At 41.1% G+C, this 284,185-nt stretch overlaps 19 protein-coding genes and 1 long non-coding RNA gene across 28 annotated transcripts in view; 11 read left to right on the forward strand and 9 right to left on the reverse strand.

The window, feature by feature from the left end:
* Window positions 1–4,203: 4,203 nt before the first annotated feature.
* LOC137790037 (breast cancer type 1 susceptibility protein homolog) lies at window positions 4,204–25,701 on the reverse strand. 2 transcript variants are annotated; one of them, XM_068583981.1, is made up of 21 exons: window positions 25,556–25,701; window positions 24,561–24,649; window positions 24,364–24,417; window positions 24,066–24,146; window positions 23,888–23,976; window positions 23,763–23,799; window positions 23,357–23,475; window positions 20,482–23,214; window positions 20,224–20,303; window positions 19,181–19,313; window positions 18,937–18,994; window positions 15,910–15,980; window positions 15,273–15,478; window positions 15,097–15,184; window positions 12,945–13,022; window positions 12,712–12,752; window positions 12,125–12,208; window positions 10,001–10,058; window positions 7,518–7,591; window positions 6,330–6,384; window positions 4,204–4,464 (listed from the first exon to the last, which is right to left on the reverse strand). In XM_068583981.1, the coding sequence occupies exons 2-21, from the start codon at window positions 24,632–24,634 to the stop codon at window positions 4,370–4,372; spliced, it is 4,308 nt and encodes a 1,435-aa protein (XP_068440082.1). In that variant the 5' UTR covers window positions 24,635–24,649; window positions 25,556–25,701; the 3' UTR covers window positions 4,204–4,369. The 2 variants fall into 2 exon arrangements, 1 of the variants encoding a protein (XP_068440082.1); XR_011077870.1 differs by lacking the exons at window positions 4,204–4,464; window positions 6,330–6,384; window positions 7,518–7,591; ... (2 more) ...; window positions 12,712–12,752; window positions 12,945–13,022 and having other exon boundaries at window positions 15,107–15,184; window positions 15,910–15,975.
* A 445-nt stretch (window positions 25,702–26,146) lies between these two features.
* On the forward strand, window positions 26,147–30,563 carry becn1 (beclin 1, autophagy related). Its single transcript, XM_068582682.1, has 12 exons — window positions 26,147–26,287; window positions 26,508–26,640; window positions 26,739–26,803; window positions 27,327–27,385; window positions 27,544–27,634; window positions 27,768–27,904; window positions 28,016–28,210; window positions 28,322–28,468; window positions 28,648–28,797; window positions 28,907–28,967; window positions 29,065–29,207; window positions 29,601–30,563. Exons 2-12 carry the CDS (start codon window positions 26,514–26,516, stop codon window positions 29,767–29,769), a joined length of 1,344 nt encoding a protein of 447 aa, XP_068438783.1. The 5' UTR covers window positions 26,147–26,287; window positions 26,508–26,513; the 3' UTR covers window positions 29,770–30,563.
* Window positions 30,501–42,118, reverse strand: LOC137789276 (serine/threonine-protein kinase tousled-like 2). 2 transcript variants are annotated; one of them, XM_068582680.1, is made up of 21 exons: window positions 41,543–42,118; window positions 40,431–40,525; window positions 39,076–39,147; window positions 38,501–38,573; window positions 38,341–38,378; window positions 38,049–38,141; window positions 36,624–36,731; window positions 35,922–36,014; window positions 35,402–35,512; window positions 35,159–35,295; window positions 34,915–35,067; window positions 34,501–34,567; window positions 34,277–34,374; window positions 34,097–34,178; window positions 33,830–33,921; window positions 33,584–33,673; window positions 32,794–32,963; window positions 32,272–32,410; window positions 31,994–32,105; window positions 31,800–31,907; window positions 30,501–31,679 (listed from the first exon to the last, which is right to left on the reverse strand). In XM_068582680.1, exons 2-21 carry the CDS (start codon window positions 40,521–40,523, stop codon window positions 31,506–31,508), a joined length of 2,103 nt encoding a protein of 700 aa, XP_068438781.1. In that variant the 5' UTR covers window positions 40,524–40,525; window positions 41,543–42,118; the 3' UTR covers window positions 30,501–31,505. The 2 variants fall into 2 exon arrangements, with proteins under 2 accessions (XP_068438781.1, XP_068438782.1); XM_068582681.1 differs by lacking the exon at window positions 38,049–38,141.
* A 1,558-nt stretch (window positions 42,119–43,676) lies between these two features.
* LOC137789420 (integrin beta-3-like) lies at window positions 43,677–57,768 on the reverse strand. The gene is made up of 15 exons (XM_068583005.1): window positions 57,662–57,768; window positions 57,134–57,219; window positions 56,274–56,466; window positions 55,904–56,156; window positions 54,810–54,972; window positions 54,514–54,675; window positions 54,270–54,365; window positions 53,308–53,397; window positions 52,701–52,835; window positions 51,114–51,558; window positions 48,153–48,375; window positions 47,963–48,063; window positions 47,665–47,784; window positions 44,661–44,827; window positions 43,677–44,069 (listed from the first exon to the last, which is right to left on the reverse strand). Exons 1-15 carry the CDS (start codon window positions 57,732–57,734, stop codon window positions 44,001–44,003), a joined length of 2,376 nt encoding a protein of 791 aa, XP_068439106.1. The 5' UTR covers window positions 57,735–57,768; the 3' UTR covers window positions 43,677–44,000.
* A 3,237-nt stretch (window positions 57,769–61,005) lies between these two features.
* Window positions 61,006–74,714, forward strand: cpn1 (carboxypeptidase N, polypeptide 1). 2 transcript variants are annotated; one of them, XM_068583006.1, is made up of 10 exons: window positions 61,006–61,146; window positions 61,261–61,489; window positions 63,596–63,792; window positions 65,344–65,499; window positions 68,986–69,162; window positions 69,278–69,389; window positions 71,206–71,345; window positions 71,999–72,098; window positions 73,991–74,109; window positions 74,295–74,714. In XM_068583006.1, the coding sequence occupies exons 1-10, from the start codon at window positions 61,024–61,026 to the stop codon at window positions 74,403–74,405; spliced, it is 1,464 nt and encodes a 487-aa protein (XP_068439107.1). In that variant the 5' UTR covers window positions 61,006–61,023; the 3' UTR covers window positions 74,406–74,714. The 2 variants fall into 2 exon arrangements, with proteins under 2 accessions (XP_068439107.1, XP_068439108.1); XM_068583007.1 differs by having other exon boundaries at window positions 61,089–61,489.
* On the reverse strand, window positions 61,229–73,058 carry LOC137789422 (uncharacterized). The gene is made up of 4 exons (XR_011077841.1): window positions 72,925–73,058; window positions 69,189–69,418; window positions 65,898–66,029; window positions 61,229–61,526 (listed from the first exon to the last, which is right to left on the reverse strand). It is a non-coding gene; the product is annotated as an uncharacterized lncRNA (long non-coding RNA).
* A 4,048-nt stretch (window positions 74,715–78,762) lies between the features above and the next one.
* dnmbp (dynamin binding protein) lies at window positions 78,763–119,254 on the forward strand. 3 transcript variants are annotated; one of them, XM_068583341.1, is made up of 17 exons: window positions 78,763–79,057; window positions 90,235–90,389; window positions 91,306–91,428; window positions 93,058–95,310; window positions 111,525–111,733; window positions 112,445–112,544; window positions 112,850–112,997; window positions 114,197–114,214; window positions 115,182–115,381; window positions 115,478–115,608; window positions 115,711–115,815; window positions 116,108–116,236; window positions 116,341–116,676; window positions 116,807–116,992; window positions 117,102–117,300; window positions 117,408–118,075; window positions 118,211–119,254. In XM_068583341.1, exons 2-17 carry the CDS (start codon window positions 90,245–90,247, stop codon window positions 118,394–118,396), a joined length of 5,136 nt encoding a protein of 1,711 aa, XP_068439442.1. In that variant the 5' UTR covers window positions 78,763–79,057; window positions 90,235–90,244; the 3' UTR covers window positions 118,397–119,254. The 3 variants fall into 3 exon arrangements, with proteins under 3 accessions (XP_068439442.1, XP_068439443.1, XP_068439444.1); XM_068583342.1 differs by lacking the exon at window positions 114,197–114,214; XM_068583343.1 differs by lacking the exons at window positions 78,763–79,057; window positions 90,235–90,389; window positions 91,306–91,428; window positions 93,058–95,310 and adding an exon at window positions 100,110–101,928.
* Window positions 119,255–119,759: 505 nt separating this feature from the next.
* On the forward strand, window positions 119,760–124,036 carry habp2 (hyaluronan binding protein 2). The gene is made up of 13 exons (XM_068583462.1): window positions 119,760–119,846; window positions 119,981–120,008; window positions 120,100–120,195; window positions 120,320–120,430; window positions 120,884–121,000; window positions 121,133–121,246; window positions 121,339–121,510; window positions 121,791–121,882; window positions 122,005–122,266; window positions 122,342–122,484; window positions 122,579–122,716; window positions 122,992–123,137; window positions 123,229–124,036. The coding sequence occupies exons 1-13, from the start codon at window positions 119,760–119,762 to the stop codon at window positions 123,385–123,387; spliced, it is 1,665 nt and encodes a 554-aa protein (XP_068439563.1). The 3' UTR covers window positions 123,388–124,036.
* Window positions 123,741–142,135, reverse strand: nrap (nebulin-related anchoring protein). Its single transcript, XM_068583299.1, has 43 exons — window positions 141,957–142,135; window positions 141,267–141,361; window positions 140,995–141,082; window positions 139,661–139,777; window positions 139,367–139,480; window positions 139,109–139,216; window positions 138,866–138,970; window positions 138,600–138,707; window positions 138,402–138,509; window positions 137,841–137,948; window positions 137,310–137,426; window positions 136,189–136,293; window positions 135,686–135,790; window positions 135,305–135,409; window positions 135,041–135,139; window positions 134,817–134,921; window positions 134,631–134,738; window positions 134,399–134,506; window positions 134,077–134,274; window positions 133,869–133,973; window positions 133,682–133,780; window positions 133,490–133,594; window positions 133,133–133,240; window positions 132,819–132,976; window positions 132,082–132,235; window positions 131,873–131,977; window positions 130,722–130,820; window positions 130,408–130,512; window positions 130,177–130,284; window positions 129,563–129,676; window positions 129,269–129,466; window positions 128,998–129,102; window positions 128,704–128,802; window positions 128,506–128,610; window positions 128,282–128,389; window positions 127,730–128,035; window positions 127,546–127,650; window positions 126,918–127,016; window positions 126,659–126,763; window positions 126,455–126,562; window positions 125,752–126,063; window positions 124,994–125,149; window positions 123,741–124,863 (listed from the first exon to the last, which is right to left on the reverse strand). The coding sequence occupies exons 1-43, from the start codon at window positions 142,020–142,022 to the stop codon at window positions 124,564–124,566; spliced, it is 5,433 nt and encodes a 1,810-aa protein (XP_068439400.1). The 5' UTR covers window positions 142,023–142,135; the 3' UTR covers window positions 123,741–124,563.
* A 739-nt stretch (window positions 142,136–142,874) lies between these two features.
* casp7 (caspase 7, apoptosis-related cysteine peptidase) lies at window positions 142,875–149,400 on the forward strand. Its single transcript, XM_068583087.1, has 7 exons — window positions 142,875–142,979; window positions 143,182–143,297; window positions 146,435–146,586; window positions 146,665–146,793; window positions 147,767–147,942; window positions 148,295–148,433; window positions 148,540–149,400. Exons 2-7 carry the CDS (start codon window positions 143,182–143,184, stop codon window positions 148,764–148,766), a joined length of 939 nt encoding a protein of 312 aa, XP_068439188.1. The 5' UTR covers window positions 142,875–142,979; the 3' UTR covers window positions 148,767–149,400.
* A 1,966-nt stretch (window positions 149,401–151,366) lies between these two features.
* On the reverse strand, window positions 151,367–153,175 carry si:ch211-28p3.4 (E3 ubiquitin-protein ligase TRIM21). Its single transcript, XM_068583971.1, has 5 exons — window positions 153,140–153,175; window positions 152,916–153,011; window positions 152,533–152,760; window positions 152,133–152,301; window positions 151,367–151,944 (listed from the first exon to the last, which is right to left on the reverse strand). Exons 1-5 carry the CDS (start codon window positions 153,173–153,175, stop codon window positions 151,367–151,369), a joined length of 1,107 nt encoding a protein of 368 aa, XP_068440072.1.
* A 1,753-nt stretch (window positions 153,176–154,928) lies between these two features.
* On the forward strand, window positions 154,929–164,425 carry LOC137789804 (pleckstrin homology domain-containing family S member 1-like). The gene is made up of 15 exons (XM_068583599.1): window positions 154,929–154,965; window positions 155,432–155,469; window positions 155,971–156,068; window positions 156,145–156,263; window positions 156,412–156,546; window positions 157,190–157,265; window positions 157,378–157,407; window positions 158,389–158,457; window positions 158,577–158,704; window positions 158,878–158,922; window positions 159,042–159,167; window positions 160,912–161,034; window positions 161,757–161,852; window positions 162,717–162,852; window positions 162,955–164,425. Exons 2-15 carry the CDS (start codon window positions 155,445–155,447, stop codon window positions 163,024–163,026), a joined length of 1,278 nt encoding a protein of 425 aa, XP_068439700.1. The 5' UTR covers window positions 154,929–154,965; window positions 155,432–155,444; the 3' UTR covers window positions 163,027–164,425.
* A 1,221-nt stretch (window positions 164,426–165,646) lies between these two features.
* On the reverse strand, window positions 165,647–174,501 carry dclre1a (DNA cross-link repair 1A (PSO2 homolog, S. cerevisiae)). The gene is made up of 9 exons (XM_068583024.1): window positions 173,884–174,501; window positions 171,748–173,130; window positions 171,518–171,651; window positions 170,202–170,320; window positions 169,748–169,891; window positions 169,370–169,515; window positions 168,307–168,461; window positions 167,161–167,302; window positions 165,647–166,356 (listed from the first exon to the last, which is right to left on the reverse strand). The coding sequence occupies exons 1-9, from the start codon at window positions 174,335–174,337 to the stop codon at window positions 166,190–166,192; spliced, it is 2,844 nt and encodes a 947-aa protein (XP_068439125.1). The 5' UTR covers window positions 174,338–174,501; the 3' UTR covers window positions 165,647–166,189.
* A 242-nt stretch (window positions 174,502–174,743) lies between these two features.
* On the forward strand, window positions 174,744–190,432 carry nhlrc2 (NHL repeat containing 2). Its single transcript, XM_068583025.1, has 12 exons — window positions 174,744–174,942; window positions 176,508–176,660; window positions 179,162–179,211; window positions 179,751–180,156; window positions 181,126–181,247; window positions 181,324–181,453; window positions 183,772–183,865; window positions 184,030–184,261; window positions 185,219–185,341; window positions 185,542–185,751; window positions 185,949–186,162; window positions 188,510–190,432. The coding sequence occupies exons 1-12, from the start codon at window positions 174,783–174,785 to the stop codon at window positions 188,770–188,772; spliced, it is 2,157 nt and encodes a 718-aa protein (XP_068439126.1). The 5' UTR covers window positions 174,744–174,782; the 3' UTR covers window positions 188,773–190,432.
* Window positions 190,433–194,753: 4,321 nt separating this feature from the next.
* adrb1 (adrenoceptor beta 1) lies at window positions 194,754–196,999 on the forward strand. The gene has a single exon (XM_068583026.1). It carries the CDS (start codon window positions 194,910–194,912, stop codon window positions 196,101–196,103), a length of 1,194 nt encoding a protein of 397 aa, XP_068439127.1. The 5' UTR covers window positions 194,754–194,909; the 3' UTR covers window positions 196,104–196,999.
* Window positions 197,000–203,589: 6,590 nt separating this feature from the next.
* On the reverse strand, window positions 203,590–228,439 carry ccdc186 (coiled-coil domain-containing protein 186). Of its 3 annotated transcripts, XR_011077844.1 has the most exons (17): window positions 228,303–228,439; window positions 225,660–226,677; window positions 225,080–225,206; window positions 224,062–224,190; window positions 222,005–222,217; window positions 221,433–221,552; window positions 220,441–220,545; window positions 219,602–219,700; window positions 218,132–218,218; window positions 217,909–218,051; window positions 216,833–217,088; window positions 216,405–216,594; window positions 214,813–214,911; window positions 214,345–214,573; window positions 208,839–209,058; window positions 206,570–206,731; window positions 203,590–205,265 (listed from the first exon to the last, which is right to left on the reverse strand). XR_011077844.1 is itself a non-coding variant. In XM_068583184.1 (16 exons), exons 2-16 carry the CDS (start codon window positions 226,622–226,624, stop codon window positions 206,648–206,650), a joined length of 3,048 nt encoding a protein of 1,015 aa, XP_068439285.1. In that variant the 5' UTR covers window positions 226,625–226,677; window positions 228,303–228,439; the 3' UTR covers window positions 203,590–206,647. The 3 variants fall into 3 exon arrangements, 2 of the variants coding, with proteins under 2 accessions (XP_068439285.1, XP_068439284.1); XM_068583184.1 differs by having other exon boundaries at window positions 203,590–206,731; window positions 214,831–214,911; XM_068583183.1 differs by having other exon boundaries at window positions 203,590–206,731.
* An 833-nt stretch (window positions 228,440–229,272) lies between these two features.
* Window positions 229,273–241,410, forward strand: tdrd1 (tudor domain containing 1). 2 transcript variants are annotated; one of them, XM_068583956.1, is made up of 26 exons: window positions 229,273–229,315; window positions 229,675–229,863; window positions 230,220–230,254; window positions 230,352–230,409; window positions 231,182–231,296; window positions 231,447–231,513; window positions 231,633–231,713; window positions 231,802–231,981; window positions 232,104–232,247; window positions 232,390–232,555; window positions 232,686–232,769; window positions 233,080–233,256; window positions 233,329–233,436; window positions 234,268–234,438; window positions 234,806–235,078; window positions 235,288–235,422; window positions 235,576–235,683; window positions 235,967–236,134; window positions 236,538–236,870; window positions 236,965–237,081; window positions 237,183–237,311; window positions 239,337–239,504; window positions 239,590–239,997; window positions 240,295–240,357; window positions 240,599–240,642; window positions 240,821–241,410. In XM_068583956.1, the coding sequence occupies exons 2-26, from the start codon at window positions 229,698–229,700 to the stop codon at window positions 240,890–240,892; spliced, it is 3,570 nt and encodes a 1,189-aa protein (XP_068440057.1). In that variant the 5' UTR covers window positions 229,273–229,315; window positions 229,675–229,697; the 3' UTR covers window positions 240,893–241,410. The 2 variants fall into 2 exon arrangements, with proteins under 2 accessions (XP_068440057.1, XP_068440058.1); XM_068583957.1 differs by lacking the exons at window positions 239,590–239,997; window positions 240,295–240,357; window positions 240,599–240,642; window positions 240,821–241,410 and adding an exon at window positions 238,265–238,356 and having other exon boundaries at window positions 239,337–239,457.
* Window positions 241,411–241,785: 375 nt separating this feature from the next.
* vwa2 (von Willebrand factor A domain containing 2) lies at window positions 241,786–255,015 on the forward strand. Its single transcript, XM_068583789.1, has 14 exons — window positions 241,786–241,853; window positions 245,158–245,213; window positions 247,707–247,781; window positions 248,399–248,532; window positions 248,628–248,737; window positions 250,519–250,716; window positions 250,806–250,939; window positions 251,107–251,236; window positions 252,291–252,346; window positions 252,454–252,561; window positions 252,646–253,224; window positions 253,604–254,155; window positions 254,339–254,461; window positions 254,729–255,015. Exons 2-14 carry the CDS (start codon window positions 245,168–245,170, stop codon window positions 254,857–254,859), a joined length of 2,376 nt encoding a protein of 791 aa, XP_068439890.1. The 5' UTR covers window positions 241,786–241,853; window positions 245,158–245,167; the 3' UTR covers window positions 254,860–255,015.
* Window positions 255,016–255,732: 717 nt separating this feature from the next.
* The window catches only part of afap1l2 (actin filament associated protein 1-like 2), a 31,702-nt gene continuing 3,249 nt past the window's right edge, over window positions 255,733–284,185 (reverse strand). Inside the window, exons 2-19 of the mRNA XM_068583561.1 lie at window positions 275,859–275,987; window positions 272,551–272,595; window positions 270,847–270,938; window positions 263,618–263,729; window positions 261,733–261,944; window positions 261,083–261,262; window positions 260,877–260,963; window positions 260,625–260,709; window positions 260,404–260,508; window positions 259,824–260,035; window positions 258,741–258,886; window positions 258,536–258,647; window positions 257,905–258,153; window positions 257,498–257,783; window positions 256,948–257,121; window positions 256,684–256,871; window positions 256,375–256,560; window positions 255,733–256,225 (exon numbers count right to left, since the gene is read on the reverse strand). Coding sequence (XP_068439662.1) covers window positions 256,199–256,225; window positions 256,375–256,560; window positions 256,684–256,871; window positions 256,948–257,121; window positions 257,498–257,783; window positions 257,905–258,153; window positions 258,536–258,647; window positions 258,741–258,886; window positions 259,824–260,035; window positions 260,404–260,508; window positions 260,625–260,709; window positions 260,877–260,963; window positions 261,083–261,262; window positions 261,733–261,944; window positions 263,618–263,729; window positions 270,847–270,938; window positions 272,551–272,595; window positions 275,859–275,987 — 2,627 coding nt within the window. The 3' untranslated portion in view covers window positions 255,733–256,198. The remainder of the gene's footprint in view (window positions 256,226–256,374; window positions 256,561–256,683; window positions 256,872–256,947; window positions 257,122–257,497; window positions 257,784–257,904; window positions 258,154–258,535; window positions 258,648–258,740; window positions 258,887–259,823; window positions 260,036–260,403; window positions 260,509–260,624; window positions 260,710–260,876; window positions 260,964–261,082; window positions 261,263–261,732; window positions 261,945–263,617; window positions 263,730–270,846; window positions 270,939–272,550; window positions 272,596–275,858; window positions 275,988–284,185) is intronic.
* LOC137789779 (kelch repeat and BTB domain-containing protein 13) lies at window positions 268,255–270,125 on the forward strand. The gene has a single exon (XM_068583562.1). The coding sequence runs from the start codon at window positions 268,255–268,257 to the stop codon at window positions 269,764–269,766; it is 1,512 nt and encodes a 503-aa protein (XP_068439663.1). The 3' UTR covers window positions 269,767–270,125.

Consider the following 284,185-nt stretch of genomic DNA (forward strand, 5'->3'; position numbering starts at 1 on the left):
GCAAAAAGACTACAACGTGACTTTAAACCAACTACTATTTTCAGTCGCCGACCAAGACTAAAAGAAAATGTTAAATTCTCGTCAAAATGAACACTGCACTGCACCGTGCAGAAGAACCTCAGGCAAACACACCCTCTCTTGCGTCGCTGTGAAATAAAAACAGAAACAATCACTCTGCTCATTCTGAATTTAGCTGGGGGATAAATTACTGCCCTTGGGTGTCTGAAGCAAAGGCCAATCTGCTGGTACATGTTCGCAGCTTCACAAACAAACAGGATGCAGAGACATTCCAGATGGCCAAGCTGCTTTGTGCAGGTTGTTCGACAATTAAACATTTGAACAGAAATGTCATCGACAGTGAGATATACGTCGTTCCACGTTGAGGCATTAGGACGCAACAACTGCAGACATCGAACAAGTAACCTACTTTTTACACAGAGGCCGACACGCACATGCAGCCATAACTCAGTCAGAGGCTCTAATCCAGCCGTGTTTACACAGAGGAACACCTTGTGACCAATAGGTCTTTATATTTAAATCGGTTATTCCCTGCTCTGGGAAGATCCTCAATGATTATTACAAATTTGATTCTTTTTTTTACCTCCTATATCTGATAATAATCCTATGACAACAGAAAACAATGATCATAGTGCGTCACATTTCCCTCCAAAGGGTGAAACCTCACTTTGATCATCCTTTGAGCTTTTTGCCATGAAGTTGACATTTTAGTTTCTTTTTAACATTTCGTTCCTGACATTTCTTGATAACTATAGAATGGATTGCGTTGAATTTTGGTACAAATATTTCCCGCTTCAATAGGATGTCTCTGAATTACTTTAATGATTCTCAGTCTTTTCATGTTGTGCAACACGCAGGTTAACGTCTCAACAACTTATTGTCTCGTGAACACTTTGGTTTATGACCAAATAGCCGCAAAACTAATCACATTCCCATCAACCTTTGTGTTCTGTGCTAATAAACTAACGCTACTAAGATGGTGAATATGGTAAACACTGTACCTGGCAAACATCCGCATGTTACCATTATTATTAGCCGTTAGCTCAAAACCCCACTGCACACCATCTACAAGGATGACTGAAGACTAATAAATCTACAATATTAGTTAGTCTTCTTCTTATTTTCCAGGCCTGGACTAAAGTTATAGAATAATAATGGCATAACGAGACGTATTGTTTCGGGAACAGAGTGGCAGTGTCCACACATGGGTTTGGTTTATAGCGAACCCTATATTGAAAAATCTGTTATCTTTTATTCATCATTCGGATAGACGCTCCACGGGTCACCAACCCTTGTGTCTTTATAAATCTAACAAAACCCTCAGAGGCTAAAACCTAATTGTACGGTAGAAGAAAAGAATCAGTGTTGCATTGTGAGCGTCGACACCGTATCGTGCTGTAACCCCGGCTCCAATACAGAGGAACTGAGCTTGAATGTGTTCTCCGCTGCTGCTCAGCACTGAAAAATCAGCTGACTGGAGGAAAGCAGCACCCTGGCACTCTGGCGTCTGGCACCGCACATCTGGCATTTAAACGGCCCCGGAGCCAACGTGCTGACATTACCGTTTCGTGCGGGGCTCTTTCTCTATTTTAAGCCACCTGGTTTTTGATATCTGTTGTCGTCAGAGCAATGAATGACATTGAATGCAGCATTTTTTATTCATCCTGCAACCAAAAGTCTCTGACAAAAATTGCAAAAGAAGTCTTCATGTATAGAAAAAAAAAAATGCAAATGTTCTTTTAACATGCTGGGGGAACAATCTGCTGTTAAAGAAAATATTGCGTGGTAATGTACCGTGACGTACCCTTTCTTCAGCACATGCGTTTGAAACTAGCAACTCTAAAACTGCTTATAATCACCACTGGAGCCCTCAAGGCTCCATCTATATGGAGTAAATATAGGCTGCAGTCATTCAAGTTGACTCATGTCCTTGAGTCATAATTGTTCCAAGCTCATTCTGCTCGAAAACTGGAGCGTCGCTGCAGGAGCAATGTTTTTCTGCAATATCTCTGCCCTTCAAACACTCATTTCCACATTGTTTAAATGGTTATGCTTTTTGCAGATATGATTTCCTCACAACATTATTGGATAGACCACATTCACCGCTGTGTGGACCAGAAACACATCCTAAGGGACCTCGAGCGAGTACTATGGGTAGAAACATGCATTATTAAGCAGGTATGTTTTCCATATGCAAAGATACGTGGTCTCCATATTGGCAGGGATCTTGTTTGTCCTGAACGAGAGAAGAAATCCTGAAGTTAAGAATGAAACACAATGACATTGACAGCATTTTGAAACTCATACAATTTATTTGAGATTTTGGGAGATACGCTTATTACTCTCTTACCCAGAGTTTGATGAGATGATTAATAGTACTCTCTCACCTGTCTAATTAATGTAAAGACGGTTAGCTTAGCGGACTGTTCAGCTGTTCAGAAATGAGGAAAACAGCTCACTGTCTCAAAGCAGTTATATAAGGTCTGGAATTACAATAAGGTAAATATATTCACGTTACATTATCAACCTGAGGAACCATGATATTTTTGTGGTATATTAACTTTACACACACACAGGATTCTGAATATATTACTACGCAATGTCAGGGAACTTGAACAACCCAACTTCAAGTTAGACTGAATCCTCGCCCCTGAAAAACGAACCTCCAATAAAATATAGAAGACAGAGGTGGATGGGGGCCGGTGAGGGAAGAGTGAAAGCAGTGAGGGTTGGATGAGGCAGCAACACTCACACCAACTGGGTCGACAATGGAACCAAACGCCAAACGGCTACATCTGTGCTGCGTTCAGTTTTTTGGCGTAGTGAAATATATATATATATATATATATGAAATACAAAAATTCTGTATATAATGGGCATATAAGTAATGCAAATATCAAGCATTTTACATACCGTAGGCGATTTGTTGATTGTTAACAGGGGAGCGGCGTAATGTTTTGTTCATTTGCAACTCGTGAACCCCACCACTCAACCGCTTTATAGAGAATATTATAGATCCAAGAGGAAACTGGCAGAATGGAGGGACTCAGAGAAGAAGTCGCAACTACAAATCTGTCTGCGACCTCAGCCCCGTGGACATGGATTTATCAATACACAGCACATCTACTGATATTTTAGAGACATGGTCGGGGCCGTAGATTGTAATTTGCACAAACCTCAGTAAAGATAAAGGATCAAAGTGTCAGGCAGACTAGACGAACCATATTCAACTAAACAACCCCTCTGTTACAAGTTAGTGGTGCTAGTAGAAATACACTGAGGAGAATAACATGTAAAGGACAGGTGAGAAGTTTAATTTACTGCAGAGCTGAAATGTTAATGTCTCAAATGTTTAAGACATGACAAATATATATATAAATTACTGCTTTTGTTTATTGTACATGACAGTAAGCTATACATCTTTGGATTTTAGTTTGTAAATGAAGAAAATAAATTGTAATAGGATTTGAAGCCCTTATCTGTTGCTTATATCTCTGTCGCAGACCGTTCACCTTACAACTACTGCACACAAACGTTACATGTGCGTGATCTTGGAAGCATGTAGGCTGCACTCACTCGGCCCAATCCTGCAAATCTCTTCTCTCTTATTCTATTCCCTCACAATGGCTGTTCAATAATTAAAGGAAACCGTGTGTAGAATTTGTTGCTGCATTCAAGCCATGTTGAGGAAGGCTACAGGCTTTCCTCCATGACCAGAAAGCAAGAACACACCAGGGCTTTGCAAACAGCAGTCGCAGAGCCATAAAACAGCAGTGGAAACCCTGGAGAACAGAGATGACAAGTGCTTACTATAATACATTACATCCGACAAGAGACATACAAGTACGAACTACTGTAAACTATTCTTTCTGTAAGCCTAATGAACGTCACTGGGCGTGGTGAAGATGTATATTGTACTTTGAGTAGCTCAGACAATGCATTTGATTAAATCATACACATTTATCCATTTATGACTGTACACAGTGATATATTTGAAATAATTAGTCACCTAAAAGAACTTTTTTCTTCTAAGAATATAAGTCAATCCACAACAAAGCTTGTCTGTTATGTCCAGATGTTTCTACAGTGGGCACATTGCATGTTGTAATAGATTTACTGTAGTCATTGTGTGCTCTATTTCCTGTGTAACGAAACATAAAAAAAGAGGAAAAGACACAGTTCGGATCTTTTGTTGATTAAACTTTATATACATCATCATGTCATGCAAACACAATACAAATAGCTTAGTGAAGAAAACAGATGGATGGCAGTTTAGATGTAGTGTTGGACATAAATAAAAAATAAAAGTGGTAAAATGTGTGAAGGCTGTCGGTGCACTTGGATCTTCAGCTCATGTTGTGTACTTGTTGTAGTTTTGGAGGCTGTAGGTCGCCACTGTGTCCAACAGCCAACCACGAGTCACGACTGTGGCATGTGCAGAGAGACCTGTTAAGCACAAGGTTTGAGGTGAGTCTTCAAACAGGAAAACCATAACATTTGGAAGGAGCACACACAGATATGAAACCCTAAACCGCTAATTAAGAGCCTGCTATCATTTCTAATTAAAAACAAATTAATTATACATTTAATTCATGGTGTTTAATCTAAATTATGTCTAATTCAGCACTTTTTATTTGCGTTTTCATTATTTCATTATTAGTTAAATCATGTTGCATTACTTTGTTTATTTTACACACATACATATATATATATATATATATATGTATATATATATATATATATATATATGTATATGTGTGTATATATATGTATATGTATATATATATATATATATATATATATATATATATATATATATATATATATATATATATATATATACACACACACACACACACACACACACGCACACATCTATGTATATATATATATATATAAATCATTATTTTTTTTACGATGGGCCAAAATTTCAGCAACTTAAGTTTTTTTTTGCCGTTATATATCTACTTTTATAATTCAACTTTTACATGATCTATTCATACATATACGCTCAGATATAACAACTATCCCAGACAGCATTATCTTACCTTATTCAATAAATCTAACTTAAAAATATCCAACATATTATATATCCAACATATTCCTGTCAGGCAATAATAACCTGAACGGAAATGACCAGAATATGTCTTGTAAAACATCATCCGGAGCGCGTGCGCTCATAAAATCACACATTTCCATGACATCAGAAGATGGAAGAGAGAAACGTGTGTGATTTCAATCAATGGTGCCGAAGAAGAGAATAAAGGGGGAGAGCTTCTCGATTACCTGTGCTATGAGTGCCAGAGGACGCGGGAGAGGAAAAAGCTGCATTAAATATGCAGCAGAGCAAATTAGGACGCCAGGAGGAGGGAGGATGGGGAACGAGAGCCACTTGCTCCCTCTCAGTTACAAACCGTTACCTCGCCTCGTGCCATGGCAGCGGCTTTCTTCTGAAGCCAACTTGTTTCAACATTTCCCCCAGCTCCAACATGACAATTCCTCTCGGCCATTTCTCTGCTGCCGAGCATCCTTCACACTGCCGTTCCTGGCAAGACACTCCCGCCTCGCTCTTTTTGAGAATGGTAACCCGTCTTGTTTTGGCGGCGTCTGTCGTTTCACTGTTCTGTCACTTTCCAACCTCACAGAGCCACAAAATGCAGTCAAATCCACGTGCTAGTGGACAGACAGGTGCACAGACATGCAGACACCAGGCAGAATGTCTATGCTTATGAGGACCGTGCATACACTACTGTGAAAACTGACCTCAAACTACTTTTAACCGCTCACTAAACCTGAAAAATGTTTAGTTTCACTCTTAGTTGGTCCAACAGATTTTCAACAAATCCTATTACTTGCCTAAATCAATTAAACCAGCCCCCGCTTCTCTTGTTTTATTGATACCGTTTCAAGTGTCCAAACACAGGAAAAACAATAGATTTCAGCTGAAAATTGTCTTTGCATTGACAACATGTCTTCTCAATACCGACTAACTTTCTCTCTAAACTTGCTTAAAGTACGCGAGCGGCAGTGGAGAGAAAACAATTATAATAGTGAGGTTTACTGATAGACAGGATACAAATTATCACACACAATTCCTGTCTGACTCTCTTAAAAACCCGAGGTGAAGCCATGAAGAAATTATTCAATTAGCTACAGCTGCTGCTCTCAGTCTAATCTCTATCTTTATAAACTCTATTTGAGTGTGTGTGTGTGTGTGTGTGTGTGTGTGTATTTGAGAGAGAATGAAAGAGAGATTGACTGAGAAATACTGTGATATGTTATAAAAGATAAACATTTTATTTTAGACTTACTGCTGTACGTGGACGACGACTCTGATCCAGACACAATGACCAGCTGATGAGAGATCTGCATCACAAAATGAAAGAAATCCCTAATTTAGAATTAAAAACCTTGCAAAAAGTAGAACGTATATATTTAAAAGGAAGGCAAAATGGAAAAAAATGATATCTTCACACCTGCCTGTTGGATTATGTATTAGCAACATGCGATGTCTTGGCTTGAAACTCGCTGGTTGATACGGATGTAGCGGTTATTGGATGTGGGGGGATTTTCAGCATTAGTCAATCTTTGTTATAAATAATGTGACACTTGAATCAATCCTGAAGAATTTAAAAAGACATTTTAAATAAATCAAACCCAGGAGGCAAATAATAGACCTTATGGAGCTGCAGCTTTGTGAGTCAAAGGATTGTTCAGAGGCAATCACTTCACTGGCTGCCATTTAGTGCCTGCAGCTCATAGTTTGCTGAGGGAGCTTTCACAAGCCTCAGTCCGTTTGGCTCGTCCTAATTAGAGTGCAAAGCTACCGTTGGTTAATTTTCTATTTAGTCTTGTTTGGTTAAACAGTCCACAAATGTAAACAAGCCAAATAAAAAGAGATGCCACTTCTATGCAGGGAATTGGAGACTTTTATATAACTGTCAAAGATTTTTTTCACACGGCACAAATCCCTTTTCTTCAAGATTATCTTCAAAGACTTCATAAACGAGTTTTGAGGATTTCATTTCGAGATGTCCTCTCCCACAGATGTTAACTTGTCGTTTGTGTCCGTCTCATCGACTGGCCGCGCTGGCTGCTCATAACCCGGCGTTTTGTGCGCACTTTCTGTATTTGGGTCAGAATTTGTTTCACTGCAATCGAACAGCACTCGGGTTCGCTTGGAACCGGTCCGTGAGCGCTCGGACTAGTTGTTTTGGTCCGCACCAGAGTGCAAGTAACGCCTTCACCACTGCTCAAGCAATCCACTCCAGAGTTTGATTAACACTGACTACAATGAGTTTGTGGAATCACTTTTTATTGCTTGTCATTTATAAGTCACAGGTCTTCTTCTCTTTTTTTTATTTTTTTAAATCACTCAACTGCAAACTCTCAAATATCACAGATCTGATTTTAGAACAATGATCCATGCTTTTCAGTTTTGAAAAAAAAGAAAAAGAAAGAAGATATTGACCAGCATGAAGGCCCATTGACCCTCTTACCTGTTTACTGTCGAGAAGAAGTGGATCTTTGACTACAGCCGCTCCACAGAGCTCCACCATCCACTCCATTTCATCTAGAATAAACACAAACGCACAAAGCTGGCTGTATATTTGGACTGTTTTGGTAAAACCAAGTTTGATTAAAGGCATCTTGGTCACACCTAAATTAAATTCTCTGTACACCACCTTTGACCCAGAGAGGACACCGAGCGAGCAGAATCATTTCAAGATGAGACTTCCTTTGATCGGAAGGACGGAAAACAGATCAATACCAAAGTCTCCTCTCAAATCAATATCTCACTCAAACTGTCAACACACCTTTAACTTGCTTTAGGAAAAATGGGTTTATATATATATATATATATATATATATATATATATATATATATATATATATATATATATATATATATATATATATATATATATATATATATTTTTTTTTTTTTTCAACATATATCAGACAACAAATAAAAAAAGACATCAAGATCAACAGCTTCTAGGAATGTACTAAATATTTCAGCGCTTCATTTATAATGGTGACGTTGATTCCTAAATTAGAAGAAAAAAATCATTTCATGCAACTTGATCAGCTTCCCTTGTTTGTTACCTTTAACATGAGAAGACTCACGTCAGGAAAACCTCAATCAACTTGCGGTGTAAGCTGGAGTTTAACTTCATCGTTCAACGTACACAAACACAAGGAATTAAATAATGGATGGAATCTTTTCGGGCTGAAGAAAACAGACTCCGTCATCATGTCTGCGCCATGTAGAAGAAAGTCTTTAAACTCCACACGCTGGCTAGCAGATGTCGGCCCATTAGCAAAGCTTCATCGATTCAGCAGGAGCACTTTAAGAGCCCCAGGAAGAAGGAAACCAAGGAATGCTGCCTTGTGGGGTTTTAAGCAATGCGCCCCCTGAGACCTTCACCTATGATCTATCTGTCTATTCATTCATTCATGTCGGAAGGGTAAAGCAAAAATACTTTGCATGAAGGGCAACCAAACTCCTCTCTATCTTGAACTTTACCGTCATTAACAGTTCAAATCATTCCGACCAAAATAGGCTGACGAGGATATCTATCCCAATTTTGATGAGAAAAGCAAAAGTACTTTGACCACAATTTAAGACTTGTTTCTACTTTATTTTAATAGAACAATTCCAGGCAGCTAACCGACACCACGGTGCAATATGACAACACAACACTAAAAATGTCTCACACGACTCAAAAGTGGGTATTCAAGCCACCCACACTCTGGAAACACTTGTCATTGTTCTCCAGCATCACAAATGACAGCTTGGGTTAAAAAACTGAATGTTTCAAGCTGCGTCAGTCAAAACCTCCGTGAGCTACTATAAGTTTACTTTTTATTGTTATTTTTTCCCCCTTCTCTTTTAAAGCAAAGCGGGTGGCTGTCTATCAGAGTCCTGCAGGAAACAGACATCAATAAAACTGAATAAGTGCAGTTGAGCAAACCTGATTGAGAAAACAGAACAGTGCAAACAGCATGATGGCAGCTGAAGAAGGCAACAATTGCATGAAAAAACACAGCTTTTTGCAGCCATTTCTTTGAAAAGCATATGTAAATTAAAGTGTAAAGTATAAAAACACACATTATCGAGGTGCAGCGACTCATGTGGCGTTTGAGTGCTGTGTTTCTCAGACAGAAAAATAAAAAGATTGTGCAACATGGGGGCAATAATATGGCCATATAATATATGATTGGTATTGTACAATATAGCTGACTATATCCAAGTATATTGAACAATCTTAGCTAGTCTCACTCTCATTACACATATATGGTATAGAGAAATGGCAGTTATATGTCCAACTTCAGAAAGACTTGCATAAAAAAGAAGAAGGTTTTTCTGTAACAATCACTAATTCAACTCACTGCGAGAAATCTCTTTGCTAAACATGTAAAGACGAACATCGCTAATGAGATCCACTTCTTCACCATTGATGGAGACTTCACTGTGTGAGCCAGGGAGTAAAGTAAGGTCGTCGCGAAACGTTTGCCAAGTGGAATGTATCCCACTGGGTTAATTCATGTATTAATTCCAATGTGTTGAGATTAATAGTTCTGCAAAAATTAACTGAGTGCTATTTTTTTTTTCACATATTAAAATTGTAGAATTGACCTGTACGTTGACCGATATGATAAGGTAAGATATACTTTATTATAAGGAACAAGAAGTGGCTATTCTTCAATAAAACATGGTCTCCTAATACTGCCTCGAGCAAGAGTAGGCAGCAAAAATAGCAGGGAATTTGTTGTTCCAATGATTGGGCTCTACTAGCCTACAGGTATAATGCTGTAATAGTTTTACAATTTCTATTTAACCTGACACTTTCTAACATTGTCATGATGCAAATCTGAAATTATGTTACATTTCTCAGTGATTGCCTTTGCTAATACTTTGCGTCCTCTGGGCCTTGTACGGTACACAGAAAACTGTCATGTTGCCGATGTGACTTACCTGTCGTCATGTCTGTAAAAGGGCCTTGAAAGCAAATCGTGTAGCCTTTCATGAGCAACTAAAAGGAAAAAGAAGACACAAAGTGAGGATGAAAAAAATCATCCGTGAGATGTCTGCAACATTTTTTGCAAAATGTCTAAAAGAGGACATTTTTTCAGAGAATTTAAACTTTGGACAGTGTTTAATTTGAGTGGTTGTGAATAGCTGTAACAAACACAGCTGGGTGTGTTTCTGACTGGTTTGGGATATCTCACAAATGTATAACTGCTATTCCTCACTTATTGTGCACCATTCAAAAGCATGACCTTCATATCTTTTGCCTATGCTGTAATACTGTAAGTTGAACATAAAAAAGCAAACAGCCATCTTCAGCAAGGTAATATCACGCTTTAAGCACATAAAGAACAACGGCCTGACCAACACCAGGGGCACATTGTTTTATTGCACTCAGGGTCAATAAACCTGAGATGATAAATGTAAAATTGCTTCGTGAAAGTTTGTAACTACAGAAAGCAAATGTGCGGCTCACATCCCTGCCTCATACACGGTGTGTGTGGCTAGATGGAAGTGAAGAAAATAAATGTCCAAGCTGCTGTTGGGAGAAATACTAATTTTTCAGTCCCCAATAATCATTAGCCCGAGGGGCTTGGTGAGATTAAAAAGTGTTTCTGTTACAGATTTTTAATTTAGACAACACCTAATGTCCTTCAGGAGGTATTCGTGTGTGATGTAACTTGCAAACCCTACACATACACGTATATTTATAAACATATACACTCCAAAGTTTGGCTGATTTCCAGCGCATCAACATTCTGGTGACAGACTCAGAGTCCTGGCACTGCATGTCATCTGTTGGTCTGTTTGTCTCAGTGGTGCAGGTGACAGGAAGAGAGCGTATGAACGGGACAATCTGTCCGGCTCCATCAAAGTGCCGGCGCTGCGTTCAAGCCACTTAAATAAGCCTGAAATTACTAGCTAATTCAATTAACGGAAGTTCTTCAAAGGCAGCGATACGGCCAACATGACATCTAGCCATTTCTAATTTTCCCCCTCAGTGGCAACAGAACCGGTCCTGCTGGCCGCACACCAAGAGGAAAATTACCATTAGCTTTTACAACAGGGCCTGAGCTAAGAGGCTGGTGCAATAGCAAGAAACAGGTTCAAGTGCCGTTTGTTACTGAGACACTATTTGATTTTCTTTATTGAATCAGACTGCTCTTTGAGGTTGGACATAGTTTCACAAACAACAAGAATATTGTTGTTTTTTTCCCCAGGTTTTTGTGTTAGGAAAATCAACCGTTTTAAATCCGTCTCTGCTTTAGGAGCACACTTTACTTTTGCTGACATGTTTTTTCCGGTGTTGAGGGGATGAGTGTTTGGCTGACTTGCGCCTCTTCATCAGATCTATATTCATAGTTTATGGTCTGTTGTTAAATTGCTGATAGAATAGACTGATGCCAAATATGTCGACAAAGTATAAATGATGTCATTCTGATAAAGGCCTTTGCTGTATTAATATTGTGAGAAAGAGAGGAGTCTCTTCACTCGATGCTGTATCTTCTGCTCTGTTTGTTTCACTGTTCATTGTTATTATTACATGTTCTTTCAATTTTGTTATTAAATCAAACTACCGATATGCAGGAAATGATTTAATGACTGCCAACGAGCGCATTCCGTTATCTTGTAGTGTGGAGAAGCTGAAACCACATTATCATTTACATGTTTGCAGATTGGATTAGTACGCCGTTTATCAACATTTGAAATGAATGTGTTGACAGTTGTGCGGCTGTTTGCTTACGTTTTCATCAAACCCCACCCACACATGCCTGATGTAGCACATTAGCTTTAGAGCTTTCAATAAAAAATGAATCAAATGTATTTAATTTAAGGATTATTGGAAAATTTGTTACAAAAATTATGTTGATATATACTTAGGGTATCAAATTAGTTCAATTATTTTAATCTTCCAGTATCTATTATTGTGTAAAGTAAGCGGCAGGTGAAAGAAAAGAGTCACACACACAGCCTCTATGACTTCTTGGGGACTGACTTCAGCTTTCACCTTCAGGGGCTGTTTAGCTATTATCACAGTATAATAATCTGCTCTGTCTGTGAGGTGCTTACGTTATTATCTTCACTGGTACGAGCTCTCATGGGGCCTTGGTGGTTGGGTCCATTCACCACGTCACCTCTCACTTCAAAGACACTCTGTTTGAAACCAAAGAATAACTTCAGTACATTAACTTCACACACAGTGGTGAAGACATTATTCCCTCTAATCCCATTAAGAAGACAGATTGTAAGCCGACAGTCAGATCAAATAATTAGATAAATTCAAAAGGTCAAATGCTCTCTATGAGTACGCTGAACATTCATCAATTTGACAGAGTTCATCTTATAATTGTATGAAGTCCATCTCTACGTCCACAATATGATGCATACAAATGCTTATGAACCGGCCGGGATGGGGGGGAAATAGTTTCAAATTAATGGAGATGCTAAACACAGCTTGGCAAAGAATTATACTTGCATAGCACAGAAACAGATGGAGGGATTACTAATGCAAGTGGATGACAAATAATCTATGGAGGTATCACAACGAACCACATGGAGGGATTCATCACGCAGCCTTAACTCGACATCGAGACATACAGAGATAACAGGAAGTCACCGTTGCACAAACTGGGGGGCGGGCACGCAGACACACATACCTCATCGAGGAGTTCCTTTTGTCTGAAGCACTCTGAAATCCCTGCGGAGTAGAAAAACAACTTTAAAGCTTTTTGTCTGGAACACAAAACACTCTTCTGGTGGCGACTGTATTATGCAACACTCCTTTTATTCCGGCCTATCCCTCCACATCACGCTGTTTTGTATTTAGCGTAATTATTGTAAACACATCACTGATCTTGGGAGAGTGACAATAAACTAAATCAGGACTTACACTGGAAGCTCACCACCCACTTCCTGCCTGCGATGCCAAGGAAGTACTTGAGTGTGCGCTCACATACCAGTTGGTCATCTGGTGGAGAAGAGAAGAGACAGAAATGTGAACAGAGTGCATGTGCACACATAAACACACCTTCATTTGACACGTTAAATGTAATGTTCAGGTACAATCTGCTCAATGGCTTATTACAGAATTAACATACTGTAATATGCAAATACAAGTAATGTGTAGAAAAGAATACCTTCATGTTTTTTAGAATATATATATATATATATATATATATATATATATATATATATATATATATATATATATAAATATAAATATAACTTATAATTCTTTCATTATTACTAACGTATCATTTATGTTAATTAACTTGTAATTACTTAGGTAAATATTGGGGTAAATGCATTATAAAGATAATAAACAGCTTTTAATTTGCATCAACTATTTATGATTGTGCACCCTAAAACAGAGAATATCTTCAAAAGGGAGAAATCACGGTTGCTCAGCGGGGTCAGAGGTTATTCTTCATCCAAGAAATATAGTGATTATCCATTGATTTGCATTGTGTGCAAGAGTTAAGTGCTTGTTATTGATGCGCCTAAAACACAACTTCATTTTAAATGATTATTTATTTCTTGCTAATGGTAAGAACGGGACGCCTCTTGCTTCTTTCCAACCTTTAACCATAAAGATCAAGAGTCCCAGCGTTCCCCCCTTTTGGTTACCCAGGAAACAGCTGCCATTAAAATAAGGCTTCTTAAACAGCGGTAGTTAATGTGGTGCTTTGGAGACAGCAAGCTCTGGAATTAAAAATAATCTATCAGAGAGGGTAATTAGCAACAAGCGGATGAATGGAGGAGAAAGTGTGCGGGTGAGGGAGAAACAGAACGCTTATCTTTTAGGAGTGCTTAAAAAGACACACAAAACTGGCTGTAACTACATATAAAAAGAAAATGTACTTCTGGAAATGCAAATGTTCCTGCTCAAGAAAATATTGAAAAACAGGACCCGGATGGAAGGTTAAGTGGATTTAACAAAAGCAGCTTTGATAGCTCCAGTGTGTATGTGTCCAGTGGATCAATGAACTCACAATCGTTACAGTCCCAAATAAAAAGAACAATGTTGTCATGAGTCTGTTTCACAAACGCAGTTTATTCCTGAAATGTTCAGTAACATTTCCTTCCTGCGTGGCGTCGTGTGTGAATGGGAGCAGAGATCTAAAGTCTTCTACTGAACGACTCCAGCAGCAGTTTGTTTTTTAAAGAACTCCTTTAGTTGTAGTTTTTAGATTTAGCATCTTTCTGATGTCGGTCATGTGTCTCATTGCATTTTCTGGTGTTGTTTGTTCTCTGAAATGTGTTTCTTGTCTGCTGTGGACTGTGAATGGTGTTTTTATGAGTCGATTGTTGTTTGTATGACTTTTGGTGACAAATGAGTTTCCCCACTGGGGATTAATAAAGTTTTCTAATCTCATCATATTCAGGGAAATCTGCACCACCAATTTCCCACAAGACTAAATGAATGCAGCAACATTGCTGGCACGAAAAGACTGACGTCCGTCTGACGGAGGACGCTTCCACAAGGAAAAAGCAAACTAATGACAAGACCCCGCTGATGATGTATTTTAACCTGGACTTGTTTAGAATATACGCTGTTTACAACGTTTTCAAAGGTGATTTGACCTTTTCGGTTTGCTGTTGCCTTTAATTGAACCGGATTCAAGGAATTGAATCAATTTCTGCATCTCACTACTGCATTGTATTTTTTTAAACTGCAACTTTTATTTTTTTTAATGTTTTAGTGAACATTTTTAATTGGTTTTTAATCTTGTTTTCTTCTGCATTATGTTTTGATGCTTTGAATGGTTTCATGTGAAGCACAGTAAATCGCCTTGTTGTTAATAACCTTGAACCTTTCTCAAAGACGTCTGCCCTTGCATTACCATCTGCTGGACAGTTCCCTTGCCCCATCCATCCCGGCGTTGCCGTGGCATGTGCGAAATGTCACAAGACGGAAATGTTCCTAAATGTAGTGCACGTGTGAATAGTGAACATCACTCGCCGTGCCTGAAAGGTTATCCCAGTGTTTTACCGGGAAAGAGGCTCCTGTATATATCAACACTGTCTGTGAGCATTCTCACCTGTGTGCATGATGATGTGGGTCACCTCCGGGGTTACCTTAGAAACCACACGGGCACCAACGCGCTTGGCAAACCTTTTGACCAGGAGCTATAGAAAAGAACACGAATGGTTAGAGTATCCTGTGACGGAGAGCACAAAATAGACACATTCATTGACTGAATGGCTGAATGGGTACCTGCTCATTAGGGTCTAATCCAGACGACACCAGCACAATCTTAGTTTTACTCCTATCTCTCGGAGGAGTGTTATTTTCTTTGTCTTCTTGCCCATCTAATGGTGAAGCAATGGTTCTTAATGTTTTGGCAGCTGAACTCGAACAGGGCGTCTTGGAGTCGCCGATGCCTTTTAGGCCCGGCTCTGTGTGTGCGGAGCTCTGCACCGCTGAAGAGAAAAACAAATACAAACAAAGCGTCAGCAACAGTCAAGACTGATCAGACCTAATTCTTTTTATTTTGGGTATCTTTATACAAACACATTTTTGTCACATGGCGCTTCATCTTCATTAACCACACAGTCAGGCTACAGTGCACCAGACAAATCACTTAACTCTGCTGAACTCAGTCCAAACTTTGCTGGTGTACAAAAACATTTTGAGAAGCAATAAAGAGCTCCCGTCTCAAAGTGGCAGTTGCCATAAAAACATCTATAGTAATACTTGAAGAATCCAAATTAAATCATCAGATTAAGTGGGACCAAAGTCTCAAAATAATGTCTCTGTTTTCTGCACAATGTGAAGATTGAAATGCATCTAACCCTTCATAAAATAACTATATATAATTATTATTATTTCAAGACTTCACCAGTAGCCTTACCCATCTCTGCTCTGCTGCTTTGCTTTGACGGTCTTGTGCTGGGCTCTCGCTCTACTTCTGGAGCCGCTTCTCTGCAGAAGAGACATGGACATTAACTTTTGAAGGAAATAAGACAGTGTAGTGTAGATGGTAGTTCAATTGCCAAAGCAACTGAAGCGATGTCCCACGCTGATCTGCAAGGTCACTATTTGGACAGATTTTTTTTCCGTTTTTTTCTTCTATGTTCAGCTGATAGAAATAAAGTGCTGCTTATGTCTGAAAACTACATGTGAACTTAAAGGTATTTTGTTGCATGCTGGAAGTGAAGGACGTCGGACCAAAACCAATCCAAATATTGCTAAAACTAAAGATAGACTCCTCTCTTAATGGTTATAACACAGCACAATAGACAGCACTACACAACACAAGTAGAACCCAAGAAATAAAGAAACCCTAAAGTGTTTATGTTAATGCTCCGGTCAAACATATCTTAGTGCAGGCTCACTCATGATACTGTGACATCAGGAAGAATTGGGCACACTGTAAATCATATTTTAATAAGACACTCATCATATGATTAAAAAGCTGACTCTCGTCTTTAATTTCGAGTTATTTGAATCGACATTTGATGAACAGAAATACATTTTTTCCCAGTTTTAGGGCAGAGAAAGTTCAAAGTAACATGTGCTCAAATAAAGTAAACATTTGGTTGCAAATCCTTGGCAGTCAATGATTGTCTAAAGTCTTCGATCCAAAAGCTTTAACAAATTCGCAGACTGACTAAAGCTTAACGGACTTGTTGCTTCTTCCAGGAGCATTTCTGCCTTCAGTCTCTTCTTCAGTGAGTGAAACATGTGAGCACTTTGATTCATTTCAAATGACCGAGCCGATCAGTAATATTACACTATTTGGCAGTAAAAAGAAAACCCCTGGATTGTCCCGTCTTTGTGTTAAGGGGCATTATTAGAGTGTCTAAGCATCTATCTGCACTCCTAAAATAACTTTTGGGATTTCCACTTATTTTAACCCATATCATGTAGTAGACGTTTCCTGTTGTACTGTGTACACACAGAAAGTCCTGCTTGCATCATACTGCTGCATTGTCCTAAAAAATGAGAGGATTGTGTTCCTAAAATTGAACAGCATCAAAATAAACAGTCATTGTCTCATTTCAAATCACATATGCTGGATTAGAGCCAAAACATTTTTTTTTTATTTTAATTTTTAAACACTGTCCTCACACTCACTGGACTTTGCAGTTGTATGAGGTAGAAAGATGCAGATGTAGGATCAGAAGACTGGCAGAAACTCAATAACCAGCTTTATGTAGATTGCAAGAAATTTGATAATGCATGCAAACAAAGTTTTAGAAGTTCCCTTAGTTTTTCTTTTGGCTTAATTTCTTTATGAAAATACTGACGACTGGCCGCGTGCCTGCCTTTCAATTACCTGCACTAAAGTGATAATGGCTCATTGAAAAGTTGTCATATACTCCAGAGCCAACCATTCTTTCCAATTTCATCAGTGCACTCATGGAGTATTTACTTTTTAATTTAGAACTCTTACAGCTAAAGCCCTCCTCATTTTCATCTGCCATCTTTTTCCATCTCTCCCTGTCTCTCGCCTGGAGGACAGCACTTAGAACCCTGCAAGGCGAGAGGCTGGTAGAGGAACAGTCAAGCGGGAGAGATAAATTACTGTGGCAACACAAGTTTCTCTCTAAGTGCTCTAAATGACATATAAGATGCAGGCAGTAATGACTTTTTTATTCTCCACAGCATAAACAGATTCTGGGTTCATTAGTGAGATTATCCGCCTGTCCTCTTGAGATGCATCACCCCCTGAGAACCAGACACCCCCGCCCCCCACACACACGCACACGCACGCGCGCGCACACACACACACACACACACACACACACACACACACACACACACCCGCACAAGCGCGCACACACACACACTTCTTCAGTTAAAGATTCAAAGAGACCAATTACATGCCACTTGCCCCAGTTATTGTTCTGCCTAATGTTGCGGCATTGAATTATGGCTCAATTTAAAATGTATTAACAATGTATACAATCCTTTGAGAAAAGAACTACAACACAGTGGTGCAGATGTATATTTAATTAGATTTGTGATCAAAGTCAGGTTTGACTTTAAGGATTGTCTCTGCTGACCAAAAACTAACTGGCTGTAGCGTCATATATAATGGGACAGATATGAGGCTGTTATAGATCTTTCCATTTTACGCTCTGCCAGGAAGTGAAGACGCACAATTCCCAGAATGTCCAACTATTGTTTTAAACTTGCATGCACTTTGTAGGCACTGGTTATTACCACAAATACAAAAGAGAAGCCAATGATGGGACCAGAAGGATCCCAAATGATGACAAATCTCTCTGTAATTTTCAAAGACCATATTATCAGACAGATGAATACAGAGAATTGCCTCAAGGAATGACGACGATTACAAGGTGGTTTCAAACTGTTCAATTCCTGAGAATCATCTGTCTGTTATATCATCAGCTCCTCGGATCGTTTTCTGCATAATGCAAACAATGACTTGATGTTTGGAGGCAAGTTTTCGTGTTTGACAGGAAATAAGGCAACGCTTACTTGTACTGTGGTTATGAATAGAAGTCAATGTTTAATGTTGGACTGTGACTATAAATTATGTTTCAGCAGCACAGATTGTTTTTCTGAAACAGAAATGAAGCAATGGAGCTCAACTAAAGCACACAAATGTGTTATTAAGTGTGCTGTGTTTTCTACTTATTTTCTGACTCACAATGTTGTGTGTTGATGGGTTTTGATGTTTCTTTATCTATCTTTCAGTGTGATTTATATTGAAAATGTATTCGCAGCCAAACCCATTTCCTATGGAAATGAAACGGCTCATAGTAATACATTTCTGACTTTAATAAATACATTATGCATCTGAAAAGATGGTCAAATTATAGAATGATCAGTGAGTAAAAATGTCTTCGTTGAAATAGGGATGTCTATGCAGTACTGCTAGGAGTCCAGTCTGCAAGGCTTCACTTACCGGTCTGAGCTTTGACCTGTGTCCTGGTCACACGGGAGGAGTCTCAAGGAGTCTGCGTCTGGCGACACAAAACAATCACCAGCTCTCAATATTTGCACAAACCTAATACTAAACTAACCCGAAATAAAGGCATGGGTTAACTGAGATATGACATCATTCTTACATATCAAGCATCTTTGCTTTGATACAATTGTGTATTTTGAGTCAGTTTTGTGAAAACATTTGACATTTCTTATCTGCACACCTGTTTGTCTGCTCTGATTTGTTTCTGAGGGGACTTCTTTTGCAGGACTGTCTTCTTTCTCCTGAAGCACCTCTGACACCAGAGCCATCAACTTCTCCAACCTCACCAGCTCCTTCTGCATTTCTATCTTTTGCTGAAAGAGGAGAACACTAAGTAAAGCAGAACATCTTATAATAACACGAGTCATATGCTTCAAGCATATAACGAGGGGGAATAAGAGGAAAAGAAAGCTGCAATCTGCCAATTTATGAGGAGGGACCAACACTCAGCCAGTTATTCATTATTGGAAGAGAATGAGTGCTTTTTCAGCCAGACAACACTTAGTGAGGAAGACAGATGTCAGAATAAGAGAGCGAGAAGGTGATTATATAATATTTAAGATAAATGAAGGGCACAAAACAAGGGGGAGAGGCGACAGCAGCTTTTTCAACTGGTGCTGGTTTAAAATAACAGGATCTCTTGGTTCAGAAGTGTGTTTCACTGGACTAAGACTTTGAATTGCATCCTTTAAGTTGACAGCGTAAATATATTGATTGAGCAGACACACAGACACGGAGCACAATAATACCAAACCTCTGTAGTCTCAAATGGGTGTAATCCTGGGCCCCAGCTAAACCCCAGGGTGTGAAACTTACACTCCCAGTCAAAGACAGTCGACAGATAAAAGTGAAAGCGCTGGAAGATGGATGAGGTAGAAAACAAGAATCATCTTCTAGGCGGCATTTCCTCTAACCTAAATGAAATGCAATTTAGAAAGCTGCTGAGGGGGACATTTTTTACAGAGCGAGGTAGTCCGTCATCCAGGGCTGACAGTTGGGTTTTGGGAAAGTGTCGGGGGCGCCCTCTATGGGGCGTAACGTGGTAGTGCATCACTGGGAGCACAATGCGACCAGGTAATGCGGAACAAGCAACTAGACAGATTTAAAAAGAATGAAGACTCAAAGCGTGTTCGTGCACCGACTTCGATGCCATTTTACAATAGAGGATGCATTTCATTCAGCATACAATGACAAAAAGGTAATTGAGAACATAATCATGTTTACCTGTGTGACGAGGACTTCGCTTGAAAATTGGGAGGTTTCGAATTGTGAGGAAACAGTGATGTCGTTCACTGGGACATTACCTGCAGAGAGAGAATAATCAAATTGCTTTTTTTTTTTACACAAAATATAAGAGTGGGAAACAACAAAAGCACTTCTTTGAAGGTTAGTGCCAAAAGAGAGGACTTTTTGTCTTGGTTAATCTCAGCAGGCTGCAAAGCTAAACATTTAAACTATTTTGATTAGTGAGAATGAACTTACTTTTCTCTGGTGTGCCAAACAAGTCTACAGACGCCTGGCTGGAGTTAACACAGTCGGGGCTCAGGCACGCAGGTGGGCGGCTCAACTGTTGCGCTGCACCAGCTGTAGCGCTCTCACATCCATGAGCTTCACCGGAGCCTCCCTGATCCTTTGTCACAGCGGGAGGAGGAGCTGATGCGCCGAAGAGTTCTGTCAAAGTGGGTAATCCCTCTTCACTGCAGTCCGACTCAAATGACGACTCGAGCCTCCTTGCCCTGGTCCTCTTCCTGGCCACGCTCTTGACGGAGGAATGGAAGCTCTGCTCTCCGCTACCATTGCTGAGCGACGTTGCTTCGTGGACAATGTCTACAACTGGAAGTCCAAGGCCATCGGGAGTTAAAGACTCTGCATGTAAAAAATCTTGAGTGCTGTTGACGTAATGTGTGCCACTAGCAGCTGAATTGGGCACCAAAATGCTCTTCCCTTGGCCAGCATCCCTCACAGTGCAATCCAGCTGGTTCTCTGACACTTGAGAACACTTTGAGGCTTCATTTAGCTCCTCGTGTTCAACGGCTCTGAGGAAGAGGCCAGAATCGAACACTTGAGGCACAACAGAAAGATGAGGACTTTCAATATCCCGCTTTGACACTTTATTAGGAGTAAGGGCACTACTAATACTATTCCTGGAGACACAGTTACCACCAGCGCTATCTTGACCTGAACAACTAGCATCAGGGATCGAGGATTCTACCACCACTTGATCTGGTTTCTCAATAACTGGCTTTCTTGCTTGGGCAGGTGAGTTAGAAGGGGAGATAACATCACTCCAAGATGAGTTTTCATTGTCTCTTAATGCCTCTTGCTTGGTAATTTCAGGTACCTTTGTGTAAATCAGATTTTTTGTAGATTCAACACCAGAAGAAACTTGCTGTTTTGCCTCCGCTTCTGCAGCCTGCAGGTTTTCTTGCTCCAAACCACAGCTTCTCTTCACATTTGGACCGCCAAGAAGGAAAGATTTTCTTTTGGTGGCTTTGAAGCTCTTGAGCAGTTGCTCTGTGTCCAGCTCGCTGTCATTCTTATCCTCCGCTTCTTCTGTTCCGGCACATTTAGTCTGGCGAGCGCACGTTTCCAACAGAGTATTGTTTTGGTCATCGCTTTTAAGCGTTAGAGCTACCACCGCTATAGCTGGACTTGTGGAGCTTGGGACCACGGGGCCATAACACGCGCCATTATCTTCAGACAACGGTTCAACATTTGGCACTACAGCAATGGACTCTTTAACGTCTTCTGTTGGCCTCAAATAAGATGTTCCCTCACCAGATTCCATGTTTTCTATTTCTTCTAACTGTTGATCAAAAATACATCCGTTTCTTTCAGCCACCCGAGTCATGTTTCCCTCCTGAGGTGATGTGTTATTGTCCAATGTTCCATATTTAGCTTCCTCAGATTTCTTTGCAACATTGATGTCTTTTTCAGCTATATTGGCTTTCAAGTTTGCTTTCTTGTGACCCTCTTGCACTTCCTCAGCAAAGAGCTGAAGTCTTCTACTTCTCCTTGAGAGTCTCTTGACGGGGATTTCTTGGTCTTCGCTGCTCGGGTAATTCTCAATGTGAACTTGAACTTCTTCCGACCTCGGTCTAGCTTTAGGACTGGTATCTCCATTTTTAACTCCGACCAGAATGAGGGGTTTTGGCACTCTAGCAGGCTTGCCTTTTTCTGACCTCAAGTTTTTACTTTTCTTCTTCTCAGTTTTTTTTTGCCCAGCACTCTCCGACTTTGCCTCAGCTTCCTCTTGCAAATCACTGTCGACCTGCTGCAGAGCGTTACGCGTCCCTCTAGTGGACTTTCTGAGTGGCAGCTGTCCAATATCAGACGTAGAACTGGAAACAGCATCGTTGTCATCAATTATGTCCCTTTCTGGCATGTTCTTCAACTCTTTCCCGTATTTGTCTCTAGAAGTTTTCTCCATAACTTCTGTCTGTTTTGCTTTTGTGACAATGTCACTGCTGGTGTCATTTTCTTCTTCTCTCCCTTGTTGCTCTTCTTCCATACTGCTTTCACTGTTGTCTTCAGAGCTTGTTTTCTTGACAAAATCTGCATGATTGAGAGTGTTCCTCGTCCTTATTTTGGGGATCATTTGTATTTCTTTGGTTGTTGGTGTTTTGCTAAAAGCATGAACTGGAGGAAAGAGGATCCTGGTCCCCCTTCTCTCTCGTTTGTAGACGGCCCCAAACACCTGCTCTTCAAGGGCTTTAGCACGATCCTCTCTCTTCGGATTCACTTCACTGTTGTGTTTAGTTATATCTATTGTTGAAGCAGAGGAACAGCTGTCAGAATCGCCTGTGTCTTCGTGTAGATTATCTAATTCAAGACTCCCTTCAGTTGGAACCTTCATGAGCCACTCGGCAACTTTCTGTCGACTCTTCTTCTGTTTTTCCTCCAGAATCTTGTCGGGCACCAAATCCTTTTTCTGCTTCTTCCTTGAGGACTTTCTTAAAGGTTGGTGTTCAGTCTCACCTGAAATTAATGATGGCGGAAGGGATGCTTTCTCCAATCTGAGGGGTCTTGTTTTGCCTCGAGTCTTGTGTGTTTCCACAACTTCTGTCGTTTCTGGTTCCAATTTATCTGTAGGGCTGTGCAATTTCTTGTCAGAAATTGGTGGGGCCTCACCAAGTCCACTGTCCAGGCCTTCAATTTCTGTCGTCATAGGACTTGTGTCTTCAAGTCCCATCAGTTTTGCAAACTCATTCTGGGCTAAAAAAAGAAATGAGAAAATGACCAATAATCGACAGTGAACACGTTCACAATAATACAACTAGCTTTTAAATAAAAGGTAAATCTGCCGATATATTTGAGGTGAAAATGTTAGGCACCAAACATGGTCTTAATATTTTACCTGCAATCGTCGAGGAGTGAGACCTTGAAGGATCCCCATTGTCAACATTTTCCATGTTGTCAGGTGTATCTCCGAATGACTTATCGGGACAATGTTTAGTAACTTCAGTATCTGTTGCTCTGGATAGAGAGAAAAATACAAGATGAAACCAGATGAGCGACTATTTTGACTAAATTAGCCTTTGTGTTATGCCTGGCCTCCAATCTATTTAAAGGAGCATATTATATTGTTTGTCTGAAGTGGCAATAAAAACATCACTTGGTGGGAATCAGATATATTTTCACGAGAGCATTATCTACTGTGCAAATTCTTTTTATATGTCCTCTGTCCAACACCTAGTATTTATTGATGTTGATTATTCAGCTTATTTCAATTGAGAGACAAGTTAAATGTTTGAATGTCTTACCCCAGTTGTCCTTCCTGCTTGGACAGTCCAGTGAAGTCTTTAACCATACAAAGTGATGTTATTAGAATCTGTAATCTAAGTTAAATTTACAAAGTATTTTTAAGAAGTCTGTGATTCACTCTTACAGTTGATGCCAGTGTCATGTTCATATGCCTGAATCATGTCCTGCAAGCCTGCAACCAGTCGCTGAAACCCAGGACTCTCCTGCAAGCCCCTGTATAAATAAAAAAAATACACACATTTTAGGATAATTACTTAAAAAATAATTAAGGTTACAGTGTCGTCTTTTTAATTTTACCCTACCTTTTGGTTATTTTGGTTTTACACACTGGACAGTCAGCACTGTTGTTTTTGGTGTTGTCCAAAAGTTTCATCATACAAAATCTGATGGGAAGAGGAGGCACAAATATTGTTTGTGTGGTTGAAAAAGCTTCTCTTCTTGTATGTGATATATATATATATATATATATATATATATATATATATATATATATATATATATATATATATATATAGATATATATAGATATATATATATATATATATAGATAGATAGATAGATAGAAGTTGACAAAATTAGAAGTAGTCAAACATTACTTACTTGCAAAACTGATGGTCACACTTAGTAGAAACAGGTTCAGTCAATAAATCCAAGCTTCATGAGAAAGAAAGTATGAAGTTAGTAAAGAACATGACAGTTTAACAAGATGATAAACCTAATCCTTAAATTCACCAAAACCTGTTGTGTTGGTGTTTTTGAATGTGCTTATTATACATCTTGGTCAGCAAGTCACTCACCATATGGGACACTGCATGGTCTCCCAAAGGACTGAAATACCCTTTCTGACATCGGTGGTTGTCGGTGTTTTCATGGTGATTTTTAAGAGCTATAAAAGAAAAATCCCCACAAATTAAACTGTATGGCTTTACAGTATTGCTGTAAACAACACAAGGCCAATATTAGAAACAAAACATACACTCAAGTGTGACTGGCATCACACCTGAACAGGTGAGATATATATATATATATATATATATATATATATATATATATATATATATATATATATATATATATAAATATATATATATATATAAGACAATGTAAATGTACTTTGATCATATCACATTTACTGTACATATAGATTGTATTGTCCTTCAGATAGCCAGCTGTAATGATATATCTGAGAAGGAGGCAACAGACCTATTCAGGGTGGCTTAAGTTATGACACGCATGATCATAAACTGATTAAATCCTACTTTTTGTGTTGTGCATGTTTTGTGTAGATACATAATTGAGTTTTAATTCCATTTTTTTCGTCAGGTTTCTAAGATACTTCATCAATGCAAACTAGTGGGAGACACTGTTATCTTTGTCTAGAGATAATCATTATGTGGCACTGTATTACAGCACAATGTGACAAACAGCAAACATGTGATTAAGTACAATATCGAAGTGAGTTAAATCAGAATTACCACTCTGAGTTAATTTTCGGTAAGTGTTGTTGTACCGCGATACAGATTGTTTAATGTTAATAGTTACATGGTGTCAAAACCTGAACTAGCTAGTGTTGGCTAAACATGGGACTGGCTAACGTTACGTTAGCCGTAAAGATTTGTTTTTGGAAGGTTACACAACTATAATCTTGCATTTATGACTTCATGAGATTGAGACAATCGACACGAATAGTCCAGCAGAAGAATTTGCGACTTAAAGAGTAGACAACGTTTTTTTTTAAATAGCACTGTCTCGTTGTAAAAAATATAATATCAAAAAACAAAACCACATTTACCTTGTTTTCTTAAAGTTCGCAGTTATCAACACAGCAAGCATCCGCTTCAGTTTTCCCGCAACTAACGTCTTCTTCTGATTTTGTTAAACTGCGTTTTGCAGTTATTGTTACAGCGCCCCCATTCGACCGGAAGGGGAACTACAAACTGCACAGAAGCGACCTCACAAAAAGTTGAATACGGAATTAAACACACACACACACACACACACACACACACACACACACACACACTATATATATATATATATATATATATATATATATATATATATATATATATATATATATATATATATATATAAAATATATTTTATATATATATCTATATATATATATATAGATATATATAAAATATATATATATTGTGTATAATATGTATGTATGTATGTATATATATATATATATATATATATATATATATATATATATATATATATATATATATATATATATATATATATTCCAAACTGACTGGTAAGATCAATATTTCTTAAATCTCTTTTTTTGTTTGTTTTTGTTTTTTGTCTTTCGAGGTTATGTCCCCTCATGACTTTCCCCACTTTTAATCCTGACGTCACATCCGTCGTAAACAAAAACAAGGAAGTGGAAAGAGAAGTCCCGAGGTGCAAAATGCAACAGTCTCGTAACACATATTAGAAGTGGTTTCTAATTTTGAATGCGCGCAAATCAGGATTATTATGCAATAATAATATTCATTCTTCAAAAGCGACAGTGAGTCCATCTTGTTTTCGTGCAGTGTCGATGTGTGTTACACGCAGGCTAGCTGCAAAGCTAACGTTTTGGAGTTTATAGCCATAACGGATAACGTTCACGAGCAAGACAGCTTTAATCAACAGAGATGTTGGCAGTTCATCTGTCATTAGTACTAATCACCACATGTTCGCTGTTTACAGATTTCTTTTTTAAAATGTGTTTGCACGTGTTCTTGTAGCTCGCGATGGAGGGCTCCAAGTCGTCGAGCACAACCATGCAGGTCAGCTTTGTGTGCCAGCGCTGCTGCCAGCCGCTAAAACTGGACACATCGTTCAACGTGCTGGATCGGGTCACAATCCAGGAACTTATTGGTAAGTATACCCGGCCGACTAAATCACTGGTGCTGTCAAATGTAAGGTTTGGTGAGAGGTAGTGGCCTTCAAACTGCTCCATCTCTCCTCCTCCTCAGCTCCGTTGGTCACTGTGACTCCTAGCAAACAGGCCGACAGCACTGACGGGGTAACCGCACCAGAGGTTGGTAAAACAGAACATACATACATACATACATACATACATACATACATACATACATACATACATACATGTGTGCATGCATACATACATGCATACATACACACATACATACATACATACATACATACATACATACATACATACAGTGCATATGATGTGTATACAGTAAAAAGAGGTATGTACAGTGACTAACTCAATGTGATATAAAACAGTGGCGTAAGGGGAACTGATCTAACTACTAATCACGTCATTTATGACCATAAGTGTTGTGGTTTGGTATTAGTGAATTTTTTTGCCAATTAGCGAAAATATAAGCAAATGTATTTCCTGAAAGGTTACAGCATATTTTTAAAAAACTAAACTAAACTAAAGCTTGCTGATGTCATATTTCTATTTATTTTTTTTAGTTCTCTTTTAGAAAAATCCAATCTGCAAGACTTTTAGAAGACTTAAGCAATCCATCATTTTAATTATGTGAAAATGTTACTGGCTAAATGTATTTGTAATTATATTTTCCTTCCAGGAGACCTTTGTAGAAAACAAGCAAGATGGAGTGTCAAGAAAATACATTCCTCCTGCACGGTGAGCACTCAAGTCTTTTCATTCCAAAAAAAGGAACTGAATATGGATTTTATTTTTTTTTGTGGATTATTTCCTTGTTATGTTTCTCTGTCAAATGAGCTGTGGGTAGACTTACAAATGCAGAAAAGTTGACTTAACCACTTCATCCTGCCCAACAGGATGATGTCAACAGAGAGCGCCAACAGCTTCACATTGATTGGAGAAGCATCGGATGGTGGCACCATGGAGAATCTTAGTCGTAGGCTGAAGGTAAAGTCTACGTTCACTTTGCTGAAAAATGTGAAATGAAACATTTCATTACATCAGTTTCCTCTGCTCAAATGGTTCTGGCAAGAATAACAGACAAGTAGATTCATTGTAGCTCTGATCCAATCTCCCCCAGGTGACCAGTGACCTGTTTGACATCATGTCAGGACAGACGGATGTGGACCACCCGCTGTGTGAGGAATGTACCGACACCCTGCTTGATCACCTGGACACGCAGCTCAACATCACAGAGAACGAATGCCAGAATTACAAGTGAGTTGGTATTCTCAATGTATCCTTATAAGCTGTGTGTGTGCATGTGTGTGCGCATGCGTGCGTGTGCGTATGTGTGCAATGACACAATGTATGTGGCTCTAATTTCAGGCAATGCCTGGAGTTGCTGTCACACCTGCAGGTGGAGGGAGAGGAGACCCTGCTGGCGGAGCTGCATCAGCTGAAGGAGGAGGAGGAGGCTCTGGTCCAGGAGCTGGAGACGGTGGAGGAGCAGAGGGCTACTGTGGCCCAGGAGCTGACCCAGAGCAGGGTCCACTCACAGCAGCTGGACACAGAGGAGCTACAGTGAGTGACCTGAGGGTGTGTGTGTGTGTGTGTCTGTGTGTGTGTGAATGTGTGCTACAACTAGGACTGCGACTAACAGCTCAGTTTCCTTTCACTACTTTGTGCCAAAAGATACCAGAAGGAGTACAGCGAGTTTAAACGGCAGCAGCTGGAGCTGGATGATGAGCTGAAAAGTGTCGACAACCAGATGCGTTATTGCCAGATACAGCTAGATCGCCTGAAAAAGACCAATGTCTTCAACGCCACTTTCCACATCTGGTATGCTATGCCACACACACACAAAAATGTTGTTTTGTAAGCTAAGAATGAATAGTTGTTTTTTTCTGTGAACCAATCAATCACAACCTAGCAGATATTTAATCTAGACTTCTGGGACAAAAGATGAATCGATGCCCATTGAGTGAGAATGTGGATTGTTTGTCTCTGTTGTGGTGCAGGCACAGCGGGCAGTTTGGAACCATTAACAACTTCCGTCTGGGTCGACTTCCCAGCGTCCCAGTGGAGTGGAATGAGATCAACGCGGCCTGGGGGCAGACAGTGCTGCTGCTACACGCTCTGGCCAACAAAATGGGGCTGCGCTTCCAGAGGTGCACATTGTCGTGTTTTATTTTTACTTTAGTTATTCACAATTATAATTAAATGATATACTCCGCAAGTCGGTGCAAAATGGAGCTCAAATAGCATGTCTCTCTTCAGATATCGTCTTGTCCCATATGGAAACCACTCATACTTGGAGTCACTGACAGACAAGTCCAAGGTAATACATACAAGATTTTCAAATACAGCCATCCCATCACATAAAAACTAGCCCAGGCTCCAATTCTGCCCTTTCCTTCTGTCTTGGGTTTGTCCAGGAACTCCCTCTCTACTGCTCAGGTGGCCTGAGGTTCTTCTGGGACAATAAATTTGACCATGCCATGGTGGCCTTTCTGGACTGTGTCCAGCAGTTCAAAGAGGAAGTGGAAAAAGGAGACACTGGTTTCTGCCTTCCATACAGGTCAGTCACAATGTGCACATTCTGACAATAAATATAAGTGTGCAAGCTGTAAATGTTAATGAAGTTTGAAAGCACATTAGAAACCATTACTTTGATTTATTGTAGGCGGAGAATTGTCTACTTCTGGTTATGCTTTCGGGGCAAATAAGGGTAATTTTGGAAAGCTTTGGCTATAAAACCGTTTTAATGATTAAAGCATGGCCTCCGGTCCAAACACTTCTGTGAATAGCCGATAAAACTCAGTTATCAACAGTCACATGTTACAGTCCAATTGAGACATTTACACGACACACTCTGCACTGGTGTCGACCAAGCTGGACAACAGACAAACTGGCCTGGTGGCCATAGAGGCAGGAAACCTTCAGCAGCTCATCGTTTTATTCCATTTCTCAGGATGGATGTGGAGAAGGGCAAGATCGAGGACACTGGCGGCAGCGGCGGCTCCTACTCCATCAAAACGCAATTCAACTCTGAGGAGCAGTGGACCAAGGCGCTCAAGTTTATGCTCACCAACCTGAAGTGGGGACTGGCCTGGGTCACATCGCAGTTCTACAACAGATAGACTTTCTGGACAATGCCTTGCAATACTGCTGCATATGATGCGTGATGGATGGATTTCGTGTGAATCTTATTACTTACTTGGCTCAAGGAAAATAAATGGTTTTGCGTGTTCCATTTTTGCAAGTCTTTTCAGTACAAAAGAAGCATGAAGCAATGTTGTAAATATCCAGATTGCTTGTGTTTTTACATGTTACAAAGTGGAGTTTATAAATTGGAAGCATGAAAGACAGGCCCGGTGTGTTGTCACGTCTCTGAGCAAGCAGACGGAGATAACGGTGCGTCTCTTAATTTCTTTTTATCGCCTGCTTCCCTAATTGATATTTGGCTTCTCCTGAAGAGCTGACGTTGCATTAAGACAACCTCACACTTTATCAAGTAGACTAGAATGTAATTTAAAATAAATCTTCACCAAATTCACTTCTAACCACTTTATCAAGCTCAAGGTGTCCTTGTGCTCTGGTTGCACTGCACCTTTGAAATCACTTTCTCCACAGTCCGTATTACATAAACTGCAGGAGTTGGATGTGATATTATGGTCTAGATCGGATTTGTTCTAGATTAACACTGTTTAGTATTCAACAAGAATGTCAGTATTTTATTTAAATGGAGTGAAATCATCATGTTTGCCACTTGGATACATCCGTTTCAGGTTAACTGTTTTTTAGAGGTACACTGATGCAGCTCCTTTGTGTTCATACTCTGGACCATAACAAGATATTTGTCTGTTTTAGATGCAATGGATACTTTTAATGGTGGGATTTAAGTAAATAAAACATTTCATGCTGTGAAAAACAATGTGGTGTGGAGCGTTTCTTAAAGATTAAATGCATTTGACACAATTTAATTGCCAACATTGAAATAGACAACATTATACCAATGGCACTAGCATGATTGAATACCCATAAAATTAAAAAAAAATAATCAGTGCACCTCTTATGTATTACGTAATTTTCCAAATCAAGTTAAGACACCGCAGAGTTAATCAAATGTTTTTTTTTAATGGTTTCATAATTAATTCTGTGTAATCTTAACTCATTACAGCACTCACTCATAGTCAGCCCCCCTATAAGGTTAACAAAAACATTAGAGGGGGTAAATTTCATGGAAAAATATGGACTTAATTAAAATAAACTGACTTCCAGTTATCCATTAAAATATCTATGAACCTCTAATAGTGCTATGTCAACAAGGTAGACCTTCAACTTTGGTCATGAGTCATTCCTTATCACCTGTAGGAGCCCTTCCTAAAAGTCCAAGGTTCAAACCTATAGGGATACATATTTGAAACTGACCACTTTAGTTCTGGAAAATGTTGATAGATGATGCATTTTAAGCAGAATAGGATGACATTTCATGAACGCTTCTTCTAAATCTTCCACAGAGTACAGGTCTACACATGGCACACTTCTCAGCCTGTCAGTTGTGCAATTTCTCAAGTGCTCCTTGAAAGGTTGTTGTTAGTGCATGCATATGGACAAATCTTTGGGTTCTACTGAGCCCACAGCCACAGACCGCCCCTCCATCTTTAGCACTTGGATAATCGTGGTGGGCACAATTCATACTACATTTTCACTTCATCCATCATTTTGGTTCCATTCAAACTTTTAGGATTCCTACGCCCCGTCATGCTCTCTGCCCGCTCACAATCAAGAGAGCGAAGAAGGAGTTTGAAGTGTGAAATGTCTCTGCGTGGCTTTGTCCTGGACAGGATTTTATTCCGGTTTCTTTCAGCCTGTTTCAGTTGGAGGCACTGCTGCCGTAGCAGCCGGAGGTGGAGGGAAGAGGAGGGGCCTGAGGTGTGCCGCTGGCCAGGGCTTTGCGTATATGGGGCATTAGGAAGGGGTCGCTGGCCAACTGCAGCACATCCACACGGTCCTCCTTGTGGTAAGCCAAGCAACGTCGAATGAAGGCCTATGAAGAGAAATGGTTTTATTATTTCTCCCTTAGGCTACTTGCAACCAATATTGCTTCAGGAGCAAGTGTAATGGTGTGACTTTATAGTTCGTTTGTTTTTTTAAATGAGTACCGCACCTTTGCTTCCGTGGAGACCACAGGTTTGGGGGGAAACTGCACCTCAGTGGCTTTTAAAATGGTGTTTTCTTGAAGGATATCCTGTTGTGACTGGTTGTGACCAAACGGCTAGAAAAAGGGAGAGGGGAGACGGTTAACAGAGCTGAAAAATCTGACAACAAAATCCCTGTTAAAGAATGCAGGTGTGTAGTTACCTTGCGTCCATATAAGCTCTGGTAGAAGATGACCCCTAATGACCAAACATCCACCTTGTTGGATATTTTGGGGGGCTCCTTGCCCACCACAAAGCACTCAGGAGGCAGGTACCTGTGAGCCACACAATCACAGCATGAATTCTCTCTGCACACTTTTCTAAATGATGTGGGGAAGTGAATTCAACCACAATTATATCAAAAGAATGAGCCTATGCTACAAACAGGCAGCCATATTTGTTTCTTGGTTACTGAATGCAGTGAAATGCATCTCAATGTACCAGTAGGTCCCAGCTCCTTGAGAGGTCAGCTCCATGCCATCTGCTGAGTTGTAGCTGTCGTCATCCATGATCTTGGACAGGCCAAAGTCAGTAATTTTTATCTCTCCACAAGCTGTGCCATTAACTAACAGGATGTTTCCTGGAACCAGAACAGTAAAATGGAACTGTAAACATCAAATTACAAATATATGACTGTAAACTGCCTTTTCTGAAGAACAAATATATGTTTTTCGATACAAAAACATACATGAGAATATTTATTTTAATTACAATCTGACCCAGAAGTGTTTGATGTTCACATTAGAGGCCTAAATCCTCAATTTTAATTTTTCTCCCATTATACGATCTTTTTGACTCAACTGTTCACATGTTTGAAGTTACCTATATCTGACATCAGTGTCAACGGATCTCTGCCCTGAAACGCCTCACGATGCGGTTCACACATTTTTGTGACTGCTGATTTATTAAATAATTGAGATGATTTAGAGATAGCGTGTGGAATTGTTCAAAATGACAAAATACCGGGCTTGAGGTCGTAGTGGATGATGGGTGGGCGAATCTGGTTGAGGTACTTGAGGGCGTTGACGATCTGCATGACTATAGAGCGGCCCTCCTTCTCGCACATCAGCTTATTTTGCTTCAAGTAGAAATCCAGATCATTGCCTTCACAGTACTCCAGCACTGTGCAGAACCTGAAAGTGGTAATCCAACGGATCATTTGGGAAGTTTTCATCACCTTTTAAGTTGGTTTAGCAAACTTTGGAGTAAACAGTTGCTTATTTACACATCCAGCCAGTTATGGATCAACATTATTCTTCATTTGGAGTAATGTTTCTGGCCACCTGGTTAATTTAAGGCTTTTTATTGCTATCTTTTAGATCAATCTTAACTCTTGAGGTAAATATCTGGCTCTTTAGCTGCTAAATATTCCACTGTGTTCACTAGCTAGTTGCTAACTTTGTCTGTCTGTCGTTAGGTACTTAGAATGTAGTGTACAGTGAGTCTTTACACAGAAAACAACTGTACAATAGTGATAAGAGTAAACCAAAACAGTTAGGTGGCAGACTGGAAATCAATGAGCAGAAACTCGCTAAAAAGCTGAGTAAAGCAGATGGGACATGCAAAGTCTCTAAAAGGGGTTAATCACTACATACAACACATTGTTTTTCTAAAAATATAAATTATAGCTGCTTAAGAGGGAGGGGTCTCCTTTTTAGCACTGTGTTATGTTTAGCACTTAAATGTGACATACACAGGCATTATATTATTATTTTTTGACATTCATGAGCTCTATAAAGAATGAGTCACTTACGAGTCTGTGTCGAGTGAGAAATAGTCGTAGAGTTTGACTATTCGAGGGTGGTCAAGTTCTTTGTGGATTCTGTACTCTCTACAGGCGTGTCTGAAAATACGTTAACCATTTAGTAACTTTGTTAAAAAAAAAAACATCCAGTTTTCAGCATGATGGTCCACCGTGTAAAAGTTCACTTTAGATCAAAACATTTCCAATGATGCAAAGAAAGAAGATCAGGCACAATGAAAAGAGGTGCAGACTCACTTGTGGTAGTTTTGCTTCTTCTCCTCCCTCCAGTTCTTGTTAAGTTGATGGATTTTAATGGCCACATACTGTTGCTCTGTCAAATCAAAAGCCTGCAAACAATGAACGCTGTATCAGTCGCTGTTTACTGGATACAGAGTGTTGGGAGTCTCATCACAATTTCATTCTGACCTTATGTTATTTAAAAGGATTTATTAAACATTATACTTTGGTGCTTATAACAAATGGAAGAAGAATGACACAAAAGGGTAAACGGCTCACGCTTACCTTGAAAACTTCACTAAAGCCTCCTCTTCCAAGTAAATGTAATAGCAGATATCGGTCGTTCAGCGTAGGCTGGTCTTTAAATCTGTAGAACAAGGCTTTCTTAAAACATTTATCTTTTTCAAACTTTAAAAGCAAACTACAGAATTTGTGGAAAGTATGTTAAACTAAGATGATACATACTGTGAGTTGTCCTCGTTATGGATTCTCTTCAGCTCACGAATGTGTACATTTCTCACTCGCTCCAAATGCTCCAGTTCAGCCTGGATCTCTGCTTCTTCCTGCATACAACCACACAAATATATCATCTTCCTCAAACCTCAACAGAAACAGGTAAGAGCAGTACTAGGTCTTTCGGTTCCACAAATCCCAAAATGGGTATTAACTGGTGGTGAACTGTTTTGTACCTTTTTTAGATAACCAATTCGAAGTTTAAAAATCTCCTCTTGCTCGTGATAGTCTGCCAGTGACAACCTGTGTGAGATGAAGTGGCAACAGTTTTGTAATTTATAACATTATAACCAGGTCAGCTTGAGAAAAGGAAAAAAAAACAACTTTATATGCTTCACTTTTACTTCAGATGAAATGGATAAATTAAAGAATAAAGAAATACAAAGCCTCCTTATTATAGAGCTGTACAAGTCTGTGTCAATTATATATTCTATTGTTAAGATAAAACTAAAAGTGTCAGTATGTAATGACTATATTTTTTAAATAATTACATTTTCTCTTAAGATCGGAAAAATCTTATTCTGCAATTTGGGGTTTGTCTACAAGAAATATCTACTGTGATGTAATTAGGCTGTTATTTGTAATCTTACGCTTCACTCTCCTGGCCGTTGCTCCTGCTCTTTCGTTTGCTCTGTTCCAGACTGGGTGGAGGTGTCTGGGCCATGGAGGGAGGTTTCCTCTTTCCCAACAACTTTCTCTGCCTCTCAATGTCCTCCCGCTGCATGTTAACTCGCTCCTGCTGCCTAAAACAGGTAAAAACAATCTTGTGTAAACATCCATGTATGCAGATTGGACAAAATGTAAATACATGTTTGTGTCTATTTGCATGCTGACTTGATGAGGTTCTGGAAGGCATATCCATCCGTCCACTGCTCTGTAAAAGAAGCTCCATGCCGTACGGTAGTGAAGTGGCCCAGACGCAGACGATCCTGCATGCTCTTGTCCCTGCAAGTCATCTTCTCCTGCTTTGACTACGAAAAAAGATGAATTGGAAATTGGGCATGCACGCTTCAACAAGCTTAAACAAACTACTTCTTTAAAACAAACATAGTTTTGCAAGTGCATACGTACACCCACCTTTTCAATTAGGAGCTTCTTGCTCATGGTGACACACTTGTTAAGCCGTTCCTTGTAGCGCTCCAACATCTTCTGCTGCTCATCTAACTGCCGCCTTAAGTCACAGTTAGCCTGCAAAAAAACACATCATCACTTTGACATCTAATTCTAATGACAACATGGATTCAAGGCTGTTTGGTTCCCAAACTCACATGATGCAACATATATCAGTGTGTCAGCTTGCTGACATTTACACCAAATGTATTTTCAGCCAAAATGGCATTTGAAAATTAATGAGCACCCACAGACTGGTGCAGGTTAATTACTGGGGCTGTTGTGACAAGTAGTAGCACATTTGTCTCAACTGTTAAGTGATTATTAAGGACATTTGTGAATGGACAGTTTTAATCAGACTGTGCATGACATTAATCATCGTCTAATCACTAACTACTCTGAAGTTCTCTCCGATGGTCCAAATGCTCAAGACTAAATTCAGCTCATCTGATTTATCAGACAGATTTTAAATATGTTCTTATCCTACCCTCAGCAGGTCGTCTATCCTCCCCTCTTTCTTCTCCAGGTCAGAGTTCTTGTCCTTCTCCAGTGCTGACAGTTTCAGCAGCGTCAGATCTGACTAAGGAAGAAGGGCAAACACAACGACAAGCCAACAATTAACATCTCAGACTTGATTGATGTAGACACCCCTTAGGCCAGTCAATAACAAAATACACTATCATTTTAAATATTAAAATCAGACATTGGTATCTTAGACAGAAGACTTGAATTCAAAATGTCAACCTTTAATTAGGCCAATTAGTGTAATTTGCAAGGCTATCTGGATGTTTGTTACAAGCATTGTCAGAGAAACGGCCGTGTGGGGAGCAAGGCCTTTGAAAAGTTGACCTTTAATTCTGGCACATCTTGAACAACTAGTGTCATTTTTAAATGGCAAAACAAGCTGTGAAGTTGCGTCATCTTTACAAGTTTGGTCAAACTCAACTATTAGTGTCTGAAACTATATTTTTTCTAGGAAGATGCAGTTTTTGAAACCCCCCAAAAAAACTTTTCTCCGTTGAAGGACACAATCATCGTTTTTTCTAAGAGGTAATTGTAAAAGACTGAGCAAGATGCAAAGTGTGCTTCAATTCAAAACAGAACCAGTGGAGTTTTAACATTGTGTATACGGAAGAAAAAATCTGAAAGGTTGGTGTTAAGTTGAGGCCCAGGTGAGCCAGTGGTTTACCTGGCTGGCTTTGTGTAAGCATGAGAGTGTGGGGGCTGTCTTCACAGAGCTGCAAGATGAAGAGTCTGTGTGGGCTGAGCCTGTGGACGAAGGACTGCCTTGCTGAAACTGCATTTTAGAGACAAAGAAAAAAGAGAAAGGGAGGACGGCACAAGAGGTAAAATATAACAATTATGCAACAAAGACAGCAGAGGGAGATTGTGAAATAGCTGAAATGTTAAAAGGAACAAATAGTAGTGGAGTGTAGCCAACAAGGGGGAGAGAATTGTAATGTAATATAATTAAACTATTACTTAAGTTGTCCAGTTACTTCTATCATTCTTCGCTTAATTATACCTGTGGGATTTAGGAAGGGAAGGTAATTATAGAGTGCTGTAAAATCTCACAGTTTTAATGAATATGTTTTGTTGCTCGTACATCTGTCACTGTAGATGTCTTTTAATAGATCAAATTAAAATGACAACTGATATACACTTTACGACTACAACATGTATCCATACACTAAAGTAAGCGTTCTTATAAATAGGGCTATCAAAAACACCACCATCAGCATTAACATATTTCTTTCATGACAGCTAAATCTGGGAGTATTCAGGGACAAAATGTGTGACAGACGTTTGTTCATTTGTTGCACTATCAACCAGTAAGGCCCTGTTTAGCACTGTGTGGATTAATGAGTCATTACATGCTGTTTAATAGGAAGTGAACAAGTTTGTGTAGTTGTGATGAGAAAATTATCGTGACATAGAGGTATGACAATGGTAGGTGAAGAGGTACCATAATTAGACTAACACACAAGATTGTCAGCAACCGCCACTATAAATTTGAAAGCGGGGGCACCAATTTTACTTTATAAAGTGATGCACACATGGTCCTCCTGTACTGCGTCTTGCCTTCATGCCAGCTCATTGTATCAAACCTACAACCAAAGTAACATCTGAAATCGTCAACAACACCAGCAGTGAGAACATTAACATTAGCTAGTTTGTTTCTCTGGCCAATGATGAGAGTTTATTCTACATATAATCCTTCCAGTTAATAACCACCACATTCACTTAGCTGACTTGTCACTGCTACTGACTCATTTTGTGCTTGTTTTACATTTCTGTTAAAGTCAAAATAAAGGAAAATATGTCAGTAGATTATCCATTTCATAACCCCTATGGAAATTATTGTTTAGCACTTCTGCTGGCTGAATGGACAAACCAAACATGTGTTTTAAAATAGTTCAGATTTTGGTACAAAACTGAACTTTATTGATACATGTCTAACCAACCCTCTGCAATAAGGAGGATACCGATAAAAAGAGAAAATGGATAGAAACCCATCAACAGAGTCATTTGAGACTGGCTAAAGCTTTAACAGCAAACCAACTTAGGAGAGACAAAGCAGTAGAAGGCTATGGAGATGGATGCTGGTGCTCACCAGAGGATTAGACAGTGAGTGCTGTGGAGAGGAGCGCACCAGCATGGGGATGCCCCGGGCTGGACTGGTGCCAGAGCCACTGCTACCGGCAAACTGGCCACAGGGCAGGTGACAGAGTGAAAACAAGAAAGACAGAAAGAAAGAAGACGGTGTTGTTATTTAGGAAGAATGTGATGAAGGACCATACTGGCACAGGCGGAATGTGAAGACATCACACAGAAGTTTGAGGGTGAAACAATACACAGCGAAGGGGTGAGAATGCAAAATTCAGTCACCAAAACTAAGTACTCACCTCAAAATAATCACTTATTTTGTGCCCTCTCCCTTTTCCTAAAAAAAAACAGGGCAGGGAGAAGAAGACATTTAAATGATTTGATCATACACTATGTTCTTAAGCATATACACATACAGGCTGTTTGTGTTATCTATGTCAGTAAGTAGTCTGGACTTACCCTGGCTGTTGCTGTCATAGATGTCTCCTTTTCTCTTCCTGCGTCTCTGGTCATTGGACTTCTTCTCTGGGGTCTTACATAAGCAGAAAAGCAACACAGCAAAGCTTTGAATTCTACACCAATAGGTTTATTACATTAGCCACATTAACGTGATGGAAAATAAACTTTATTGAGCAAATGAAGCCTTGCATCTTTAATTATATGTATATAGATGCACTCCTCGCTAAAATGAAACTTTTCACCACATGGCAGTAAGATCACAAGCAGCTTCTTTTCTGAGTTTAGTATTTAATGTATTGCTTTTGGGTTGATTATGGTGTCACTGGCACTTTTTACACCTGAAACTTTCAATTCATGTGTTAAAATCCTGATAACTGAAAAATGAATGGACCACACACACTGTACTGTACCCAAGTGTTAGCATCCAACACTGCATATGTAATACTTGACCATTTGTCAAAATCATAAACAATCACTAAGAAATGATCAGAAAATGCACACCACAAAGTCAAGGGCCTGCAGATGAGGGCACAGTCACTAAGATTTCTTTTATTGAAAATAAATCTCCAACCAACCTCCAGTTCCTTGTCACTAAGTGATCCTGCACTGCACAGAGACTGGTTGGATGATTCACTGTTGGCTGAACTCTGGAAAACAGAACACACACATGCACACACATTAGACCTGCTTGATTGGTCACGCGCTACTGTGGTAAGTAGATCCTTGTGAGTAGGACTTGAAATTAGACATGTAAGCTATTTACATGACAATTTCTAGCATAATGGAATATTTTGTTCTATACAAAAATGTGGATGGAGTACTCATATAAACCAAAGAGGGATGATGTTTACAATTGTGATACAAATTACTTCTGATGTTTAACCCTCTTACACCGATGTGTGCATCATTTTTTCATAGGAATGTCCGTACATGCATCTAACACTTCTAACATTACTGTCACACACAGTAATCATATTTTAAGCTACTATTCTTTAATTCACATCTTGTTGGTAAAAATCACTTGGTGTCGTCATACCGCTAATGGTCAGCTGTACAGCCTGAAGAGGTAGAGAAGAAACAGCAGGCTAATTGGTGCAGGACGCTAACAATTCTAAGGCCAGCTGTCAGTCTGCTGCCGAAGGTCACAAATACAGCAAGAAATGTTCGCATTTTTCTCCCAACATAAATTTGACATTACACATTTGCATTGCATTGTCATGAACATTTACTGCAGTCATCATACTAGCAGCCTTACATCTTCAACACTTCAATACCACAGTGAGCTGGCCACACAATTAATTTCACACTCGAGGCCGGAGCAGGAATGATAGTGTTTGCTTTCTCAGGGGTTGCCATTTTGTCAAACGCACTCCCACACACAGTAATACCCAGTTCAACAGCAGGGTTGCAGCATAGCACGTAGCCTATGCTGTGAGCTTCAGCTGCGGTGCCATTTCAGTGTCACTGGTCTCTACTGAAACAAAGAGCTGCTGGCCAGCTCCCATGTCAGCCAAGACAGAGCTTGTCTTGTTTAGCTTTCGCTCAGGAGACAAGATCATTCCACTGAGGGAAACTCTTGAACACAGAGCATCAGTCAATACTGAAAATGGAGAAGACTTCCAAGCTTTTTTAAACCGACTTGACTAACATAACAGAGCTGACTGGCTGCTCATGTTTGCATTCTCACACACATAGTGGGGTTGAGGGATGTTTGCTTGAAGGAAAACTGGAAGCTACTCTTTTATATCTCAAATGTATTTTTGCAGGGATTGCAAGAAACCCTCATTTACATTTCTCAACAACAAAATACATTCAAATCCACTTGTGATAATCACATCTTACTTGTAACACCTGCACAAACGATCCATATGTACAATAGCTGATTATTTTGAGCATCAAAACAATTATTATGCTATTAAGGGATGCTAACCTTGGCCACACCAACTCCAGTGAAACGAGCCTCAAGCAGTTCCTGCCTGCGTGGGTCCAGGCTTATAGCCTGGCTGTGAAGTCCTTCCATCATGCCTTGAAAGAGAGACACAAATGAATGAAAATGTAACTTATGGGACTAACTGGGTTGGGTTGTCACACAAGAGAAGACTGCCACACAAGAATGAGGGAGTAGCACAACAAATAAATCACAATTTCATTCTGTGTAGGAAAGCTGACAGGAAAAGTTTATTTTAAATTAGACATTGAATGACTCTAGAAATAGCAAGTGTTGTCAGGCAAAATAGACAGAATAATAGGATTCTGTCAGATAGACAGTGGATATTAATTAGTTTATTCTTTCCTATGACATTCACAATATACCACTTGTACCTACAAATCTCTGCATGTTCAAAAGCAGGTGGATCTGTCATTAAATGCTATTGATGCAAGGTAGATATTCAAAATGACAAACCATAGATTCATTGAATGAGTAATGAGAGCCACTGAATCTGGAAATTACTGGTGAGGGAGAGAATTCCCACACTGTCACCATTACGTTACTAATAAAAATCTGTGGGACCTTTATCTGAAAGCACGACGTTGCATAAGGGATGACAGTCACTGCTAAACAATAACAATAATTAAATATTAAAAACAATTATTGGAAATCAATTAGTCTGACAACTTGTAAATGTTACTGTTGAATAAAATGTGTATATTCACATCAACTTCCATGACGCAGACATAAACTTTGTTTAAGTTAACCGGTGTTTCAGCTGAACTGACGACTGCATGATAGTTGATGGATAATTGGTTCCTGTTATTGACAGTATGTTGACAAACTCGGCTAACGCTAACCAACCTACCGTTAGCTGGTTAACATTGGCGAGAAAAGCCAATATGAAGCCGATAAAAATCCGCGAACCTTTTCAAAAAAGAAAAGAGAAACGCTTCCATGCATTGTCAAGTTACTGTGAACTGATTAACAGAATAATTTTTACGACTTTTTTTGCAGCTATGACATCACTGGTTACGTGACGGCTAGCTAAAGCTACACGGTATGTTACCTAAACTAGCTGCCGTTAACATTAGCCGCGATAGAAGTCTCACCTGGAGAACCTCTCGCAGTTTTCAGTCACTCGCAGTCCTACAGAGGATGTTGTCCGTCCATCCGGAGACAGAAAACTCCTCAACAACTCCCACACGTCTCAAATAAAGTTGTCGAAATTAAGTTGTCCATTTTTTTCAAATCCAGGGAAGACATTTGTTTGCTTAGCTCGTGCTAGCTAAGGAGAGCCTTGTGGCCGGTAGGTCCTGCTGGTGTCATCCGGACAGGAGGCCCTGATCCTCGGGGTTTCCTTGTCCGTTGTGTTGCCCTTGCACGGGCAAACCTTGAGCTGTCAACGCTCTGCAAGCTTCGTAGCAAGTGTTGTCACATTTCTGCTTCACTCGGTTTTTCTGTTATCATAAAAGAGCGATGGAAACGTTTACACCGGGAGGAGAAGTTCCGCCACCATGTTAGAATCCATTCTTTAATTAAAGATCATTACCCTCCCTTAGTAAGACCGCACAGGGCTCCAGTGAGAGTTTTTTTTATAGTGTTTCCCATGCGTTTGTTTTAAATATATTGTAAATTGCTCAGGTCGGAACCACCCAAACACAGCACACGACAGACTGCAATCCAACAGGCAACTGCCCGGGGTCCCTTGGGCACTGGGGCACCAGTGACCAGTCCCAGGTTCATTACAGTTGTTTTGACACATTTTAGTTTTTACCACAAAAGTAGACGACACTATATTAACTAGGTCCAGCATTATTAATCACCACAGTCTTGTAGAAGAAGATTTCATAATGATGTTTACTTTTGTTGTTGTTGCAATTTCCCCTTTGCTTGAATATAAGATAAAAGGCTTACTCCATCTGTCTTATATTTTGCATAAATGGTGCATTTTCCTAAAATGTTCCAGCTAAGCCAGTATAGTAGCCTATAGGAATATTGGCTGACCTCTGGGTTTTCGTACATTTTCATTACTATCTGCACATTTTTTGTCTGCACTGCTTGGATCCCATAGATTTAATTAATCTGCAAGTATAGCTCACAATGCTCCATGTAGCCTACAAGATATATTTGATCAGATATCTAAATCTTGTACACTGCAGATGATATTCTCTTTCCACAACCACCGGTAGACAACTTTACTTGCAGTTAAAGCCCAGGAGATGGAAGCAAAGCATTGCAGACAAAAAGGACAGTCAGGTGAGTTGTGGTGAAGCAATACAATCTTTTATTAGTCACAGATCTAACTATAATCATTTTAAACAAGTGTTTATGTTGAATAATTTCAGTCATATTCATTGACTGTGCTGTAACTCTATTACATTGTTCATTCTGTACACATGACTATCGCTGCTGTCCATCCAGGGAGAAGGATCCTCTTCTGTTGCTCTTCCAAAGGTTTCTTCCCTTTTATTTTCTCCCATGAATGTTTTTTTTCTACTTTTTGGGGGAATTTTTCCTGATACGATGTGAAAAGGGAAAGGGATGCCGTATGTGTACAGATTGTAAAGCCCTCACAGACAAATTTGTACTTGTGATTTTGGGCTATACAAAATAAACTGAATTGAATTGAATATTCTAGCTTTGTCTCCAAATTCCTGTAATAAAACATGGGATTTCAAATCATTACATCTGGTTATGTATTGGAAAATTGAGAAGATCAAATATGTTTCAATATGTTTTAGCCATGCTATTGTCTTTCACAAAACTCCAAACTGGACACCTTGTATGCTTGCTAAGTTCACCTCATAAGAACTTGAACTTTACATATGTGTGTTTTAGGAAACACATGGGAGAAAACCCTCATATCTCAGAGTCCATTGCGCTAATTTCAGTAAAAATGTTTTTACTCCAAACTACACCATATCACTAGCAAGGCACTGGACTGAATTAAAGACAGCGTATGTTGCCGTAGCCTATTAAGTACCACAGGCAGGACATCCCGATTCCATTGTGATCAAGAATTGAAGATTGTGTTGCGTAATATTATCTGCCCTTTTGTTTTTCCACTGAATTCAAAGATTAGTTCACCCACATCACTTAACAAAATATGTGTTCCCCCTTAGCCTTAGTGGTATCCAGTCATGTGGATAGCTGTGGTTTTATCTTTCTCTGGACTAGATATTCAGAGATTTACAGATCTTGTTGACAATAGTTAAAGTTAATAGTAAAAATAAAAATGGGCAAATCAAATAAAAACTATATACATGGCTGGTAGGGGTCCGTATTTAATTATGTTTTTTTTGTGATTTGGGTAAACCTGCATAACACAAGAGTTCTTTGTCAACCACACAGAATCAAAACAATATCTTATTTATCTGTGTAGTATAAATGGGTGTTTATGACAAATCCCTGATAAAATGTGACCTCAGAATAATTTCTACATATTTACAAACACAAATAATTATTAATTATTGTCTTGTGACAGTAGAGGCCTGCACATGATTCGCCGCCTTCCCAAAAAGGACAGTAAAGGTCCATTGTTCTCCATCCTCGTTCAGTTCAGTAGCATCAGTCTTTTCCTCTGTATGTGATGTTTGTGAAGGTAGATGTGGCTCCTTTGTAGAGAGGGTTGTGTCCCTGTAAGTCAAATACACATAAAGAAACATACAGTAAGTTAAGGTGAGTTCACAGACAAAAAGAATTCTTAGAGATGCTTTCCTCCTTGTGGTTTGTGATTCTACACCCCAAATGCAAAGTTTTCAATACTGTGCTTCTTTGGTTTCGGGTCTTTGGGATTTCTGTGTTTTTGAGGCCACAAAGAGACCTGTTACCGGTAAAGGCTTATTAGCGTTGGTTAATTCAAACCCAGCCCTTCCGCTGGCAGTCTTTTGTCCTGCTGGGAGAAACAGCATGCCACAAAATAATAAAAAAAACATCTCCAGCTAGCGCGAGAGACTGTGTGTGTGGCCTTTTGTGTGTGTGTGAGGATGCAGAGCTATTGTGTGTGTGTATGTGTGTGTGTGTGTGTGTGTGTGTGTGTGTGTGTGTGTGTGTGTGTGTGTGTGTGTGTGTGTATGAATAGGCTATGTCATGTTTTATAAATGAGCCATACAAGGTTTTTTAAATTATTTAAATCTAATCGAACATCGACGGTACCTTAATTTATTCCTCAGAGTTGAGCAAACAGTCCATCTGATCATTTACTAGCATCATGCTAAATTCACTGACCGTGTCCCACTTGGCATGAGCGCGTTCTTCCTCAAATCTGGCGAACTCCCGTCTGTCGTGGATCGTGACCAGAAGTTTCCAGATAAGCAGAGCCGCCAAACCAAGGAACAAGATGGCCCCTGCCACTGACAGGAGCAACACTAAAATGTCTGGACCTTTTGGGCAGTCTGGTTGGAAGAAAGAAGAGATAAAGGAATAAGCGAGGTGCACTAGAAGATAAGCCAGGAGCCAGGCCACAGGAAGTCTGATTTCATAAAGCCGCTTCCTCCCTGTTTCCGCATGGATTAGATTTTCAGCATATTATTCCTCTGAATGTCTTCCATTTTCTGATTCAAAGGTTTGCTTTTACATTTCAGAAAATAGAAATATTGCCACATGTCCAGCAGATCAGTGTATGGAATAAAATACAAAGATGTGGTTCATTCTAGCACAAATAACATCTTTTCTTTAAGTTATCAGAACTGGAAATGAATCCAGAGAACAGGGGAAGCAAAACATTGGTGAGCAGAAATGCAAAAAGGACCTTTAAATACCAAAGAACAGCGAGGAGGATGGACCGAAGTGGAAAATAGTAAGCTCACACAGGCTGGCCACGAATCTCCCTTCCCTCATTGTGGTCTGGCAAAACTTAATATAGAAGCTTGATTTGCAGAGTTTCAAGAAAGCTGTGCAATAGCTGAATGACAGTATGAAGTCTTGCTAGTCCGGAATGAGACATTACTTGTTGTGCCCTCCTTTGTCATTTTCCCGGTCTGGGAAAACTTTCTTCTCAATTAATCACCCAACATTTTTGTTGTATAAACCAAGAGAGTAATAGGCCATGCACTGCTGAATCCTTTTTCATTGTATTATTATTTACTTGAGGAAACAAGCCACATCCTCATCTCAATACTCTTATTCTGATTGGTTTGGCACCTAAATTCCAGGTTTAGTATATTCTCAATGGACTGGAATATTGTTGCAAAAATTTGGATGGAGACATTAAGTTGGATTTGTAAGACACATGAATGGACAAATGGATAAATGGTCTTTTGAATTTTCAGGGTCTTTTCAGCATCGTTTTATAAGCAATACTGATTATTTCAGATGTCTGTGCTATTCTTACTGGTTTGAAGTGGGCTCATTTTTATGTACCTATTCAAAGTGAAGTCAAAACATGTTTACTAATGTAGCCAGACCAGTGTCAATCAAATGTCAAACCACACCCAAACAGTCACGATGAAGCAGAACACAAATATCTTCATAAATGAACCGAACAAGTGTGTTTCTCAACATAAAAATGTCTGGACTGAAATTAATGACATGTTGGGCACTAGGGGGCAGCAGAACCAAGCTGGCATATTATCCCCTTTAAGTAGATATCTCAAATTTGTGAGCAACAAGTTGCTGTTTGGATTCATTTGTAATCTTTTATCAGGTCACCTGAAGAATGTAAGCTCAATATTCACTCTCCTTTTAGCTCTTAAAGCAAATATTTAGCTCTTTAGCTCCTGAACTAGCTGCTTAATCATGTTCACCAGCTAGTCATTAACTTTGCCTGTTTGATGCAGGGCGGCTTATACTGTTTGTTTTTTTACCTCCGTCCATCAATCAATCTGCAATGTTTAACGCCAGGGGAGGTGTGTGTACAGACGCTCTAACATCCATTTTACTGGAACTTTAATTTGTTTCTGTGATAATTGTCTTTCACATACAAGTAGTCTTGAGACAATATAGTCAATATAGGAATTTTCATTATTGCTGCTTTTTTAGTAATACATATTTTTGTTTCCTCATTGTTTAAAAAAAAGGTCTTTCCACTTTTAGTCACCTGTTACGTCTGGTCCAAATGTGAGCATACTGGTTTGCTTACCAGACTACATGTTTGTCTGTGTATAGCTAACATTTCCTCTGTGTGTGTGATCCCTGTAGTACACATGCATGTGCAGAGTAGTGTTGAGGAACGTGGTGGGGTAACCAAGGTGAACTTTTACAGCTGACATCAAAGCTTTACTCCTTTTTCTCCCTCCTCATTCCTCTACTTCCTGCTCTTTAACTGACCCTTTTGCTCCCTAAAGCTGACAACATTATGGGTTGTATGTAAATCAAGTCAGGTTGGTGCTACAATATTATTTCTGTAACATTATTGTGTTTTTTTATGAATTAAACAAATAAAGCTGAGTAAACGCTGAAGAGTGTCTGTTTCACATCTACCCCTCTTCTCTTTTTGTTCTTCTTTGTAATACAACTTCATGTTTCCTTCAAATGTTCTTTATCTGTTTCTTTTGCTTACTTAGTCTCCTCTCTCTCCCTCAAATGATTTTCCCTAGAGGATAAGTCGAGTCAGCGGGTTTCAAGAGGAGCTGGGCAGCTGTTTACGACCCTCTTTGACACAGCGGGGTGAACTGTGTTCAAGGCAAATTTTGCTGTACTTCTCTGCTACCCAGTTGCGCCTAAATTAAATACACACATTCATTAAAGGCAGAGCCAGGGGCAGACTTTCTCTGCGGGCACTGGTGGTCATTAAAGACTGTTTTACCGCCCCACACTCTTCTATTTGGCCGGTTAACAAGCAGATGAAGGGCAGGCAGCAGGGAAGTGACAACTTGAAGGAAGAAAACACTGATTTCACAAAGCAAGGAAGTTTGCTTGTTTGACTGAATGGTAATGCATTTGTGCTTGTAGATTGTACCTGTCCAGCACTGTGGTTAACTGTCTGTCTGTCATTGTGGCTACCTTTATCTAAACTTAACCATAATAATAAGTTACGGGCCTCCGAGCAGTTATTCATATATATGTTTGGGCCACTTTGGGGGCTATGGAACAACCTGTAAACACAACGTGTAAACACAACATTGACATCTAAGCTTTGCATTAGCATTCATTTGGAGTGCTGGTCGTAGCATCATAAAATATACTCTTCTTTTAGCTCTGGTTTTGGTCTTATGAAATCTAAAATATTGATTAGTGCTTTAAACATGTGCTTGTTATGTCAGGTATGCATGGGCAGTCTCTCCTCTCTTACCGGGCTCTTTGACGACAAACAAGATGGATTTGCCACTGGTGTCCTCGTAGTACTGGAAACGCTCCACGCAATCATCTTCATCTTTGTAGGTGCAGTTCACAGCATTTGTATCATGGAGCACTGCATGGAAAAGTACGAGAAAATGATTCATCAGGTATTCGAGACAAAATCTTCAAAAGCAGTATAACGCAGATGTTTTTGGTTGTGTTTGAGAGGCATTAGTTACTACTTTCAAACCCTTTATTAATGTTGCTTTATTAGAAAGTGGTACCAACATTAAGTGCCTGGGTTTTCTCACCTATTTCATCCACAAGCACAATCTCATCCTTGCAGATTCGAGAGCAGGTGTTGTCGTCAAACAGCTTGCCCCTCTTGAAGTGTTTGCACTCCACACAATCCCTTTTGGAAGAAAAATCGACATCAGTCCGTCAGCTCATTTCAAACGGCTTCCGGCGAACGTTATAACTACTGTATGTGTTCAGACTCACTTCTTCATGGTGCAGGCATCCGGGCACGTGGGGCACTTCTCACATGTGGCTCCGTAGGCACCGGGCTGAGTGCACTCACAGGCCCCGCACACACACTGGCCCCTACCGCTGCACAACAAGCCCAGGTTGGACATGCAGGTGTCAGTACGTCTGGAGCAGTTACAGTTCTCACCCTGCCAGTCTGGGGCACACTGGCAGAAGCCACAGTTACAGACGCCGTGGTCTAGGAGGGAAGAAAGGATAGAGGAGATACTATAACATTGTTTACTGGTTTAATTTCCATTTCCACACACATAAGGGTGGCATATGAAGTACAACAGCAAATAAACATTCAAAAAAGAGGAGGGCAATGGGAGCAAATGACATTCAGTCTGAAAACCAGGGTGTGGTTGGAGTTGGGAAAGAGAGAGGAAGGTTAACAACAAGTTTGATGGGCTAATATGAGTTCCATGTGTTTCCGTGAAAAATCAAAATTGTGTGCACCATTTTATATATACTTCTCCATAATTTAGCCTGACGCACTTGCACATCTTTGGAAATTTTGGGAAGTCCACTAGAATTCAAAATAAAGTTTTGTGGGTTTGAACATCAATCGGTTGGTCATTATGAGTTTGTAATGCCTGGCAGTGACTTGTAAAAGGCGTATGAGTGACTGTACCACAAGCCTTACATGGTTCCTTTCTATCTAGAGCAATAGCTAACTTTGCTTTGCCTTTAAACCCATTAAACAACCACTTTTTCAATTAAAAAATGTGTCTTATGTCCTGCTAACCATTGAAAAGAAGAAGTGGTAAGTCATGTTTCTACAACTGACCTAAAACCCATTTCATTGTGTGTCTTTTGTGTCTGGGAGGCTTTTATATTTGGATGCATGATTCAGTGTAAGCGAGTGTATTTGTGTGCATTGGTTTGTTGTTTTTCCTTTGTATGCGTGATGTGTGCACGCAAGAGAGTGACAAGGCAGAAAACATTGTGACCCATCACTGCAAAACAAAACTCAGATAAACACAGAGACCGGAAGTCGCTTGGAACATTCTGACTGAATAAAGGATGATCCATGAGCAAACGCAATTCCCACTTCACCACATGACCGTTGTCTTATAATTATACCATTCTGTAGGGGAAGAACATAGACCGTGGTCCTCGCACTGAAAAAGATATTTCAAGACAAAAGTGGACCATGTTTTACACACAGAACATTTCCAGTTATTTCTCACTTGGCCCTTTTCTGACCAAACATGGGTTTATTTTTAGCCTTTTTACACCACATGAGTAAGCAGAAAGGTATTTTCATGTTAATCGAGGGGCTTTGGGGAATACAAAAAAAAATTCATTCTGTGTGAGAGCAGCAGAAGGGGTGGGTGGTGGGGGTGATATGTGAGATCTGATGATGTCATGAATCAGTATGTGCCAAATACAATTAACAAATATCAAACATCCTGTTTATTTTGACTCCCTGACTTGCAAGACAGCAGCCGGTTATCTTATCTTATCATAAAGACTTTAAATTTAGTAACAGCTTTGTTTTTTTATGGACAAACAAGATATAGTGAGTTAATGGATGAGCTTCAGAGGCTACCTGTTTCCTCCTTAAGGCTAAGTTAAGGTAACAACAGCTCACAATTGTAATTCCTATTTACTGTACAGGGAAGAGAATGCTATTGACCAGTGAGGAGATCTTCTCATCTATTGTCCTGTAAGAAAGCAAATAGGTGTATTGCCCAATATTAACTTATATACCTACATTGTTGGTGGAAAAGCAAATTAAGTACCATTAGAAAAAAGATTGACAGTATGGTTGTGTATGAACGCCTACTTTACACAGCTAATCTCAGACTAAAAAGTTGCTAATGAAATGTCAATTACAAACATCTCCAGGGTAACATCATCATCGTCATGAGTTATGACTGGATGATATGCAGTGTATTTTAAAATGCATGGAGAAGGATCATGAGGCCATGAGTTAAAGCTCTGAACAATTGCCCAACACAAACTCAGTCCCACTGTTTCAAAACCAGAGAGAGCTACCCTCCAACTTCAAAAAAGATTTATTTTGTGCATGAATCCTGTCGAACTCAAACAAAAGCTCTGCCTGGCTGACAAAAACATACAACCTGAGCTCACACTCACACACACCAGATGTTTATTGTGAATGGAGCCAATGTCCCGGGCAGAAGGGGGAGTTGTTATTATATGTAATTCTTCCCAGATGAGGTGAGTGGCAAGTCAGTGTGGTGAAGAGTGACTGCCTACCCCGATGGCAAAGGTACATAAATTCTCTAAAACTACACCACAGACACACACAATGTTTATGACATGTCTATGTCAGTGGGGCATTTCAACCTCCGTCAACTTTTTACACACATTGCATTGTCTGCGATGTAAAAATAAAGGAATACAGTTTAACATTTTGGGTAAATATGCTTATCGGCTGTCTTGCAGAGTCAGAAGAAAATGATAATATCAGCCTCATGTCTGTTGAATATAAATATGCAGAAAGGAGCAGATTCCCCTGTTTACAGTCATAATGCTAAGCTAAGCGGCCATTGGCTCCAGCATGTTTGACTGTGAGATTGGAGAGTTGTCATCAATCTTTTGTATCACACTCATAACATGAAAAGGAATTTCCTTTTTCAATCCCACCACAAATCTATTAAATACAAAGATATAAGACGGAGAAAAGTAGCAATATCTTTGCGTTTTAGACAAAACAAGACATTTAAAGATGTCAGCTTGGACTCTTGACTGTAAAGGCCTTTTTTTTTTTTTTTACAATTTTCAAACATTGTATAGACAAAACTATCAATTAAACAAAAACATCTAATTGATCAATAATGAGTTGCAGGCCTAGTCGTCAATTCAATTTCTGTCAACCGTCTAACCATCTTATTGTTTCCACCCTATCATTCCACTTAAGATGCTCAGGCAAGTTACTTATAAAAGAAGCTCATGAGCTCTTACCCGAGCACAGGTCCCCTTTGTAGCGCAGGCAGTTGAAGTCATCACACTCACACAGCTTCCCCCAGACTTTCCCAAAGTCACTGCTGTGGCACACACACTGGCCGCACACACAGTCACCGCGGCCGCTGCAGATGGCAGACTGAGGTCCTCCAGAGCCTTCGGGCCCGCTGCAGCGGTCCTGCTCCGTGGGGTTATAGTCGCCCTCTGCACACTCGCAGTGGGGCCCTAAGCGACCCGGGTGGCACTGGCAAATGCCACACTCGTAGGTGCCGTTGCCCTGGTTACATTTGGGGCTATTGGGCTGGGCCCTGGTCTGGCACTTGCAGTCGCACTCAAAGTTGACGGTGATGGAGAGGGAATCCTTGAAGCCCACCGGCTTAATGATGAAGGTTTTCTTCTTCTGTTTGGGGCAACCTCGAGCTCTGGCCTCCACGCTGAAAGAGACCTACATGAGAGGAGGTAGTGAATTGTAATGGTGCATTTTGGGTAAAAAAAAAATATTCGGTTCAAACATGTTTAGAGCCCTTTTTTTTCAATAGTTTTTCATCAAGATTTTGCAACTTATTTTGCTTCATAGTGGATTATATAAAATGTAACAGCACTTTAAGGTTTCAGTTATTGTTTATCTTATAGCCGCTCATATTGCGAGAACTGTCTAATTGCTGTTGGTGGAAACAGCACAAAGACCTGACACAGGGAACGCCTCCATGTGTATTTAGTCAAAGTAATTGTTCATAGAGCACTGCATCCAAATCTGGTAAATGTCCAAAAGTAGGCAGTTACAACATCTGGAGAGACAGCCATATATGGCAAAAACAAGAAGGGCTGAGGCAGAGAGAAAGAAATGTGTGGAGGCCAAAAAATGTCACCTGGAGTGAGGAGAGAACCAGGAATAGAGCCAAAGAAGCTGTGATAAAGAAGAAATGCAAAAATAAAGTAGAACTGTTGACGCAGATGGCAAAAGAATGATGGAAAGACAAGAAAACATCATTTAAGAAAGACAAGCTTGAGACCGTAATGATTCACTTTTTTTCCATCATGTGCTTTGACAACATGAGGAAACGTTGAAAATCCTACTTTGAAGAGATGAAGATGGAAGCCAAAAGGGAAATGGAAAAGGGCAAATAAAGAAGGTGAAGAATAGTATATGGAACTAACTAAAATTGTATTTTAGTAATCAAGACGGGATTGGACAGGATGTCCAGTAGAGATAGGACATGTTGGATGGGGGTGAAAAAGTTTGTATGAGAGTTGATAATATTGTTATTAGATTATGCAAATGTCATAACCCATCTAACCTATTGCATCCGGAAAAATAATTATAATAATATAAATAATATTTTACTAAATATTGCTTAAGTTTTTACAATAATCCGCCTTATCCAGACTCATTGGAGGATAAGATCATTTCAATAAATCTCCTCTAACACAGAAACTTCACTGTGTACAAGTTGATTCATCTCATTAAATATCTTTCTTGTGAAGGTGAGAGTACTGTCAAAGTCAGTTCAGTTCACAACACTAATTTGGGTCACACTCCCTTCCAAGGGATTGTCCAACAAAAAATGAGGCGGGACATGGACGGACCGTGTCTCCTATCTTGAGCCCGGAGCAGGATTTGAGGCCAGGGATGAGCTCTCCATTCAGACAGGTGGCGTTGAAGGACAGAGACAGCTCCTCCGGGACGCCGTGAAGCTCCAGCTCCACCTTGGAACGAATTTTCTGGCAACACCGATGAAGGAAAACAATAGAAAAAACATATACATAAAAGGATGAGTTTATAGGCTATCATCACAGCGCCATAAACAAATGTTAGGTCTTCACATAATTTCCCTCTCTTATCTGTGTGCACATCACTTAATGAATTTCCTGCTCTAATAGTAAGCCGATACATTAATCTGGGTGTACAGATAGACGTGCATACTTTACAAGTTACAGCTTTATTAGATTCAACCTCAAATATTTGTTGTATATAAATTCACTTGTTCTTTGCATAATAAACCCTAATAAAACATAAACAATGAAACACAGCCAGGAGTCTTCCACATTTGGTCAGCTTCACACCTCCTTTGGCTCGACCACATGTATGACTCAGACACTGTGGGTTTGTGTCAGCAAAGACACGTCATCACCTAAAACACTGTCTCGTCTGAAGTGTGTGTGTGTGCGTGGCGTGTGTGTGTGGGTGTCTTACAGCGTAGGCCTTCAGTATGAGCTGGATCACATTGCCAGAGTCGTTGGACAGTGTTCCTACTGTGGTGCCAGGAATCAGCTCACTGTAGTTCTGTAAGACAGACAGACGGACTGTTGTCATTCTACACAGACAGGAAAACTATCAATAAGCCATTAACAATAACTGATGTTTCATCAGTTACAAATATATATAACTACACCTCTCAATACCTCCCAAATATTGTAAAAGATTGTTAAAATGTAATCCAATGCCCCTTTAAACAGATCCACAATGTGCAACCTGCTCATGTCACATTGACAGTATATTTACAAATAAATGGTTATTACCTCAAAATATGTTTTTTGCTGATAATAAAATATAGATAGAAGCCTTTTGTGGGAAAATATCAACATTGTTCCCACTTGTTTCTTTGTCACCTATAGTTCAAAAGCAGAGCAGGCAGAAAGGACAAACAGGGACGCGTGCAGCAGTTACTCGTCCATTATGGCTCACTGGTTGCATTGGTTTCATGGTCTGAGATAGTTGTGAGAGTTGTCACAAACGTTTATCGATGAAAGCAAACGCCCTAAAAAAGCAGATGTGTGTTCACACACTTCCTCATGGCAACCCAATGATCTTGAATTTGTTTTCCTTTGTGAACAAGGACTACATTTCTGAATGTATTTCCTCTAATTCACTCTAAGTGTTTCCAGTTTGGGAAAAACTGAGTGTGTATCTTTCCTATGGTCATTCATTTTGAGTTTCCATTCATCCAAAGCATCATTTAAGAATCTCAGTTTAAAAGCAGTGAGGTTGGGAGGACTCAGTAGTTTGAACTAAACTACAGTGGGTTCAAGATGAGATGATTACCGAGTGGGTGATGACATTGCCTCACTTTCAGTTGAAAAACGTTAGCTTAGTTTAAATTTCTGAACCGGACTTGAACAGAGTGAAATGCTGGATGTGCTCAGTGAGTGTCTGACCTGGTACAGACGAACCACAGGGTTGGTGACAGCAAAGATGAGATTTATGTTGTTCTCCGACATCTTCTCTGTGATCAGAGCCAAAGATGGGTAATCCTGTGGAACCGAACCACACCATGTGGTTAGCACTTGCACACATAAACAGTGAAATTTTCCTTTTCATCCGGTACTACAGAGTTTCATTGGCTCTGATTCTTTATCACACTGTCTGTGCGCCAAACAGCGCCTCACAATGCACACTAACCATGGTGGTCGACATGCTGTACATATTGTCGGAGTTGAGGTGGCACTGCCCGTCGTTGGGCCGCACGATTCCAGCCAGACGACCATCAAGAGCCATGTGAGTCTTAGCGTCCGAGGTGAAGATCAGAAGGTGGGAAGCACCGGGGCGCCAGCCGATCTCCTCCTAGCTCCCATCAAACCATGAAACAGCAAATGGAAGGAAGTTCAAACTTTTTAATTCAACTTTCGGATGAGGGATTACATCTCATGATGGACTCTTCTTTTGTATTTTTTGTTTCTACATGTGAGTCTCTCCACCTTGCACACAGCAGCCTGGATGATGGCATCAAAGCCTCCCTCTGGGGCATCTCGGTTCCTGGACACCATCTGCTTCTTCACTTCCTCTGTGAAGCGGCCCACTTCCTCCGTCAGGGACAGAACGTGTTTGTAGCCAAACTGAGGCAGGCAGGTGGTGTTGATGCTGTCAAGGAAACAGACATCCAGGAATGAGGGCTGAGCAGAGCGGCTGGCAGCTTGTTCATTCATCTGAACGTCAGTTTATATATACCATGGTAAAAAATGTATGTGACCTATAAGATCAATTACTAATAATATACTTTGTTACGGATATAATCAGCTAAAACGATGAGGTTATTTTGATCTATATGCTTCAAATTGGTCATTCTCTAGGACCATGAAGGACCACAAAATTTCCTGGCAATCCATCCCAATAGTTGTTAAGATATTTCAGTCTGGACCAAAGTTGTGGACTAACCCGCAGACTTTAGGTATTTTCTCCTGTAAATCACTAAATGTTTTTGTTCTGAGCAGATGTTATTTTACCAAAGATTTGGTTAAAAAGTATACCCCTCTTTCTCGCCATTTTTAATCCTCCACTTTTCTTATCTTTTCTCGACACATTCCTGGAGGCTGGAGCTGGGCAGGCTTTGTGTAAAATGTTGGAGAAAATTACCCCAAGAGACCTTAAACCATCAAATCCACCTCCGAGGAGCCTTTGGCTGGAGTCACGGCTGTTTGCATTGGGACGTTCTTACTCTCCAGGCTGATTCAGAGCAGCTGACCGAGCACTAGGGAGCCACTGTAAGCCTTTAACAAGTGCTGTGACTCTGAGTGTGCTTGCGATGCAGTGTTTAAAGGTGTCCTCACAAAAATGACATCATCTGCATAACGAAGCTATTCCCGCATGCAGACATAAACAACCGCTGAAATCAACACCAGTGGGTATCTAGAATGCAGCCACCAAATAAAACGGACTCAAATGATCTGGATTCAGTTTAGGTACTTATATATACAGACATGGAAACAGGTTTCGGAGGCTTGATGTTTTGATCATGTTGGTTTAATAATACAGTGAAAATACTATATGATTCTCCTTAAAACTTGTCGCTTACCTGTAGCATGGGTTCTTCACAGCCTCTTTAGGGGAGATGTACATGTAAGGGGAGAGCGGCTTGTCCACAAAAGCCCCAAAGCCCATGCGGAGGTTGCTGGTGGTGCGGTTCATGGCCTCGGCCAGGCCTTTTCCCAGCGTCCTCAGGCGGAAGAGATCATCATTCATAGAGTAGGAGAGATCCATGAGGTAGTAGAGATCCACAGGGTAGTCCTCCACCTGACGCACCTTCACCGTGAAGCGCTTAGCATCATCTTGGAAGTGGGATACAGAAATACAATTGTTTTTAACTTTTGTATGTAGATCCCCTCTAAATCGGTGCTTCAGTGAGTCAGACACAACAACCACAAACTCAGGTGGTAAACCCATACCTGGCCTGAGGGTGATTTGTAGGTTCTGGGGCTTAATCTGAGTGACGTCCTGTGTGGCCCCCGCTGCCTTGTTGCTGAGGGGCCGGTCCTCAATCACCTGCAGTTTGCTGGTCGGAGACTCAACAGCTGACGGAGCACAGCCCGCCGCCACCAGGTTACTCTTCAGATCACAGCGGGAAGAACTGCCGAAGTCCTGGCAGGAAGAGGCATTTACATTTTATACAGAAAAAGACATTTCCAGCAACCTTCTCTTTGCTTTGGAAATGTGTTGATGTGTCAGAAAATTGAATCCAATGGTCATTCATTTAAATAAGTACCATCTGTAATGGAGCTGTTAAGAGAAAAAAAAGACCTTTTGGATTCATTGAAAGACCGACATCATGTGTGTATAAAACAAATCTCCTGGACTGAAGAAGCACTTGAACACATCTCTCCAACTCTGCAATTAAAGGAAAATTCCACCTTAAATTAAAATGCCCAGGAGTTCAGCCTGTGCTTCTGAATATAAATAAGTCTCGGAAATCAGAGTGCTCTGGTACTGAAGTCATTTTGAGAAGACTTTGAGTAGGTTGAGTATGTTGACTCCAATTATTATGATTATGAAATCATCCAATTTATTAGTTGGAACCATAAAATATGACTCTATCCGCATGCAGTCACACAAATTCAGTCACTGTGACTAAAGTACCAGGAATGAAATGAACCTATATCCGACTTAAAGAAATTTTGGTTTTCACCTGAACCTATTTGATGTTCTCAACCAGATTACGTGACCCAAGAGGAGATCTGTACCAGCCTGCACCAGCCCGGCTGGCAAAAAGCTTATTGCTTGAAAGAAAAGAAGTGGAAAAGAAACCCACCTCCTGGAGGCACCACGCACAGCTGGGGTGCACAGCCAGACATTGCTTGCATGTGCTGGCTCCTCTGGAGGTGCAGACAATTGAACCTGTAACCAAACGCTGGGTTAGGTTTTCCAAATGTACAGCAATTCTTTAGCGATAATGTTTACTTTATATGGGTTACCTGTTGTACTTAGTTGAGAATAATTCTATAAGAAACTTGACTTTTGGATGTGGCATCAGAGTTTATAGGTTTATATCTCAGTAAAAACATGAAGACCAGAAAGTCAAACAAACATACAGACATACAGAGTTTGTTTAAGACATTTTAATAATCACAGTTATTCATTCACAGTTATGTTTTCTTTGTCCATTCCCTCACAGTCATAACAAGCAAAACTATTCCTCAAATGCAGAAAGAAACATGACAATTGTATGTTTAACAACAAAGGTGGACATGTTGCAAAAGAGTTGAAAACTTGTCTCCTCACCATATTCTTTGCTACACATGAAAAAACAACGACAGCAGAAACCACAGTGAGAACTTACCGCGTACTTCTGTTGTTCCAGTAAAGATCAAAACACACATCCATAACATCCCTCGCGCCGGCAGAGCACCCATCCTGGTGCGCGCTCTCTGAGGACGGAGCGTGCCAGCGAGCCGCGGTGGAAGTACAAGAACACCAGGAGAAGAAAAAAAAACCTTCTTCATCTGCAATCGACACAACTCCAAATAGAGTAAAGCGTCTTAACCCCCACCCTAACTCCCGCATCCACCGCTCTCATTAGCATACTATTAAATGTAAGGGGCGGGACAGGCGCAGCATCCAGGTCAGGTCTGACCATCAGACATGTGACGTATCCGCTGCGTGTTGTTGTGCACTCTGGTATGTGTTTAAAAGTTACTAATTGTCTCTTAGGATATAGTGTAATGATTACATGTCATAACGTTATAATAACTGCGGTCATGTGAGCCCTCATCCGCCAGGTGAGACGCACGCATGAAAATAAATGACCGTTGTTACGTTATGGTGGTCTACGGTAGCTTAGATAGCACAAAAAGCATTCAAACGTAATTTCCCAAAATCCCAATATTAACACAGCTATAAAAACATATTCTTATATGTGTAAAGGAAATATACACTGCAGTCTTGTTCAGGGGGACCTCTGCTATAAACATATCTATGGCCATGAGATGTTACTGTACGGTTTTGGAGAAAATTGACTTCAAAGTCAGCTTACATGTAAAATATAAATTTCATTATTACATGTAAGCTGACTAGCAGGGGTCAGTCTGAGCAAGACTGCATTGTAGGTTTACTTTACAAATGTAAGGATCTGTTTTTATAGCAGTTTGAATATTGGAAATTGTGACATTATATAAATATCATTATGTCATTGAAGCTGACTTTGAAGTCACTTTTCTCCAAGACTGTAGAGTAAAATCACGTGACCATGTGCATGACAAAGGTCAGCATGAACAAGGCTGCACTGTAATTTCACTTTACAAATGTAAGGATCTGTTTTTATAGCCCTTTGAATATTGGAAATTCAGCTTAAATCTTAAGCTGAATTTGAATTCAATCGTACCGCACCATAACACCTTGAATAGAGGTGCATTCAAATCAAAATGAGCAGAGCATATTAGTGTTGAAAAAAGATTACGTTTGGAAAAAATATTAATTTAAATAAGTGTAAAGTGTCAGTGAACAATATAGTTCTATTGTCTAAACCTCTGAATTTCGAAGTGTAGGCGTTATTGTGCTGTGCAAATAAACAATAAGCTTAATATAAATAAAGCATGAACTGTAATAAAGTTTATCATAGTTTGCATTAGTAAACACCGCCCACTAGTGGACACTAGCTGTAAAGACAAGTGTCAGTCATGTGCTTCAGCTGCGTGCAATATATATAAAATGCCTTTTTATTTTATTTTTTTTATCAATGCCGAATAATGATTCAATACATTTGTTCAAAAATTAAATATGGAATTAAAAATAATAGCCTGATATTTAAATGTTTCAAAATAAGTTCTCAGGTTGTTTTCATTAAACTAACATGTGGTTGTTGTTTGTAATAAAAATGGGTTCTTTTCCATTTATATATTTAAAGACAAAGAGTTGCTGTTGGCCAAGTACTGACATCATATATCTTATTTCACAGGCTATAAATGGCTTGGCCATGTTAATCTACAAATAAAGATTTTTAATGGGCAAGAATACTGCCTGAAGAAAAATAATATTTCCCCTCTTATTTTTTCTTTGCATTTGGGAAAGACAAATCAGATTTATACACACATTAATTAAAACTTGTGGTTATGTACAGTACAAGTAACAACTAACTTTAATAAATATTAGTTTGATTCCCAATGACTGGACAACATACATTGTGATTCTATAGGTTTATTTATGCGATAATGGTTAAATAGGAAGGATGTTACCACCCTGCATCAGTCCATGGTTGCAGTACATTTTACATCCACCAGATGTCATTTCCTTACAATAAGCCACACAATTCCTGTGCATCTCATTTATGTAGGTTGAAAGTAAAATTCTTTGACCTGGACTTTATCCATAGTATTTGGATTCCAAGAGTCAAGCTGAACTCCTGAAATGTTTTCAACAGGGCCAGTGATAAGGATGTTGAGGGACATTTAGTTCTTGCTCAACAATCAGCTTTGATGTGGATCTTGCTGGGATTGTTTCATTGAACAGAGCGTGGTTGGCATGGCAGTGAGATATGAACGGGACTGGCGAGTGGAGCGGAGCCTTGAGGCTCACCAGAAGTAGAGAATGAAACAAGAAGAGAAACAATCACCAGCATGGACAATGAGGAAAGTACAAAGCAGTCCCGAATCACTTCAGCTTGTCATTCGGTATGGCGTTGATGGCCCATGATTTGTAGATATGAGAAGCACAGTTTCAGCTTAACATTCAGAGGAAAATAGCAGAGAAGCACATTTTCATGGAATGAAACCCTATCCTCCTTTTTTCCAGATTTCTCTCCATCCCTCTTGTTGTTCTCCTTCCTCTTGAGCCTTGTGTTACTCAACTCTCCATCTGTGACTCTTTCTCTTGCTTCACGTTTGCCCTTCCTTCTCTCTTTTGTTTCAAACTTCCACAAGAGGTTGCACAACATGCTGTGAGGAAAAAGCTCCTCTTTTCTCCAGCAGGTTTGATTGACAGCATACTCTGCAGTAAATGTGTGTGTGTGTGTGTGTGTGTGTGTGTGTGTGTGTGTGTGTTTGTGGGGGGTGCACGGGTCTTGGCATCAATCCATATATCTCAGAAGTTTAATTGCAGCATTTGGTCTTTCTTCCCTGGACCATCAGAGCATGTGTGTGTGTGTGTGTGTGTGTGTGTGTGTGTGTATGTGTGGAGAAAATGTGTCTTCAAGGAAACGGAGCAACAAAATAAAAAGTCCAAAGATTGCGAAAGAGCTCTCGCACTGATTCAGTGCAGGGACACGAGTGTGCACACACACGCACACACACACGTGCACACACACACACACGCACGTGCACACACACACACACACACACACACTGTTGACTTAAGAGTTAATGAATGGATGATTGAGGGGCTGCAGGGGTTGGGGAGAGCAGTGCCGTGGAAACAACCCCTCTTTCCCAGGAAGGGAGTATAGAACAAGAGTTAGAGACAAAGAATGGGAGAGAAAATGAGTGTCTCAGAGACAGAATGAAATTCACATTGTGTGTGCACAGAGCCGAGGGGGCTGCGGGGCAAACTACTTGAAGCAGAAGTACTCGAAGCGCCAATAAAGCAAGTAGCATGTACTTGATAAGCACCCAAAGGGAAAGAGAGAGGGAGAGAAGCAGCTGTTGGAGGAGGAGAGTGAGACAAAGAAGGAGCAGGGGGCTGTCCTTACTTGCTCTTCAGTGCGAGGACTCTATGTGGGAGGAGGCACAAGGAGAGAGAGAGAGAGAGAGAGAGAGAGAGAGAGAGAGAGAGAGAGAGAGAGAGAGAGAGAGCAGGAGAAAGAAGTGGACAAGAAAGCAGAACGCAGAATGTTTGGTGTGTAAGGAGATAAAAATACATCTGAAAGTGCTTCGCATATAGTTGCAGGAAGTCTCCTCTCACCTCTCCTCTTCTCCTGTGCTGCACAACTTTGGCTGAGGGACCATGCAGCAGGGGCGGACTCTTCCCTGGGTCGCTGCTCTCCTGCTGGGGCTGATGGGGCTCTTGGTGTGCGGATCAGAGTTCCAGCATCACCGCTACGAGGACATGGTGCGCGCCCTGTTTGCAGTACAGAGCGAATGCCCCTACATCACGCGCATTTACAGCATCGGGCGCAGCGTGGAAGGGCGCCACCTCTACGTGCTGGAGTTGAGTGATAACCCGGGCATCCATGAAGCATGTGAGTAACGCCTGCTGACAGCGCAGTGAGGATGAGCCTGCAATAAGATTAAAGATGTCTTAATGAGGGATTTCTTTATGTCAATCTACGCGACCAGACTAAAACAACTGCAAAGTATAGGGAATCACTCAAAATAACAAATATACAGCACGTTTATGGTTAATATAGTATTCAATTTTAATCAGAATGTAAAAATCTGTTTATATTAGTCAGAATATGACAGCAAGCTCACACTTAAATGCCTCAACGTTTGAAGCTGAGAAACAAGCATTATGCAATGTCCTGGGGGTACAGCCAATAGTTTATATTGATTATGGATTTCAAAAGCATAAGCTATTACAAGTCACTGGCTGCCTATTTGTTTTGGAGTGAGAACACAGCTGGCAGAAGACAGAGCAGTCTTTGAGGGCTATTTTTCTCCAAGAGATGAAACGCAAGCTTCCGACTTAGTTTTGTGAGTGAATTAATGTGACGAAGACGAGGACTTATCCCAAGATGCCTTCTTTGATAAACATCTGTGGCGATAAGCTTTGGAAAAGTCAAAGCAAAAAGGAAATGGCAAAAGTAAAAAGAAAAAGAATAGAAAAAGAAAGAGTCAACATCTGTCATTCATTTCAAATTTTGCCATCCATCCACCGGCAAAATCCGGGTTGTGATTCAAAGCTGAGCAGACGACACAGGAGTTGACTTTGAGTCAACAAGGCTTTAAGCTTTGCTAGTCGACCTAACCACTAAATTAGCTCTCCAGGTGTTTATTTTATTGTCTGCAAATTGAAAACCATAACCTCATCATCGTCAATGCATGTGTAGAAAACAGACTAAATGGTCCTACTCATAGGTGATTTAGAAGATTTGTCCGTTTTAAATGGCAGTTCTTTGAAAAAAACAACTCGATAACGGCAGGGGAATGCTTTTTTGGCCGCGACTGAGCTTGCATTTTTTTTCTTCTGCATTTGCACACGTAGGGGCTTCCTTCAGTAGAATAGAAGGATGTACGCCTGTTCTGTTGCGAGGTGACTGAGGGTGAAAAACAGGAACTGTGCACAAGACCTGAGGTCTTGTCTGGGTCAACCCCCTTGCTCCCTTTAGGAAGTTCATGTCTTTCGCATGCTGCTGAGTGTGTGCGTTTCTTGAAGCCGCACGCTAGCGCCAACACTGTTTTCTGAACCTGAGGCCAGTTGGCCCCGCGTTAAAGAAAAGGGGGTGAATTGCAGCGCCAAAGCTGCCATTTGGGTGCGTGAAGCAATTAGTGAAGGGTGTTCATACATTTGGAAGTACTCCTTCTCATGGGCAACACAAGTGCAAACTAAAACAGGAATGCAGTGTTATATGCGCCATGCTTTTTGTGTTAAATCATATAGATAGGGTACTAGCAGTGGCTTTGTGGAGCTGCAGAGTTTGGGGGTCCTTCGCTCTATCAACGCTGCAGCAGTGATTAATGGAGGGACCCCTGGGAGGAGGGAACCCTATACAGAGAGGGAGACTGTTTGGATAGGCGGCTCGCCCAATCAGTGACAAATACCCCGAGGAATGCCAGATGATCTTATCCAAATAATTCAATCAGTTGTAATCGGACTCACTCCCCAGAACTCACCTTTGTCAAAACCTTGCGAACTACCTTATCAAAAAATATTAATAATGTAAATACATTACGAGCACAACCTCCCTCTTGCAGAGGAAAAGTTGAATACGCGACAAAACACACCGCATCCTACCTCTATACAATACACAAAGGGTTGTGTTCCTACTGGGTCTGGTAGGACTATTCATGGTAGCCCTCAGTAGCGCCTCATATCGTTGGCATCCAAGTTGCATTGTGGGTAATGATGCTGTGTGATTTTGACAAGTAAAACAAATGCATAGAAGAATAAAGTGGGAAATGTAAATCCAGTAACATATAAACTCAAGTTACTCTCATACAGACTCATAGGTTGAAATACAAAACGTGAAAATGCCAGCCTACTTAATGAGACTTCCCTATTTTCCTGAGTGTTCATGTGTGTGTATGTTTGCGTGCATAATCAGGCATTTTAAATGTCACGCTCAGCAGCTCTGTGTGGCTTTTTGACCCTCATGGGCCCCTCCACCTCTCCACTTCCTCCCCAGTGGAGCCAGAGTTCAAGTACGTGGGCAACATGCACGGCAACGAAGTGCTCGGTCGTGAACTGCTCATTAAGTTCTCCCAGTTCATGTGCCAGGAGTATCGGGCCGGAAACCAGCGGATCATGAGGCTGATCCATGACACGCGCATCCACATCCTGCCCTCCATGAACCCAGACGGCTATGAAGTGGCTGCAGAACAGGTAACGTACACACTGACATACATGTGAGATCCTGGCTTCCACGTGCAAAAAAAAAAAAAATATATATATATATATATATATATATATATATATATATATATATATATACATTTTCTTCAGCAATCATTTGCACAGATTCCACATTTTTCCTTGATTTGGTTCTTGCCAGTGGGAATGTTCCCTCAGGAAAATGTAACACCTGCAAGTTAAATCACACCAGAGCACACATGTTATCTGTCTCCATCAGATAACATATATCTAAAAAGGTATGCAAGTGTTTATATCCACTGATGACATGCAATCAAGAGCCAGAAGCATTTATTTTATGAAATCTTGCACTGTTTGCTAATGTCTGTAATAATCCCATCGAGCAGCTCCCTGAGAAAGCCCCCACCCAGCTTTCGAGGTAATTACATGGGCAGTGAAACAACAGACACACATGCCCCCGCCTCGCCTTAACCCAAACACACACACACACACACACACACACACACACACACACATGTGCATGATCTCTTTGAGGCTAATTATATGTCCGGAGGAGACCAGTTACACCTGACCGTCCCTCTCTTTTCCACTCCGATGACACACAAACAAAGCACTATAATTTGTTGCATCAACAGATGTTTGTCAGCAGCAGCAGCATCTGGACAATGAGGCTACTTCATTTCATAGTGTTGTTTTTAGGTACAGATTGAGCAACACATTTTCTTTTGTTTGTGGCCATGGCATCAAGATTTAAGTCATACAGAGTCCATTCTGTTCTTTCAGTTGTCTCACAACAGATCGAAAAGTCTGCATGGAAACAAATCCAATTCTGGAACAAACGTTTTTTTTGGAATTGCACCAGATGTAAAAAAAAAAAATTAAAAAAAAAGATTAAAAAAAGGAAAAAGGCTACAGTATCTTTGTTTCATAGGCCGCAAAGAAGCTCTGTGAGGACGTCCAGTAAGTGCTAACGTCAGACTCAACATGCTCACAATGACATCGTCAAGCAAGTCAAATTTAGAATTTATATTACCATGTTCCCTACGGTTCAAATCAAGGAGTTCCCCATCATAGTTTTGCACGTTAACATGATAAGTAGCACTAAACAAATCGTACATTTTGGCCTGATGATGGCACAAGAGGAAATATATAGGGATCACTAAAGTCATGAATGTTTGCATCAAATTTCTTGACAATCCATCCAAGAGTCCTGTAATTTTGTTTCTACCACGCACTATCATAGCCTTTTATTGAATCTTCTCACGTTTAAGTAGTATTAACATCTTTTTATGGGAAGGATTGGATTGTGGAAAACAAGAAAAGTATTGTGAAATAAATGTTATATTCCTAAAAGAGGAAAAAAAAAACAGTTGGAAAACATTGTACTGTTGTTAGTGGAATACGCAAAGCAGTTTTCCTTTGCTGCTTCCAAGCAATATGAACTCATAGCTTGAAAGACCCAAGACGGCAAAACATAATTAAATCACTATGCTGGAAAACAACAAGGCAACCCAACTGTAGCTGCTGTTTGAGAGCCTTGCTATTTTGTCTGTGCTTGAACAGGGTCCAGAGTTTAACGGCTACCTGGTGGGTCGAGGGAACGCCAGAGAAATGGATCTGAACCGGAACTTTCCGGACCTGAACGCGCTTGTGTACTACTACGAGAAGACAAACGGGCTAAACCACCACCTGCCCCTGCCGGACAACTGGGAGCAACAGGTCAGCGCTACTGGGGACATATTTACCTGCACTGTGTCTTTATGCCTGTGCTTGTGTGTGCAAATACATGTATGTGCTTGTGTGGGAGAGAGGGACAGAGGAAGATGGATGAGTACATTTCTCATACTTGTGCCAGCGTTTGAATGAGCAAATGAGCAACTGTAACATAGCTGAGCTATCTTGGCTTTAACTTTGTTGACATGAACTATTTCATGAGATTTGGGCTGGATCCAACTCCAGCGCCAGTTGAGCTTTCACTAAATAATAAAAAAAAAACTGCTCATAAATTCAAACAGTAAGTAGACCCAGCAGATCGCTGCGTAAGCGGTCTGTTTCATGTGTATGTTTGTGTGCGCCTGTATGCCGTCTGGCCCGCTTGGATGGGTGTGTTTGCTTACCTTACTGTAAAACCTACGTATGGCTCCTCGCATAAATGGTGCTTTTCTTCCTCGGGGTCAGAAAGAGACCGCTCTCCTTTGTCTTTGCGAACATGAAACAGCTGGGCAAAATGGCAGCCTTGCTAGTTCCAACTGAGAATACAAAGTGGGACAAAAGCATGACTGAAAATATCTTTTAGATCCAAACTTGCAACCTTTAAACATAATATGAGTGTGCGCATTTCATTTATTCATATCCTGTTTGATGTAAATGTGGATTATTGGAGCGTAGGAGATGAATTCAAAGCTCAGAATAAGCTTCAAAACTTTAGAAGGATGCCAGCGGAAGATGACTGAATAAAGTTGGCAGACAGAAGTCCTCGAAAGTGCTTTCACTCTTGAAATCATAGCGACAATACAAGATGTGCGTATCTGTACCATACATGGAGAAGACCTTTAGTTCGAGCTAAACATTTTTGTAATTTCGCCACCGCCACGAGAATTTGAACCGACCTACTCTGCGGTCTCCTAGTGTAGCTGTTACCTGCTACCTTGAGCTACTGCGTGACTCTCTTACAAAGCTGTGATTGCACTCAGAAGCATCCGCTCAGTGTCTCCAGTCTGTATTTTTCTTGCTACGAGACCATTGAAACCCACCCATCAAGCTTTGTGCTAATATTTCTAACTTGGCAGAAACAGTCAGGTACTTTGCAATGTCCTGTCCATTATTCATTAAAAAAAACACACTGATAATAAACTGTCATTTATTTAAAAATGTGCAGATGTATTGCCCTTGTGCGTTGCTGCAGTAGAGACAACGTTCTGCTCTGGGTGACTTGTGCGTTTCAGTATGCGCTTGTTATTTCAGATCACTGCAGTGTAAAATATAGACAGAAGGGAGGGGTGAGATGTGTGCTGTCAAACTAATGCTAATAGTCTGCTGAAATGTATGTTTTTAAGGATTAAGGTCATATCCTTGGGGGTGTCTTGTCTGCTGCCTTCTTATCTCCAACAGACTCTACAAGATCTACTCTTCTGAAAGTTCTTCTTATTTAAACGTCTCTTTTTGTCTCTCCCGCTTGAAACCAGCAGGTGTTATGACAACTGAGTTATATAATGTCCGTGATAACGTAAAAAAAAAAAAACCTTCCTCTGAGGCATTAAAAGTAAAATAAGTGTGGCATTATTATGTTGGTGATGTTATTATTAAAATCAAAGTATGATTTTTACATTATAAATGAACATGCTGTAGCACACTTTATAGTGTAGTTAATATGACAAGAAATAGTAATAGGGAAGAAATTATAATGATAATGTGATGTTTTAACTTTACCTGGACGGTTTATGACATTTACAGACACCGATAGTACTTAGTCTAATAAAGATTTTTTTTTTTAAATTTTTAAATACAAAGTTTGTTCCCCGGCAAAGGACAGCTCCTGATTTAATTTGATTTTTTGTGATCCTATTTACTAGTTCCTGGGCTTCAAATGTATTAAGAAAACTAAAGCGCTGGTCCTCTCAGTCGCGAGCTGGCTGTCTCCCCACATGACTGCCTCTTGAAAGGCAAACACAAAAGAGGAACTGTGCCACTGTCACAGATACCTCATTCATGCTGCTCGGGATTACATCCTCACAGGCTGCATGAAGCAACAAGCCCCCTGTGCTCGCCTGCAGGCTCGACCATGCTACATTTTAATTAGCCAACTAACGAGTGAAGTTTCATCCAAAAGGAGTGAATTCCTTTTTTCATCAGCGAGTGAAACGGATTCACAAAATGATGCAAATTTAGACATCAGCTGCAAATCGATCATAAACTACCAGCTGACCTACACATGGAGTTATTTTAATTCTTGTGTTTAAAAAAAACCCGCCGACAATCGATAGGTGTGCGGAGAACATCGCTCTTACGGTGTGGAATCTAACCTTGTATGTCGTTGAACCTCTGAGTTATCCAGCATAAGTGTAAAAATGCATGGTAATCCCTCTGTCTACTCACTTTTGTAAACGTTAAAATATGATCATCAGTGTGTATGTGTGTGTGTGTGTGTGTGTGTGCGAGTGTGTGTTTGTCCTTCATATGTAACCCAACACCATGGTGACAGCTCTGACTTCAAGCACGCACAAGTGTATATAAAGATCCCCTCACAATAAACACCTGTCAGTCTTTAAAACAGGAGTCTGCACTTCAGGGCCAGTAGTCTCTGATTATTCTCCAGCTGACCCCGGCTGTGTTTATTGTCCCACATACCTTATTCAAGGAGAGGCAGTACTCCGTTTCTCCGCGCATGATGATATATGGCTCGGCGCGTGTGAGGATAGTTAACACTGACTGAGAAAATAAATGGCAGCTTGAAGTGGAATTTAAAGGTTTGAGGTGCGGGGAAGATGCCACAGATTGGTATTTCACAATAGTTTGCACATTGTAGATTTGAAATAACTGCTGTGTTTCCATCCTTGCAGCCCTAATGTTGCATCGTCTTGTAAACTCATCATTCTCCCTGCATACCAGTGTTGAAATCAGTAAAAGGAGGACCTTTTAAGAAATGCCAATCATTCCTGATTCATTTTCAGTCTGGATCAAATGAGATACACTGAAGCACTGGAGGGTAGGAAGGAGAAAGCACACTGCAGGGAAAGCTGAATGATCATTTCATGGAGGCTTGGGAAAAGCACAGATTAGCCTGGTGCTTGAAAAGGAAAAGGGCTGGGATCACAGAGAAAATATTTGCATATGGTAAAGCAGAGAAAACTAGGATTTGTCCAGATAACCAGCCAAGCAGAGACGCCAGGGGATCTGGGTGAAAGGAAAACCAGATGTCTTCAGTCCACTTATGTTGTTTATGAAAAGTCTGGGATGAAGATGACAATATACAGTAGGTCTAACCGGCACTAAGCGGGCATTTGATTGTTTAATCTAAGGATTATTGAAAAACTAACAATGTGTTGGACAGAATGAGAGTTAAACACCTGAGAAGGACAATGCAATGAGTGGTACATTCAATATGTCTCAGTGTGTGTTTATATCATTGTATAAAAAGGCCCATGTACCATGTCCATTGTCCTGTAAGTACATCAGCCCTAAAGGGGATATCTGTAAACTCCACAGGTTGAACCAGAGACTTTGGCGGTCATAAAATGGATGCAGAACTACAATTTTATCCTGTCAGCCAACCTCCACGGAGGAGCCGTGGTCGCCAACTACCCGTTCGACAAGTCGAGAGACGCTCGCATTCGAGGGAGGACCACGCACGCGGCCACTCCGGATGACAAAATCTTCAGAAAGGTGTGCTGCAGTTTAAAGATTCTTACCAGATGCTACATCCATCAAATCTCATCCCTGTCTGTTGTCTGTTGTGAATGATTGGGCACACGTGCAATTCGTGTGTGACGGATGACAGTTGGCGAGGACCTACTCGTACGCTCACAGCTGGATGCACAAAGGTTGGAACTGTGGGGACTTCTTCGATGAGGGTATCACCAACGGGGCCAGCTGGTACTCTCTGTCCAAAGGTGAGCAAAGCCTCTGGCTCCTGAGCGGCCTGAAGAGAAAAGCAACACACATTTAAAACGAAACTCCATGAAACACACGTTATTATGATCTGTAAAAGATACTCTTCAATTTTCATCCAGCATCATTAAGCACAATACCGACTTCACTCCCTCCACGTCCAAAAAACAGATTGTGCCGTGTGCTAAATGCAATGTGTTGGAGAGCGTCCGTTGTCACGAACGAGGGCGGGCGCTGGCGCAGACTTCAGCATGAATGACATGCCTCAAGCGGCTCGCGAGGCAATCTTTACCGGTGTCGTCACGACCGCTCTGACCGCTGTCTCCTCTTGCCTTCAGCCTGTTCACCTTCTCCACACCAACAGCTGCACCTGCGCTGACCCCTCAGTGTAGCTCATGTTTGTAAATGACACATGGCAGCAACAACCTGAGGGGCTGAGTGGAAATTAGTAGCGGGGGAGAGGAGGGTAGTCTCCTGAAGGGATGGTCTTTACAAAGAGCACATGTTAAGTTTGAAATAATACACTATTTGTGCACCTAGTTAGTCCTGATAAAGAAACCTTTTCATGCAGCAAGTAAACAAGTTGTTGAAATCCAGCACTGTAATATAATTTTAAGATATTGGGAGTGTTTTTGTAAGTTCATTGGACATTTTAATAAAGCTAGAGAGGGCTATGTTTTTCAATTTAAAAGTGGTTTAAAGTGAACCACAAGGTTTAGCCGCCCTCCTAACCCCAATTACATCCATACAGTCTCTTTCAGTCCTCGAATGGGAGGAAATATCGACGTTGAATCCACAACTTTAGTAACAAATTTGTATCTTTCTAACGCTTTTTGAACACGTCTCTGCCATTATAGTTAAAATACACTAATATCTATAAGTGGCACAACATGTGTTTTTTATCAATCCAACTAAGCCAATAGTGCTACAAGAGAATATACACTTTTAGTCCATTGACTGTATTTTTTAATGTAGTGTTATCTGGTATTGCCTATTGCTCTTAGAAAAAAAACTGTACGTCTTTTATGCACTATGAAAGCTGCCAAAAGAATCAGTTATTGGGGTTTGGTTTGTTATATGTCATTTACTGGCACTAGACGCCTACAGGCCATTAGGAGTTATACGAGCTCAGGCACTGGCAGTCCTCAGCCTCCCCCGTTTACTTTATGAGAATCATTTTGCCATAAAAATGCTTGGAAGCTACCGTACACCAAGTTCATCAAACTGCCCGGGCATTTATTACATTTCAGTCCAGTTAATCTGCAACTGCAACAATAACTATACCCACGTCTTTCATGTGTAAATCCTGGTCTGGACTTGCCTGGATCATTCCTTGGAATGTGAATCTGTTGAGCTTTTGGGTTGAGTCATGCAAGCTTTTGAATTTGATGAAAACGCCCATGGTGGCGTTGAGCAGGAGCATGTTATGTTTATTCAACTGGCTCCTTTTCCTCCAAGTGTTATGTCATGGTCTATGAAGTCAAATTTGAACATTGCCTCCAAATCTTCGCCTCAAGTTTTACAAAAGCAATTCTGTTGTTGGGTTTAATATCGGCTTATCTAAAATATGTTTAAGATCTGGTAAAACAGCAAAATGCAGTAGTTTGGAAGAATCTGTGTGACAATATGGAACACATATAGTATAAGCTCCAATGTCTCACTGATTAAAATATGTGGTTTGTAAATAATAAATCCCAAATTTGAATGTTTCTTTAGAGAGGCTAACTAAGGTTGCATGTAAACTGTCTATAAAACATTAAAATAAGGAAAGAGTCTTCTCTTGAAATCTGAAGTAAAGTCTTCTTCTGTGTATTTCAGGCATGCAGGACTTCAACTACTTGTACACTAACTGTTTTGAGATCACTTTGGAGCTGAGCTGTGATAAGTTTCCTCCCGCATCAGCACTGCCCAGAGAGTGGCTGGGCAACCGAGAAGCCCTGGTTTCATATGTTGAACAGGTCAGAACACAAACAATGTCAATATTTAACAAATTCCTTGTAATTTACAATGTAGTACACACAAATACGCAGACATACAGTTACACACAAAAACCCAACTACCAAAAGGTCATGAGTCCAATACTCTGGTTTCTTGTAAATATTGGTTGGATCAAGTGACTTTAAGTGAGCTGGTTGAAATTCAGCTTAATTTAAGAAAACTGACCCTCTTTTACCCTGTCAGGTATGAAAAGAGGCTTTCGTTTCAAGACAAATATCCTTTATCCAAGCTTGCCAGAGTACTGAGATAAAATGCAGAAATGCATTGCCACTAACAGTGTTTCTTGAGCCTCAAGGGATGGCTCAGAAATGCATACCGGTACCCTTTTTTCTGCAGCACTGATTATTAAACAGACTGAACTGAAAGGGGCTGTTTGGTCTTGTTTCCGTGTATGCATGTTGCAGACTACTAGGTTGTTAAATTGTACGGTTTTATAAAAGGTTGCATTTGACTGGGTATGACTTTAGTCAATTAAACACAAAACTATCTATTGTCACACATACCTGACTTGCTTATATATTAAAAAAAAAACATTTATGGCGTAAATCATAAAAAAAGAAAGTACCGTTAGACGTTGGCCAAATGAGATGAAAAAATGACTTGTGTTTTCCAGGTGCATCATGGGATAAAAGGCATGGTGTATGATGAAAACAACAACCCAATAGGCAACGCTGAGGTCTCTGTGGCTGGCGTCAACCACGATGTGACCAGTGGTGAGAAGGGGCTGCAGGGGCGTCAGGGAAACAGATGTGGATGTGTCATTTACCTGAGAGTGTTTTGCTCCTAATTGCACGGTTGAAGAAGTATGCATCAATGTGCGTGTGTGTGTGTGTGTGTGTGTGTGTGTGTGTGTGTGTGTGTGTGTGTGTGTGTGTGTAGTAGTAGATGATCTTCTAAAGCTGCATTATAATAGTGCAGTCCATCCATCCAAACATTGGGAAAGAACAAGCTGCAACATTGTGGTCAATTCTGGAAATGCATTTCTAAACTAGTGCTAACTGTATGCTCTCTATTTCTATTACTCTAAGGTATTTTATACTCCACTCCATTATAGGGAAATTGTATACGTTTTATTTATTTTTTTATTTGACAGGTATAGTTTCTAAAAGCTAAAATATTCTAAAAAAGAGCACATTCAAATGCATTATTAGACAGTGAATTGAACCAGGCCCACCTTGTTCGATTCCAACTTTCAAATGATGTTTTCATGTTAAAGTATTTTTAATATTTACCCAGTAGCGTCGCTCCAGCAGAGGCCATTTTCCTGAACAGTGGCTACTTTTACCCACATAAAGCAAATAACTTCACCTTATGATAACTGTTTCTACATGAGTGAAACAACAACACAAATGAACTTAATGAGCACATAACAATAACAAGCTAACGTGCATGGGGGTGCGAGCAATGCTGCTACTTTGTGCTGACTCACTGACCCCAACGATACACCTCATCACTCTACGAGCAACAGTCACTGAAACCTGCAGCTGAAGAGGCGAACAACTTCACTTTATTCAGCCATATCCATAGCGTATGTCTCACCTTTGTTGCTTTTGGGATCAAAAGTTGTGATGTCAACGCTGCGAGTTGCTACTTCAATGTTTGGATCGATTTTGACTTAATTCGAGTCGTCTGAGGATTTGCTCTTAACCTTCCTGAGTCCGGCGAAGAAGGACCAACTTTCCACGTGAGGACACGGTGTGTGTCTCCACCTCGTGGATGGAAAGCAGTACTGCACACGGCCCTAAAGACCGGCCTGTTATACAATCGACCACTACGGTTATGGGTTTCTTTGAACGAGAACATGTATAGAGGACTGCTTGATTGATTTTACAAAATGAAGACATAAATAGTTTATAAGTGGAATTAATACCTGTGAAAATAAAATAAATCAGTTACCTGAAAACATTTCAAATAACACGGATGGCACACATTTTCTGGATTTGATTGGATGGATTACTGAACTTGCCTACGGGGCATAAACCATCCAGGAAGAGACACAATGATAATACAAAGAGACCAAAACAACCACAAAGAGATTAAAAACCACGGCAAAAAGACACAAATGGACTCACCATGACTATGAAAGCAATGGCAAAACAACCATAGAGAGACACAAAATAGCTACACAGAGACACACAATTATTACACAAAGATTCAAAATGTCTACAAAGAGCAACAAAATAACTACAAAGAGATTCAAATCAACCACGATGCAAAACAAAATGACTACAAAGACACACAATGTCTACATAGAGCTACAAAATAACTACAAAGAGATACAAATCAACCACGATGCAAAACAAAATGACTACAAAGAGACACACAATGTCTACATAGAGCAACAAAATAACTACAAAGAGATACAAATCAACTAGAAAAGAAGAAAGAAAGAGGCTGAACAACTTGAAGTCTGTGTGTCCTGCTCCTAAGAGAGGGTGATGGGGCCTTGAGGATGTCCATGATCAGGGGCCTATCGTCTCACGATCAACATTGTTACTTTTACTTCAGAAAAAGAACTGAATGGCTCTTCGGACGCTGTGTAATTAAAGATTTTAAATCGACTCGTTGCATGTTTTCACATCCTTTCCCATGTGTGCTCCTCCAGGAGTGGATGGCGACTATTTCAGACTTCTGTTACCAGGCACCTACTCTGTGACAACATCCGCCACAGGTTACGTCCCCTCTACCAGCACTGTCACAGTGGGGCCCGCAGAGGCCATACAGGTGTGTTTCTATGTGTATGGTCAGGACATGTATGTGTGCATAAGAACGCAGGTAGTAAGTAGTATAAATATTCTATTCGAGACCCAGACTTAGCTTGTGATTCATATTTGTATATGTGTTTGTGTATTCTAAAATGTTCTCTGTCTTGATCCATCACACCTTGTTCTCAATCTCTTCCCTCACAGCTGGATTTTTACTTGAAAACGGCACCAAAACAAAACCTGAAAGTGAAGCCTCACATCGGTAAGAAGAACCTCTCATCTCCTAAGTCCCCTTTAAAACTCGGACCGAGATGAGACATGGACAATAGCACACAAACATATGTACACATATACTGAAAATACCACATAAAACTTACACTCACATACACATTGTGGAAATGAAAATGTATCATTATATATGTATGTAATTTTGCAGTTCAGTTTTGTAGTCCTTTGTATATCAAACCTTTGTGTTTTTGTTTGTTTTTGTGTGTGTGTCAGTTTTAAGGACATGTTGCAAACCTGGTGTATTTATGTAACAGTGTTGATTGGTATGAACACAACTATCCTGTATTTGTAAAGGATTTTTTGGATGTTGATTACCACAATTTGATGAAAATTGAAAAGTGAAAATAAAATGTTTTTGCTGTCATCATTTACTATCTTTGTGTGTTCCGTTTCTCCTTTAATTTGTAGTATTTAAGGCACTTGAATGAAGTACACAATGGTTTAGTGACTCACTATAACAAAAATGAAGATAATATTTCATTGTTCAATCCACCATGAAACAGACATAAAGAGACGAAAGAAAGTCTGACAAATAAAGTAGTGGGGCACAGTAAAACAAGTGTGCAGGGGATAATTTTAAGATCTCTTCCGATCCTCAGAACATCCTGCTCGGCTCCCTTGAAACATTTTACCAAAGTGCACCAGTAGATGTCCCTGCTACACAAGGACGCAAGCAAAGCAGGGTTGCCCCTGTCACTGAGTGTTCCTACTTTCAGAAAAAACAGTTCTGCTTCTGAAACCTTTCCTCTATTCAGTTAAACCTCCGTCATTTATTCGTTGTGGTTTCAGATCATTGAAATGGACATTTGATGATGTCACTTTGGGCTCTATTTGTTTTGTTTTATAGACTGTTACTTGTGAATATAATCATCAGATTCATTGATAATGAAAAAAAAAAGTTCATTGAATATTTGCAGTCTATAGTTCATTGACGTTGATAAATAAGCAACGTTTTTATCCATTGTGCATCATCACTACTGTCTGGTGAGTAACTGAATGTGCAGACCATATTTTCCTTAATCTGCTGAGCCGGTTCCATCATCCAAGGATGGAGGAAAACCAATAAGAATGCACTTTTTCCTAGTGTTGGAGTCAAAAAGCTTCCTCTAAGCAGATCCATGTGCACTGCTGAACATTGAATTATACAAACAGAACGAGACTGAGATCCTCAGCTCCCTGGAGGTGGCAGCAAACGTAGGAAAAAATGCAGATGATAACATAAATGGACACATATTTATCCTCATTGATTTGTTTTGATCTAATTTCAACATATGCTTTGCTCATGTGTCATTGACCAACACAACAATAGCCTCTCTCTGACGAACAGGAAAGAGGAAAAGCGCACTTCACAGGGCACATAGGAAATTTCTGACAGTGAGCTTCCCTGAAGACAAACATGGAGCCACACTAACGACAAACTGTGAAATTCTCATTCTGAAGATGAAGTTTACAGAATTGTTGAGCCCAAACAATTAACACAACCTGCCCGACCAGGCCACCATTCAACTTCTGTGCTAGTCATTTATTGATAATAATACATCTATTTATCTTGAAATGTTATTTTAAAACATGTCATTCCCTTTTAATCTTTTATCCCTCCTCATATATATTAAAAGATGTGCTAAATCGGTCAGGTACAAGCCATAGCTAGAGTAACATGTTATAAATCTACCAACAGAATATTATACATGTGTTTTTTAAACTGGTAAACATTAAGCAGAGTAACAGTCACAGGTGCTATTGTCAACATAGAAAACCAATGAGCTGACGTACGGCATCAAACCCACTGTCATGATAAAAGTGAGTAACGATCACAAGTCCTTCACTTACTGACATCAGCTCAGCTATCAGTCCAGCAACTACAATAAATGAGTACAATAACTTTCCTTTTCTGCCTACTCCGACTCTTCGTCACAGCTAATGTTTCTCAGAGCAGACACAATAGGACGATTGTGTGCCAGGCCATGTATTCTCTGCCTCCAGAGCGTTATAGCGACGATCAACTGGCAGCAAATATTGAAAGACAACAACGGACCCGCTGCCCTGAATGAAAGTGACCACTGTCAGAGAAGACAAAGCCAGCATTTCATACACACTCTGATCTGGAGGGTTCTCAGCGGCAGAATGGGTGTGTGTGTGTGTATGTGTGTGCTCTGCTCAATATAGTATTTGTGTATATGTGGCGTCAATGAAGCCCACCAGTGGTCCCACAGCGTCAGACTTCTCCTACACGGATTTATCGGAAGTTACAGAACGAGCACTCTGAAAATGAATCATCCAGAAAATGCTCTGTTGTCCAGGAAAAGTTGGAATTTTGGAGATAAGTGACAATACAATACGTATTGGAAAGTGCTATGTCATTATGTTAAAGCAAAACAGGGTTCCGTGTACAGGTACTTTATATATAATACTGCCATTTTCTACATATTTTTCTTCGTCTTTTTTTTTTTTTACACTATACATGTCACATCATACAGACAATCTATTCCACTTACAGCATTTACACATGCAAACAAGCCGTTGAATTTGTTTATTCATTTGTTTGTTAAGTTTGATGAGCCCAAATGTAAAAGCCTAACCAGGGCCGGAAAAAAAGATTCCTTGTTGCATTGCTTCTCCCTATGACAATAATTATTTGTATTATCTCTATTACATAAACGAACAAATCATTAAAGAATAGATACTGATAATAGCAATCTTTTGAAAGCAATATCTTTCAAATATTAGTTGATATACTCACAAAGACATATTAAAAAGATGATAACATTGTTGATTCAGTTAACATATAGATACATTGGTTGGTTGGCAGGCTGAAAAAAACTTTACATGAACCCCCTCAGACAGTATCACGATTCTGGCTTTTCGTCATTCCATTCTTTGTTCTGTCAGATTGAAATCATACATGAGACCATGTGGTACAAGTATTGTGCTTAAAATCTATACAGTATGTCCATGTGCAGAGCAGAGCATGCAGGTACAGCATGTTTGTGGCTGACCCCGTTTTCACGTGTGTTTCTGTGGGACCTCTCCTGTATCTCTTCCTTTATCCGTGCCAACACTTAAAGGCAAAAGCATCCATCTGACTCTGTTTCCTGCTATTGTTTTGCACATGCAAGATCACATATGAGGAAGCGGTCATTACTGCAGACGCAGCAAAAAACTAGATGCAGTGAATCATGCCACAACACAACTATGGACATGGTTGAGGAAATGTATACTCCTGCATGCAACGACAGTGATTATATCTCTCTAAAAAAGATTTTCACTGTCTTGATGATTGCAAATGAAAGAGTTACAATTAGTTTGAAATAGAAGACACAAAACAGAATATTGGTTACACCTTCCTGCTCAGCGTCAGAAATGTTGAAGCTTGAACTGATATATGCATGCTGAGTGTGGTCTGGGTAGAGTGGGCAGCCCAAACATGTGCTGACCTGCACAGGAATGAGTTTTCTATTTTCTCGTCACATCCATTTTACATGCAATAGATAAATCTGGTATATCATTTCCCTAACTATATCATTTGTGATGGTGTGTTTAAACCTTTTGAAGCAGGCATGAATACCAATTTTGTTCAAGTGTATAATAAACTTGAAGATATATTTTTTTTATAAAATGAGTCCACTCTTCTTCATCAGGGGTTCAAAATATTTTGAACAACAAACACGTCAGGGTCAAGTTGGTCCGAAGTGTAAGTTGGTAGCCTACATTAAACTTAAGGAGACATAACCTGATAAATATTGAGGGTTTATTTTCTATTGCCGGTTTTCTCAGATCCTCACAATAACACCACAATACAAAATACTTAATCATAAGTAAAAGCCCTGCATTCAAAGTGTCACTTTGAGTAAAAGTACCAGCAAAAGTGTACTTTAGGTATCAAACTTTAGGTGTATTTTAGATTTCTGTCAACAGAAAAAGATTATCTGCAACAATCTTATCAATGTAATCAAATATATTATATCATTTGATCAATAGGCGGATGTAATTTAAACTTTAATTATGCTGGGTGGTTTAATCTATTATAAAGCATCATATGTTAGAGAGTGATGTGTACAGTTGCACAGTAACCAACTGTTATTGAATAAGTGCAAGTAACAAGTACAATACTCTCCACTAAAGTACAAGTACCTCTGATTTGTACTTCATGATATAGGCCACTATATATTTGACTTGCTGTAGTTACTTTTACTCCTGGTTATTTGGTCGTAACACATACAGTAACTGCAAAAGTTTAAGTTTGATAAAGTCACACTGGCTTTTCTTTTCAGTCAGGCATCAGTCAGGCCAGCTACGGGTCTCTCTGGAAAAAGTGGGTGGCGTTGTTGTGTGTCGGCATGGACGGGCGCAAAGCGACCCGCCTGCGTCCGTTTCTAATGTGATGACAGCTGATTCTACCGAGACAGAGCCACCGGGACCGCCGGGTCACTTTCACACTGTCAACATGTTTTCGAGGCCCTGACGCAAAAAGAAAAAAGAAAGCCGTTGTTTTTCGGGAATAATGACTCCAAAGCTGAGCGAAGTGTAGCCGCTCCAAAAGTTGAGCCGCGGAGAGAGAGAGAGAAAAAAAAGAAGCAACTCCGCCGCCACCACATCATCAGGCTGAAGAAGTTGGATTTTTCTTTTTGTCTGACTATCCCGACTCCACATTTTCCACAGGACGGTCAGCCTCTTTATAGGTAAGAACAAACAAGTATACAGAGTCTATTGGCCTCTCGCGGGGTGAAGTATGAGCAGAGATATACACGTTTTTCAATAACAAAATGCTGCTCCTAAATAGCATTGCCTGAGCGTAATAACGGTGCATTTCCCTCTATTATATACTTTATGAAGAGTTTTGCCCTGTGTGGTTTGGTGCTGGCTGTAGTGAAGGCGCACTTTGAACAGGTTTTTTTTATCTTCAGGTCAGACTGAATCCAGAGCTACGAGGCTCACTGACTAATGACGTGAGCTGAATGAGTGATGGCAGAGAACACACGCGCTGCTGACCACATAAACCCCCCCGGTGTCTGTTTGTCACCTGTGGCTGCTGCTGTCAGTTGTTCCACCATGTGAGAGGCACACACACGTAGTACACTTCACACACTGGGGGAATATTCTGGTCACACACACGTACGCATTTCCCTGTGGTGGTCTGGTCTCAAGCACACTGATATCCTGGACTGGTTTTGCTCCTTTCGTTGCTATTCCTTTTCGTTGAATTCTGTCTATTCTGTTCTGTTCTATTCAATTATCCTGTAGAATATTCTCATGTGTTCAATTTGATCTTTTTCTGCTCTATTGTTCCATTTGGTGCTGTTCCATTCAGTTCTGTTGAATTCTGTTCTATTCTGTAGGATTACATTCTAATCTATTTAGTTCTTTAGAATTTGGTTCTGTTCTAAGCTATTTTACTACACTCTGTTCTATTCTATTTGTATAATCTTCTGTTTGGTTCCATTTCAGCATGTTCTGCTCTTTTCCATTCTGTTTGGTTCAGTTTAATTATGTTCTGTCCAAGCCGATGACATGGCATAGTATTGCACACTATTACAATCAGTTAGAGGTGTGTGTGTGTGTGTGCAATAGCTTAACATACACAATGACTTTGATTTGTGTTTAACTTCGGCAAATGCAAAATGTACGTAAATACCAAAGAAGTGTTCGCACTAATGTAGATTATATTTTATAGACAGAGAAATGTACCATATTGCATGATATACAGTAAGCCGTAGGGTCTGCAGACTTTCGAGCTCTGACAGCAGTCTGTAGGTCTTTTGTGTCGTTGACTCAGACACTTGGCACAAAGAGGCTGAAGCTAAATTATGTCCAGTTTGTCACTTGAACTGAGTCAGCTATTCAGATTTAGTGGATCAGACTTTGATTGTGCTCCCAAGCCTATGCACAATATGGACCAAATGTATCAATCTGCTTAAACTGACAACCACATTTATATTTTGTCTAGACATAATGATGTAATCAAAGGCAAAAGATGAAATTGTCAGGATGAATCTCCCAAACACGATTCTCACTGTTGGAAGAACAAGAGCCAAATATTATATTTAGCCATAATTTCACTAAAGAGGAACTGCATTAGTAAGCAGGGCAGTTTATGCATACTGTCAATAATATAGTCTATATCCGAAATGTCTAATTTAAAGGATCTTTTTTTTTTAGCAATTGAATCTGTCAGGGCGTTTTCTAAATAATCAAAACAGACCTGACAGGCACATTTTCAGTCGAATAACAGGTAAAGCAACAGATTGTATCGTCATCCCATGTTTGTTTTCATGGTCTGTTCCACATGTGTGTGTGTTCATAAGCAAAGGAAGCAAATGCGTTGTTTCATACTTACTAACACTGAAAATCAACAAATACAAAATGTGTTGTATAACAACATTTTGCTTGTTTCAGCCACACTGCAGTCAGGATATCAGTATTTCTACTCCAAACAACACTAGTTTTTGTTTCTGCTCTTTAGCTGCAGTGTTCAGAGTTGCTATGCTTTGGGACTGGCACACGCCATAAAGGTTATTTTAATTAGTTCCACGCCAGCAGAGATCCAACCACTAATCTTTATGTGAAAATTAAAATGAAAGAGTCTGTACCTTATCCTGCCATGTGAACCATGACTGTGCATCACAGTGTATTTTAACTTTTCCTTCTTGTGAGTCATAACTGACAAACAGCCTGAAGCTGCTTCTTTAAACACTATCAAGAGTGTCTTCTTCTTTTCTGTTGTCCTACTTGTGTGTTTAGTGCAGAGTCAGAAGTTTGGATGTACCTTAATATCCAACACTAAATTATTCAACCCTTGTATCCGGTGCCTTTATCACTACTTGGTGACAAAGAAACCTGAGATGTTTGTGTCAGTTTGCATGTGTTACATCATGGCAAAAACAATATGCAGTTAGTCCTCAATAAATCCTTTGGAACATGCCATTGTGTTTATTGTAACAGCTGCATAGATAATCACTGTGATGTGATTATAATTGCAACCAATCCAGAGCACTTTGAGCGACAGCAGCAGAGCAGAAGAAATAGCACTAATACAAATATCTTGATGATGCGAAAATAACAAATATTATGTAAAACTGTCACTTTTAGAGAGAAGGCTTTTCTCAAACATTAATGAGTGACATTCCTTACGTTCTTTGCTGGGGGCACAGTATTAGCTTGGCTGAATAGGCAGGGAAATTTATGTGATTTGACCTGAAGGTGAAAAGAGGGAAGACCAGTATGTAGAGCAGAGGCTGCCAAGAAACGGTGAAGCCTGAACATTGCTCATCAGATATCATAATATTTCAGCACAGTAATTATTTGACTGAGACGTGGACTGAAGTTAACTATGTGGTTGAGGTTATTAAAGAGAATGAGAGTTGTTTTTTTTTTTTAATTATCTGAATCCTGTAATTGCTTATATAGACAAACTAGTTGTGTTTCTTGAGATTGAACGAGACAGACTGAGGCAATAAGCCACGAAGACAGAGACGTAACATGATACTCTAAATGCCATCCATCACAGCTAATGATCCTTTTGATACGTGCTTGACATTCTGCAACATACATAACGATACTTTGCAGATGACTTGTGAGGGACTTGAGACTTGAAGCTGGACTTTGCCCTTGCATTCAACCTTCTACAAATTAAAGTGAGTGACTCTGAGTAAGATGTATATCAGTTGTATGATTTTGTAAAAATGTAACTGTTGTAATATATCAGATGTGCTGCATCTCCGCGGACAGCAGTTAAGAAACTAGTTTTATGGACCATCGAGACTTCTGTTGTACCTTTACGGCCTAATAAGTTTTATTTCGTCATGGACAATTATTTCTGAAACTATAGAGCAATTCAAATGTGTTTTGTCATGATTTGATTGTTACTTATGTGACCATTTCAAGATGAACCAGCCCTGCAGTGTTTTGGGCTGAATTCACATGGAGCTGGTATTTCAGTCCTCTACGTCAATTATTCCATGCAGGCCAGTCCCAGAGAGCTGTCCCAAGAGTTGATGCGCAAACCTCATTGAATCTGCCTGTTTTACCATCTTGGCAGTCTCTGTTCAATGTCCTCGATTCACCCTGAGTTGTTTAAATGTTTGGAGGGAAGATGTGAGAATTTAGTTTTTGGATGGATTCCCCCCTCCATGAATTGATCATGTTCCTGCAGGCATGTCATGATGTAATGCCAAGGGAGAGATCATTTATGTGGACGGCTCATATGCAAACTATTAGGGCTCAGCCATGTTTTAAAGGAGCGGTGAATCCTTGAGGGTTCTCTCAGGGAAAACCCTCCACTGTCCAAACAGATCATTGTATCCAAGACAACGCAGTCTCTGCCCTCCGAGCTCAGACATCCGAGCCGCCCTCCTTGCTGTGGAAATGTTTATGCAAAAGAGAGGTTCCACCCAGTGTGTGTGTGTGTGTACGTGTGTTAGTGTCATTAATATTCAACACGTGCAGGCTTGAGAAAGGAATGGAGACACAAATGTGAGAGGAAGAAGTGGAAAGAAGGAAAGGAAAGGGAAAAAAGGATGCAATGGAGTCTGAAAAATAAGATGGTGTGAACACAGCATTAGAGCTATGGATGAGCCAAAAAGAGTGTTTCCAGTCTCTTTCCAAGGACCCACCCAGGGTTTTCCCCCATTCATGTAGCAGCAGTAACACATCTTGCGCACTCTTTACTGCTAGAAAAGTTACAGACAATCAGTAGAAGCATTTCCACACATATAATCGAGGCGGTGAGCGGAATAAAATAAAAAATGACAATAATAAAATGACATTTTGCTCTTTCTAAAACACAGTTTTTGTTCAAAGAAGATGCAAAGAAGACAGTAGGACATTTGTAGAAGTACATAGAAACAATTGAAACAAACTGATCTTCCTTCACGTTTGACTTATTGCACTCAAGAGCAATGTCAAAGGCGCTCATACGATATTCAGAGCTATTGACTCCACACGGCTCTCAAAATCACGGCAACGGTGCTAACAAAGCTAACCGTGTTTACCCGGGTGGGAACCAGAGACTGGGTGCTACACTTCTACGACTAGGTCGTGGGGCGGGATATCAGCTGTGACGCTGGCGGCGATTGGCTAGCCAGTGAGGCGTAACAGAGACACTAAAGGACATAAGCAGCCCGCCCGGGTATAAGAAATCTGTTTGGGCTATTTTAAATAAAAGGAACAGCCCTTCCTGTGTCTTTATGTAAGCAGTTTAAATTGACAAAAAGTTGACAATCACTCGAGTGATTGTTTGTATTGAAATGCAGAGCTGGCATTTTAGCGTACGGTACTGGATGTCTGCGTGCTCTTTCGTCTCGTATGTGTTTACTGTTTGCATGTTTGCTTCGCCAAATATTTCAAAAGCGTTTGGCATCTTTAGGCATTTGACTCAGCTCGCCAGATGTGTTCTTTTCTTCCAGCTGGCTGAGGCCGCGTTGCGCTGTCTCATCTGGTTGAAATGCACTTTAAAGCCAGACTGCTCTCTTCACTGTCCTGCCTTTTACTTATTGTTTAGAACAATATCTTTCAAACACAATGTGTAACCAACATACATCAATACATTCCTCTGCAACTATAACTATATCAATTGGCCAGACAAAATGAGCAACCATAAAGTTTTTAGAGACCAAACATATAATCCACAATTTATCGCTTGTAAACACTAGACCACCAAGTACCAGAACACCCCGAACTAAATCATAATATTTGTGTGTGTGTGTGTGTGTGATTATTTACCAGTCACAGAGCATAAAGATATATGTTGGTTAAGATCTCTACCATGACAGGAGGTGTGAGCTACTGTCTCTCCAAACAGATTATTAGAAAACCACATGACCTGTGTTGACAACAATCAACCACACAGAGCACCCCCCCCCCCCCCCGCCCCCTCCCTCGCTCACCCCATCACATGTGCTGAAAGACTAGACGGTCAATAGAAAAGCAACAGATGTCCCATCGTTTTTAATATCCAGAACCGTCCACTGGCTGGTCACCTGTTTTGGCGATGTTGTTTTTCGCCGTGAATGCGTTTCAGTGGGCTCAGCACTCTGGATGGGAGGACTACACTTCTGCACAGTAAACAATCGGTATCAAAAGACATCAGCTGTCATCCAGCCCACTCCAGAGGCTTCTACCAGTCTGTGTGTGTGTGTGCTGACATCCACGTGCCAGTCCGCCCTCCAGTATATCTGAAAAGGATGAATGGCACATTGGTCGTGCATCAATGTGAGCCTCGTCCTGGCAGGCAGACAGATAATGAGGCAGCAGCTTCATTGTTGCTATCAGATGGCCCGGTTCAATAAAAGGTACAGGCAGTCAGCAAATCCTACTTCCTCTGTGCTCCCACTAACCCAGTGTTTCAGCACACACCCTGCTGCACCTGCGAGGACAGGGAAAGACCTGAGATAACTTTAATTTAAAAGTGGAGCAACTAGCACAGACCTCCAAGGCAATTTAATAAGTGAAAAATACTGCATGTATTCGTCCCCGTGATTTGGATCTTCCACAAAGTTTCATTGAAATCCGACCTGTAGTTGTTTTGTAATCTTGCTGACAAACAGACAAACAAACCAAAATGAAAACATAACCTCCTGCGCGACACTCGCAAAGTTGAAGTCCCATAGTCAAATTGACCTTTTTTTGTTTACATGACAAAAATGTGAATTTAGTTCACATTTAAGATATTGCATCAGTGGAACAAAACCAATTTGGATAAGCTCAAATAGAACAGAAACTGTTAAAAAAAAAAAACACCTTATAACCAGAAACCAGTCATTTGTTGTGGTTTCGCCAATATGGAGAATTTCCATTTTTCTTGTGATTTAAAAATTGCGCTCTTTTAAAATGCATTTCTAATATAGAAATGGTTACCGGTAACAGTTTCACCCCCAACGGTGTAGTGGTCTAATAAGGCTTACTGTGATGTCTTTGTCTTTACTGATCAGTTATGTTTTGGAAACACACAAACGCTCAGGTAGTTTAGTGAAGGGTGATGATGGTTGAAGGGCCATGTCTCAGGTCAGACAGTTGGCGCTTTGTCTCACTGTCAGCTTGAGTGAGTGTGTGTGTGTGAGCGTGTGTGTGTGTCAACTGTTGATTTGGCTGTCTGTCGTAATCCCGTTACTTTCTCCAGGAAGGTGCCAAGTGGCACACTAGTTCCAGTCACACTGTCTCTTTCACCTCCTCTACATAAAAAACCCTCCCTGTTCCTGTTTTATGTCATCAGAAGACATTTTTAAATCTTCATTTAGGACCCAGTAGTTAGGAACTTAATTGAATTAGATGGCAACAACAACATTATTCCTCCTGCCTGGTAAACACAGTTTGAAGATGAAGAATGCAATATTGTGTTTTCCTCTACTGTTAAAAGCATTCGGGTTCATTGCAGGCAACTCAGTCATGACCAGAGTCCCACTGCTTATCAAGACCTCATAAATCCTAATAGAAGAGACACACCTGCTTAAGTAATGTTTCAGTATGTGAATTGCCCCTTGGACCTTTCCGTCCTGCTGCAGTGGTGGGTAAGCGATGTCTTCCAATGACGTAAGGACAGTTATCTGATCTGCTCCATGAGCAACTATAGGTTTCTAAAGAGCCGCCGTGAAGCTCAAAGTGGGGGCTTTGGCCATGACGACACATCCTGACCACCTGCTAATCCTGAAAAATTGACTAAGAGGTGGATTGTCGGTAGAGCTGAGGCGACCTCGGTGATGCAGCAGAGCAGGTAGCTGGCGAGAGGTGACCTGAGATGGTACCCACCTGTCGCTCAAAGCCTAAAGCAAATGCCTCCATAATCAGCCATAATATCATGTTAATGGGTGCATTATGTAAAAAATCTACCAGGTGTACAGTTTTCATTAACAGAGAAATGAGTTTAGAGACAAACACCTGTTTATTTTTGCTGTAAAGTTAGGCATTTTAGCAGGGCAGTATATGGAGACTGACTTACTTTTTGAGCCATCATCAAGAAGCTTAATCATTTGAGGAACTGCAGTTTTTGGCACTTGCTACAAACTGTCTGCCCTCTCTTAGTCAATGAATCAACTAACAGGCATATATCTCAGTCGACTGAGATTATTTCATGCTGAATGACTTATTTCAAGGAAGCTTGAAATGAATTAATCGATTAGTTGACATAATCATTACGGGTGTTAGTCGACGAAGAGTTTCTCGCTCGAGGACAGCCCTACTGCCAACGTGGTTGAAACATTTCTTCCAGACTCGGGTGCTGCTCCAGTTTTCCCTTCCTTACAAAAAAACAACAAAATGGTTCTCAGCTGGTGATGTTGTGAGTCAGAATGAGCCACTCGCACACTGAAACATGCACATTTTGCATTTACGATGCGATGAAGACAAAGAGACTACTTATTTGTACTTGAAAACATTTTGTCAACTTGAAACTGGTGTTGACATTACGATATTTGGATTGAAGAACGTCATAACTCTGCTGGCCTAAACTGGGTGTTTTTCCACATTTTCTTTTGTCATACATCGGCAAGATGATTCCTAACTATTGCCTGCTGCTACTTCATTTGTGCAGTGGAAATGTTTAATTGACCTACAAAGGGAATGATGTACAAGACTTAGCTGGATAGAAATGAAATCCCTCTTGTCCTTTTTTAAATAGATCAAGACATGTCTGAAGTTGAGCTGGTTTTGATATGTTTAGACATGAAACTAGATTTTATCAAGGAGTTTTGTTCCGTGATATCATGTTGAACCTCAACACTGTGCCACGCTGAAGAGGACAAACTATAACTGCGTCCTAAAGTTAAAAGTACATGTTCATTTCTTAAAGAATGCAGCAAATTTGTTATATATGAGCTCATTTCATGGCGTACTAATCGGTCATGTAAGTAATACTGCACTGCACACAACCATGTCTAATAGAGCAGTATATTAACAAATTCCACCAATATTTAGTATGTGTGCGTTATAACATGAGTCTACAGCCATGCTAACAGCTATGCTAGGCTGTTTACAGTGACGCTTTTAGCTAAATGCTAATGCAGTATTCAAACATTTACTGTATGAAACTGAATCATGTTCATATCTGCTATTGATTTAGCACTAAAAAATGCATTTGCTTGGACGAACCATTAAAGGTTTTGAGCTTATTTTACGTGACGCCATGTTCAACAACTATGCGTGACGACATATCACTAGAAAACCAAACCGTTTTTTCATCACGCAGCTTGTGTTGTCATCGGCCAGAGCGGGGTGTAAAGGTCGCCGAGCACAGGGACCACTGACACACTGACAGACACATAAATAACACTAAGGAGCTTGTCTTGCTGGACGCAGATTTCTGGATTAACTTGAAGAAAGCTGCAGCGGCCCAGCGACACCGACACCGCCGTCAGGTGTAGAAGAAGGCGGCTATCTGGGTGTTGGCGCAGCTGTGGTGACAAGATGCATCGAGTCAAGTTGTGAAGCTTTACCACATTCATGTTGAGACATTACTATAATCACTCCTACGATTAAAAGAAGATTGCAATCCACACATCGATTTCACATACAGTGAAAAATACATTGTTTAATCACAGGAAACAGGAAGAGGAAAAGAAGATAAAATATGTTTTACAATATATTCAACCAAGCAACTAAAAGCTTTAGGTTCTCTATTAAACACACAACAGTGGAGTTTTGAGAGACATAACAACACCACTGTCATCCAATTATTCTTATTTTGAAGATGATTAAAGTCATTCAAATTGATCATAACAATGATTTGCACACTGCTCATGTGTTCGGACATACTTTGATGTCATTTCATAGTGAAACGGTGACCTACTGTTTTGTGCTGGTTTTACTGCAAATACTTGCAGTATTTCTTCTTGTTTTATATTGGTCTGTGATTGGCTAGTCAAATTGCCCCAAAACACACTTCTCAATTGTCATAAGTAAAACAACTTGGAAGTTTTGTGTGGTTTGTGAAACATTTCTGCTACGATGCATGGTTTGACGTTCTGTCGTTCTCTTTTTAATTCATGGCACGACACACGTTCTGGCTGTACATGTCCTCCACACACTGAGAAGAAATACTCTCCCAAATCACACAAATGTGTGTTGTGTTTGTGTGAGAAACCTTCTTTTATTTTGCAAATGGCTCTGAAAAGCAGTCAGAGCATTGTCAACCCTCTTAACTTAACAGTATCAGAGTGCCTTTTGTTCTCTCCTTTTGTTATCTTTAGTTAGTTATTGCATGCCAAACACAAAAGTTCAGACATTTCTGTCCAGATCTTCATCTTTCTAAGGAACCTGTGTCATAAACTTGGATACAACAGACAAGGGTATGAGCTATTGGGAGGATCATTATCACTCACTGATTCATGAAAACCAACCCCTCAAAGATTGACGATTTGTGATTCATTCGTGCACGCCAGGACATGTTAAATCTGCCAGCTATTGTTTCATTTGCACTGAGGAAATGCCGAAAGATGAGTTAAGAGTCAGTGTTCCTCGTGTTGTTCATCGTGCTCTTTCCTCAAGAGAAAGAAGCCCTCACATTGTGTTTTTCATTTGTATTGAGGAATAGCATAACATAAAGATTCTGTGCCATTTAATAAATACATGTACTGCTTGTTTGTGCTCATTGCCTGCTGTGTGTTTTAGCCTCTTCTTGCACACGCCCCTCTTGCATAACTTACTGCCCCGGTTGTGTTTCACTGGGGCTTTAACACCATTTGGTGTCGAGTTCACAAACTACCGCCTTTAGCTGTGCGCCCCAACTGCTTAACCTTCACTGAGAAACCTACACACTCCATTTATTTCTTCTGTTAACACTGGTCATCTATCTACCTCCATGGCCACATGACGCCGTGTCTCTACCCAGAGACAGTGGCACCGACTTGGCCTCGAGTCGCGTTCCTCCCCCCCCTCGGCTCCATCTACCAACGAAACAGAGGCTCCATTGACCGCGGCGAACTGCAACCCCCTTCTCCCATTTCCCGTCGCTTTCAGCGTGTCCATCCCCACCTGTGGTTAGCCTGTTTCCAGATAATGACACACAAGGGCTGGTGGAATACTTATTAAATGCAAATTGATGTCTTGTGTTGTATGTCTTCACTCATGTTGCTGCAAATTGATGTAGGCATCATATACATGAATAGTTCTTTGAAACATACCTTTATTTTGTATCCAGATTTTGTTGTTGTATCTGTTTCCCATCACATTTTTAGGGGATTTAAACATAATTGGATGAGCTGAATGCTCCTTAAAGAAGCCCAGTTGGTAAATGTGGTTATATTTGAACCACTTCTTGTACGGCAGGAAATGCATTTAAATGAATGTTCTTCATTTCAAATCTCAGATCCGCAGCTGCGAGTATAATTTATTCAGGTGGTGCATTCACTTCATTCAACCAACTAGGAAGGAAAAGAAGTGAGCAAAGGGGAAAACATGTTTTAAAGTGATAAAATATCTAGTGTTAAGCATTGCTTGTCCCAGTCACCTGGTTTACACAGAGCTGGAGTTGCTATACATTTCAAACCCTCATGACAAAGCAGAGAAACAGGAGACGGACACAAGAGTGATGAGGAATGTCCTCCAGCCTTCTTAAGTACAGCTTTCTATTTTCCTTTTTGTCTTTTTATTGCAGGTTTTCATGCCCTCACTCCCCCTTTCATTTGCAGTTGTTTCACAAAAGCTCACACTTTGTGAGACATTTGTTGATTTGTATGGCAAGGATTTTGAATAGCACCAGTGCGCATTGTCTAGAAAACTGAGACTCATTAGCTCATGGCAAAGACTTGTGTAACTTGTTGTTAATCTTAACTTGTTGTACTTGACTTCATGAATTAATGTATTTTTTTATACAACACAGCGTTGGAATGATCTCTTAATCTCTTTTTTTTTTTTTTTTTTATCTCAACAGGTTATGAGTGATGGAGGCAGGGTCGGTGGTGCGTGCCGTCTTTGAGTTTCTCCCCAGCGTGTCCGAGGAGCTGCCCCTCTTCCCCGGCGATGTCATCGAGGTGCTCAGTGTCGTGGATGAGTTCTGGTTGCTTGGCAACAAAGATGGCGTCACAGGTAAGGTGTCGGGGGTCATTATTACTGCAAATAATCCTTTATGGTTGAATATCTCTTATTACGGAGTTGCATCTTGTCTACCACAAATACATTTTGCCTAACTTTATGTATAAACCTGTTGTCTCTAACTGATTCCAACAAAAAGACACATTGGACACTTATTGTTTTTTTCATTTGTGTGAACACAGCAATGCTTTCTAATAATAGTTTGACGTGACCTGGTTTACTTCCTCTCTGAGTTTTGTAATGCATTGCACAACACATACATGAATGGCCACTAGGGATTAAATGTGAAACATTCTTGCCTTTTAATTTAATAGAGAATAATCAATGAAAACTTCTCTAAAAAGTGAGGAATTACATATACTTTCATAAATGAATAAATATATTATTACACATTAAATAGTGTTTGTTCACCTATCGCTTAGAAGCGCAATGCATTCTGGGTAAGACGAGAAGTGTGCAACGTTGCTTCCTTTGCCTTTGGTTTTTCAACAGTCACTCTCGATGAAAAAGGGGATTCCCTCAGAAAAGTCGTCTTGCGTGGGCTCCTGGAAAATGATATCAATACATAAACTGCCTTTTTGTGAGCTGAAGTGCTGTATTGAATCCAGCTGTTATCATCTGTTTGCATTCTCAAAGTGTTTGGATCAGTTAGTGCAAATCTCCAAAAAAGGAGAACAATTTAACCTGTTCAGACTTTCCCCTAAATATTCAAGTAATATTACCTGAGTTTGTCCCAATACTGTTACTATCTACAAATTATGGAATTAGGATAAATATACTACATCCAGGGCACAATGTGTGATCTGTTTGAACATGAAACACATGAATTCAGTCTTGTTGTCATTGTCATTGAGGAGATATTTTTCATTGTGTTCACTGTAGTCATCAGATTGTGATGTCCTATCTTCAGGTCAGTTTCCGAGCACCTTTGTGGAAGAGGTTACCATCCCCAGCACCAAGTCTGGAGACAGACTCTTTGTGTGCACCAATGATTTCAGCTCAGCAGAGCCGGGCTTCTCGTCCCTGAAGAGAGGTACGGACATCCTGCATGCACACAATCATGACTTATAGAACTAAGATTGAAGTATGAACCACTCCTTGCCTTTATGAGTCGTTGTCATAAAATACAAACACTCATCAGAGCACACATGGGCTTTGTTATCTGTTCATGATGTTGATACTGTATGTTTCTGTTCAGTCTAATCGGTCATGTTTTCTTACATAGCTTAACGCTACTTGTTGATGTCGCTGTGTTCAGGTAAACCGTTTGTTTTGTGTTGTTGTGTTGGACTTTGTGACCTTGTCTCCACATAAACTGGGACCCACACACTCAAAATGTTGCCAGAAATTAAAATCCAACAACGTTTTTATATTAATAACTGTATTATATAAAATAATTATTGACTCTCTAATTATTCATACAAAATGAAGTGAGAGTGATAGTGAATGGTGGCATCCTCTTAGCAAGGGAGTGCTATTTACAAAACTAATTAGTAAAGGTTCAAACTTGTGATGTCAGTCTTTCCGGTGGAACTTCACTTGAAAATCAATAAGGAAAGAAGATAAAGCCACTTTGTGTATTCATAAATCATTTAGAACTGATGCCGCGATGTAGGAGTAAAATTACATTTTTTCAGCCTGCTGCTGTTTAAATGTTTCATTTAAAAGAGATTTTCCTGTTCTCTTGAGCAAAACACAAAAACCTCTGTGCTGGTTTGAGATATAAGATATGATGAAACCTTGGAGGATTTCCACTACGTAAGGCGCCACGTAATAGTGAGTCAATAGTCACTCACACACAAAATCTTTCTAAAACTCCCCACTAGATGTCCCCCAAATACCAAATTAAAACCTAGTAGACGGCCTTCTCCTTTCATTTCTGAATTCTCTCATGTGATTACACGAGTCTTTCAACCTCCTGCATGCATCACTAATGTTTGCAAAGTCCCTTTACATCGGTAAAACTTTTCATTGATGTCTTGGCATGTCATTAGAAGTTCTAGTGGTAGTCGTCGTCGTAGTTGTATACAAAGTGTTAAAAATTGAATTGTTCATCAAAAGTATGTTTTAATTTAATAAATGAACAATTCACTCAAATGTTATTATCATACATACATATTTATTTAACCTATGACCAAATTCCCTCAAAAATAATATTCTAGTATATTTTTGTTTTGTCATAATAACCCTTCCTGGGTCATAGGAAACATAGGAAACAGTTTGTACTGGTCATGTGAGAGTTTAAATGTTCATTTCCAGTATAGTTTTCCATGGTCCCTATTGGCTGTGTTCCAGTTTTGGTCCCAGACACAATGGGAGGTGGAGCCGCAGGTCTTTGGAATGTAACCCCCATGACTTCTGGCGGACAAGTCAACATTCCTATAATCCCTCATTCGCCACATATATAAGCAGCAGAGCAGCGCTATTAAGAATGCATTAATAAAGGTAATCTGAGATAACCGACGCAATGAACTGCAGACAAAAACGTTGACAAAAATGTCTAATTGGAATGCTACAACACCTGAGAATAAAAACTGGTGGAACTGAGCAATATTAGAAACTTTTGCTATAGCGTAACTTTAACTTCAAAACATTTTGAACATGATTCTCATCAGTAAATTTGAACGTTGAATGTGATCCCCTGTGTTCTATGTCCCGGTAGGTGATGTGGTAGTTGGAGAGGCTGGAGGGTCCACAGACCTCGGAGAAGCCTGGCAGCGTGGTTGTAACGCCTGGGGCGTCCGTGGTCTCTTCCCCACATCATGCGTGACGGAGCTGACCCTCTCGGGTCGCTCCAGGCAGCTGTCTGAACGCTCAGCTCAGGCTCAGGCCTCAGAGCTCCCGCCTTACGCCCTGGGCCAGGCCCGGGCCCTCATGAGCCTCCACGCGCAGCTCAATGAGGAGCTGGACTTCCGCGAGGGCGACTTGATCATCATCACCGGCCGCCCTGAGCCGGGCTGGTTCCAGGGAGAGCTGGATAGCCGCAGGGGAATCTTCCCGGAGGGGTTTGTGGAGCTCCAGGGATCCCTCCGATCTCCTCAGGAGCCTGTGGACTGCCCGTATTTGACCGATGACACTGAACAATTTAGCTACGAGGACCCTTACGATGCTGGAGAGGGGACAGAGGAGGAAGGTGGAGAAGAAGGAGAGGTTTTTCGGAAAGACGAAGAGGAGCAGAAGGAGGCAGTAGAAGAAGAACAAGAAGAGGACGAGGTGGAAGAGGAGGAGGGTGGTGTCTATGTAGTGGCACTTTATGAGTTTCGGGCCATGGAACCAGGCGAGTTGGACTTTGATATGGGGGATCGCATCCGTCTTTTATGTACTTTGGAGGATGGTTGGCTGGAAGGGGAGCTGCGAGGGCGGCGCGGTATTTTTCCTCATCGTTTTGTCAAAATAGAGGACGACGGGCAGAAAACTGCAGAGGAAATGAATGTCGTTGAACCAGAAGATGACCAGGAGAACAGCTGTACTTCTGAACACAGCTCAGGCCATGCATGTCCTAATGGGTCAGATAATGATCCTGAATGGAGGACATATGAGGATCATACAGTGTGGGACCTGGACTACTTTGAGCGGACCGAAGAGCAGAGGTGGCAAGGTGAAAACAAAAGGACTGGAGCTCAAATTGACAACAGAGGACAGAGAGATGGGGGTATCAGGCCTGACTCTCAGCCTCGTAGACCTGTCATCCCACCACAGAAAGGGCCTGAGAGACCCAAAACCACTCCTCCAGCGAGGCCGAGACTCCCATCTCGGCTTAGCCTGCCTGCAGGTAGCCATCGGCACCAAGGCCCGCCTTCTGGCACAAATCGGTCGAGCTATACAAATGGTAACACTCGATCCTTGAAGCCCAAATTATCTCATAGCCTCACCTTGCCTAGCTCTCAGTCTGGTTGGTCTACAAACAGGAGGCACCAGCAGGGGCCCCCAAAGGATGGTGCCACCACCAGTAGCAGGACTGGCAGTCTCAGCCAGGCGCTATTTAACCTCGCTGAGGGCCATAGGCAGAAGAAGCTCACTCGCCATGCGAGTGTTAGTGATGCTGATATGATGATGGGCAGCGCTGAGACACGGCAACGCTCCCAGCAGACATTGCGTCTCTCCAATGGTATTGTGCCAACGTCTATCGCTTTAGACGCCCTGGCAACCTCAGCAGGTGACTTGGAGACCAAGCTAACCCAGCAGCTTTTTGAATTTGAGAAAAGCTTGACTTCTTCATACAGTGACACGAACGTGAGCTGTGGCGCTCCAAGGGACATGTCTTCAGGGGGTGACCTGAGCCAGAAATCGCGTATGTTGCGCCACTTTTCGATTATGGATTTCAGCGATGAAAGGGATATCATGCGAGGCTCCTCACATTCACCAGTGTCGCACCTGTTGCAGTCCAACTCTGCCTCATCCTCACTAGAGAGGCGCAGGACCCTTCGTCCTCCCCCTCCTCGTCCTAGAGCCCTTCGTTCCTCTGCCCCGCCGGCATACAAACCAGCCCGCCCGGCTCCACGCGCTCCTCCTCGCTGCCCGAGACAAAATACCGATCCTCCAACCGTCTTCTACACCCCTGACGAACCAGCTTTAAACCTCCTCGACCACATAACAGAAGGGAGGGCTGAGTTTGGGGACCTCGCAGCTGCCCAGGAACATGAAATCCAGTGTCAGCTGGAAGCCGAGAAAGAGTTGGAGAGAGAGATGGAGTTGGAAAATCAGAGTCGGAGGGAAGAGGAGGAAAGGTACCAGCTGCTGCTACGGCTACAGGAGGTGGAGCACGACATGGAGGCTTATGCACACACAGCGGAGGAACTCAGGAACATGTTGGAGGAGGAGGAGGATGAGACGGCACGCATGCAAGCCATGGAGAATCTGGAGTTCTGCAACTACACGCTGGAGACACTGGCCCTGGAGCAGCAGCAGCTACAAGGTAAGACTGTTGGGCGATTGATTATGTCACAGATGATTTTTTTAAGACTTAACTAACTAATCTAATAATTAAGAATATTATCTAAAGACTAGTTAATCTACATAATTGTTAGTTGCAGCCCGAGAGCAGACCAATTTACGAAATCAATGATGCAAAAAAAATCACTAAAATGCTAAAACATATTTAACATACTGTAGGTTCTAGTCATATATTGATCTTAACATAATCCTATCAACAAATCTGTGTTTGTGAAATTTGAAACTTTGTTTTATGTATCACATAAAATGTCTCAAAAAGTTGAGTCAAACTACAACATTAAGCAACTGAGATAAAAACATAATGAGCTTTCATGCAAGCAAAAATGCCAGACTACGTCCACCAATGTAGATGTTTTCCTTTAGAAGTCAGTCAGCTATCGTTAGCTAAAAAGGGTTAGTTGGGAACATTGCGAAGGAGAAAACAAATCAAGTATAATTTGTTTTGCATGATGTCATAGTTTACTTCTGAGGCCTGGTTGCCTGGAGGTTACTTCAAAACATATTATTCAGTCACTGAAGACAACATGTAATATAGCAGGAATCTAGAAATGAGCCATTAGAGCTTACCAGATTTCCTTTTTGACTTTCTATCCAGACACACACACACACACACACACACACGATGCACACACACACACACACACACACACACACACACACACACACACACACACACACACAAACAGACATTTGAATTCTACTGTAAACTATGCAAACAAGACATCCATTTTTACTGTCCACAATGATCAGCGGAAGGAGGATTGTGTATGCAAATGAAGTCAGTGTGTGTGCGTGTTTGTGTGCCTGTTTGTGTGCTTGCGTCTTAGTCCCAGTACAATACTAATTTAGAAAAGTATATTGAATTTGGCAGAATCAGCATGTTGCTGCAGGGTTCAGGTTGAGTAACAGGAAATTGTGACTTTGAGGCAGGTGCTGTCCGTGTTTAAATACGTTTTTAAGTATTGGTATTTTAAACGGCTTTAGCAACAGTCGTTGTAGCGCAAAAGCTCATCATCTGAGATTAGTTTTTGCCATCTCATACCGACTGTGTGCTCAGTTCTGTCTCTGGCAGCCCAACACTTTTTCACATAGGTACGAGATGCATTCCTGTACATCGTGAGAGGGGAGGCAGCGCACGTGGGTCTCTGTCTCTTTTTCCACTCCCTATTTCTTTTGATCCCTCTGTCTCTATCCCAATGTCCTTTTCCCCCTTCATCGCGGTGTCCTCACTCTGTACCTTTTCCTCCATCATCTGTTCTTCAGAAGTGAGGAGAGGGAAAACATTGTGTGTGTGTGTATTGGGATTATCGCAGTAGTGGAGACAGACAGAGAATGGCCCACTCGAGAGCACGGCCCAGAGTGTGGTTATGGCGAGCGGTGGCATGGCCTGTGGCACATCTCTCCTCACTCTTTGGACTCCATCAGGAGGCCGGGTCCCACAGAGTGGCAGGTAGGCTTGAGCTCAAGATGGAATGAATTAACTTTAATTTTAGAGTTTTTAAATTGGATTCACCAAAAATAGACACTCATATCCGGTTATTTTAATCCATGAACTGTTTCTCATTTATTTTTTCATTTTAGGATATTATGTCTTAAGACTGAATTTACTTGTGTCAACCTTCCAAAAGCAGTGCTCTGTATTCCTCACTGTGACACACCTGTGTGTTATTTACTGCCAGCTACTAGGTTTCTTTTAAATGTGAATGTGTTTCGTTTTACATACTCACAGTTTCAGTTCTATTGCTTTCCTATTGAATTCATGCGAAGTGAATGTTTCTAAATGATTGGTGATCAGAAACTGATCACAGTTAGTCACAGATTACCTTAGCAAGATAAATTTAGAGTAGTTGAACAATAGCCTCCACCGTTGTCTACCTACTCTCAATGTATCTTGTTAAGATAATCTTATTACTACCAGATGTTTACAGCCTATTCTAATTCAATACTTTTCCTCTACTCTTGTTACACATTATACGAGTAAACTAAAAATCAGTAAATGTTTGTTTATATTTGTTTTGCATTTAATTGACTCATGTCCTTGTATTAGTCACTCACCAATGCTACGATCTTTATGGCTTTACCGGCACAACTCATCCCTTTGGCACCAGGTTCCTCCAAGGGTCATGCAACCACATAGTTTCCATTCAGTCATCACACGCCAGGAATTCTCATATCCTCCTTTTACCGTACCTAAATAAAATATTGAATCAGTTTTCCTTTAATGTTTGCAAGTGGAAATGGACGAAAGATTGTAACTTGATTTTTTTGAGAGTTGAGTTTCAGCAATTGCAGGAGGAAAATAGCCACTCACTCTCCCATTACAGAATATTTGATACGGTAATTATCAACAGAAAAGGTTGGTAAGTGGGATTTGTTCGTATGATATTGTGTTTCCCTTTGGTTTCCTGTTTAACGCTTAGCTCAGAGCGAGGTGTGTACGCATCAGGCATATAGTCTATGGGTCTTTGTTACAAAAAAAGTTTTTATTCTACTGAATATGTCTACACATAGGGACACACACTCACCCAGGAGTGACTGTTTGTCCGTGCTTTTGCAGGGTGTGTTACTGAGTGTGACATTTGGAAGACAATGGCAGCTTATTGTTACAAGGCGGGGAGTAACTTTAACATTGGGGTCTGCCTGCACTTCACCGCGCAGAGGCCAGTTCAAAGTCCTAGTAGGAGGTGCGATACCAAAACAGAAAGTGTCAAACATGTGCTAACAGAGGGGTTTATATGACATCTTTTCAATTCATTATTTTTTATTCTAGAGTGGTAACCCTCTCCCAAATACCCAGTGCATCAGATCATGACTGATTCATAAATGAATCATATAATATGAGGACGCCTCTGTAAATCAGTTTGTGATTGGTGCCGTTCGCTCTTTTTCTCACACAGTGTAGGTTTTTCTGTCTCCACCATCTCTTTGTGTTTCCTCTTTTCTTGTTTAAGCTCTTTGACCTTCAGCCTCCTTTAATTATTTAAACCCACTATTAGAACGCCTCCATCAGCCTCCATGACACTACAGCCTGATCTATTTAACATTGTTTTGAGGATCTGTTGTGGCTTCAGGTTTCCCTCCGTCAGCTGTACAAACTGAGAGACTTCTAGGATGCATCTGATCTATGACCTTTTTCCTGGATATCACACCACCTTTTCTAGATGTGCCGAATGTGAATCAAGCCCTTGACAGCTTCTTTTACATAAGCTAGCACAGCCACAGAGAGGAATGTTGTATTTGACATTCCTTTAGTTGACACACGTACACAAACACAGTTTCGGTCTTGTTCAGCTTCTGAAAGCTGAGATGTTGAACACTGATAATTAAACTGCATTAGATAAGAAAAGGACAAAGTCTAAGTAAGGTGTCTACACGCAGCCTTACTTTGTTAAACTGTGCACTGCAAATGTGCTTTTGCAAATAAAATACCATTATTTCACTACAATAAAAATGATTGTAAACAAGACACATAAGGGTGCAAGATAGAATAATTCAGTGAAAGGGTATTTTGGAGTGTATACTTTTGTTGCCTCTTTCCTCTTTCTTGATGTTGGTAAACCAAATTCTTCAAGTTTAATTGCCCTGTTTCTAATTGACTTGTTGTTTTGAGAAGGTTTATCTAGGCTTGGCTAACTTGACACCAGTTTAATCAAACCAGAAGCTGAATTTGACTTTTTATTCACTTATTTATTTACTTTTCTTTCAGAGAATAAACAGCTTTATTATTAGTATATTGGAATTTATGGTAAACTGACACTATCCAACATGCATGTGTTTGTGTGCACTTGAGTGCATGCAGGTCCTTTAAACCTGTCCCATTAGAGCCTCCCTTTTTCATGGAGAGTTAAGGAGGGGGAGGGATATATTATACTCCAGCTTTATGAATAGGCCTGAGTTTTTTTCTCACACTAAAAGATTGTGTCTCTCCGGAGAGAGAGGACAGTTCTCAACAAAAGCTCATTGTACACACCAGCAGCTATTCAGAAGCTGCTCTATCCTAATCAGACTTTGTTTGCTCCAAAGTCGTTCCCTCTCCAGAGTCATGTAAACATAATACATATATAGATCATCCCTTCACTTGTTTTCTACGTCAGACTTTTCTTTCAATCAATACTCCAAAAGAAAACTTGTCAGACTAAATCATGAGGATGTCTTCATGTGTACATTTTGGCTCCTCCTTGAGATGTAAGTCGAAGTTAAACCGACAGGCTGCACTGTTTCAGATCACCCACAAATATTATGGTTGTTTAGATGTTGGAAGCTATAATTTGTAAGTTAAAGCTGGTTGCACACACAGACAGAAATGAATAGCGTTTGTCACCACATGCGGCATTAATGACCTAGTGACCATAGCAGTGATACCAGCAGGAAATGGCTCAAACAAAGGAAACAGGATACAAGGAAGGATGGCGGATTGTTCATGGTAGGGGGAAAAAACATTTGCTTCCAAAGCCCCTTAAAGGCAAACTGTGAAGTTAGTCTTCGTCTTCCATCAAAGAAAATCTGCAGGCAGATTGTTTTCCTGCAGACGGAGGTACTAGCCAATTGAAACAATGGGAGGGGCTGTTGGGCTAATCCTCCACTCATGTGACTCTACTCAATCATTAACCCAAGGAGGCTCCTCCTTTAATAACCTTACCCCCGCACCCTCTCCTCCCACGATTCGCTGAGATAGCTGCAGGGAGGGTACGATGTGATTACTCTGAGGGTTGGGAGGTGCTTGGGCCAGACAGTCTTGCTGAGGCAGTGGAGAGGAGACAGAGAAAACAAGTGGGAGAGTTACAGACAATATGCCTGACAGGTGGAGTCTCCCACAGCGCTTTGTTATGGAATGCAGGAGTTTGGAAAGAGGGACGACGCCACGTTGAACAGGAAACTGTCTCAGCACCGGGTAGGCTGATTTAAACGGCAAGAGCCATGAAGAGCCCTGCGGTTTATGGTAACCCAGTCATGTTTGGGCCGGTGGATTGGAACTATGCCGCTGGCAGCCCGATAAGAAGAGGGAAGAGTGTGGAGGAGCTTGGCGATGCCGGCTGGGCCAGAGAAAGAGAGAGGATAGCCCATCTGCAACATATTCAACAACTACACCAACTTCAGCTTCAGCAGCAACAGGTTGGATATTGTGCCTATGGAGTTGTTCCTCCCGGACAGCCTCAGGGACACGTCATGGTGCCAAGCCCTGGTGACCCAGTTCCAGCTCCGGGCTGCCCCATGCCAGTGCATGGCAGCATGATGATGCCTGTAGGTGGGCCGGGGCCACCTGCAGTGCATGTGTCAGCTCCATGGCCAGTACAATGGGAGAACCAAGCCCAAATTAGACAGGGCAATGTCTGCCAGCAACCCAGTCGAGAGTATGATGACCTGCACAGGGCAGCTTTCCCAGAGAACAGGCCTCAAGGCCACGATGTTTACTTTCACCCGGGTTCAGAGGACGGTCACCTAAATGTAAGGATATCTGAGTGGAAAGGCGGACAATGTTTTTACCAGGGCCCTGAGGATTACAGCCAACAGGACTACAACAGAGTGCCACAAAAACAAGCCAATAATGACTTAAGAACTCAAGAAGGGTTTGGTAAATTGGACGACGACAGAAGAAGAAGAGACAATTGGGAAAGAGAAAATGACCGTTATGACCACAGGAGTCATAGAGACTTGGAGGAGTGTGATCGTAAGGACAAATACAGCCACAGGGAGCATTACGACAGGAAATACAACGATGACAGAGATCAGCAATATTATGACAGCAGAAAAGACCGTAAACCCGATTCTAGAGAACTTGACAGTTACAACAGTGAGTATGAAGACACCTACTCTCGCCGAGACAATTACAGAGGCAGTGAGAGGGATTATTATGACTCTAAAGAGAGTGATCGCTATAGAGAAAAGGAACACTACCAGCGTAGGGAGGAGGACCGCTACTACAATGAGCGAAAACTTAAGGACCGTTACTATGACCGGTACGCAGAGGATCGATATGATCGCAGAGAAAGTAGCTACAAGGACAGAGATGACTACAATCGAAGGGGTGAGGAAACTTACACCAGTAAAGGAAGGGGCCAATATGACTCTGAACCGGACGAGCACTGTAGTTACAGGGACAGGTACCGGGATCCAGGTGATGACAGGAAAGACGACCACAGAAGGAGAGATCACAACAGAGACCACTACGAGCGGAGGACTGTGGACAACTACGACCGTGATAATGAAGACCGCTACAAAACCAGGGAAGGCGATCGCTCCCACTACAAGGCCAGAGACAGATATCGGGATTTGCGCTCCACATCCGCGGATTTTGAGGAATACCCTAGAAAAGATTGCAAAACACACTGTGAGCAATGGGTTGAGCAGCAGAACCAGAAGCTGGCGCTCAGGGAAATGCACTCGTTTGAGGATCCCGTTATACACCGGCACAATGCCGATCGGGAAAAGGGATACGAGTCGAGCGCCGGGAGCGTCGGTTCAAAGCGGGGTCGCAAGCCTGTTTACGTGGGCTCGCTAGATCGTAACAGCTTCTACAGGAAGACCGCTCCGAGCTCCCTGCGAACGTCCCAGTTTGCCACTACCAGGAAACAAAACCAAGGTAAATACAAGGATGTTGTCATGTACGGGAATTTACTCCAAATGCTGTACTTGCACAGCATCAGGTTCTATTGTTATGCGCAGGTACAACTCCACTTCACTTAACAGAGCTTGACAAAAAAAGGGGGAGCATTGAATTCTTTTCATTTGTAATCCCTTTAGATACAACAGGGAGGAGAGGTCGACAGTCTTTGGTGTCTCTTTTTATTGGTGACCTCCAGAGGTGTTCTAATCAATGATCAATGCTGGGCACTTCAAAGGGCTGACTAGCCAGACTTACTTACTGTGTGTGTGTGTGTGTGTGTGTGTGTGTGTGTGTGTGTGTGTGTGTGTGTGTGTGTGTGTGCGCGCATATGTCGGTATCATCTATCTCACGGGAAAGTGAGCTGTCAGGAATTTGTAGGTGTAAGGAACCTGCAGGACAGGTTTTGTGGGTTCTGGTTCTCTGTTGTCGCTCTCAGTCGTCCATTGTGCTGCAATAGTCTTCCTCACTGATGCTATGTGCACCCACGACATGTCCATTCAGTTTTGTTTTCAGCCAGGGATATAATTAAACCATCTCTATAAAAGCAGTTCATGATGAGTGAAGCTGCTCTGGTGTCAAGATAATTTCAAGTAGGTTTTGTATACAAACAATATGTTTATTTACTATAAACACACAAGCCTAAATGTTACGAAGTCCACCAAGGTATGAAGTTCTGCGTAAAAGTCAACTTGTTATTTTAACCAAACTTTGTGATTGTGATTTATTCATTGAAAATAGAAACGCAAACTTAAAATCCTAACGTTTACAGCTCGGTATCTTTTGAAATGTTTCCACAATTGTGCTCCATACAATATCTTAGCTCCAGTGCAGATAGCGACTTCTTTTACTGGACGTTGAGAGAATTTTAAAACGGTGCCTTGAAAAGCTTCTAAATTAAATATAGTCCAAAGTAATAAAAGTATCTTCACGTGTCATTTAACCCGGCATTTGATGCCTAATAATTACACATTTCACTTCACACTTCTGTGTTGATGTTACATCTCCAGCCCCAGGGCAGTGACGTTTTAACCCGCTAATACTGAGAAAGGTTCAACAGTGCAGTATTCTGTAAACATGAAAACAAACTACCTCTGAAGGTAGGTGTGTGTGTGTGTGTGTTCAAGCCTGTTTTTCCCTAAGGAATCTTAAAAAAAAGAGAGAGCACTCTTCTGACTTCCTTCATTGTGTCTGAGAAGAAGCAGGTGGCGCCCCATGACCCATCCCCCATTTACCTAGGAACGCACACATACATGCACGGCCACACATACACAGTGCACATCGGCCCCCACCACACATTGGGAGTCCAAGTATTAATCCCTAGCGTCAGCATGGTGAGTAGATGGTGGGGGTCTGTCTGGTGCCAGGCGGTGGCCGGCACTGGCCTGACTCCTTCACAGCAAGACTAGACCGAATCTTGTGTGTGCGTGCGTGCGTGTGTGTGTGCTTGTGAGGTCCTACAGAGGCTTATTTGGGAGATGACGCCATTTTTAAAGACCCACACACACGTATGCACCATGCTTGCCTTCTGCAGTGTCTTGTCATCCTTTAATCTCGTTAAACTGTTTCAGCTCTGTCAGGAGTTCTGTCGAGTAAAGCATTTGATAGCATGGCTAAAAACATTAGGCCCTCTCGTTGCAGTGCTTATTGGGCTCACGCCACGATTCAGTGACATTGAGGTGATGGCTGAGGCTTTTCGAGCATGATTAAGGTCATTTGTTCTCAGTAACCGAGTTTGAGTCTGGGTTTGAAAAATCTATAGAGCTTAGTGCACAGCAGAAGCTGAGTCTAGATTGTGTTATGAACTTTCTGAGTGTGTGCATGTGCTGCAGGCTTATATGTTGTATGTTTATCCAAAGAAGGCAATATAATAAGCAAAATGTGTTTGTTTTTTTTTCTTTCACGGATAGATTGCATAAAAGTTAAACATATTTTAATGTTTGAAACAAAATACCTAATACATATATGAGTCTGGGAGTAAGTATGCGCCTGCATTTTTGTTTATGATCGTACTCTTGAACTGAAACCTGTTTTCTGCTGTACGGACTGTGTGAGTAACCTGTCGTCATCCAGCTATGATCTGGCAGCGTCTGCTCTGTAATCCTTGAGCAGTCGCTGCTATTGGTGGGCAGCGGTACGAGGGTGGGGTGGGGGAGTTAGGAGTTAAAACAAGATCTCAAATCGTCTGACAACATTGCTCTAAAGACGTCTTATCTCACTGCTGCCTAGCAAAAAAAAAACCTAGCTCATTAGTCCAAAGGTATGCATGACTCAGTCAGCGGTGGTCACACCCCCATGCTGTGCATGCACTTCTTGGGTTCCTTATTGCTTTTCTTTTTTGGTTTCATATTTATTCATATATTTGTTTGTTGAAGATTGTTAAGAGTTTTCCAACTCCAGAGCAACATGTCTTTGGTTAATGTTGAGTTTCAAAACATTTCTTCACAGTGGAAGAAGCCTTTGACTAAATAGGAGTTTTTATACTTCTTTTCTTAAGTGTGTAAAAGTTATTGATACGGCCACACATGCTGCAGCACATAAGTGTTAAAAACGCGTCATGCCTCAGTTCCAGGTCAGAGGACACATGAGTAAGAAGGCTGATTTCATCTGTACTTTTTCCAGATAGAAGTCAGGGAAAAGACAACTGATCCTGGTGGATTTTGCCTTCAGGAGTAATCTCCTCTTGATAAGACCTTGTTCATAGAGCTAGTGGATGTGGTTGTCCCTACTCTTGTATTCATAATAGTCATGTTCATAATCAGAGTGATTACCTGAAAATTACCCTATTTTCACAAGAGCTTTCTGAACTGATTCATTTTATTATTTTACTGTGTTCTGTAGTAAAGTGATAAGACTCACTTTTGTCAGTAAACGAGGGTTTCAAACTCAAACACTCGCTGTATTAAAAGATGCACTTTTATCCATATCAGGGCAGTAATTTTACGAGATTTGCATTTACATTTCAGTATCAGTTCATGAATGTGCTTTAAAATTATCAGTGTCTGTCAATTCAGTTAATTTAATATTACAGCTGCACAGAGCAGATAAATAGAAAGATGTAGTGAACAATCTATCCTTAATGCATTTGTTACAGAGCGTTTACATTCAGTAACTTACATGTTTGTTGATGGAGAAAGGCTACTTTTACGTAAATAATTGCACAATGTTCAGAAAAGTGTTAGCTAAATTCTTTTGTTTGCTTGTGGGAAAACTCATAAAGCCCTCAGGCAGATCTTTGCCTTTACTTGTCATACAATTATCAACAGATATCATGCTGCAAGTTCAGTCACCTCAAAGCCTTAATAAAGTTCTCACACCCTGATGTCTTCCCACACGGGTTCACGTCTCTGAGTCATCAGACTGAATGCAAGATGGTCCATTTTAAAATAGAGAAAGTTTCGTACATTTTACAGCTTTTCCTTTGCATTAGGGGCCTATGCTGTATCACTAAAGCACCTGCAATAGACCCATAGTCCTTCTCTATTAGCTTGAAGATACAGCTTCTCCTTTGAATAGGTCCCTCTCCTAATGGCTCTCTGCACATATGCAAAACTGATGGTCTCTTGAAATAATTGGACATTGTTCGTCATAGAAGTGAAACTAAATGAGAAATTCCAAGGAAGCCAGAGACCGCGGTCTTGGTCGCATTTGCATGCAGCATTGTGGCAACTTATTTATTCAGCTAGTTAATGAGACTGTTGTGTTATCCACCTGCAGACAAGAAGAGTTGCATCACTCGGTGTCCGATAGTGGACACTAAACATAAGGTTGTTTGGAGAAAATGGCAAGCTGAATGCTACATGTATCAGCACACAACCAGCTCTTATACTGACTGAATGGATTGTTGTAATTACAAGAAATTCCTAACAATGCCGCATAAAGGTTGCTGAGAGATTCTGCCAAGAGCAGGAATGTGACCTTTTGACATTTGACCCTAAAACAAGATAAACAGGATGGTACGTCACTGAATAAACTGCCCGCTTTCCATTTTTAAGAGACCTTCTTCCTGATGGCAAACATTTGGACTAAAGGGTATGGATATAGCAAAGTAAGTGAGTTGTCACTCAATTGGCTGATCCAAAAATATGTTCAAAAGGTAAAAATTTTGTTTTTTGCAGAGAAAATAAGTGCTTCCTTTTTTTCTAAAACACAAAGTTGACCTTGCAGCAGTTTGAGGCTCTTCAAGAGTCTTGTTAATATTTGCTCTGCCTGTGCGGACATATTTTTTTCTTATGCCGGTTACCAGCATCGTGGATTATCTTATAATACATAACGTATTAATTACAGGTGTTGGCTCGCAAGTTGTGCTTTTCCAAGGAGTCTTGGGCGCTTGTATCAACTTATTCTCATGTCCCAACTGCACACACTCACCGCAGAGTTTCCCATGTGATCATTTCAGCAGAGCCACTCCCTGCTGCTGAAAACTTGGCTTGATATGAGGAGGGCCCCTGCTATTTATGTTGCCATGGCGACTGTGCATTCTGCTGTGAACTTCGGAGCAGAGCGCACGCACACAGCGCCGATTGTCTCTGACCTTAGCATGCTCTCTGCAGGTCCAAAACGTTTGACTTTGCACGGCTATTGGTGGGGCATGCTGACTCCAGGCCATGAAATTAGAAAACTATTGTTTGGAAAATGGATGTGCGACAGTTGTGCAGCAGAGTCACAGTTGTTCAAAAGAAACCTTTTCTGGGAAGACGTTTACTTGGATGAAGTTGTAGTTATATTAAAGAGTTAATAATGTCTTTAAATACAAGATAACTCTGAGGGGAAGATGTTGAATCCATGCGTTGTAATTTTTGCTAGAAGGTTGTCAGAGGAGGAGCCCGGTCAAATGTCAGTCAACTGTGAAACATGAAACAGATTAATCAAAGAACTGGACTTAATCCATGTTACTAAAAACCCCTAACAAATGCTACAGACGAATGTGACTTCTGAGGCGTTAAAATCTAAAAGAATTGTGACCAGATAAACAAGGCAGCCTTCTTTGAAATTCACCACCAAAAGCCAATATCTGAAATATAACATTCAACTAAGTGCCTTTTAACAAAGATATGAATTGAGCTCAGGTGTGTCGGGTGTCTGATGTTACACCTGACTTAGGGTGTAAACATGAGAAGGACAGACAGTTAAGATGTTTGTCATGACGGACATAACTTTAAAAGAGGCGAGGGTAAAGGCGTAACATTGTCTGTCCCATTTCAACACTACACACTTGTTCAAACTAGAGTTTGTGTATGTGGTGTGTTACTAGGAAAGTGACACAATATACTCAAAGTAGCAGCAGTATAAAAACCGGCTAACATCATACACTATGTCTATTAGTGTGTAATATGGCGAGGATGCAGAAATCTTTTCTCATCTCATTCTAAGCAACATGCAGTGAAGATCCATCTCCAGGTTTTATTCTGTACCAGAGTGGTCATCCTCCGTATATGTGTGTGTGTGTGTGTGTGTGTGTGTGTGTGTGTGTGTGTGTGTTTGTGTGTTTAATGATGCCGGGTTCCCATCCATTCTCATGGTAATTGGAGGTCTGGAATGGAGTTTCTGCAGCGGGACACGCACTCCTCTACGAGTCTCAGGAGCTGGACTTCAGATTGACAATGGACTATCATAGAATGGGTGGCGTTGTTTGAACCACTATGTGTGTGTGTGGGTGTGCGTGTGCTTGTTTTTGAAGTGGGTTGAAGACATTTCCAAGCAGCAGGTGCGTGAAGCCTCACCGTCTTCTCTCTTCTCTGTCTCACTCTCTTTTTGTCCGTGTACGGGGCAGCGAATTAGGTATTACCAGGAATATTCTCCTTCTCTTTTTAAATATATTTGAATATTCATCAGCACTGGTATGGGATGGTACAATTTTATTTGTAATCTTTAACATCTCATTCTTTTATAAAAAATAAATAAATTTGGAACTAATCCAAAAATGTAACCAAAGCCAAATGGACATTGTAGTACTTTATTGTAAATGTCATAACAAATTCAAATTAATATTACGAATGACACCGCATGCAATCAAGTAGGCGAAGCTGGAGAAAGTGGTACAAGTTAAGTCCAACTTAACACGATGGTTTTGATCAAACTTGCAAAACAAACAAACAAAAAAGAAAGCAGGAAATCATATAAATTCAACAATATCCTTAAATCGTAGTAAGAGTATGTGACAGCAAAAACTCCAGTCATAATCTCACTAATCTTTGGTCAACCGGAAGACATGCTTTCTGACTGAGCTGGTCTTCCATTGCCTTTTGTTTAACCCTTAAAGACGCGTGCTGATGAGTCAGGTGAGACTGTGACTGCTGTCACACTGAGTGTGAAGAAGATAGGAGGTGTGGCGATTTATTCTGCTATTAAGCACACTCCCTGTTGTGACTGTCCAACAAAACAGCAGATTTAATCATCAGTTCTCACCCCTTGTGTAACCCATAACCCCCTACATGCCAGCACATTACACAGGCAGTCTCTTTGTTTTATTATTTCAAACTCTCGAACATGAGTAACCAGGTCAGCGCCCGAATGCAACTCATTCATTAACCCCCGTGCAGACACCTCCTCGCCCCCTGCAGAGTCATGATCCCCATTTCTACCCGTCTGGATGTTTGCTCCCCTTATAGAGTCGATCATACAGTTACATCCATGTCACTTCTTCAGTATGTGTGTGTGTTTAAATATACTGTATACATCCAAAGCGTATTGTATTAATGTAGGTACAGCACATAATGATCCTGCAAAACATACACACCCAGATCTAATGGAACTGTTTTCTTCCTCATGTAGAGTTTAAACATCTCACATGTTTACCCTGTCAATTAATTTTTTGTTCAGACTGAAAATGCAATATGTTGCTTTTTGGATAATTACTTAGTAGTTGCCTTCTTATCAACTACTTTAATGGTTGTCATATTGCAGATATTGTATAAGAAGTCAACAGGTGTTTACAGTCAGCTTCACAGTAATGAAAGAACAGATAAAACATGAAATGACATTATAGTATAATACACAACCTCCTGGCTGTGAAAAGTGAAGCCAGTAGAGTGATTTAAATACACACTCTACTTGATTTAGAGGAAAACAAGTCTATATTCTGAAGAGAAATTTCCTAAATAATGACTTTTCCTAGTTAGAAACCCTTGTGAATTTGCTGGCTTTGCTGTGGTATTCAGCAGCAGGTTGTTGTTTGCACTGACTGATTTGTCCCTCTGATTGTTGGCATCCAGTCGCAGGTGTGTGATTCATTAAACACTAATGACAAGTGATTGTTATGCGGGTGTTCCTCCATCACTGCAGACTGAGTGACACGGGCCGATCCCACAGGAACATAGTTTTGTGTTACGCCTCATTTCACGAGCACTTCCGATTGCGTAAATTGCAAATTCATTCCAAGTTATGTATTGCTTTCAAATCAGTAGTCAGATAAAAAATATTTTCACTAATTCATAGAAGAATGCAACAGATTTGAAATGAATGAGCTGTATTGTGCTTCTAGCCTCTTGTGTGTGCGTGTCCATGTGTGTGTATGTGTGTGCTAACAAAATGCCTGGACCCTCTTTACAATACTTCACAGAACAAAGGACATACAAGTGAGTTAAATTCTGGTCATGCTGTTTCGCAGGTTGGTTGTTATTGAAATAGCTGCGTATTTAACCGTGTGAAGTGGAGCATATGATGTAGTTGTGTGTGTGTGTGTGTGTGGCGGATCAAACATGGGAATGAGCCGATTGATTCCAATTAAATTCGGAGTCTTTTGTTTTCAGCCTCTCTGTCTATTGTGTTGCTACTGTATAACTTTGAAAACCCACTAGTGAGCTACTTTCTCACTAGTGGAGAAATGCTGGAGTGTGAACTGAGCAGCAGCGACGGATGGTGCAGGGAGATGTGGTGCGAGCAGTGAGAAAAGCTGCTTTGAGTCGCTCTTTAGCCGAGTCACGTGAAGAAAGAGAGATGAGGTCACGGTGGGAGGGAAACAAAAGGCAGGTGGCCCGAGGATCAGACAGGCAGACGGATCATGAAATATAAATCTTCGCTCGCATCAAAATGTAAAATGCTTCGCAATCAAGTTTTGCAAGGTCTTACGTTTGACCCCCAACTCGATACTCTCGTGAGAAGTGGTCACAGTTTGGATCAAAAATGTAAAACAAAACTGCATTTATGTGACTGACAAAACTGTCACATAAAAGCACCGTCACACACACACATACTGTGTGTGTGTGTGTGTGTGTGTGTGTGCGTGTGTGTGCGTAATGCACGTAGTGCATGGCATAATGAGGGTAAGCAGAGTTAACTTCATTAGCCCATGACAGCATCTGTTCAAGGAGCAAGGGTGACGTCTCCCTCACCCGTCAACACAACGCAGCACGTGTTGAGATGCGACAGAACTACAGCGGTGTTTCCCCTCCACTGTTTCATTCATGGGCATTTATACCACTGGTCCAATCAAAATATATGAATCTAACTTGGAGCACGTCTTTCTGCTGCTTCACATCACTTCACAGACACACTTACAGGATAATAAGGCTGCTAATAATCTATATGTTGTCCAGAAAAGGAAGCGATATTAACATTGTATTAGTCCATCTCATGATACTTTATGACCACTTCAGACATTTATCATGAATGTATACTCTCAGAATTTAAAAAGCGTAAATTATATCCTGCAACTGCAGGTTTTTAGCAAACTTTACTTTCAACAGGAGTGACTTTTTTGTAACTTTTTTTCAGCTGCAGATTTGGTGCTCACGATGCTCATGCTAATAAAGCAACATGCCAGCAACTCTAATGGTGTGGCTGAATTGATTCTATGAGCTTTTGGAAGGCAATGGAGGTCGATGGCACTAAGAAATAAGCTCAGACTTTAGAAACACAAACAATTCAGTTTTCTTTTTCTGTCATCAAAAAATTACAGAATAGCACGAGACATCTCCTTTGAACCTAAGAGCTTAATGTCTCACTAAGTAATACAAGAGACGGGTAGCAGATGAGAGGATTTTTTTTAGAAACATGTATCATCACTCTGCGGTACTGTTATCTCTGTTCCCTCAGTCCCCCTCTAACTGCCTCTTCTTTAATGCCTGCTCGGCCCCTGAGAGCCTGTACGTCTGTAGTTGCTGTCAGAGGCCATTGTGCCACACACAAAGAGCCTGAGTCCACTCCATTCATGAAGAGCATTGGTGCATGAACCTGGCTCTCCCTCCAGTCCCTGGCACCCCCAAAGATCAGCCCTCTGGGAGTGAGAGCAGAGACATTGATCAAAAGCTAGTCAGACAAGAGGAAGAGTAAAGGGTGGGCTGGCTGGGTGGGCGGGCAGGAGTATGTTTAGAAACAATGACTGGAGACATGGGCTGGGAATGTTTTTCTATTTCCCTTTTTATACTTTGTCATCTTTAGATAACCCCTTTGTGGTTTTTTGTGACACCAAGCGTTGGGTTTATGCCAATTTCATGGCAACTAATGAGCAGAAATAGATAGCTTTGTCATAGATTGATCCTTAACACTGTTTATAAAAGAGAAGATTAGGATTGAAAACCATGTTCATGTCCGTTTAGATGGAGCTAAATCTGTCTCCAATCCTGTCTCTCCAGAGATGACGCTCCTGTCGTCCCAACCCAAACCGCTTGATTCAACCCCGACCTCGGACTCGACCCCCGCCGCCGGCACCGAGGATCCCGAGCTGAGGATGCTGGAGAAGAGGTCAAAGGTCATCGAGGAGCTGCTGCAGACTGAGAAGGACTACATTAAAGACCTGCAGATGTGTGTCAAGGAGATCATCGAGCCACTGCAGAAGAAGCAGGTGACAAGATGTAGTGGAGGTTGAAAACAAACACATTTGTTTTCAATAATTGCTAACGTATCACAAGGGCTTTAAAAAGATGTTTATTCTAACATGTTTATTTTTCATATATTTGGATTTATTGGGTTATGTTGACTTGAGGTGCCTGTGAAAATATATTTCAGCTCCAAGAGTACCAGTTTGACTTTTACAGAGACAACAAGGGCAAAGAGAAAACATCAAACAATTTAAAGTAACAGATACCTTTGACCATATTTGGGAGATGATGGTTACATGGAGCAAATCTGGTTATTTGCCTCTCTATATACAAACATTCCTCTGATTGGTGTCTGACTGCTGTTGCTGAATTTACTGTACCTCCTTCATCTAAACTTTAATAGTGGAAAATGAAAGCGACATTGAAATGTCTCGTCTCCACTACCACTGTGACATTTTACAGCATGTCTCATCATGACATTGTCGTCTTCTGTTTTTGTTGTACATGAGTCAGCTGTGAACATGGCAGTGTATGATCAGAAACCTGTATCAGATGTTTACATGCCACAGAATCCGGTACTCTGGCTAGTATAAACAGGTTTCTCCATCTTGGGTTAAGAGCTTTTCTTGGTTTCTAAATTTAGGCTATTGAAACAAGACATAACCAGGATGCTCCAAAAGCACAGAGGAACTTTCATCACAGTTTTCTAACTTTCTACCTGCATTTCCTAAAAGGTAAAGAATGTGGACTTTGATGGGCTCTTTGGCAACATCAGCTCAGTGATCGACTTGTCACAACGCCTGTTGGAAACACTGCAGGACACCGACTCAATCGGTAAGAAGACAGTTTTTACAAGATGCCTATCCTATGACCTAATTATTTTCCTTGTTGCTGTATGCCGGGCTTTGTACTATTTATTTATTTATTTCAACCATACTGTCACCTGATCACATTTTATTGGTTGACTAAGACTTTGAACGCATTTTTTGAATCGTTAGAGGACGTAAAAACCAAAGATAACCACAGAAATGTTCCTTTAATTCATACTAGTTTGTTCCCATGTTTGTTCCCATACGGAAATCTCCACCCCACAAACTTATTCACCTTTTTTGTCTGTTTTCTCTACTCTCTGCTCTCAGGAAATATATTTCTGGGCTTCAAAGTTGAGCTGGAAGAGGTGTACAAGATCTACTGTCAGAACCACGACGATGCCATCTCTCTGCTCGAGAGTTACGAGAAGGACGAAAACATCCAGTGCCACGTGTTAGAGTGTCTGGAGAGACTGAGGTAAGTCACTGAGAGGAGGGAAATAGGTTTTAGACTTCAGCTTGGACCTGTGTGTTTCACTTTCAAAAATAGTTTGCACTTGAGTTACTAAAGATGTGAATGTTTGTGTGTGTAAAAGCATGAGAACATGACAGCAAGAGTGGCCACTAACAGAAATATAGAGTTCAAATAAAACATGAATCATAAAAGGCTATTGAGTTCAGTAAAAAAGTAATGGCAACTGTATTGTTACAGCAAGTGTTATAATAAACCCAACCCTATAATAAATAATAATCTAATATAATACAAAATATATGTTTTGAAAAAGTCACGTTGTTATGGATGTCAAGGCTCCAGGGAGGTTTCCAGTTAGACGACAGTCATATTTGTTTATGATGGGGTTTCTTTAGCAGACTTTGCACTATGTTTCATGGGCAGGTTTTACATTTTCAGTCTGAAACATTTTCTGTAGAGATACCTTTACTCCATTCCTGCTGTGTGCAACATGAACCCTGTTGGATGAAGCAGTTGGACGGCTCCTCCAGTGAAGTAACGCAGTGAAACAATGTGCCCCACCTGGTTTCACCTGTCTGGTTTCACCATCAGTGACGCAAACATTTGAGTTGACAGTGTTGTAAATTTACGTCAGCAATCCGCCTTTGAAGATAAACACAGGTTCTGGTAGACCAGTAGCTGGAAAAAAACAGGTCCTGGTTCTAAGACAAAGTCGTATTTAACTAAAGGACCAGGAACATATACAGCTGTGTGTGTCCTTTGATAACATCAAGTTGTATTTCATTTCTTGTCTTTTTGTAGGTTAACCATAATGTTGCTGGCCTTGTCAGACAAAGAATAGTCTTTTGTAAAGTGTGTGTGTGTTGCCTCCCACTGAGCTCTAAAAAGGTCACGTGTTCTGCCACCTACTAGAAACTGCCAGGTTTTACGGCCACGCTGGGCTTCTGTCCAGCTTTAAGAGGAAAATTCACAAAACAAAACCATAACAACCGTAGGGGCAGCTGGCTTGACTTTTTTTAGTGACCTTGCTAAGTTCAAGTCAATTTTGTGGATTTAGTCTCGGCATAAGCAACTGCTCTTTTACGTCCTGCAGAATGTAACACGTGTGGAACAATTGAACATTCATGAAAATGATCATGAGGTCATAGGTTCATTTATTCTGTTTTTGTTATCTTTCTATCTCTTTCCAATCTTTCCTTCAACAGGGCCATTTATCGCGAGTGGTAAGTCTCCATCAAGAGTGTCGTCATGATTTCCAGCATGACATTCGCATGCCTTTTGCTCATTAACCCCCCTGGAAATGATCTCTGTGTTCGTGTGTGTGTGTGTGTGTGTGTGTGTGTGTGTGTGTGTGTGTGTGTGTGTGTGTGTGTGTGCTGAGTGTGAAAGAGTCTAAAAACATTTATCCTGCCATTTTAATTCTCTCTGCTTGACTGGGATGCACTCCTATTTTATTGTTTGTGTTTGCACGTGCATGTGAATTCTGCATACAGAAATAAGCACACTCTTCGGTGGCTACGCAAAGTAATTGTTGATTCTGGGAAACATCTAATGCCATCTTCTGGATTAAAACTGCAACAGCAATTTACAGTCACTGATCTTTTCTCAATATTATGAAAATGTGGAGACATTAAGGACTAAACTTTCTGTTTATAGAGAATAGAGAATATCTGGTCAACAAAAATCCACCTCTGACACCATAAATATCGTGTGTTTTGACATGTTTTACTGTTTAGAAGTGGAAATATATCTCAAATTGGTCAATAAAATGCCATAAATCAAACACAATGACATACGTAATGAGAAAAGATTTCTATTTTAGAAGAAAGTGATCACTTTCTGCAATTGAATTGCAATTGAGTTTCAAAATGAATTTGTCCTCCAGATCGCATTAAAGCTAAGCAAGTACATATATTTCTTTCATGGTGCCTTTCCTGTTCTTTTATGTCTCCCAAAACCTGTACTGATCATCATCAGGATATATGAATATGTGATGATGGTTACATATCATTGGATCATGCCATCCACATGATATAGACACATGTGTGACACGAACATGGGAACATAAATCAATAGCTGTGACTGTGATAGTACTGGAACGCCGACTGTATATGAGATCCTCTCACTCTTTGCATATTCTAATGTTTCCCTCCAACCAAACACTTTCTGCTGTCTATGTCACTTCTTCAGGGGGAAAACAAATTACATCAACCTCGGCTCCTTCCTGATCAAGCCGGTGCAGCGGGTGATGCGTTACCCGCTGCTGCTGATGGAGCTGCTGGGGGCCACACCGGAGAGCCACCACGATCGGCTCCAGCTGACTCAAGCTCTGCTGGCTATCAAAGAGATCAACGTCAACATCAATGAGTACAAGCGCAGGAAGGACCTTGGTAAAAACAAATCCCTGCGGGGTTTTTTTTTCTTTATTTGCGTGTAAGTATTTATCGAGTACAACGTCTGAACTGTGCTCACTCTGCTGCCCACAGTGGTCAAGTACAGGAAAGTCGACGAGGACACGTTCATCGACAAGATCTCCAAGCTGAGCATGCACTCCATTATCAAAAAATCCAACCGTGTCAGCAGTCACCTCAAACATCTCACAGGAATTTCCCCCCAGGTACATCACTGCTCATTTTGCTCAAGTGGTGTTGTGAATGTTGTGCGTCTAAACGGGCTGGTTCTGATCTCTGTCTATCTTCGTCCTCTGGCGTTTCCACAGATTAAAGATGAAGCGTTTGATGAGGCTGAGAAGAAGTTCCGGCTGCAGGAGAGACTCATCAAGTCCTTTATCAGGGACATTTCCCTGTACCTGCAACATATACGGGTATGAGCATTTTACATGTGGGCCAAATGTCCAGTGTCTGTGAAAAAATATTATAGTAATTTATACTGATTTGACTCAGTATTATATTAGGATTATGAGACTTTTCTTCATAAGAATATTACTCTCAAGAAAAAAGAACAATTGCAGAATATAAAATGTTAAAGGTAAAAAAACAAACATTGCATTTATCATTATTGGCGCATTCAAAACATATTCCACTATATATATATAAATACTTTGTCTTGGACTACTTGTATTTTAACATGGATTGTAATACAATGCATCTCTCCAGGAATCAGCATCTGTAAAGGTTTTGGCAGCCATCAGCTTCTGTGACATCTACACGGAGCGAAGTGTCCTCGACCCCGAGCGCTTCCAGAGAGCTCACCGCTCCATCAGCGACAAACAGTTCACACAATTTGTACGTCTTCTTCCTCTGTCTTTGCCTCACTTAGTTGCTGTAAAAGTGCATTGGGAATGACCTCTGATTATCACATTGTCTGTCAACCCCCTTCCTCTGAGCAGAAGGAGCGCACAGAGGCTTTAGTCGTCAACCCGCTCACGCAGCTCCTCCAAATGTTCGCTGGGCCGCACAAACTCATCCAAAAGCGCTTCGACAAGCTGCTGGACTACGACAACTGCAAGGAGCGCGCCGACCGACTCAAGGACCGCCGTGTACAGGACGAGCTGCAGGTGGCGCGCAACAACTACGAGGCGCTCAACGCCCAACTCCTGGACGAGCTCCCCAAGTTCCACGATGCAGCAGAGGACCTGTTCACTGGCTGTGTGAGGGCTTTCGCTCATTCCCAGAAGAACTTCATGAAAACGACACTCGGAGAGCTGAGGCCCCTCCTACAGGCTGTGAGTAACTCTGTTTATGAGGGTTTTTAAAGGCAGTGTGACGTTTCCTCATGAATATATGGACCTGATTAGAAAACTTTTTTTTTTTTTTTTAATAACTCGGATGGTTTCTTTACCTTTTTGTCTCCAGTTTTCTAACAAAGTTGGCACAGAAGGCAACCTGATCGCCAAGTTCCAAGAAGAGTACGGTCGAGTTCTCCAACTTCTGCAGAGCTTCAGCTTCTGCCCAGAGAACCTTCCTCTCGCCACCTCCACGAAAAAGACCTCCGAGAAGAAGACTCTTGAGAAGCAGATCTCTAAAAAGCTGCAGGCACCGGTGAGTGGAGCTCTCATTCCATTTGCGCCGTACCGTATGAATAATTAATACTTTCATGAAACATTGCACGAGGAGATCATCCTCTAACCACAAGTGTGGTCGCTTTCAGCCCAACCACATCATGCAGACAGATGAGCACCGTGCAGGACTTCTGGTCCGCTACGGTCCAGATAAACTTTTCCAGGCAGAGAGAAACTTCAACGCAGCGCAGGATCTGGACATCTCTGTATTAGAGGGGGACCTTGTGGGTGTAATCAAGCAGCAGGACCCCATGGGTAGCAACAACCGCTGGCTAATTGATACTGGCGGTAAGTCATGTGTCCTGTAAGCTCTGATTTGAAAAAAAAAGTTGAACCAATCAGCCACTCATTGTGTGAAACATCAATAACGTCAATTTCCATGTGTTGTTTTGCAGCCGGCAAGGGTTTTGTGTACAGCTCCTTCCTCAAACCCTACAACCCACGCAGGAGCCATTCAGACGTCTCCATCGAGAGCCAATCGTCTAACGAGTCAGGCTACGGCGGCTCCTCGCCTGTTTTCTCCCGCCAAAACAGCAACAGCACACTGACCTTTAACCAGGACTTGGCCACCGTCAGCTTTTCCACATCGCAGCCTCCAACTCATTCATCGCCGCGACCTTCGCTGGACTCCGCCTCATCTCGTCGGAGTCACCCCAGAGATAGACCCAACCTTGACGTTGCCAGTCAGAACGACTCCATAAACTCCTCCCCCAGAAATCCCTCAAATCGCAAGGAATACTCATCCCAAACGCACCGGAATTCCTCCGATCACAGAGACGCTGAGCCTTCTCACCGGCATCCAGGCAATCACAGAGACACGTACGACGCGAGTTATGCAAGTCTGAGCAGTCACAAGGAGACGTCGGACCTCTCGGAGACGGACTCGTATTCTTCACTCAGAAACAATCGCTCGCAGCGGTATGGACACACAGACAAAACCTACAGTTCATACCAGTTGAAAAATGGAGATGATAGTGGCCAGAAGAAAGCTTCTTACTCCAGAGATGAGTACATCAAGCCGGAGCCAGAGCCAGAGGATGAGAGTGAATTAGATAGTCATCAGGTGAGATTTAGTGTGACTGCAGACAATTTATTAACGGGCCGTCCTCGATGGGCCAAACATGTTAATTGATACTGCTTTTAAAACTGAAAAAGATCAAACTAACAATGGCATTGTTTTTATTCGTTTGATTTTCAGTTTTACTACGCTCTCTACTCCTTTGATGCCCGTTGTGCCAACGAGCTGAGCATCTCAGCCAATCAGCGGCTGCGGATACTGGAGTTCAAAGACATGAACGGCAACGGCGAATGGTGGCTGGGGGAGGCAGAAGGCCGCCGAGGCTACGTGCCTTCCAACTACATCCGCAAATCAGAATACACATGAACAAAGTGTTGTCCTGAGACTGTACCTGGACTTGAAGAAGTCTCACTCTGCGAGCAGACAGATCAAAGAGACAAGAAACAAGCATTTGTGACTTCTTTTTGATCTGTTGTCACGGAGTTTGAGAGTGAGAAGGACTGACTATTGCTGCTGACTCCGCTCCTAAAAGTTAGCATTATATGCCTATATTTATAGTCTTTTTATATTATTTTTACATACTGGAAACTGCACCCAACTCCCACTTGTTTTCAGGGAAAAACCTGTGAATTGCCCCAGATTGTTTGCCATATTCTCTGGTGCTGAAGGCAGTGAATTGTATGTTTAAGAGAACATCCATAAAGGTTGACACATTGGGAGATGCAATGGAAATGTGAATGTTTTGGGGTTCGGACTGGTTCTTCTCAACAAACACTGAGTAGTATGTAGACAGACTGAGCCTAACGCTGTGTTAAGGGCTTTCTTTCTGCTTATACACCACGAGAATGATGAATAAATATGAGATGAATATATACCTTACAGTTCAACAATCAAGGTCTGAGGCACTTAAAAGGAGTGGTTGCAAGTTTTGAAGTGTCTGTGCAGCCATCAACAGGAATATGGACTTTATGAATTAAATGCAAGGGCAAAGTTGAATGGCATATGATGAATGGTTTACTAGCACTCCACTTGTCAATAACATGAACACACTTTTTAACTGACTTGATGTGCAAACAGATGAGGACTCAGTTACTCTGGAAGAGGAGGGTAACGAAACTAGAGATCGTGGTCTGATCTGATCTCTGACTTCTCCACATTCTCCCTATGTACATTATATAAAGTGCTGTTCATTGAGAGGATGATATTGCACCCACTGTAAAGTGATCACTGAATAAAAAAACAGCTCAGCTGACAAATTAAAATCTGACTGAATGTTTTTGTTTGTTTTTCCTCTGTTTACTCCAACGGGTCAATTTGAGGGGTTAAAGACAGATAACAAAAGGATATGAACTGCCATCAGTTAACAAAAATAGACTTTTACTTAGTTCCTACAAGACCCTGGTAATGTTTACAAAATCAAACCTGATGACTCCAAACTATTTACAGAAGGTATGAGGAAGAACTTTACACACAAGAGTGCAGCCTATAGCATCAGCCTTTAGTCACTTTGTATTCCTCTATGTTCTTTACTGCTTTTACTTGTGATGACCTCAACAGAAAAAGGTCAGGACAAACATGAGCTTTGGATAACATGTACCTATTGTAAAAATCAATGTAGTTTAGTAATGATTAACAGGTGGGTGGAGTGTGTCGGGGTCTTAGTGTTTGTGAGGGATTATTTAGGACCGTCAGTACAAGAAGCGTCTCAGAGACATTCACTGGATCCATCATGGCCAGGGTCTACGTCAACGTCGTCTGCTTCATAGCTTTACTCTTCCCACTGTGGGCACTCAATGCAGTCGGACAGGACTGGTCTGTAAGTATGCATTTAGCACACGAGGCATTCAGTTTGTCTGAAACATGGAATCTCTGTTTTTAGTCCTATTTTGGGAGAGATGTAAAACTTCAAACTGAGTCAACTTGATAACGAATGTATGTATTGTGTTACAGGATTTCACAGCAACAGATGACACTGGTGGTAAAAACACTTTGAATTTGACCTTGCAGTGAACTAAAACTTGACTTGCCTCTCATGACTTTGAATGCCTGAACATCTCTTTTCCTTACAGCGTATGAGTATTTTTACGATTACACCACCGACAGCCCTGTGGAAGACTTTGATTTAAATTATGACGACTGGTTATATGAACTCTTGGATAGAACAGGTAAATTGCGTCTGGTTTAATTGCGCTGAACACGTGCTTTAGTAGACATCCACTGATGCAGTCACAGTCAGCTCTTTGTGGTAACTGGAGAGACTACATGTGATGTGTTTCTGTCTTCATTTAGATCAGTGTGATTCAAACCCGTGTTTGAACATGGGCAGATGTGACCTCGCCGCTAACGGGAGCTTCAGGTGTGTGTGCCCAGAGCCGTACACAGGAAGGAAGTGTCAGACAGGTATGACTGAGATCCTGTATATGAGAGTAATAATTATAATAATCAATGGTTTGCTCTTAATAATGGTTTATTTTATAAAGGGACAGTGCACTTTAATAAAAAACAGAGTGAGCCAAGAGGCTATTTTTCATCTTTCATCATAGTCCTGAGAGGCAGATGTTACAAATAAAAAACTAAAACCTAAAAACATAAATATACAAGGTTGTACAATATTGATAGTGAAGCAGGACAAAAAGCTTAAAGGAGTAAGGCAAGCATCGTATAAAGTAGGAAATACACAATGCAGTCAATCCATACAAAACAAAATGTCACGCAGACAGTTAGCGCAACATAAATTGACAGAAATCAAACTAGAAGGCTGACAAACAGACAGCAATCATGCAGTGACGGCAGGTCTGCACATACGATTAAACGTAAACTAAATTAAAGGATCGTGCCGTGTGTTTTTTTTAGTAAAAGATCTTTGCAAGAACGGGAGATGTGGTCGTGGGAGCTGCGTTGTCACATCTACGGCTCCATTCTACGAGTGCAAGTGCAAGCATCCATACAAACCACCCAACTGCACCAAAGGTCTGTTATTCTACTTATGGACTGCAGAGCATCATGTTACTGATTTAATTTTCTCATGATATCACAAAGTCCTGTTGCATTGACGCCTTTGCACTGGACATCATGCGCTGATCTTCTCGCCTGTGTTCACAGCTTCTCTCTGCAGGCCCAATCCCTGTCAGAACGGAGGCTCTTGCATAAAGGGTCCCAATCGCTCCTTCCAATGTTCTTGTCCTCAAGGATATAGTGGAAAGTTCTGCCAAATTGGTGAATACAATCATCTCTCTGTCCTAAATCGAAAAAAAATCTCCCATTCATCACATGGCTTAAAAAAAACGCATATGATTATTTTTTTCTAGTATCAAATGACTGTTACCAAGGGGATGGAGAGTTTTACCGCGGCATAGTGAGTGAAACGATTGAAGGGGAAGAGTGTCTTGACTGGAATTCCCATTTCATCCAGCAGAAAGGGGGTGATCCCTTTATTGATTATGCAGGCTTTGATGGGATTGGACCACACGACTACTGCAGGTGAGGAGTTGTCTAAATATTGCACATGAACTTACTGTTGACATACCCATGTTTGTCTCTCTGTGAATGTTCTTTCAATGTTGTCTTAGTACTCTTGGTGACACAAAGTCAGTAACTGGTTGATTAAGTTAATCAAAGTCTTTATAAATTATTTAGAGAGCAAGTAATAGGCTACTAAATTGCGTAACTAAGAAAAACTTTTGGGTTGCCAGGTTTTTCTATGCATGAATGTAATACTATAGAGCTGTTATATACTTGTTTTAACATCTCTGTATTCAAGGAACCCTGATGGAGATGATCAGCCATGGTGCTTTATTAACAAAAATGGCAAACTGAACTGGAACTATTGTAAAGTTAGGAAATGTTCTGCAGGTAAAACACACACGCACACACACACACACACACACACACACACACACACACACACACACACACACACACACAGAAAGGTCCTGGCCTCCACATATTTCATTGGGATTTTCATTCCTCCTCAGCACCAGCCACACCACCCACCATTCATGAAACAGATCTGACTCCAGCCAAGCCGGACGTCACTGCTGTCCAGTTCTCCCAGTGCGGGAGGCCGCTGCCCACCCGCTCAGCCAGAATCTTTGGAGGGAAGAAGTCTCTTCCTGGGGCTCATCCTTGGCAGGTTTCCCTACAGACCAGATTCAAAGGCTCCACGGGGCCCTTCAGACACATGTGTGGAGGCATCCTCCTCGAGTCCTGCTGGGTCCTGACTGCTGGACACTGCATGTAAGCTCCAGACGCAGTTTCAGATGTGAATTAATACAGTGCATGGACACACGCCTGACTTTGGTGTTTGTCCAGTGAAAGCGGACTGGAAATGCAGGTGGTGCTGGGAGGAGTGGATATCGAGAAGGAAGAAATATACGATCAGGTCATTCCTGTGGAGAAGGCCATCGTGCACGAGAATTACAGGGCGACCCCCTCGGCTGTTTATAATGATATTGGTGAGGGGCAAAAATAACATGCGATTCATGATTGTAACGGTGTAAAAATGGAAATGAAATGCGCCGTTCTTTGCTTTGTGCTTCTCCGGTGCAGCCTTGCTTAAGCTGAAAGTCGGCGACAGACCGTACTGTGCCAAAGAGACGCGCTTTGTAAAGACAGCCTGCCTGCCAAGCCAGCCCTTCGCCAGCGGGACGGAGTGTGTGGTGTCAGGATGGGGTGTGACTGAAACACGTAAGGATTGTAGAAGACTGTTATAACAGAACGATCAGTTTGAGGTATTGTGGTCAGCTTTTGAAAATTGGTATTTAGTCAAAACAACTTAAAGTATATTTGACATGAAGAAAAAGGAAAATTGCTCAGCTACGAGAATAAAGCTAGATAATGGATCATGTTTTGATATTTCATATTATCTTATATCCCTTGACTTGACTGAACGTGTGATTGAATGCATGTGAACCTGCAGTCTGTCTGATGTCTGTCTGATGCGACTCTCCGTCTTCTCTCAGAGAAGTTCGGTACAAACCATCTGCTGGACGCTCGCGTCCTCCTGATCTCCCAGGAGAAATGTAAAGCTCCCCACGTTTACGGAGCCGCTCCGGACGACAGCATGTTCTGTGCAGGCAACTTAAGAGGAGGCGTTGACTCCTGCCAGGTCTGCGAGATGCGGTTTCTGATTCATCTCTATTATATACATTCTTGTACTGTCACCAAAAGAGATCAATGCGTCCTCTCGGCCCCCGCAGGGTGACTCTGGAGGCCCTCTGGTGTGCGAGCGTGATGGGACTTACTACGTTGTTGGTGTTGTGAGCTGGGGCGACGGCTGCGGCAAGAAGTACAAGCCCGGTGTCTACGCCAACGTCGGCAGATTTGTTGACTGGATCGCTCGTCATTTACTTTCATAAGGATCCATGTGCCCATAATGTGTGTGATTATTTCTGACATGCCGCCACCGACTCTGTACTCTTGCACTGCGGTGCGACGGGAAGGATTTCTCAAGATTTCCACTGGTAGGAAAGAGGACTGAGCAACACTGACAGATTTACATGGAGAAACAATCTCAGTTTGTCTTTACAACGAAACATATTCAATGTATCTTCAAACACAAAGAAATGACTCCGTGATAATGACGATTGTGTACAAAGGGGGTTTCACCAATAATCAAAAATAAAGGCCGACGAGCATGAACTTGCAGAAATAGCACAGATAGTTGTTTTGTGGCGGAAATGGGCATCTTCCATAAATAACAGACTAAATCTCAGTTTGCTTTGAAAAGTTTATTTTATCAGCGATAAATCCAAGTATTTACTCCCAGCCCAGCTTTGAGTTAAAAAGGGGTATCGATACAAACTCAAAAAGCTGAACCTGCCAGACAAAATGTAGATCACACATCATTTCAGGAGGCCTTTGCTTCTTTCTCACTGAGCCTCGCTCAAAGTGCACTAGATGAGCAGACCTCATGTTTTGTAATGCTGCAACACGGTGGCCTTGTTCATTTGAACTCGCAGCCTGTTTTCATCTCTGAAGATTAAAAAAAATTAAATAAAATGATGATGAAACAAATCCTCTGCAGTGCTGGCCATACAGCCCAGCTACATATCTTCGAAACACATTTGATATACAGAATTCCAACTTTCATATTTCACACGGTATCCTTTTTGTCCTGAAACCACACAAAACATTCTTGTCGTTCTTGATGTTTTCCATGAACTGGTGGTGGCAATATAACCTATTCGAGTTGTAATAAAATATCAAAAAAATACCATTAAATCTGAAATAAAGTTTCTTTCTGAATTTTTTTTTTGCTCACCACATACATTTATAATGCTTTTATTTAACTTGACTAGTCCTGTTCTGATTCAACATGCGTAATACCCTCGGAAATCATTTCAACTTCATTTTAAAGTTCATTATTGCACCTACAGTAGCTCTGTTAGTTATCGGCGTGGCATGTCATGTAACTACAGAGCCACAACAGCCATTTCGTCAAAGTAGATATCACAATTACTACTTGTAAAGTCAACCACCCTTTCTTAAAGTGGTCATCTCTAAACACTGTCATCTATAAAAACGTATCTGATCTACGCTTCTTTTATCGCAGAAGCTTTACTAGACATGGATGTCTCCACTGTGTTCTGGACGGCAGCCGATGAAGAGGAGGACGTGATGCTGGATTTCTTCTCCATGGATTTAAAAGAGGTTGAGGTGGTGCTGGTGGACTTTTTCTGGACCGTCTGGAGGGTCTTTTTCCTCTTGACGTGAAGGACCTCCATGGCGTCCATGTTGACGCCTTGTTTAGTCTCCTCGCTGGTCTCCACCTGCTGGGAAGTCTGCTGCTGCTCCATCAGCTGCTGCTGCTCCATCTGCTGCTGCCGATGCATCTGAAAGAAGAAGAAAGAAGGGCCCGGAGGAAGTTAACTTAAAGGACCTGTGCACTTTATTGTACATGAATTGTTTCCCATATAGAAGAACTTTAGTGGGAGTAAATTACTAGAGTCCACGCTCCCTCACCATCATCATGTGCTGATAATTTGCAATAGCCTCGTCAGTGGTGACTCCCTCAGCCAACCCCAGCTCTGCAGCCCGGCGGGCCAACTCGGCCTTGTGGGAACCGGGAGGGGTCCAGCCCACTCCTCTGGTCCAGTTCAGGTCTGACTTGTAGTTCACCTGTAACAGACGGGAGTAACAATAAGGCACATTGATATTTTAGGAATCAAATTTGTTGAAATGGGCCTACAAGTTTGCCTTTGATATCAAGCAACATTAGCATTCACCATGGAGGTGTGTTTCTGGCCACCTATGAATATGTCCTATAGTCACTCTCCTCAGAGCTCTCTGCTTTTGGTCTCCACCAATAAGGGACATCCGTGTGTCTGGTTCTTTAGCTGTCAAATGCTTCACTATGTCCAAATGCTAGTCGCTAACTTTGTCTGTCCACCTTATGTGCTGAGCAGCAGTTAGTTTTTCAAGCCTTTTTTTGCTGAAAACAGCCGTCTGCTGCTGCGCCCGAAAACGACCCAGATGAGAGCGGTTGTAGAAGCTTAACAGATATGCACAAATACATATAAGTATTAGGGTATATATTTTGTTAGAGGGTGCGTCAGGATTCAGGATTCTCCTAAGTGCAGTTTTTCTGCATAAAATAGTTTGACTAATAGAATTATTTTGTGTCACATAAATAGTGAATAAATGGGAACTAAAGGATTGACACCGGCTGTATCAAAGCCACTTGAATTTGTTTTAAACTCTCCACATGGAGTGTGACTTACATCACTCTGCAGCTTGTAGGCCTGCTTGGCATGCTTGACATTGAGCTGCTCGGAGTCACAGGTGTAGTCGTGGAGCTTGCTGCGGTAGTTGAGGTCACTAGCCTGAGCCTGACTCTTTTTGGCCAGCAGGAACTCGGGCTGGTCGGCATGCATTTTGAACTGGCCCCGGTCCTCCCTGGACTGGCGTTTGTACTCCAGGTTGCTCTGCAGTTTGCTGGCTGCCAGGGAGTGCACCATCTTGGGGTCGTCCTCCACGCAGCGCAGCCCCACCTGCTGGCCCTTCTCCTTCAGGTGAGACTCCCTGTAGCGCAACTGCGGGAGGGAGAAAGATACAGACTTGATTTTAAGACTTTTACGGCTTTTTTAAAATTAAACTCCTGAATGCTACGCCTTAAAATGAGTTAATACATCAATTATGCTGATTAAGATACATCCAGTGTACCTGAGAAAAGCTTTCCAACCTCTGAAGTAAATACATTTTGTACGGCGATAAAAAGGGCGACTGTATGACTGTGGATAAATAAAGCACTCACAGGTGGAAATTCAATATTAACTGTGTTTTCACTTCATTATAATGGTCTTTTTTTTATAATAACAAAAAGCTGCATGCACAGTAAGAGCTGCTAATGAATCCTAATGTGTGCTTCAAGAAGACTGAAGGGACTCAAATCTTTTCACAAACTGAATCATCACACAGACTCACATCGCTGGCCATTTTTGTGGAGGCCTTGGCCGTTTGGAAGGGAATAGCATCCAGCCTCAGGTCGTGGCCCGATGTCTTCACTCGCTCTCCAGACGCCTTGTAAACTTTCTTCATGGAAGAAGAATTTTAAAAATAAAAGTGTAAAAATCTTTTGATGTGATTGTCTTACTTTTAGGATAGTGAGAAAGTATCTGTGTGCCATACATCACTGATCTGCAGGGCATTCATCTTGGCTCTGACGAAGTCTGGATCATCCGAGTGTAAAGTGTACTTGTGCATGTCATCATTCTTTCCCGATTTGTACAGCCTCTGTAGTGTAAAGACATGAGAGTGATATGTGAAACATTCATCACACAACATCCACAATTGTTGTGTTGAGGGGTTTGCAGTAAAAAAAAAACAAAAAAACAACAGAAACATAGATATAGTCCATTTTGTAAGTATGATTATCTTTTTAACCCACCTCGCTGCACTGTTGATAGCTCGTCTTAGCGTGGACAAGATCCGGAGAGTCAGTGACCGAGGTGAACTTTAGGCTGTCTGGCAGCTGACGGTACTTCTTCTGCATGAAGGGAAGACCAAACACACTTTCACAGCAGGAAATACTGATGGCTGAGTGTTAAAATAAGTCATGTTGTGGAGTGAAATGTAATGTAGGCTATAAATTCATTTAACTTCTTGAAAACATGTATGGTCAGTGGAAAAGTAACGTGCAAGTTCCAAGGTTCCAAAAGTGAAATATATCATCAAAATATGATAAATATTACAGAGGAAAGGCCATTTAGCAACTTATATTGAGTTTAATTCAAAACTATTTTTTTTGATTAGAAAAGGTTTAGCTCAACGAAATAATAAATTAACAAATAATATTATTCATGAAGGCTTTAAAACAGCACTTCACGTTCATGGAAGAAAAGAAAATATACTAAAGGTAGAACTGAACAGTTCACTGAATACATGAAATATCAAAAATAAAAAAAGGTGAACAAATGTCGACATATTCTTTTCTGTCTGATCATATTATGAAGTGTGTGTGTTGGAGAACTCATGGTTGTATTTTCTGAATCCTGGCTCCAGTTACATCGACTCACATCACTGATAAGCTCTCCAGCCTTCTTAGCCGATTCCATCTGAGGTGCACCCACACCGTCCCAGGCCACTCCTTTCATGTTATTGAAGTCTGACTTGTAGAGTTTCTACACATCAGGCGATAAAACGTATCAGTCAAGTTGATCAGTAATCAGCAATTTCCTCTTCCTCATCCACACCTCTCACCTCACTCTGCAGGTCGTAAGCCGTTTTGGCCCACTTCATGTCATCAGGAAGCATCGTGTACTCATGCAGTCTCTTCCTGTAGTCCTGTTCGCTGGCGAGTGCCTGGGCATTCTTCGCCGTCACCAGGTGAATCATGTCCTGGTTGAGGTGGTACTGCCCGCTGGTCGTCAGAGCGTCCTTGCGGTACTCTTGGTCGCTGGCCAGCCGGCCCGCCTGCAGGCAGTGTTGGAGCGTTGGGTCGTCCGAGACACTTTTGACCCCGATGTGCTTCCCCTTTTCCAGCAGGTGGTCGTGTTTGTACTTGTTCTGCAGACACACAGAGGCAATAACTGTAGTTTACTGCAATTTAATGTTTCGAATCCTACTTTTCTGAAGCTCAGAATGCACATTTTTTTGACCATGAGAGGTTGTCGATTCAACTCCATGAACATTTTAAAAGGCTGTAACCTTGTTGTGCGGCTGCATTTAGTTGCATTCTAGGTATTTGGTATATGTGGTGCACTCTAACTGGACATGTACTTTGACATGTTTTTAAGTCTTGTCTGCTCTTACATCACTGGCAATTCCTGTGGAGCTCTTGGCAGCCTGGAAGGGGATGTCCTGCATGGTGAGCTTGTAGCCCTGAGCCCTCAGAGTGTGCCAGGACTCTCTGTACTTGATCTGGAGCAGAGTGACAAACAACCAGTGTTCATTAACATTAAAATGACACACACACTGTAAAGGAAAGTCCACAGAGTACTGTATGGTGCACAGTCACAGGAACTTGTCGTACGTACATCACTAAAGTTGGCCGCATTGATCTTTGCTTGCGTGATCTCCGGTCTCTCAGTCGTTAAGGTGTAGTTATGCTGATCATTCACCCCTTTCTCTTTGTACAAACGCTGCAAAAATATAAGGAGAAATATAAAACGGCTGTGTAGTATTGAAACCACAGGAACTAGAACAGAACTAAAACAATAAGCTCAATGTCCCACCTCGTTTGTGATGTGTCCACTGAGTTTGGCATGCACGATGTCCGGAGAGTCTGTGACAGAGGTGTGCTTGAATTTGTACGGCTGCTGGCGGTACTTTGTCTGCGACGGAAGAAACAACAACGTAAGTGTTTGTAGATTTCACGGTCAATGTTTTGTATTCTTAACAAGAAAATGATTATCCGCTGACAATACATGTTCACAATGATATACTGGAGGTTATATTTTTAAAGGTATTGACCGAGCATTAAGTATTGTGTGTACACAAAACAAAGTTTGTTTTAAAAGATGTCCTACATCACTAATGAGGGCCGTGGCCCTCTTGGAGCCTTCAATCTGCAGAGCCCCGGTGGCTATCCAGGCTGCACCACGCAGGTAGTTCAGGTCCGAGCGATAGACTTTCTGTGACAAACACACACAAAAAGAAAAAGACAAAAGACTGTTAAACATCCAGTTACTGCTCCTAAAATGTTTCAATAATAAACAAAGGAAACAAGCGCGCAACACTTTATTCAAGTGCTGTCCAACATTACCAAACATTGGTTGTACGTTATAATTGATGTCTCACCTCGCTCTGCAGAGCGTACGCTTTCTTGGCCGCCTGCACCTTCATGTCGTCAGCCAGCGAGGTGTACTGGTGCAGGGTGAGCCTGTAGTCCTGATCACTGACCAGCGACTGGGCCTTTTTAGCGTGGGACACCTCCAGCATGTCCATGGACAGGTGGAACTTCGAGAGCTCCTTTGCAGAGTCCTGCTTGTACTTAAGCTGGAGAGGTACAACGGAATAGAGGAGAGAGAACGTGTTTCTAATATTGTTTAAATGTGTTATTTATCTTCTGAGTCACAGTGAAGAAGCACTTACATCACTGTTGAGCTTGCTGGCGTTGACCGAGTGAGCGATGTTCATGTCATCCTGCAGTCCCTTCAGTCCGATCATCTTCCCTTTGGTCTTCTCAAATTCTTTTTTGTACTTTTGCTAAAATGACAAATGATTAACTTGTTACTTTGAGTATAATGAGTTAAGTGAAATGATGTTTGAAATGTTTCAATCATTCAGTCGGTTCAATAGTCAACGACACAAAACTGAAATTTATAGCGCAATGTATCTGTTCTGTTTGTCTGTGCACGTTATTTTATATTTTACATTCTATTGTAAATGTAATATGTTTCTATTTATTTCACTGTGTTGACTGTTGTTTATTGTCTAATGTACGCACCACTCGCCAAGACAAATTCCTCGTATGTGAAACATACCTGGTAAAAAAAACTGATTCTGATTCTGATCAGTGATCCGCTGATAATGCATGATATAGATATAATTTAACTGTTGTTTGATGCTCTCTCGTTTGTGACTGCCAAGACAAACAAAAATGCTTCTTTGGGTGTTTGAAAATAATCTGTAAATTATGCACAGAAATATGTTTTAGGCCCACGCTGGAAATGCAATGGCGCGATAACAAGAAGCGTCAAGCTCACATCACTGAGGATCTCTGCAGACGCTTTGGCCGACTGGAAAGGTATGGCATCGAGACGCAACTTGTAACCGCCATCACGTATCTTTGTCCAAGATTCCTTGTAAGAGCTCTGAAAATCCACATTATGTATAAACTCAGTCGACACACACAAAGTCAGCTGACTGGACGCATTGATTGGCTGTCTGATGGATTCAACATGTGTCTCTGTGAGTTCTTGTGAGTGTGGTTTTACCTCGCTGATGTTCACAGCATTGAGCCTGGCCTGAACCATCTCAGGCAGCTCCCCAGTGAGTGTGTAGTTGTGCTTCATGTGTTCACCCTTTTCCTTGTATAACCTCTGTAAAGAAGAAAGAAAGGCTTTACTGAGCATCCAATGTACCTCTATTTGTATACCTTACATGTACAGTACCTATGGGAGACATCAGTGCAGACAAGTCAGACATGCTAAGTTTGAAACAGCCCCCAAGTTCAGTCAAAAAATATTTAAAAAGATACATTTTAACAAGCTGCATACTGTATCTGGTGACAAATGACAGCTGTACTTACATCAACAGCCAGTTTGTTGCTGAGTTTAGCTTGGACCATCTCGGGAGTGTTTTCAACACTGGTATACTTCAGACCACTCACATCCTGACGGTACTTTCGCTGAATCAAAAAAAAAAGAGGGATGAATATTAAAAAATTGTCATAGTAAGAGGAAGCCATGAAAAAAAATGTGTGCACATGCATTTGATGAACAGTAGAGGGCACAATATCATTGCAAAAGACAATATATTATTAACGAATTAACAACTTGCAAAAATAACACAAAAGGAAACTAGTCATATTTTTATCGACAAACATAGATAGATATATGATACATACAGTAGATGTCTGCTTAGGAGGAAGTCAAGGATCTGTTCTACTTATGTTCCATCTGTCATTTCATGGTCTAATGTTGGAAACCCGACTGAAATGAGGTTAAACATAAGTGGCTACTTATGAATAAGTTTGGAATATAGTCTGGTGTTTTCCAGTCTGCATCAGATGTATCACAGAACTATCTTTTAGCACCCTTTGTATGCATTCACAAATAAGCGTTCAAGAGTTTGAAGTTTCCGCAATAAAGCAGCTGGGATTTCCTGATGTACTTAAGCAATGTGGACCTTCAAAACAAATCAATATGGTGAAGAGAAAGCAACAATGAGAGAGAGAACCCTAATCGGTGAAGTTGAATCTTTTTTTTAAACTGTAACAGCTTCAGTTATTGTAATAATTCAGCTCATTCGTTACAGCCGGGTGGAATCCACTTACTTTACCCAGTTTCAACAGAACAGGAGCGGCCCGCCGCTCCTTAAATACATTCTGACCTAAGTTGTAAACTTAGATTTGTGCCTTCGAGTCACTTGATACACAATTGTGGTTATCACATTCTCGTACTCTCTGTGCTAATTTACATTCATAGTTCTTTAGTTATAAATAGCTCTTCAGTGTGGTTAATTATACACTGCATGGTTTGGGCAGAATTACATTGGAGGTCCAATATAATTTCCATAAATAAGTGAAATGTTAACCAAGGTCAAGGCTGGAAACTCTTGCTGTGGGGTAGCGTTTCACTTTCTATGTGAGGACAATTCTCTAATTCATATTACCCACAACCTCAAAGGTTAACCTGCAGCCGATTGCAGTGCATTCTGGGTCACAGCGTTGGTGGTTACCTCGCTGAGCATCTCTCCGGCTTTCTTTGCCTGCTGGACATCCAGAGATTTTGAGGCCTCCCAGCCGACGCCCTTCATCCAGTTCAGATCGGACCTGTACTGTTTCTAAATAAAGACACACACAGCTTTCACTTTTTACAATCCTATTGTGGATAAATCATTCTAGCACACAGCAGGTTGTTGTTTGGATGTCTAACCACAAGGCTTACATCGCTCTGGAGTCCGTAGGCCTTCTTAGCCCAGGCGACGTTCATGTCGGTTGATGGAGTCGTGTACTCGTGGAGGAAGGTCCTGTAGTTGGTATCGGTTGCCAGGTCTTGAGCCTTCTTTGCATGGCTGATGTTCAGCATATCCAGATGAACGCTGGGCAAATAGAGAGTTTAAAAAACACAAGATTTAAGAACCACAAGTTCTTGTGGTTTTATGCTGAACCGAGCTCTGGTCATTGGGGTCATTCCCATTTAAAAATAAGCTCACTACAGCATCTAATATTGCTTTGGACTTCAAAAAGGTGACGTCATGCACCGGGATCTTTTGGCTTAGCAAATCTAAAATAATCTTAAATATAAGTGTAAGTGTTTAAGCACTTGTGACATTTTGAAATGAGTCAAAATGAATGCTGGCATGGCTGTAAGGCTGCAATGTCAAACATTTTCTACGTTGATAAGTTTGCTAACAAGGCAGATATAACCATTGGATCTATATTTTTTGCAGTTTATTATACTTATTTCTAAAATGTGATTGAATGCTAAATTAAAAACAACCTTCTTTAGGAATTTTAGACCTCCTAAATCATCGCAGCACTCAGTGATTGACTGTACTGCTGTTCATCTTAACAACAGTCTTCAACTCAGGTGAAACGATCCCTGATCAGTTAAATCTGGGTGTGATTGACCAAGATTGGAGACACGCGTTGAAAACGCTCTATCAAGGTCTAGACTCTCACCTGTTTTTGGCCTTAGAGTCCTCGTAGCTCTTCTTGTACTGGTGGCCACTCTGTAGTTTGGTAGCCAGAGCCGAGTGGGCCATCTGAGAGTCATCACTGACGCACTTAATGCCGATCACCTTGCCTTTGTTTCTCTCATGCTTCTCCTTGTATTTGACCTGCAAACGAGTATTTCAATTAACTTGTATTTACAGACGTCATTACTAATCTTCAACTTTTTAAGTTGAATTATATTATAACATTTTGCACACGAAGGAAAATCAACTTTTCTCATCAAGCCGACCCTAAGGGAGCAGACTGTTAGAATAACTCACATCACTGGCCAGGTCTCTTTTGGCTTTAGCGGTGAGAATAGAGAGAGAGTCCAAACGCAGCTCGAAGCCCTTTTCCCTCTGCTTCTCCCAGTTGCTCTTGTACACTTTCTGGAAGAAGAAAAAAAGAAAATTACAGTACTTTGCCTTCATGCAAACAGACATGGTGTGTGGGTCTAATGAAGTCATTTAGTTAAAGTGCATCTCCCCATAATAGGTAAAACAAAATATATATTACATAGATAAGAGATATTAGAAGAAAAAAAACAGTCTATAATTTGACTATAGCATTTCTGTTGTTGTAACTTCGTCCAGTGTTATCATACATATGCTCATCTTGATGAGCTCCAGCAAACTTACCCCACTAAGAAGATTAGCGTTAGCCTTTGCTTGTTTGAAGAGGGGCTCGTCTTTTGTCATGGTGTACTGGTGTATCATCTGCTCTGTGTCTGCTTTGTACGCCAGCTGAAAATCAAAAACACACGGACATATCATGTCAGAGTAAACCCGACTAAAATGGATATGATTACAGCTTTAAAGTGAAGAACCTACGCCGCTCTGCAGTTCCTGGCTCTTTTTGGCGTGTTCGATGGAGAGATCATTCGCCACGTGGGTGAACCTGATGCTGTCTGCCTTCTGCCGGTATTTAGTCTGTGAGGCGGCAGAGTACCGTGAATAAACAGTGTGTAAAGAGAATGAATAAACTCAACGATGCACACACAGACACCAAATTACTGACATCACTAAGCAGATCTCCAGCTTTCTTGGCCTGGGCAATGTTCAGACATCCTTCAGTCTCCCAGCCCACTCCTTTCATCCAGTTCAGGTCTGAACGATACTGGTTCTGTTGAACAACGGAAAGAGTCATTAACCAAGGGAAAGATTTTTCTGTAGCATTTACCATCTGCATCACAGGCAAGGTATCGTTCCTTTCACCGGTCTCTCACCTCGCTTTGCAGGGCATAAGCCTTTTTGGCCTGCTGGACCTTGATGTCATCGGGCATGACGGTGTAGTCGTGCAGTTTAGTGCGATACTCCAGGTCACTGGCGAGGGCCTGAGCCTTTTTGGCGTGGCTCAGGTTGATCATGTCCAGAGGAAGGCTGAACTGGGACTGGCTCTCCTTGGAGCCCTTCTTGTACTCAATCTGAATTGGTAACGATGAAAATAAAGGACTTACTTTGAGTCCGCACATAAGCTGCAGCTGCGAAATGTGTGAAATAAGTGCATTATAATGCCTGTAAATAATTATCTGAGTGACTTCTGCTTACATCACTGCTCATCTTGGCCACTTGAAGAGAGTGCAGAGTCCTGGTGTCACTCATGTTGACCCCCACTGCATTTTCCTTGTTCTTCCTGTAGCTCTCTTTGTATTTAATCTAAAACACAAGCACATGTGACTTAGTTCATTTTTTCGGCTGTTACATTTTTATTTCCTCAGGCATGAACTGTGTTTTATGTATATTGCATCTCCTTGCAGGAGAGAAGTGTGTATTTGCTTACGTCACTAGCGAGGTCCCGGGAAGCCTTGGCCGCTTTGACGCTCAGGTCGTTCACGCCGATGTCGCAGGCTTTAGACTTGTTCTTCTCCCACTCCTCTTTATATTTAATCTGGAGTCATACATTCAAATCACCACTTGAAGAATGGGAAGTGATTTTCTTGCGAGGTACGTGTGTGTGTTAACTTACATCACTGCACAAGACAGCGTTGGCTTTGGCCGCTCTGATTTGGGGCAGGTCCTGGGATAGTGTGTACTGGTGCTTGGTCTTCTCATAGCCTTTTTTGTAGTTTTGCTAAAAGACACATGAATAAGAGCTCAGTGCTCAGTCTGCAGCTGAAAGGTGCTGATGAAGTTGGTGTAATCGTGATCAAGCCTTCAGGAGTGAGTGTTGTTGTAATGCAGTTTACTTACATTGCTCACGAGCTGAGCGTTTTTCTTTGCTAAAACAATCTCAGGTGTATCTGTTGCTTGGCTGTACTTGACCTTGTCGATGTGTTGCCTGTAGTTCTTCTGCAGTCGTATAGGAAAGAGTTTTGTTACAAATTATAAATGTATCACATACGATTATTCACCTAATTGTAAAAACATTTTTACAATTGTAAAACGTTTTTTATTGTTATTCTGATGTAAATTACGTAGATCTAAAAAAATTAAATTAAATTTGAGAAAACTCACATCTTTTAGTGGGTCCAGTTTCCTTTGGCTTTGGTAGCCTGGTGTGAGCGTGGCTGGGTAGTTGTATTCACCATGCTCCTGCTCACAGCCTTGTTTATAAGAAATCTGGAATTTACAAGAAGACAATGTCAGCAATATAACCCGCAGAGCAGTTATTCAGACATTTTTATGACGAGTTTTATAATTCTACCATTAATTAAAGTCAACACAGGCCCGTAGATTATGCAATAGATCTAATACTGATCATGCCTGTGCTCTTTTGTTAGAAAAACAGAATAGCAGGTCAAAGCGAGTAGCTATTTAAAATATTAATAACCACTTTGCATAAATCTTGACATTTAATTTCTACATTATTATAACTCCATCAAAAACAAGGCTTACATCACTAGCCAGTTTCATTGCTTTCATGGCATGCATGGTCTTCTTATCGATTCCTGAGTCTTCATAGTGGGTCATGTCGCTGGTGTACTTCTGTTTGTACTTGTTCTTTTAAGAGTGGAGAGAGATTAAGAACAATCATTATGCAGGATTGTCCATATAGCCCTTATGACATTCACATTAAGGCCAAATAACACTACATTATATTGACATTACATTCCATTTAGCTGACGCTTTTATCTAAAGCGATGTACATTTTTGCTCTACACACCGTGGACACAGCAACGGGGAGCAATTCAGGGTTAAGTGTCTTGCTCAAGGACACAACGACAGGGACTAGCGGAGCCGGGGCTTAAACCACCGATCTTCTTGATTGAAAAACGGGCATGCTAACCACTGAGCCACAGTCGCCGTTAACTATTTGTATGGTTTCCTCTGTTTGTACTTTTTTGTCATCTATACATGTCCAAAAACAAATTCATTATGTTGTTGTTTGTCATACTTACATCACTTGTGAACTTGGCGATTTTAGCAGCATTTTGAAACTGTGGTGTCTCACAGAAATTGATGCTGTGACCTTTGGTGTTCTCCAAGTCCTTCTTATACTCCACCTAGTAGAAAATATGAGAGCTTTTCTTTTAGAAACACAACAACATAATAAAAGAAGCAAGTGGTGCAGGTGAAATACAAAAAAAACAACCTTGAGGCTAATGGGAGGAATCTGACCTGAGTAAACAGTCAAAGCAAAAATAAAAGTCAAATAATCAACAAAAGCAAACAAAAAATCAACATAAATAATACAGAGACATTACATAAATAATATAATGTAGAACAAAAGGAGCAAGAATATATTTGAAATTGATTAGCGAGGTAGACTGAATTAAAATGAAATATAACTGTTCCATAACTGATCCCACTTATGTCTAACAAAGAGTTGACAGAGCCCAGTACAAAACATTACCATTTAGCATGTCTCTTATTATAGTTATGTACATCACATTAAAATAAAAACAGCAGCTTCTTTTTCAACATTTTTTGTTGTTGACCAGTCAGAGCTTTTCCTTTGTGGCACCTGTGTGCTAAATATAAAGTAGCTACCAGTCACCATTGACACTGCGTCATAACTCAAGAGTCAGTGAGACAAACCTTCAATCTGAATACATGTGCTTTGCTGAGCTTAAAAATGACAGCAGAACACCATTTCACTTGTCAGCGTTACCACTCAAACACAACACAGGCAGAATGTTGTCACCATGCATTCAATCAGACCATTATTCACAGACAAGAAAAAACAATTGTGACATTTCTATGACATAATCCCAAGACTCAGAATAGCTGCTCAAGAGTGATGCACTGTTTTCTTGTGTGAGCTCATATTAGTTTGACGGGGTGGCCTTGGAGGTAAGCTGTAACCACACCGGATAGGCATGTCAGAGATGCTGAAAATGCAAGTTGGGTGGCTCCATGTCTGCTGAGAACTGACACAGTATATCCAATATTTCACGCTCTTAAACACACACATGCACTGAGCAGCAACATGTTCACCTGGAAATGCTTTCTTATCACGCTAAAAATAAGGTTTGCGCTTTACCTTGAAAACCTCACAATCAATCACACACCAGCTCACCTCACTGACAATCTTGTTGATCTTCCGGGAGTTCATGAGGGCAAGATTGTCCTCAGATGTCAGGCTATGGAAGTGCGAGGCGCCCTTCATCTTGCTTAAGTCCTTCTTGTATTTTAACTGCAAAGGGAGGAAAGATGATTGAGTGCATGCAGGAGAACAACACCTTGTGTAGGATCAGGAGATTAGTGATGCACACACACAAACACACAGTCTAATTTAGTCGGTGTGGAGAGTTTAAAGAATGACAACATGGGGAGGTTTTCACATTGTAGTCCCTCATCCAGTCTTCCCAGTGATGACAAGGCCAAATGATGGATGAAGCTGGAGCTCTCACACGCCACACTCTGTTGTGCTTTGACAGCATTTACAACCAGTTCACACAGTTAAACAATGAAACGACCAACCGCACAACTACTTTAGTGTGAAAGTCAAGATATTGAATTCTAATGAAGATCGAGTGTTCATAAAAAATATTCTGTAGTGTTTATAACTAAGCACGGCAATATGTTTACTCATCAGATTGATACTCACATTGCTCGCATTTTCCTGAGCCTTCTTTGCCAGGTGATAACCAGGAGTGATCATGGCAGGGAAACTTCCTTTGCCTCGTTGCTGCTCGTACTGCTCGGTATAGGCAATCTGTAAACAGAAGAGAACTTCGTTGTAATTCCAATAAATACAAGAATTAATTGAAATAATTAATAAAGTGCTGCAAACTATTTTCTAAAAGGTTTTATGGGGGCTGAAATGAAATCATACGGTCTCAACTCTTAATATATGTTAACACATTATTGTGGGCCTGAATCTTAAACAATGGGAACCTTAAAAAAAAAAAAAGAAAGTGTGTTGCTCTGGAGCTCTGAGGTACACGCCATGTATCCTCTGTGTCATACATGCAGAACTGACAAGGGACCTTTATTATCTCTTCCTGCAATATATTTCATGTAATTCACTACACTATTAATTGAAGTAAATAAAAAAAGGCATATAAAGAACTTTAATCTGCATATGATAATGTGACGTCCTTTGGGATATTGCAAAAGGCGTTTACATTAAAACATATACATAAAACAGTTAAAGTAAATTCCATACCTGGCTGAAGTTCTCTGCATTTTCTCTGGCGTGAACTGCTTCAGCTACCGCTGCCTCAGCGCTGGCTTTACCCCTCATCTCTTGTTCATACAGCTGACGATACTTAATCTGGTGGGACATGAAATCCATTACCGACCAATGATCGGTGGGTCTCCCAGGGCGTTTGTGTGCATGCATGTACATGTAGATTTTACTTACATCACTGGCTTGCTCACCGGCCTTCTTTGACATCTTGTATCCAGGTGTAAGATGTGCAGGAAAGCTACCTTTACCTCTCTGCTGTTCGTATTCTTCTGTGTAGGCGTACTGGAGGAAGAAAAGCAGTGATTCAGGTACTCACCGACACAAAAGATTATAAGACAAACTGCGTAACACTCAACTGGTCTTGTTTGTGATATTTCGCCTAAAGTGAGATACAACACACGAAGATATCATAACGACATCATGAAAGGCTTAAAGCTTACATCGCTAACAATTTGTCCTTGCTTCTTTGCAAGAAGAACCTCAGGGGGGTCAACAAACGTGGTGTATTTTGAAACTCTCTCCTCATGTCCTTTTTTATATTCCAGCTGCAAATAAAGAAAACAAAGAACTTAATTTGGCTAATAAAGTCAAGCTCAAGCAACCACTGACAGAGACACGTAGAGCAAATTGCTTGGATTTGAGCTCTTTTGTGCAGAACAGTATGAGCAAAGAAATGTGCTTACGCTGCTGGCCAAAGTATTGGCTGTCTTAGCAGACTGGTAACCTGGTGTTATCATGGCAGGGAAGCTCCCCTTGCCTTTTGACTGCTGGTAGTCTTCTGTGTACTTCACCTGCCCAAAAGAAATCACAAAATCAATCAAGACACTTGAACAATATTGATGCAAAGTCATCGACACTATCCATACTAGAAACGGTGCTTCTTTATAGATTTAAAACATCATATTTAAAGAAGCTTCCTTGAGGAAAAAAAATGTACTCACATCATTGATGGTATTCTGGGCCTGAGACATCGTTACTGTCTCCTGGTTGGTCACCATGCCTGAGTACCATGTCTGCTGCTGCGAGAACTCAGACTGAGACTGAAAGGCCTGTGTCTAATGCAGTCATCAGCACAGACAAGAGAGAGAAGATGAGGTTCAATGCATCATCAGCGACAGCTTAATAACATAAGTTACTTGACGACCCTTCTCCATCATCAATGAAATTATGCAGTTTCCAAAATTGAACTGAAACTGCTTTTGGATGAATGGCCAGTCTCTCTACAAGGATCTCACCTGGCTTGTCACCTGGCTTGTCACCTGGCTGGCTAGGCGAGCCTTCTCCAGCTCCATGGACCTCATGTCTTGGTGGAAAGTGGACATAAAGCGTTCGCCATCTTCGCGATACTTCAGCTACAAGTGCACACAAATGACAAGAATGAAGCCAAGGCCAGCACACATGTGTGCATGCAAACATCAGAAGCTGTGATATTGTCCTCATTGCAGATCCACAGAGCCAAACATCACTCTATTCTTACGTTGTCAACTTAAACCCGACAACCTTAGCGCACATTCTTCATGATGACGGGATGCTATTAGTGTGTTGTTATTAATAACTAACAAGAAGCTGGAACTGCCAAGAAAGATCTAGAGAGGAGCACTGAGTTATGAAACTCTGAGCTGATTGCTAATGATCCTTAAGCCCTAAAAATGTTCAAAACTAATATTAGAATAGTTTCATTGCCGGGGATAAGAGGCAGCACTGACGTCTCTGAAACATCATTGCTAAAGGGCTAACAATAAACATGAGACATGGGTTTCTATGAAGACTCGGTGCAAACCTTTAGTGTGGGACACAGAGAGTCAAGTATCAACTCAGAACTAATGACAACACAAGCTCAGCATGTTCACCACAGCCAAACATATCTGAGAGTGTTCAGTAGACAAGGTTGAGGTTTCTCAGCGTGGTCTAAAGTTGGCCATCAGACCAAATATCAACAAGTCCTATATCTCGCTGACATATAGCAGTAGCTGATGAGTTTGCTAGCTTACTGCTAATATAAGCATCAAAACTTTGCATGAACTGCAGACAGACGGGAACAGGTGGCAGGGCAGAGGAGAGCAAGGGATGCGAGGCGTTTTACTCCTGGCGTATAATTTTAGCTCTCAGAGCATGAAGTGGGGTAAGCAGAGGGGGTTGTCTGGCCTCTGTCACAGCAACAGAAATAACCAGAGCCGCACCGTTCATTCCACACAGCTGCCGTCACCGTGGACTCAGAGCAGACGACCACCTCGCTCTCTTCAACCCGTAAAAACCCGTAAAATGTGTTGGAGCCAATGAGAATAATATTGGTAATTACTTTTGACAAATTAAGGCATATTTCAATTCAGCTGTATTCAATCTAAATCTAAATTCAATCTTTCTTTTTTTTTTTTAAACCTTAACCAACACAATGACCACTATGAATAGCAATTTCATGACAAACCAATGATAAATGGTCATTTCACTCATGGCATACATAGACAGTGACTTATGTCAGCCTGTGCACAATGCACCTTGACTCAGATCAAGGCGGAATATTTTGTTTCATGTTGCTGCTCGTGTGTTTGTGCATGTGACGTCATCTCACCTCACTGCTCGCTTTGCTTTGCTTCTTTGCATTGATGTTGACGGGGGTCTCATAGACACTCGTGAAAGTGTTGTTCCTCGGATTATGTCTAGAGGATGATAAATACATTTTTGAAATGGTGATTATGTTGTCATTTTTTGGAGAAAACAAATGGAACATTGAGGAATCTGTTTTCACACTAAAATGTCCCCTGAAGAAAGATTTTTGATCAGTTTTTTGAGACAGTGCTCAAATAACAATGTATATAATATGATACGACTGGTAATACTTACACAGAGCAGTATGGCCTCTTCTTGTGGCTGACAAAGTTATTGGCAGTGAGCACCATCTTACAGACGTCACAGTGAAAACATGCTTTATGCCAGTTCTGACAGAGGAAAAGACAAATCACATTATCAATTTAGAAGGTCTTTTAAATCTCTAAATTCAGATTTAAATCTAGGTTATCATGCGGAGACAGACAAAACATGGACAGGTGTTTTCTGATAACATCTAATCCACAAACATATTTAATGAAACAAGCTCCTAAATAACGACATTCACAGAATCCTTAACCAGTCAGGTTGACTTAAATATATCTTTCATGTAAATGTTGAACTGTATACCATAGTTTAAAAAAAAAAAAGACATTATACAGCAGCAACCAAGCTGAGCTACATGGATGCGTTTCATGCTGCAGATATTAAAATATAAATATTTGAACGTTACTCTTGTCATGCTTGTATCCATAGCAGAATTTAAACTTTATATTACAAAATATGGCATTATATACAGAAGTTGATTAAAAAAATTAAGTCCAGTGCCTCAGGTCTTTTGAAAGTTTGTACCTTACCTTAATGTAACTTCTGACTCTCTTGTTACTTTTACAGCAGTTTAAACTATTTTGAAATGGATTTGTAAGATTAAATGTTCAAAGAAACTGTGATAAATGTTCTTGTGGTCACAATGTTTCTGAGTGTTACCTGGTCAATGCAGTTGATCTTCTCAGCCGGGTAGACCACAAACCCACACCTGGCACAGGACTGCATGGTGAATGCTGGTCCTTTCCCCAAAAAATCTTCAGGAAAAATATCAGAAGAAGTGGAGTGATAAGAAATGTTCAGGTCAGGCAGACAGGCACCAGTTTAGTGGAGGAACTGGCAGTGATTCCCGGACAGTCCTGGCAGTATATCTCTGGTGGCTGTAAACTTAGCTCTGTGACTGTGAACTTTTAAAACTGTCTCTTACTTGACACCATGTCCCGCGATTGGCCAACCCCCTTTCATATACCATGCTGGAAGACTGGCTGAGTCCAGCTGTCTGTCTGCACGGAGCTAGAGAGGGACACAGAGAGAGAGACAGGTCAGATGTCACTGTATGTGTGTAATGATCCTGAGTTGGACAGCTAGTTCAACTTTAGGCATCTTGCCATGACACCTAGACATAAAAGCATAATACATTATGTAATACTTTTACTTAGCTTCATGAACTAAGTATGTTGACACGTTCAAATCATTTGCCTCTGGATTTCAGCATCACTTGATATAATTGGCATATTGACATACAATATAAACATACAAGATATATACGAATGTATTAAATCAAAATTTTAAAGGATTTTTGAATGTATGCTACTTTTATAAACATAAATATATTTGACATTTGAGAACCACTGATTTATGTTTTAGAAAAACATATTCTATTTTTACCGTGGGCAAAATTTGACATATATATGCCACATATTCTTTATCCTGCTTATTACAGTTGTAAATCACACCTGATATGGTGGATAAACATAGTGGTAAACATAATGGATAGAAATGGTGGAGTTTGATATAACCGGTTAATATGAATACGACGCAGGGCTGTGACGTAGTTACGCACCCCGGAGACGACCCGAGACCTACTTTCGCTTTCTCAAGTTCATTGAGGAACAGAAACTTGGCCGAAACTTTGGAGAAGGAAAAACAAAACCCGCAATCAACTTTTTTCACGCAGTAGCAAAGGTGACATAACATATGAGGCGAGTGAGTGCGCGCTCATGCTGTCCGCACGTTTCGAAACGGAAGAGAGATTTTGCTGACGCACTTATAGCGCTCAGCTAACCAAATCACACACTCGGCTAACAAGTTGGTTGTAATAACGAGGTAATACACTGGTGGCGTCCTATACAGTAAGTTAATCGGTCAATGCCCGTGCTAATTGCAGATGGCCGGGCAACCTGCTGAGCCAATTGGTCTAGGAGCTGAAGAGGACGAAGGGGAGCTGTCGGGAGACCAGACAGACGCCAAGCCGGACCGCAGAGGACGATTTCTGCTGTTTGGGTGACTTCCTCTTCCTTTTTCAACATAGTTGAATATAAAGATGTTTAAAGATGTGAAGACAGATATCATAGAAAAGAACCCCCCCACCTTCACCCTCTCCCCCAAAAAAGAATTAAATTCACTTCAATTAGACTATGTATGAAACATATCAACGTTTTACTATAGCTTTCACTTTTGTTATTATTAAGGTACTGTTGAAGAATGGTTAATTTCAATACTCAAGTTATAGCACAACACTATATGTGTCGTATCATATGTGGCATATTCTATATTTTATTTTACTGGTGATTCTTGCCATTGGTTGTAATTATTTGGTGACGTTTAAAGGGCGGAGCCCAATCAAGTGCACATGACTTAAGTGTTTGCAGCTGTACCCATCTCGCATTGTTCTGTTTATTTTTATTTGCTTCTGTCTTTCCATGTTTTCTTTCATGGCCGTTTCTCCTCCGGTTCTGTTGTCCCCAGTTTCCACTTTGATATTTTTGTAATGCAGTTACCCGTTTCTCCAGTTTAGAAGAATCTGAAATGAACAGTGATTTGTTTAAACAACAACACTTCTCATATCATATACCTTATGCTATACCCATATACTCAGAAATAAACTAAATGTGCACACACACACACACGTTTAACTACTCAAACTATTATTTATTCACAATTACTAATAACAAGAGATGGATGTGTCACTGTGCACTTATGGTAAGATTGTTTCTACATGAGAGTGGCACTGGTTTGACAGATTGAAAAATATTAAATTCTTACTCTTTATTTGACACAGAAACCCAGTTGTGGATAGCCTAATTTGTGTAATGGGGGAAGGAGCTTGGAAATTATTTTAAAGTCAAATTTGGGACCGATGTCAGTCCTCTAGTGGCTGCACAAAATTAGATTGTATTACAGGAGAGTCTAAAATTGACTGAATTCAGTGTGATATCATAAAATATGGACCCTTTCTAAATGTCTTGTGTCAGTTTTAAAAGTGACAGTGAGGGAGCTGTTTGTTCCTGTTAGAGTCACAAGGTGGCGCTGTGAACGTTTGTAGTGAGGGAACGGCTGTCTCCCGTCTCTCCAAGACAGTGGTAATGAAACAAGAGCCTGTGTACTTTGCATCTACATTTTTTTTTAAACTTTTTTTTTAAGTCGTATACAAAAACAAAAAAAAGCATCTGCCATTTTAGATTGTAAACAAATAAGAGTTCCTTTTAAAATGTAATTGTTTAAAGGCAAAATATTGTATATCAACAAGTTACAAAAGCCTAATCTGCTTGATGGTTTGTTTGTTTGCCACTTAGTCGTGGTTACTTGGTCGCAAAGATGACCACCATATTTAGAAGTATTACATCAAACTGATACCAACTTATCTACAGTACTTGCGTGTGTCTTTTTCATGGAAGAAGGCATGACCAACCGTCGGAATAACTTGTTATGTTTCTTACGTCATGCCTAACATACCATGTCATCTGAAAATGACTTATCTTTGCACTTCCCATACAGATTCCAATGACAATTGTCTGTATCTTTTGAACTACTTGGATTTAGGCTAAATCTTGCTTTCATCCAAGACTGTAAGTGTTGATAATTAAGATTTCTATTGGTCGTTGTGTGTTTGTTGTGTGAAATAGATGTTTTTCAGCTGTACATCTTCCCGTGCCTCCAGTTCTAAAGTTGAGGTAATAAGGCCCTTGCAGTACGTGTGCCAGTACAGGTGGATTATGTGCCTGTCAGCAGAGGAGCAACTTGTTGCCCTGTCTGACCTCAGCAGGGAGTGAGGTGCAGGGGCCGTGTGTGAATAGGCCTTTAGAAAGCACTGGTGTGATGGCGAGGCTGCTGACTCAGGGGGGCTCATAGTGCGCCGCCCCCATCCTCAGCACCCGCTGGGCCAGTCAGGTGTCCATCCAGTACAGAGAGCATGTCAGTATCATAGCACACCGCCAAAAATTAAGCTGCCAGATCTGGATAAACAAACTTTTTGGAAAAAAAGAAAAAAAGGACGACAAAACCAACGCATTTCAGATGCAGAGTGGCGTAGCGCTGAATGACGAACCCAGGTAAGAAAGACGCAACCGCCTCGTAGTCTTCATCACCATCCTCCCACCTGCTGCTCTTTCTGCCATGCCCAGCCCACAGCAGAACAGAGTTCCAGCTCTTTGCACACCCTCATGCAATTGTTTGGTACAGTATGCTGGCTCAATTTGGAGAGGGGGGGTGGGGGGAGAGAGGGAAGAGGAGGGGTTGGGGAGGCGGGGGGGTGGGTCAGGAGGGAGGGGGTCCGTGAAAAGTTCTGGATCACATGTCGATTAGAGTATGGCTGTGCTGCCTGTGAGTACGTGCATGAGACTGTTAGTGCGCATTGCTGTGCATTGTTCCCGTGCTTGAGTAACTTGATGACGAGGCTCTTCTGGAACAAGCCTGGATTTTCTGAACCCCTAACAGGCCACTGTTGCCTCTGCTATCTGGATGCGTCTTTTAAAGAATGGAAATATGACAGGTCTGTGAGATGTGCCTCTCGTAGAAGATTTACTCTCACGCTCCATCTGCCTTGACGTGGTTAGGATTTCTTTGATATCTGCACTGAGCAACAATGTTCTAGTTTCTTCTTTCTTCTGATGGTGGATTACTACGATCAAATTTGGCTGTGACTTTAATGCCTAATTTGAAAATGTATGTACTCTTTGCTTTCTGAGTAAGTGGATCAGAGTGAGTCAGTTTTGTGTAAGTTTTCTTTGCTTTGAAAGTCTTGACATTTATGTATGATGAAGTAACTGTGTAGAAACATTTGGCCTTAAAAGGCACTGCCATGTTCTTAAAGAGTCAAGACTGTTTTATTGAAAATGTTTCACTTTTGCGAGACGCTGTAAGATAAGAGAGTTGACATTACGGAAGTTAAAAAATCTAATGGCCTACCCATTTGTTATTCTTATCATCGTTGTTGTTTACATTGATTTTAGTGTTCTTATTTAAGTTTTTAAATGTTTATGTGATAAGGCCTAAAGGAGATTAATGAAGAAAAAAATTGTCTAGATCAGCTGAACTTAAAAACATTTAGCATTAAGTACAGTAAATACAATTGTGGAAATTTAAATGTAACAAACGCAACCATGAAGTGTTAACTGTCCTTGATCTTCTGTTTCCGTTAGTAAGAAGAATAAGGATGGCCAGACGCGGGAGCAGGACTACTCTTCTGAAAGCCATTACAGAATCGTTTCACCAACATTCCAGTATAAGATGAGCCACCAACGTGTGGGCAAGTGCATCATCATCAACAACAAAAACTTTGATGAAAAGACAGGTACGGCGAGCATGTTTCTAAACACGTTGTATACCTGATTCAAAAAGAGCATGTAATCTAAGCAGATTGTCATGGCAGGGATGAATGTACGCAACGGCACGGACCGAGACGCAGGAGAGCTGTTCAAATGCTTCAAGAGCCTGGGCTTCGATGTCTTCATCTACAATGATCAGACGTGTGAGAAGATGGAGAGTCTCCTCCGAGAGGGTGAGTAGTGAAGTCCTTACACTTGTCATGTTTCTTTCACGGTGGTAAGTAACAGTGTCGAACTAATAGGATGCCAATACCAAGCCCAGCAAATATGAAATAGAGAAAGCTTTTGGAAACATCATGAAATCATTTTCAAAGGTGTTTGTTGCCTCATACACATACTGACATTCTAGTCATGCCGTAAAAAGTCATATCATCATTTGCCAGTTGATCAGTACACCAAACTAGTCTAATCCAACGCTTCTGCATTGACACCTTCCACCACAAACGTGATGATAGAGAAAAGTAGATTTAACTTTGTGATTGTTGCTGTTTGCTTGTATTGTGTGACATTGAGATGATAACTATTTCTTATATTTAATCTACTCATTTTGATATATTATTGGGTGGACAAACACCTCGTAGTATTGCACAATACAATTAAATCAAAAGAAGTTGAATCAACACCACTCTCTAACAGGCTCACCAACATTCATCATTATTTCCTTCATGAAGAGAAGATTTATTGCAGGACTGTTGTCCCTCATTTCATTTGCTTCCAATTTGACCAAAAGGTCAATACTTTTGTTGTCACTGATCAGAGCCACTGGCTCGGTTTAATTTGATTAGCATTAATTCTCCCTTGGGGAAACCAATGGAATATTTTTTCTTTATTGTGTTATAATATGACATTTTAATGGCGGGTATTCTTTTGAATCTGCACACATTTTGTCCAGCTAGCAGCGAGGTCTGACGGAGATAGTCGTTATTTTTCTCAGGTTCGACCCTCAAAGCAAGTTACCGCTGCAACTGCAGACTAGACGCTATTAAATCTGTTATAGTCGTTCATGGTCCTCTTTGGGACAGATGATCACTTTTCTCCAGTGCAACCCTCCGGATAAAATGTCAACTTTTCACACAATATATCTCAGTTTAATGAGGCCTGAGCCGAGCTAAGAGTTGAGTGTTTGTCTGTGTGTGTATGGGTCAGCCTCGGAGGAAGACCATAGTGACAGCTCGTGTTTCGCCTGTATCCTGCTAAGCCATGGTGAGGAGGGCATGATCTACGGAACCGATGGAGCCATGCCCATCAAGTCCATGACTTCGTTGTTCAGGGGGGACATGTGCAAAAGCTTAGTCGGAAAGCCCAAACTCTTCTTCATTCAGGTACGACTTTCTAAGGACTTTCATTTGTAAAAGATGGTGTGACATAAAGAGAAAAGAATTGTTTTACAGCTGTAAATTAACATGTAGAATTGTGGCGAATACAGCTTTTTGGACCCAAATGATCATCCCAAGGGGTTGAATGACCAAAGCATATAACTTAAATGTTAGTTTTTGTCAAGAAGGCAGTTTAAAAGGGCTTTCAGGTGCTCCCCACGGACATATGGTAGATATTGTGTTACTTTTTGCTCCATCTCAGCTTTTAAAAACAGTTAATTTTAAATTGCTCCACCAGGTCAACGTTGACAAAGCTACTCAGGGTCACAATAAAATGTCATTTCATTTACTTCACCAGGCTTGCCGGGGTTCCGAATTTGATGATGGTATACAGACAGATTCGGGTCCGCCAAACGATACCCTGGAGACAGATGCTAATCCAAGGCACAAGATCCCTGTAGAGGCAGATTTCCTATTTGCTTACTCTACTGTGCCAGGTACACAAAGTTTGAAGTTTAAGTATGCATCATCGGTCACATACCTGTGCTGGATTCATTGTTAAGCAGACGCTAGTTTCAGTGCTGACTCATGTTGATTTTCCAGGTTATTACTCATGGAGGAACCCTGGGCGCGGCTCCTGGTTTGTTCAGGCTCTCTGCAACGTCCTCAACGAGTTTGGCAAGCAGCTGGAAATCATGCAGATCCTGACTCGGGTCAACTACATGGTGGCCACAAGCTTTGAGTCCTGGTCTGAAGACCCACGCTTCAGCGAGAAGAAGCAGATTCCCTGCGTGGTCTCAATGCTGACAAAAGAACTGTATTTCAACTGACTGCCAGACTGTGACTGACTGATGACTGACCGAGTGCCAGCCTCACTGACTGACTGACTGACTGACTGCTGACTACTGACTGACTGTTTCAGGTACTGACTTAGCGTTCAAAGCATTCAGGGATGATTCAGGCCCAGCATGACACTGCACATTTGGAGCACATATGACATTTTACATGTGTAGTTGGGCCCGAAAACAAGCACTCCATGAGAATAGAAAAATAGCTTTAGTGGCACTCCGCGTTCATGTGCTGATAGTGAAACTTCTTCCTCTTCCTTCTTCAGGTTATTCTTCGGAGTAATGGCGTCACATTTGATCTGATCTTTTTTTGACAGGCATGTGAAATATCCATGTTATTCCACCAGCCCGGAAAATTAGCTGCCACTCTTTGTGGGTTTGGGGAATCATATCTGAATATGAGTCTCTCCATTTTCCAGCATTTGCAATAGATGTTGAAAGGAACTGTATAGAATGGACAGGGACTTAAATATGGCTCTTGCATTTTAGTGCTGTAGGAGATCAAATGCAGCCCAATGCATTTGTAAAGTGTACACCACCATTACATTGGAAACCAGGTGACAGTTGAATGTTTTAAAAGCCCATCAAACATGTATATAGATACCCACCAGGAAAGTGAGCAAACCCTTTGATTGCTTGATGAGGCCGCTGCCTTGATCACAAACCCTGTCTGATGCGTAAGAGCGGGGAAAAGCATCTGGAAAATGGATCAGATCACTTTCAGCTATCTGTGTTTCAATGTTTTCAGCTGTCAATTTGTCAGATAAAAAGAGACAACAGAAAAAGACAACACTCCTCTGAGCTGAAACATGTGGCGATGCTCTTGCCAAAGGCTCAGTGTCTCAGCCTTCCTAGCAAGTTTTAAGTTGGTAGCAGCATGCTGGCATCCTCAGGTTCTTTAATGTCCCATGAAGTGGGTTATTGTAATGTTAAAGAATGTCATATCCGTATGGCTAGGAAGGTGTTATCTTTTGCTGTGATTAGTTCTATGACATTTTGGGTCAAGTGCATAGTATATAGTCCACTCCCACAAAAGCGACGATTATTTGCAATTTGCCAGTTCTATTAGCCTGATGTTAAAGACTTCACTTGCTGGTTGTTCACCCCAAAGGAAGAAAAGTTATAATTGCTTATAATCAAAATTACGCACTCGCCTTATTAGTCAAGGTCCATCAAATCAGTTTATTAATTTCCCTTTTTTAAAGTTAGACATTCCTCTTTATTAACTTTGATGAATGAAAGGGTACATGCAGTAGGATTTTTACACTGAAAAGAGAACTATCACAAACTGTGTCATGAATTTGGGAAATATTATAGTGTGAAGCTGGACTAGAGCCCAAAGCACAAATGCCACATCATTTCACTGTATATTAGTGTTGTACATTGTCATAACAGACACTACACTCTGGTAAGAGATACCCAGCAAAGTTTTCCTATTTGTATTTTTTTTTTATTGATCTTTGATTTAGAAAATCATAAAGAAAGAAAAAGGGTTTACAAAACAATTTTGCATGATTTAGTAAATTATTTACTATGATGGCGTTATATGGTAAAATATAAAATTATTTTGATATTTGAGACCTTTGCTGATGGTCATTTCAACTTGCACAAAGTTTGTTTCTGAAATTACGCTGTGTTAATGTGCCCAAGTCTGTCAATCACAGAGGCAGCTATTACTGGTGGTGAACATACACAATCCACATGTCCGCAATACACACTCATTGTTGCTGCAATGTTTTTACACTTACACTTGTATCTTTATTCAGTTTTTTTGTTATTATTATTTTAATAACACTTTTACATCATATTTCGAGTTGCCAGAAGTTTGATCAATGCTGGCTTAAATTCGGGACATGTCCCACTCTCCACCCAGTGCACTTGTCCAATACAGCCTCATCTCGACACATGGATCTCTGATCAGCGATGTGGTGCCCAACCTGTGCTGAACGGAGAGTTTGCTCCACTTGTTTTCGATTGGAATTGAGGGAGGGAGAGAAAATATTTTTAAGGGTAAAATTTTTAAATGCTTTCTGGTGTTAAATGCTGTTGTCCTCAGGAATATATTTGAAAATATTTGGAAAAATGAATGAATGAATTACATTGAAAGTTTAATCTGGCCCAATTTCTTTTTAATTTGGGGCAATACCTTGTACAATTAACTTAAAAAACAGAGGAATACTTATGTAAACATTTTATTGTATTAAACATAAAGAATTTATTCCGTAATGAGGTTTGTGTCATATTTCTTGAACAGCTGTAAACACAGACACAATAAAGGGCAGATGTTTGTTTGATTGAAGACACTCGACGTTCAACTTTCAAAAAAGTAAATCCATATAAGAAGTTACAATCACTGTCAGGTGTAATTGTTAAACTACCTATGCTGTGTCCACCCACCACTGTATTAAGAACAATTTGAAAAATAGAGACATCCTTTAAAAAATAATTTTAGCCAAATTTAGACTGGCTTGGCATGCACAATACCAAGAGACGATCTGGGGTCAAAAGTTAAGTACGTCAGATCAGGCAACTGATGCGCATACCACACAGTGCAACACATTCTTGGCCCTTCCCGCTCCACCTCAGAGAACAGGAGCCGATCGAGAGGCATCGCAGACCTTGATGGACTTCCAGTTTGTGCCTTCGTTGTCGTGACCAGGACACACGGCTTGATGTAGGGTGTCAGTGAAGGTCCCAGCGCAGAAGCAGTGGAGGGGGGTCACGGTATCGGCTCCTATGAAGCACACCAAACCCCCGGGGAAGCTGCAGTACACCCCGATGCGAGTGAACTGCCTTCCTGCCAGCAGAGGCAGCTCATGCTGCACTCCACCGTGCCAGGCTGTGTAGTCTCCGTTAAAGTATTCCACACACCACGACTCTTTGCCTCGGCCCAGCCAGGAGTCCTCCTCGTTGCCCTTGCGTGGGATGCTCGGGTAGGTGAGCCCCAGCTCCCAGTAGGTCTTCCCACTCACATCCACCTCCCAGTACTGGCGGCCCTCACTGAAGCCTTGCTGGCTGATTACATTCAGGGTGGTGTCAAAGCGGGAGAGGGTCTCTGGGACATCCTGCCAGGTGTCCGCGTAGGTGACTGAGTCACCGTTGGGAGAGATGATCAGCTTCGGGTGGGCAGTTTCAGCATCGAGGACAACGTTTGCTGCATCTGTGGAACCGGCATCAGGAAAATTCAGTGTCGTCTACAAAAGCAGTTGTCATGTTCTCCCCACGAGTTTACCATGAAGACACATGACACCAACAGCGTATAATAATTGGCAGCAATTGCAACCTTTGACATACAGGAGAAAGACCCCCACACATGTCAATCTCCCTGTATTTTTTGAGTAAACTCACAGGTCTGAAGCAGCTTCTTGGTGACAGGGACCTGGGATCTGATGAACAGCAGCAGGTTGATTGTGAGACTCAGTAGTTGTTCATGTTTGAACTCATCCATCTGAATTGTGTTGGGGTCAGTCCGCTTCAGAGTCTCAGATATTCTAGTTTCAGACAAAGCAAAGAGTCGCTACCTCGTGCTGAGCTCAAGCTGACTTCATATTCAATTCATATTTGTAGCAAGCTGTTATTTCCTCAAATATAAACATACCTTTTTTCTATTTCAGCATTCTGTAGAAGATATAAAAACAATAATTAATTACTGCCAAATACAACTTTCAAAACCGCTGAAGACAAACAGTCCAATAGATGAAAGTTCCAAGAAGTTGCATGAAGTGTTTGAACTTGTGCTTGTGTTAACCTGAATTTGAATTTCCTCTGTTTTCACTTGAGCGCTAATGTTGGACAGTTCCTGGTCCAGTTCCTGAGTGAGGTGGTAGCAGTCCTCTATCCTGTCCTCCATTAACTTCTCCGTGGCCTCGTACTCGGTGTCCAGCTGGGTCAGTGTGATCTTAAGATCCTCATCTAAAACCCGCTTCATGTCCTCGTACTTTTTCCTGATTTTCTCCTTCACTGCGTTGGTCTTTTTCTGAAATGAGAGAGAGTTGAAAAACAGAAATATTACTTTTGAATATGTTTTGGAACGCAATGTTCACACACAATGTCACAAGTGCACGCAATTTCCTCTGTATTGTATTTCTACTCCCAACACAACACTGGTAGAAAATATAATAACAGACTTACTGTTATCTCCGCCTGCTTAGCTGCCAGCTTCTTCATCCTGAAGGCGATGCCATCTCTTTGTCTCTGCAGGTGCTGCTGATGTTTCAGGAGCACCTCCTATAAAACACAGACGGGCAGATAACGTGAAGAAAATGAAAATGTCAAGAACTGCAGATAAAGGGGTGTTGGGTCAATAGTGGCGTTGGCTTTTCTTCTCGAAAAGAAAACAATGTGAAAGTGCTTACTTCATGTGAGGCCTTCCCCCCTACCTTACTGCTCATTTTCTGACTGGAAGTGCAGAGTAAACGCCACTGACTTGTGGCAACACGTCTGTGACAGGCTTTTATAGGCCTGTCACACAGGCTTTGTGTGGGGGACGGGGAGGGCACATGGTGGCCTTGAGATATCTGTCCTAGTCCTTTTACAAACAGGTGTCTTGCTTTATCAAGGAGAGGACATGAATCTGAACTCTGAAGACAAGAGGGAGTAAACGGGGATTCGGGCAGAGAAGGGCAAACTGTGACTTGAGGAAGAGTTACCCATGTCCTACAAAACAAGAAACCCATAATAACTCTATTTATACCAACCTGACACTGACCTTGATGTACGTGTGTGTGTTTGTGTGTGTTTGCTTGTGGCCTAGATGCACATTTGGGGGAGTTTGTGAAGTTCAAGGGACATTGATGTTGCTTTTGTATCTCATGGATAATTCATATGCATGAGATACATCGGATACAGTGATTGAAGTGCATCTACCCCCTGAGCCAGTTACATTAGTCTCAGCAAACGCTTGTTAAAAATACTTACCATGACCCTTATGACCTTTGCATAGCACAAATGTTTATGCAAATGTAGGTCAGCAGCACCAAAAGTCTCTGTCTGACTGCCGCATCGACTGAGAGAATCACTGTGGAGAGAGACATCGAGAGATATACGTCATCTTAATTCATGTGATGTTAAGGACTCAGTTTAAATATGAAATCTGAAACAGGAACATCTTTTATTTGTCTAGATTTGACTTGTCAGAAATGTTGCTTTCCTAAAAATCACCTGCTAATCTTATAACAAAGCAAGTATTTTTATGCTCCAACTTCTGATTATAAAGTATGAACATATTGGTACCACTTTACATTACCTCCATAAATGAGCATTTATAAGCACTATGTAAAACATTTAACACATACATTATACACTGTACTGCAGTTGTACACACATATGAATTACTTTTTAACAACCAGAAATGAAGGCTGATGCATGAACTGATTATGAATGACAATAGGTGTAAGAATTTCCAATTTGTCTTTATAGCAGAAAAAACGAAATTCGGCCAAATTCTGTACTAAACACTTACAATGTCTCTGTGTCTGTTTATAACTACATTATATTGTTTTACAACCATTCATCAAATGTGTATATAGTGCTTATAAATGCTAAATAGGTTGGTTAAATAATGTGTGACCCATATATTTGTGTGAAAAGTGACACAAAAAGTATGTTTTCTTATCATTTTTTAATTAAAAGTTAGTTAAAGTGGATATTGGTCCACGCTAGTGAGCTTTTACTTGTGACTACTGTCACAGATTTAATTAAGTACAATCGAGACAAACTTATCTATAATTCCCTCAGTGATGATTTGGCGCGGCCGAGTTATTATGTGACTAAGTCTAACGTATATTTATGACCTGGAACAACGCACAGAACAACCCCAGGTCACCTACCTACCTTATACATGTTTGGGATTAACCTCTAAGTCCCTGTCCCGGCGGCACACATTAGTCTTTAGATTTCAACCTATAAAGCATCTGGTGTCAACAGTTGGCATCAAAGTTTTCTTTTGTGTCCAGAGATCTTTAATGTGGTGCCATAAATTCTGAAAATATATTTTACTGCACGGTATTCTGCAGCCAAACAATAGCACAGGCAGACCTTAAAAGAAACTGAGTTCAGGAACCAGAAACTCCAGTTCCCCGTGTGAATATATTGTCACTGTTTACCAGCTTCCAGCTTCCTCATGCAGCCACACTTAGTCAAAGAGAGCCAGGTGAACAGTATCTCTCAAGGTGCTCCACAGGTAAGACTACCAATATTATGTTGTCGTTTTTCTACTGTTAGAGCCGGCGTATATAGTGTGTCATGTGTTAGAGTTGTTTGTCTTTCCTTACGTACTGCTTTGTGACATGATACAAAATCAAAAAGGGTCCACTTGCCAACATAGGTTTGATTCCGTCTTCAAATAGTGAGTGTTTAATTGTGTGAAGGCCTGAGATACATATACTTTTTTATATATATATGTTACATAGTGGCAGATTTGCCTTTCCTGGAAAATATGTATAAATCAAAAATAAGAATCATACACCTGCACCTTAACGTTCTCTGTTTTGTGCATAGAGCCGCACTTCACTCTCTGCTCTGCCAGAGGCGTGAGCCTATTTAAGCCCTGCTTTGTTAGTTTGAAAGGTTAACTATTTCCTTATGGATATTTTGATGCTGTTCTGAGTGGACAGTGACTGATACATTGCTGTGCTATTTTGGTTTAGGTGTGGTGTCACAATGCATAAGAGCCAGAAGAACACAGGTAGGTCATCTGCTTGTGTAGTTCTTTACTTGTATTTTTGGTACTGCTTTTATCAAGTCACAAGGAAACCTAAAATGTGCTAATTTATTTAGATTTATTTTATGTATTTATTGTGTTTTTAAAAAGTGAGTACAAAACCAGTGCAGACTAGTACATGAACACATATAAGACCCAGTAAATGATGCAAAGTAAGACAGCGACCAAAACGGAAGAGAATAGCCAAATGTATATCATTGTATTTTTTATTGGTCTTGTTAAGTGTTGGCGGAGGAATTGGTGAGCAACCTCCAGACACTAAAGAGAGTTTGCTCATTATAGTCAGCAGCGTTTTTTTAAGATGAAAATGTAGCCGTGATAATAAATATATCCCCATCTTCATTCTTCCTCTAGAGCCTTTTCCCAGACAGCAAGTATAGGAAAATAACATTGAAGATGTCTGTCAACAAAGACACGATTTAAACATATTGATCACAAAACACCGGGCTTTTCTTTTTCCCTTAGGCGGAAATGCAGTGTTTTACAAATCAATCGGACTCACGACGGAATTAAGATCTGGATACCTGTTCAAGTCTCCTCCCCAGAAACGGTTGAAGACAGAGGTGACAGAGTGGTCACGATGGATGCAATAATTTGCCTTTCTTTATGTTTCTGTGTTTAATCGTGTTTCTCTTGCAGAAATCATGGAAGAAGCGGTATTTTGTGCTGTTCAAAATCAATGAGCAAGAGCACCTACTGAAGTACTTCAGGAGTCCAGAGGAAAAGGACAAGCCCATTGGAGGGATTGACTTATCGCAGTATGTTCTCACTAATAAAATTCATTATTTTTATTTATTTAAAAGCTCTCAAATGCAGTAATATCCACTTTGTTTTTCACAGAAGAGCCATCAAAACATTTGGAGGTTTTCTTTTCAACAAATGTGTAATTTATTTCCTATTTGTCAGGATCTCACTGTTGTATGTGAGCCCTGAAAAACACCAGAAATGGAGTTGGGTCCAGAAGAGCCTCAAGTGCTCTCCGTCCTGCGTGCTCTTCATCAGGGCGGCTGAGCGGGACTACTTCCTCGTCGGGGACAACAGGTCAGTCAGCTGTTTTTTACAGGGGGTTATAAAGCTCTAAGATTGATTTTTTTTTTCATTTCCAAGCATTTCACAACAGTGTACTGTAAAAACTTCACTCTAAAATGTTGAATCAAAAGCCTGTTGAAAACAAAACAAAAAAAGTCCAACCAAATCAACTTGGATTGTGCACAAATGTAGCCATTTAAATAAGAATATATATTTTTTACTAGTTTGGTTTGGGATTTTCATGACATTGCGCAGATAAATGGTTCCAGATATATGGATTGAATCAATTTAAAAGTAGGTGATGGTGAAACTAGGCCACAGCTGGGTGGCCAGTTTTCCTCTCAAGGCCCCCGCCGACATGTTCACAGCGCCTCTTACATAACATAATAATAATTTCCCATTTTCACACTTCACCCCACCTACTATTTTGGCAGTTTGAACAACCAAAAAGAAATGATGGTGTTGGTTATCTTTAGTAACAGTCTATCAGCTGGTAATGGCTTTGTCTTCCAAATTGCTGCCCAAATTTCACTATGCTCACTCTATATTAGATTTTGGAATTACATTTTAAAATAAACGTAACGGCAACATAATCATTTTTGGAGTCCCAAAATGATTGCTTTACAAGTGTTTCATTTGCTCCTCTTGCTTTTAGTGAGGAAGTGGACGGCTGGTTCTCCGACCTGTTTGAAGCCTTAAAAAACAGGCCACATAAATGTCTGACGCCACAGGTACATTGAGATGTTAGTTCTTTATCATGTTTTGTCACATCTTATTGAGACCAAGAGTCTCTTACACTGCGTTTATTTGTATCTATGATGTTTGTTCCCTTTTCTTTTAAAGGAAATGTCGAACGGGCAGCCAACAATCGAGGTAAATATTTAAAGGACAAACCCCAAAACCAGTCTAGGTGTTTCCCAGTGTTTCTAATCTTGCTGCTAGTCTAAGATCACAGATTACTGGCTCCAGCTGACATGAGAGTGATATGGATCCTCTCCTAGAGCAAATGAACATATATTTAACTTTTGAAATGAGACTTTTCTTCCCTTTCGACCAGGTTATTTCAAAACCCCTTATGCGGAAAAAGAAATCTGCAGCTGAGGTCGGTCCACAATGTTGCATGTCTCGCGAGAATTTGGCGAATCGTTAAATGCATGCATCCTGCCGGTCTGATGCTCACTTTGATACATCGAGACACAATGGCATTTCTTTGTGTGAATCTATTTGGGGTGTTGGTTTCTTTTTGTGAGGGAAAAGACATGTGAATCCATGTATCCTGAAATATTTATAGGGAGCGGGGGCATTTAGACCTTTATTTGAAATAGGACACTGTAGAAGAAGAGGAGAGAGAGAGAGAGAGAGGAGTGTGACATGCCACAAAGGTCCCAAGACCGGAATTGAACCCGAGACGTTTCTGTTTTATGGCATGCGCTGTAAACACTCAGATACCGAGGCACTCATATGTAAAATATTGACACCAACTGGACATGAAGTTCTCCCAGTAAAGACAAATTCTAGTCCGGGTGCTTAATGCAAGGAAATAAGAAGTCTCAGAAAATGTAAGAACTATTCATTAAAATAAAATATTAACCCAGATGAACTTCCAGCATGTTCTCAGTGTTCATACCGGAAATTCAAATACATTTCAGTCTATCTATAATTGAGTGTAGCTTCATGCATAACCAAGGCATCTAAACCCAGGGGCAATAAGCTGAATGTTCTGAGAGCAATATATATACAATGCACATTTTTGTCTGGGGTTGTCTCATAAATCCCCCCAAAAAATAAAAATAACTTCTGCTGACAGAATAATGTCAATACAATATTGTTTACATACAACGATTTCTTTTACAGGCAGATTTGAAACTTCGGTCCATGTCTGATCCGTCCTCGAATGCTTTGGATACCACCGACTCTGGAAAGGTATGACATCTTAACTTTTTGGTAATTAGTGAACAAAAATCTAATTCAGAGGACAATTATTTAATCAGGAGTTCTATCTCTTGGCTGCATAAATGTCATAATGCTTTCCGGTTGGCCAGCAGGTTAACGTTTTTTTCAAAAGACGAGCATCAGAGCCTGTGAATCCAATCTATGACTATCCGAGAGCCTACATGACAAATTCACGGAAGGACACAGTCACCACCCGTCGCAAAAGCATGGACGCAGTGTGAGTGTTTATTTTATATGCGACAGCGTATTGATCTGCTCAAATTATTTCGAGTTAAAAATGCACAAACTAATCGTATTCACCCTCACTACTTTTACTTTGTTCACTTTTGTTGCTTAAGTTCTCCGGTATCTAACGTTATTTCTGTTGTTTTGAATATATGTCCCTTGCAGATATGAATCAATGTCCGAAGTTAGCCAAAGAGCACAAATAGCAGCGTAAGTTTGATTTACAGAGGGAAAGATTACAACAACAACAAAACAGGTTTCCCGATAATGATAAGAATTGTTAATCTTGTTGTAACAAAAAAAAAGATCATTGTGCCAAATGTTTTTAGGGACCGTGAAGTCGAGCAGGTCACCACAGGCACCCTGATGAGGTCTGTCACTGAAGTGTTTGACAAGCTGAGGACACAGATTTCCCCGCTGCCTTCATTCGATGAGGAGACAACAGATGAGGACAGGTAGAGATTTGATTCATTACAAGGTTGCTTTCTTTTTCGGTGGGCCGTGTGTATTTCTGACTTTTCACCTTGTCTTCAGGGCCTTATAGTCTCTTTGTGTGACATGTTTTGCCAGTGCCCTAGATACAGAAATAGCTCAGTCGCAATCTCATTGGCTCAAATACCTGAACTTACAACAATTAGTGTGCTATTTTAAAAGCAGAGAACTATTGTCACTAAAGGTTATTTGAGAATCTTATGAAAGGCCAAACCTGAGAGCCTGTTTGGCAACTTGTGTGCTTGATGCGATACATATCTTTTCATCTTGTGTAAGAGGCTTTTTCCTGAACAAGGCGGCAATGATCATGCAGAAAAACAACTATTGAGCCGTGAAAATGCCTGGTGATAGACCTTGTATGGGATAATTGTAAATGCTAAGAAGTAGTCTAGGGCCGAATAATAGAGTCTGGGAGCAGGACAGACAGGAAGAGACGGGCAGATTCTGTGAAGACACTTTAATAAAGAAAAAGTCTTACAGGTACAGCTCGCTTATTGAGCAACAAAAGATGAACCGACAAAGTTAACGAGTTTTACATGGTATACATAGTGATTGAAAACAGGTGTGTAGAAAGTGAGTGAGTGCAAGACTAATTAGGAACAGGTGTAACTGATTAGGGCGTGACCGACAATCAAAAAGGCAGGAAAACGCTCAAAGACTGGCAGTAAAACAAGCAGGAAGCAAACTACAAGAAAAATACCAAGACACCGACTCAGCAGTGCTCATTATACAACAATATACATCCTTCTTCTCTGTAGCAAACATTAGTTAATGTTAGGCACCAAAAGCTGCTGTTCATACCAGGCATCGTAAGGATGAAGCTGGAATAAATACACGTTATCAATCAATTTTACATCTGGAGAAGGAATTATTTCCATTTTTCTCAAAAATAGTCTATGTTGTCAGACCTGCTGTTTCCCACAGCATCTCAAGGAGGGCAGGTTTTAGCCAATCAGATCTGAGTGCTTCTTTACCATGCCTTAAACAGGCGATCAGTCAAAAGCATCCTCATTATCTCTCTTCTAGCAGGTTTATGCCATCATCTCCCCTGTATGAAAATATGTTTTCCTGCTGTTTGTTTTCCTACATTTGTTATATTGCAAAACTGTTTGATTCTTCTGCATTTCACTCTGATGTCTGACTGTTGGCCTGCTGCTGTGCTGCTACACTGAAGAACATCCTCTCTACCAATATTGGCATATGCGTTAAAAGACTCCTTTCTAAAGTGTCTCTTAATTAGAATATCTGTGGCGCCTTTACGGTGATTTGGGAATGATTTGCTTTTCTCATGCTGCTTTTATGAACTATTTTAATAAATCTCAAGACATCTGGTGCTCTTTTTGTTCAACTGAGGAAAACCTCTTTTGCGTTTTGCGAAGGTCTTTCACCCATCATCAAACAATTTCTTCTTCTTTTACTGTCATTGTTTTCCATTCACTGCTTCTAATACAGCAACGAAATCTGTTCTTGTGCTGTCTGCCTGTGAGGCACCCCGCCGACACAGTGCATGTGGATTCAGATGTCGCTTCATGCTCAACATAGAGCGTAGGCCTTGATTCCTGCTTCAAAAAAGCCTCGTTCGGATTTATTCTCACTGTCTCTCCAAGCTGTCTTCTGGAATTTTGTTGGATGTAAACCAATAATTGCTCAGCGACTTGTAACTGAATGTAACTGAGACACAAACCAACATCTTACTTACGTTTGCAGAGAAGAAAAGCGTCTGACATCCGACTTCAGCAGCAGCTCCAGTGACAATAGTGCTGTCTCTCCTGTAGAGATGCTGGAGGGACAGAATGGGCAGAGACTGGAGAAACAAAGCTCTACTGAAAGGTAGAAGTAACCACCAAGTGGGCACATTACCTCTCTTGTTGTAGGAATACACTACAAATAGGAACAGTTTATGAGGTGTGATGAAGAACTGAAGCATAAAGTTAGAATTAGTACTCATTTACCGTTGCTGTGCTTTTAATAGTACTAAGACACATTCGAAACACAGACTGAGCTTTTGTCGATCACAAAGTTAGAAACTGCTTTGTAATGGTTACAGAGAACAAATAAAAAAAGGTGACTCAGTCAAGTAAGAAACTATACTTACTTCAGGAATGCTGCGACCAGCCCTGGCATGCTAATGGACAGGTTTGAGTGGTTTCTTAAGGTATTACGGTATGGTGATAGCTAGATGATAATAAGCAGAGCTTAACATTAATCACTAGTAACTCAGGCAACTTTGCCCACAGAATTTTAGAGAGGACATCTGTACAGATACTCGACTTCTTTGTTCTTGTTCAACACATCCCAGACTGACTGATTTTAATCTGAAGCATAAAAGGTTTTAGTTTCCTTGTTTCTTGCAAGTGTTCCTGCTCCTAACTTTGACCTCTTTACTTAAGAGTGTACTGAAATGAATATGCAACTCTAAGAACAACTTCAGGAGGATTTTGGGAAATGGTCTTTCGAGTTCAATTGACATTTTCAATTTAGATTTAGGTTTTTCTCGATAGCAAATTGATACAATACCCTTAATAAAGTTCTCTTTGTCTTTTTCTTTCAAGCCTTGACACCCTCACTCCAGAGGAGAGAGATCTTGTCGTCAAGCAGGCAGATTTGAAAAAGTACCTTACACTAACAGAAGTGGATGGGAAACCAAGGTAAGTTTGAAATGGGATCATTTACCTTATTGCAGTATATGAAATAAAAATGGCAGTCTCCAACATTGGACTGCTTTGATAGAGATAAGTGGAAAGAACAACTGTCGCCCCACAAACCAAGCATTTCTATTGGTTGAACACACAGTTCAATTCAGGCTGTGATGCTGTGCGTCCTTATTTCCACTTGAGAAATGTGAGGCAGACTTAATGTTGCACGGGGAGGAGTCAGAGCATTTAGCTGTATTGTGTGAAAATGTGAGCATGTATTTAAACTAAGATCTCGTAACTGCTCTTTGCAGTAATGTAGAATTAAGATGTAGAAAAACACGGTCTTACTTCTCAGCTGTTACTGTATGTGACAAAGCACACACCATTGATAGTTTACTTCCAGGCCTGGTTCTATTGGGCTTAGTGAGAAAAATGGCATTAACAAACTAAGAAAAAGCTGTTGAATCACTTTATTTGTAAAAACACATTTTTAATTCGTTTTAAAACGGCAACACAGCTTAAGAGCCAACAATTTCAGGAACACGGATTCTGATAGAAAATGTCCTTTTTCCACACAAAATTACAATAAACTTAAGGTCAAAATTTGAATTAAGAATACAAAAAAAATCATTGCTATAAATGCAAAAGTTATAAGAGAATGACATGCATAAGAAAAATACATGCATTAAAACTGCAGTAGAGTAGAAAAGGACAGTAGTCTGATTATGACACACACATTTCCGTTTTCATCAGACATTCAGTGGCCTCAGATATTAAATGCAAGGTGGTGGTGATGAAGCATATTACAAAAGCATATTTTAGGAAAGCATAATATGTCAAACTAAAAGGCTGAATGTGTGGCTGTGTTGCTCACAGTGTGACTGGGTGGACGGGCCAGCCACAGACGGTGTGCCTGTTTCACAAAGAAGACCAAATTCTGGCAGTTAATGACCTGCACACCGGCAGCGTGGAGATGTTCAACATCTACATCAGCAAGTGTCTCAAAAATGAGGTACGGTCACGCGGCGAACACAAAACACTAACTCAGCATCGGTGACGTGGCGATGAATGTGTGGCGAGTCATGTGACGGGTTCCATTTTGTTCTTTCTTCAGGTGAAAGTGACCATCCTGCGTCTACCTGGAGGCCAGCCTCTGCATCCACCCAGCTGTCCCTGCAGTGACTGACGGCTACATTTGAGGCGGTTATTTCCACAATATGTGGGTTTGCACCCACCCTGCCTTGACCACTTTAGATAATTGACAGTATTTTCCCAGGGCTGTGGGCAGTTCTTATAGATCAGTCACTTTACTAGTTCACTCGATCCAAACGCCTAGAACAGCTTAACGTGATTATTTACTGATTGTAAAATCAAATTCTCCATGTATGCATTATATGTAAAAAGATGAAATGCAGTTTTAACACAGCGTGCTTTATGATGTCATTCACTGTGTATTGTATATACTGAAGGTAAGATGTGTGTTCTCCAAAGCTTTCTGTAAAAGGAAACAAAAGGCAGAGGTTTTACCGACACATATTTCCTCATACCGCGTGTATGACGCTGAGGAAAGACAATCGCACGGCTCGATAGATACAATTCTGACGGTGCAAGGGTGTGTTGTGTAAACATGGTGAAACATGCACACGGTTACTGTATATAGACTTCTGTAAAAATGGTGTTTTTAATAATTATCTTCCAATCCAAGATGACTAGATTTGAAGATCATAAGTGAATATACATGATCCTAAAAAAAATATTTAATTATATTTTTGGAAAGATCCAATGTTGCCACACATATTTGTAGATTCATATTTGAGTTGCATGCTTCTGTCGTCACCCAGCGAGGCTGAATCCTTTCCAGTCCCTGACGTGTGAATTTCTTTGGAAGCCATGCCATGACGGCTACCTGAGAGCACAAGTAGGTGGCGTTGTCTGCTAAAGTGCCTTTCTTGGATATGTGGTGTTGTTACAAAAAAAGGGCTTATGTCCAAATTTTTCTTTCTTTAATTACCTCGAGAATGCTTTGAATGTAATAATTGTAGAAGGAGGAAGAAACAGGTTAAGGAAAAGACAAGTATTTAATATAGACCACACCTCAGGAGTGTATGTGAATGAAGACGCAGACAGAATGGGGATGAGCCTCAAGCGGTTCTTCACTTATTTTTCTCCGATTAGAAGCAGAAATGATGACTTTGACAACCGAGGGCAGTTTGCTGTTATGTCATTTTTAACATACGTCAGAAAGAGGTTTTATCCTTTTTAACTCCCAGAGAAAAGACAATATCAAATGGAAATTATTTGCAAAGCCTGTTCACTTGAAGTACAAACCAATCAGTTTTTTTATTTCAAGTACAAAAAGACGTCCACAAGAGGGCAAAGCTCGCCTCTGAACTCCCAGATCAAATTATCTGACATTGTTAATATTCCCATAACATCATATCAGCCTTTTCAAGATGTTTCAATGGAGCTATTAACCAAATATAAGTTGTAACAAAGACTTTTATTTCTGAAATGATTTATCTTTTAATGCTATTCTTCAACTGTGATAAATAAAAAAATACACTTTTATGAATAAATGCGTTCTTTGCGAGGGTGCAGCAAATGCTGGTTGTACTGTGACACTGAGTTTGTTTCATTTGTAAATTTATACATTTTAACAGATTTATAAAAACATTGACAATTTGCCTTTCTTCAAAAGCCTTTTCTTGAGACTGAGGAAATCAGTTTATGCAGCAAAATTTGCAAAAGTTACCAAAACATCAGTTTATGTTGACATTTCAAGTGTCCTCTTCCTCCTAAAGACATTATTACATGTTTGACCAGTTGCAAAACACTTCTTGTAATCGTATCCATTTTTGAATCAACATGAGTTCATTGTTGCATTTGCTGAAGCACAAAGTGAGAGCTGAAGAGTATCTGATTATGAAAAGCTGGCGAGGATTTTGCATCCTACCCAGCAGAGTAAACTCTTAAAAACCTACACTTCCTGTTTCTCTTCTTATCTCATCGCCTGCACATATGGCGTGATGCATTTATGTCTTAAGAATATACAACTTGAAGATTTTCTGGAGCAACTCTTATCCCATTTTATATTTCAGTTCACGTATTCATGCCTGAGGGGAGAATATGATATGCCATTATTATTAGAAATGGTGTGCTGTGTACAGATATAGGAATACAGTAGGATAATCATGACAACACAGGCATGATATAGATTATCAAGAGAGGCAACGGGTGTAGTTAAAAGCCTAGATTGTTTTAGCCAGCAATTATGTATCGTAAAATGATGTACTCAAAATAAGTGATGAAAAGTATGTGTACATCAGTATATTGTGGGAATCTGCAGTGAAACATAAAACCTTTATCATGTTCAGATATTGCTACAAACATTTCCCTCACTCTGGCCCTTGCGATTGATCACACAAGCAGCTGAAAGGTTAAGTTGGCAGATCGGATCAATTGAAGTTGCTCAATGTGAAAGAAGAAATCGGGCAGTGACTCTGTGGAAAATCGTCTGTGTTACAGAGACAGAGATTCTTCCTCTACGATCCAATTAAAAACTGCATTTTCAAATCTGCTACACAAGAGTGACAAATATTCCTGAAGAGACATTGATGCTGTTCAGTTTCATCAGTACGGAAGATTTGAATGAACAATAGCAATGAAAATCCAGATTATGTCACCGTTGAAAACCACAGCGCAAAGTTTGCAAATTCAAAAAAAGATCCGTCCTCACTATGAGCATATTGTAAAAAGACGAAAAAAAGAGAAAAACTAAACGTTTTATAACATTTATTATTCACCAGCATAAAAGGTTTGTTGAATAGAACAAAATTGATTGTTATGAAATTGCACAATTTTAAAGCAGCACTTGCAGTATATTGTTAGCAATCGAAGGTAAAGTGGGAAGCGGCCGCCGCAGGCAGTAAACACATCCAGTTTATTCAGTTCCATTGTGCAATAATACGTACATCATATTGTAGACGTAATGCATGGTATGACCTCAGATAATGTTTTCACATGTGTAAACACCTTTCATTTGAATTCATCTCATTGTGAATAAAAGCATAACCTTTATTATAAATTGGATCAAGAGCGTATACTTGACCTTTTCTTTCATCAACGATATTGCAGTTCATGTTCACCTCGTACTTCATCATAACCCCTCGCTCTGCATTGAAATGTTACCGTTATGGGCTCCGTGTTCTGAGGCAAGCAACTTTTAAAACAATCATTAAAAGCATTATTTGTTTCCCATGGCCATATAGTATTGAGATGTAATCCGTTTTGCTGCGCTTACCAATAGAGCAGCATAGGTTCCAGTGCAAACAAGTTTACCTGTAAATAAGCTACACTTTCGTTTTAGTTTCCTTGAGCCACTCACTAAAGCACTGCTCCATAGCCTTCCTGCTCTCCCAGCGGCCAATGTTCACTGTGGGGATGATCTTCAGGGGCTGAAGCCACTGGACGAAACGCTTCAACTCCAGGAAGCTGCTGTGTTCGCTGTACGGGATTCCTGTCAAGGAAACAGAAGGGTTGCATCATCAAGATCCCAAACAAGAATATGCATTTGAAACAACAAAAAACATAGAAAATCTTAAGATAACCCACATTTAGTTTTCTCCTCAGTTATTTCAATTGTAGATCAGGATAAAATAAAATAAACCACAATATTAATTCAGATGGAGCTGAATCTGAACCTACTCAAGTAGACAGTCAATCCTCCCACATGTAGAGAATACTATTAGGAGTGGTAGCATATGGCTGGGAAGAGCAAGGAGGAGAAGATCAACACAAGAGAGAGGCCTCTAATTGGCTTCCGCCTGACTGACACACAAACTGCTGAGGAGGACGAAATGATGTGCGAGTGTGTGGCAGAAGTCTCTCGCTGGTGATTGTAGGTTACAGGCCAGATGGCTGATGCTGTTGACGGATATATTCAGAACATGAAATAGAGGGCAGGACGAAAAAACAGGCTAAATCTATGCTGCCACATCAAGTAATAACCCATTTTAGAAGTGGTTTTAATGGTAGACAACTGTCCTGCAATGTTGATACAAGATCCAGCATTCTTTTGAATATATTCCCTTTTGTAGTCATCAAACTAAAGTAACATGAAACCAAGTCATCTATTGTTTACTCTGAGTCTCTCTTCCTCTTCACTCTCCTCTCTTTGCCAAAAGAGGGAACTGTTGGCTAAATACAACCATGTGAAAAACATTCAGGTTCCTTCAAAGTACTGGTTCACAGAGAATATGTGAATATACATTTGTTTTTTGCTCTGATAAAAACTGTGCTAAAATATGCTGAAAGTATGTACCATATATAGAGATGTTGCCACTGATGTGAGGCTGAACATCTTCCACTGATTCCACCTTCTGGCTGAAGGTCCAGCCTGTGGGCTTGAAGGCCACCAGCTGGTCATATCGCTCTGAGAAGCGCGCCAGATAATCCTGTAGTTTCTGGAGACGATACAAAGGTGACCAGGGGAGAAATGGAAGAAAGATTTTTAATTAAAATGGTGCCACGTTGTACTTGAAATGCAATTTGTAAAAGTGAGGAAGGAGATGCAGAGTGTATCAAATGCTGAGTAACTGAAATGTGACTGTTGCTAACAACAACAACCATTAAAATGTATATATATTAATCCCTCTTCTAAAAACTAGACAGATTTACATGTTTGTGCAGCTTTTGTTCCTTAAAAGATGTGACGGTTTACTAGCGAAGTCTCATCCTCCTTTGTGTTTTTGAATCTTACCTACAAACATGAGGTTTTTTCATCACTCTTGTTTGCCAAACGATATGCAAAACTGCATTTTTTTTTTTGTCAACAATTAAAACATTTAACATTTTATTCAAGGTGACTCCAAGTTGTAGAAGTTCTTCTTCATAAAAAAATTGCTAAACAGTCAACTCAAAGCTCCCAATGCAAATCTAAACTGCACATGTTATCCAGAGTCAGCCCTTCTGTGCCTAGTGATGCTTGAATTATACCAACTCTGGGACTTATCTGAGGGTATACATATGGCAAATTGAAATGCTTCAGTTCTTTCAGAAAGAGGATGTGCTTGGTCATCATAATTAGCATTTCCTAATTATTGCTGGCCTTGACATTTGCATAGGAAATAGGCCATAAGCGGAATAAAAATGATGTTTGCATTTTAAAATAAACTGTTCATAGACAATTTGACTGTTGGATAAACAAAAGAAACATTTACAAAAAAAGGCGACAAACCATGACAAAATAGCGTATAACTATATTAGTTATTATTATAGTATTCCCCTTCATCTCACTAAGTAGTGCATTATTAAATGAAAGCGTCAAACTCATTCAAATACATGTGGTGAATACATATAGAAACTGCCTTGGGGGACTTGTATTTGCTCGTTGTTTTACTCTAATCATTGATGTACATTGTTTATTGAAATGGCCGTTCTTATTGGAAAGTGACACTGCTGCACCTACTTTGACGGAGATCTGCATCATGGGCAGCACATGGACCTGGGCTGCCTTCCAGTCGGTGGTTACACTTTGTCTGACTTGCTCCGACTCGAGACAGCACATGGTGTTGTATTTGTCTCGAGAGAGACACACTTTAGACCCCAGGACCTCTGCCAGTGCTACAAATAAAGCAGAACATGGTCTTTGTAAAAAAAAACAAGGTGGGCTATTCAACCTTTTTATTTTAAGACTTAGTCTGTACATGCAGAACACCCCACGACAATGTGTATGTTTTACTTCAGGATGAAGTTGACTTTCTCCAAAACAAGAGAAAGGAACACACTAGTATTGCTATCAGGTTGAGGAACACGTTTAGTTTGTATCCAACAGTTTGCGCTGGTGGTAACAACATACTTCCGAAAGCATCACAGAAATATCACTATTCTTAGATTTAAATGAATAAATTACCATGTCATTTTCAGTAACGTTACACATCATCAGAAAATATTTCTTTCATCATCAACCTGTCAAATTATCAGACTGATGTTGAATAATGGGCAAGCTGTATCAGCCATTGACGGCCCCAGGGCCTTTTTCAGAACTTGTGTGTTGTGTGTTAAGTGTTTTTCAGTTTCGCTGGTTCCAGGATGATTGAAAGACGACTTTAACTACGCGTATGGCACTAGAGCGGTGCAACTGGAGCTGCGATGTTGGATGGTGACATCAGCAAAACTAATCAATAATCCTCATGTTCTATGATTCTATGATCAGCTCGGGAGCCTTTTGGCAAGTGCAGACTTTTGTCAAATAATATTCCTTTCTTTTAGTTTATTTCTCCTGGGTGATTTTCAATTTGTTATGGTCTCAGGGAACTGGATGAATGAACTGCTTTGGTTTTTAATAAGCAACACAATGGATGAATTAACTTTAAAGGTTGCATGCTCCTCTTTGATTTATAAAAACGTTAAAGAAAGCCAATTGATGAAATTAAAAATATGTTGTTAGCTGAGGTATTTTTCTAATTCCTGATAAATAAATTATTATCATCACTTTTCTCACAATTGGAGAATAATTTCAAAACACTCACCCAGAAAGACCTTCTCTTTCCCCACAGAGTAGGATCCGCACACCACAAGTGTGCGGGGGTTGAGCGTCACCAGTTCAAAGGCCGTGTTGGCTGCAAAGTTGATGACCTCTTGCTGTCTGGGGAAGGTGTACTCTGGGCTGCAGTAGCTATACAAATACAAGAGCTTATAGTGAAAATCTCTGTTTCGTCTGGACTTCTGCATCACTTTTTACAGAGGTCTTTGACATTTTAAAGGAATATTGATCCATACAACCAACCAAAATTGTAATTGTAACTTAAACAGACCTTGAGAGCAGCAGAAGAAAAACACCATTTTGGCCATTCAGTAACCTCACTGGTTTATTCAATGTATATGAGAGGAGACAAAGAGGTTCTCACGTGGTGTCCAAGTAGAGCGTCTGCACCCTGCAGGCGAGCAATTCAGGGTAGGTCTCCATTGAGGGATCAGCTCGGAAGTCTCCAGTGTGGAGGACTGTCTGTCCATCGGGCAGGAAGAACAGCAGCATGGCAGATCCTGGACAACTGACAGAACACACAGGAGGTGAAGCTGGATATATGAAAACTAAAAGGAGATACCAATTGTGTGATAAACTAGGTTAAGCAACTTTCAAGAAGCTTTGACAAAGAAAGGTGTCAATAACGCAGACTGGTGCCTAGTGGTGACTGGTTCACAATGGTTTGAATTCAAAAGTAATGCTGTAAACTTTATATACAGCTGACCGTTTCCTTAAATAGCGCCTGTTAGTATTCCTCAGTGAAACAATCTAGGCAGTTGGTTTAGACTGTCTGACTTTGAAATCGGTGTCCAATTGACGTCAGGTTGATGACTCACTGGTTGGCGTCCAGCAGGATGACCGTGATTCCCTCAACGGTGACCTGCGTGTTCATGGGGAGGATGTGGACGTACTGCTCTGCCACCCTCAGTTTGCTCTTCACAAGGTTGCCTGTAATCTTAGCAATTGAAGCAGCTGTCAGTTAACGCAAATCTTTGCAGTTTACTTACATGCAGTGACTCGGCAATGGCCACAAAGGCTGGAAAAACTCTTTTTTTCTGGGCTATGACCCATCTAGCACCCAAGTTGTATTTTATGCGACCTACCAAATAAACAAAATCCCAATGGATGAGTCCTTGAAAGTCTGTTTTTAGTTATAATCCCAAAATAGCACACACTGAAAAATCATGACCCATTTGATGGGAACATTTACATCACAACCAGCTTCTTCCACCAATACATTGTAGTCTAGATACTATATATTGGGGTATTATTATTAGTATGAGAGGTATATTCTTAAATACCATAGTAAGATAACTAAATCATCAACAATGCCATGAATACCAAACTGTACACAAAACACATTTAAAATATTTCGTAAAAAATGGTTTGTTTGTTGCTTAATTCATACCCATAATAGCCATAATAGAATGCAAAAATTGCAAACGTTGTAACTGGAAAGACAAACCGACCCAGAAAAACTAAATGTCCTGGGTGTGAAGTGTTTTATCCAAAACTGTGTGAAAAAAAAAGAAAAACACAAAAGGGTCTTTCAATTTCAATCAATATAGTCAGAGTCACTGGCAAATTGTTATTCATAACTGAAAGCTTATTTTCCATTACTGCGTCCATGCAGTGCAGTAAGATAACAAATGGATCAGGCATTTACTCTTTGCATTCTATGGAAGAGAGCATTGAGGAAGCTTTTTAATGAAATGCAAATGAATAAATAGTATTCAAGGACTAAAAGGCCTTTGGAGGGGAGACCTGTCATTTATTAACAACACAAAACAGACACATCTACACTGACACTGTTCCTTTCTTTCCCTGTATGAATTATACAATACATTGAGTTTGTGTAGGATAATGTTTCAGCGGTAGACTTAAATCTGGGTAAAAACCACCATCCATAATGGTTTCCTATATTTTTTTTATTGCCACTGTCTTGTGCAGAGAAAGTTATAAAATAAGCAACATAGTAAAATAATTTACTCCTACTAAGGATTAACATATGGCTGATTGATGCAGAACTCAACCAGTATGAACACATAACAGGCTTTGCCACTATTTCAATTACATAGCATGAACCCCAACTAATATAATCAAATAATACTAAAAGCAATCCACATTATACAACAATCATTGCTACACTTACTCTGTTACAGTAGATAGGAAGTGTGGACTTCTTGGTCAAACCTCCGTAGTGGTCGGAGTGGAAATGTGTGAGGAAGTAGGCAGTGATGCCCTGGATCTCTCCATATGAAAAGGCATCTACGACACACTTCGTGCCTGAGGAAAATAAACATTTAGCAGATATCTCAGATAACAAAACACAAAATAATTCAAATGTATGCAGTGATAAATTATATAAAGTTCCCCACTGACCTGGAATTTTCTTGTAGAAGGGACAACGTGGTAACTCCACCTCTCCATCAGCGTTCCTTCTGTTCCATCTTCCTCTTCTCCAGCCTCTGGTCCGACCTTTCCCTGCCTCTCCCTGAGCATTCCCTACGTTACTATTACCTCCAGTCGCTGTGCCCTGTGAGGTATCTGTGGTTTTGTCAGCCCTACTTTTTCTTTGCCTTTCTCTCCTCTGTCCTGATTTTTCACCAAGCATTGGAACAGAGGTGGTGTTGGGTTCATTTGGTCCACTCTCAGCCACTTTCTCCTTCTTGAGGGGTTTGAGGCCAAAAAACACCCCAATGTCCGTCTGCTTCAGACCATAGGCCTGACCTGCCTTGATCTGGTCCTTCTGTGGCGACATGATTTGAGATCTATGGACAATGGAGGTTTGTGAAGAAGGTCCTGGAATACTGTCGTCATTCAAGTTTGTTAAAGGCAGGCTATCCGAGCTTAAAAGAGTTTCTCTCAGGCGCTCTAAAACAATACTTTGAGGAGACTGAATGCTGCTTTTACATGGACTGATGGCACTGGTAGATTTACCGTGAGCTTCTTTTTTACCTTGGGAATCAACTCGGTTTTCAGCAACTGTATAGGCAGCTTGCTGATTAGTGGATGGCGATGAGGTACCTGAATACATCTGGGTGTTTAAGGAGACAGGCGCCTTTACCTGCACACTATTGGTTTCAAAATTATTCATAAAGTCAGTGAGGAGCTCATCTTCACTTGAGAAGTCGTCACTGAACAGCACCATTGAGTTTTCATCCACATTTTGAAATGTATTTTTATTAAAAAGTGCTTTTCGACATTCACTTCTCTTGACTGCAGCCTCTGCAGGGAATTCAGAAAGAGGAGAATAGGATATTGTATCATTGTTGTCAGAGGAAGATTCTCCTTTGGGTAAACCCTCACAAGCTTGTCTTCCATTCTCTGTATTGACAGGAGTGGATGAAAGCTCGGTTCTACTTTCTTGGGAAGAACTGATAGATCTTTGGCTTTTAGTGGAGGACGACCAGCCTTTCTTTTTCTTAAAATCCTCTGGACCAGGTGAGCGCAGTAGCAGAAGTCCATTTGTAAGTTTAGATGGAGGTGTTCCAATGTGATTATGATGAGGGGAAACACTATGATTGGATAAGACAGAAAGACTTAGAACACTATCCTGGGAAGTCTCTAAAATAGAGTCATCCACCTCATTGTTTATTATTCCAGGGTTACAACTGAGGACGGTCTTCCCGCTCGTCTCAGCCTGCTGGAAGAGACTAAGGAGGGCTGTGTCACCGTTTGCTCGACTGTGGGCCAGGAGGGTGTGGTTGAATTTCTTATAATGGTTTGGAATGGTAGAGAAGCACTGAAGACCATCTGGACATTCTGAAAACAGAAAACAGATGAAACATGTCGAAATTAGGCTTGTCAGCATTGTACAAAATGATAATTATTAAAAAACACCTAAATTCAAAATACAGATATTCAAAGACTTTGAGGTTCTTGATTTTAGATCAGTGTACTCTTTGCAACAGGTCTGCTGTTGCTCAAAAGAGAGAGAGAAAGAGAGAGAGAGAAAGAGAGAGAGAGAGAGAGAGAGAGAGAGAGAGAGAGAGAGAGAAAGAAATCAACACTGATTATATTTTAAACATTTTTCTTTCATTGGGCTTTGGATTTCCCATTTTGACCAACGATTCTGTTAAATATTGAGTGCATGAAAGATACAGGCATTTATCAATCAGGGAGAGTCTGATGCCATTACTTTCTGGTTTGTAAATAATGTTTTCAACATCCAAGTTGTATCATGACTAGAAAACTACATTTGATTATTTTTGATAATACAGAAATGCCTGAAAGGCAAACATAATGCTTAATACAGAACCTTATGGAAGTACAGTGCTAAATTGTACTGTGGAATGACTATGAAGAACATCTAGCATTAGGCTACGTGGCCTTTTAAGGTATATTTAATAATACACATATGGAAAATGTCCTTTATTGACAGTGGCACCATGTGTCCACCTGAATACAGGAAGACAGGTGTGCAAAAGAGGACGTGTCAATATAAATTGCATGTTACGTTTAAGTGTTTCAGTTCAGGTTTGTATAAAGTATATGAAGAAGTAGGGATGTCTGTACCTTTGCATGTGTCCCTGGGGGTGTCAAGACATTCAGAGACGTGCCATCTTTGAGACTGTACCACCAACATGGAAAAGGGCATCTGACACATGGGGCAAAAGTCTCCCGAGGACGGTGCATCAGCAGCATTATCTGTTTGCGCTGGGTCACTCGCAGAAGAGGTCTTTGAGGGTGTTTCATGTGTAAAAGTCACGTTACTACAATGCCTTCTTTCAGCTGCTTTGTCCTTCGTATCAGGTGACTTGACTGGGACAGAAGTGTCTCTCTTGGAGGGTTTTCTGACAGTACATCTTCTTTTAGTCACAGGGGGTGATTCGTTTCTCTTCCTTTTCTTCACAAGAGGTTTGTATTCCCAAATGTCACTTTCAGAGTCGTCCTTATCTGACATCTGGAGCGAAATAATGCGTAACGTCCCAAACTTTACGTTTCCACAAGTATTGGGGTTTGCTAACATCCCGCGGTTGGCGACAATAATACACGTTACAGTACATTAACGCCTTTTGTAGATTCCGTAAGATCGTAAGGGATGATTTCCGTTACGAATACAGTTTTCCATGATTGATAAATACGACGTTGAGTCTACTACACGCTGTGTAGTTCGCTAAAACAAGTTAGGGCTTACCGCCACAGGACAACAATGAATGTAGTAAAGACAACTGAGGAGACGGAGCCGCACATTCGACACGTTTTACACAACGAACCATTGGTCTTTATTTGTACGAAAATAAAAATTGAAAAGTATTTTTTATGAAAACATATTCAATTCAATGTCAAATATAATTTAGAAGAAAGCTTTAGGGTGAAAATTGTATATATTGTTTTTCGTTGTTATCTTTTCGAAATCAACGGTCTGAATCTTAGGTGTGAGTTTACCTAGTAGGCTGGTTGTTGATGAAAACATGGCGTCCCAGAGCAGCCTCTCTACCCTATTTCCTATCCAAAGTGAACTGGATTGCGCCCTAGATGACGCTACGACAGAACAAGAGAAAGACAATCTCGTCAAAGAATATTTGAAAAAACTAGACGGAGAGGATCTGAAGATACCCGATTTCCAAACAGGTTACACCTTTTTACAGCTCTAGCTCGCTTAGTGTCTCTATAGATAGCACTGGCTCAACAGTTTGACTTAAGTTTACCGACATGCCATTACAGGACTCGACATGTTCGGGTTACCTCTTTGGAAATGTATATATTTCTTACTTCGCCTTTTAACCACAAGTGTTTTTGTGAGTGAACACATCTCCTTCCAATGCAGCTGTCAAGTCATTGACCGGTGATAAAATCAGCCAGAGCTCAGAAACAAAGACTAATTCCAGACCATAATAACAGTTGTTTTGTAGGTTTAACTCTTTTTTTTTTTTTAAGTGCAATGCTTCCTGTTGTGCGTTTTTTTGCAAGTATATCAGCTGTGCAAGAGTTTGTTGCAGTAATTTTGTCCAAGTTATTCTTTCTTCATTTTCCTTAAGTTTCTGCTTTTTAACAATGAGTGTGACATCATCAGGAAACCTTACATCTACATATAGCAACGCAATGCGTAATGTTATGTCCCCTTTCCTTTTCTCTGCTTCTGTATTTGTCCTCACGGAGGCTTTATGAACGTGCTTCACTGAAAGTCCTTCATGCTGCAGTCATTATTAGAACAAAATCTAACGCTTCTGGTGTCAACACCACAGTTAGTTCCTCTGCTGAAGTATGCGGCACGTTGGCAATATCACATCACACCAGTAGATGGGGATCTACAGTAGAACATCAAACAGTTAACAATTAACACGGTTGCATGAGATCACATTGTTTTAAACTGCAAAACAAACACATGTTTAAATGTTTGTCTTTATATATATTTTGCTAATATTTGGGACGTATAGTTTTGGGTTACCTGACGAGGGCATGACAGAAAAAGTTGTTGGATACCTGGATAAGAGAAATTGTTGACTTATTTTTCTTACTAAGACAAATGCTCAAAACACTTATGTCTCTTCATAATGTTTTCTTTTTCTGACTATACTGTGTAGTTGAAACATTCATCATAGTATTGTGCATGAATGTATCCAATATATTTCCTTTTGCATATTCAAAGAGACATTCTAAGATTTGCAATTTGTACATCCTTGATGCCATAATCTAAGATTAAACCTGTTCTTTCTAATGAGACATTCGAAGCGAGGCCGCAGCACATACAAAGCAATGACTTTCCAATAGACTTAAAGAGTTGATGTGGAGAGAAGAGTATGATTTCCAAGTACGTCAGGCTGGATTTTAGTTCTCAGTATGTTTTAAAATACAAAAGTAAATGCATTTATCAAATACTTGTGAATGTAGTGTGACAAACAGTATTAGACCATCTAGAGAGCATGCGAGGTAAGTGAAAAATAATTACCATACATTATCTCGATCTACAGAAATGATTTTTGGGTGTTAAAATTGCCACACAACACCACTGAAGCTTTGAATACTTCAAAGTCATTCATTTAATCCATCAAATTGTTTTCCATATGACATAAATGCAAGTGGACCAGACAGATTCACAAGTACAGTAATAAGCAGTGTGAAGCGTTTGCCGGTGCTGTGACATAAAATAATTCATGAAATAACAGCATCATTTTCCACTTTGTGATTTGCTCCAGGCTTGGAATGGCTGAACACGGAGGGGCCTCTGTCTTTGAACAAGGAGCTGTCTGGTAAAGTGGTGCTGCTGGATTTCTTTACATACTGCTGCATCAACTGCATGCACATCCTGCCGGACCTGCATCATCTAGAGAAGAAGCACTCTGCCAAAGGTATGAACTTTGATGGGCAAAGCAGCAGTAGACATTTTTATATAACTTATTTGCAGTAAAAAATATGGAATGTGACTTGGTAATATACCTTTTACAATGTGGGAATATAGGACAATGCTCCCCAAGTAGACTCTTATCATCCTCCCACTGTTAAAACTAAATAGAATCTGGGACTATTTTCAGTCTCGGATTAATGGACATCTGGGGCACCAGTGAATATGTTCGACACTAAGACAGTGTGTGTGGGATTGGCTCAAAATAGACGACCAGTCATGGTAATGCAGGAACATTCCAATCAGTGCAACAGTGAGTCTTATTGATGTGTTTCTAAAGGTATGCAGCCTTTTGTGGCTCTAAAGGGAACCAGACAAAACCGGATAACAAAAACAAATGTCTGTTGAATCAGCATCAGTTGTGGAGTTACAAAAAAGTGAGGACCAGACTTTTGTAGCCTGCTCCTCATCTCTGCTGGAGGGCTGGCAGACAAGCTAGCGGCATCAATTTAACTATGCCAAGTGGCTGCAAACTAAGGAATGATTGGTCCCTGACTAGTGCTTATTAAACCATAGATATAGTTAGCTGTGGGCCAATTAAAAACAATAGGCCATTCATTCATTCATGGGTGGAAGATTAACGTACATAAAGGGCTGATCAGCACAAGTTTCAGTCAGGTGTCATCCCTCCTCTACCACTATATTAAAAATGTAATCCTGCAAGCATCGTTGGCCTGACCTGCAATGTATTTCTTCAGACTACAAATCCAGGAGACAGCTGCCGAGCAGGGCTTGCTGAGGGGACACATTTGCATTGGTATCTTATTCTATGCCACAGGAACATGGGTAAGCTCACTGGGGCAGAGAAGCTGGAGTGCATCAGCTCGACTTCTCTCCTCTTCCTGCCCAAGTGCACGAGGGCCCTTATCTCAGATGTGAAGAGAAAGTGACTAAAAATATTTCCAAGCTGCAGTGTCGCCTGCATACAGGTCCCATAATTGTACCCTGCTGTGATCTGCTGTATGGCTATTTTTATAGCCACTCCATGTACAGCATAATCACATCCGACTGACTCTTGTCATCCTTCCGGCCCTTCGAGGGATCATCTGAGGAAATTCAGTTGTGAGCTTAGCGGCACACGGAGCACACACGTGCAGTGCCAATGCACATTATCGCTCTCGCCTTATCTTTGGCACGGCTATGAGTACATTCTGTTTGCTGCTCTGGTCAGTGAGGTGTGGGAGCCACCCTGTCCTGTCACTCCCACAGTCCCCCACCCCCAGTCAACCATCGTCACTACAATCTCTGCTGCTGCTACACTGGTTGGCAGAGGACATGGGGTGATGAAATCCACTGTAGATGCGTGAGTTTGAAGGTTTGGAATTGTTTGCGTTTACATCTGTTGAGGGCAGCTCGATGATGTGAGATATATATATATATATATATATATATATACATATATATATATGTATATATATATATACATATATATATATATATACATATATATATATATGTATATATATATATATATATATATATATATATATATATATATATATATATATATATATATATATATATATATATATATGTCCAATAAGAAATGCCCAATTGAGTCCATTTAAGGAGAATTTGCGTCTGCCTCGTTGTCATTGGAAGTGGTTTGTTTTGTCGTGCGTAGAAGCCATAATAAAATCTAAATTAAAATAAAAGAACTTTGCTTGTAGAACTAACTTGGCGTGAATTTATTGTATGTTTCTTAATTATAAAAATTAACTTACGTTAAATCATTTTTCACAACTGAATTATGCATTTTATTTGCCCATTTGAGGAGCACAGTGCATAAACTGCATGACATGAGTACAAAAGTGGCAGTGTTTCAGGAGAGCGAGACAGATTAGGAAACAGGAAGGAAACTTATCGGGACATCTGTTTTGTAGGACTACCACTTCACAAATGTTTATACCACAAAAAGAGTGTTTATAAGAGCCTCACAAAAGCATTCTGTTGCATAACATTATTTTGTGCCATAAGCCACAAACTCTAACCAATCGCTCTCATTGTTCGTTCAATACAGATATTGTTCGTAGTCTTTGATGACTGAGATCATTGAGATTAACATTTACAGCCTTGTGGTGTCGAAACCTTTCTTGGAATCTCACTGAGCCCTTTGGGTCACTGACTTAAAAACAAAGCAAGACTGTTGAGGTTTTTAGTTTACGATCATATCTGTTTCCCTCCCTCTCCTCATTTATTTTCCTAATTATACACACACATGTGTGTGTGGGATTGTGTCTTTGTGAACTTGTTGTTGTCAACAACTGGTTGACCTTGATTTAGAGAGAAGGTTTCACGTTGATATTCACGGGAATACTCGAAGGACCCACGTTTGGACCTTCGTATATCCTTAAGCTACTGTCACAAACACACTAAATTTAGAAAATGGTCAGTTTTGAGTCAAACCACTTAATCTACTGTGTTATTTTGGTTTAATCTCCCTCTCAGATGGATTGGTTGTTGTTGGTGTGCACTCAGCTAAATTCCCCAATGAAAAGGTAAGTGATTTTCATTGTTCGTCATTCATTATTTTGAGTTAGCTGGTCTGCTTGTGCGTTCTTTCAGCTAAGTGTTGACATTTATGTGTAATTCTGAGTATGATGGGAGACAACATAAACCACTATTCGCTGGGCAAAATCAAAGCATCAATCTATAATGTTATACCAGCATTAGATATTAGTTGATATCTATCAGAATTATCACATCTAAACAATGTTTTGTTATTGGTTTAAGACCAGAAAGCATGTTCAGATCTTAAGCTTAACCTCCCGAAACTGTAAATCTATTTTCTTTTCTTTCTTTATGAAGCTGTTTGCCAATATGGCTTTGATGCTTTCTTTAATACTTAATAGTGTACATGTTTCAGTTTGGGACTTTTTGGTCTGGTAAACAAGCAAGATGTCTCCTTGAGCGCTTAAAAACATGGTGGGGAAATCATTCATTATAAATATTTGTAGTTATCGAATGCTCTTACATTCAGCAACAGATTCACAGCTCTTTACTTATTTGTCTATGCTTGTCTCCAACCCCGTCAAAGGTCCTGGACAACGTTCGCAGTGCCGTGCTCCGCTACGACATCTGCCACCCAGTGGTGAACGACAGCGAGGCGCAGCTCTGGCATGAACTGGAGGTGTCCTGCTGGCCCACGCTGGTCTTACTGGGCCCACGTGGCAACCTGCTCTTCTCCCTGGTGGGCGAAGGCCACCGCGACAGGCTGATGCTTTTTACTGCCAGCGCCCTCCGCCACTACGGGGAGCGGGGTCTTCTGAAGACGCACGCAGTGGGGATCAAGCTGTACCGAGACTCCCTGCCGCCCAGTGTCCTGTCTTTCCCTGGGAAGGTGGCCGTAGACGGCAGCAGGAAAAGACTGGCCATAGCAGACACCGGACATCACCGAATTCTGGTGGTTTCGTCGGCTGGACAGCTGTTGCACGTCATAGGAGGTAAGAAGTCAGAAACATATATGCAGTATATCGTGGTTAAAATTGCATAGGTGTCTGGGTGTGCAATGTTTGCGCTTGATTTATGAGCACAGACATAATTGGTGGTTGGGAATTAGTTCAATACTCAAATATTCACATTGACACAAAGGACATGCATATTTCTGTTGTACGTGATAACGTAAGAGAGTTGTGGATAAAAATGAAGGGAACTTTTTTTGATGATTAGAATCTGTACAAAAAAACAAACATGGAGGCTTTTTGATTTTTCTTTATTACTCTCATGCCTCAACAACCCTCAGAGCGGCTTCACGACAGACTGTTTTGTCCCCAGACCAGCAGAGAAGTTGGCAAAAGCAGGGACTAGTGCACGCTGGGAACTGGCACTGACCTGTGGACAAAATGAGGGGAAGACATTTTTATTATTTTTATAGGTTAATCCACTCTTTCCTCATCACACACAGTTTGAAAAATGCGTCAAGCGTCAAGATTGTATTTATTCAGGCAGAATTTTTTTTAAATTCTTTTAACAAATGTGCTGCCTGAAGTAAGCACATTGGAGAAAAAAACCTCAATCACAAATTTTAATAATTAAGCCACTTACAGAAATGGAAGGCCGTTGGTGCTCCAGCGGTATATGGGTTATTATGCTTGTACATATCCTTGATTTAAAAACCATACAATCATCTGTCATATCGTTTTATTTATTGATGTTTACCAAAAGTTTTAGGCTGAGAACATAAACATAGCTTAATACAACTATTGTGTGCTTTTTTAAATAGATTAAAAGAGTGTTAGAGGAACAATTTAAACTGCTGCCTTTTAATGTAAAAAATGTATGTGCCACCACAGATGATAGTTGGCAGAATGTGTAATAAATACAAAAAAATGTAACTTTTGGGTTCGATATAAATTACAATTGAGGTATTTTAGCACATGAGGATGTTCATTTTATTATCACTTCTGTCCAAGGGCCAAAAAGTGGAAGACAAGATGGCGACTTGTCCGAAGCTTCCTTTAACTCCCCTCAAGGTGTGGCCATTAAAGGGGAAGATGTTTACGTGGCCGACACAGAAAACCACCTGATCCGTAAGGTAAGATCTCGAACTTTGTCTTTAAATTCGATTTGATCTCCCCTGATGTTTATCTGTACGTCTGTCCGTGCTCCAGATTGACCTGTTAGAGAGACGAGTCAGCACTCTGGCTGGAGTAGGAGCTCAAGGCACAGACAAAGAAGGCGGAGCAATGGGACCTCAGCAGCCCATCAGCTCTCCTTGGGATGTGACTCTCGGCACGGCCGGTGAGTGTTGTGGTGCAGTCAGACCGGATTTTGAACAGGAAAGGTGGGATCACATCATTTTCAGGAATTGTTTGCAACTTGCATATTTAGGGGATCATTAAATTGCACCAAAAACATACACTAACTGGATAAAACAGAATTACATGGTATCATAAAATATTATAGCGTCCTAACTTCACACTGCCCACCTCCAAAAACTCCAAAGCTCTTCTGGTTGAGGTGGACAGTTGCAATCGGTTGAACAAATCATACTTTATGTTAAGGGATAACAGGATAATTATTGAAAGAGAATGTTGAATCTAGAGGATGTGATTCATTGGGGATACGATACTAAAAATCACTACAAAGTCACAAACTAGTGTAAAGTACCTGACAAGGTCTTTTAAATTCTCACAAAGCAATCTAAACCTTCACTTTAAAATCAAAACTCAGGCCCTCAACATACTTTTCGTTTATTATTTCAGCCTTGGGCATTCAGGTTTTCTATTATTAATCTTTTTTTTTTTTTAAATATTTGTCCCACACTGCCCTTTTTTCATCAAAGCAAAAAGCTTTTTTAACTCGTCTAAATCTCTCAGACCTTTTGTCTCTAAATGTTAGCGTGTTGCCTTCAGGCCTTATTGTCTGTTCGGATTGCAGATTGAAGACCAAACAGCAAATAAGTGTTGTGAGACAGAGATGCCCTATAAGCAAATTATATACACACCTTTCAGTTCACACTGTATGCTGTCACTTAATTTGGCAGAATCATTTTTCCAGGCTGTTATTATTTATAAATAGTAGTCTAATATGCATAGTAATATGCATAGTCTTATTTTTGTTGTTCAAAATACTGTTATAAAATGTGACAAATAAATGACTATTAACAATAAACAACACATAATTGCTCAATATAAAAGCTTAATGAAAATACAGTATTCCAAAATCTAAAGGATTGCTAATGTTTACTTCAGCTTATGTTGTCTTTTTTTTTTCTTCTTCCATCTTTCCCACCTTTAACATTGTTTACTGTTTGTGTGATTTCAGAGCCGATAGTTGTCATGACAGTAAAGCGTAATGTGTTCGTCCGTCCCTGTGACCTCGTGTACCGACTTAAAGCAAACAAAAGAGGAAAGTGTGCACTAGGACAGAGTTGTTTATTCTGCCTGTGGCGTGTACTGTACTCATCAACAGTCAGTTTACATTTTAGCAATGGCGGGCTGTGCATTTTTAACCCGTGGCGTCTGATATAGTTTCCATAAACACGCGCATGATGGGATGCGGCGTCATTAACGGACGGCGCATGTTGTCCACATCAACAAGTACCAGTCACATTTAATTATAACAAAACATGACGAAACAATCCGACAACACTGCGGTACTAAAACACTGCACACAAGAGAACGAGCCAGAAGGCAAAATTTGCCACCGCGCTCACCCGAGGAGGCGCAATGGAAATTAGGCCGACAGCGAAGGAACCCGAGTGTAATTGTGAAAAACAATACAATTAAAAAATAGCTAATATAACTTTGTGATTCTGTTTACGGCCCACCACTGCATTTTAAAGGTTTGGCGTTTGAAAGATGAATCACACTCATGGGAATTTTGAGTATCAATTCCATGAAATTTGAGGGCAATTAGCGGGACTGTTTTATCAGTCACCGTCACATTTTCTGCACAGCTGGGTGGACGACACGATCTGCTGGTTTTGCGCATCACCGCATGATCTGAGGACGTGATATCAGACCTTTAACTCCACTAACATTGTCCTCTGAGACTACATCCAAACACTCATTGCATATTCATGATTTTTTTTATGGGCATGAATAATTCAACTGGCCAAATCAAGAGGACCCTACACCTTTTTGAACTGAGAAGTACAACAGTGACATTGATGCTGTGAGTCGGGAGCCCCGAGTTGTCAGATGTTCCTGACAGTCTGCCAGATGTGATCAAGAAGGTCGGGGCTCTGTGAGGCATTCAAAATGCAACTCTCTGTAAAGGTCGTGTGTTTATCACGGTGACAGTATTGTCTCTGCTGAGTGCATCCGAGGCAGCTTATGGTCTTTGTCAGACAGGCGTCCGCCACTTAAACCACCATAGCTGCATTCTCTCTTTTTGTCTAAAAATAATGGATACATCAAATGTTTTCATAGCTGTAAGTAAACAACCACAAACACATCTGAATGGCCTATTCACCTTTTAGGACAAATATCAGCACTAGCTCTGGGTGGTGTTGCGGGTGACTGGGAGACAGCGAAAAAGCAGAGACACAAGGTTCCTCGTTCATAACTCAAAAAGAGTGTGTTTGTTTGTGCATGTTTCATTCGTGTGTGTAGGCGGTGCTGAAGGTAACGTCCTGTGGATAGCTATGGCAGGGACCCACCAGATCTGGGCTTTGTTCCTAGCAGATGGGAAACTACCCAAAGGAAGGTGAGAGACTGGTGCCACTATGGCCGCTTAGCAGCAGCCACCCTTCTAAGCCACTCATAACTTTTCTTGGATAATAAAAAGCTAATTAAAATTATATCGGTCCAAATTCACTCCAAAAAATGTATTGAAGTGTCCTTTTTTCTTCTATTTTAAAACATCGACAGCGAGTCCAAGGCAGGAACGTGCTTGCGATGGGCAGGAAGCGGCAACGAGGAGAACCGAAACAACGCGTACCCCCACAGGGCCGGCTTTGCTCAGCCTTCAGGCTTGGCTTTGGCCCCAGAGGAGCCCTGGGGCTGCCTCTATGTGGCCGATAGCGAAAGCAGCACCATCCGCACGCTGGCTCTGAAGGACGGAGCCGTCAAGTTGCTGGTCGGAGGAGAGAGAGACCCACTGGTGGGTGTGCAACTGATGATGGATGGATGAGTTTATAACTGGATGAATGTATTTTTTTTACATTATTTTGGTAATTTACAGTCCATATATTATCTTTTACCAAATGAAATTCTTTTATTTCAGTATTTCTGTAAAGGATCATTTATTATTTAATAATATTTAAAGGGACAGTTCACTCTCAAATCTAAAAATCATAATTTTTCTAATACCACAGTGCTTTTTATCAACCTAGATGGTTTTTGTATGAGTTACCTAGTTTCGGAGATATTGGCCTTCTCTCATAAATAATAGTCCTCGGCTTCCGGTGCTCAAAGCTCCAAAATAATAGATTTGAAAAAAGCAATGTTTCTTTTCAGAATTCAGACTGTGTCTGAAATGTCTCAGAAGTTGCTTGTTCACAGGCTGTGATAGTGATGTATCTGTTTGGATCATGTTGGCCCGAAATAATCTGGAGCACTAAGAACTGTTTTCACTTAATTAACTTTTTGTCACTTTCAAAAAATACTTCCCCCTATTGACATTTAATATTCATGTTGTACTTTTCTTTAAAACATCTCAAGAATGACTCATCTACCACTATTTTTTTACCATTAGTAACTAATGCAATTTTGGTGTTTCCTACAAATGTGATATATTATTTCTTGTCTTTCTGTTCTCTTATGAATTATTCAGAAACTTTTAAATCAACGAAGCCAATGTTGCTTTCATGTTTTTATTTCAAGTGAGCTTCAAATGAAAACTGATCAGGCTTCAGCTTGGATTTTCAAAAGAAAGTTCTTAATCTCAATGGTTCAAAAGCCTCCCTTTTTTCCTCTTTCCAAAAATTAACATTCACTAAATTAGATTGGATATTCTGTTCTTTGACCCGTGTTGAGCTTAGGCGTAGGGGTCACAAGTTGCAGTTTGGGCATTTGTAAGTTTTTTTTATATCTACGTTTCATGTCTTATTTGAACCAGAACCTTTTTGCCTTCGGGGACGTCGACGGGAAAGGGGTGGATTCTAAGCTGCAGCATCCTCTCGGCGTTGCCTGGGCTCCTGAACAAAGCCTGCTCTATGTGGCCGACTCCTACAACCACAAGGTAACTGTTGCATGTGACGAGGCTAAAGTTCAAAGCGCTAGCATGCTCACATTTGATGCCTCGGTCATCATTATGGTTCTTTTAGGTTGTTGAGTGGACACGCAAAGACTGTGCCTCCTTTTGATTTAAAACAAACAAAGATAGGCAGCACACAGGACCTCTGTTTGATGTTAACTATGCATCTGTTTAATTATGTTCAGATCAAGATGGTGGATCCAAAGGTAAAGCAGTGTAGCACGTTAGCGGGGACTGGAGAGGCTGGGGATAGTCTGGGCCCTGAATTTAACAAATCCTGCTTCAATGAACCTGGAGGAATCTGTGTGGGCGACGGCGGCAAGCTTCTCTACGTGGCCGACACCAACAACCACCAAGTCAAAGTTCTGGACCTGGCCTCCAAGACCGTTTCACTGGTGAGACATGTGTGTGTGTATGTGTGTAAGAAAAGCTTGCGTCCAACCAGGATAAAGCGTGTGTGTGTCCACCTGCGTGTAATTAATCTATCCTAAAAGCTAGACTCGTTTGGATATAAGGTGAAAAAGAATGGCATTGCAAGTGTTGGCTGGCTTTCTCCGCGCTCCTCTTTAATCCAAAACTCTCTTCTGTGTAGTTTCCCATTTCTACAGATTGCACAGATTCAGTACCTACAAAGCCTTCTGGTCCTACTAAAGCCCCCACGCTGCCGAAATCAGCTGCCAGGAAAGACCTGCCACCAGTGTCGGTGTCAGCTGGTCAGACTCTCGTCTTGTCCCTCACCCTGTCGCTTCCGGGAGGAACCAAACTCACCGAAGAGGCCCCCAGCTGCTGGGCCCTCTCAGCTGAGGGTGAGATAGTTTAATCCCTGTTGCTAATGCCATGCGTGCCATGCGTTTATTCAGGTTTATCCTCCAAGTACAGTTGACTTCATATCCACAAAAGCAATTTTCCATTCTGGCATGGAGTTTTACAGTGATAGGTGGCAGATTTCACAGTACAAGACATTTGTTTTGTCATTATTGGAATAATGGGTAACTTGTCCAGGGTGTACCCTGCCTTCGCCCCTTGAGAGCTGGGATTGGCTCCAGCGCCCCGCGACCCTAATGAGGATAAGCGGTTCAGATAATTAATTAATTAATTAATGGATGGATGGATGGATGGATGGATGGATGGATGGATGGATGGATGGATGGATGGATAATGGGTCATTGGTTACACAAAAAGGTTGTCAAAAGCAGCCTTCGCAATTCTGGCTGGCATCTGTATGTTTTTGCCAGTTACAACTGCAAGCCTCGCGAGCATATTTATTTTTAGCTAGTTAAGTTAGCTCGCTAACTAGGGAGGGTTGCCATTTTTTGAGGCAAAAAATAATATGAACTCATTCTCTTTGTATACCGAGTTATGTTTTCTTTTTTTTTGCTGTGCAAATCACTTCAACATGTGGAGAAACTATTAACGGATAAGCTGTGCCAATCACTGCTTACACCGTCGGTTTGAAGAACAGCCAATTCTGCAAAGAAAGCCATATCTGACAAAGATTTGACAACTATCTGCTGTAAAAGAGTTATTGAGGAGAAGTGGTGAGTTTCAAGCAAGAAGACAATCAAGATTTTTTTTGTTAGAACCCAAAAAACATTGCTTTTGTAAAAGTTGCTGCAGGCATGATTCGTTAATATTTAGTATATAAATGTTGTTTTCAATAGATTTCAAAAGTAAAAAAAAAAAAAAAAATGGCACGCTTTGCTGAAGTTATTTTAGGGTTCAGTCAGAGTTGCAATCCAAACTTGTTTTCCACATTTCGAATGACCCTGTCCTCGATGTGAGCCTCTCCACTTCTCCTTCTCTGCTTTATTTTGGTCTGTGAACTATGATTCTGTTCAAAAAAGTAATGGAAGTGAATGATGCTTAACCTGTAGATTCTGCTGGCCCACGCCTGGTAGTTACAGTTCTCAGAAGAGGTATGGAAGAATATTTAGATCAGTCAGGGACTCTTCCAAACCACTCGTGAGGTTACACACAATATATAATATCTACTGCTCAATACTATTCAAAGTGTTTTTCAATTTTTAATCAACCGTATTCTGACCCTACCTCCGAGTGTGAAGTTATTTGATATAGCATGTTAGTAACCGGTGATTGTTCGCATTCAACTTAGAACAAAAGTGTTTCCATCATTCTCAGCGATGCAGCGTGCAGTCGACGATATCAGCCGGCTATTTTTAGAACAGTTTGATAAGACGACATGCCTTGGTTCACATAATTATCCACCAGGCTATGAGGCTGTGTTACGTGATCCTCCGCTGTCCGATTATACCCAGTCTAGACCTATGCTGATCAGATCAGAGCAGAGGCAAGAATTTTAATGGATGGAGTTGGACGTGCACGGCGGATTTAAATTGTTTTTTTGTAGCTTTTTAGAAATGGCCGCCCTGGGACCTCATGTTAGGCATCGGCTCCATTAATCACCGCTGGCATGAATTTGACGGTCTCTCTGGCATAATATTTTCTCACAGTCAAAGTTCTAGCCTTTTCTTTTCGACATTCATTCATCATCCAGTGGTCACGTCTCTTTTTAAATGTGTATTTGTTTCTAAAAATACGCCCCCCGTGTTTCAGTAAACTCATGTCCTCACCCGGACTCCGTCTGATTCACCGAGGTTATGGGAGGGGAACATTTCAGAGGACTCCATTTAGCAGCGCTCCGACGGTTCAGCCAATCGAGTACGCGGGCTGCACCTTCTCCATGCTCAAGCATCAATTTAGATTCCGGACATTTTCATAAAGACTCATCTGTCCTTTCACAACGTGACACAAAACTGAAGATTGATCTTGTTTAGTGTCAATGTCGGCCCGCCAACCACTTTGGTGCACATTGAAAAATTCAGTTCAATTCAAAACCGCTGGATGGATTGTTGTGATATTCTGTACAGATATTCATGGTCCTAATACCTGTGTGGATCTCCTTATTCTTTATTCTAGCCCCAACATCAGGTCAACATTTGAGTTTGTTTGTTAAGTGCTAAATAGCAAACAGCATGCTACTACGTTGCTGAGCATAGTACACATGACATGGTTAGAGTTTAGCTTTTAGTTCCACTAGCATTGTGAATATCTATTTTTTCATTCGCCAGGTTGTATCAGAATGTTCATTTTGTCAATTTGACAGGCAACTAAATTCTGCTTCCTGCTTCACAGGTAACGAATGGCTGCTAGAAAGTCCGGTGCTTACTGGTGACATTGTGGATCTGTCGAAGCCCCTTTCCATCTCAACCAAAATTCCAGCGGTTATAAAGGACATCAACAGCAATCCAAGCCTCACTTTGGGTGTGTGGTTGTACTACTGTATGGAAACGGGTAACGCTTGTATGATGAAAGCAGCCTCCTTCACCCAGCCTCTTGAAATAAGTGCCAATCATGGAGAGGAGGAGATCACTGTGGCGTTGGCTCACGCCCTCTAAAGCCTCTGACCTGTCTTAGTCATGAAAGTCCCAGAATCATCACTCTCTGTAGTGTTTAAACGGCATTATTACTTTTTAGCTCAGCTAATCCCAGCTCCTGTTTTGTTCCTAGTTCTGGGAGACGAAAACACAGATTGACCCCGACGTGTCACTTTTAACTAAAATGCCAATCATGCATATCTAATGCACCAGTTCTGTAATGCCCTTCAGTGTGACGGTTATTGATAGGAGAGCAAATAGTTGCATCCTTAGGAATGTAATTAAAACTTCACAGCAAACACAACTGCAGCTTGTAAATCAATATCATGATGGGACAAATGAACAGATTATCTACTATTTAATAATGACGTGGAGAATTAAAAATGCTTTAAAATACTGAAACTTTTTTTAATATTTTAACCTGAACCACTAAATGGGTGTTAGAGTTTCCATTAAGATATTGTGAACAAACTATGTTTCCTCCACAATCTACAATAAGTCATTGTTAAATTATTTCTGCTTTTGAAAAAAGAATCCTTTACATTACATTAAGAGCTTTTTCTTTTAGTCCCATAAGTAATTACATAGTCAGTTTTTTTAAAGGGCTGTTTAAAGGAGCTAATATCTGATTCAGACTCAGAGAAAGAGGTTTTATTCTGCTTTTGCTGGCGTGAGACTAGCTTTTGAATGTTAATATTGAGTTACAAAGAGAAGTTGACGAGAAGTTATCTATGCAGAGACCGACATTTTTATTATTAATATGCATCAGAAACTCTATAGGATTAGATCACGTCTTTACTTTGTACTTTTTTGAATAATAATATATGTCCACATATGTGGGTTGCTTTGGTTTGTCAGTTAGACGGTGCTTTCATTAATGTGTCGACACACGTGTCACCACACCAGTTGTTCACAATCGTAGCTTGGAGCTCTGTTCGGGCTCTACGTGCCCTTTATGACTGATTCTAATTTTGATTATGATTATCTAGTAAAAAAGGAGCTGACCACAACATATTGCTGTTATCCAAGTAATGAATAAAGTGCCTGTGCCTTTTCATAAGAGAATGCAACCACTTTGTGAACTGATGGCACCAAGTGATTGTGCGCTTCGAGCATTATTGTATTGTATAAAAATTATAAAAATCTCTCTGAACAAGCATTGATACACTTTATATCTACGCCACAAAGGGAAGTTAACTTAATAGAGATGCTCTAATAATGTGTTACCGTAATACTGTGCATTTTTTATTTTTGTATGTGTCGTATTCCCTTATTGTTTTTCAAAGTTTTGAGCTAGTGCCAGAATTGGGTCTGAGAGCATTTCGGTTGTCATCACTGTCATCAAGTCTTGCAACATAATTGTGCTTGTCAGGCATTTTTGATTTGGTCGGGATCACGAGGCCCAAGTGCCTTGCAAAAAGCGGCGTTGCTGTGGAGGGTGTGTAAGCAACGACACATGAGCTGCATCAGAAGCAATAACAATATATTTCTGTCATGGTGAAATGTTTCATTCCCACAAGTTATTTATGACAAATGAACTGCAATATCTTCTTGCTCAGCTTTGTTATTCCTCTGGTGCTTTCTTAATGATCAGCAATGAGCTTGAGTGGCTGCTGGAGGGGTTCCTTGATTTTCTCACTTGATTTCTTCTTCTGTCCCGTTGCTACAATTTCAGATGCAAAGGAGTAAACGAATAAAACATTTTCCTCTGGTCTGTGTGTGTGTGTGTGTGTACGTGCATGTTAAAGACATCAAAGACCGTTGCTGCAATTCCACACAAATTCTCCTCATATTTCCAATTTAGGAGAATTCAGCTCTGCGATGTGAGACGGTATTAAAAGCATCCCTAATGAGTTTGTTCCCTCATGAATTTTTCCTCACGCCAGATTATGTGTGTGAGCTGACCTCTGAGGACAGAAGTCATGAGGTTACACACAGTAGCTTCACATCAGCAAGTCTGCGTCTCTAGTGAAGAAAAGCAGACATTTTCATGTTGGGAGGTATCGTAAACATTGTGCCTGTAGGACTTTTTTTGCTCTTAAATAATACACCATTAATTGGATGTAAGGTATCGCCCTATAAAGTATGTTCAAAACATAACTTAATTACAATAATAATTAATAAAATAATATATTTTTTTTTTCAAAGTAGTGTTCAACTTTTCCAGAGAGAGCACATCCTACCACAAGTCAAAAACAGTGTAAAGGTCACATACTTTGGAGAGTATAGAACAATAGTCTCCCATGGTAGGAGTCATAAATCAAAGCACCTGAGGCGCAAACTCTGCTCTTGAGCAGCAGGGCCGGTGAATGAGACGAAGTGCAAGTAGTGTAGGCGGCTCTGGACAGAGACCATACTTCTTACTATGAAGTATGGTCAGAAAAACAAACTTGTCAGTGTCCACTTCCAACAAAAGATTTAAAGCGGAACAAATTAGGTTGCGTGAAGTCGCCGCATTGAGGCCAAACAACAGGATCCACTATTGTCTGCGTCTTCAGGGCATAAATTATGATACAATACATATTAAACTCATTAAAGCGGTAAAGTGTCCAGTGTATGAACTTAAGAGTAGTAGTGCTTAACTGCATATGACACTGAACAAATCCTATAGATCAATTACTAAGCTGTCTTTAAAGATATGAAGCAAAAAAACTATGAGAGGATGAATGTGGCAACGAAGGAGATGATGACTTAAGTCATATCAGCGCTCCCTCTTTTTGTGTCTTATCCCTCTTCCAGAAACATCAATGCTACCATACAATGCTGAAGCCTTTCACAGGTCAGGGCTGCCACCTCCTCTTTTTGCTGCCGGTGCCGGCCCACATGATGATATAATCGACTCACATTCATTTTAAAGCAAGCAAATCCTTCAAGTAAGCCATGAGGACTCTGAATCTGAGTGATCAGATAAGAGCCCCCTTCTGCACACAGCTCTTTTCAACAGCACAAAAAAGGCTTTTGAATGCTGCCTCAACTCCTGTTCCTCTTATGACACTCATATGACGCGTGACGCTGACACTGGTTAATTGTTTCTGACCTCTCTGCAATTAATTACTGCTAAAATGCGACTTGGCAGTATCATGACTGGCGAATGTGTTATCATTATTATTACATGCCTTGCATTTGGGGACATCATTATGCCGAGGAATGTTCTGCTTTGTTAAAAAGAATGGAAATTAGGTAAAGATTTTGAAAAACAAGTGGACCGATTTAATTGCAACGGTTATGTTGACCGCGGTGTTTGTTGAAAAGTTAAACCCATATTAGTGGAGGGGGAAGGCACAGTTTTTGCACCCTTAACTGCAGAAAAATGGATTTGCTCCTTATTCTGGCTGAGTGGGCTTCATTAAGATCATATCTGTGTCAGAGATAAAACATTACATTTTCTGCTATGACAGCACAGCATGAAGCAAGAAGAGGTTTCATGATGAAAAGAGCTGCTGAAAATGTGCACCTAAACACACCATACCAGTTTGTCTGCCTCTGCTTCTCACCTCTATTCTCACCTCTGCTCCGAAGCTCAATCTGTAAACAAAAAGGCATCACTTCACACAAACTTTGACCTTTGGCCTGACGTCGGTGTTGACGCCAAAAGGCCGAAGCGCCAAGTCCAGTTGAACCTGCTTTACTTCCCTTTATTCCAACATGCAAAGATGTATGAAGATATGTGGGAGGGAGCTGCTGCTGCTGCTGCTCAGTGTGTCAAGTGCACTTCGCTCAGCTTATTTTTGTGAAAGTGAGGGAGCAGGTGCACAAAAATATGGAACTATGAAGGTACCTGTTATAAATGTAGATGAATAACCTCTAAGTGACATTAATACACCAGCAGCATGAAAACCATCAAGCGGTTGAGGGGACAGCTTGTCTTGAAAAAATAAATAAGAGTTCTGCTTTAAATCCATCACTCTGTCAGTTCACCTCGTGTTGTGATGTTTTGAAAATGGGGTGCAAATGTAAGAGTGCTGTCCAGAGTGACGCCGAGGCTCTTGACTTGGGGGGAGAAGGGTACAGGGAAGTCGTCGACGATGATGGGCGGAGCCCGGGTGTGTTAGGATTTGGTGATGATGGATTTGGAGCCGATGAGCAGGGCCTCGGTTGTATTGTCGTTTAGCTTTAGGAAGTTCCTGCTCATCCAGCTCCGGATGTCATCAAGGCAGGCGATGAGGGAGGTCGGAGGAATGGCAGCAGTCGTTTTAGAGGAAATGTAGACCTGTGTGTCAACGGCGTAGCCATGAAAATGGATCCCATGGGGATGGAGGAGTGTGCCCCGGGGGAGGAGGCGAAAAGAAAGAAATTGTCCGAATTTAAGTGAACCAACTCCCTTTCTAATACGTAATAGTTTCATTAATGAATTAGTTGACCATTTACTGAAGTTAAATGTTGGTTAAATGTTTGTAAATGGAATTTGGTGGCAATTATCAGCCACCCTTCTTGATGATGTAACCTTAAAGTCTATTGGATCAAAAGCAACCCAGAAGGTGGTTTTATCAATGACTTATATTAAATTATCTAAGCTTGTGCACTTTTAAGATATTACATACTATTGTTGTGTTGTTGCTGCGTTTAGTGTGTCGAAAATCTGCATTTCTCAGAAACCCCTATGCTTAGATGAGGCCTTATTATTTCTTATTATTTCAGCCTCCTCACATCTGAGCAAGAAATGCCTGCTCCAAACATGTAGGTGGCTGTGAGTGCCTGAGGTAAAGATCCAAGCAGCTGATGTCGACAATCTGAGATGGGCTTGTTAGTTCGGGTCATTCGTGCCTGCCGCTGGGGTCACGGGGTTCATGAACAGGCATGCTAATCAGCACACACAGACACACACGCAAACAACAACAAAGAGGTTGATTAATGTGTGTGTGTGTGTGTGTGTGTGTGTAGCCTGTAGAGGCCGGTTCAAACACATATCACGATATCGTCCCTTGTGTTCATCTTTGAAAGTCTTGTCTTTCAGCCGTCGACTCAGAAAGGCCGCCACACACAGGTTGCTCTCATTCCCAAATATTCTCCCTCCCTGCGTAAAGATGCATGTTTAAAGAAGTGATACTAAATGTTGTAAGTCAACTTCTGTATTGTTTTCTGGTGAGCTCAATTTCGTAGAATGAGCACCGTGTCACGACTTCTCATGAACTCTTTCTTTCATAGTTTTGCTTCAATGAGACCTAATTTCTGCTCCCTGTTGTTTCCTGGTCATCTTCCGGTCTTGTGTTACATTGTTTTTGTTTGTGTCTCAGGCCGTGTCTGCCTCTCAGCCTCAGTGGCTACTTACTGAATGTGCTTAACTGTTCAGTTTGTAGACATCAGATGAGAACACAGACACCGCTAACTCTTCACTCTTCTAGATAATCAATCGTCTTAATGCATTACATGGATGCATTATGCATTATGGATGGCTTACAATGATCTGGAGCTGACCTTGGCACTTGAATAGTTTGGCTGTTTTATATTATATTCATATTTTAAGACGGTTTGTGTGCTGGGAATCAAAAAGCAGATCTGTGGTTGGGCCTGCTCTGGCACTTTGTAATATATTCGTGATAAAATATTATTTATATATATATATATATATATATATATATATATATATATATATATATATATATATATATATATATATATATATATATATATATATATATATATTTGACAATCTTGTTTCTTGTTTATAATGCCAAGTGGGAAAGGCAACAAAATCCCTCCATGATACAATGGAGGGTTTTGGATCTCCACATCTGCCTTCTCGTGTCACAGGGCAGTTTGTGGTGGGATGTGATGAGACAGCTGCTTGCAAAAAAAAAAGTCCTCTTACTGAATGAAAGTGTTGTTTAGTTATTAAATCATGCGCATTAGTTTCAAAAGATACCCATTTCTGATTCCTCAACTTCATTATTGGGACGGTTGGTCGGTAGAGCTGTGTTGATTGGTCCCGAGGAGCAGTGATGTCACCGCCTGATTTGATGTGTCGGCCGGTGCAGCAGCTCGCTCAATGTGAGGGCGAGAGAGAGAGAGCGAGAGAGAGAGAGAGAAACTCCAGATGGAGTTTGGCGCGCGACAGGCGTAGAGCTGTGGCCCGTGCGCTCGCGACACACTTAAGAAAGGCTGCCTCGCACTGCCTTGATGAACTCGACCTGGTCCCGCACACAGCGCAGCAGCCCGTCATGGGGGACGGCGGCGCGTCCTCGCCGGTGAATTTCCAGAATGGCTCCGGCAGCGAGGCGCCGGACGCGCCGGACTCCGCGACAGCAGCCGTGTCCGAGCAGTGGATAGCGGCGATGAGCGTGCTGATGTGTCTGATCGTCGTGTCCATTGTGTTCGGCAACATCCTGGTCATCGTGGCCATCGCCAAGACGCAGCGGCTGCAGACGCTCACCAACGTGTTCATCGTGTCTCTGGCGGGCGCAGACCTCATCATGGGGCTGCTGGTGGTGCCGTTTGGCGCCGCGCTCGAGGTGCGCGGCTCGTGGATGTACGGCAGCTTTTTCTGCGAGTTCTGGATCTCCGTGGACGTCCTTTGCGTCACCGCCAGCATCGAGACCCTGTGCGTTATCGCCATAGACAGGTACGTGGCCATCACCTCCCCGTTCCGCTACCAAAGCTTGTTAACCAAAGCTCGGGCCAAGACGGTGGTGTGCGTCGTCTGGGCCATCTCTGCACTGGTCTCCTTCCTCCCCATCATGATGCACTGGTCCCGGGACAGTGCGGACACAGCCTGCTACGACGACCCTGAATGTTGCGACTTCGTCACCAACAGGGGATATGCCATCTCCTCGTCCGTCATCTCGTTTTACATTCCTCTGCTGGTTATGATATTTGTGTACGCCCGCGTGTACAGAGAGGCGAAGAAGCAGCTGGAGAAGATCGACAAGTGCGAGGGCAGGTTTCACAACACCTTAACCGGACTGACCTCGAAGTTCAAGAAGAGGCCGTCTAAGATCCTGGCGCTGAGGGAGCAGAAGGCGCTCAAAACGCTGGGCATCATCATGGGCACGTTCACTCTGTGCTGGCTGCCCTTCTTCATCGTCAACGTGGTGCGCGTGTTTGGCGCAGAGGTGGACAAGGACCTCTTCGTGTTTTTAAACTGGCTGGGTTACGCGAACTCGGCGTTCAATCCCATTATTTACTGCCGGAGCCCGGACTTCAGGAAGGCTTTCAAGAGGCTGCTGTGCTGCCCGAGGCAAGCCGACCGCCGGCTGCACATCAGCTCCTGCGACCTGTCCCGCTACTCCGGCGGGTTCGTCTCCGCGCTGGAGCCCGGCACGTTGGGGCTGTGGTCGGATTGCGTCGTCTTGGACAACAGCGACAGCAGCCTGGTCGGAGCCGCGAAGCTGTCGCACTCTGAATCACAGCTGTGAAGGGAAGACACTTGCTTTCGTTGCAGGTGGATTACTGCGGGATGGCAACAGCGGGCGTTCACTCCTCGGACATGGGTTTCTGTTTGGAGAGGTGTGCGTAAAAGAGCTGCAGCTCGCGGCTCGGTTTGGTGTCATAGAAGTCAATGGTCAGGCGGAATCCCCTGCATTGTGTTTAAAAGCCATATTGTTTTTATTAAAATAAAAAAAGGGAGCAGGACCAATGTTGTTTCCAAGATCATCAAATCTCACCAGGACAGTTCAATGTCCAAGTAGAGAAGATGTAATGTATTAAATAATATCAACCCTCATCTTTTAGTAAAGCGGAAACAACACATACTCGGTGCTGCACTTAAAAACAGAATTCAGTGAAATGGAACTGTTTAATCCTCATGTTTTTTGTTTATTTCTTATTTTATTGGATCAGGAGTTCAGTGTAAATTGAGGCAGATAATCTATTAAAGGGCAGTGGCTTCCTTTAAGTGATCCCCGGGCTCTCGATGGGTCATACTTCATTCTTAAAATGACCGCTCAGACGCACTGAAACACACTGATTGTTATTTGAATGCAGCAGACACGACCGAGGCATTTGTCAGAGTGACTGCTGTCGCCACGTCGTGCTCACAATGTGGTTGTTTGTTTTTTTACCTCACAGCTATGAAGTGCAATTTGTACGAGAGGTATTTGTTTATATTAAACATGTATGTAAAATATGTATTTATTCCATGCTGTCTTTTACTACATAAGTGAACGTGGGCCTGATTCCCCACGCCCTTTGTACATATTGTATTATGGTGTTTAGTACTGATGTGAGGATTTTGAACCTCTCCTTGTCTTTCTCGTTTAAGCTTTCCATGCTATTGTGAGGTGGCGTGTTGACTCCTGTGAAATAAAAAGGACCTGTCATTGATAATTATACTGTTTGAGCTTTATTTGGACTTTCATTCTATTGATGGTTAGGACTGCTGAGAGCACCTGACGGTCCTCATTGGAGAGCGGAGCCATGGGAATATGATTTTCAAAACAATGGATTTCATTCATGCACAGTAGATTAATATGGTTAAGTGTTAAGGTTTACGTGCTGTCTCAACTGTGCCCGGATTAAGGTTTATACAGCACATACATTGAAACAGTTGAGTTACGGATGGATTGAGGTGATGATAAAACAGTTTTATATCAATTCAAATGTTGAAGCATTGTTGCTATTTCACATTATAATTATACCGGACTATTAGAATAATACATGTGTTAAATGTTACTGTTGTTATTGCAGTTCACCCCAGTTTAATTTGGTTTGACATGATGCAAAACAAGTGTGTGATTTTTAACATTCTAAGCCAATGCACACACTTTAAAACGTTAAAGATGTACTGCAGCGATGCCAGACATAAATCCCTCCACTTGGGATTTATAAGTTAAGATCAAAATGTGTGCAGCAGAGGTTGACATAGCCGGCTCTTGTAGTCCCTGCTATGGGTTGCGCTCTGAAAACACTGGATCTTACATATGATGCAACTTGACATCAGACCCTCCCTACCTCCTGAGTCCCACTTCTCAGGTTTGTATCACAGGCTTTCTGTAAATAGCCCTGATGATGTCATCGAGACGTCAGCAGGGTTATCTTGTCAAGACTTTCTCCTTTAACCAAAACACACATCGTATGACTGGTTTCAGAGATTAAAGATACAGTTTGGAACTGACACATTATTGTATTAATATGTGTCACATGGGCCCTGTAAATGTTTTTTTAGCAGCTGTTATGATGTGACCCAAGAGAGCTGCTTTCTTTGGGGGATATTAATCAGCCCTTAAACTGTTCGTCTTTAAAAGACATTTGCATTACGTGCTGTCCCAGAAGGCCACAGTCGTACACTTCAATTACACCAGTAAAAAAAAAACCTCAATGGCACTAAACTCAGCTGTTTTGGCTAATGAAAATCATTTAGATAGTATTGGCTTGACTAATACGTGTGAATGAGACTCAGCTTTGAGAAGAAAAAAATAACAGCAGCAGTGCAGCCATTATCTTTGATGGCCCTTCTGGCAAAGACCCACTTCATTATGAAACATTGTTTGCTTGGCAGGAAGTTTGTTTGGGCAGATTAGCAGTGGCCTCACAGATGGAGGATGCAAATTGCATGTGTATCAGTGGACAGTCTGGCTGCTCAAGTCAAAGGACATTAACTGATATCAATGGGACCTCTGTGGTAACTGAGGTTATTTAAACACAGAATTTACAGTCGGAAATAATAATGGTTGGTGTTTTACCTCCAGTGTGTTACACTGCTCATTGTCAAGTTTATTAAACAGACATTTAACTGCTGGAGGCCAATACATATAAATAGATGCACTATCACTAAATAACCAAATAATAACTGAATCTATATATATTCTAACTATATTCAATTTGATATCCAAAATATTTCATATACATTCATTTTCTATGGATGCAGAAATGTTACAGAAATAATGTAACTTTTTGCAAAGTACACTTATTTGTTTTTAGCTGAGAATTAGACAAGAAGATTGACAGTCATTTCCTCATCAAAGTGCATTTCTCAAAATATGGAACTGTTTCTTTCATAATTGTGCTGTATTTGCTCTCGCTCAAACTCAGTCAAATACGTCGTCATAGTCCCTGGAGTATGGGGACGTTTTAAAAGACCGTGGTGCAACTCAAGGTGCAATGTCATGCATGTCACAGCCGTCAATCCATCTAATTCAAGCAGGTTTCACAGCAGAATGAAGTCAGACATATCCGTGACCTCCCAAATCACCACGACCTCCCTGCAGACGTTAAAGGAGCTCGTTTAGATCCCCGAGGCAACAGGTGTGAGGTTTCATCCAATTATGATAGACTCAACCTCCTCTCGTCCAGATCATGAATATTGTCTCTGCCAACCGCCGCCTACGGCCATCTGACCGACGCAAACATAATCATCAATGGCAAAAAAAATAAATGGAGACGTCTTTGTGAATTGTGAATCTTCTCTTTTCCCAAAATGCTACTCAAAAACACGTGCTTCATAACCTATTTTTAAATGCACAAGCCTTTACATAAGCATTTGCATTGTGCTAAAAATGTGTACCATAACAATATTGTGAATCAAAGGCACTTACAGAGCAGGTGCCACTCCTCATGCTCCTGCAGGAACCAAACAAAAGACAACGGAGATGAGCCATCCCGCTAATTGCAGCAGAGATGCAACAGAAACATGTAATTTTCTTCAGCTGGTTTAAGGGGAGTTTGTTCCAATGTTCGCAGGTAGAGAAACACAACACTGATTTCAGATTACAAGAAATGTCGACACCTGGATGTAATTATTGCTGATTACTAATGATTATGACCTTATCGCAGCCCAAATTATGAGCTGAATACATGCAACGGGAGCATAAAAGTGCACCGTTTTGCGCAGCTTTTAAAAGGATTTCAAGTCTCTTTGTTTGCTGACATCCAAAGTAATTGAAGTGTACTTCATATTGATTAAATATATACATCAATATATTTACAATTCAAACGCGTTTCATTTGCCTGCGATATAACTCAAACCCACGTGATGGATTTAGTGGCCATTTTGAGATAACATGAGAAACAAAGCGTCTTATTTATGAATGTAGCTGAACGAGAAGCGTGTACTGGTGGAGATCCGGCAGCCGGCCCGCGCATCTGCTGCCAAACATTGATGAAACTCAACTTCCATTGGCCAATAAATACCTGGTAACACTGTAAGATTAAATTCCTCTGCAATTTATTTTCCAGTCGAAAATCACGCTGAAATTGTCAAGACGCGGTGCCAAAAGCAGGTGCTACGCTTCATGCGTCCATCTGTTTTGATGCCCATGTAAACTGGGTGCTCAGCGGTCTCCATCTGCCGAGCTTTGGCTTGCTTTGACTGTATCTCATGTCGCCTAAAGATTGGAGCAAATTGGATGAGTCGCGTTCAGCATTTGTGTTCATCTTTTATGTTTCGCTTAAAGAAGCATGAAATATTCACACTCATGACCGACTAACTCATCTTAAAAACGTTTGCAAGAGACAAAGGTAGGCAAAATCATTTTCTCATTGGCTCACTGGTTTCTGACTCCAAAATAGATCAATTTTCTTTCGTAATTGTACCTCGGGGTGTCAAAGTCAAGAGTCTTGACCCTCCGACGAGCCGATGATTCAACGCTGGATGTTCCAGGAGTCACTCAGGATGACAGTGTAAGAGCCAACAGAAATGTTCATTATTAAAAGAGTAGTTTGACATTTCTTTCCGAGGGTCAAATGAAAAGATACCACTTGCATATCTGCCTGTTAAGCTACAGCCAGGATATGGTTAGCATAGCTTAGCATATAGACTGGAAACAATGTGAAACGGCTGGCTCTGTTCAAAAGGTAACACCATCCTCCAACTGGAACTTGGACATTTTCTTTTTTTTTTTTCTTTTTAAACTTTTTGGACCGAGCCAGACTAAGCTAATCAGCTGCTGGCTCCAGCCTCGTATTGAATGGACAGATTTGAGCGCGATATTGATCTTTTTCATCATCATTTAACTCGCAGCACAAAACCAGTCTTTCAAGTCAACAGCGCGACTGCACTCATGAGGGCAAACATTATCACCGGGTCAACTTCTGTTGACCCCGTGTCTCGCAGTTTTCCTATTGTCAACCAGCTCGCCGACATCTGACCACCATCATACTTGCAAGCGTTTTTGATTCACGGATGTGAGCTGCGTCGTCTCTCCGCGGCCCCTTCATCCTTTTGAATGCCTTTTTCTTTTTTAAGACTAACGATACCATTGCCGGCTGGATGAGAGGCTTCACGGAGCGTTCAAGGCCCTCTGAGAGGGCAAGAGTCCAAAACAACAGTGTTGCCCTTTTGCAATCCCTCAACTGATACCCTGTACGCTTCGACTGGCCGGTCTAGACTAGAGGACAACATGTGTGGTGCAAGTCAGGAGTTTGGAAGCGTTTCAATTTCCTCTTAGAGGCTCTTCCCACCTCGGAAGACGAGCGACTTCATCCTCTGCTCAGATAGACGTCACTCCTCGCTGTCATGTTAAATACAGCTCCTTCATAGTATCACAAATAAAAGTACTCATTGTGCAGATCTACACATACAGTACTGTACATAAGTAGCATTTTTCTGTTGTAGACAGGTCAAAGTGGAAGTGGAGTTAGTTAAAAAAAACCTTATGTTCAGTTAGGTAAAGACAAAAAGGTCACAGTAAATCTGAGGGGTCGTGATAATTAATGGGAGAACATAGAAAACAATTGTTCTCAACTTTTGGGACCGTGATCCTTTTAAAATGGGGAAATAGAAACAGCTTCTCTGTAACGAGCCGAGATACTATTTTCTGTAATATATTAAGTTGAATAATAACGAGGGAATAAAGTCAATAAATACATGTAAAAAAAAAGAAGCTATATTTTCTACTGAAACGTACCATTAAATGGAAATGCTGAAGTAAAGCTCAGTACTTGCATCAATGTACTTTCCACCCCTGCAGCGCAATGTAACGGAACGGCACCTTGTTTAAAGGCCTTCATCACTCTCAAGGCCGAGGTGCTACCTTTCTGGCTGACTCTGCGCTAAGCAGTGATCCACGTCTCAGCCTCTCCTCTCAGCTGCCCCCTGCACGAAGATACAGATGCAAGTTCTGGTTCAAGCACAAAACAAAATACATTTCATTCATAAATCCAGTCACTGAATTGACTCTGCAGAAAGCGCCAGCACATTTGATTAATCACAAATCTGAATGAACATGTCCCAAACACCTCTCAATTTCCCTCTCAAAGGTTGAAGTGAAGCGTCGGAAGAGGCAGAGCAGGTAAGTGGCATATAATCAAAGCATTACTGAGAAGTTGTGCATGCAGGAGGGCAGCTTTTTCTAATGGATTCTAATAGACTAGATGGATACATGAATATTCTCAATTAAAATGGGCTGTTTTTGTACACAGAATGACAAAACACTGAAGTTAAAAGACAAGTGGACTTCAATAATACTCATTATAGAGACCCATTCGTATTCAAATATGTTTTATCTTAATGTGGCAGCTGTAGTGGTGCTTGTGTTTGGTAAAGGAAAAGAGACAAGAACAGGACCGAATTTTTATCTCAGCACCTTGAGCGGTACTGAAATGGTTGCTGCTGTGTCTAAAGGACACAGGCAATGCTTTATGAATTCAAGGGTGGTCATCTCAGCTGATAGGAGTATCCTTTATCAGCGGGCTAAAAATAGCCCGACAATAACCATTGGCCCGAATTGGATATTTGAACCTGCTGTGTGCAGCTGTGCCTGCGGAGAAAATGGGAAATATCCCCCATACGTGACGAGAATGACCAAAGAATCAAATGTGGGATTTTTTTTCCCTGCTAAACTATTTATTATTTCATGGCAGGTGCCATCAGTTGGTCTGTAGGTGTTTTTCAAAGTCTGCATTTATGCATGCGTGGGAAAGAGAAAGCTCATGCATGATGTTCAATTTTGATGTGCGCAGATTGACAGGGTGACTCAGGATATTGTTCAACTCAACTATGAATTTGATCCAAAAGAAGAGAGGTGGTGAAAGCACAACACTCTCCAAGCAAACTAAAGCTGTAACACAAAGAATAAAAACATGGAAAGAGTACTCCACTGATTTAACTTTGCACTAAAATCACAGACACATGGAGATTGCAGCAAAGCGACGATCTACTTCTTCCCCATTCATTCATTCTTCATCCTTGTCCAAACCTTTTGCCTACATTACCCACAATGCAGATGGACTAACTTATTTATAACGCCACACCAACAAATTCATTTTCAAACAGCCACAAAAAGCTTAATGCACAATTGTATTTCTCGGTTCCAGTTCTCATGTAAACAGACACTGATGTGTCCCCTTTAAGTTCCAGCTTCTCATGTGTGAGGATTTGCATCTTTTCTTTGTCTCCTACAATATTAGAACTGAATATCGCTGGGGTTTGGGGCCTGTTCGGGCATCTCAACACCTCAAGAAACTGTGATGTGCATTTCACTACTTTCTAACATTCGAAAAAGGGAAAATAAACAATTTACAGATAATCAACAATGACAAATCATTAGCTGCAACCCATAATGTTAACAGTGTAATTCCTGTAACTCCATTGCCCTTGATATAGGTCAGCTACACAAAAATGAGGCTTTCATCTACACTAAAATAGAGGACTTGTTTTTGTTTGTATTTTCGGGAGTATTCCCATAGCGTTGGGTCCTCCGAGAGGTTGCCTGGGTTGACTGGCAGTGGTGCAGTGATACGCGTGACCTCCAGCACGGCTGACACTGCTGTTTTAGAAATGGGAACGAAAAATGCATGCCACAAAGACTCAGAGGGAGAGGGGTTATCTCTGTGCAAAATGTCCCAACCTCAATTACACTTCACAACCGGAACAGCCGATGTTAAGTGTCAAGTCAATCTAAGTTTTATGGCAAAAACAAAAACATGAAACACTGTAAGACATTCAAGAGAAAGTTAAGACTCATCTCTTTTTATTCCCTGGAGACACCATATATACAAACATAATCCAGAATCAGCATGTTTTTTTTTTAAAAACATCATCATTTTACAGAATGACATATTTACAAAATGTATATTATAATCACAGTTTGAATATTCCACAAAACAGGACAAGGGGAAATCATTGCACAGCAGGAGGAACTTCCAATTCAAATCTCTCACTTTGACACAAACACACTGAACTCCATTTCATCATATCCATACAGTGAAACACGATTAATGAAGTCACAATGCTGCTGCATGGCTTCAAGGTTGTGGAAATGTGTGAAATCTTGGATCGGCATAATTCTTACAGGAGACACGCTGTGAGCAACACTGAAGCAGCGTATTAGCAATGCTTTGAGAATTTTGAGGAATTCATTAGGAAATCCTATGCAATGATTTGCATAGGATGTATTTTACTTCCGTCCCAGAAACTGACTGTAAAGAAACAAAAAACACGATGATTTGCGCCTCGTCAGCAGCAAGCAGCCGATTACCCCCATTGTTTAAGATGCATGAAAACATCCGGATCATTCTCATTTTGAAATAAATCAACTGCCTTAACAGAAACCCTAAAGGGATAAAACTGCAACCTTTCTGAACCTTTTGGAGGTTAAAAGGTTCCAAAGTTTCAATATCAAGGAGAATCAAGACGTAATCTCCAGGTGTGCCGTCTGCACGTTTACATGCTGATCCCCACCTCGCACCGAAATCAGTTTGGATAAAATAAAAGCAGCGGTACATCAAACGCCAAGCAAGGCATTAAGAACTCCATGACTTCAATCCTGAAAACTTTCATCTTTGTCTCACATCGTGGACCATTTCAACATAGCCTGCGGGTGTATGGGAAGGGGGATCAACCTGCAATCATTCATGACCCATAAACGCCCGTTTCTGATTGGGTAAATAAAAAGATGGAGGCTTATGCTTCGTGACAGCTTCTGCAATCAGATCAAATGAAGAGCAAGGAAACTTTAATATTGTTGAATCAAGCTAGTTGCCTTCATACTGTGTATGTGACTGAACATCTGTGAATGAGAGACAGAGGCTGCACAGGCAGGTGCGTGGGTGTGCGTGGGTGTGCGTGTGTGTGCGTGTGCGTGTGCGTGTGCGTGTGCGTGTGCGTGTGCGTGTGTGTGTGTGTGTGTGTCAGACTCTGGCCTAAATGCAAATCAAGTGTACCAGTACTCCTCTGGATGAAACAAACTTCACGGTCAATCTGTTGAAATCCCATGAGCTCCGACAGCTGAAGCATGTACACCAGGTGTAAACGTAAAAGCTTGAGAGGTTATAAAAAAGGCACGCATGCAGCCATGCACGCAGACTCACACACACACACACACACACACACACACACACACACACACACAAACACACACACACACACAAGTTGGACACTAAATATTCAAACACCTGCACAGTCGCATGTTGCACGTACACAAGCATAAAAACAGACATAAAACAGTATACTGGTGCACACAGACGCATTCAGAACAAAAGAAAAAGACAAGATAGAAATAAAAAACAAACAAATCAATGAAAGGAACAGCATTGCACTTTGTCCCTGGATAGATTTCTGTAGATTCCATTGGCTTTTCCTGAGCTACTGCTACAGATGTCCTGTCCGTCTGCTTCTTCTACACTTGATTTACTTCAACAAACTAAGTGAGACAAGGAAAGAAAAAAAAAGGGTGATAAAAGAACCTGAATTGCTTTTTTCTTTTTCCTCTCACCAGATCGTATTGTGCACACGGTGCAAAGAAAGTTCTACGAGCGGTCATCATTATCTCTGTGTCCACGGTTTGATATCATGCATGCTATTGATGCTGACAAACCACATTCAACAGCTTGAGATGCTCACATCCGAGTCGGAGAAGTCGTTGCCTGTTGGTACTAATCATTCTGATTAGTAAAGGAAAGGCAAACATATTCTAGGTGTTCATAATTTACAATTAAAAGCAATGGGCAAATACTCTAAGAAAGCTTTATACGAGAATAATAAAATGGATGACCAGACAGGTAAAACTTAAATTTTAAGCAGAGAAACATACAAAGAATCACATTCAAAGTGGCCAAAGTCAAGACCAGCTCTACATTTCAACTGTAACACAATATTATACTTGTCATAGTTGTTTTTGTTTTTTACACAGCTTAACATTAGGATACTTCCACGCTGATGGCAGAGTGCTGTTTGCGACATTAAACATGGCAAAGAAAGCAGTCCGCTTCCTTCAGTCGAGCGCCGGTGTCACACAGATGGGCGTGTCTGCTGATGCGAGGCGCCCTGCTTCACCAGCTCGGGCCGTAAGTGCTGTGCGGCGCAAAAGTTGATGAAAAAATGCCCATGTGGCACACAAGAGCCCCAACAAGCCAGGGCTGATGTGTGTTTTTTCTTCTTTTTTTTCTCACTTTTACTTCTTGGAGTGCTGTGTTGTCAAGCTGAAGAAGCAGCTTTTTCAAAAATACATTTGGCTTATTGGCAGACGAACATCGGGGAACAAGCAGAGCGAGCATGCCGGCCGACAGTCGTCTCATTTCAGTTGATCTACTGTACTGTAGACAGAGCTGTGAGGGGACAAATGTCTTCTTTATAGGATGAATTCGTTGGCAAATCAGTGTTTGTCTTTTTTTTTTTCACTACTTCCCTGGTAATCCTTGCACTACATTCATAATTATGGCATCAATTACTTAACTAGACAGTTTGACGTTCAAGCTTGAAGCAACTGGCCTGAAGAGTTTTATCTCGGCAAGGCTCAGGGGGGACGGACGTCAGCCAGAGGAAGATCTGTTGTGTTGGCGGAGGTGGTACAATGTGGATGGAATAACAGTTCAAGAAAGTTCACACACTTTCACCAAATGGACAAAGTTCAAGAGGTCTTCCAAAAAGCAGCCTGAGGTGCTACTGGCACTTAAAACATTCAATTTGCTCCTTCGTATGTCGGGAGAATGTGTGTGCGCGTCTTACTTTTTCCTGTCCCTTCAAAAATGCTGGGCTGGAAGTTTCTTAATTATTGGTCCTTTTATTTTCTCCTTCTTGGCTCTGTCACTTCCTCCTTACTCCATCCTCAGGATCTCTCTGCTGTTTTATGAGCCTCTCAATCTCGGACCCCAGAGTCTGCAGATTGTCCTGTAGAAGAGAGTGACCACTTTGAGATTCAAATACATCAGACGGTGTGTTGTGGCTGTTTAGCAAAAATAATAGGAGGGAGAAAAAAGTTAAATAATTTCCTGGAGCTTTTTGGCTATTTCTTGGAAATACGGAAATATTCCGGGAAGAAAGCTTTTTCGCGAGAGCAAAAAAAACAACAGAAAATGGTCGAAAGAAAATTATTATATGAATAATATCAAAAAATGGGAGCGTGATTGAAAATAGCAGGACACATTGTCGTACCTCCTGAAGAAACCACTTATCACTGCCATCAATTACTGTAAAGAATGATAAACAGTCATCGCAGACTTGAAAATTGCCACAGCTAAATTATCCATCAAATCAAATGTGAAGCCTTAATTTGGCTTCGTCAGAGCTTTTTGTTTTATTGTCATTTCATTGTCCTCAACTTTAGTGTTTTTATATAATTACTTCCTGCTTACTGCCAATCATCTTTCATCCACTCAAAAATAATTGCTGTCAGAAAATACTCCCACGTTACAACTTATCGACTTATTTAGGTTTTTACGTAGGGTGTCTTTAAGATAAGTTCACAATATGAAGACAATATGCATCTGCTTGTTATAAATTAAGCATCTAACGTGGCAACATTAAAGTGTGAATAGAGCACAGCGACAAAGAAGCTGCAACAATGACGACAGGCCGATGAAATGCTTTGAGAGTTTGGCTCGTTTATGTCGGCACATTCAAATATTTGTGGTTTTCTATCTCCATTTTGCTTCACCCTGAGCCAGTTTCACCCAGTCTCTTGGGGATTTGTTTGACACTTGATCAAAAATAAATGGGTTGCTTTGTAGCACATATTGCACACCGACTACGTTTTATGGAATGGTAATAAATTTGTCCGAACAGGGTGCCGCTGTCCTTGCGCTACAGTCTACATCTGGCTCCATCACCTCTTCAGACAGGCGAGAGCTGAGAGCTGGAACGGATTCATTAATTCACCACTAACGCACCAGACAATTGGTTCAGTTGAAATCCCAATTCAATTACATTATCAAAAGAGCCTCAGGTGCAGAAGCCGGACAACACTCGCGTACGGCTCACATGCGGCTAAAAGAGGAGGAATACTGTGAATGTGGGCTTAAATAAACTATTCAGATCACGAACTAAGAAGAAGAAACGCGTCGCAGTGACACTGGGGCACACTTTCCTTTTTTAGCATTAGCATCAATAATGCAGGTTCTGAATTAGACCACAACTCCCAACATGTCATCTCTCGAAAAATAGATAGTTGAGAGACAACCTGAAGAGCACACCAGTATTTGAAACAACAACATACAATGGTTGTTTGTAGCAGGATTTGTTGAAGTTAATATTTAAAGACCAGGGAAGGCAAGTGATGAGTATGTCGAATACACAATGCTTTACGGAACGCAGGAATAGCCACTGCTTCTGCGCAGGGCTTTTGCTGCGATGCCGGGGCTGAAGGAATAGACGAGTATCAGTCTTCTGCATCAGCAGTTCATAGTGTGCAAAAAAGCTACCAGTGAGTCATCCAGGGATCCTGCACACTTCTAGGCTGGTGGAGGTAAAAAAAAAACCTAAACAAAAATGACCTAAATTTTCTAAATGCCAAGAAAAATTCAGTCGGCATAAGCTTAGGACACTAATAAGTTATAAACACCAATAAAACGTCAAATTCTTAGTTTATTTTAGAAAACAGGCATGAAAATTCCCGACTGACTTTAAAACAAAGGATACTAAAGGACAAAAAAGACTCAACTGCTAATGCTATAATTCATATGCATGAATAATGAAATAGTGTTGCATATAGAGTGTTTTTAATCTACATTTATTATCACACTCACACCAAACCTGAAAGACTCTCACTAAACCTTTCTGTAGTAGGAGTTGACTTTTATTCATAGTGAAGGCCACACCTGCACACCTATATAGTCAAATAGGAGACGCTGACACAGCTAATAACTCAGGTCATCTGAGCATAAACAATTATTCCCTCAGGGAACCTGCACACACTGTCAACATTGCTAGTGTGTATACAATTGTTATGCATTCATGGCACAAAACTAATGGAGTATGATACCTGCTGGGGAGAACGTACCTTCAGAGTAATGTTCTTCAGCAGCGTGTCCTCCAACACAGCCTGCAGCTTCCTGTTGATCTCCAGCGACAGGTCCAGGGTCAGCCCGCTGTCCGCCGGGTGGGAGGTGTAAAGTGAAGCCATGATGCCTCCCCGGCGGCTCACATGGGCTTTGTTAAGGTCCGACGCCTCTGATGAGAGGGCCCCTGACTCCTCTCTTAGCACATAGCTCTGGATAATTCTGTGGGGAGAAAAGGGGGAGGAGTCAAACTGTGTGCTTCAAAAAGGAGGGTGAAACGAAGTGAAGGCGCGGCTTTGGCTGCGGACTGTTGAGCGAGGAAATTGAGAAAGTGGGATTTATAGGCGGGAGAATGGAGAGCTCCTACAGTGCAATAAAACTGTTTCCAGCAGCAAAAGCAACAGACGTTTCTAGAATAGTAATTTCAGTGGGACGTCTTGTTGAACTCCAGCGCGGGATAAATTCAGTCATAGCTGGAAAGATAATTTGTGTGCCAGTCGGAGGAGAAAGGGTAATGGAAAGGGCAGTATTAGAGGGGCCTGCAAGGATTCAATTAATTAATTACACCGTCTGCCTAAGTGCCTGACATAGTGAGAATAATCTTCATGTTCAGAAAACATTTTCATCTGTATAACATTACAGTGTTAAAGCTTGTTTGTGAGAGAAGAGAATCCATGTTTGTGTCAGTGAGAGCATTCATTAGCTTAACAGCTCGAAACGTCTTGTTGTCCAATTTTATCGGCGCAGCCAGAGAAAAATGACAAGCTAGTGTGTTTCTATTAGGAGGAAAACAGACCCAGAGAGAGGGGCCATTGTGACTGAAATTCATTACTGCGTCCTACATTAATATTTTTCTTAATTTGCAAGCGAATGGAGGACAACACAAAGCAATATTCAAGATAATGGAGATGGTTAAGGAAATTAGTGTGTGAAGCTCATTCATAACATTTCTCCTGTGTACGTCTATTGCTGTGGGATTGACGATGACGAGTCTAGGCACCAGGTATAATAGATAAATGAAACACGTACAACGCTGGAAACAAAAAGCTTTTTACGGCTGCACCTTTAATCTTAATTTCCTCTTGAAGACTTGGGCGGGTGGCAGGGGAAGAGGATCACGTGATGCCCGACAGAAATGGTCAACAACCTTCTGTAACTGGGCCAGTAATCCATATTTCAAACCGGCTCTCAACCCAGCTGTATATTGTGAAACAATATTCAGCCCTGCACTGGCATTGTGTAGTGCAAATGCAGGGTGCGTCTGAGAGTGACTTTTTGAAGGTGGGAAACTGCAGGAGCAGCAAAGGGACGTTCCTGACCGCTAGCGAGAGTGTGCAGTAAGATTTCCACTCAGGCAGCCTCTCTAGAGAAATGCTGATTTTTATTGATATGTAGAGCTGAAATATTCTTTTTTTAGATGATTTTTTTAAAGAAGATAACTTGAGAGTAGTAGGAAAACTGTTTGTGTACTACAACCGTAAGAATATCTCCTTTCTAAGCTATGATGGCCTTGATTCGGCGTGTGTGACTAATAGAACTGCGCCGCAGAGATACACTATATTAAGGGCTTTAATAAGTCAGTAATTTGAATGATACAATCACGACAATTACACTGACTTGAAGCGGCCTATTTAAACGTTAACCGCCAAGACTTTATGAGAGAGTCGTTCAAAGGGGACTAAGTGAATGTAAAAAAAACAAAAACCCTGCTGTTTAACTATTCCTGTAAGGGAAGGCATTTTATTCAAGTGAAAATATTGTGAAAGAGATCTCGGAAATCCTGAAAGCATGCCAGCGACTTCTGTTTTGGACATTTCAGAGTATGACATGCATTTATAGTCGTGTCCAACACCAAGATAAAAAAGCTGAAGCAGCAGCCAGGGACACGCGAGTCTCCAACCTCATTAAGATGTGAACGCATTCATCAGGATTTGACATGAAATGAAAATATTACATTTATAAATATATAAAATACATTTTGAGTGTACTCTAAGGGAGGGAGGATGCAACTAATACTGGTACTCAGTATTGACTCTTACTTCCACTCTGTGTGGAAAAAATGTCCCATTTTTTATCATTAATTTAATTTAATAAATTACTGTACTTACTGTCTTGGTATTGTAAGTCTCTCACAGAAGTTAACCTAATATGTATGCACTACACACAAACCCTCAAACTGTATGTCACAATTTATGCACACGAACAAAACAAAGATGTCTATGGTGCAAGAAAACTGAAATGGTACAGTAGCTATAGAAGCACTACAAAGAAAGCCACCATCATAAATCGTCCCGATCCACAGACACACACCCCCACACACATACACACCTGGGTTTGCACAGACATAAAATAAGACTTACCTCCGACTAGACTTGCAAGGGTCCATATTTGGACCCCAGTTCCATCACGACAGTGTTTAGTAAAAACAAAAAAAGTGACAGAAATTAAAGCTGTGGCCACAGTGTGCTGAACGGCATGCACGGGTCGGCCGGGGTGCAAGCAAGACAATGATTTTTGTTCTGTTTTTGTGAGTTTTGTGTCCTTTTTTGTTCCAGCTGAGAGTGTGTAAGCAACGAGGACGGCAAGTCAAGCATGCATGAAGTGAAGGTGACAATTCTGGGTACAGTACAGCCCCTAGGTATGTTGTGTCAGACCACATGACACTAAAAAGACAGTTCCATAGGTGACTAAAAACTGTGCCCAAAAAATTGCCAGAGAAAAGAGAAAATGCAGGGAAAGAAAGATATGCCGGTGCTTGTTTGTTTGTTTGTTTGTTGTATCTTCATCTTATTCAGAACTTCTCAGGCAATAATAAACCAAATATATATTTAAAGGCTATTCTTAGTTTCAGGTTGAAGACTGCACACGCTCGATAAATGTAGATTCTCATGATTTAAGTCTGAATAAGTCGAAATGTACTTTACCAAAAAAAAAGAAACTAAATCACAGGCACTGGTTTATAAGAAAATCAAAAGCATCAAGAAACACTAAGCCAGCCAGGCTTAGTGTAGAGCGACAGGAATCCAAAATAACCTTGCAGAGAACCATTTTGAATATTCAAACACATCCAGCAGGTGTGGATCCATAATAGCCAACAGAGCACATATTGCCCTGATTTGCAGTTACCATTGCTTCCAACAAAAAAAGAGCAAAAGGGGGTGCTCACGAAATAAATCTCCATCTCCATCTCCTGAACAGAATCCCTCCTCCTGTTCTCATCTGGTTTGTAACAGCATCATTTTAATTCAAGTCACATGAATAGTCCATTCAGACTTAATGGTCATAATACCCAGGTGTGGGTACTGAAGGACAGGCATCATTGCCCATGAGGGATGATGCTGTCGTTTTTTGCATGTTTTAGCTCATTTACTACATCGCGTATACTGTATGAGCGTTGTAGCCAATGACCCAGGTTTAACTTCCTAGCAGCACAGGAATATGTCACCAAAAATATGTGTTTTTTCCATCAGTTTGGCTCTAAATACTACAATACCCATGAGCCTCAGTCACTATTGGTGTAGGGAAGAGGCAGGGCAGTACAGAATCTTATTATTATTTTAGTTTTTTTTTTTTACATTCAAGGCTTCTATTGATGTTCTCAAATAAAGCTTGAATGTCTGTCATATTTTATATTCATAAAATGAGAGAAAAATACCATGTAAACTATGGAGCTGTTATTGCTGCGAGACCATCCTGTTAATACAGTTGTGTTTTTGAAAAGGCTAAACCAAGAGAGGGCGAATCTAAGCTTCAGCTAAACGCTTCGACTTTAGGTTTTGCCTGCGGCTGGCACGTAACAGTTTGTAGCCGTATGATTGGATATTTCTTACAGAAATGCATCTCGAAACTTTTACTTTGTAAACCTCAGGGTCACAAAAATATGTCCTGCCACTTTGCATTGCAACCATTTATCTTTGGAACACACACACACACACACACACACACACACACACACACACACACACACACACACACACACACACACACACACACACACACACATAAAAGAGTAGTCAACTATTGCAATCATGAATAGCAAATAAGTTTAAAGACATAAAAACACTGCTATGATCATGTACGGAGTGGAAGCTTAAATCAAGCAGGAGCCCTTTTTTCCCAGCTTGTCCTTTGTCAGACACCCACTAAGGTTCTGCTTCACATCTACGTCTCTTACTTCATCACCTGCTTCAGGCTTACAGTTAAATCAGTTTTCACCAGGCTGTCCTGGAGGGATGGATACAGAAAGGCAAAAAGGACAAATGCACATCCACATACTGGGAAGTGCAATACCCCCCCCACTTTGCTGAGACTTTGCCGAGCTAAATTTAGCCCAGTAACCGTGGGATTCGTCCTCAATCTTAACTCTTGAATGTAGGTTGAGGCTAATGGATTCAATATAAGTGTGGAGCTGACAAAAAAGAGGAGTGGGATAAGTCCAAGTAGGGGTGATTGGATATCTCTGGGCATTGTAAATATAATCTGGCAGCAAGACCCAACCGTCTATTTGGTTCGAACTATGATACTCTGTTATGTTGAGATCATATCCACACCCCATTTCTCCCGACATTGGTCCACGATCCACTTCAAGGCCTAACGTGCACATAAAGCAGGGATGCGATTAAGATAGCTGTAACGACCTTCACACTGTCTCTTCAGTTAAAGTGATGGCCATGAATATGGATGGCTCCTTAATAATGATCCACAGTGATGCATTCAGCCCCCTTGACTTTCTGTAGCTCTGAGTGAAGTTTGTTACAAATCCAAAGTAAGGTGCACAAGTTACAATCTAAGGATGACAATACACTGTGTGTATGCATATGCTGTCTGATCAAGGTGAGCTGAAGCAGAGGTGCACCAGGGAGTGAGGTATGGTCTGCTTGAATATTTAGTTCAACTGAAAACAATATTCAAATGCAATGAACTCAGTACTCCTATTGGTCAATATACATTATTAACACAACAAGCTTAAAAAGGAGTTAGCATGTCTAACTAAGACAATATATACTGTATTTAGAAACTGCTCTCTGGCCATTGACACAGTCTCATAAGATAAGATGCTTCCGAGTACCAGTATATATTTGATAAGTGACCTTTTGAAAGTTAATGATCTGATAGAAGTCATACAATGAGTGGTGGTTTATATTTAAGTCCTTTTAATTTACTCCTAATTTAAGAGCTGCGCTTGTGGCTTATTCTTTCAGTTCTTTGACTTGTTCATCTAAGAAACAAGTCGAAGAACTAAAAAGCTGACACTATCCTTACGGCACTACTGTTCCATTAAAACGGATGTACATTGTGAAACACTGCATCGATAACTAACTCTGTCCGTCACTATTGTTTGAGCACAATTATCCACTGCACCGGTAAAATCTGAACACCTTGCCTTCTCGGGTCAAACTGATCCCAAAAATTAATCCAGCATTGTTTAAAGCAGCAAAAAGAATATAATTAAAATGCTTTTGCCGCCTCCTTTTTTCTCTGCTCCGTGTTCTGGTCAATGACACTCACTTGGTCTTTTTGCGGATCTCCTCCACCAGTTGCTTGATGTGATCCTCCATAAACTCAATTTTTTCCTGCTTGCGAGCCAGGGCCTTCTGCAGACGGACAATGCGGTCCACAAGCACGGTCTTGTCGACCTCCGGGAAGCTGTCCACAACCACCACCGAGGGACCGGACTGGCTCTCTGGTGACCGCTCTTCGACACCGCTGCTCCCACCGTGGCGTACATTCAAGGAGCCTGGGGAACGGAGGGCAGATTATGATGGACTTAGAAAACTGTTTAGCGTTGCGACTTTGGTCATGTTTCAACAACCTGTGAGCTTTTAATTCTTCTCTTTATTATGCCTTTTTTTCCAAACACTACCTTTTTGGAAGGACATTTGACGACACCAGAGGAAAAATAAAAACTTTACAGGACAAATATTGGAAAAATCAAAGTCTATTATGATATTACTTTTGCACATGTTAAATACTAACCAAATCCAGGAGCAGTACCTGAGGAACTTGAGCGACTGCCCATACTGCTGGCATCCCGGTCGCAGCCTCCGTTCTCAACCTGCTCCATTCTTTTACGGGCTGCAACATAAAGAGAGAGTAAAGAACTGAAGAAAATGTCTATTAACTAAATAAAGTATAAGTTAACTACATGTAGCACTGTATGTTTAAAAAAATACAATGTCCAAAAATCATTTCATTGCTGAAAATATTTAGTTCAATCATAACAAGTGAGCGGATATTTGTATTTCACAGGCTATAACAAGAAAATAATTAGGATTTTCACTTAAAATAAGTAACTTAATTGATTATGAAAACTGTCAGAATCGGAAGAGTTATGTTCTCTTGATTAAATTGATTTCTCAACTAATCCTTTCAACTGTAGCCTTGTGCGAGTAAAGAAACAGTGTCTTCAAAAACATACAATAGCCATGCAAAAATGGACAGTGTATAAAAACTTGCAGAAAAATTATTTGAGGCAGAAGCCTACAAAAAGGAAAAAGATGAAAGTCAAGGCAAAGCGTCACTGCTTGATTGAACTCAGAGTTTTCCTCTGTGAAGGTGTCCCCCTGAATAAAAGGTGATGCAGGCTGCTTTTGAAGAAGAGTGCACGCTCAGCAAATCTTCCATGCATAATCAAAGGCGTAAAATTACTGTGCTGCAGTCTGAGACAGTAACTGCAACATTGATGAACGACAACAAGCTCTCCTAATGTGCTTGTGTTCCGTATTGCAAGTAAAAAGGGAAAAGCTTGCGTCAATAAAATTGCTCTAAAATTAGAGCCCTATTAGGGATTGTTCAGATTATTTAAGTGGGCTGTATGAGGTATTTATCTACAATCAGTGTATTCCCTACGCATGCACACACAACACCAGTTTGGATAAACAGACAATGCAGTATGGACAGGTGCAGCAGCAGCAGCAGCAGCAGCAGCAGCAGCAGCAGCAGCAAAAAAAAAAAAGTAGCCTCCAAAAAAAGAACAATATTAATGTATTTCTTTGCTACAGTCTGAATATTTTAACTGCTTTACCCTAAAGTCAGATTGTTCCAACTGGGAACTGAAGCTGTTATCCATGCTCTCAAAGTCACAAGACTTCCTTGTTTGTGTTATTGTGGGACTTTGTAGTTTTAAAGCATTAGTTTTGGTTCAGCAAAGTCACAGAATCACAAACAAACTAACCAATCGAGGCAGCAGTAGACGAGCAACCCACACGTTCTTCAAGGTTCTGTCGGCTTTGGAGAGAGAATTGATAACAGCTTCAGTTTTCTATCGGAGAGGAACTTCCGTCAACAAGGTAAAGCGGTGAAAATATTCCAAATAGAGCATACTCTTGAACTGGTAGTGTTTTCGTTATTTTAGGACCGCCTTATTTGCTTTGCTGACCACCATTTACTGTGGTAACACATTAACTATTGATGAGCACCTCAAATAACCTCACTTCAAAAAACCTCAACTATCCCTTTCAGGTCATTGCGTGTGTCCCACAGAGGAGCCAGTAGAGGAAGCTGGCTCACACTAATTGAGGTGGATTATCTCGAAGGAGCCACGGAAAAAGACAGTAAGGTTTTCTAACCTTGTGTTAGTTGTTTTGTGAGGTCTTTGATGCTGGCAGCTTGTTTCCTTTTCTGAGTCACCAGCTCATCCTTCAGCTCTTCAACTCTGGTTTTAAGCTGAGCTCCTTCTGTCTGCAACGCTGCCCGCTCCTCCTGCAGGCCCTGCACCTCCTGTTGCCTCAGCACCTCTTCCCGTTTCAGCAGCCGTGACTGTGGGATTGTTAGAGTGGCAAGATATTGTGACAATGGCTACGTGATTTTAAGACAAAATCCACATTCTAGCAACCTGTGATTCAATAGAAAAACAATATAGCACAAACTATTTCAAGACTTTTCTTCTGAATGTTAAACCAAAGAATATCCGTTCAAGGACTGCATGTTCTAGGTCAGACAACTCAGCTGCTGTGTACCATTTCTACATAACTCTGCGTGATCCAACGGGCCCGACCTTGTCATCTAGTAGCCGGTTGGTCTCCTCCAGCTTTGCTTGGAGCTCTGTGAAGCTACTGTTGAGCTGATCCAACTGAGACTGCAGTGAGTTGCTCTCGGACTGGAGCTGGGCGTTCTTGCTGCTCAGCTTCTCCGTGAAGCCCAGTAACTCAGCCTCACGCTCTCTGCTGCCTTGTACATCACGCTGGAGGTCAGCCATCTGGCTGGACAGGCCGTCCACTTCCTCATGAAGAGACGTGACCTCCTGTTTATCACTACGGGACAAAACAATTATTGGCAAGGTGGTAATAAAGACATGAGCTTCCATTTGTGTGTGTGTGTGTGTCACAGAAAACTATACTTGAGACAAGTTAATTGATCTTTTATGATTTTAAATTTGTTTTATCGTATATAAAAGACAACTATTTAATACAAAAAAAATTTTTTTTGAATGGAGGACAGAAATGCTTGAAAAACAAGTACATGATTAATGGTCCACTTGTATTTCAATTATCGTAATCCATCAATTTAATTCAAATAAAAAAGTATTTGTTGCATCGCCATTCATACTGTATGTAACAGTGAAAGTCTAGGCGAGCTGAAAATTAATACAAGTTGCATATGGAAGAAAGAACTGGTGGCATCAAATTATTTTTACTTGCCAACAACAAAAAATGTTTTTGCGCGTGGTGGAAAAATGTCCTTCTGCTCAAAGTGACAGCCAGAAGAAGAAAAAAAAAATTGAGAAGCTTTTGCATGAATCTATTTGCGTTGGGGGCCACCTACTTTTGGCACTTTGGAACACACAGAAAGCACTCGCTCGATAAGAGGAAAAGTTTCTTCATCAAGTCATCTGCACATGGCCAGCAGAGCCACACAACCACAGAGGGACCCGGGTCCCTTCCTGCCCCGTGTGCTATATCTGTCCCTGGCCTATCTTTGAATCCTGCAATAAGGTACTTGCAAAAAAAAAAAAAAAAAAAAAAAAAAACTGGGGAGAACTGCGTTACAGTGTGCACTGCAGTATCAAAACCAATTATGTTTGCAGTTTCACCACTGCTCCTGCAGGATTGCTGTGAGAGTGTACGTCTGTACCTTTCATGCTGCTCCTGGAGTGCAGTGATCTCTTCCAGCTTTTCTCTCTGCCGCCCGATCTCAGCTTTCTGCCGGTTGATGATCTCCCTGTACTTGTTCAGCTCGTCCTCCCATCGTGGGCGCTCGTCTTCTAGACACTTCAACTGCAAAACAACACACCCCTGATTAACCTCACCATCTTCTGAGACAGACAAGCAGACGCAGACGCACACGCACGACAAACCTTGGTTCGAAGAGTAATGAGCTCATCCATGCCCTCTTTGTAGCTCCTTTTTAAGTCATCCAGCTCTTTGGCCTTCACTCGGTGAACCTGCCAGACACATTAAGTTTTACATTAGATAAGTGTCCACCGCTACGGTTCATACTTTAAGTCTGCTCATAATTGCATTTTCTGTTTCTAAACCTCTGAATTCTAAATGGAAAAGCTATAAATGGTTTCTCCTCTGCCAATTCCAATTCCGATGACTAACATTTTAAAAACACATAAGCAATCCAGTTCAATGGTTTTAGCCATCAACTCCACCCTCACTCACACATTTATTTCTGCAAAAAACGAAAGAAAAAAAATCGCACATTAGCATAATTTCATTGCAGATGGGTTTCCTGGCAATCCATGTGTGGCATTCATTAACATTATTTTGCTTATGCAGTCATTATACATGAGAAGGCAAAGCTTAATAATGTGTTGTCTCATCTTTCTAACAAAACCATTAATGGCACAATTTTTCCAAGAAGCTATTAGTAGCCTGTGGTATCCAAGACAACATGTCAGTCTGGTCAATTCTAGTCTCGTACTTCCATTCATCCCTTCCCATCCAAATCTAATGTTAACACCCACCAGTAATGGAAACCCAACCGTTTTGTTGTTTAATGTATTATTTAGGACTAAGCTGCATCATAACACAGATTTGGACAAATTAATTCAACAACACGGCAGAAAAACCTACAACACAGTGATTGCCCCACAACATACTGTACATCCCCGCTGTGTTGAAGTTCATCAGATTCATCTGATTTTTGTGATCACATTTCTGACACATGAAATATTTAAAAAGGTTCAAATCCAATCTTTTTAGCGAAAATGAATACATCAAAACTCAAATTGAAAAAAAGTTAATTACGTCTAACACTTCATATTTGTGACTATAATGTTAAGGACGTGTAAACAACCTAGATAAATAAACCAGGCTGTGAAATGACGACAATAAACTAGTGACGTCCACTAGGTTGTTGTTGAAACCCGCAGCTTCATATTGATTATTTCTAGGCCATTTATTTTTAAAGTGTGATTCCCCTCAGAATCTAGCAGAGAGAAAAACAGGCCATTGTGTTTGGATTGAGTCTGTGCCTGTGTGCATGCGTGTCTGCCTGTAGAGCATATGTGCCAGTTCGGTACTCATTCCTATTTGAGGTAATTACACCTCTCAAACAAATTTTAAACAGCTGAAAATAAAAAGAAATTACTAGAAGAGCTGGCATGACAACCATCAATAAAAGAATGAATAATGAAAGAAAATGAATATGTTATTTTGAATGATTAGTAAACATGAATTATTTTTTATTTCTGGTTGATTGTCATACAGATGGAAGTATAATCATTGCAGTAAGCATTTAGTTAAACTACTGCCAATGCCTAGCTTATTGTGGTAACATGTGTGAGAACATGTTTGTATGTGTGCACAGCGGTTGGCACCTCTAATTGGTCTGTTTGTTCCTGCTTGTGTTTCTCCAGCTCTCCTTTGGTCTCCCTCAGTTTAGTATCCAGCTCGTTGGACTTGATTTCCTCCGATTCCTGGAGGAGAGAGGGGTATACGATTCAAAAACAAGAAAGCAATGATGAGGGTGAAAGAGAGAATGTGCAGTTAAAGAGGAGTGGACAAAGACGAGCCTTGGAGAAAGAGAGGAGTGGGAAATATAAGGCATGGGAGAGAGAAAGCACCTGATAATGACAATGAGAAACCAATACATAGTTTCCATGTTTGCAACAAAGATTTCTGGGGCTTTTCTGGTCTTATTAAACTTCATTGAATATTTTTTTTAATCATCGCTTTCTTTCATTCCATTTTTTTTCAGATGTTCTCGACATGTCGTTTTATTTTGAAGTCTTGTTCTGTCATTTGCTGTCCCTGTTGTCTGTGGATGCTCTGCTTATAAACACACTACTGGTGAATTCAATAGCTTAAACTAGCACAAGGGGAAATCTGAGGCAGCTCTCTACCACCATCACAAGGTATACATTAAAACTGCCTGTCTCCTGAAGCAGAATCAATCAAAGTAATACAAAGTTTGTTTGTATTCTACTTTTTAAAAAGTGTACATAAACAGCAATACTCAGTCTCTGTCTGTCAGAATTCAGTATGCTATACAGCAGATTTTGTTTCATCAACACTGATAAAAGAAACCACGCAAACTCCAACTACATGCAACAAATCCAGACATGCCTTGTTTCTCATACATTTAGAGATGTTTTACATTTGCTCACATTATTGGTCATGAGCAAACTAATACTTCTATGTGATAAATATCACAGACCTGGTATGTTCGGATCATGTCCTGACAGTTCTTGCGGATCTGTTCAGTCTCTTCTTTGGCCTGCGCCAATTTGGAAGTGGTCTCTCTGAGTTTGTCTTTAGTTTCCTGCAAATAGATAAAAAACATAAAAATGCTTTTGTAAGTATGACACACAAAAACAAAAAAATGAGGATTTCACTTCAAAGCAAAGCCTGTATTGAAAAAAGCCATGGAATGATTCACAAAATGTTCTGACTTTTCTCCCCTGACAAATGCACCTAGAGTAATTTACACACACATACACATGCCAACCACACAAACCACCACAAAGAGACACATTAGTGACTCAGCTCCTAAGGCCTTGAGCAACTACTGAGTTGTTGCCTTTTTTCCTCTGTTCATTGTTGTGTATTTCCTTGGAGGAAGGTAAACATAAAAAGCAATATTTCTTAATAGAAATTTTCTAAAACAGCTACAAGGTAAATGATGATTTCCTTGCAGGATCATTACTGGACCATTTTCACCCCATTTCCTTTTGCCCCTGATTCAGAAGACTCATCCACAGTAATCATGTTTTTTATGAGGCGGCTACAGATAGAATGACTGAAGGGGATGTCATTTGTTTCCTGGAAATACTAAGTATCTTTGACACAGGCGTGTTTTCTAGACTAAATGAAGAAAATCAACATTAACCAGAAATTTAAGTTTCATCTTTCAAACTGATATGGGTAATGTATCAACTTTATCCTGCAGCTGCAACAACTTTATGTCGTCAACCTTATTAGTGGTGTAAATGGAGATGTTTGTATTCATTCGATTCAAATTTGTCTGCAGCACATTCAGACTCATCAATAAAAGCATACAAAGCACACAGAAGTAATTCACTTAAAGTGTTTCCTTATGTTGCGGATATAATATTTATTGGATTATAGAGCATATTTGGGGTGTAAAATAATTTCATGTGGAAAAGGTAGATTTAATCTCAACAGGATTGCTTGATAAAGTAGCATTACCTTGTGTGCATCCGCCTCGCTCTTGAGTTTGTTCTGGGCCCATTTGACCTTGATGAGAAGAGAGTTGATCTCTTCCTTCAACTTTTCCACTTCTCGAGTCAACCTGCTCATCTCGCCTTCCTGAGAGCAGAGAAGTGGGTGAAGAAACCATATTAGAGGAGAGGACAAACAGCTACTTAGCTGAGCTGAGATCATTATTAAATAACAAGGCTTCATGTTTTTGCCTTGCTAATTCCCAAATAGTGGGATATTCAACCCTGCCAAGACAGATAACTAAATCCAGAGTAATAAGGACTATAAAAGGTACAATCTTTGATGTGAAGCAATTTGTTTCTGTCAAGGACAAACTAATGAGTGGGACAGCTTTGTATGTTTATCAAATCTCTAGTGGCAAGTTATACTAAATCCAATGAATTTAGCATAAAGCACATTGAAATGAGTTCTAGTGATCAATCGCACCTTTTTAAAAAATGTTTGTTTTCTCAGGGGTTAACTTCATGTTGAATAAAAATGTTAAGTCTTTATGTCCTTCTACAAATGGTTTTGCAAGGTACAACTGACACAGTATTTACCTTTGCATCATACAGATGCTGCAGACGACCTTTGTCCTGGGCCAGCTGGTTTCCTCTGAGGGCCTGGCGGTCTACCTCCTTCGTGGCTTCCCTCAGCCTCTTCTCCAAACCCTCCTTATCTCGCCTCAGGTCGAGGGCCTCTTTCTCCCCCCGCACATATTTCATCACCATGGCCTCCTTCTCTTGGCGTGCCTCGTCACACTTCTTGCCCACCTGAGAGGATTGTTTAGCGCATGAATAAGGCTCATACAATGTCCCCTACATCAGTCACTGAGCTGCTTGTACCTGATGGATCATGAAGAGGATCAAAAGAAAAGGGACATTTCTCTTTGAAAACCTAAAAAGAAGATTTATGGATCACTCTAATTAGTCTGCTGCAACTTAGACCTGGGCTGACAGGAGTAATGAAAGATGGACAGCTGGATGGAAGAGCTCGCATTGCAATATGGATGCAAAACAAAACTGTCGATTACTGCATGACTGTCCACTTTGCTTCTAATTGGCAGCAAAGTCACAAAGTTCTGTCTATGGTACGGCGCACCTTTCAAATGGCTTGCTTTGAGTTTATCTAGCGGTTTTTAGGCACGCATAAAAGTTAAAATATTCTCAACTTTTAAGCGGAGTTGCACAGCTCATCAATGTCAACCGGTTGCGCACGCAGGCCCGTTCCACAGGCGGTTTTTGCTTTTAAAAGTCACGTCTGGTGTGATCGGCCCCTAACATGGCATTTCATTACTTTATTATTTAGTACACAAAGTAATGCATCCAGACTTTGACTGTATTTGGTTTACTACGGTTGAAACTAACATTTTTCTAAATTATCGATATTGCTTTCATTGACCTAGCATTTTTGTGACCGGGGCACACTGTGGCACACACTGCTGCTTTCACACCTGCGTGTTCATTCCTCATGCCAATGAGAGGCTCACGTACCATTTCTTATTTTGCCAGTAAATAGTTTTATGCTTTTTATCCAATCTTCACTGCAAGCTCTAACAAGCTGGACTTTCAGGGGAGCAAGAGAAGAATGGAGAAACTGTATATGAAACTGTTAATGGAAAACAGATAGCACTTTTAATGCATCATAATGTGCTTTTCTTTAAGTAAAAAAAAAAGAAGAAAGAAATCTTCAGTTAGGTGGCACAGATTTTGTAACATTTTGAACAAATGCTTTAAACCTCAGGGACAACAGTTGATTAGGAGTGGGTAACCCTTTTCAGGTTAGACTGATATAAGGGAACGGGTGAAAGAGGACAACTGAGTGCAAAATGTACCTCTCCTTGTTCACTGGACAGTGAAATTAAAAATTGTGAAGTGTGACCAAACTGTCAAGAGAAAAGTGGCCTACATGGTTTCAACCAGGTGTGGCATCTATTGGATAAAAGAAATGTGCTCTCCTGCACTATTCGCTTAACAAGTGATTCAATCTGCAATAACAAGTTTGGTGTGCGAGGATTCAGCTGCTGGTTTTGTACAAACATCTTCAAAAGATTCATGGGATTCAGTGTGTGTGGCAAAAATCAATGTAGTGTGGCGAGTTGCAAGTAACCTTTATTTGAGCTGTATCAGCTTTGGCAATAACTTAAATCTGAAGATGAATAGAACCTTCATTGACGTAAGGTGGTTCATGTTTCACAGTGATATTGATGCACAAGCGTAATCTCAGTATAGCGATAAAGATACTCTAGAGGGGGGTGTGTGTACATGAAAGCACTTCTTTAGTACATTTCAGAGAATGGATTCTTGTGTCTGAACATTCTTAATTAGACATTGAAAATCCATTTTCTTATATACACGTAATATATATAAATACAATTGGGCAAAACGGAAAATCAAGTTACATTAAAACTATTACCAAATTAAATTAAAAACTCCAAAACTAACAAAATACCCAGTCCAAAAATGCCCATGCACTGGGTACGTATTTAGTTAGTTAAGCAAAATAAAAAAAGAGCCGAAACAGGCAAAAAAAATGAAATAAGGTGAGACATGCAAATAAGAGTCAGATGAGGGCAAAATTACGCTGTGTGAGCAGCTCATCTAAGATCCTGTTCTACCTGTTCCAGCCTGTAGGACATGTCCTTCTGCATCTGCTGGAGGGCAGCCTTTGCTTCCTGGTCCTGGTGAATCAGTTTATCCCGCGACTCCTTAAGTTCTTTCAACAGCTCATCCACCCTGCCCTCCAACTGCAAAAACAGGGAGTATAAAAGGTAAGCAACTTGTTGGGCAACATATAAGACTGGGTCACACCTGGGCTAACCTGCTTCACAGGATGCCACCTGATGCAAAAGGTTAGAGACCAAAATAAATTTAAACAGCACAGGAAAAGAAAGGTAGTAAGGCATTATTCCAACAGACATTTAATGTCAGTGACAACTGAATTATCTGTGAAAAGATGAGTATAAATAATGACATATGACAATTAATAAAAAGAGAACAAAAGGGTTCAAAGCATACATTGGGTGCAAGTAATAAAAATCCTGCCTACACCCTTCTGCTTACACAATGCTTAAACAAACGCCGTTACCAAGAGAACATTCATCAATTATTGTTTCTTCTATGGCAACAGAGATGCTTGACAAGATCCAATGAATAAAGAATACGTGTGTTTTGGTGTGCAAGTAGGTACATGGTTAGCTTTGCAAATCGGACACACACAAACAAAGAAAATTGTGAAAACACCCACATGGAGCAGTTCAAGAACAATGCTCTGATCAGTGTTTAAGGCTGATGTAAGGCTGAAGGCAAACATTTAACTATATGCAAAAATGCATGTGCTATGTTATCACAATTAGCAAAAGTCAATGTCGGCCAAAGACAGGATATCAGACAAAACATCACAGAGGAACACTTCTTGTTGATAAACAAAATGAAAAATAGGTTTCCATTGTTTTCAAAAGCTGAATAAAAATAGCTTGGAGAGACTTGCAGGACAAACATAGCCCATTATTTCAGAATACTCATGTTTTGGACCAAGGGACAGATACAGACCACATCTTTTGTGCTTTTGCTCCAAAACATTTGGTGCCATATGACCATGCACAATGTGAAAAGACCATAGAGAATGAGACTAACCTTTTTAATGGTGACCATGTGTTGCTTTTCTGTCTGTGCCCTCTTTTTCAGCTCTTCCCTCATGTTGTCCTTCTCTGAACAGATACCCAGGATCAGCTCCTGGTGCCTCTTGTTCTCCTCAAGCAGCCTATATACAAAGAAGCACCACATACAAACACATAAGCATACAATACCAATCAGGTCAAACCTACATAAAGTACTGAATAATTTAGACTGTTTAAGGCTATTAAGGCCAGAAGAAAGAGCAAGATGGGGAAATGTGTGGGTCATTATGAGTCATTTAGCCAAGAAGTCTTGTTTTACAGCTGCAAAAAAACACTACTTGGGTTTTACAATTATTATTGTAAGCCGCTTAACCGAGACAGATTTACAACTAAAAGAGAAAGACAAACAACAGCCACTGAAAATGTGGTTTATCACTTGCTAAACTTTACAATGGGTCAGTTTACAATGGCTCAGTGTAGTTGATCATGTAGTAACATGATCAGCTACACTATGTACCATATAAACCAGAAACATAGACTAATCTAAAAATGTACAACATAGTGCATATATTTTAATTGAAGAAATAGCAATTTACCTATGAATTGACTTCTCCTGCTGTGTATACTTGTATTGCACACACTTCTCAAAGGCTAGCATGCAGTCCTCTTGGTCTGTAGGAAGTCCATTGACGGGTGGGCTCCCTTTCCTCTCACCTCCACTCTCCCCCTGAGGCAGCTGACAAGCCAAGAGCTCTGACTCTAGCTCATCCAGCAGTGACTCCTGTGACAGCGAACGCTGGATTTGGGAGATAAGCTTTCGGCTGCAATCAGTGTCATATGGACTCAACAATGGATGTGAGGGGACTGAGGGGTTGGCACTGGTTTGTGGGCTGGATGCAAGGGAGGAGCTGACAGTGTCGGAACTGGGTGTGGAAGGGCCATTACAGAACCCGGAGGTGGTTGTCGAGTCGGTAGAGGAGTCTTTGGAAGCACTTTGGAGAGAAAAGGATGATGGACTCTCAGCAGAACCACTATCATCACTGGGCAATGGCTCTGAGGAACAATTTCTAATCAAAACTGATGGCTGCTTGTTGCTGTCTGGACTGGTGGAATGAGAGTCCTTTACTTCAGCTATGGTCAAATTGGTTACTATTGTTCCTTCAAGAACAGAAGTAGAGCTTTCTACCACGTCATCCAAAGTGGTGACGGGGGCTACCAAAGCTCCTCTAGCCTCATCTGAAAGTGAAGGTATCCCACCATCCATGGGAACTGCACTTCTATCACTGCTGTCATCAGCATCCAGCTCACTCCCCTCTTCATGTTCCTGACTGCATGTTTGCGGTTCCGACTTTGTCTTCATGTCTGTCGTTACATCTGTCGTAACGTTGATTAATTCACTGGCAGGCTCGGCTTCATCTTCGGCCTGACTGCACTTTTCTGCCACATCTGCAGTGTTGGGAAAGATTTGTTCCCCCTGGTTTACGTCAGATGTGCTGCTGTGAGGCTGATTCGCCGGGTGCAACCCCTCTGACACCGACTCAAGCTCTGATCCTTCCATCATGTGTGTATCTGACGCAGGACCAGGTTGTTCTATGGTCCCTCTCTGGTTCAAATCTAGCAGAGACCAATGAAGAAGCAGACACAGAGTAGAAAGGGAGGATGAGATGGAGCAAAGACAATAAAGATTGGTCTTTTCATATTTCATGGGACAACAGTTTTTCTGTGGAGAGCCTGATATTCCTGGATGTAACATTTCAGCCCCGTACTTTCTGCAAGGTGTGCCTTTCTGGTGATAAAATCCAATCTTATCTTTGATGTGAGTCTCATGTTAGTTCCCTGTTTATCTGTTTTCAAAAGGATCAGATATCTCAAAGACATACCAAACAGAGACAGAGGTGTGGTCTTGTCAACATTTTTGAAGTAGTCACACTTGCGGGCATGTGGCGCAGAATGTCATCCAACTAACATAAGTATTTAAGATTATTACATAACCTCATTGAATATCATTTAAAAAAAGGTATCACCACTTCATTCAGAAGGCATGGTAAAATACACTTGGGTGGATAAGAAAATGATGAAAAGGACTGTACAATGTTTGATTTCAGTATAAACGCTTTCTAACATTGTCTAATACGAAGCCATATAAGACATCATGAGGAATCTCCTCAGCGCTGGTAGATGACATACATATGTTTCTAATGTTTAATTTTGAGAATAAGACATACAATCTTTTTGGATTAGCTTGGATTAAAATTTTTGTTCACTTTATGAATAGCCACTAAACCTGTGCTGACCAAAGCTCTGGGAAAGGTTCATAAACAAAGTAGCCCTGTCTCAGTCTGAAACATGCAGTCATGACTTGAACCCATTATTCCCTTGGACAGAAAAGGGCTGTGTCAGCATCTACCATGTAATTAATCACTGAGACAGAATAGCTGGCAGCGAGTCTTTTTTTATACAGCTCAATGAGATGTTGTCTTTGAAAGATGATACGTTATGTCATGTTTCCACAACACAAAATCAACCCCCAACACAATTTGTCATACCTCTTTCAATATCAGCTTGTCTGTACTGACTACATTCTGCCCTATTGCATGGGAATCTTTTTTCTTCTTCTCATGATAAACCTCAGAAGCCTTGTCTTTACCATCATTCAATTGTGATACATGGTTCATAAACACATACAGCACCACAAGCAAGCCGCTCAAGTAACGCAGTGACAGCACAACAGATACAAACACCTTACGTTACAATGACGTTGATGCGCTTGCGACAGGTGTCAAGCAAAAACACTGTCAAAAGTAGTCAACGTCATGCCACCAGCTAGTCTTATTGAAAGACACCCTTTAGGTGTCCATGCATCAGGTTGGTCAATCTGCAGTTAGCAAGCAGCGGGCCAATGAGCCATTTGTATCTGACGTTACAGCCGTTTAATTAACACGTCGGCTCACTGGACGCTGCCAAAAGCGGACTTAATCTTGCTGGCTGCTCAGTGAACCGCGACGATGAATTAGGAAAACACGTCAACGTCACCACACGTAACACAACAAACTAAAAACGGGTGGTTTAAATAGGTTTCACACATAACTGCCGACTGACGTATTGTATGGAGGCACTGCTGACATTAGCTCGCGAAGCTAACGTTGATAAGAGAGGCGTTAGCTGACACTGAAGCTAGCTTAGCTAACGCCCCCGTCTGGCAGACATGACAAACAAAGCACGGAAATATTTTCACCAACCGGATATGTAAACTCCATAATGTAGAACCAGAGAACTGGGATCAGAGATAACTTTGGGATTTCGACCTCACCAGCTGATAGCCCCAACAAGTCACTTTGATATGACACATCAACAAACATGGCCACTGCGAGAGAACCGATGGGGCGATATAGACCAATCACAGGCCAGGGAGAAATTACGTCAGTCTGACGTCGACGTACGACAGGTAGACAGAAAATGTCATACTATAAACAGATTATAAACAAGAAAACACACATGAATTACCACATATATGTCTCAGACCGTCTGTATGACGTATTCAATATACCCGTTATCGACAGTGTTGCTAAATAATACCCTTTTGAAAACCGATCTAGTTGAGCTGATGCATGATTAGCAGACCTATATTTAGGTGTTTGTTTTATAGTTTTTATTACGTTTAACTTTTTTTTGTTTGAATCTTCGGGCCATTATTAGTGTAAATAATATTAGCATGTGTGTTTTGAAATAAAAAAAGAGATATAAATGGAAGGAGCATGTTGTATATTGTGGCCTCAACACAATGTCATATTTTACTGAAATGCAATTAATTTAATCAGGATGAATGGTGCAAAGACCAAGACAGTGAGCCAGCTTTGAATGAGGTCACAGACAAGCGTTGACAATATTTTCAAAACTCTATAAAGTCCCCACAGCTCTTGAAGACAAATATGTCTGTTTTTCTTTCTCTGCCATCACTCCAGTGCAGTCATTTTGGTATTTCATGGTCTCAATCATTTTAAAGCATAAATAAAGTGTCAGACATTCCGATATTTATGAAATAGACAAATAAGATCTAAAACATATAATAGATCAGGCATGAAAACTAATGTCACAGAACAACATCGCAGCACAATATACATATAAATAAATACAAAAAAAGTGTCTCCATTCTTGGGACAGACATCCTCTTGACGTCCTTTGACCTAACCTGCAGTTGAAACTACTGCGCATGTGCACTACTTTCACCTCTTCTACCGACACGTGCATTCAGGTAAAATATTGACTGTGCAATATAAAACCATAAAAGTATAGATAAAGCTAAATGTAATTGTTTGGGTTTATATACTGAGTTGTGTCTCGTAGTATAACATTATATAACGTTAAGTTTGTTGTCGTAAGTTTAGTTTAATTGTCACCGTTTGCAATAACTGGCTAACTTAATATGCGTTTCGTTAGCGTGCTAACAATCGTCACCGTGAAATGTAACGCTAACCATGTAACATTAGCTAGTCGCTTTGCCGCTAATTAGCATAGCTTGGGAAGCAGTGTTTTTTTTTTTAGGTTTAAAGGAACATTGCTGTGCACGTGTCATGCTCAAGGCATATTGTTAAACTCTGGCTTCACACACAGTTCATGACGGATTAGCTGCCGCTATGCATCGTCCATTTTCTCTCAACCTGGTTCGACCTAACCTGCCCTTGAGGAAGCCGTCATCGAGCCCCATGACTCTTTCGACTCCAAGGCCTCCGGCTCCTCCAAATCCTCTCCCCGTGCCCGACGCAACCACGGTGCACCCTTCGTCAGGCGCCATTGGGGACGGTAAATTTAATACCACCATTATCCGACTGGTGTCCAATGCCGTGCATAGTTGTGTGTTGTTTAATACAAAACAAGTGGACTACTGTTTACTGTTTTCTTTAAAGTCTCTTTTTTTGTGGTATTTTTTTAAATATTTATCTTGCAATTGTATATGAGTACGAAGAGCAAAGTAAACCGGCGTCAAATTCCATGTATGTGCAAATGTACATGGGCATTAAAGCTCATTCTGATTTGGAAACCTGCACCTTGCGATTAGTCACTAAACAGCAGAGCAATGTCAATCCTAGAACATGACACATGTATTACATCAGATCTGATACTTCACAATCTTCGTTCCTCTTTTCTTTTTTTTACAGACTTGAAGAATTTGTCAGTCAGCAGGGATCCTTCAGTATGTTACAAACTGGCAGCTCTTCATCAATGGATAAATCAATGTGTTTTGCTCCACATTGCCATTTTCATGCAATTGTTTTATTCTGTTTTTATAGGTGTTGTCCATTCCACCAGCACTGACTGTATTTTTCTGCAACTTCTGTGGTCATCAAGGTAATATTGTTGCCATTAAAGTTATTTTACATACTTGTAAAGTACCTGCAGCTTTGCACCATGGAGTCTTAACAGAAAATGAGTGGCCACCTGCCGTCAATGGCACATTCTGTTATATTCTATTATATTGTGTGTGTTTTTTTAATGAGCAGTAAAATGTGTGTTTTTAGTTTTAGAGTGCAATTCTGTCTCACCAAAGCCTCCACATCACAGTGGTATTGTGATGATGTAGTTATACGAAATGACATTCTCTAAAACTTAATGTTCAATCTTGGGTTTTAGATATGGCTTATAAAATGAATACATTATCAGAATCAGAAACCATTTATTGTCTCGTATGTTTTCACATACAAATAATTAGTTTTTGTGGGTGGTGCATAACAATAAACAATAAACAGAGTGCAAGAAATGGTAACATGTTTAAATTTACAATTTAATAAACGTAATGCTGAAATTAGGTAAAATACATGTGAGTATTTTGTCCTCGGATCACATGTTTTTATCTCAGCATTTGCAAGATGTTGTCTGGTGAAAGACATTTTCAATGATGGTTGCAATTTAATTACAACATTGAGTACTCTTTTAGATAATTTTGTCTTAACATAGAAAAGTGACAGCATAAAAAAAAGTTTTTTATTATTTAAAATATATCCTGATAATATGGTGCATGGTATACAACATATTTCCATGTGGTTTTATGAGACTCGGCACATCTTTGTATTTAAATTGGGTACAATTAGCGTTTTCTAATAAACCAGTATTCACTTGACAGGAAATCTTCGGTGCAAGCGCTGCAAGAAGACACCTTACTGCTCCGTAGTGTGTCAAACTGAAGACTGGAACGCACATAGGCACATGTGCAAGCCCATTGATCTTGTACCTGCAAAGTAAGCTCGGTCCACCCAGAATACTAGTGACTTTCAGCAGATTTTTATTTATTTTTTAATGCCAAGAATAAACAACCAGTTTGTCAAGAATTGAATCATAAAATTATATCAACTTGATAATGTTTACTAATTTGTTTCTTTGGATCCAAGTGAGAAACCTAAGGACACCACAGCTTCGCCAGTGACCGCAGACCAAGTCAGCCTGCTTGAATCTAAGGTAATTCTAGTGATTTGGAGATTTTCTAATGCAAGTCAGAAATCAAGCTTTACATATTAATTATTTGAAATAACCCTATGTAAGGGATTTGTTATCTATGTTTCACCTATTTATTGAAGCAAGGGGATGCATTCAGCCTCCAGAGGGTCTATTTGAAGGACTTGCACATGACTAAAATCATCAAGGGAACAGAGATCCAGGTACAACATACTCCCTTTGCCAACTGTTAAGACAGATCTCACCAATGTTATAGAATACAAAAGCTGTGTGTGTCTCTGTGTCTTTTAGGCATCTGTTGTGGAGTTCTACAGCCCTGGCAGGTTTTTCCTTCTTGCGCAAAGCCCTGAGCTTCTGGAAGCTCTGCAAAACATTAGCACAGAGCTTCAGAAAACGTACAGCTGCCCATCAGTGACCACATATGTTCCCCATGTTGGAGAGGTTTGCGCGGTGCAGTTCTCCTTTGATATGGTGAGCCAAGGCCTTCTCAATCAAATTGATGAGACACAAACTTTAATATGCAATCATAATTTGATATTTGTTTAGTCATTGACTGTGCCAATTGTGTGTTTGCTTCTATTTTTTGTGTGTAGAACTGGTACAGAGGCCTGGTCCAGACCTTGACTGCTGACCAGAAGATGGCTCATATCCTTTACATTGACTTTGGCAATGCAGAGACTGTCCCTGTAGACAGGATCAAGCCCCTCGCCGCTAATATCCAGCTATTTTGTCCATGCGTGAGTGCTTATTCACACCGTTCAAATCCATTTTTTAATTGTTTCAAGCATTGTTATGATAAAACTCCTAGATTCACACTGACTGTTTGCAGTGTCTTACAGCTAGTATTATGACACTAGCACTTTCATCTACTCCTTCCAGGCAATGGAGTGCTGTATCACCGGAGTTGTGCCAGCAGCTGGTCGCTGGTCCAGCGAGTGCTGTATTTCAGTAAAAAGGTTGTTGGCTGCCAAGACTGTGACAATTAGGCTGGTGAAAACACAAGAAAATGGTCGCATCCATTCTGTGGATATCCTACTTTCTTTGGGTAGGTTGTATGTGTTGGGAATGCTATTAAACATAATGTGTTTATGATAGGTAAAGTGTTATTTGTGGTAAGGATACCAGTTGTAGGATTTGTTTTAAAGCCATGAAGACAAATCTCTTGCTTCTTTTAGGAAAGACATTGAGCGCATTCCTCCTTGAGCATGGTTATGCAGAAGCGGAAGCTGTTAACATAGCACCAACTCAGCAGGAAATAAGTAAGTGCCCATCTAAAATCAGACCAGGGATGTAACATATGGGACAAAGCTGGGGAGAATAACTATATGTTCATTGTCTATAGACCATACAGTTTGCTGAAATATATTGTATACACATGCATTTCTGATTAAAGTCATGACGCCCATTTCATTTATACCCAAAGGCATTTAGTTTCTGACAATATGAAATGTTATTGTTCAGCATAAAAAAAAATGTTGCACTTTTCTTCACAAATTAGAATAATTGGAACAATTAAAGACTCATCTACCATATACATATTTGCTGATATAAAAGTTTGATTTACCTCAGATGCCATGGAAACTGCATCTTTGGAAAACTTCCGGCGTCACTCCGATGGAAAGGATAACAACACTTGGGCTCAGCCACCAGAGCCACAGACGCAGGCACTGGGTGACTCCTTTTTTGTTATGATCACCCACCTCCAGTCACCCAGTGAAATTATCGTGCAGAAGGTGGAGAATGCTGGTAAGTGGTATTTAGACCTGGGACTCGCTATTTACAACTTGTATTTTAAACTTGAGAGCTGTTGATTTACAGGAATGATTCAGGAGTTGCAGCTGAAGCTGAGGGAACACTGCTGTGAGGCCCCAGCCCCTCAGAACTTCAGGCCGGCCCCCGGCACAGCTTGCTGTGCAAGGTTCTCAGGTACGACACAAATATTTAGAATTTTTCACCCCTCAAAATCTCTAAACACCACACAGATTATCAGTTAATCTGGCTGATTAGATATTTTCACAGGACTGTGTGGGCGTGAATACGTGAATATATAGATATATATTGATCTACATCTTCTTGAGCGTCCAGCCTAATCCCAACGTCCACACATTGGGCTACGTTCCAGGAAAGTCTCTGAGGGTGTAGGGTTGATCCACAGTCAAATAGCCAAATACTTTACAATACTTTACATTTTGAACACTTTCATGCATACTTAATATTAGGCTTTATATCTGCAGATTTTGCTTAAGGGAATTACTTGCAATTCATAGGGTTGTGACATTGTATATTGGGCTGCCATTCTGTACACATGACATTTATTGTACTTTTGTCAATCCGGGGAGAGGGATTCTCCAGTTTCTTCCCTTTTCCCCCTGTTAAAGTTTTTTTTGTACTGATGTGAGGGTCCCGGGACAGAGGATGTGGTATGTGTACAGATTGTAAATCCCCCTGAGGCGAATTTGGCCAGTAAAAAATACAGTGAATTGATTCAACACATTGCGGCTAATGACAGTTTGGTTATGTTGTCTACTAAAGTAAAACTGTCACTATTGTAGCCTAACAAGTAAATGCATGGTGCACAAGATGTCAAACTGTTGACATTTCAGCTAAGTTTCAGTTGAACAAAGAGTGATATTTGGCAAAGAATTGATGTATTCCTTTTTATAAATGTATTTTCATGATTTGATAATGCCTCAGGTCTGAAATGTGCTCCAACTGACCAATTCATATATTGAATATGATTGTGTTTGTCTCTTCCAGAGGACAAGCAGTGGTACAGGGCTAAAGTTCTGGGTTATTCCTCAGAGGAACGCGTCTGTGTGGGTTATCTTGATTTTGGCAACTCTGAGGAACTGGATTTAGCAAACCTGCAGCCCATCAGCACTTCCCTACTGGCCTTGCCAATGCAAGCTATGCCTTGTGTTCTAGCAGGTAGCGTACTCTCCTGAAAGCACAATGTATATGGTTCAAACTTAAGTATGTTTCACTGTGTTTGACAGATCTGATTTGTGTCACAGGCTTAAAGATTATTTAATTGGTTTTCTTTCATTTGTTCACTTGTCACTTACAACAATTTATTAAAACTGCTTTAGCTTATTGGTTATATTGGACAGAAATGTCACCAAAAGGGGGCGTTGCCTTGCCTTTGTGTGTAATTATGTAACTTCCTTCTGTTTATTTACCTAAAAAAATATTGTAATATTAGAGGGTTTGTACTGTTGTAAATCTTACTCAAATTTTAAAACGAACATTTATGTCTCACACCATCTCAAGCGTCGGTCGTTGGGCTCTTTTCCAGGGGTGCAGCCAGTTGGGGAGAGCTGGTCAGAAGACTGTTTGCTGGCTCTGCAGCGAAGAGTATCAAACCGAATACTGCGCATTGATATCACAGGAGCACACGATGGCAAAGCTTTTGTGACCATGATTGATGAGGCCAGTGATCCTCAGGCCAATGTAGCCGAGCTGTTGATCTTTGCTGGTTTCGCTGCACCTGCTCCTGTTCCCACCGGTAGTGACCAGCCAGCTGACCAGCAGGTTGACCTGACAGCGACTGCTGCTGTTGAACCACAAGGTGGGAAGTGCTTTAACTGAATCTGACACTTTGATTTTAAAAAGTTATCAAGTGTTATCTAACAATAAAGGTGCTTCTTACTGTGACGTTAATTCAACTCAAAAGTCACTTGAGCCTGTCTACATTCTATCAATTGTCTTTTATATTTCAGACTTTTATGATTATCTTCATGTATTTGGCTCTTGTTTTTGTTTTAATGTGCTCCTTAGTGCCTTCCCCTGCTGCATGTGAGCCTCTGGGGTGGTCTTGTACTGAGCTTCCCTGTGACGGCCAGACAGTGGCACTGCTTGCTAGTGTCATGGAGAACCCTCAAGAGTTTTACTGCTGCATCAACAATCCTGCAGGTATTTAATTTCTCTTTGCACTACCAGAATGATGCAAGTGACTTGACAATTTTTGGAAAACACCACAGTGTGTATGATATTTACCATGGTCATGATAATTTCAGATGTTTTGATATTTTGAAATAACCATTCCTTATTTTGTGTGTTTTCCAGACCATCAGCGGCTGATAGAGCTGGGGACTGAGTTGAAACAGCATTGTGAGGCAAACAAGTCACCTTTTGTGCCCAAAGTAGGGGAGCCCTGTTGTGCCATGTTTTCTGGTGAGATTATTTATTGTACTTTTGGTTGTGTTAAACTCTTCCAGCTCTTGAGACTGTTAAAACATGAAAAGGCTTGGCACATAAGTAAAACAAGTTGCTTAATGCTATCTAAAACTGAGTTTTGCTTTTGCAAAATAGTGCAATTGTGAATCACATCTCTAACACATCTGTAGACACATGGAACTGTTTCCTAACACCCATGATCAGATGACATTCAGAATCTTCTTTTTCTGTTTTTTGAAGCGGGGGTTTAGTTGTATATAGTGTGCTTTTTGCTCCCCAGGTGATGGACAGTGGTATCGGGCTATGGTAAACAGGCTGTCTGACGAAGACGTGTCTGTATACTTTGTGGACTATGGTCATAGCATGAAAGTTGAAAAGAACAACCTGCGATCAATTACAAACCAACTCCTGACTCTACCCTTCCAGGCAATTCGTTGCTGGCTTACAGGTGTGTATGTGTGGGAGAGAAATTGTTAAATGTTTTAAATATGTTCTTATATAGCAGATAATATATACATTTTGTATTTATTTTTTATTTGGGGATACTTGGATAGAAACCAAAATCATCTATAGTGTGTGTGTGTGTGTGTGTGTGTGTGTGTGTGTGTGTGTGTGTGTGTGTGTGTGTGTGTGTGTGTGTGTGTGTGTGTGTGTGTGTGTGTGCGCGTGTATGGGTGCATATGCATATTCAGACAAATATGTGTAATCATATTTCTTCACTGACTGAACCTTTGCACAAATTGAATAAAATACATTTTACTTTTAATTTTTCTTTGATGGTTAGTTAAAAGGGAAATGAAAACGAGGATTTAACAATAAGTTTCTTATAAAGAGAGTGTGTTTGATCTCAGGTGTGGAGCCTCTGGGGTCAGAGTGGAGCAGGGAAGCCTTGCTGTGGTTCCAGACTCTGGTGGCTGGCGAGCAGCTCTCTGCACGTGTACTTTCTGTCACTGACCAGGGTTACGGTTTGGATCTGGTCTGCAAAGGGCAGAATGTGGCAACTGCCTTAATTTCTAATCGAATAGCCACAGGGACAAATGCAACCACTGGCCCTGGACCCACAAACCAAAAGAAAATACAGGAAAATGAGCAAAGCCAAAAACATGCATGTTTCCCACACCAGCTGACAGGAGGCAGTTCCAAAGAAATGCCAACTGAGGGGCGGACTGCAATGCCATCGGAAGGTCAGCTGAAGGGCATGTGTCCTTGAGATGCAATGCAATGGTTTATGATTTGAGGATTCCAGTTGAAACTGTTCATCTTGAAATCTTGTTTCAGCCCTGTGTTTCCCAGTGGACTGGAAGACAGTGGAGCTGCCTCTCAACAGTACCTTTCAGCCTTCCATTGCTGCTGTAACCAGTCCCTCCCTCTTCTACCTGCTTAGTCCCAGCCAGGGTCAGAACACTCACTTTTTCCCCTGTCTGTTATAAGTAGGTCCTCAAATGGTAAACATGTAATACTCCTTCCTATTGTAATTGCTGTGTGTTGTTGTGCAGTGGACCAGCAGAAGCTTAAGGGGGTGATGATGGAGCTGGCTGCCTACTGCAACAACATTCAGGCCTCTATGTCCTCCACTGTCTTGAGCAGACCAGCTCCTGGGGCTGCCTGCTGTGCCCAGTTCTCCGGTGAGGAATTTATTATTTCATAAATTCATTCTGTACATCATAAAAATGATAAGTGCAGGGATACACTTGAATCCACGGTCTTTCTCTCACCTCGCCAGATAGACATAGGGTGTCTGCCCAAACTGTTATCGCCCAGCTACAGCATGCAGCTGTTCTTGAGGCAACAAAAATGCATCATTAGTCCTGGCCTCCATCTCCTCCACTGCTAACACCCCCCTCCCAAAACATTTTGCCACGCTAATACATCTATAAAACCATTACAGCTCTTGAAGAGGCAGGAAGAGGCATAGACAATAACAAGGAGACAATTGATGCAAGGCTCTCAACACTACTGTAGACATTAATTGAGTGAGTGAGCAAGGCTAGCAAAGTGTGTTTGTAAGCATTAGCATGACCCTAGTGCAAACAGCAAAAATAATAACAGAGCTAACAATCTTTCCTGAGGGGAAATGGGGATTGGCGCGGTGCTTTCATTACAAAACTGTCTTTTGGGACAGTGTTATCAGCTGTAAACGCTGTATGAGGGAAATGTAGAGCGGTGTCCGCAAGCGAGCCAGCGCTCACATGAAGAAAAAGAAAATACTCAGCTTTATTGTCAATTTCTCCACCAAATATGTACCAAACATACAGAGGAATTGAAAAACATTTCTCTCTTGTCCAACAAATAAAGTGAATACAGATAAAAAGTGTGAATAGATACAAATAAAAAATAACAATTTGAAGGGGGAACTATTTGAAACTTTACAAATGCCTAAATAAAGAATTGAGCACATTGAGAAAACACAATTAGAAACAAAGTGTGGATAATAGCAATATGATTGTTCAAACATAAAAAAAAATCTAAAAATTTAGTAAACATTTTTTGCTTTTATGCCAAAAAACTAAAATGCATGTTATGTGATTACAGTTAAGTTTTGCATTGTGTATTCATTTTCAACATTCTGGTTTCTGAGGAAATTGCATCCAGAGTTGCTGTCGGCAAAGGAAATTCCCATCACTCAGGCAGTATCGTTCGACACAACATTAAACGATGACAAGAGACCGTGTGAGGACAAACCAGCTGATCCATCATTGAGCTATTACACTCTGTCACCATGAATTCCCTACTATCATTGTCCCATCCAGTTTATTTGTTCCCTCTCTAACTGTTGTTGAGACCCCACCTGCAGTTGTTGCCCGTGCAGATGTAAGCTGGTAATTTGGTGTCTGCTAGTAGGTATAATTACACAGTGGGGTTGTGTAGCTGAACGTAGGAGCGGTTCCTCTTAAACATAGTGTACACATAGGAGACTATAGCCTGGCATGCATTCCGCAGCTCAACTAACAACAGGGTTTGTTTTTAATGGAGTTTTGACTGCCGAATGGTTTGTAGCAGGTAAAGGTGCACCGATGTTGTTTAAGGGTGGCTGTGTATGGAGAATCATCTGTCATCTGAATAAGGATTCAAGGATAATTTATTGTCATTAGGCAACACAAGGTTGCACAACGAAATGCTAGTTCAGCCCATTTGCTAAACAATAAAAACATGACTAACAACAAAACAGGAACAGTAGTGCGTTCATGTAGTGCGCTTTTTTTTTTTTAACCTTCTCTGGGGTTAAGTGTATTTTGTCATATGCCTTAAATGTTCGAGTAATAAAGACAAAAGAAAACATTTAAGACCTGAAGAAATGTTTCAAAATTCAGGGAATCCACGGACCGCAGCGTGTACATGCGAGGTCGTTGTCACTCCTAATTATCAACTAAATATACAGTAGAAGATCGACTGCTTAAGTAATGTTTTGCACAATGAAGGTCTTTTACAACTCTTCTGAAGTTGAATGGAAATGTTTTTTTTATTTTAATATTGCGTAGATGCACAAATATCCAAGAAGATCGAGGCAGTGAAATAAACAGACACCTTCTGTAGGGTGTGAAATAAAATTTAACGGGTATCCCTATCAGTAGATCAAATTGGCATTTGTTGTGACTCATAAAACTGTCAATAATTTGAATTAAACACCCTGTTTGAACTTAATTCATCAGCTGACAATAACTGGTACCGTGCGGTGGTCCTGGAGGTCGGTGACAATGAGACCAGTGTCATCTACGCAGATTACGGCAACACTGAGAAGGTGCCCTTCTCCCGTATCTTGCCCATCCCCATGAATCTGCTACAGCTTCCCTTTCAGGTCACTCGTTGCACCCTCAATGGTGAGTAGTTCTTGTTATATTATGTATTATTTCATACTGAATCACAAGTTTATAATTTGTAAAAGCGTCCCCCCTTTATTTTTAGGTAAAGAACACTTCCCTGCAGAGTTTTCAGAGGAAGTGAAAGAGGTGTTTCAAAACCTGCTGTTGACTGGCGTCCTCGCCACTGTCCAGTCCTTCAATGGCTCTGAAAACGTGCTCTCACTCACTCTGCCCACTGAGGCGGGCGAGGGCCACATCACCGCCATGATCTTGGATGCACTACAGGCCCAGACCAAGAGTCCTGCTTGCACACCAATCACCCAGAAGGTTGACCAAACGGACAGCAGTGCATCTGCTGCCAGCACGACCGCTGTACCTGGATGCCTCCTGTCCGTGTCCAAGTCTGAAACCCTTAAGGGGCTTGAAACGGCAGCAGCTACCACCCTTACCATAAAGCCGGCCCCCGAGACTCCCCAGCAGAAGAAATACACTTCTGTTGTGACAATCAATGGTGGGTTAAATTCCAATTTCACAGTGTGATGTTTATTTATTTATTGTCTCATCTCAACTATTACGTCATTAATTCAACAAAACAATCCCTGCAAACCTAGTGTATTTATATTGTCACAATGTATTCACCATATTGCTGTGCTTTAACTGCTGGAATGAAGAGCAGAGAGTAATGCATCTAATCATTTCTAACAATTAACTGATAAATCAATTAATCTAAAACTACATAAATGATCCAGGATGGTTCATTATAGTTGGCGCTGAAACCAAGCTGCAGTTGTGATGTTTTTCTTTTCAGAAGATCCAGTTCAGAAGACTGTTGAGCAAGTGGAGCCGCCATGCAAAATAACAAGTAGTAATGGTACGATTGCTTTGAATGGACAGTTCACCCCAAAATCTAAAACGCACATTTTACCTCTTACGAGTAGTGCTATTTATCAGTGTAGATTGTTTTGTTGTGAGTTGCCTTATTTTGGAGATTACATTTTTTATTTAGTTCCCTTTTAAAACTCGAACAAAACTTTTGTCACATTTGTTGTGCTATTAGTGTGTGACTGATTAAGATTGTGTATAATGCCCTCTGCTTTCTATTTGAATATCAGATCCTCAGACGTCTGGCTGCTGCTGTCTGAAGCTGATGACAAAGGTCAGGGCCAGTTTCACCATTTTTGGAAAGCATCTTTGAATTTGTGTTGATTGTTCAGAACATTGGTTTCAGTTTGTGAAGCTAGGAGTTAGTGGCCATCTTTGTCATGCTTTGTTGTGTCATACTTGATGAACATCAACTGTACAAATGGATAACATATTTGTGTTTCCTTTCACAGATTGACCACCTGGAAAAGTTGTTGCAGCAGCAGCTTGCTCTCATCACACCATTAGTGGGACAGAAAAAATAAGATTCAGTAACTCAAAAATGTTATGGTCTTATTGACCAACTTGTTCAAATCAAGCCCGTTGTTTGTTTCCCATCTTGATTCTTTAGAGAGAGAAAAACAAGCTAACTCCAAGTGAGGCCTTTTAGAAGCAGCTATTCAGCTTGTAATTTTACTTTTGTCACTTTATTCCAGAAGTTTCTATGCAGGTTTTTATTTGAATTATTTTTATTGGACCTTTTTAATTTATTTGTGGTTTACTACTACTCCTTCACTCTTTTACAGACCTTTTATGTTATTTTTTCCCATTACTTTATATATGTATATATATATATGTATATTTCTGGAGGTTTTCATTAAAAAAAAAGATTATTGTTAACGCACGTATTGCGTTTGAGTTGCCCAAAAACTCGCAACAGTTGCATGCTGTGATGCCACCTGTTCCTTTTGTTCAGTCCTAATCACTTGTTCAGATGGGACGTCCTGCCTGATGTATTTATGTGTTTCAGTTTTCACATAAAGGGTTTGTGACTGACAATGAATTGATTTTGTCCTGTGACATTCTTGACTGAAGACTCTTTGTTGCCTTGTGCAAAGGAATGGAGGGTGGAGGTCACTACCTCCATGATAAAATGAACGAACATGAGTGGCAGAAGGAAATGTTTGAGCTCCACATATACTCAGTAACATACACATACAAACTAAATGCTATAGTTTATTCAAATGAAAAGAAAGGGTTGTGTTGTAGAAGAAGACTTCGTTCTAAAAGTACCAATGGGAACCGCATAACGGGTCTTTGTCCCGCCCCGTGTGCGCGATGAGTGGCGGACAGATTAGACCCCACCGGTGCAGGTACATCGGGAGGGGAGGGGGGGCGCTCGCTGAACAGCTGTCCGGAGCAGAAGCCCGAGTGGATCCGATCCGCGAGGACGGATTAGGACTGTTTGAACACATTGAAGGAGTTTGGAGCTGTGGACAGCGTGTGGTAAGTGAAACTATGAGTCATTCATAGACTTTAGGACACGGCGGAACCTGCTGGAGCGCAGCACGTCCGCAATGGATGCGCTTTTCCATGTTGGTGGTGTCTGCTAACGATTATTGTCGATTTGACTTCTAATTAACCAGCATATATTAAAATGTGGAAATAGCAATCAACAATTTTGTCAACTATACTCGTGCGTCGACTGGTTATCGTACAGTCTCATATGTTGGGGGAAAAAAATGAGATGGAATCCGTCGGTTTTATGCATTAAAAGAAAACGTATTATCACTATTACCATGATTTTACAGCTTTACAAAATTAGCAGTGAAGATATTTACATCAGGCCGGTCTAAAACAAGTGTATATGGAAATTATAGCCAATTAAACCGACAGCGTGTCTAAAAGCAACGAAATGCTTCCCCTCATCGACTGAGTTACCGACAGGCATCACTTTGTCTTCTTGAGTAAACCTCTACTAGGCCTACTGTTGAATGTCAAGGTCATAACCTCTGGCCCCATCTTAAACCTGCCTTGACGCATGTAAGACGGACCAGATGTTTCAAGACTGCAAGCCAGAAGTTGAGCAACGAGGAAAATAAACATGTTTAAATTGAAAAGATGTTTAGTGAGATGTCATTTTAAGAGGCAGCTCCAGGTTACCTGTAAGCATGGCTGTGTGTGTGTGTGTGATGTGTGCATGATTTGGTCTTCTATCTACAAGCAAGTCTTTTAATGTGGGCTGTTGTAATCTACATTGCAGCATCAAGCCAACACCTAAAATGATGTGACTTATGAAGTTAGAATGTCTTTTTAATCCAGTTTAATATATAAAACTATCCACTGTGTGGTTGCCAGTTTCCTCGTGCAACACATTCCCATACATACCGGACTTTTTAAATTACTTCTGGCTTTTAATCAGAACATTGTGGGGAAAACACATTTCCACATTTATTCAACAGTTGTTTTAAAAGTGTCTATTTCAGGTGACTCACTCTGAAATAATTGAAACCGTTGCTTGACACCTCCAAGTACAGGCTAGGTGATCTTAGGATTGTTGTATGATGTTGGTCCAAAAACAAGCACTCCTTACTAATGACAGACTGCAGAGTGGAGGCACTTTCCAACCTGCCAACCAATTCAAAGCAGACGGCACATCCATGGCTCAGGACTCCCGTAAAAAACATTGTGAATACATTTCATAGGAACGTCCCAGTTTGCGTAATTCTCTCTCAGTAGATCAGGACGGATTGCCCAAAGTATTAGCTTATCTTTCTCAAGTCAGAAATCTCTGAAGTTTTACGTCACGAAATGCCCCTGATTTGGCATTTATTGTTATTGCTGATCTTGATTTTCAGTGACACATGTTGAGTCCGTAAAGCAAGACAGGACTTTTATTTCAGCTCGGAGCAAACGAGCAGCCAGATAGAGCAGAAAGGTGTTCACTAACGGGCAGAAAGTGAGGACATGAGGGGTGGACGGGTCCAGAAGAATGTGTGTGAAGAGGGAGCCAATTATGTGAGTCAGGTGTGTGTTTTTTATATGTAGGCATGCATGACTGCTTCCTCCCATAATAGAGCGAAAGAGAGAGTGTGTGTGTGTGTGCGTGTATGTGTCCTGGAGGTAATGAAATCTCTTGTCCTCATGTCGTACCAGCGAGTGCACAAATAGAGCATCAATAGCCGGTGGGTGATGTTTATCAGACGGCGGCTTCTCAGACGGCCACTGCATGTCAGTTCTTCCAGATCTGTATCGCAGACACACAGACTCCTCTTAAAGTGAGGCATCGGCCCGAACACAATTCTATCTCTGTCTCAGAAATACACACAGCTGTACCTGTAGGAGGGCTCCTCTGGCTCACGCACACACAGACACACACAGAGGACATTATGGCCAAGCTTATCAGCAGCCAGAGTTAATCAAAGCTTATCTGCAGCCGTTCCCAGCGATGAACGTACAGAATGAGGCGGGTCGGGTTGTTAATCCTTGTTCGCATGTTCACTCAATTACCAGTTAACCTGGTTAACTGGTAATTGAAAACACCAGTGGCATTTTAATATAGCAGCCTGGCAGTCTTTGGGAAGCTTAGAATGGTTCTTTTAGTTTTAATGGTGTTTTTTGTTGACACTGTGAGAACTTTGCATCTTTAAGTCAACAACCTGTTTCGCTGCGTAGAGTTTTACAGAGCTGGGATTGTAAAGGTGTGTTTACTATAAACTGTTCAGTCCAATGAAAGAAAGTGTGACAATTTTTTTCAAAACCTTCCCTGAGTTCCTGACCCCACATATTTAGAAGGACCGCTGAAGGCATACTTTATGCAGATTTTAATTGGTGAAAACCTTAAGCGCAGTATTTTTAAAAGGCAGGGCGGCTCTAATTTGACATGTACAGAAATATTTAAATCTGCCTTCAGGGTGGCATCTTCTTCACATCCACACAACTTTGTCATAGTAAGCCTACATTCTAGCAACACAATTCTCACGTGAACACGATGATGATCGCGTACAGTACCGGAAATACTTTTCCACTTTTACAGGCCTGGTTGCATCTGACACATTTCCGCTGAAGACATTCTGTGAGGCGTCCCGACCCCACGAACATCAAACGTAGATGGAGTCTCGATATTGCTTATCTTTCTGACCCAGACAAAATACAGAATGGTCCACGTGATGTGTATCTGACTGTGTGTGCCTTTGTACAGTGATGTATGTTTTGATACACAACACACCAGTGAGCTTTGTTGATAGGGGAGTTAGTGCATTGTGGTGAAACTTGGTAAACTCATTCATTCTGATGTGCAGAACTCTTATCAGATATCATTGATCTAATATCTGAAAACACGTTGAGGGTGCACTTATGGTGCTTGAGCCAGTCTCCTGCTCCACGGACCACATCCTGTCATTAGAGCGTTCTCCACTGTACGACACCTCTGGATGTGTAAACCTTATTTTAACATTCCATTCAACTTGACAGCAAGCCTTCCTGTAGATTTGTTTTATTATTTTTTATGAAACATCCAAAATATATACAAAGCAACAGTTTAAAAAAAGAGATTTCAGCCTCACAAGAACTTTTCTATTGTCTCATTTTTTTTTTTTAAATAGTGAAATACTGGAAACTTTCAGCTCATCGAGCCTGCCGAAACACTTCAATGCAACAACAGATGAATGAAAACTCACTCATACATATATCCACACTAACGCCACTCACGTCTCACATTCTCTCTCTTTACACACTATCTCTTCTTTTCCCTCTGGTGTATTTTGCTGCTACATTTCACTAAAGTGTGTACTCTTGTTTATCGTTCCAGGTCTCTCGACATGCAGCCTGATATCCATCTTTCCCTGCTGCTCCTGCTTCTTCAAGGTCGGTTGGTTGGTTTTATTACTTTTTCTGCTTTCAGTTTCGGTTGATTCTTCCGCACCATATGTATTCAGAGTCCTTTGACGGTTTTCAAACGTTTTCAATGTACCCATGAAGTTACAAATGCCGCTTAAAATCATTTGAAGGGAGATTTATAGTTGAATGCCGTTGTCTCAGTGTCATATATATTTATTTATCCTGTAATATAAAACTCTTCTGGACAACTTAAAAATAATCCACTGCTTAAAGTGCACTGCTGTCAAGTCTCCAGTGCTGAAGCCTTCCCATTATCCTTCTTCAATGTGATCACTGTGCTTAAAATGCTACTTGTTAAGTCAAATTTTGCATCGACTTTACAGTCTAGTCGGTTGTTCTCTCGGACACGAGAGTGTCGGTATTTGCCTGAGGGGAGAGGCGGGAGTCACGAAGCAATATAATCTGAGTTGTTTTCAAAAATGACAGCTTTAGCACCATGTCAAGTATTTATTACTGGTCATTTTAAGACTTTGAACTTGAGAAAACCAGACTATTTCACCTTGTCAGGCTCCCCCTTCTCCCCCTGTGCCGACAAACACAGATAACCTGTTGCAGTGCTTCACCAGATATTCATGTCATCCAGTCTGTCACGTTACATTCCCCACAGAGAGCCGATCCTAGCTTAAACTTTGATTTAAAGGGAATATTCCTTATATTTCCAACACTATCGGATTATCAATGCCTATTAGAAATATACTTGTCCTAAGTATACCTGCTTGCTACTGACTTCTTGCTGTGTTTTCATTCACAGACTTTGAAGTGTTTGGCTAAACAGACAGATATTTTATTCAGAGCAGTGTGGCCCCGCTGACCATTTGCAAGCAGCTTGCCAAGACTTTAAACTTTCCCTGTCGGGAGGGCTTAGGGCTGGACTGACACTGGAATTAGGAGCAGATGAAAGGCTCAGGCTTGATAAAAGATGGAAGCGAAAAAAGTTGCAGGTGTTACTTCTTTTTCACAATTCTGCTGTATTTTACAGCTCAATGTCCCCCTCCAATGAATTGATGAGGTATCACTTTATGTAAAGACTTTGATTTCATGGGGATTTCAAGGATGTGAAGTCAATGGCAAAGCTCTCAGTTTCACTATTTAGATGTGTTAATGAAGAAGAGACTTGCCCCAGGGTGCTAATGTAATGCCTGATGGCCATTAAGAATGGAAGCTCATATGTGGGGCGACTCAGTGGAAGAGGAGGGTCGTCCTTCAATCAGAGGTTTGGCGGTTCGATCCCCGGCTCAGCTAGTCCACGTGGATGTATCCTTGAGCAATTCACTTAACCCCAAATTGCTCCCGCGGGCTGTGCCTGCGGTGTGTGAATGAGTAATTTGGGTCCTGATGAGCAGGTGGCACCTTGTCATCAGTGTGTGAATGTGTTTGAATGATGACGTGTCGCGTGAAAGCGCTTTGAGCGGTCGGAAGACTAAAGTGCTATACAAGTATTTACATAACTCTTTAATCTGTTACGTTGGTAGTGTCGTTATTTTGTGACTGGTAAAAGAAGTTCCTTTTTTATCCCAATAAAAGCAAAACATTGTCAACTGCTGCCGCTATGTCTTGTCTCTCCCAATCCTCACTGCACAACTTCAGTGGCAGAAAGATGAGCAGAGGAGGACACTAAATATTCTTAAACAGACATGCCATTTGTTTCTATTGAACCTTTTGCACGTGGAACCTTGGATTGGTGTTTCTATCCTTCACCTTCACCACGAAATCAACATAAGGCAAGACGGCCCGAAAACGTCACAACGAAGTTGACAAGAACAATCTGACAATTTATTTCCGTGTTGTGATCGGAGAGATGGACTGTGCTCATCAGGGAGAATGTGTTTTTAATGTGGAGATGTATATAAAACCACTCAAGCGCTCCGTCTCTGTGCCGGACCAATGCCTCTGTGACCCGTTGGGGTTTCCAGGGACAACAAGGCGTGTTCACATGGGGTGCTGAACAGGAAGTCACATGCCCGGCGCTCCTCTCCGGGCTGTACGTGTGCCTAAATAGAGCAACGTCCATTCGGTGAATGGAGCAAAAGAATGGTTTCCTTCACTTGTCCACTCACATTAGCTTTGAATACTTAATCATCCATCGCAGAGGGTCAAGTTGGAGTCAGCAAACTGTATCGGCTTCAGGAACAGCATCCCATTCATTATTTCATTTTACTTCTCTTTTAATTGCTGTTATTATGTTTGTTTTTTTAAGGCAGTGCATAGACACAGTTAACATGGGAGAGAGTTGAGGTTTACAGATCACTCGGAGTACTTTTTTGTCTCATTTTCAATTCATGGATCAAGGAAAAGATGAGAGAAAATAATAATAAGTTCTTGTAAAAACATCACCGGTATCTATTGTGAAGGGTTTCATTGCTATTGTTATGGTTGGCCTAACTACTGTATTTAAATGTCAATTGTTGGCATTATCTGTGTCGACATTTGACTGATCTCTGTGTTGTTTGCCCCTCCTAGTCCAGCGGTGCTCCTCGGTGCAGGAGATCCATACGAGCCATGAGAATATCCAAAAGATCGACTCGGCAGGAGAAAGTGAGTAGTGAGAAGCTCATATGTGAGCAGATCGTAGTTAAATCAAAAATACTCAGACGCATGGAATGTGCAGGGTCTGATGTGGACGAGTTGTTGAAGTGGGACGCAGTGAAGTTGTTGTAAATAGCTAATAAATTGTGAAGAAGAGTGGCAAGACTTTGGAAGAATACTTGAGCTGCTGGGTGGTCTTATTGGTATCATAGAGGAAAGTGTTTGGAGGTGACTTTCCCACACACAGAGACAGACGGCTCACTCTCTGAATCTATAATGGCCCTCTTCATGATCAGTAACGTTCTAACATTACAGCAACACTGCAGATTATTGACGCCTCCACCGAGTTCAGGCATGATTTCTGCTCGGTGATTGTTTTGTGAGTTTGCTCCCGGAAAAAAAAAAAAAACTGCGGCTAGCGCCGCTGTTTCTCTTTTATTATGTCACGGTAACATTTTCAGCTGCTGCAGACCATTAGATCACTAACCAGGATAATCTCATAATAGAACCATGGAGAACAATAGAATAGAAACACAATGAAGACAGTGAATGAGTTTGGACCTATATTCAGAGTCTTTAACAGTGTGTGTGTGTGTGTGTGTGTGTGTGTGTGTTTCCTTGGGAAGTGATGCAGTGCTCCGCAGCCATCGATATCCTCTTCCTCATGGATGGTTCCTACAGCGTGGGGAAGGGCAGCTTTGAGAGGTCCAAACATTACGCTATCAAGATCTGTCAAGCACTAGACGTCGGACCGGACAAGGTTTTTTTTCTTTCTGATCCCATGTCTCTTACTCTCTCTCTCCCTCCCTCGTTCTCTCATGTCACTCATATTCATGCATTTCCCTTGCCGTGCAGGTGCGAGTCGGCTTGATTCAGTTTGGTTCCGCTCCTCGGCTGGAGTTCGCCCTCAACTCGTACACCTCAAAACAAGAGCTGAAGAAGCACATCAAGAAGATTTCTTACAGGTGTGTTTCTCCTCTCATTTCATCCTCAGATGATGCAAAAATATGTATTATAGTGTGATTTAGAGTGTGTGTGTGTGTGTGTGTGTGTGTGTGTGTGTGTGTGTGTGTGTGTGGAGGAGAGAGAGAGAGAGAGGGGGGGGTAGAATGGACATCTGTTTTTATACCGCTAAAGAGATAAGATGATATACAAGCATGTGTCATCCATAAAGTCATAAAATGAACAATTACAGTTATTTAACAAATAAAAGACGGTGAAAAAGATTTTTTATTGTTTTATGTTCCATTCACTCAGACGTGACGGTTGAAGTGAATCATGCACATTTTGGGTTCCACTGGGTTTTTAGAAATTACAGCAATTACCAGATTAATGTCTATTATATATATATATATATATATATATATATATATATATATATATATATATATATATATATATATATATAACGAGGTGTCTGCAGTGATGAGAACATTTATGCTCTTAACTTTTTTAGCACGCTGAAACTTGTCACAGTGGTTCAGTGTAGTTTCAGTACACTACCAGAATGAATGATTTTGTAACCATGGCAAAACTGGATTTAGTCCAAAATTGTGCAGAAAGCAAAACACCTACACACACAGTCAGAAGTAAAGCAAATGCTCCATGGGAACCAAAACAAATTAATTTCAGATTAGAGGGGAACACCACAGGTGGTCACTGGATATTGGATAAGAGCATAAGCCAAGCAAGGGAGGTAATTTGGCCATGTGTGTGTGTGCGTGTGCATGTGTGCGTGCAGTTGTGTGTGTGCGTGCATGTGTGTGAGTGTGTGTGTGTGTGTGTGTGGTTGTGTGTGTGGGTGGATGGTTTGGAAGTTACATTTTGGCCTGACTTCTGCTTTGAAGTTGCTATCCTTGTTATGAACTTATTAGCTGCCACATTGCCTCAAATCAAACTCGCACCATGCAGCATGATACCGTCGACACAATAACCTGTTTATTTTTAGTTTAATGGCTTAACTTTCAGTTGGCTGTGATCAAGTTGCTTTTTCAAGGATCTTGTAAAGCCTGTAAGTCTTGAGAAAAAGATGTATTGTATTGTCTGAAAGGGGATACGAGCTGCAAAAGCAAATCATTAAATACAAATACACACTACCTACTTCTTCTACGTCTGTCTCCAGTAAGAACTACATTTGTTCACGGTTTGTGAAAATGTAATACGTCGTGGAGCATAAAAGAGCTTTTTAATCTGCACTTGAATGCTGAGAAACCGATACCTTGTGTTGTTGACATAAACCTGTTCAAGGGAGCTGAGATATTTGAATCATGCTGGAAGGCTTTTGAACCTTCCACCATATTGTTTAATAGTTTTTGGCGCTCCAAGCATACACAGCATTGTTTTCACAGTTTGAAAAAAAAAAAAAGGGATCAAAATGAGAAGTCGGATAGTCGGCCTGCACTACCTTTGTTTCAGCGATTCTGTCTCCTCATAATCACAAGACACTGTGCATCTGTTTCTTTGAGCCAAGTCTCCAGCTCTGACTGACATTTATGTGTTTTTGAAAAAAATGTAACTGTTTTTAAATGGGTTTATTGAGCCCTGGGGGGGATGAAACTTCAGACAACACTCAGACAACTCTGAGTGTCTTTTCAGTCGAAGAACTAAAAGAGGAATGTGATTTACTTTGACAATAAATAACTCTGCTGGTTCCAGTACATTACATATTCTCTAATTGTCCTGTTTCAGCTTTGTTCGAACAGTAACATAAAAAAAAAAAACACTCTTCTAATCTCTGAACTCCCAGGGGAGGCAGCACCCAGACAGGCCTTGCTCTCAAGTACGTGCTGAGGAAGGGTTTCCCGGGCGGTCGTAACTCCTCCACCGCGGCCCAGATCGCCATCCTCTTGACAGATGGGAGGTCTCAGGGCAACACGGTGCAGGCGGCCGCACAGCTGAAAGAGACGGGCGTGGTCTTGTTTGCCGTGGGCATTCGCTACCCAAAGTATGTTGGAAAAGTGGTTGGAAAACCAGAATAGGTTAAACCTCTACTTTTTTCATTTGCAGTTTTTAAAAAAAGTTGTTGCTTCCAAGGTGGGAAGAGCTGCACACTTTGGCCAGTGAGCCGATGGAGAGCCACGTGTTCTTCGCCGAGCATTTCGACGATGCGGTCAACGGCCTGTACACCACACTGACCACCTTCTCCGTCTGCAACGCCACGCCCGCAGGTGAGATTCCTCTGCGACACGTGGTCACTGGAAGCAATTGTCACAGCCGCTTCCCTTGCGGAACTTCTTCCTTTTGTGTTTCTTTCTCTTCCTGCAATTCTTGTCCACACCTGACTTCCCTCATGTCCACACCTGCCCCTCCTCATCCTTCCTGTTCTGTTCCCCAGGCTGTCAGGTGGAGTTGTTTCCCTGTGAGAGGAAAACACTGGAGACTGTGAAAGAGATGCAGGGGAATTACATGTGTTGGAAAGGCTCCAAGGGGTATTCCCCATATACGTCTCTCTGTCCATACTACAGGCAAGTGTACATATGGCAAATGGTCTCGTTCCTCACCTGAGGTAAAAAAATACAATGTTTATGAGAAGATGAATTTCTGAACTTTTACAAGAGAAAACACACCTGTTTTAATAGCTACAACTGAATCCCTCACAATGTCTATATAATTGTAGAACACATTCCTGTAAATCACCGGAAATATTTGGTAGGAATGATGGACCCACATCAGTGTCTGGCAGGCCTTTAAAAGGCCACGGAAACAGGTTCATGGTAAAGAAGGAGTATGGTGTCATACCGGGTCACGCAATCTGGAGACTGAAAACAGAAATGTCACAGTTGTTTTCACTGCTCAATGAACCACAAGACTGTGGATGTTCAACAGGGCAACTCCCATCTGTTAATGTGCTGTGTCAGTGTGAGGGTGGCAATGAAAACAAGTGTAATTATGTCACAACCTCCCAGGGCAATTTAAATGTCCTTTGAATAAAATTAATTTCACAGCACATTGCAGCTTCACCAACATGAAATGGCTGAAGCCAAGCAGAGCTCACAGTTTAAAAGAAGCATCCCAACTTTCCATTGTACCTTTTGAATCTTTAGTCTTATGAATGCACATAATTGTCCTGCATATAGTTTCCAAAAAAAGCCAAATTTAAACTTTTAGCCGCAGCACAAAGTAGTACCGCTGCTTGTTCAATACTGTGAAATGGGTTTATATAATATCCATGTAAATAAAAATGTGATAAATCTTAGCTAACGAATGAGAGAGAGATGGATAATTTGTACGTCACTTTGGACATACATCTGTGAAATGAATACATGTAAATATACAATGCCTTCCCAGTGTGTTGGAAGGCATACTTTGCAGTTTATGAACTGATAGGCAAGGCCCAATGTTTGTGTTTACATCAAAAAACTGCCAAAATAGAGCCAATTTAAATTACAGAGTGATTTAATTTACTTTAGATTTTTTTTAAAAAGGAGTCGTTCTTCCAAAATACACAGACTATTGATTAAATTTCAACCTGACAAAACAAGTGAATTTCAAGTTTCATTCCACATATGTGTGTTGCAGGTACAACAAGCTTTACAAGAGACACCAGACCGTCTGCCATCGTACTATCTGTCCAGGTCACAACGCTGTTCTTTCTATTTACTTACTGTCTGTGAGACGATGTGTATTAGTGTAACACCCTGACATTCTCTCCACCTCTTTCTCCCTCGACAATACGCCGTAGATCCCTGTGACTCTCGGCCTTGTCTGAACGGTGGAACATGTGTGGCCGACGGTCCAGAGGGTTACCACTGCTTGTGTCCACCTGGCTACGGAGCAGACCCGCACTGTGGTCTGTAAACTGTCTCTGTACTTCTTGAGATATCAGCATCGCCCCGCTGGCTGCGTCCTAACTTGACCCTCCGTCCCTCCTCAGCTCCCGCATTGTCTCTGGACTGCGCCGTGGACTTGCTGTTCCTGATGGAGGGCTCTGCCACGCTCACCCTGGAAGGCTTTCTCCGCCTCAAGTCCTTCCTGAAGCGCTTCCTGCGCACTGTGATCGGGTCCGACAGCCCCAGTAAAGTCGGCCTGGCGGTGTTCGGTGAAGAGGCCAGAGTCGAGGTCCCGGTGGACAAGTTCAAAGGGGACCTGAAAGGTTTGCTCAAGGCCGTGGAGGCACTTCAACCAATCGGCGGCAGGACCCTGACAGGCCAGGCCCTTCGGTACGTCACACGTCACGGCTTTGTGAGCGCGCCAGTCTTTGCTGACGTCACGGACGACTTGCCCCGCGTGGTGGTGCTGCTCACCGCCACCCCTGCTGTCGACGAGGTGGTGGAGCCCTCCAAATATGCACGAGACAGAGAGATCTTCCTGATAGGGGTGGGACCACAACACCTGAGGGGACAACTGAACAATGTCACAGGAAATCCCCAGAGGACGATCACCTACACACCACCTGAGTTCAGTGCCAAGATCCCTGAGCTCAAGGCTAAGATCTGCAGTGTGGATACACAAGGTACTGACGGATTGACTGACTACTAGTTAGTAGTCTTTAAAGTTTAAGCTAAAGCACAAAGTAGAACTACCCTTGTGTCATACTGTGAAATGGGATATAATACCTATTAAATAAATATTTGAATACATCTTCACTAACAAATTGCAAACTAAGTGAGAGATGCATAATTTGTACATCACTTAAGACATACACATTTGTCAAATAAATAAATTCAAAGATATGATTCTATATTATATGTATAATATAGAAATATAGTTCCTCTATCTGGCTCATATGTAAATTAATAAACCACATAGGCTTAAGTCATGTGCTGTATGTTTCATTTGGTACTGATTGTCCAAATTAACAACATCCATCTTTGTTTTTTTCTTTTTTTTAGGTTGTCTTGGCCAAGCAGTCGACCTCGTGTTTGCCCTGGATGCCTCCGGCGGCGTCAGCCCTGACAACTTTGTCACCCTGCGCGACTTTGTTCGCAGCCTCACCGTCCAGTTCGACATCAACCGCGACGTTGCCCAGCTGGCACTCGTGACCTACAATCGGAGAGCCAACACTGTCTTCAACCTTGACACCCATGAGAGCGGTTCCTCCATCCTCAAGGCCGTGGATGACGCCAACTACCTGGGGGGAGTGGCTTCAACGGGCGCGGCTCTACTTCACATCCACTCCGACGTCCTGACGGTGGCCAAAGGCGCACGGCCCGGAGTCAACAAGGCCGTCGTGGTGGTGACAGACGGTTCAGGCGGAGATGACGCCGTTGTTCCGGCTCAGAAGATAAGAGACAATGGAGTTTCATTGTTTGTGATCGGAATCGGGGACATACAGAAAGAGTGGCTGCTGCAGATTTCAGGCTCAGAGGAACACATGATCGCGGTGTCGTCTTATGAGGATCTCAAGTATTTTGAGGACGTGCTGGTGCAGATGCTGTGTTCAGGTGAGAACAATGAAGGGGAATTACCAAATATTTTCAGGACAGCTTGTCATCTCCTGTTCTATGGATATAGGAGGAAGTGGTTGATTTCAGAAAAGATGGAAAAATGCTCAGGCACCTGGACAAAATATGAATTGTTGAATGTTATGGTAACAGACTGATTCATGATACATTTCTTTCTATTAGAGGTTAAAAAGCCGGTGAACCTGTGCAAGCCCAACCCATGTATGAATGATGGGAGCTGCGTTCTGGCTGGAGGGAGCTTCCGCTGCCAGTGCAACGGCTACGAAGGACCCCACTGTGAAACAAGTCAGTGGCATTAATGAGTCTCCTTTCCTTCTTTCCTTAGTTCACTCCTTAGCCTCTGCCTTCCTTTTATGATAATTTCACTATCCTATAGGCCCTTTCTTCCTATCAGTTTAACATTTTAATACATTTGGTCGTCTGACCTTGTTATTTGCACAACATGGACTATGTTATAAAGTAGGGATTGCCACGGTCACAGCTGCCACAAAGCCCTCGCAGTAACCGCCTTATTCGCATGTGCAAATGACTTTTTCTGTGGTCTGTGCATAGGAAGCAGCAGGCCTTCATCCAGAGGAGATCTCCCGAGGCCTGCTGGTCTCAGGAAGAAGAGCCGGAAGAAGAAGAGTCACCAGGAGCTCCTGCATCGCTACAAACTGCACTACAGGAGACATGCTGCCTGATGAACACACATACTCTTCACAGAAACAAGTCACCTATGGACACCTGAGGACGAGGATGTTTGCGGGTTTTACAATGGAGTAAAGGGAAAACTCATTTTACTGGTTCAATATTTACACTCACACTTAAACAAGTGCCTTCAAATTGTTTGTATTTCTACTGCGGTGTCTGTTTGTGTTGTGCAATTGTCACAATAAGGTTCTGTTATCTATTCAAAGATGTAAACTTTTATATTACGTTATATTATAGTGTATATCTGTGTCATGATTGTATTATTTTTATTGAATGTTCACCACAATCTTTTTCTTTCCGTCTTTCAAAGAAGGCGTAGATGACAATTTTCACCTAAAAACACTTTATGCCAAATGCTATTTAAGTTTCAATATATCTTTTTTACAATAGGCCTCTAAATTCACTCAACTGCTTGAAATTTATTAGACGTTAAAAATATGATTGTTTGTTCTCACTAATGAACAAAAGTGTTATAATTTTTGAATTATGAGCGTTTTATAAATATATGTATATATGAATTTCATGATAAGTTCCATATTAATATATCACTGGCTTTGTATTTACCCCGTACTTTACTGATCACTTCTGGGGGAAAGAGACACAAACAAACTGTGATTTGTCAATCCAGCTTTACAATATCTATATTTAAATACTATAATTATTCCACTTGTAAACACCTAAAACACCATGTAAAATGCTTAATAATTTAAATATTAGCCAAAGTAAACTGTAAACACGTGAACCATAAATATTTATCCAGACAAACATCCTGTTATAAAATGACTCCCCGGTTCATGAACTCTTCATCACTTTGCAAAGTGAGAAGTGACTGGGACAAATTTCAAGCCAGTATTGTTGTCAGTACATTTTTATTTGAATAAAAAGTGCATTTTTAGCTAGCAATACAACCAAATGAGGCTGAATAATGGTGTAAATATATTTACATCTTGGCTACCAGCATATATGAACCAAGCTACAATCTAGAGTGTACACAATTTAGTCGAGGGGTGTTTTTCTGTCATCAAGATCACAAAATCAATTGTTAGACTGGCCAAAATCCTACGACATCAACGTCCTCCCTTTAGCAAATGGAGGAAAAACAACATGAAAAGTCTTTGAAACTATGATCTATGATTATCCAGTGGTGTCTGAGAAGAAGGCTTGTGCATCTCTCTGATTGGCCTTTTATAGTCTTAGCAAGGAGGCGATGAGGATGAGGGAGAACGTTGATTTGTCTGTCTGGTAACTCGGCGATTCCTGATGCGGAAAGCAGACCACACCAAGAGAAATGTGTGGATTTGAGAGGTCAAAGGGCATCCAAGCTTCCCTCTATGTGGAGGATTTCTTCTCCCACTCCTGTTTACACAAGAAAGAATCACATTTAAGTATTCTGACAGTATAAAGTCGATACAATAATAATTATACCTCCTGAAATAGACATTTGTGTGCTGCGTGGAAGTGAAATATCTTGTTCCACTAATGCTAGTGTGCTTTTTTGGACTCACCTTAGCTTTCTGCAGGACTTTGCCTTTGGTGGCCATGATGGAGGCGGGTCTGTTCTTTAGCGCGGAGGCAGAGTTGACTGGGTCTGCAGTGACATTGCTGTTGTAGGGTTGGGATGATGGTAATGAGGATGACGATGATGACGAAGAAGAATGTGTCTGGGGAGCAGGCAGCGTTGCTGCTCTAGGCTGAGGGTAAAAGGGTAGAGGAGCAGTGAGAGAGTGCAACAAACAGCAGCCCTGACTATTGAGAATGAACGGCTTGTGATCATCTTGTGATCCTGAGTTCACCCCGATGAGCAGTCCACTAACCGGTGGTGTGTCCTGGAGGCTGCTGTCCAGTGTGGTTCCCAGTGTGAAAGCCCCCGACTCCACCTTCTTCAGACTCTCCTTTACCTCCATCAGTCGTAACTCCACCTCGACCCTGCGGTGCTCCGCGTCCCGACACGCCTCCTCCTTCTGCTTCAAACAGGCTTCTAGTGAGGCCTGCTGCTTGGGGTCTGAGGATAACGGACAGCTGTCGGTCACACAGATCACTGTAAACCTCCAGTCGTGTCCCAGGACGAACAGACGTACCTTGGCAGGCACTAAGCTCCTCTTTGGTCTCCCTCCTCTCCTTCTTCAGGTTTGCCAGACTGCTCCTCACCTCCTCCCTCTCTCTCTCCAGGCGGTCGCGCTCGTCGATGTAGCGGCGCACGTCCGCCTCTGTGCGGTTCTTGCCCAGTTTCCCTTCGACGGCACCGGGACACCCTGATAATTAAGGATTGAAGTTATGTACGAGTGAAACAACATCCAGTATTTACCATGACATTTGATAAAGAATGTAAAGTTAAATGAAAAGATGTATTCGTTTTTAAAGGAAAATCTGGTTGCACTGTGAAGCTGTGACTGTAGAGGATGCAGCGTGTCACTAGAGGGAGCTGTTGTTATGTTGGATTACAGAGAAAGGGAACAGGTAATCTCAAAGGGATCGTGTGAAGGGACACAATAAGAGCAACAATTACTTCCTAAAATATATTATTAGACCATTGTTCTCCTTGTGTTGAACTATACTTTCCAAATAACTGAAAAAAAAGTGTGTGTGAAGGTGATGATAGTGATGCAGATGAAGTATTTTTGACCTTACCCATGGTATGTGCTTTGGGCCGCAGGGGGTGAGGACTGTTAGGGAGCACAGCAGGAACCGTGGGACCTTTATTGATCTGGACCCCGGAGGAGCTGAAGGCCGCTGGGATTCCCACACTTATCCTCTTAGGGGTCTCCTGGCTTTGGGATAAGGTCTTGACTGGTTGGTTTTGGGGCTGTGGTGGAGTGGGAGTCAAAGGGTGTTCTTCTTCTGGTTTGCTGGAAACAGAGGTTGAACTTGTTCCATTTGACACGGGTGTTGACTCAGTACCATTCGTTGAAACTACCTGGAAATTGAGGCATACAATATAGACTTGAAGAACATATCAATATGATATACAAATGTCCTATAAGTAGAATGTAGCAGCTATTTGTTATAATTATAGCAAATAAGTCCCTATTACCGACCTGTGTCATTTGAGATGAGGGGTCTTTCTCCTCTATCGGGACTGGAGAATGTGTAGAAGTTTCTTTGGCAGGGGCTTTACCCCCACCGGCCGTATGGAGGAAGGAGCGTACAGGGATGAGGTCCAGGTAAACCCTGTTATCAGAGTCCTGTTCTGTCCCCGCTGAGTCCTTGGTGTCCTGTGCGCATGTTTCATTATGTTCCTGAGGATTGTTGTCCTCACTTTCTGGCAGGCCGCTCTCTTCAGCATCCTGTATTGCACAGGAGCAGGAAGTGAGTGATGATTTAGAAAGTGGCCAGAATCAATGTGAAAATGAAACCAAAAAATTGACAATGGATTAGAAAACAATACAGAATATTAAACTGCAGGCTTTTATACCAAAAAAAACAATCACTACCCCCAGATGATTGTACTGATTGTTCTCAGTGGGTTCATGTTGTGTTGCTCTTTGGAGCTTCTGTCACCTGATTCATTTACCCGCTTGTCACCTGACAGCCTATTCCTTATCATGCAATATAAACTACACAATTAAGCAGGGAGACTTTTCAAAACTTGAACTTAAAGAGTACCGTCTTGATATTGGAAGAACATAAAGAAAGAATAACTCAGTTGTTTGGTTCCAGATAACATACCTCTGGATCAGCTATAGACGCCACATCATCATACAGTTCATCAGAGCTGTGAGGGATGGAGGGTGGGGTGTCTATGTAGGTGTTTGGCTCTGAATACCTCCTCTGCATCAAGCTGCACAGACACACAGATACACAGATGAGTGCCGTTTGAATATTGTGCCAAAGCATGCATGCACCCTAAAGTGGACAGAAGTGAGGATCTTACTATAAGGACGTCTTGGCAGCACTGACGATGCTGGAGATCCTCTCAGCGTTGACGTAGTCGTATGTGAGCTCCTCGGGGTCCGTCTTGCTCCCCGTCTGTGACAGCAAGAGGCCCAGCCAATGGCCCATGTCTGCTGACGTCTTAGCCTGAGAGAGGAGAGGAACGAGTGGAGCAAAGTGCATTCAGTACAAACTGTGCAACAACATGAGTTTTAAAACCAGCACATCGAGAAATAGAACTGTATGAAGTAACACATGTTGGTCTGGCACATAGTTCTGTCATTAAAACAGGTACCTTGTTGGGGTTTGTTTTGTCTTTTTATTTGTTTTGGTAAATACTGGACCAAAGAACCATACATGTGTCAGAGCCCTCAAGACTAAACATTCAATTCCATGGCTTATTACCAAATATGCACTGTAGCAGGGTGGTACTGGAAACCTAATGGAAAAGGGTGTAACATTACCTAGTCCCCCAAATCCCAGTACATCCACACCCTTCCCACACACACACACATAAGCATACAAACATGCAGACCACCCTTGCGTGCTTACAGTACATATATTACACAGGCTAAGTTGGATGTTAGATGTTTCCTATAAGAAGCTTGACTCCATTTCTCATTCTCAAAGATGCTGAGCTTTGTTTTCTCTCCAGATACATTAGACTTGTGGTTATGTCTCAAACCCAATGCGACCCGTCCTTCTCTGCAGAGTAACGCTGAGTAAGCTCTCATCTAATACAAACACATACTTAAGCCAGTGTGTTGAACCACAGAGGCTTTTCTAACAAAGATAACGCCTTACAAGCTCCGCCACATTGTGTGGATGGATGAAAACAGATAGGGCTATTTTTAAAAATAAGAAATCATCTTTATTTACATATAGAGTTATTTGACTCGGGTCCTGCTGCTTGTCTACTAAAAAGATGGGGCCGTGGTGAAACCCACAAGCCAGAGATACAGGAAACTGTCTCTCTGTGAGTGAGTCCTTGCCGAACTGTCTGTGGTTTAACAGCGTCAAACAGTGTATTCAGATCTAAATTTGAAACATGAGCAGCGCATCAGAAAGCACTGTGGTTGTCTACCTCTAGGGTGGCCAGCTGTGTCCCCTCCATGTTGATCCTAAAGGAGTACAGATGCTCGGGGCTGGGGTCGGGCAGGACACTGCAGCCGCCCAGGGTCACAGCTGGCTGGCTCAATTTGTTCTTGCCCTTGTCCTGGTAAAACAATAGCTGCCCGTTCTTTATAAGGCACCAGCAGGTCCGCCATTGGCTGTTCACCAACACGTTGAGGTAGCCTGACAGAGGGAAGAGAAAACCTTTGTGAAGTCAGAGCCGACAGAGTGTTGTGGTACTATCTCGGTGACAGAAATGATCAGATTATCTCTGTTTTTCATTCATAGCTCTGAGGCCCATTGAGTGAATGTGAGGTGCTGAGCACCAGTATGCTTCTATAATCATCAGAAGGCTACATATGGCAAAATATTGACATGTTTAGTCTGATATAAAGAAGCCAGACATAGAGACCTTCACCAGACTGCCCCAGCGAGGGCTGCAGAACCGACAGTAACTGGGTCAAAGTACAGGAACTGCACCTGAATGATAACCAGTCCATGCATTGGGATTTTATATTCTGGTACAACATGTACAGTAGATCTTTGCTCACCTGAGGTGTCCACACATTTCTCTGGACTCTCCAATGAGGAGGGTTTTTTCTTGCCGATGTTCATGAGGTTGCTAAACTTCAACCCTGCACCATATTTTTTCTTCACTGTGGAGTAGAGAAGATTTCTTTACGTGATTCTCTCAAACCATCTTTGCTATCAGATATTCACAGTTGATCATTTGGACTGATTGCATTAGAAACAAAGGAATGAATTGTCTCACCATCTTTGTTTTCGGGAGTCTCAGCATGGCTGTCAGTGCTGCTGCCGCTCTCTGAGGCCACTGAGTATCTCTCACTCAGTTCTCCCTGACAGTTCAGATCAACATTGTGGTCATTTAGTGGGCGTGTTCATCAGAAATACAATTTATGACGTTGGGTGTAGCCAATCAAAAGCTCATATTCACAGGTTGTCTGATCATAAAATGACAGGTTCTTTGAAGCACATATGTTCAATATGTTCAAAGTAAGCTTACCTTTGTACAAATGAGCCTCGGCGAGTCGGACGTGCAGTGTTGCGGGTCACAGCTCTCAGCCGGCTTGGGACTGATCTCCTGAATCACCTAATGACCAAAAAGTTGATTAGTGTCAACATATTCAGATTTGTTTATTATGAAATCATTATTATTAGAATTAACTTGAGTCAAACACATGATTGTAAAACATAGTTTTCGAGTCTTACCCTCAGCCACTGCTCCGTCTGCTCCTTGCTCTGCAGGCCCAGCACGATGGCCTCGCCTCCCACCGGGATGACCTTCAGATTGTGCTCTTTCTTCCTCACCTGCTTCTCCTTGTACACCACACTGCAGCCCAGCAGACTCACATCCAGCAGCGGCGTCTGCTCCTTGGAGCTCTTGTAGCACTGAGAGGGGCCGAGATAACACTGAACTTTAGGGTTGTACGAGGGCCGACTGCAGCCACCAGCTAGCTTTAACGCACAGTTATCTAGTTATTGGAAAGGACACACGTCATTTTAATAGCCATTAAAAATAAATATAATTTTTTTCTCCTTGTCATGGGGGGCTTTCTCATCATTCTAATCCCAAGTGAGGACAGAATGATAATAAACTGTATTACTAATACATTTGTCTCCAGGTTGATTTATTGGATTCATATTTTCCATTCTAAAAATAAGTGCCAAAACAAGGACAGCATATGACAGCTAAGTCCCAGAGAGTTTATAATCTATTCTGAGGTTTTTTTATTTCCAACTTCCGCTGGGATAAACAAACCTGACTCTTCGTAAAACCCTCCGTGCCCATGACCTTAATTGTTGAACACTAAACCTCACCGGGGCTTTAATTCAGATTTTTCACGCAATCGTTTACCCACCAGCAGGCGATGGTCTTTGATGACACATAGCTGTTTGGCCCACTGGCCCAGCCACTTCTTCCTCCACAGGAAGGCACAGATACGAGCGTCCTTCATGAGCTCAATGGACGCCTCCGCTGACGGCCACTGGTGCTGCGCTGACGATGACTTTTCTCTGGTCACTTCCTCCTCATCGTAGGACTCGTATGAACTGCTAACGGCATCCCCTTCATCTAAGGAACAGAATTCAGAGAAATGATAAGAAACTAAAACAAAGAGGCAAAGTCGCAAATGTGTGTGTGTGAGGGTGTGTGTGTGTGTGTGTGTGGCAGGATGGAGGGGGGAGGGGGCATGAGTAGCAACAACACATGTTACACCGTTAAATGAACTTGAGGGACCACATCATAAGTCAATGCCTGACTTCTTGATCTTGATGACCTTCTTCAAAGGAAGAGGATTTCCTTGCAACAGTCAAGCTGGACATGAGCTGTACTGATGAAAGACGATGACAGGAAACATATATAATGAAAAGGAAAACAAAGAAATGAGTAAATTGATAAGATGGTATTGATTAATGACTATTGTCACAAGTCTTGGCAGGAAGTTGTTTCTCCACATGCAAGACGCTGATCATGCTGGACAATGAGGACTGAGGGCATGCTTATTGGCCCGTGCACATGCCATACTCCAGTGATAGAGAGGTAGCTACCCCTGTTGATAACAGCATAGACCACACTGTCAGAGCTCTGCATTCGCATCCAAGGCCCTGAGATGAGGCCAAAACAGTCCAGATCTACACGACATCAAATGAAACAGGAAGAAGAAGGAGAAGAAAGAGAAGAAGAAGAAGAAGAAGAAGAAGAAGAAGAAGAAGAAGAAGAAGAAGAAGAAGAAGAAGAGAAAAATATCCAAAGCAAAAATGCCTTTACTTGTAAAGAATAAATGCAAGAAAAAGGAAAACTTTAAATTAGAAATTAACTTTCTTAATTTAATAAATAATTGTATTTCATAATGTATCAAAACGTGTCATTAGGGCTGTTGTAATATACCAGTATTGACAAAAAAATGTTATATTTAAAAAATACATTATGACACACATGATAATATTGCATAAATAATCCAGCAGCTCTTAAATAATTTAATATCGATCTATCTATCTATCTATCTATCTATCTATCTATCTATCTATCTATCTATCTATCGATATATATATTCCGATCCTCGACTCCACAGCTTTGCTGTAATGACATTCAAGCAGCGCAGCGATTCTGTAGAAATACCTCAAGCCTTAAAGCTTTCAGCATTGCACAGACAGTTGCCATGTGTGTCCCTGTGTCACACAGGAGCAGTGCAATTCACTTATTTACCACAGTCCAACACACCACTGCAGCGTCCCAGCAGACCAAAGCTCCTTATAGATTGTGGTCATGGTGGCTCAGCGCATGATAACTAGCTTGTGTTTGCGTCTTGACGTACAACTTTGAGGGCATGAAACCGTGGAAAAAACAGATTTTTTTCCCCTGTTGATAGTATACACAAAAGCAAGTGTCACTATTGTGTAATTTCCATGATGGTTAACACCTCAAAGGTTCAGGTTTTCTAAAGAACAAGAAACAAGCAGATGACTGGCCTGATGAGCTTCTAACGCATACAACTCATGTGTTATTTGTGTCGGAAAATACAGCTTCAATATGCATAAGTGGCATCTCATTTTTCACCGATATTTCCATGATGAATATTTGTATCACAGCAAGAAGACAATCAAGTCCTGAAGCTGACAATCCTTAAACTGGGCCTGATTATTTTAAACAGGAAAGCGGACAAAGGAACATAAGACACAACTCAAGAGATAGCAGATAACAGGTCCCACTATTTATTGTGTTTAACGTTGAACCAGAGCTCTCACCATTGAAGGTTTCCTCATAGGGCTGAGCCTCTTCGTAGTAGCTCTCTGAAGCGTCTGTGCAGGCCGGAGCGGGGACAGCAGGTAAAGGGAACGGCTCCCGACACACCACACCCTGACGGATGAGAGAAGGATGAGAGAGGGGTGAGGAAATACAACATGTAATGTTTCATTTCAGTGACACACAGCCTCCATCTAAGTATGTTCAACGACAGACATGCACATTATCAACATGTATTCTTCCCCCGGGCCGAACATGGGCCTAATCAAGACGTCACTTCAGGAGTAAGTCGGGAATTCCTCGTGTAACCAATCCTCGTCTGACCCTGTGCACTCGAGAATTACATGCTTGCTTCAGGGAAGGCATATGTGTATGTGTGTGTGAACGTGGAAAAGAGAGGGATAGCATGTATGTTAATGTGTGTGTGTGTGTGCCCTGTGGCTGTCCTAAAATCAATCATCTGTCTGGCTTCACTTCTGTCGTTCTTGTCATCTCCTGTGTGGTAAAGACGGTCTGTCTGCCGCTTCCCACATGCTGGAAAGCACCAAACTCTCTGCTGCTTGGCTGCTCGAGTGAGTCTCAATTCATTTAGAATCGCTCCTTTACTTTTATACTCAACTGAAGTCAGTTCGTCAGCTACACGATCCAAAAATGCATTGTGGAGGCATCTGTCATCACTTTTCTAATTAAGCTGTAGTAAAGTTGTGAGAGGATGTATTTGAATGTACCCTTTAAAATAGTATGAATTCAGTTTGTTTAATATGATTTGTTTGAAATATTTAAAAGCAAAAGACGTGTTTGTATTTCCCAGCATAGGTTCAGCAGTCAGAATCACATGCAAAGATCTTGACTATTAAACGAGAGGTTTGTGTTTCATCATCTGTCAAACGGCGACACATTGCTGATCTTCATCTTGAAGGGTGCCACACATCCACCTGTCTGTTCCACTAAACACCATGTCACAGGGATACAGTCACAGTCATTCAGAAGACAAACACAGATTTCTATTTCTTTTTTAAATTGAGCACAATGGGTTTGAATAAGTAGCAGATTACAAAACAATGTATTTTAAGTCTTTACACCATCTTTCCCTAAATTTTGTTCCTAGTTGACAGTTTGTTTAAAGGTACATCATCGGGTGTTCATGTTAAAGATGTTGAACGCTCACTTTCCAACTCAAACTGAAACAGTGTGTTGAAACAGAAACTTTCCTTCAGTTGGAATTTCTTATTTTATCTCCTCAACCTGTGACCTCGACGCTCAGGCTATCATATCCACGGTGCCAAGCAGAAGATGGCAGATATGCAAGTTTTGTCTTGGTACACACTAGAACTAACACACAAATCTACAGCTGCCAGTGAAGATGAAATCTGTGCATTCTTTCCAGTATGAAGAGAACATTATGACGCATAGAGATTGATGATAGAGACTTATACAGGGAGAAGTATTGTTCAGGTACAGGTATCCCCTCCTCTTACAGATTATTATGTTAAATGATTTCATCTATTCGGTTTAAAACATGAAGCAAAGGTCACTTGAGGACACAGCTGCAATATTCATGAAGCTGAAGTCTGAGGTTGCTGAGTAAACTTTAAAAAAAGTTTTTCTCTAGTGAACTCTGTGAAACCCTCCGAGTTGAATGGCAACGAGCGATTTCTTCACTCTGTCTAATGTTTCCTCCCACCACTGATCTGAACACGCTGTGTGTATTCCTTCATATTCACTGTATTTCCCCGAAGGCTGTCACATTCTCTGCAAGATCACAGAAATATGAAATGTAACCCTTAAAGCTGACGAGCTGCATTTATCATGCAAAGCGCGCCTGAGGGAAGATGGCTCTGTGGACATCTCAAAGCATCTCACAAGATCAAAGTTTTGTATCAGTGTTTAATTAAGAGTGGATATCAGTTTGTCAAAGCTGCTTCCCTTCAATGTCTGCAATAACCCTTCCTGCAGAATTATGAAGCCAACTATGGGGAGTTTGATAATGTTTAGCTTAAAAGAAAAGAAAAGAGGCAGTATTATACTGTGTTTGGTGGTTACCAACCTGTGGCAGTGAAGTAGTAATAGAGGTGTGGTTCAGCTTCGATTTACAGATCAACAGAATACTGAAAAACAAATCTGTTTGTGTAAAAACCATAACATAATCATTTCTGATGTGGGCTGTCGTAGACCATAACCAGGGAATTCCCTGCTTGCGAGCTCCTTTCCCATCATAGATAACACATTCACAGTGATTTATAGCAGATGCAGTAAGCCGTCATCAGAACTGGCGTCGTGTCACGCTGCTCATTCAGTCAGTGACGACAATTTGCTTGTGTGATTTACCCTCAGTCATGCCACAGCGTAGAGGAAAGGATCCTAAAGAAATGTGTGGGACGGAGATGTTATCACTGCGGTTTAATGAGTAACAGCAGTTATTCGTTATGGAGCTGTTGAGGATTTTTCATAATGCAAGCATCAGCAAATATCAGAAGGGAATATGAGTTACAGCTTCTTCTCTTGAAAATGATGCAATGTCAAGCAAACATTACAAAAATGGATTTCCCTGGGTTCGAGCTTGCTTTTCATACTTATAACACTAAGACAGGCTGCATTAGGTTTAGGTGCGCCAGTACCAAAGCCTTAGTTGGGAGCATACTGGCTCACTGGTGCACCAACAGTTAAGTGGGGAAGAGCCATTTTTAATGACCTCAGTTACACCTTCAAAAAGCCATATTGTCTGCCATGAGAAACCTCTATACGTTCAGTTCTTTGGCTCTAACTACTGTTTTTATATCCAAGCATCGCAGCTAATGGGGTCAAAGATAGACCTTTTTAGCACCACAAAACAAAGGAGCCTACACAACCGAGACCCGTAAATACTGTAAATAAGGGCTCGATTGGCTTTTTAGGTCTAAGATGGACGAGGCCACAAATCACAGTGCAGAGTGGAATCAAGCCAGTTTCACAATGATGGAAGTAAACAAGCCTTCGGTTCAAGAGACAATAAAATGTGTGTCACTGACTTTAACTTAATACTTGTTTTTTTCATAGAGCTTTTTTTTATGATAAATTAGTTATTTTAGTTATTATTTATTTAAATAGTTAACTATTTCAACCCTTTGACACTAAATCCCAACAAAAAATGTCATTTTCGGTTTTGATATGACCGGAATCCACACTTCATCTTATTTGAATGAGTAATCAAGATATTTTGGGGATTACATGAGACCAAATGTAGAAACAGCCACAAACTTCAAGAAAAAGAGAAAAAGACTGTAGAGTATTAGTGCGAACACACAACAGCACTGACAGTGTGTCCTGCTCCTCGGTGAAGGAAACAGCAGTTCAGGCATCTGTTATTAATTAAAACAAAGAGCCTGGCATTCCAGAGCAGCAGCAGCCCCTCCGACCGCCCACCCTTATCTCTATCTTCTTTCTTTTTCTCTCACTCACCTCCAAAAAAAATAATCCGCCTCTTGTTTGTGCCAAGGCGAGTACAGTGAGCCATTCCTCAGACCAGCTGGACTGATATTAAACATGCCAGGTGTGTGTCTGGAAGTGTATTTATTTTTGTCCCCAAAGACTTTGCAATCACTCCAACTCTCCAATAGTCACTTTAATCCCTTTCTTTCACTTCTCACAGACACACACACACACACACACTCTCCCCACAGAAACATTGTGTAGAAGGAATGGATCGAGGAGTCAGAGCATAAATAACAAAGTGAGGAGAGGGGGAGGAGGAATCGGGGTGTGGTGGAGGGGCTTTGAGCAAAGAGTGGGAAAAAGAGCCCGAAAAACGAACAGTCAGAGGAACATGGAAAATCCCTGCTTCCCATGCCAAGAATCTGGCACAGCGAAACACACACACACACACACACACACACACACACACACACACACACACACACACACACACACACACACACACACACACACACACACACAGAGTGTATCGGAGAGCCTGCTGGGAGCTGAGAGCAGAGGAGAAGGTAGTGATAAAAATAATCAGCTTTGGAAAGTCAGATCCAGGAGAACTCTCTGGGCCTTTGCTGTCTCTCCACCACTTGCATTATACTATCTGTTTGATTTAAAACCCTTCTGTAAGAGGAAAACTATTCAAATAGTATTTAAAGCATGAAGGAAAATGGAGAGAGAAAAAAAACACGCCAGAAAGCAGCAAGAAAATCCTCCTCTGAACCTCCAGATTGTGTTTAGATGTTTATGAAGAAATCATTGTTTGACTGTAATTAAAGGAAATGCATATATTTAAAGCTGAAACAGTTAATAAACAGGATTTAAAGGGGCAGTGCTGGCAGAAAACGTAATCATGACTAATTAAGAAAATACTCATGTTGGCCAATTATATTGCGGTTATGATAATCACCGGTTGCCAGCAGCCGCACTACCACTCAGTGTGCATGTCAACAGTTTTCCTTTCCCTGCCTGACGCTTGCAAGTGGCACAGCTGCTATCTATAGTACAGCTCTATTTTCAGACCATGCACACAGGACGCAATGGAAGCCCCACAAACCTTTATTTACCCTCCGGTTCTCGTGGAAAAAATGTCTACGCGACCTCGAGTCGCATTCTGCATTGTGACTTGAGAGCCTGGTTTAGGAAAGAGAGCAGACTTTCAGGGTTTCAAGAGATCATGGAAGTGCCTGAAGGCCTGGTCGTCAACCAGGAAATTAGAGCAGAGAATGCGAGCCTTGATCTGGAGGACGGAGAGCACGGAGAGGTGAGAGTGAGGGTGGAGCAGAGCTGCTTCACTGTGCAGCGGGCTTTGCTGGCGAGGCACAGCAACTACTTCTGTGCCCTCTTTCACTCGGGGATGACAGAAAGCCACCAGGACGAGCTCTACCTGAAGGGAGGAGTGCGAGCGAGGGGTTTCCTCATCGCCCTGGCTGTCTGCAGGGGCGAGGCCCCCTCTATCAGCGACCCGGATGAGCTCGTAGACGCGGTGGAGTGCGCCGCGTTCCTGCAGGTCGCGTGTTTGGCGCGGCATCTTTGTGACCTCATTGACTCAGACAACTGCCTCCTGCTGTATCACGCAGCCTCCATCTTCGGGGTGCATGCACTCTTTCACAATGCCGCTCTCTTCCTTTGCGACGCTTTTGAGGACTTGAAGGAAGCGGCTGAGAGTACGATTCCCGAAGAACTTCTTCAATATTCTCAATCGTTGTCTCCTCTTACTTACATTGCTATAGGCACGCACTCTCCTTCAATGGAACTGCTACAGGACTCCTTTAGGGTTGTTTGCTACCTTGATGAAAAAGAGGGAGACTGGAAGCATCTGACAAACCTCCCAACTCTCTGTAGCACCGCCATGGCCGGAGTGGCAGTGCTCGACAATCGATTGTACATTGTAGGTGGAGTTTATGGCTACGGGAAGGACACAGTGGACAGCAGCTTTTGCTACAACCCCGACTCAGGAGTTTGGGATACTCTTCCAGGTCCTCAGCAACTGCGATATGACTTCACCCTGCTGGGACACGAGGGCCGACTCTACGCCATCGGGGGCGAATTCCAAAAACGGACAATTTCCACCGCAGAGAGTTTCAACACTGAGAAAGGAGAGTGGACATTCATCCAACATGCGCCCAGGCCTGTAGCATCTGCAGCGTGCGCTGTTGCGAGACGGCGGATGTTTGTTTGCTTCTGGAAATCACCGGACACCACAGATATCTATGAATACATACCAGTAAAAGACGAGTGGAAGCTCGCGACCACCATGATCAAAGCTCAAAGCTATGGCCACTGCATGGTCGCTCACAGAGACAATTTGTATGTGATGCGCAACGGGCCTTCTGACGACTTCTTGCGCTGTCTGATGGACTGCTACAACATCACGACAGGCCAGTGGACAGCCATGCCGGGACACTACATCAACAGCAAGGGGGCGCTGTTCTCTGCAATGGTGAAGGGGGACTCCGTGTTCACAGTGAAACACATGCTGACTCTTGAGTACACCATCACTGGGGAAAGATGGACGCCCCGCAGGCAGATGAAGGGGTTTCCAAAGAGTGGTTCGCTGTGGACGTGTTCACTCAGGCTTCCCAAGACGGGACCAGTTAGACTCCAGCTGGATGCAGAAGGGGAGGAAGAAGAAACGCCTTCGCCAGACAAATCTGAGGAATTATTGGAAGCTCTAATGGAAATGTGACTTCTCTGCTAAAAAAGCAATGTTTTGTGTTTTGAGGAAGGAGAATGGAATTATGTATGTTTGCTTGCTTCGGGAAACCAGTAGACACCGCAGATATCTATGAATACATCGCAGTGACAGACGAGAGGAAACAATGTTTTGTTTTTTAATGGTTTCTAAGCTAGAATACAAGTCTAAGAATAACAAAAGAATAGTAATACTACTAAACGATTCTGGTTGCTCAGTGACTCAAATGTTCTTCGTTTCAATGCATTCACTTTCTCATGGGCTCACACACACACACACACACACACACACACACACACACACACACACACACACACACACACACACACACACACACACACACACACGCTGACTCTATGCATTTGTTCTGATTAGCAACAGCTGCTACTGTAGTTTATATTAGGGGAGGCCACTGTGCATGTGTGTGTGTGTGTGTGTGTGTGTGTGTGTGTGTGTGTGTGTGTGTGTGTGTGTGTGTGTGTGTAAAGTTCAAAAGGCTCTGACGGGATGTCCTAAACCTATTATTCTCTGAGTTTTTTCCTGAAGTCACACTGGGCCAATTCAGGAGCCACCGGCCTCCCAGTCGACATAAAACACACCACAGCTCTCGCACACTCGTGGACACTAACTTCCTCAGGTTTGTTGGCCCATGACTGATTAAATACCTGTTTCTGTGGGAGAATACATTTCACATAGCCTTGAGCTTGTGACTCTGAGGGTTGTGGGAAACCTCTTTGCCTTGTATGACCACAGACTGCATTTGTTTTAGTATATTAAAAACCAATGGAATTCTTTGGCAACTTGTGATATCAACTCCTTTTGTTTTTAAGACTTACGATGCTTCGTGAAAGTAATGTTCTTACAAAAGACCAAAATACTGTCAATTACATTCAAAGTGCATACCATTGAAAATCACAATTTCCACTGAACTTTCCCATGTACTTTGTTGAGTTCAGTTGTCTGACTGGGGTCAATTATGCTATAACCATTCCCACCGCAGTGGAAGAGGATCAAACCGTCAACTCATTTCACATCTTAATTCACTCTGATGCAAACAAACTGGAGGTCACTTACTGCTCTGGGGGGCGGGAGGTCGGGGAGGCTCTTCTGTGGAACGGAGACATATTTTGCTGCTTTTCCATTGACCAGGGCATCTGATCTGTCATCTGGGTCAACAAAGAATAACAGAAATATTACATTTATATGAGCTTAACAGCTCAATTCTCTTTATTTTTGATTCAACACTATTTCCAGATTAGCACCTTCAGCTTAACCTAACCCTCGCAGGGTTAGGTTAGAACCCATCATTGTTAAATCACAGTAACCGCATAACCCAATTCAAGGTGGAGCATTTGTATGGTAAGACAAAAAAAAACACAAATCACAGCACAAGAATGAGAAGAGACTTTGCATAAGATTTTAAAGAATCACGGTTCTCATTTCATTAACAATGACCAGCGTGTCATGTACTTATGGTTCACAACCTTTCTCCCAGTGTCAGGGGAAATGACAAACCCACTATCAAATCATAGAAATATAACATTTTCATAATCATTAAGCTTTGGTGCTGCTGGTTAGCATATTGTGTTCCCTTTGGAGAAAGTCAGACGAGTTGTTTTCTCCTGCTGTCAATCTGTCTGCTAAACTAAACTAAAGTTCAGCTGGCTTAGACTGAGGCTCGGACCCCTAGGGCGGGATGATGAGTACAGCTCTGCCAATACTCTTGTCTCTGCCGATGTGTAACGTTACTACTTGCTCTCCTCCGACCTTTTACCTTATTTCTACTTGGATATTGATTTGTGGACAGCATTAGAACACAGAAAAGGTTTAGACCTGTTGAGTGTGTGGCTTTGTTGCTCAGCACAGGCAAGTTTTCCAGTAATGTCTTCTTTGATAAACAATATTTTACTGCAATGCCTTTATCTTGCACTTCAGCTGAAAGCGACAGTTCCAATTTACCTCAGATCAATGATTAAGAAGCCCCCACGTAGCGATCTCAGCCCCCACTTTCCTTCAGTCTCTGTGAAAGAAAACTTGCGGCTTTGCTAGCGTCGCTGCTGAAAATATGTGTGTTAAGTCTAGTGCTCACTGAAACCACATTCTTCCACACTGTCCAAACAAAACAGGTCAGTTTCAGATGGCGAGGAGCTACGCAGAAACAGACAGGAAATGGTGAGAGGAGGGGAGCTGAGGGGGGTTGCTGCTTGTGGTAGCTTGTTCTCATAACTGCTATGCACTTGAATCATGTCAAATTATAGACACAATAACACAACAAGTATACACTGGTGTTTGAGCGACTTGGACAAAGTCAACATGTAACAATGCAGAACATTTCCAGTGAGGATGTGACTGATTAGGGAAGCATTAGCATGCTGCTCACATTGACGACGCAAACATTTTGCTATCTAGAAGGCATCAGTTTCTTGGACAAAATATTTGACAAATTGCAAGTTGCACCATGCAACGTGTCTGCAGCATTTATACCTGTACTCATGGCAATCCATCCAGCAGTTGATATATTATTACAGTCTGGACTGACGTTAGCATCCACGCGCTGGCATTGCTAAAAACGCTGCATTATCACATTATCCCTTGTTTTCAATAGTAAACATAAGATCTTTTTCACAAATAGATTTCAGCTACTTTTCAGGAAGAATAATCACCCCGTATCAAGTGTCAGTATCACACCTCACAGACATGAGACATTTTGAAATTCACAGCTTTGCCACCGGTTTCCAGTCTTTCTGAAACTCACACCTTTGCTGCCTTTGTCCTTACCCGTAACAATGACTTTGTTCATGTAGATGTACTCTTCATCGGCACCTGTACAGAGATAACAGAGGGTGGTTAACCGTTGACATCGGCATGCTTGTGCAGTTTTACTTTGTGCGTCGCTACGACAAACACTGACATTGTGTTATATTGAATAAAACCATTTGAATAAAGCACGCAAAAAAACACCATGTACCACAGTCATACATGCATGTTTTGCATTTGTAGTAAACAGTTACAGTATTCAAGCAAATGTTCTGCATTTGATTATTATAACAAAAGGAGAAAGGTGGATATGTAAAGATGAATGAAACTTTCCAAAGTAACCTATGTCGGTACTCTGCAAACTGTAAATTGAATGAAACTAATGCTATAAATATGAAAAGTTGTACTACACTTCAGCAGAATGAAGACATCATAATCTACTGTCCACAAAGAAGAGCATGCCTTTTTATTGTAGCTCCGACGGGAAAATCTGACTCCACCTTAGTGCCAAACTAACTTTCATCATGTTTGTCGAACGTCCAGGATGAAAAGGGGGAACTTGACCCAAACAAGTGGCCTATTGTGTGGACAGATGGTCCTATTATTGACACCCACTCTCACCGTGGCTGGCATTCATGTGACATTAGTCAGAAAAGTCCCTGCCTGCACAGATAAAGCACTGTGTCACTTATCTTTGAAGATCGTACGACTAAATATACACGATGGAGCTCCTGAACTTGCCCCGTCTGCTAAGATATTACCACCAAAATATGGTTGAGGTTTAGTGTGAAATCATACCTCCACCCAGCTTCTGCATGGAGTTCATCTCACAAACAAGATTTTGGCCAACAGTTTCTTTTCAGTTATTAGTTACGAAGGTATGCAACGTCAGAAAGCCAGAAAGAGTATTTCATTTAAGTGGAAAAAAAAGGAAAATAATCTAATTAAATATTGTTTACTGTGAGGACAAAACAAGAACAGTGATTAGGAAGTCTTTCACATGGAGAGAGGAGTTAAACATTGCTGGATAATTCATCACAGCTAACATATGCGCCTGACCTGACTTCTCCTCGCACTAAAGCGTAAATATTTGCGAGTCAGTGTGAGCGTTATATCGTTGAGGCAATAAGCGGAGATGATGAAACCTCATGTCATACACCAATACTGAAGTCAGCTCGGTGAGAAAAGCGCTGTGTTTTGTTTGACGTCTGTCTTCGTATGGTGGAGTAATTACAAGCTGGCGAAAACGTCGCCATGACATTGCCACATAAACAGTTTGAATGAATGTCTTTTCTTAGACAATAAACCCTGCGGTTTCGCCAAAGAAGGCTCCAGCTGGTTACTGTAACCTGTTATGGGAAGTTGTTCTGCAGCTGCGGCGCAGTTTTGAGGAAAGTTGGTTCATTGAATTAAATGTTTTAGCTGACTAAGATTATACCCTGAGAGAAAATCAAACAAAACTCTAACCTAGGGTGATACTCTAGAGAAGCTTTCTCCTTTGAAATAGATATCGCTAGGTGAAACCAAACAACAGCAGATTGAAGCTATGTTTTGCCTGTACAGTGAAAACAGATTTTTCGGGGAATTTGGAGTTGAAATGCTATTTATAAGCCGCTGCTCAAAGGAAGTGTGCGTCCCCGGAGGATAAATGCAGCTTCGGAAAAATGATACAGCTTGGAGCCAGGAGAGGAAGTACAGAGAGACGAGTCCAGGACCTGAACATGGAAAAGCTTGACTGCCGTTGTGTGCGTTGCTGAGCGCTTGCGCGTCTCAGTGTGTGAGAGACAGAGAAAGACTGGGAGGAAGGAGCAAAGGTCATGCTGGCTTTTTCAATCTAAATGTGACAGTGAATGTCAAATAATTGTGTCAAAACTTCCAAGTATTCTGTTTTGAATTAGCATAAAGGAAGGATTTTTACAGTCTAATGTTTTTATAGTTGAAGTATCACACAAAGCTAATATTTTATATTTCACATTTCTGTCATTTAAATCATTATTTTTTTCCCAATTAATCACACACCTGAGGCTTGGGGCTCAGTGTACTGGTTCACATTGTAAATCCCGTAAATCACACCAGCAGTCACCACATGTTCATGTTGAGTCAGACCCAGTGAGCAAGAACAACAAACTGGACTTTCGCTGTTTGACAGGATACGCTAACGGGCCATGCATCATTTTATGAGGAAGCAATAGGCACTATGATTATATCTGGCTCGCACGGACAAAACTGAACACAACTAAAAAAAAATGTCAATCTGATTATTTTGCAAGGGAAATAGGAATGCAAAAAAAAGAATCTAGCCACCACAGTGCGGTTATCAGCCGCCAAAATGGGATCAAAGACCCCACATGTATTTGCTAAGGGAAGCATGCAAGAGTATAATTATTACATGGTGGTTCCAGAGAGTTTAAAATAATACCAGACTGGGCTGTCTAATAGGCAACAATCTAAGCTCATTGAATTGTGGGGGAAAGCAGGGCGTGACCACATGTTACATAAGGTGCTTTGCATGAAGCCAGACTAACTGCCCGTCCAAAGCTTTTGAATGACCATGTTTAAATATGTGTGGTTAGCCCTCAACCCATGTAACTGTCATGTCATCACAAATACCACACGGTTAAGAAATATAAATCAAGAACACTGAGGAAATGTTTCAGACTACTTTTTTCAGCCGCGGCCAAGCTCTCATTGGTACCCCTGTGCACCAAATCCAACTGGGCCGTCTCAATGTATCTGCCTTAATTAATAAAATGAGGCCATCTCATATATCTCTGTATATCTTTCAATTTGCAATACAGTTATTTTTGCTTGCATTATCTATTCTCTTTTCTATTCTATTGTCTATTATCTCATTTCTAAACCAGGCAGAGCAATATTCTCTTGCTTTACTCGAATTTAAAATATTCAATAATTATGTTATGAGGCATTATCACATCTGAGGTATATTACTAACCTTTCCCTTTCTACTTTAGTCAAAATAATCAAGTCAAACATACCCCAAAATATCCACCAAAATCAGTTGCTCTATAAATTGAACGTGAGAACTGAAGTCATGCAGTTTAAGAATTGTATTTCCTTAAATATCTACACCGTAAGTTTTAATATTTGTTGATAAAGTTATGAACCTTTAAACGATGATCTACGAGTATTCCCTTCTAACACTACTGACTGATCAGGCACATACTTTCCACCGTGCTCTGGTGGATTCAGACACTTTCCTGCCTGAAATGTTTACAAAAGCCAGTGAGCCTACAAGTCAAAATCCTTTTTGATGCAAATATGTGCTCTACTGTACGTACTGTATACCCACAACAGTATTCTCTTCATACCATTGGATGCTCTGTAGGACTGCAGCAGATCAGAGAGCAAGCCCTTCTGGATGGTGGCGTTCCCACTCAGGGTCTCCTTGTCCAGAATGAGCAGGAAGCGGTGCAGCTCCATCAGGAGCTGGTCCAGCACTGGAAGCACAGACAGACAAGACAGTGTCACAGGTGGAGCAATATAAAATTACTCAATGCCAAATGGTGTTTATTTTTAGCCCGATAATCGTTAGGAGTATTACAACAATGGCTTAGCACCAGAACTGTGGCAGTTCCCGTCGGCAAGACAGAGAAGAGCTCAGAGCAATATAAAGCCTGTGAAGTTTCCAGGCAGAATAAGATACTTTAATTCATGGAGAACAGGGAGTTAAACGCAATAACTTGTCTCTTAAAACTGAATTGAGCTGCGAGTTTGTTAGCTATTCCATCCTCAGTGCTGGGCCTTTGCGCCTCACGCTATGCCAACATTTAACATGGGAGAGACTCTTCAGAGGTTTTCAGCTGGCAGCGGAGTCGATAACCATTCAGACTTTATGCCATTCAGTCATTGCTCTCATCCAGTTGCTATTGTCCGTCACAAGTCTGTTTGAGGTTGTTTTGGTAGTTGCATGGGTTTAGTGAAAGGTCAAGTCCAGAGAAGGGGAGGAGTCTGGTCCTGGAGTCGGCGGGGCCTCTGTGTCTGGGTGCAGCCCACACACATCCTTCAGGGGTCATCGCTGAGCTCACAGCCCTCTCCACCGTGTGGGGAGCTCTTTGTGCTTCCCTTCACTGTCTCTCGGCCTCATGAATAGACCCCTTTGCCACAGTGGGCCTCAGTGTGAGCACTTCACCAAAAGACGAAACAGAAACGGGATAAATAAGGGAGACTTTATTAAAGGATAAGATGGGGCTAATATTGGAGGGGATGTCATACTGTTCTTAGATACCGGAATGTCAAACGTTTCCTTCAAGCAGCAGCGGAGGAGAGAGGGCTACTGTGCCTCAATATGTGTACATCCTCTAATTTGTCAAATTCACTTTTTTAACTTAACTTAAAACCACGTTGAAATCAAGCATAAAATATATAACTCTGAATAGGAATCCAAAAAAATACTGAAAGCAAGTATTTGTGAGATGAGCAGATCGATACCACTCTCATGTTTGTGCATTGTTGACCTTTTGGAGGCAGATAGCTTAGCTTTGATTCACATAAAACCTGGATACTTTCACTTTTAATGTCCCAGGAGAGATTTTGCTTCTGTCAGCGATGGCGAAGGCAAGCACACATCGCTCTAAACAGTTGTTTTGGACACTACTTTATTACATACATACTCATAAAGTGATTGAAACACTGGACAAATAAAGTGCAAGGCAGGACATGAGTCGATGAGAGCCAAACAGCAGTAACTGAAAATGAAATTAAAAAAAGTTAAAATTACAACCGATCAAGAAAAGCAGAGACAAAACTGACAAGATGTCAAAAACATCACACTAAACATAAACTTGACTCCATATAATGTAAATCATCATCATCACAAATAGCACACATCTCACAACTATTATAAAGAGAGTAAACTGCTCCTTTGAACTCTATTTTAGAGGCTCCTTCCGGCTCAAACCAATCACCAGCCGAGCCTCGCGGGGAAGTACACTCATGCCCTCTCCCCTCCTCCTTACACTCCCACACATCAAAGGACCGAAGCAGGGTACATTTCTGCAAACTAAAGTGTCAGAACCCGGTACGCTTTGCCCCTCGGAGATGACGAGAGGCTCTCCCAAAGCTACAGCAAGCTGGGCTGTTTTTAATGACTCCTGCTCAAGCTGAGTCAACGTCTGCTGAGAGGCCCTGTGTTAACAGGACCTGCACTATGGAAAACATTACTGGTTTTGACACACACACACACACACACACACACACACACACACACACACACACACACACACACACACACACACACACACACACACACACACACACACACACACACACACACACACACGTAAAGTAATTAAAATGATATGTGACTATAATGATTTTTCATTACATTTCCAGAAGTTGTTTAGCTGCTGATGTCTGGCTGCACAGTATGAATCTAAACATTTTTCCAGCTTCTCCTCATTGTGTGTTTGCAGAGATTGACTCTGATGGCCTTTTGGATTGGAGGACCCTGGGAAACAGAGTCAGCTGACAGGACAGGGAGGTCTGCAGCCGGCAGTCTCTGTGGGCTTCGGGCTGGCCGGACGCCCACTGAACATCCAGCGAGTGACCGCAGCATAAACGATTCTCTTCTGTAGAACGGCCAACAGGAATCTGAGACACCGTCAGCCAGCCAAAGCCCTACAGTGTTTTCATTTGAGGAAATATATGTATATGATGCAATTAAGCAAAGTAAAAAGGCAGGTAAGAATGTCATAAAGAGAACACTTAACAGCGTAAAGGTTGTGTCAATAAGCAGTTCATTTGAGAATTTACAACATTAAGCATTAGGGGAATTTCTCTTCCTAATGCCTGAGGTTGTATTTCCTGGTTTGCTGCAAGAAAAGTTCTTGTTTGATTTCTCTCACGCAAAGATATCTAATCATATTGTGTTTGATATAGTGCTCTGATAAGTTGGCAGATCAGTAAAGTGTATACGTAATGCCTGATTAGGAAGACAAGTATGAAACTAAAAGTATTGGAATGTTGCCGTTATTTCTTTTTAAAGTGTAAACCATGATACAGAGGCTGAGAGTTTTAATGGAATCCACCATGACATTAAAACCATATAAACGGCAAAAAGATCAGATCAAAGATTACATATCACAAATATTCCGTGCATTATTAGTGATAATCTGCTGAAGCCTTTCATCAGTCCCGGTCTCTATCTGTTCACCTTGTTTGACCCTGACTGTGGTCGATAGAACAAAAGGATCCTTCATAACAATTCGGCGGAAATCTTTTTTGTTCGACCCTCCAACAATAACAAACATGAAGTCTTTGAATGCATATCGAGCCGCGCTATTATCTGTGCATCTGGACTACAAATGATGCGTCTTTTTAATCTTTAACAAGCTTCCAGCACGGCTGCCAGCCTCCTGTCTGTCAAGAAGATTACAACAAGGTCTCACTAAAAAAAACACAACTGAGTGAAACAAGCCCCACATTTGATCAGCAAAACGAACCAGACAGGAAATAAACTGCATTGAAAAAGTAAAATAATTTCTGAAGAAAGGCTATTCATTTAAAGAAGAGCGGGATTGGACCTGGGTCTGTACGCCATTCTCCTTGTTCAAATGAAACATGTCTGCTAGAGGGTTGTGTCAGGATCCTGGCAGCGTTTCTTATTCTGGGGGACTTGAGGTCCTGCATCAACTCTGACATCTTACTGCAAGCCTTCATTTTATTAAACTAACAAGGCAGCCATGGCCTCTCATTTCAAATCAGACTGCTTCCATGCCGGGCGACTATATTCTTTCCCTCAGAACAGCAATAAGGACCGACTGTACACTGCATGATAGTGAGTGTTTGACATGGCACTTCAGAGTCAGGTTTTCCACTTGTGCTCAGTTGAGTTTTGAACTCGCGACATGTGACATCACAATGACAATTCATCAGCGTGTTCACAAAAGTCATGAGGTGTCATCTAAGTCCAATATCAAGTTATAAAACATCGACCGTCTATCTTATTTTTTTCACATTTCTAAAGTCAAACTGACTGAATTTCCATGCCTGCTCGCATCTTTACATCATCTTCCATCTGTCTTACTTTGAAAACAACTCCAGCATATAAATTCATGCCCTAGGAAATATCCAGTGTTTCACTGATGCAATATTCATGCTGTTTTCATGCATATTTATGCATTTTATCAATGATACATATTTTTTGTATACCTTATTAATGTGTGTTTTATAGCTTATGCAGCAAATGTTATGTTATATGAGAGCATACTATGTAAAAAAAATGCATTGTATTGGCAACATACAAACTACAAATCCTTAACAGAGTTTACTTTAACATGTTGAAAGGACTCAACAATACGTTTGGGTTATTCACTAAAAAATTGCAAAAGGATTCTCATATTATTGACAATCAGTAACACATAGTGACATTGAAGTGAAAAAAAAGATAGAGCAGATTAGAGCAGATTAGAATGGGTTGTGATCAAACCATATTGTAGTTTAGATAAATAAATAACCCAACAGTGATATAAAACAAATGAAAAAGAAGCATTGTCTTGCTTGGTTTTCTATCCATGGGCAGTGTGTAAAGCATGCAAGTTGGTAAACTGAACTTGTCTTTTGCCTAAGATTAGGGAAATTCAATTAAAGGTTGAGTTAAATACATTTTCTGAAAAGAGAGACTAATGCTTATGAATAAGAAAATACACAGTACACACTCCGTATTCAAAGAAACCAATGATTGGTCAATATAAAAGGCCAAAGTTACATCAAGTGAACACTGAGTCTGTCTCGTGGAGCTCCATGTTCACTCAAAATGGAAGTGGTGGAAAGAAGAAGGAGCGCTGCAACGAGTGGACATTAAAACGTTTACACGCCAACAGATTCAAGTGGTTTCTGCTTCAGCAGACAGGAAAACAACTGACTGAAGCACAGCAGATGCATTTCTTATCATTTGACTCCGACACACCGAACTTCCAAGGACAAAACACCCGAACGACATTGACCTTTGGGTCAGTTTCAGTGCAACACAACCCGAGAGTGGAAGCCACGTGTGATTGGTTTGTTCCAGCCCGGCCCGGCTCTGGCGAGCGCGGCAGATGATTGGCTGATGGCGAGGCCCAAAATGAAGATAAAACCACCGATTTCGACTGGTGTGTGTTCGCTATTGACAGACGCCGGTGCGTCGCCATGCAACCCGCTGGTTCCAGCTGTGAGGCAGTGACATACGTAGACATGGCTAGATTAATCCAAGCTGTGTTTGGTTGTTATTGCCGTAGAAACCTGAATGAAAAAAAAAAGTGGGGTGTCAACTTGATGACCTCAGAGAAGGGGCCGCCTGCGTGTGATAGCAGCACTGGAGGAACTTTGGAAAGAAAGAAGTGGACAAAGTCACAAAAGAGAGGAGGGAAAAGTGAGAAAATATATACAACATGAATACACAATTCAGGTCAAAGCACAAAAGTCCTTTTGTCACAGTATTACGTCAACATTTCCCTCAGTTTTCTTCCATATGTTTTGATTTGTTTGTGAGTGCAAACAAAGAAACCTAACCGATAATGAGAATTAGCAAATATTGCTATCAGCATACGCGCATGGAAATAAATGGGACTTTTCTCTCTTGAAAAGCAAAGACCAGTAAGATGGTGAACCTCTGCGCAATCTCAACCTCTTTGTGAAGAAATCTCAAGTGTGCCATTTTATTTTAGGTCATTATTTGAACAGGTCTTGGTCACAATGCCAGAGAACGTCTTATTAACCGGTGCATGAGAAAAGCTAAGCGCTTTAATTTCTCTAATTTTGGAAAGACCCATCCAAATGAGAAAGTATGAGGCGTAAAATATATGCGACATTGTTAGACACATTCACTGCGAGCAAAGCGTCCCTTCTTGTCCCGTTCTATGTTTCAATGAAAAATGTTAGTTTCCTTCAAATTTACTAACATCTTTTATCCTTAAGGTCAATTTCACCCCAACTATTTAAACCTGCAGAAAATGATTATAATATAAAATAGTTTCCTATGTTTAATAAGTGTTTGTTGACTTGCTAAATAGCCCTTTAATATGTGACGCATATCTAGTGTAGAAGTAGTGTGTCAGTTAGTCTGGTTGCAGATCACTGAGTTTTATGTTAAGATGCACGGTCGTCAGTGTTTACAAGTTCCTGTTTTAGTGCGTTATTGTGATTGAAAACCACCGGGATGTGCTGGTTTTTAGAAGATCCTCCTATTGACAACCTGAGCATCTGCTGCAGAGCTCTGAGTTATTCATTCATTAACGACGAGGAGGCAAAACAGGCTCATTATTACGGAATCAATAATGGGTCCTTTTCCTCCATTATACACATCATGGAAACAACGTTGGCATGTTTGGAATGTCAAAGTGGTTCAAAAATAAAAATCTGTGTCAGTTTTGTTGTCACTTGAGGTCAGAAAGGAGGTCATTATACTAGTGACAGGAAGTGTGTTTTACACTGTGGGAAAAAATGTGATGTAGGAGGAGCCTGAAGTTATCCAGTGATTTTTTTTTTTCATGGCCAAAGAGTCTGCAGAATGCACTGGTTTTAACGCCGCAGCAGCTCGTTGCACTGTATGACACAACTTCCACCAGAGAAGAAGAAGTAGAAACAGAGGCTGTAAGTTTGGTCAACCTGAAACCATCAGTTTCATCTACTGTTATTTATTCATTTGTTTGGGGGTTTGCTATTTTGTTTACTTTCTTTTTTCAGGGGCAGATGCAAAAATATGCTCCAGGAGTGCAACTACAGCTCAATTAAATATTAACCAGGTCTTATCAATGTGATTAGAAGCTCCAATGTTGTATAAGGATAACGTTAACAAGGAGCAGAGACGGCTCAAAACACTGAGTCAGAAAGACAAGAGAGCGTATGTGGACCCCAAATGTTGAAACAATAGCACTAAAATCCATCTCAAGAAGCCAAGCCACAGATTAAAGTGTTGCTTTTATAAAAGGTACAATCAAACTGTGACCTAAAAAAGAGCCTAGTTTCACTCTCTTTTTCAAGTTCCTCCTCTTTCATCTTCCCTCTGGCCAAACTATTGGATCTCGCCATTATTCATCTCATGCTTTATCTTTCCCATCAACCTTTCCTTTCTTCCAGTCGTACTTTAGATCTGTGCCGTCTTTGTGATATCGAGGCTTATGGCTCAGCCCTTGGAGAAATCAGGCAGGTTTTAGAGCTGAAACATTCAAATGGACTCTAAAAAGCCAAGTAAATCTTTCTCTTTTTTTTTCTTAGGAAGGGGCCCTGGTGTACTTGAGCAACTTCATCTTGATTAGGATGCAGCGCATGCTACTGTAGTCCTGCAGATGAAGGCTTGAGCTGAAGGTTCAACAGTCTGGCTTAGCTGATGACAAGTTTGTGTGTGTGCGTGTGTGTGTTTGTGTGTGTGAGTGTGTGTGTGCATGAGTGTGAGTGTGGGTGTGGGTGTGTAGGCGTGTGTGTATGGTAGAGAAAAGTGAAAGATGAGGAAGTGAACAGAACAGAACAGGAACAGAAATTAAATAAAGTTTGGAGGATAATGCCAGAATCTGCCATTTTCAATGATTTACACTGAAAAATGTATTTCTTTAACTGGATTTTAGAAATATTATGACACATTTATTGAGCCGGTTGCTGGCTCAGTTTAATGACAAATGTTAAAAAGTATTACATTACATATTACTGTATATGAATGTTAACAAGGCTGTGGGACAAAAGCCAATACCTGTTCTTTAAAGATGTTTAATGATGGCATAATTGGAAAGTGAACATTTGAAATATATTAAATAATACGTATATATATGAACGCTGCTCTAATGTTCTCATTGTTAAGGAATATGTGTAACGTAGAGACCAGTTTCCTGATCGATTGGAGCTGGGAGCAGGCAAAAACAACAAGTTAATATCTAAACTGCATGACTGAAGTGTGCAGTACAACATGCAGAAAACACAATGCATGTCAGCAATCTACTTTTCCAGGAAAAGATCATCTTGTGACTCCAGACTAGTTGTTCCAAAGCACACACCTCTATAACTGCGTCTCTCCTGCAGGTATTTGTCATTGCAGAGATGAAATCTCTGTCAGCTCCAGGCCATGGTGCAGAGGAGGCTCAGTGTGGTTCCACCTCCTCCTCTTAATGCTGCTCCTGCCTACATCCCTCCTTCAATCTTCCTCTCTCCGTACACGTTCCCTTCCTCCACAGGACCCCAAGTCAAAGGCATTGTCCTCTCGATATTCTGAGGTGTGTGAGGTGTGGATGTTGCAGTAAGGAAGAGTGGCGCTTTACAAGCCTCCACGGTCTTGGCTTGATGAGAAAGAAAGCGACAGACTAGAAGCAGCTGCTGACAAATAAAAACTAACTAGCAATGCCACCTCAGAGTCCCCCACATAAAAGCTTCTCTGCTCAGTTATTATGCCACAGATAAGTGGCCAGGAGGGCTGCAGGGAGAGCAACAGCTAGTGAGTGTGCATGTGTGTGTGATTACAAGAGAGAACCGTTTCCTTCAAAAGAGTACCTGGTGAGATAAATAAACCCGCACACAATGCAGGTCTTATCCAGCGCTCCTGTATCCAATAAACAAAGCCATGTTTGACGTGTTGTAAATGAACAGGAGCGAGACCCAGAGGGCGAAAAGGGCCACGACTCACATGGAGCGTTGCGCCGCCACAGATCAGGGAGACCGTCTTTCTTTTCAT

Source organism: Clinocottus analis, unplaced genomic scaffold, assembly GCF_023055335.1.
Source record: "Clinocottus analis isolate CAN_PGR_092001 unplaced genomic scaffold, fCliAna1.0.p SCAF_19, whole genome shotgun sequence".
Lineage (NCBI taxonomy): Eukaryota > Metazoa > Chordata > Actinopteri > Perciformes > Cottidae > Clinocottus > Clinocottus analis.

Excerpts from the sequence above, each read along its gene's own strand:
- LOC137790037 (XM_068583981.1), bottom strand. The coding sequence starts at position 24,634 with ATGAAAACACCGACAACCACCGATGTCAGAAAGGGTATTTCAGTCCTT. Across the intron at positions 20,304-20,481 it reads GTTTGGCACACCAGAGAAAA|GTAATGTCCCAGTGAACGAC; the intron begins GTAAGTTCATTC and ends CTCTCTCTGCAG. Across the intron at positions 19,314-20,223 it reads GCGAAGTCCTCGTCACACAG|CAAAAGATAGAAATGCAGAA; the intron begins GTAAACATGATT and ends CTCCTCTTTCAG.
- becn1 (XM_068582682.1), top strand. The coding sequence starts at position 26,514 with ATGGAGGGCTCCAAGTCGTCGAGCACAACCATGCAGGTCAGCTTTGTG. Across the intron at positions 26,804-27,326 it reads ACGGGGTAACCGCACCAGAG|GAGACCTTTGTAGAAAACAA; the intron begins GTTGGTAAAACA and ends TTTTCCTTCCAG. Across the intron at positions 27,905-28,015 it reads AACGAATGCCAGAATTACAA|GCAATGCCTGGAGTTGCTGT; the intron begins GTGAGTTGGTAT and ends CTCTAATTTCAG.
- LOC137789276 (XM_068582680.1), bottom strand. The coding sequence starts at position 40,523 with ATGATGGAAGGACTTCACAGCCAGGCTATAAGCCTGGACCCACGCAGG. Across the intron at positions 32,411-32,793 it reads CCACTACGACCTCAAGCCCG|GAAACATCCTGTTAGTTAAT; the intron begins GTATTTTGTCAT and ends TTCTGGTTCCAG. Across the intron at positions 31,908-31,993 it reads AGAGCTTATATGGACGCAAG|CCGTTTGGTCACAACCAGTC; the intron begins GTAACTACACAC and ends CCCTTTTTCTAG.
- LOC137789420 (XM_068583005.1), bottom strand. The coding sequence starts at position 57,734 with ATGGGTGCTCTGCCGGCGCGAGGGATGTTATGGATGTGTGTTTTGATC. Across the intron at positions 52,836-53,307 it reads TCATACTGAAGGCCTACGCT|AAAATTCGTTCCAAGGTGGA; the intron begins GTAAGACACCCA and ends CGGTGTTGCCAG. Across the intron at positions 44,828-47,664 it reads GTTTGTCGTCAAAGAGCCCG|ACTGCCCAAAAGGTCCAGAC; the intron begins GTAAGAGAGGAG and ends TCTTCCAACCAG.
- cpn1 (XM_068583006.1), top strand. The coding sequence starts at position 61,024 with ATGTGGGAGGAGGCACAAGGAGAGAGAGAGAGAGAGAGAGAGAGAGAG. Across the intron at positions 71,346-71,998 it reads TGGTTTCATATGTTGAACAG|GTGCATCATGGGATAAAAGG; the intron begins GTCAGAACACAA and ends TGTGTTTTCCAG. Across the intron at positions 74,110-74,294 it reads GGCCCGCAGAGGCCATACAG|CTGGATTTTTACTTGAAAAC; the intron begins GTGTGTTTCTAT and ends CTTCCCTCACAG.
- dnmbp (XM_068583341.1), top strand. The coding sequence starts at position 90,245 with ATGGAGGCAGGGTCGGTGGTGCGTGCCGTCTTTGAGTTTCTCCCCAGC. Across the intron at positions 115,382-115,477 it reads CAAGCGCAGGAAGGACCTTG|TGGTCAAGTACAGGAAAGTC; the intron begins GTAAAAACAAAT and ends TGCTGCCCACAG. Across the intron at positions 118,076-118,210 it reads GTGAATTAGATAGTCATCAG|TTTTACTACGCTCTCTACTC; the intron begins GTGAGATTTAGT and ends TTTGATTTTCAG.
- habp2 (XM_068583462.1), top strand. The coding sequence starts at position 119,760 with ATGGCCAGGGTCTACGTCAACGTCGTCTGCTTCATAGCTTTACTCTTC. Across the intron at positions 119,847-119,980 it reads CAGTCGGACAGGACTGGTCT|GATTTCACAGCAACAGATGA; the intron begins GTAAGTATGCAT and ends ATTGTGTTACAG. Across the intron at positions 122,485-122,578 it reads GGCTGTTTATAATGATATTG|CCTTGCTTAAGCTGAAAGTC; the intron begins GTGAGGGGCAAA and ends TCTCCGGTGCAG.
- nrap (XM_068583299.1), bottom strand. The coding sequence starts at position 142,022 with ATGCAGTCCTGTGCCAGGTGTGGGTTTGTGGTCTACCCGGCTGAGAAG. Across the intron at positions 137,949-138,401 it reads ATGCAGAGAACTTCAGCCAG|ATTGCCTATACCGAGCAGTA; the intron begins GTATGGAATTTA and ends TTCTGTTTACAG. Across the intron at positions 128,611-128,703 it reads GTGGACACATCACAAACGAG|CGTTTGTACAAAGAGAAAGG; the intron begins GTGGGACATTGA and ends ATATTTTTGCAG.
- casp7 (XM_068583087.1), top strand. The coding sequence starts at position 143,182 with ATGGCCGGGCAACCTGCTGAGCCAATTGGTCTAGGAGCTGAAGAGGAC. Across the intron at positions 143,298-146,434 it reads GGACGATTTCTGCTGTTTGG|TAAGAAGAATAAGGATGGCC; the intron begins GTGACTTCCTCT and ends TGTTTCCGTTAG. Across the intron at positions 146,587-146,664 it reads AAACTTTGATGAAAAGACAG|GGATGAATGTACGCAACGGC; the intron begins GTACGGCGAGCA and ends TTGTCATGGCAG.
- si:ch211-28p3.4 (XM_068583971.1), bottom strand. The coding sequence starts at position 153,175 with ATGAGCAGTAAGGTAGGGGGGAAGGCCTCACATGAA. Across the intron at positions 152,761-152,915 it reads CTAAGCAGGCGGAGATAACA|AAAAAGACCAACGCAGTGAA; the intron begins GTAAGTCTGTTA and ends CTCTCATTTCAG. Across the intron at positions 152,302-152,532 it reads CAGAGGAAATTCAAATTCAG|CGACTCTTTGCTTTGTCTGA; the intron begins GTTAACACAAGC and ends AGCACGAGGTAG.
- LOC137789804 (XM_068583599.1), top strand. The coding sequence starts at position 155,445 with ATGCATAAGAGCCAGAAGAACACAG. Across the intron at positions 159,168-160,911 it reads GAGACAACAGATGAGGACAG|AGAAGAAAAGCGTCTGACAT; the intron begins GTAGAGATTTGA and ends TTACGTTTGCAG. Across the intron at positions 162,853-162,954 it reads GCAAGTGTCTCAAAAATGAG|GTGAAAGTGACCATCCTGCG; the intron begins GTACGGTCACGC and ends TTCTTTCTTCAG.
- dclre1a (XM_068583024.1), bottom strand. The coding sequence starts at position 174,337 with ATGTTAGCAAACCCCAATACTTGTGGAAACGTAAAGTTTGGGACGTTA. Across the intron at positions 169,892-170,201 it reads ATCCTGCTGGACGCCAACCA|TTGTCCAGGATCTGCCATGC; the intron begins GTGAGTCATCAA and ends GTGTTCTGTCAG. Across the intron at positions 169,516-169,747 it reads ACGCTCTACTTGGACACCAC|CTACTGCAGCCCAGAGTACA; the intron begins GTGAGAACCTCT and ends GTATTTGTATAG.
- nhlrc2 (XM_068583025.1), top strand. The coding sequence starts at position 174,783 with ATGGCGTCCCAGAGCAGCCTCTCTACCCTATTTCCTATCCAAAGTGAA. Across the intron at positions 183,866-184,029 it reads GGGAAACTACCCAAAGGAAG|CGAGTCCAAGGCAGGAACGT; the intron begins GTGAGAGACTGG and ends AAACATCGACAG. Across the intron at positions 186,163-188,509 it reads CTGGGCCCTCTCAGCTGAGG|GTAACGAATGGCTGCTAGAA; the intron begins GTGAGATAGTTT and ends CCTGCTTCACAG.
- adrb1 (XM_068583026.1), top strand. The coding sequence starts at position 194,910 with ATGGGGGACGGCGGCGCGTCCTCGCCGGTGAATTTCCAGAATGGCTCC.
- ccdc186 (XM_068583183.1), bottom strand. The coding sequence starts at position 226,624 with ATGATGGAAGGATCAGAGCTTGAGTCGGTGTCAGAGGGGTTGCACCCG. Across the intron at positions 218,052-218,131 it reads TCATTACTCTTCGAACCAAG|TTGAAGTGTCTAGAAGACGA; the intron begins GTTTGTCGTGCG and ends GTTGTTTTGCAG. Across the intron at positions 216,595-216,832 it reads ACCGGCTACTAGATGACAAG|TCACGGCTGCTGAAACGGGA; the intron begins GTCGGGCCCGTT and ends ACAATCCCACAG.
- tdrd1 (XM_068583956.1), top strand. The coding sequence starts at position 229,698 with ATGCATCGTCCATTTTCTCTCAACCTGGTTCGACCTAACCTGCCCTTG. Across the intron at positions 231,982-232,103 it reads TGCAGTTCTCCTTTGATATG|AACTGGTACAGAGGCCTGGT; the intron begins GTGAGCCAAGGC and ends TTTTGTGTGTAG. Across the intron at positions 237,312-239,336 it reads CTGCTGTGCCCAGTTCTCCG|CTGACAATAACTGGTACCGT; the intron begins GTGAGGAATTTA and ends TTAATTCATCAG.
- vwa2 (XM_068583789.1), top strand. The coding sequence starts at position 245,168 with ATGCAGCCTGATATCCATCTTTCCCTGCTGCTCCTGCTTCTTCAAG. Across the intron at positions 250,940-251,106 it reads CTGCAACGCCACGCCCGCAG|GCTGTCAGGTGGAGTTGTTT; the intron begins GTGAGATTCCTC and ends TCTGTTCCCCAG. Across the intron at positions 251,237-252,290 it reads TCTCTCTGTCCATACTACAG|GTACAACAAGCTTTACAAGA; the intron begins GCAAGTGTACAT and ends TGTGTGTTGCAG.
- LOC137789779 (XM_068583562.1), top strand. The coding sequence starts at position 268,255 with ATGGAAGTGCCTGAAGGCCTGGTCGTCAACCAGGAAATTAGAGCAGAG.